We start from the raw sequence: 288,358 nt of genomic DNA, 5'->3' as shown, positions 1-288,358 counted from the left end.
GTGTGTGTTTTATCCTAAACACTTTAGTGCATATGTCCTAAAACTTTCCTTGCATATCCTCAGTTTAGCTATCAAAATCAGGAAATTTAACATGGATATGATAATGTTATCCAATCCACAGTTTATGTTCAAAGATGATGAATTATTTCAATTATATCTTTTATACCTAATTTTCCCCAGCCTGGAAACCAATCCAGAATCAAGTATTATATTTTGTTTTCATGTGTCTTTAGTCTCTTTTAATCTGGAACAGTTCCTCAGCATTTCAAAAATCTTACTTGACATTGACATCTTTGAAGAGTGCAGGCCAATTATTTTATAGAATGTCCCTCAATTTTTTTTCCTGGTTTTCTCATGATTAGATTTAGCTCATATGTATTTTGACAGGAATACCAATGCAGTGATGCAATATCCTCCTCACTGCATTTTATGAAGAGCTATGTGATACCAGTGTATTGCAGTTTTGATAATATTGGATTACTGATGAAGATGAAGTTAGGTTCTATGTTGGTCAGGAGGAAGAACTCCAGGTGTCAATTGTGACTGATGAGGGGATAGTTTGATGCTAGAAAATAGCAATTGTTGAAAAATTTCCAAATTTTATGAAAATTATAAGCTCATAGATCAAAGAATGTCAACAAAGTTAAAGCACATTTAATGTGTAGAAATCATACGATGGTAAATTATAATCAAATTTCTGAAAATGAGCTTTGAAAAGATCTTAAAAATTGCCAGAGAAAAATGAGACATAATGCACAGAGAAGAGCAAGGTATGAATTACTTTTGGTCTCTCATCAGGTACCATGCAAACCAGAAGACATTGGAATGACATCTTCAAAATGCCGAAAGAAACAAATTGTCAACCAGGAGTTCCCAGTGAAAATAGCCAAGAACCACAAAGTGAAATATCCTTCATAGAGGCAGAATTTTTTCCTTAGAAATACACTAGTTGAGAGAATTTGTTGTTGGCAAATCTGAACTGAAAGCAATAAAGGAGAGTTCTTCGGGCTAAAAAGAAAGATACCAGATGGAAGCTCAGACCTACAAAAATGAAAAAAGAATGTTGGAAATTGTAAATATTTTGTTAAATATAAAATATTTTTTATCTCTCAGTTTTAAATTTCTCAAAAAGTAATTAACTATTTAAGAAAGTGCTTGGGGGTTAATAGCATATGTTAAAGTATAAGATATGAAAACAGCAGCAATAAGAGTGGTGAAATGGAATGCACTGTTGTAAGATTTTTGCACTATCTATGAAAAGGAGTAATTTCAAGGTACATTGTGGTAAGTTAAACATCCATATTATAATCCTTAGAGAAATCACTTAAAGTTTAAGAAAGTCTAGTTAAAACAGAAAAAAAATGAAATAATGAAATATACCTAATCCCAGAGAAGTCAGGAGTAGGAAATATAGCACAGATAGGAAAATACACAAAAGTAATATAAAGATAATAGATGGAAACTCAGTTATATTGGTAATCACACTAAAAGTAAATGGCAAATACTTTAATAAAAATTCTGTGGATACAAAAAGCAAGACCCACCTACATACTATCTATAGGAGACCCACTTTAAATTTTTTTATATATATTTTTATTGATTTCAGAAAGAGGAAGGGAGAGGGAGAGAGAGAGAAACGTCAGTGATGAGAGTCCTCATTGATTGGCTGCCTCCTGCACTCCCCCTGCTGGGGATCTAGCCCGAAACCCAGGAATGTGCCTTGACCGGGAACTGAACCACGATCTCCTGGATCATAGGTTGATGCTCAACCACTGAGCAACGCCAGCGGGGCAAGACCCACTTTAAATTTAAAAACTGTTATGTTAAAAGCTTGGGAAAAAAGTACACAATGTACAAGAAAGCCAAAAAATGGAGCATGTTACTATGATACTTTAGAACAAGAAATACTACCAGAGATAAATACTTCATAAAATAAGTGGATCAATTAAAGAAGACAATAATCTTAAATGTCTATGTATATAATGTTTCACAATACATGAAGCAAAAACTGAGAGATCTGAAAAGAGAAACAGAAAAATCTGCAATTATGTTCATATTACTCCTTCAGTAATTTATAGAATAGGTAGACAGAAAATGAGTAAGAATAAAAAGTTTAAACAAATTATCTATCATTTTGATCTAATGGATATTAATGAAACACTTCACTCAACAACAGCAGAATGCAATTTATTTTCAAGGGCAGTGTACATTCACCAAATATACTACACGCTAAGCTAGAAAACGGGTTATTAAAATTTACCCCTTTCCTCTTTAAAATAAATTGAAAAGAATTGAAATGTATAAAGAGTGTTCTCTGACCACAAGGTAGAAATTAGTAACAGAAAGACATTTGGAAATTACTAAATATTAGGAAATTAAATATTTTGCTTAATAATCCATGGATTACAAAAGGAATTGCAAAGAAAATTAAATATATTTAGAACTGGATGAAAATGAAAACTCAATATATCAAGCATATCAAATTATGTGAAATATAGGTAAATCAGTGTTTAGAGAAAAATTTACAACTCTAAGTGCTTATGTTTGAAAAAATAAATGATCTAATATCAGTGGTCTAAACTTCCAACTTAAGAAGCTAAAAAAATAAAATAAAATAAATGTAAGTAGAAGAAAGGGGAACATAAATATAAAATAAAAAATTGATTAAATAAAAATGGACAAGCATTATAGAAAATCAACTATCAATAAAATTGTTAATCCTGTAGGTAGAACTAATGAAGAATAAAAAGGAAGACATGAATTTCTGATATAAGAGATGAAAGAGAAGGGAGGTCACAAAGATTCTATATTTAAAAGAATAATAAAATAATACTATGAATAATTTTATGTCAATGAATTGATCACTTAGATAAAATGAACAAATTTCTTGAAAGCCTAACAAAATTGACTAAAGGAAAAAAAAAACCTGAATAGGCCTGTATCTACTACAGAAGTTTATAACTGAAATCTTTCCCACAGAGCAAATTCCAGGCTCAAATGGCATTATTGATGAAGTTTAGTAAATAATTAATATAGATACAATACTACCTTTACCCAATGGCATAAGGGAACACTTCCCAATTCATTTAGAGATGTTCACTGCTCTCACACGTAACAGATACCTAAAGGCAAGAGGGCAAAGTCTGGTGAAATGCTTTACTCTAAAACGTCTGCAAGAACCCAAGGTCCTCCCACCAATTTGGTCGCCATGCCCAGGGTGTGGGAGTAAAGCATTTCACCAGCCTTCGCCCTCTTACCTTCAGACATTTGTTACGCCTGAGAGCAGTAATCATCTCTCTTCTGTTTAAGCTACTGTTATTTGGGATTTTCTCTCATTTGCAGCCAAATAATTCAAGCTTATTTGCATACCTTGTATGAACTAAGTAAATATGTATAAAGCATATGTATAGCCTTTAATATATGTAAAGCACTAAGGACTCTGCCTGGAAAGTTTTTTACTTTAGCTATTGTTGGTAATCAAATACATGCATAAATGAAACCAAATTTCATCTCTTATGTGGGATAAATAACAAAATAGCTGACAATACCCAATAGTAGAAATGATGCTGTGGGATATTTAATTTTAAACTTTGTTCATCAAAGTAGAAATTAACCATATTTTCTGGGTACAAATAATATTTTTTTATGAATAAAACTTTAGAAAGAGCACAACTTGCAACTGAATCAAATAAAATTAAATTAGCTATAAGAGAGTCATTAAATAAAGAAATGAAGCAAATTTTAAATTTTATTACATTAAAATACTGCACATGTATATATTTAAAAAGCACATAGCACTACAACTCTTGAAAGAAAATGGCAACTTCCTGCACACTCTTCCTCTTCCCAAATTTACCTTACTTTGAACTTGTTGTTCTATTAGCCTCTACATTTCTAAAACAAAACCACTTAGGGACATTTCTTAAATTAATTTTTTTTAATATTATCTACTTTGTGTTTGTTAATGTGGATTAGAATTTAGTACACACATACTCACACACTTCTCCCTAACCTTCCAATATCCCACTATTTCTCATTGTAGCAACAGTCAATGTTTACATTCCTTATGATTAAGTGAGCAGTTTTTATAGCCCAGCCACATTGCACACTTTCATTATATTTCCCTTCTTTTACAACTTCTTTTTCTTGGAGTTGGAAATTACCTAGCTTTTTATTTGTTTAACTTTCTGTGACTAACACTAATTATTCTAAACTTTCCCATAGAGCCGCCTACAGCCCTCTCAGAACAATCACATGCTTCAGTTACTCTGTCAATTCCATTTCTACATCCATTCTGCAGCCTTCTGTCTGTTCACTCCAATTTGGCTGGTTGCTCTCCAGGACATGTAGCCTCCATAGCTCTACCCATATGCTGGCAGTTGTCTTTGCTTTGTTTCTGTGATTTCTGGATTCCATATATTGTTGTTAATTTAATCTACCACTTTGACGATAAGCCATTATCTATTAGCTTCCTGAGAAAAGGTCCTTGGGGAATAAATGTTAGGAAATTTTGTGAAATAAAAATATATGTTTTTCTATTATCAAATTTGATTTTTAGTGTGAGCATAGAATTCTAGGTTAGAAACCATTTTCCCTGAGTTTTGAAAGCATTGCTGCTTTGCTCTTTCATAGGTCACCTTTTTTTCTCTCTAGAAACTTTCAGAATTTTTCTTTTATCCATATTTATATTTATATTTAATATTTTATTACTTGTGTTGGACACTCTGGAAACTCCAGTTCTCCAGTTCCAGGAAAATGTTCTTGTATACTTTCTACAATAACCTACTTCCTCCCATTTCCTCTTATTCTATTTTCAACAAGCCTCTACTGGGCATTGGGCCTCGACTGATAATCTTATATTTTTTTATTTTTTGTTTTATTCTTGATCTCTTTGTCTTTTTGCTCTAATATCCAGGAAATTTCTTTAACTTTATCATCCAACTTTCTTACAGTTACCTACTGTTATGTAACAAACTACTTCAAACATAGTGCTTTATAATAACTATTTTATTATATCTCATGATTTGGTGAGTCAAGAATTTAAGTAGCACTCAGTTGTTTCAAGTGATGTTGATGGAGGTTACTTAGTGATATTCAGCTGGTAAATGGGCTGGTTTGAATGGTCTAAAATGGTTTTACTCATGTCTGAAGCCTTGGCTGGAGGCTAACTTCTGACCAGTGTGCCTACATGTAGCCTCTTCAACATGGTGGCATCAGGGTAATTAAATATCTTATATGGTGATGGAGGCACCCAGACATTATATGCCAAGAGTTTTCAGTGGTAGCTCTTGGGATCAGTCCTGATGACCTAACCATAGAAGTCCCAAATGTCACTTCAAGGACATTTTTTTGCCCAGTAAGGCCAACTCCTCCAATTCTCAATGAAAGAAATAGCAAAGAATTTATAAGCATGTTTAATCTGCCACACCCTTAAGATATATACTTACATACTATATATATATATACTCTATATATAGAGTGTCTAAAAAAAAAAAAAGGAATACACACACTTTGAATAATTATAAAGGAAGTTTTTATTAAAATACATTTCATTTTCATGATTGAGCTGTCAGCAGCTGTATGTTGACTTTCTCATAGTTGTCTGAAGTCTTTCAGAAGGTGTTCTCTCTGTTTTGGGCCCAGCAGGCCAATACGTTCAGTATGGTCATTTGCCTTCAAACACAGAGGCTTTTTGGTGGACTTTCTCCAGGGAGCAAATCTCAATTTCCTGCCACAGTCAGGGAAGGTTATAGGGGTATAGGTTGTCAGAGGATATATAGGGTCTAACTTCTATATAGGCTTTTAACCCATTCTTCTGTCTCTCTGTGTCTTTATTGTTACCCTCTGTTACACCAGAGCCTTCCAGTCTTGAATGTTGCCTCTTGATTTTTCCTTCTGTGGGCATTTTTTATTTCACTTTTCTACCCTCTACCAAATTGGTTACCAATCATCAATCTACTTTGCAGCTTCCAAAAACTTGGTGATTTTTTTTCCTCTGGTATTTTATCTTTTATCTTTCATACTCTTATGGGTTTATACTTTAAAAAGAAATTTGCTGTAATTTTAATGCAATTTTGGGAGGTATTGGAAATAAACATATGTTTAATCTCTATGCTTACTAAAGAGTCTCAAATATTATTTTAACTTTTTTTCTTTCTACTGTTCTAGAGCTGCAATTAAAAAGAAAACTTAACAGGTTGCTTAAAGTCCAGATTGATCAATAATAGGAGGAAGATGTGATTTTCCATTTTGAACATGTTTAGTGGAGATATTAACATTAAGAGATAAAGAGGATTGAGGATCTTGGCTAATTATCACCTAAATACACTTGGAATAATTACAGAAGATTTAACTTTTGTAATAGCAGTCTATTTCTTACCCATTTTTTTCCCCTTGAAAAACATTCAAATTGATTTATACGACAAAACTGTACACACACACTCATCAGATTTTCCAGCTATTTGTAGGAAGAATAACTCTGGTGTTTCTGGACAAACAGAGAATAAAAAGAAAATGAATTGTAGTCATACAGTTATATTTTTCCCACTTGGAACTCTTCTTTCAAGACAACACTTGCCATTGCAGGATTGTTTAGTCCTTTGTTTGGCTCTGCCCCTGCTCTATTTCTCTACCCCATCCTTCAACTCTTACTTCACTGTATTCTAAGAGGGTTGTTTCAGGTTCTTCCCAAGACATGAGTAATTAGTTCCACTGCTGTTCAGCAAATAAATCATAATAATTCCAAATCTTTCTGGGTAAGCTACTTGAGACAAACATGTAAACACTTCAAGGGTGGTAAGAGGCCAGACAGGCCAAGGAAAGGGAGAGAGGAGAGTCCTTAGGAAAATAGTCCTTAAGACATAAAGCAAATGGATGAGAATGTGGGTGGGTTTACTGTCAGGAGCTGTCAGGGGACAATAGGTGGTGGTGGGGGAGGTATTTGGGCTGTTGGCCAAGTAAACTATGAATTTTAATTGACAGTTATTTTCCCAATTTAATAATGTGATTATTTAAGTTGTAATTTAATTGAATGTAAACACTTTTAAGTTCGGCTCAGTTATACCTAAAAGCTCATTTTGCGGTCCCATTTCATTTCAGATTCACAGATTTGTTTGTTTTTTCTTGAAGTCGTTTACATGTACTTCTAGTGAGAACCAAATATCCATTCATTCTCTCTCCTTTTATAAGGGATTTCTGATTTTATTTAAGGTGGCGATGTGCCAGACTAAAAGATATTTCTCATCCTCTCTCTAACATGGGTCAGGCCAAATAATTATGAAACTGGCCAGTTAGATATAAATGGAATTGTTTTATGGGACTTCTTGAAGTTTCATATTCTACTTCAAACCAGGAAGGAATATGTGGTGGCTGGAGTACCACAGAGGCAGGGAATATCTAGGGAATATGGGTGCAAAGGTGCAGGGTCCCTGGCAACCTCCAAGCCCCTGTGTCTCAGCTCGTGGCAGGCCTTCTGGGCTGACTTTGTGTGAAGAAGTTACTTTATTTAAACCATTCTGTTCTGATGTAGTTACATTCAGCTAAACCTAATTCTAATGGGTACAAAGGAATATCAATAGCATTCTTTGAAACCTTGACTAAGGATTGCAGAATCTTAAAACATTTTATACCTTATGGACTGCCGCCTAATCTAAGAAATCATTTGTTGCTGACAAAAAAAGTTTATTAAGAACATTTCTTGTTGTTGTTTTTTTATCTTGAAGCAGAGGCCTAACATATAATAGGCATTGAATAAATATTTGTTAAGTGATCATATGTAAAAATGAATTATTGAGGGCCAACATATCCTTGTTAGTTTAAGTATACAGAAATAAATAAATTCTTTCTCTGCCTCAATGAGTTTCTAATTTTATAAGAGTGATGTAAACAATTAGCACTTATACAAGATGAAAGGAATTACATCTCATAGCAGAGGCACGCGCAAAGCATTGGATGGCAGGAAGTAAAGTGACAGATCTATAAGAGTGGGATTAGACCTTGACTGAAACATAGAGTGATAAAACAAGGAAAGTAGATTGGGCAAGACTAAAATGCTGCTGAGAAATGTTGACTTAGTTGTCTAGTTAATGGAGAGACATTCAATTAATTTTTACGAGGATAATTCTGGTGGTCATGTGAAAAATTTCCTGTTGGGCAGAGACTGAAGGCCAGAAGGAGTCTGGTCAGAAGCAAGTCTGATTTTCCCACACTCAGCAGGAAGAGGGAGAATTAATCTCACTCTTGAGAGTCCATCCCATGGGGCTGAAGTCAAGGCAATAGGGAAGATTTTCAAAAGAATTAGAAATGAGAGTCCAGCAGGCAAAGACAGACCATTGGAAAAGGAACCATGGATGGGCAGAAAGATAGAGGGATCATTGTTATGAACTGAATAGTGTCCCCTCCCCCAATTCATATATGGAAACTCTAAGCCCCAATGTGAGTATATTTGGAGATAGTGCCTTCAAGGAGATAATTAAGGTTAAATGAGGTCATAAGGATGGATCCTAATGCAATAGGAGTATTGACATTTTTAGAAAAGAGGGAGACATCAGAGATCCTTCTCTCCACAAATAGAGAAAAGACCATTTGAGGACACAATAAAAAGGTTACAGGCCAGGAAGGGAACATCAACAGAAACAAACCCTGAAAGCACTTTGATCTTGTACTTCTAGCCTCCAGAATTATGATAAAATAAATTTCTCTTGTTTAAGCCATTCAGTCTATGGTATGCTGTGAATGCAGACTGAGCAGACTAACACAACCATATGGGTTGACCATACAGATAATAGAACCCGGGGGAGATACATACATTACTTCTAAGGGCTGGGGTGGAGGCTTCTCTCCTCACTTTGTGCCAGCCTATTCACTCTTCTGTGGGAAGCAGATAGTGGTCAGAGCACAATGGTTGAACCACATTTATTAAGCTTCTTCATCTATAAAACAGCAATTATAATGGTCCTGACCTCACAATTTTCTTATGAGAAGTAAACACTGATGTTAACAATGATGATACATAAGTAAAAAAGTAATTGCTGAATAACATTAGCCATTTTTATTTTGAAAAATAGTTTGCACCAGCTCCAAATTTGTGTTATGCATTCTGCCAAATGAAAGACCTGAATCTGTGATGCACAGAAAGAAATTTGAGAGTTCTTAACATGGTAGGTATGTGCATAGGCATAAATTGGTGACACACTGAATTCCGTACCATAACAGATTAAATTATGGCAAGACTCAAGCTGTTCAGAGCCACAACACCCACCACCGTGCTCTTTCCTTCCCACAGGGAATGCCAGAAAAGATAAAATTGTCAAAACACACTCACATGAATCATAGGTTTTGCCCAATACCAAACTACTAATGACTCAAAAGATACAGTGAGAAGCAGGCACACATAGTATTCCTTTCCTGAGGGGCTTGAGTCTTCAAAACTAGCTTCCTAATTGTCCCTTTTCCCATACTGGGCGTAAAAACAAGCACTAAATTTGTGTGGTGTGCATGTGAGCCCAGCCACTGAGATTTAGAGCTTCTTAGTTTTTATAGGTGCTTAGTCATAAGAGGCAAAGATATTACAGGACAAATGTCCATTCTCTAGCCAACTGTATCCTATAACCACATAAATTCCAGATTTATTCATCATAATCAGTATAGAGAGGTACATCCTACGCAAGTAATCTTTTATATAAGAACTCCACAGAAACTACCATTAACACGTTTACCTGGAAGTTTGGTGAGTAGAGGTCAAGATTTCCTCCAGCTTGCTGTTAACTCCTCTGTCCAACACGGCCTCCTGCTGGAAGGTGAGACAGGTTGGAATAGTAGAGCTTGGCTTCTACATCCACTTGGCCTGGATTCAAATCCTGGTTTATTATCATTGGCAATCTATGCTTGGCAAGTTACCTAATCTACCATTACCTCATGTTTTGATCTGCACAATGAACCTAGTACTCATTTAATTTTCTCCACACCAATGAAAGTACTGCGGTGATTTAATGAATTAATAAATGTAAAGTACTTAGAGTAGTACATGGATTATAGGAGTTTTCAATAATATTATCCAACAAATTTAATGTTACTATGATTCTAGAAAGAAGGCCTGTGAGTTAGACCTGTTTTTTTGTTGTATCTACCATCACTTACTCTCTACTAGCTCCTTCTCTTCTGCTCATAAACATGCCATAAATTCTCCATCTTAAAGGAACACCTCTCTGTCTTTTTACAGGTTCCACTTCACTATATCTCTCTTAACAGGATAAGGAGAGGAAATGGTCCTCAAATCGAGAAGAAAAACGATAATAATGAAATATCATTAGGGGTTGGTCATTTTTCTGGTTTACCTCAGCAAACCATGGTACAGTTCTCAGAGTCCTGGGGTGACTTGTATAAAAACTCTAGCAAGTTTACAGAGAAGCAAAGTTATATGCTTAGCTTGAAGCTTGCGGAAATGTTTTTTATCCATGATGTTAATATCTTTTACTCAGTAGCCTTTTCACCACCCACACTGGTCCATGTTTAAAAGGCCCTTATCTATTCAGTGTTTGTAATTGCTTCTTAATTGGATTGTGTATCATATTTTACAGCTTCCACTCTTCCACACCACTAATTTGCTCCCAAAATTCGTCAAAATTAGCTAACTAATTAATGATCTGTTCAAGTCACTCTTCTGCTAAAAAATCATCTCAGACTTCAAATTTCCTACAAGATAAAGTCAAACTCTTTTACATGAACTCCAGATTTGTCAAAATGTGATTCCAAAGCTCACTCTTCAGTGGCATCTTTCACCATTCAGTGTGGCCTAATTAGTTCCCCAGACCCCTGGATATGTCCTGGTTCCTGAAGACATCATGTGGCCCTTTGTGTGTTTTGTTTTAAATTTCTTAGCTCCATGCCTTTGGTCACTCTCTTCCCTCTACTTGGATTGCTCCTCAGGTTGAACTCTTTTAATTTCTGATTTAGAAAACTTCCTTGATTCCCATAGGTTGTTGGTTTCTCCACAATTTCACTTGGTACAGTGGTTCTCAGCAGTGGAATGTGGGAAAAATGAGGATTTCTCAAGAGACTTGTTCAAAGTCTACAGCATTCCAGTCTTCACATTTCCTTGGGAATTAATTATGAAGTCTTTTGGTTGACACACTTCTTTATAGCAGTTATAGTAGGTCATTACTATTAGTCCACAGGCCTGTTTCTGATTATAGAGACTGAGCTTCTCAAGGAAAGAAACTCTATCGTAGTCACCCACATATCTACCATACATAATATAGATACTAAAAATTATTTCTTATATCTATATTGTTGTACTGTAGCTACAATCTGAAAGTTCATAAACTCACTTTATCAACTTTCAGATTAAAGCTCTGTTTCCAAACACAGCTGGTAAAAGTTCCTTTCATGGTGATGGAGATTAATATAGAAAATTAACTGTATATTTGCTATTTTAGAGATTGTGATTTATGAATTATAAAATAACATTTATTTAATTTCTCTCTTGTTTGAATCATAATATTTCACTATACAATCCCTTTCACAGAGAGTTTTACAGACAAATGTAGAAAATATTGATGGTATGTATAAAAATTATGCTTTATTTGCCTCGATCATAATAAGTCTATTTTAATTATACTCTTCGGGGAATATATTTGACATATTAAATGTTGTATAAGCTATATTCTATAAAATATGATTTTCATTTTTCTGAAAAGCAGAATAGAAGAAAAATGAGAGCCCTCTGGTGGGCAATACTTTTAAGTTCCAAATGTCACATAGAATATTTTCCTGATAAGATTTTCTAAATATTAAACAAACATTATATTTCTAAACAGATCCGTTACAAAAAACTAAGATGAACTTTAAAAAGTTTTCCAACTCCTTAAGTATAATTTAAGTACATTAATTTTTCACAGAAAATGTCTGATCTGAGTAACTCTTTTATTAAGATCAATTTGAAATCACTGGAAAACTCAAAACAAGCAACAACAAAACTTAAAATAAACTCATCTTCTTATCTTTTCACATTGAGTTTAAATGAAATAGTCATAATATCACAACCCAGAAAAGTGATGAAATTAGAAGTTTTAGAGTGCAAATTACACAATGAACAGATGTATTTTAATTTTTTCCCCTAATTTAAGTGAAATTCTCAAATCATAAAATTAAATATTGTAATGTGAACAATTCAGCGACCTTTAGTATGTTCACAATGCTGCCTACTACCACCCCTATCTATTTCCAAAAGATTTTTATTACCCCAAAGTAAAACCTCGTATCATTAAGGAGTCACTCGTTCATCTTCCCTTCCCTCAGTCCCTGTCAACCACCAATCTGCTTTTTGCTTCTAAAAACTTACCTATTCTGAATATTTTGTATAAATGGAATCATACAACATAGGACGTTTTGTGTCTCACTTCTTTCACTTAGCATGTTTTTGAGATTTGTTCATATTACAGCATGTATCATTACTTCATTCCTTTTTTGGCTGAAAAATGTTCATATATATATATTTGTATATAATATATATATATTGTATATAAATGTTCATATATATATTTATATATATATATTTATTATCTATTCATATAAATATATATATATTTATTATCTATTCATCCGTTGATGGACGTTTGCATTGTTTCTACCTTTTGGCTATTGTGAATAGTGCTGCTATGAAGACTAGTGTAGAGTACAGCAGGTCCTAGAATAATGTCATTTTGTTCTATGTCATTTCGTTATAACATTAGTGAGATGTCATAGGAACTTAACTCTTGAGTATGTCAATCAGCTTATGGCAAAAATCGTTTCATTTATATGTCATTTCACCATAGTTCCAAGAACATATTGAAGATACTAAGCGAGGACTTACTGTATTTGCTTAAGTACATGTTTTCAAATCTTGGGGGCATATACATAGGAGGGGAATTGCATTAAAATAATTCTATGTTTAACTTTTTGAGGAACCACTAAAGTTTTCCACAACATCTACATCATTTTACATTCTACCAGCAAAGTATGAGGGTTCCAATTTCTCCACATCCTGAATAATACCTGTCTTTTTTCTTGTACATATCCTAGTGGTTGTTAAGTGGTAGCTCATTGTGGTTGTGATTACATTTCTCTGATGCTTAATGATGTTGAGTGTCTTTTCATATGCTTACTTGTCATTTGTGTATCTTTGGAGAAATGTATAATCAAATACTTCTGTTGTTTGCCTTTTATTGTTGAGTAAGGGACTTTATATATTCTAGATATCAGACTCTTATCAATGAATGACTTACAAATATTTTCTCCCACTTTTTAGGTTGTCTTTAGACTTTTTTGATAATGTATTTTGATGTACAAAAGTTTTTCATTTTCATGGATTCCAATTTATCTAATTTTTTTTTCTTTTGTTGGTCATGCTTTAGATGTCATATCTAAAAATCCATTGCTAAATTAAAGGTCATAAAGATATACCTCTATTTTTTTTTTTTTTATGAGTTTCATTGTTTTAGCTCTTGGATTTAGGTTTTAATTTACCTTGAGTTAAGTTCTGTATGTGGTGTGAGGTAGAGATCTAACTCTATTCTGTTATATGTAGCTACACAGTTGTCACAGCACCATTTGTGGAAAATACTATTATTTCCCATTGAATGGTCTTGACATTCTTGTCAAAAAAGCAATTGGCCATAGATATATGGGCTTATTTTGGACTCTCAGTTCCGTTGGTCTCTATGTTTATTCTTATGCCAGTACTGCACTATTGTTTTTTAAATTTTTATTTATTTATGTGTTTTCCCCCATCACCATTTATCCCTCCTATACCTTCTTCCACCTCTGCCCACCACACTCCCCCTGCAGTTACCACACTGTTGTCCACATCCATGAGTTCTTTCTCTTTTTTTTCTTTTTTGCTTCTTCAAAAGAGCTGCCTGCCTGCTCTCTAGCTATGAGTCTGTCTCTATTTTGCTTATTAGTTCAATTTGTTCATTAAATTCAACATATCAGTGAAATCATATGGTACTTGTCTTTCTCTGACTGGCTTATTTCATTTAGCATAATGTTGTCCAGATCCATCTGTGCTGTTGCAAAGGGTAAACTTTCTTTCTTTTTACAAGTGAGTAATATTCCATTATGTAAATGTACCATAGCTGTTTTATCCACTCATTTATTGATGGTCACTTCTATTGCTTCCAAATCTTGGCTATTGCAAATAATTCTGCTATGAACATAGAGGTACATATATTCTTTCAAATTAGTGTTTCAGATTTCTTTGGAGAAATTCCCAGAAGTGAAATTGCTGGGTCATAGGTCAGTTTCATTTTTAATTTTTTGAGGAAACTCCATACTTCTTTCCACAGTGGCTGCACCAGTCTGCATTCCCACCAGCAGTGTACCAGGGTTCCCCTTTCTCCACACCCTCGCCAACACTTGTTGTTTGTTGATTTGTTGATGGAGCCATTCTGACAGGTGTGAGGTGATACCTCATTGTGGTTTTAATTTGCATCTCTCTGATGATTAGTGATGTTGAGCATCTTTTCATATGTCTATGTCCTCTTTGGAGAAGTGCCTATTCAGGTCCTTTGCCCATTTTTAAAATTTGATTGTTTGGGTTTTTTGGTGTTAAATTTTATAAGTTCTTTTGGATATTGACCCCTTATTAGATGCATGGGGGAATATATTCTCCCATTATTCAGTGGGGTTGTCTTTTCATTTTGTTGATGGTTTCCTTTGCTGTGCAAAACCTTTTTAATGAACTTTGCAGTAAGTTTTGAAGTTGGGAAGTATAACATTCTGACTGTTCTTTTTTTCAGAATTGTTTTGCCAATTCATGGCCCTCTACATTCCATATAAATTTGAGACATGGCTTTTCCATTTTGACAAATAGGACCATTGGAATTTTAATAGAAGCTTTAGGTCACTTAGGTAGTATTGCCATCTTAATATTAAACCTTCCAGTAAAGAGCATTGCTGTCTTTCCACTTATTGTGGTCTTCCTTAATTTTTTCATAGCTTTAGCAATGTTTTATAGTTTTCCATGTTCAATTCTTTCACTTCTTCGGTTAAATTTATTTCTAGCTGTTTTATTATTTGGGATGGTATTGTAAATGAGATTGTTTTTTCTAATTTTGTTTTTGGTTTATTCATTGCTGGTTGTAGAAACATAATTAATTTTAGTGTGTGGATCATGTACTCTGCAACTTTGCTGAATGTGTTTATTAGCCCTAGTTGGTTTTTTTTGTACATAATTTAATTGTTGAATAAATGTTTTTTTAAATCTTTGAGAAAATGTAGCACATAATTCTGTGCTACATTAATGTAGCACATTAATTTAATATTAATGTTACAATCCTTTAAGGCAATGCATTTCAAATAATTATGCACTTCTGTTATAATCAGATAAAAATATTTGTTTAATTCCATTGTATTTCATCTAATGTTATGATGTTTAGTCACCAGGATGGTACCATATACACAATAACTTTATCATTATTTCTTAATTTATAAACTGTATTTACACAAGGCTAAGCACCCTCTATTTAAATAATTTTATTAAGTTAAATCTAAAAATTGGTTTGATCCTATCTCCTCCCAATGTATAAAAATGCTTGTTTCTGCACATGCAAGCCTTGCAGGGAAGTTACTTGCACATAAAAATTTTTAAAATAAACCAATCTATAGAAGTCCTATTTGCTTCAATAAAGTTCCAGTAATAAAAATTAAAAAATGATGCCTAGGCACTAAGCAACAGGAGTGATACCTGTGGCTCAGAGCCTCAGTCTGTAGTTAGTGAGATACAGGGAAAGGAAAAGGTGAGCATTTTCTGTGGAGTGTTCCTAAGGATGGGGAAAGGTGGGTAACTTTCAGGAGAGGGAACATTAAATGCAAATATAAGGAGCTTCAAGGGAAAGAAAGATATGGACAAGTTCTTTGCCTCTCCTAACCATGTTATACAGTTTCAATATCATAGAAAACTGGTGGATAGTGAATCATGAATCAACTGTAAAACAAAGTGATCTTTCAGCCAATTGGCTCTAAATTATCTATGTATCCTTGAAATCTAATTATTTTTAGGAACCTCAAAAAGTTAGTTTCAGAGGTGTGTTCATTACAGTTGGGGGGAGTCCTCTGGTATTTTTTGTTATTGATTTGAGAGAGAGAAGAAGGGAGAGAGAGAAAATGAGAAAGAGAAACAGCAATTTGTTGTTTTACTTATTTATGTAGTCATTGATTGCTTCTTGTATGTGCCCTGACCAGACATTGAACCCACAACCTTGGCATATTAGGATGATGCTCTGAGTTAACCTGCCAAGGCCAGAATACTCTGACATTTTTCAGGAAACCCAGATAGTGTCCTTAAATAGGCAGGGTGATTGAATTTACTAAATTCAAAGTGGGGAAAATAAAGACAGCAGAGACCCCATTTGTAAATACAAGAGAAATATGTTGTGGTGTTTAAAAATGAGAGTTTTCCCCCACTATATCTGTTTCTTTTTTCATTTTCTTCTTTTTTAAAATGTATCTTTATTGATTTCAGAGAGAGGAAAGAAGAGGGAGAAAGAGAGATAGAAACATCAATGATGAGAGAGTCATTGATCAAGCCCGCAACCCGGGCATGTGCCCTGACCGGGAATCACACCCCGATCGCCTGGATCCCAGGTCGATGCTCAACCGCTGAGCCACACCCGGCCGGGCATCTGTTCCTTTCTGGTAGTAAAAGAGTTACTTGAAGAAGCCTAATACTTAAAATGTTAATTCCTGTATTGAAGCCTCCAACTTTGTTCTTTTCAAGATTGTTTTGGCTACTTGGGGTCTTTGGGGGTTCCATGTAAATTTTAGAAATTGTTTCTATTTATGTGAAAATCCCATTGAAACTTTTGTAAGTATTGTTTGAATCTGTAGCTCACTTTGGGTAGTATAGACATTTTAACAATATTAAGCCTTCCAATCCATTTATATGGGATGTCTTTGCATTTGCTTGTGTCTTCTTTAATTTCTTTCAGCAGTCTTTTTTAATTTTCAGTGTACAAGTACTTCACTTGCTTAGGTAAGTTCATTGCTAAGTAGTTTATTCTTTTTGATGCTATTGTAAAGGGAATTGTTTTCCTAATTTCTTTTTCAGATAGTTTGGGAAACTGATTGTTGTGTATTGATTTTGTATTGCTCTTTCTCTGATTTTGTTTAGTAGTCAGTTGTGTAATTTTTAGAGTTTTCTATACATAAGATCATGTCATTTGAAAACAGGAACAATTTTACTTCTTCCTTTCAAATTTGGATGCTTTTTACTTCTTTTTCTTGTTTACTTGCTCTGGCTAGTGACAGTCATACAATAAAATAATAGAGCTCCCATCTTAGAAAATTATAGCAAGATAGTTAAGTATGTCTTTACCATTATAAGAATAAAATTTAAAATGCATTTACTTATTTATTTACAGTAAACTTACTCTCCAGAATAGTACAAGCCCTATTAAGTAGTCTAGTGCCTAAAGAATAATTTGAGGTGAGTAAATATTATGGTTTGCACCTATTGACTTATGTTTTATTGTAATATCCAGGCTAGCCAACCTCTTCAAATAACTACAGTTAAAACAGTTTTACATAAGTTTTTTGAAATTTACTTTGAGTAAAAGATAACACATTTCTTCTTTAACTTTTTAAAAAAGAATATTAAAATTAATTATTTCAGTTACTACCAGTCAAGTATTCATTCAGAAAGGTATTTTAAATATCACATTTCTCCTCACAGGTGCTATGTTCATTTTCTTCATAATCTTCTCTTTTTGCCACTCTATCTGTGGTATTAGTTTTCCACTTTTACAAGTATAAGTAATTGGCTTTTTAAGCAGCATAAAAGAAACATCTTAATCTCTCTAAGTGAGACATCAACTTTCAGATATATCTGTTCATTAATCCTGGAAAATGAGAATTATCTCCTGATAATATGATGCTCCTAAAAATTGTGGTTGCATTTTTTCAGGTATGTTCTGAATGAAATAGATCGTAGCTTGTAGAATTCCAATTTCTTTGAATGCCTGTGATAGAGAGATTAAAGAGTGTTTCTCTAAAAGCAAATCTCTCATTGGGCTCATTAAGTATTTGCTTCTCAATTTTGCATTTTTCCTCTTAGGATCAAATCTCCCATGCCAGCCTCTCAAAAATCAGTAAAATATCACCTCTTTCCCAATGCCTTTTGTTATGAACTGAATTGTGCCCCCCGCCCCATTATAGGTTGAAGCTTAATTCTTAATGTGATTCTAAGGTCCTTAGGGATGTCATTTAAGTTAAATGAGGTCATAAGGGGAGTAACATAATCCAGTAAGGCTGACATCCTTATAAGAAGAGGAAGAGATACCAAAGAGTTCTCTCTCTCTCTGCACCCACATAAGGAAGAGGCCATTTGAGGACACAGTGAGAAGGTAACTGTTTGAAAACCAGGAAGAAAAATCTCACCAAGACCAACCTTGTAAGCATCTTGATTTTAGATTTTTAGCCCCAGAACTGTGAGAAATTAAATTTGTATTGTTTAAATCATCTAGTTTGTGGTATTTTGTTATGGAAGCTCTAGCACATTAAGACAGATTATGAAATCTGTATTATTCAGGGTGTCCCAGAGAAACAGAACCAATAGGATGTGTTTGTGTGTGTGTGTACACACACACACACAGAGAGAGAGAGGAGGAGGAGGAGGGGAGGAAGAAGAGAAGGAAGGAGAACAAGAAACTTTATTATAAGGTATTGTCTCACATGATTATGGACCCTGAAGAATCCAAAATCTTCAGTGTGGACCAGCAGGCTGGAGGCCTATGAGCCAATAGTGTTAAAGTTTGAAAACAGTCTGATTGAGAATTCCCTCTAGCTTGGGGAAGCCAGACTTTTTGTTCTATTTAGGTCTTCAACTGATGGGATGAGGCCCACCTATGTTATGGAGAGCAATCTGCTTACTCGAAGTTCACTGATTTAAATGTTTTTGTTTTTTTTAACATTTTTAAAATTTTTAAAAAAATATATATCTTTATTGATTTCAGAGAGAGGAAAAGAGAGGGAGAGAGAGAGGAACATCAATGATGAGAGAGTCATTGATCGAGCCCACAACCCAAGCATGTGCCCTGACAGGGAATTGAACCCCGATCTCCTGGATCCTAGGTTGACTTGCAACCACTGAGCCACGCCTGGCCGGGCTGATTTAAATGTTAATCTCATCCAAAAATACCTTCCATGTTGACACATAAAATTAATCATTACCCCTTTCAAAGGCATTTTCAAATTATACTGAAATTGAGCAATATAGAATCTAAAATGCAGCATTGCTTTGTCTTTTTAATTTTCTAACATCTCTTTTGAATTTTAAAGTATCATAACTTCTATAAAAATCCTGAGACATACAATATAGATTTTCTTTCACTGGGTTAATCATGTGTTTCATCATAATATGTAGTTACCTGAGGGAAATGATCTTCTTTCAATGATTGGTTAAGAGTGTTCTTCCCATATTTGTTTGAATAGCTTGTAATTTTTCCCTTTTTCCTTTTATAAAATGAAACAATATCTATAAAATAATAGGCATTAATGGAACAGGCATACAGCATAAATAATGTGTGAGAAATAACTATGGCACTGAGAGTTTCAACATTTAACCTCAATAGTGCTTGAAATTGTTACTCTTCAAATAAAATTTCATTCACTGTGACATGACAGAGTTAAAATACAGTTCAGTGATATTAGGATCGAAAAATCAACTCTAATAGGTAACTTGATACATTTTTTTTTTTTTTTTAAAAGATGATTCACATTTACCTAGAAACCCTTCTGAGATGGAAGAATTTAAGGCAAAACATATGTTTTAGTTCACCTATTTGGTTAGCCATCAAAAATATCATATGTGTCTTTTTATCTAAACTTACAGTTATGAATAATCAAGCTATTTCATATCTATAATGAATATTGGCATCATGGACTCTGTTGTCCAGAATTTATGTGATTTGTAGCCTTAGTTACCTTTTGCCTATTTTATTATTGGTATGTGTGTGTGCCAGTAGCAATGCCCACAATTTTTTTCCTGAGAGACAATCTTCTCTCTCTTTACTCAATTAATTCAAGACATTACATGGGAGATTTATTTTCTTTACCTTGTACTACTTTATCCAACTGAAAGCATTCACTCAGTGCCACTTAATGATTCAAATATTTTAATTGAAAGTGTTTTCTTAGCTTGGGCTGCTATAATAAAATATAATGTAGTCTATCAACAGCATAAATTTATGAAAACTGGAGGTCTGAGATCATGGTGCCAGCATGATCAGGTTATGATAAGAGCCCTTTTCCCAGTTACAGATGGCTAACATCTCACTGTATCTTTCCATGGTGCAAAAAAAGTGATATAGCTCTCTGTCCTTTTATTATAAGGTCATTAATCCTACTCATGAGGGCTCTATCTGCATTACCTAATTACCTCCTAAAGGCTCCACCTCCACATACTATCACATTGGGAATTATATTTCAGCATATGAATCTTGGGGTGGGGGTGCGCACAAACATTCAGTCTATTACAAATGTGAATACTGTACTCTTGGTGTGGCTTTTGCCCCCAGTAGAGTTTTAATTGGCCTTTATTGCTTATAGTCTTCTCGGTTTTTATTTCACTTGTCAAAGATGAGAAACACTTGTATCTGTTATCCCAGAAAATGTTGGGATATTTGCAATATCTGGGGTTTTTTATTCCTGAAAACTGGCCATTTTTTTTCTTAGATTATGTCGTTTTGTATCACCTTATTTGTGTGCAACCAAGACACACTAATAATATTGCTTTCGAATCTCTATCTAAAACCACACACTAAATCAATACATTATCTTCCTTCCAAGTTATCAAAGGTGACACTTTTACTTAATATTTTGTACAAAATAATACGGTTTTTTATTTTTACAAACTCCTACAGAGATGGTACCTATTGCCCAGGACTAAAATCAATCACATGACATTTAGAATTTTTTCATTAGCTCCCCATTATTTGTCACCAATTTCTGTATCAATCAATATAAATAAGTTATGGTGTGATAACAAATGATCCAAATATCTTAGTGATCTATCAAAAACGTATTTCTTTCTGAGTACATATCCATTTCAGGTTGATTGTGCATATTCTGTGGACAGATGAGAAGGTAATGGACAAGGCTGTAGCTCTTACAGTTTTTGTTTAGAAGTAGGACAGGTGACTTCCATTCATATTCAAAAGACCAAAGCTAGTTATAATGCCAAACCTGATGTCATTGAGGCAAGAATGAATTATCCTCTCATAGAGAAGTGCTCCATGGGATAAACTCTACTGAGAGAAAAAGCAAAAGTTTTGGAAAATAGCATAATATGCTACACACTTTTAAAAAATAACAATAATACCTAACACTTGCTGAGCTTTATTATGTGCTAATCATTGTTCTAAGTACTTTTTCTGTACTAAGTCAGTTGGTCATACCACAATTATGTAACAAATGGTATTATCCCCATTTTACAGAGGAAAGAATTATGTCCGGAAGAGTTGAAAGGTTATTTATGTGAAAAGGCACATAAACTGCCACACTCATATTCAAACTATGATATCTAGTGCCAGAGTCTGAACTAAATTATTACAGGATATTGGCTCTCCTTAAGCTGTTTCTAAAAGTCATGCATAGGTATATTTTAATATAATTTTACAATAAAAAATACATTAGAACTTTCCAAATCCTCTGTCACGTCTATTTTTCTTTATACTTCAAGTCTTTATGTTTTTACTTGTAAGCCAAAGGTGGCTTAACTGACCACAGAACTTGTTTAGAACAGCCCACAAAATTACCCTGCCATTCATAAATAAACATGACCCACAGACCTGCCAGTAGAGAACTCCAAAATTGTGCTGTAAACCTGAAATACGCAGTTTCATTTTATATTTTTTGTCATAATAGATAAGAAACTTGATGTAATTGGGAAGAAAAAAAGGTTTCAAACATTTTATTAAGTCCAAAAACAATATCTTCATGCCCAGCTTCTATTATATGATTTCTCAGGAGACATTATGCTATGGTCTTATGATCTTTAAACATCGGGTTCTTTGCATGATGTGAAAGGGGAATGATTAAGATGGCCTTAAATGGAAGAATTTTGTGGAGCATTTAGAAGAGTTTATAGTAGGGAATGCAGATGTAACTTATTTTAACATCATCTTTTGAATAGATTAGGAAAATTTTGTTTAAATTTTTTTACTGACTTCCCTAAGTCCAAGTCTCTTGATAACTAATTCCGTGTTAGAGATCCAACTACTCAAAACCTTTAGTGACCCATATGATTATACATTCTGATTCGTGTTTCTAGACAGCTAAATACATTTAAGTTGGATGGTGTGTGTGTATATGTGTGAGTGTGTGAGTGTGTGTGTGCATGTGTGGAGGGAACACTGCTGATTTATTCAGAAAAGAGCAAGTATTCTTATTCAAAACAGAAATACGGATTGAATAGCTGCCAATAAGACACTGTACTAAAATTTTTAATTCATGAATTACAATTGGTTTAAAGAAATCACAGGAATTAAATAAACTGAAAATCTTATTTAAAAATAATTAAATCCGATTTTATAAGGATATTCACATATTCTAAAGTGTATACAGCTCTTTAGGGGTGAAAAACCTCATAATATATGTGAATTATGCCCCTGTTTTATTATTATTTTTTTAAATATATCTTTATTGATTTCAGAGAGGAAAGGAGAGGGAGAGAGAGAGAGAGATAAAAACATCAATGATGAGAGAGTTATTGATTGAGCCCTCAACTGGGGCGTGTGCCCTGAACAGGCATCGGACCTCAGTCACCTGGATCCTAAGTCGACGCCCAACCACTGAGCCGCGCCCGTCTGGGCTGTGACCCTGTTTTAAAATGGGTGTTTCAAGAGGAATTGATTGAGCTAAGAATAAACTATGACCACCAAGAAAACACATTATCCTAGGAGTTTTTGAGATGAGTATATTTTATTTGAAATTATTATTTAGTTATTAGAAAAATAAACTAATTTTAGTTTATAGTTATTTTAGTTTATAGAAAAATGTTCTTATATGTTCCTTAGTGATATATGTATAACTTTTCTGTTTGTTGTCTCTTCATAGCAAGTTCTTTTACTATTTACTCTTTTGACTTCTGCTATATTCTACTTCACTTTACATATTTTTGTTTATATTTTATCTATTTATGTTTTAAAATTATATTTTATTTACTTTAATGGAATATAGAAGGTATCACAAGACTGATGCTTGAAAGGCAAGAAATAGGAAAAATAGACCATAAGTCAAACCACTTTATAGAGGCTCTTTTAATACACATAAACATCAGAAAATCCTAGTGTTTAGGAGCCATGCTCAAGACCCAAATCCACCTAGGAGGCATATAATTTTGGACAAGATAATTAACTTCTGTAGACTTCTATCTAATTTGGCAGAAAGAATAAATGGGAAAATATATATGAATACATAAACATGATGTCTAGAGCATACTAGATTTAAAATAAATATTCATTTAATTTCCTGAATCTGATTGTCCAAGTCTGTAATTTTCAAATTAAAACACTTTTGAAAACAGCAAATGAAACCTTCCTGAACTCCTACATGCAGAACAGATATGAGCACAAGTGCTAAGGTCAGCGTATCAGTGGGAGCAGAAAACCTTATCAGCTACTTCTGTCTCTTGGACCGAACACATGTTGGGCTTTCATATTTCTCCTGGTACACAATGTACCTTTACAATTTGTAAATTCAAATTCTCTTTTATTTCACGAATGTTTTTCAAATTGGAACTTCCAAATATGTGTTTTGTTCAGGGAATTAGGCAATGTACTCAATCTTTTCTTACCTTCTGTGTCTACTATTTCCCCTCAAGTCTTTTGTAGCTCTTTATTTTTACTTTTTTAAATTTATTTTTTGCATTTCCATTCTCTGTGACCTTATAATAATAATTTCTACTGTACCTATTATCCTTCACTCTCCTTCAAATATCATCATTATTTCTACTATGATTTTGTTTTCTTCTACTTCTTTCTTGAGTTCTGCTCACCTCCCTTATTTTGACTGATTCTGTTGACTTCACATCTCTTCCCTGGGGTCTTTCCATTTTAACTTTCTTTTTAGAGAACATTGTGTCCTTTTAATTTCGAGTCTTGAAATGTAATGTTTTCATCTTCACCAATGTAAGATTTTTCTGCTAAGAGTTCCTCATCTATTGGCAAGTTCTGGGGTACACTGAACCTCTCTGAGATTCTTCCCTATACTTCCTCTTGCATATTTTTGCCTGATTTCATCTGCGTTGGCAGCAATCCTATGCACTTTGGAGACTGTAGGAAAAGTGTGTGTGTGTGTGTGTGTGTGTGTGTGTGTGTGTATTTACACATACATATACACTTTGTTTTGTTGAAAGTGTACTTTGCAGATTTTCTTTCATTTTTGTGTTGATGTGTATGGATTCCAAGAGGCGAAGACACTGCCTTATTAAGCAATGTTCTTGCTGCATTTTCCAAATTTTGACTCCTCTCTTATTAATTCTGAATTTTGATATGAAAATGTGGCTGTCCTATTAAATTCATTAGAATGGTAATGAAATCATAAGTATAAATTCAGTGTCATGAAAAATGACTGCTGTCATGCAAAACTATGATTAATAATCAATCACTCATCATGCTGACAATCTTAGAGTGGGAGACTGCTTATGCATAGGAGATATTAAATGCTTTTTTTCAGATTATATGTATAGCAGTTCATTGTGCTGAGGACTAATGGAACAATGTACATAACTTAGTTCACATTTTTTGTATATTTTTCTTAATGAGAATGGTAGAAAAATGATTAATTGCTTATTCTGATTCACAAAGCACTCAGAGGACCAAAATAGCCAATTTCATTATTTCGATGATTGTTTACACTGAGGAAGCCTCTGTATGAATTACAGTTGTTGACCATATGTGCAGCGATCTTTATAAACAAAATACTTTTCTTCACAACTACTTAAAAATATGTACAACACATGCAACCAAGACCTTTTTTTGTCAGTGTGAGGGGTTATCAACACCAGTTATCTTCAGTGTTTTTCTTTTAAAAAATCAGATTATGGCATTAAGTACAGGAGAGGCAGAAGTCATGACATTTGCTACACCGTGGAACTCTTGACTTGTTTGTGCACAATACTCATCTGCTACATGATTGAAATACCAGCCAACCACAGAGCCATTATTTTTTAATTAGTAAGCCATCCAACTACTGGAGTTGGAAAAATATTTAGCAAATCCAAGTATAAGACGGCTCAAAGTTCAACGAGAAAGAGAAAGGGACTCAACAGCTCCATGAATGCTCACTTTCCCCCCGATTTTGCCTTGCCTTGCACCTGCCTTAATGTTGATTCTCCTTAGATAAGGTTTTAGTTTAAATTTAAATGAATTAACCAAAGTCGGCAAGAAATTGTATACTTTTGTTTCTGTAGCTTCTCTCTATTTAGTGAAAAAATAGATGCTCAAGGGGGATAGTTAAAGAGAACTTTGACAAAAAAGGATAGCAGATGTCATACATTTTCAAAAGCTGTATGATTTGTTTCAATTGATTTAAATTAATTAACTTTCCCAAGAGAAAAATATGCTAAATATCCTGAAATCAAGTGAAAACCACATGTGAGAAAGAGGTAAATTATGCTAAATGACACTGGAATGGGGTAGAGTGAAAAGTTCCCATTTAAAAATAAGTTCCCATTTTGCAATAAACCATTGCAAAAAAAATGCCTGTTTATGAAGGAAGCTTTCCTGAGGAAAGAGTACTAACTAGTCATAGTCACAGAAGATATAACTACGCTACTTTGTGGTTATATTTAATGTACTTCATCTTTACGAAGTTCCACTTAGGATATCTGTAGTCATCAGCCAGAATTATTTATTTCATTACCATTAAGTTGGAGGAAGAAGCATAAAAAGACCTTTATACTTCTCAGTCTAACAAAGATGCCACAGGCAAACATCTAATTATTACATGTTTTCAAGAAATGGTTGGTGGGCACGCAATGGAGGGAGAAAAGTATTTATTTTTTATGTGAGAGACATGAAGCCAGAAACCTTGCATGTAGCATTTTATTACATTACTAAGATGTAAACTTTAAAATTGTACCTGCAGTGTAGCCCCAGGTGTATCATCCCTCAACTTCCCTGTAAAATACCTATAAAATCATGCAAAAAAAGATAAAATTTGTTAAATGAAATAAGCCAGACACAGAAAGAAAAATACTGCATGATCTCACTTATATGTGGAATCTAAAGAGTTAAATTTGCCTGGCTGATGTGGCTCAGCTATTGAGCATCAACCTATGATCCAGGCAATTGGGGTTTGATTCCCGGTCAGGGCACATGTCCCGTCGTGGGCTCGGTCCCCAGAAGGGAGAGTGCAAGAGGGAGCCAATCAATGGCTCTCATCATTGATGTTTCTATCTCTCTCTCTCTCCGTTCCTCTCTTTGAAATCAATACAAATATATATTTTTTAAAAAGTCAAATTCATGGAAGCAGAGACTAGAGGTTGGCTACCAAGGGTGGGGAAGTAGGAGAAATAGGAAAATGTTAGTCAAAGAGTACAAAGTGGAAGTCATATATGATGAATAAATTCTAGAGATCTAATGTACAGCATGGGAGTATAGTTAAAGATATTATGTAATATAAGGGAAATTTACTAAGGGCAGATCTCAGGTGTTCTTACAATAAACACGCAAAACAAAAACAAACTAATAAACACCATGATGGTGGATGCCAGGGCCTGGTTAACATACCCACTAGCTATAAGGCAAATAAGAAGCAGAATAAGAGCAATGCATCCTGATCTCTGGACACTTCTTTATTCAGTAGATACCCACAGAAGATGGGAAGAATCTGTATCTCTAACACAACCTGCCGCCAACTGAGTAAAAGACCTAGGGGACCCTTCCCATTACCAGGTAGGTGTTATTTGTTGCCGAGACCAGAATCCTTGGTTCCTTCTCTCTGTAATCCTTGCCTCTAGATTCTTCTATCTTGTTTTCACATGCAGAATTGGCAACTTCAGGAAACAACTGGACAGAAAGCAGAAGAAATGTCAATAGCATTGTACAAACTTGATGGTTTTATGGTGAGGAGAGAAGAAAAATACTGGTTGCCATATTGCTGAGAATATTATTTTCTCATTTTTTCAAAAATTCGCAGTTTCAGAAAACCAGGTGTGAGGAGAGAGAAAATACGATGCCTCTATATGGCAGAGCTCTCTGATGAAAAATAGAAATTAGACTGAGAACTATGAACATCAATCTGCTCTTTTGTTAATCTGAGAAGAAAGTCACCCTTTAACTAAGTCAAAATTACTACTACTTCTATGGCAGTTAGTATATGCCAGATACTGTTCTAAACCCTTTTAATAAATTAAATTATTTAATTTCCCTAGAATCCTTATGAGGGAGATATTGTCATTGTATTACCCATACTTTACAGATGAGAAATAAAGCATGGAAAAGCAAAGTGCACAAAAGTAGTAAGTGGTGAAATTTGGATAAGAACCTATGCAATGTGAATCCAGTGTCCGGACTTCTGATCATGATTCCATACAGAAAGACAGTGGGATCCAAGAGGGTCCTGCGCCAGGCCTACCTCAGAGGTTGACTCTAAAATTTGAGAAGAAACAAAGCATCATTGGAATCAAAGAAAAACATGACAGGCATAAGAAAAGAAGTATCATTCTAATGAACCAGAGGACGAAGCAGTTCTGAAAATCATCTCCTATGAAATACAGAGGAAAATATAAAGAAATCATGTGGAACCTTTAAATATATATATATATATTTAAATTTATCTATATTGATTTCACAGAAAGGAAGGGAGGGAGAGAGAAATAGAAACATCAATGATGAGAGTCATTGATCAGCCGCCTCCTGCACGCCCCTGACTGGGGATCGAGCCCGCAACCCGGGCATGTGCCCTGACCCGGAATCGAACCTCAGTTGCCTGGATCCCAGGTTGATGCTCAACCGCTGAGCCATGCTGGCCTGGCTGGAATCTTTAATATTGTGTCAGAGAGAGAAAAGAAAACCTAAAATCACTAAGTGGAGACAGAAAGAGAAAAGATAAGCAGATGGGGTGAAAAGAGTGGTAAGAGATTAGAGAGAATTTCAAGAAAATCAAACTCAATAATAGATTTAAAATCCACAATATACTATATACAATTAATTTAACCAATAATGAATAGACAAATAAACGTGAGTGAGTTTGCAAAAGGCACAAGTTGAAAATTGATGCTCTGGGGGAAAATATTAGACCAGATGAAAAGAAGGAATAATATATGTAGTAGAAATTGTTTTATGAGATGTAAAAAATACCTGATGAGTATTAAAAGAACCCTCCATGTCCCATGCAAAATAAATTTAAAAATATTTATGCTAGATTTAAAAGTAAAGGTAAAATTATGCCTGCCTTTTTTTGAGCTCAAATAGTTAAGTACTAAGGGGAATTATCAAATTCTTATCAGTTTCATAAAAGTATCTCCACTATATTTGTGGTCCTATTTCCTTTCTCATTCTTATTAGCCTGCAGTCCTGTTATTTCATATGCTGGCTTTTCCAGAAACTTGTTTATGTCATAGGTCTTTTCAAAGAACCAGCTTTTAAATACAATTAGCAATTCCACTGTATTTCTGTTTTCTTTTCTTTTAGCGTCTGCTCTTATTTTTATTATTTCCTCATGGGTTTCTCAAGCTTAGCTTTTGTGGGCGGGGTGTTTTCACTAATTTCTTGAGTTGAATATTGAATTTGTTTTCATTCTTTCTTGATTAATACTAAGAGTGTTTAAGGCTACAACTTCTTTTTTTTTCTCTTGGGCTGTATCCCATAACTTGCAGTGCAGTTACAATATCTAACTAGTCTGCAATTGTAACTTTTATTTTCTCAATGATACAGGGCTTATTTAAGAGACTATTAAATTTCCAAATGGATAAATGCTCTGGATACTTATTTTTTTCTTTTAACTTTTCCTATTGTTTCTTAATTTTATTTTACTGTGGATGGAAAATGTTGCTTGTACAATTTCAATTTCTGGGAATTTTGAGAGATATTCTTTCTAGCCTAATGTATAATCAATTTTAATGTTTCCATGGGAGTTGAAGAAACTGTATTCCCCGTAGGAGTCAAAGTATAACAATTAAATCAATTTTATTTATTGTGTTATTAATTTTCCATGTGTCTTGTGTAATGGAGGCTACTGCTTCCAGCTGAGCAAAATCAGTTTTTAATTTTTTATTTTCTGATTTCTAGTATATTTCCCATCCTGATTGAGACTGATCAAAGTAAGCATTCTGAACAGGTACACTCAAAAATCAAACATCAGCCTGGCCAGGCGTGGCTCAGTTGTTGAGAGTCGACCTAGGATCCAGGAGATCGAGGTTCAGTTCCCAGTCAGGGCACACGCCCGGGTTGGGGGCTCGATCACCAGTCAGGGGCGTGCAGGAGGCAGCTGATCAATGACTCTCTCATCACTGATGTTTCTCTCTCTCCCTCTTCCTTCCTCTCTCTGAAATCAATAAAGATATATTAAAAAAAAGAAATCAAACATCAATTTATTGGGAGAATATATATTATGTATATGCGTACATTTCAATATGTATACATACACTTCATCATGGCTTATAATAATATTCTTTAACATAATTTGATACAATATAATGAATATTGGTTACCAAGCCATATTAAGGCCTTTAATGAAAAATTTAATTTGGTATTAGAATTGCAGCAGCCTCTGCTTTACTTTGTTTACTTAATATTTTATTTTTAACTACTTAACTTACTTTGCTTTAAATGTATCTATTTAAAAGCACATTTGGAAATTTATTATTATTATTATTATTATTATTATTATTATTTTGCTTAACAAGGGATTTTGTCCCATTTACATACATTTCTAAAATTCCATGTTTCCAAAAGCTTGTTTAATGGATCATAATATTAATAGTAATGCCAAACAAAAATGTTTTCCATGGACAAATAACTAAGTAAACATTGAATACTATAATAACTTCTTAAAAATTCAAATAAAAAATTATTTAAATCTTATTAACTCTGCTGGCAATCTAAATTTCTATAATGCCCGAGAGAGATATTTTTGCATAGAAAGATCTATTTATAATTAATTATGCTTTAAATAAACGTCATTTTAAAAAATTCAGTACACTTAAAATAATTTTAAAATAGTCTTGATAGTTGACAGAATAAACTTACAGTTCTAACATGCTCATTTAAAAATAACTATTACAAATTAAATATGAATTAAATTAATTTTTCTTAATTATTCTAATATAGCTTGCAGTCAAAATTTTGTATATTTTTAGTTCAAAGTTATAAGACATATATGTCATATTTTTAAGTACAAAAATGTGAAGGGACAAAGCAATAATAATAATAAAAATAATAATAATAGTCAACTCACAGACACAGACAAGAGTATGGTGATTACTGGAGGGAAAGAGAGGTAAAAGAGGGTAGAGGGGGGATAAATAGTGGTGGAAGGAGAGTTGACTTTCGGTGATGAACACATAATACAATATACAGATGATGTATTATAGAATTATACTCCTGAAATCTATATAATTTTATTAACCAATGTCATCCTTATAAATTCAATAAGTTTTTTTTTTTAAAGAAAACAATATAGCTTAGCAGATACACAAAATATTTTTGAAAGATATACCAAAACTAAGACTATTATGAATTTAATCAACTTCATCATCTCTATAATAGGATACTTTAAAAATAATTCATAAATTTGCATTTTAGAGAAGTTTTATGTTTACAGAAAAATTGAGCAGAAAGTAAAGAGAGCTCCCCTATCAGCCCTCTTCTCCTGTCACCCACCCACACATAGTTTTCCCTACTATTAATATCTTGCATTAGGGCGGCATATGTGCTATAATTCATTAATATATTGGTACATTATTATGAACTAAAGAGCATAGTTTACATCAGGATTCATTCATTGTTTTGTACAGTTATATGTATTGACCATTACTGTATCATACAGAATTATTTCACTGCATTGGAGATCCTTTCCGCTCCACCTATTCATTCCTTCACCGTCCAGCAATCCCTGACAATTACCAATCATTTTACTGTCTCAATAATTTTGCCCTATCCACAATGTTATACTGGCTCTCCTCAATGCAGAATGGGGTTATGTTCCAATAAACAAATTGAAATTTGAAAACATCGTTAAGTTAAAAATGCATTTAGTACATCTAACATACCAAACATCATAGCTTAACCTAGCTTGCTTTAAATATGCTCATCACACAATATTCAAAAAATGCTGGCTCTACAGTACACTATAGAGTATTGGTTGTTCACCTTTGCAACCATGTGGCGGACTCAGGGCTGTGGCTCACTGCCAGGGCCCAGCCTCATGAGAGAGAAGCACACTGCAAAGTGCTAGCTCAGGACAATATCAGTGTCGATGGCTTTGAGATCATCATAAAGTCAAAAAATCCTAAATTGAACCATTGTTAAGTCAGGGACTGTGATTAGTTGGAATCACAAAGTAATTAGCCTTTCCAGGCTGGCTTTGTTAACAATATGCGTTTTAGGTTCCTTCAGGTATTGTGGCAGCTTAACAGCTCATTTCTTTTTAACACTGTGTATTATTCCACTGTGTGTGTACCACAGTTTATGCATTCACCTATTGATACTTTGTTTATCCATTCACCTATTGATACTTTGTTTATGCATTCACCTATTCCAAATTTTAACAATTATGAAAAAGCTTCTATAAACATCGATGTGCAGGGTTTTGTGTGGACATAAGGTACCGACTCCTCTGGGTAAACACCACGTGTGATCGCTGGAGAATGAGGAGAGCGTGTTTAGCTTTGTGAGAAAATGCCGTTTATCCTTTGGCACTCTCATCGGCAGTGAATGGTGATTCCTGTTGCTTCGCATCCTGGTCAGCATTCGGTGTGGTCAGTATTCCAGGTTTTGGTCATTCTAATAGGCAGTGACACCCTGTGGCTGTTTTGATTTTCCACTCCCTAGTGACATACTACGGTGATGAGCAGCTTTCCAGAGGCTCATTTGCCATCTAGATAGTCTGTCTTATTTGGTGAGGTGTCTGTTCAAGTCTTTTGCCCATTTTCAAATGGGTTGTTCATTTTCTTATTGTTGAGTTTTAAGGGTTCTTTGTATATTTCGGATATAAGTTCTTTGTTGCCATGTGTTTTGCAAATATTCTCTTTCAGTCTGTGGCTTATCTTTTCATCCTTTCACATTTAAAAAATAATCTTTGCCAAACTGGCGTTCACTTCTCTACCAAGAGATGCTGATTTATTATCTCCAATTAGCTGGCACTAATGTGTTGAAAAGTCGACACCCTGTTTTTATACGAAATGCTAATGGCTGTGGTATTCTGTTAATATTAATAAGAGCAATAATAATAGTAGCAATAGTAATAGTAACAACAATAAAAGCAGCTGACTTTTGTTGTTGTTCTTGTACCAGGCACTGAGCTAAATGCTTCACATGCAGAGTTTCATTTACGCTTCATAACAACCTCCTGTAGCAGTTACTACTGTTATTCTTATTTAACAAGCGGCAGCATTACAGCAGGGGAAGGTTCCATAACTTTTCATTGCACACGCTGTTTGTCGCCATAGTATTGTGTGGGGAAGCGTTAAGCACCTAATACCCAAATTGGAACCAATCAAAAGGTTCCAGATAGAGTAGATAAAACTTTACCCCTTTGTCTGAATTTTGAAAAATCAAGGTGTTTTTTTTACTTCCTGACAGGTGCTTACTTTAAATAAGGGTACAATGGTTTTAAACTGTCCTTTAAAATGTTTTTTTACAAAGTTTACATTCTCATTTAGCTTTGAAATAAGCCTGTGAATAAGTCGAAGATGTTTGGTTTCAGATAAAGTGATGGAATTAAAGGAAATAGAAATTCCTACCTCTGAAAGGACTAAAGTATTATCAGAGGTCAGTTTCAAAGGACTGAATTTTCAGGCACTCAACATCCAGCTTAAACACTTTTGGCTGATTTTAAAGAGGAGCTATTTAGCTTCTTTTGCTAATTAATCTAATAAAGGAAAAATAGATATTTCATATTCAGTCAAAATTATAAAATTAATAGTGAAGGGGAAAAACATACCCACAATTGCAACCCTAATTAGTTTTGATCGTGTGCATAACTGTCAGTGGCCAACGTGATTCAAAACAGTGTGAGCTTCTGAATTTGAAGAAGGCTTAACCTCCAAGACTGGTTGTGCAACAGAAAGTATTTGATGATTTTTATGGATAAATGTAACTTACTGACATTAAGAAAAATAACTTGCGTTACTACTTGTACAGTGATTAAGAGCATGCACTCTGGAGGAAGACAAGCTTTGGCTTTAATTTTAAGCGTTTGTTTTTCCACTTACAATCTATGTTATCTTAGGCAAGTCATATAGGCATCCTGACCTCTTTCTTGGTCACTAAAACGGGGATAAAACTAATATATATTAGTGTGATTATAAACACTAACTGGTATAAAATAAAGGAAATACATTTAAAATATGTAGTTCCAAACAAGGGCAAATACCTCAAAAGAGCAGCTACTACTGAGAGGTTCATTTACTTCCTGCATCATGGCTTGAGTATGTGGATCTTATTTTGCTAAGGAAGGCAGTACTTCTTACAAACTAGCAACTAACTAAAATATGAGAAATGCATTGCAGATCTAATGTTAATACAAGCATACTTGACCTTTTGGTAGTTTAAAAAAACCTATCTTTTTCAACTTCTATTTTATTTAACACCTGATTCATTTTTAAATAGGCATTGGTCACCTGCACTTTAATAATCACCATTCTTTGCAGTTAAGTGACAAATAAAAATAAAATTCTGCCTTTCCACATATCCAACTGTTTTCTATAACACATATTCAATTGGAAATGAAGTTAAAATCCATTTTGTTTGGAGACTTTTACCATTCCTCTTGAGATGATTAGAAAATTTTTGGCAGAGGCAGGTAGGTAGCGTTGACAGGGACAGGGATTACAAAATTCAAAAAGATATTTAGCTATTTTAGAAATACTATGGTTGCTAATTTCATTTTATTTTCCAAAAGTTTTTTTCAAGACTCTTCTATTGTTATCGTAGGGGAGAAAAACGTTTTCCTTCTTTTTTTTCTAAGTTCTTTGGCTAGTCTAATAAGTAAATTGACACATATTAAAGGGAGAAAAAAATAATTTTGTATTGTTAGCGAAGAAATTGGGGTGTTCTTTTCCCCACTGGGTGCTGGGGGTGAGGTCCTTATGATTATCTTGAGAAAAAGAATTTTCTGAGACTCACATGGGAGGATGAGTGATTTTTATTTGCACGAAATTACAAACCTGGGTTTCCGAAGTCCCATTATAGAAGAAGGGTAGCTGGGGTTTCAGTAGAGCTGCAAGCAAAGGCGTATCCAGGATTTTCTTTCCAGGTTGGAACCAGGTCCGGTTCAGCAGTCCATAGCCCACTGTGCACGGGGGTTCACATCATCGTGGGCCGTGTGGGCAAACGCAGGAGAGGGCACCGCAAGCAACAAGAGGCCACAGCAAAGAGGAATCAAGACCATAAGAGCACAGGAGCAGGAGAGAGCGAGTTCCTCTGTTTAGGCAACTAAGTATCCCAAATTTCCCAGGGCTTGCAGTGGCCACGCCCGTTCTGGCCAATGACCTGTTCCCAGGTGTGACTGACAGACAAGTACCTTCCTCGTGTCACCTTAACTTTTCTGAGCAGGTGTCTATTCTCCTCCCTGTCCAGTCCCACCCTCCAGTGATCTGCGAAGAATAGACCAGAGGCTCCCTGGAGAATGTAAAGCTGTAGCTTCCTGGTGATGCTCCCCAAATGGCATGCCTATAATATTTGGCCTTCCCTTTGCTCCTTTCCTGTTATTAATAGCTAGTTAATTACAATCGTATCGGTATGTACAGGAACCCCAAAGAGAGGCTCTCCAGCAGTCAGGCAATCGAGGCTTATGTGCCTTTCTGAGCTAAAGAGAAGGGGTGGGGCCCCAGACTTCAAAGGGGAGGAAGACAATTTATAGGAAAATGGGAGAGCAAAGGTTTGGTAAACAAATGTCTGCCAGTCCACACAGATAAGCCTTTCTAAAATAAAAAGTTATCTCTGACAATAATTCTCTTCCAGGTATAGGCCCCGACCTAAATATTTGTAGGCAGTTAAGGCAGAAGTAAAAAGCTCTCCTTGAGTCTGTTGGGCCTTGATTGTTTTCAGCTCAAAATAATGCACATGCCAAAGTGGCCCATTCTGGGGCAGCCTCCCCTGCACCCCGTCATTACTGATTAGGAAATGATAATCTAAGATATTAGTTTTTTTGGAGGGATTTTGTTTTGTTTTTTTATAAATGGAAGAATTTTTATTCACTCTCTCTACAATTTTGTGCCTTGGCATTGCAGGAGAGAACACTAACGTTCAAAGTATACTTTTAGAGAAATCATTAGGAATTCTGTGATGATCAGATTCTCAAGACAGCTTTCTCTCTTTTTTCTCTATTGCCTTTGTTCAAGAATGCAGCAGTTGAGTGAAATGCCAAAGGGGTATGGCCCTTTCTGAGAGAAATATGGCATAATATTCCTTAATTTTCAGAATGGTACACATGAGTTTTTCATTCCTGTCTATCCAAATCTGAACTTCTACTTCACTATGGTATTGTGATCTATGATCAGGACAGAGGCCAGCTTTGAAGACGTAAAAGGATTTTATTTTAACTCTGGAACTTGATATTTAAAAGCTGAAAATACCATAGAGTTTAAAGTTAGTTGTCTCAATATTTTTAGTCTTCGTCTGAAACTTCACTTACAAAGAATGCCGACTTGCCAAATGACTCAAGCTACCTTGGTAATCATTCAATTCTCAGGTCTTAAACTCCAGCCACCAAGCGTATGTGAAAGAAACCCCTCCAAACTACTCCACGTTAAAAAGAAAAATAACTTCATTCAAAAAATGTATGCCCAAAGTAATTTACCTCTCTGAGGAAATTTGTTCCACACATTTGAGGAGAAAGATGTGACTAAAATGATGTTCTGAGAAAGTGACACTAAACATAGCATGCCTCCCTTTGAATGAATCATGATGGAAAAGGACACCTGGAGAAATAAGACTCAAGAGGCAGCTAGGGCCCACCCAGTGTGGCTCAATGGTTGAGTATCGACCTATGCACCCAGAGGTCCCCGGTTCAATTCCCAGTCAGGGCACATGCCCAGGTCATGCAGGAGTCAACCAACCGATCGATGTTTCTCTCTCATTGATGTTTCTATCTGTCTCTCCCTCTCCCTTCCTCTCTCTCCAAAAAAATATTTTAAAAAAAAGCATTTTAAAAAAGCAGCAGCAGTAGCAGCAGCTAGGGAACAGAGCAATGCAGGTCTCCAAAATATGGACTGCCTGAGGTTTTTAGTGACCTAAAAGCAACCTGAGGATGTTGGGGAGTGAGAGAAGCCTTTAGGTAGATGAAGAATTAGTTTGTTCAACTTTTTCACCCCTGTAAGTTTTCCAGAGCTCTACCATCATCGGGGAGTTGGTGGGGAGAAGGGGGACATCTACCACCAATAGTACTCCTCAATAGCTCTCCACCAATAGTATCTCTCAAAATCACTACATGTTAAGTGAAATAAAAAGGTGATAAATAAAATTAAATACTTGAGTATGACTTACAAGAACTTAAAATTCCTATACAAATGCTAATTATTATTATAAATTCTTCAACAAAAAGTAACACATAAATTCATATCAATATTCTTTCTCCATGTTAATTTGCTGCAATTTCATATATGAGTGTTCTTTTTAAAAATAGTGAAATATTTTCACATAAATTCTAGTCATCAGTCTATAGAGAAAAACATGATGGCTGTCAATGTTCCTGATTTGAGTCATAGTGTTGCTCATTTGGGTGCAGCAAGACATTTTTCTCTCCTGCCTTCTATAACTAAAAGTGCTACAGTGACTATCTGGTTGCCTCAAAAGAATACGGCATTAGACTGACTCTAAATACTGAATGAGCCTGGCCAGCATGGCTCAGCGGTTGAGCATCGACCTAGGATCCAGGCGATCGGGGTTCGATTCCCGGTCAGGGCACATGCCCAGGTTGCGGGCTCAATCAATGACTCTCTCATCATTGATGTTTCTATCTCTCTCTCTCCCTCTCCTTTCCTCTCTCTGAAATCAATAAAGATATATTAAAAAAAATACTGAATGAACATTACGCACCATGCCTTGTAAAGCTGGACATCTTCACTGTTAGTGATGGATGCTTTGTTCTCAAAGATACGTCACAGTGGAAGCTACCTAAAGAGATCATCTGCTGATCTCAAAAATATTTTTTTAAAAAGAAACTACTTATTAGAGTCCTTGCTTCTTTAATATAAAATCAAGGCTAAGAAATCTTGGGGCTCCTTGGTTATTTTGTTTTCCTTTTTTCAATATAATCTAGGAATCCTATATTACCAAAGTCTTTTCAGCATGAAATTAATACTTATGTACTGCTGGAAAACATTGAAACATTTTAATATGTTTTTCTCCAGTCTAATATTTTTCATACACTATGCTTTCCTTTTTCATTCATTCAACAATGTGGTTATCATCTAGTGGCCAAAATCTTTCTTTTCAACTTCTTACATTTTAGCATATCTTATGTCTTTGCTTTATTTTGTAAGACTCCAGATACCCATTTCTGTTTATAAAAAATCTTCATATTATTTGATTTTACTTGCATCTGATAAAATGCTCACTTACCTTTCACATTAAAAATATATTTCAGGCCTTAGCCGATGTGGCTCAGTTGTTTGGACGTTGTCCCATGCACCGAAAAGTCACCAGTTCAATTCCCGGTCAAAGCACATGCCCAGGTTGTGAGTTCAGTCCCAGGTCAGGGTGTGTGTGGGAGGTAACTGATTGATGTTTCTCTCTCACATCTCTCTCTCTCTCTCTCCCCCCCTCTCACCCTCTTTCTCTAAAAACATATTTTAATATATATTTCAGGAAGATTCTTATAAGACTTGTAAGATAGATCAAAAGGCAAAAAAAATAGAATAATTATATCTTTTTTCATTTCTAAAACTTATTTCTCCTCTAATGAAATAAATTCAACAAAATATCTTGGCCCACATAAAGTAACTCAAATATAGAATTTAAAAAATTAATACATTTCTAATATGTATATGCATGTGATTATATGATGCCTTTCTTTTTGTGTACAATGACTTCTATAACAGTAGGAATTTTTTAGAAATACAATAAGAATAGTACTTTATTACCTATAAATACATAAAAAAATTAACTTATTCTACTTTAATTAATTCCTGATTGCCAGTGTTTATTCATTCTGTTCACTCAATGCACATGAACTCTAAAATCTCTTATTTTTTTGATAAAATATGTAAAACATAATGTTTATCATCTGTTTATCTAAAAATTTTATACTAGCACATTTTATGGTTAAATTTCTATGATCAAATATATCAGCGATTTTCAACCGGTGTGTCACAAGAATTATTAGAGCATGCACTACCTATTTAGTCAGGGGAATGACCTCTTTCTTTTTCCTTAAATTGTCTGATAAAAAAAAATGAGAACAGCCAGCATATCAATAGCCATCTAATGTGAATGTATCAAAATTATACCTATTTTGTTTTGTCACATTGGCAAAAAAATATTATATATTTTTGGTGTGCCACAGAATTTTAGTAATTAGCTTATGTATGCCATGAGATGAAATAGATTGAAAACCACTGAAATATATCATACATATAGTACATAATTAACTATTTGAACTTAACAGAAAATTGCATTTTCTTTACCAGACCACATTTTTTCCACTACCAGCAGGAAACAGAATGTTTCTTATTTATTTGTATAAAGTCAGTAATTTCATATTCAATTTTAATTTTTTACTTGAATTCTAATTATTTACATGTAGTTTATAAAAGGCTTCATTTCTCTCATGACAAGTTGTGGGAAGAAATATTTTATTTCAATTCAGCCAAGATTATGCTCAGACTGGATATCTTCTACATCTCATGCAAATATATTCCTAGTCTAAATATAATACTTAAAAACAATTCTGTATACTTATAGGCCATGACTGCTTTGTCTTAATTTTTATTCTTCTAGAAATACAGGAAATAGAGGCCCATCTCATGGGTTTGAGACATACATGTAAGATATACACTAATGATGTGACAAATTGTTCTATAATGTAAAAAGCATTTTCTTGGTTAAGTTAAACATTTAGATTAAGGAAAGACAAATTAGCTTTATGTTTTTTTAAGTTTAGGGAATATTCTTGAAGTATAAATCAAAAGGAGAAGAGAAGCTTTGATAGAGGAGAGCTACATGTCTATAAAAAATAGGAGTCTGTAGGAAAAATATTCTAAAGAAAGAAAAGAAAAACATGGATGTCCACAAGCAAAACAGCAAGAGTAGAATTAGGTGATCATAGAAAAGTTAAGACAAGTTGAGAGAAAGATACTAATCAAGTAATCAAAGAAATGACCAAGAAGTAAGAGTCAATAAAAGACAAATACCATGGAGTGGTGAAGAATTAAGGTCAAGATAAGGAAGGGGTCAAGAGCCTCACAACCCAATCTTGGCCAAAGAGCTGTTGCTGCTACCCTCATTCCGTTTACAGATTCAGCTTGTGTTTTGATATGCCTAGAAATTAGGAGTCAGTGAGATCAGAGTTATCTTTTCCTAGAGAGAAAGAACTTGAGACCAGAGAAAAGAACTGCCTAGGGACTGAGCTTCCATGAGACTCTGCATACCTGCAGATGAGTTTAACAGTTGGGCTCCTCAGAAACCAGGACCTTGTATTTATAGTGATGCAGCTGGAGGCACAAATGCCTGGGGACTGAGCAGGTTTCAGGCATGGAAGCTCGTGCTGACAAGTTGGCTTGGAACTGCACTTACAGCTAATCAAGACTGTCACAGACCTATCCTATTGGAATGGAAATGGCAGGATCAACTGATGTGAGGGAAGACTTGGGGTGCACTTTAAGCTTTAATTGCTTCATGGCACGAGTCTTCAACTCCACTGGTGTCTCCATGTGTCCAAAAGCTCCTTTGTGGTAGCTCAAGATGCCAGAAGTATCCAGATCCACTGGAGCTTTCTTAAATGTAACAGCCAGAAGTGAGCTATTAACTTAGGATCATAACTAAAATTAATATGGGGTACCGATAAGCAAGACTCTGGGGGAGTCATTATCTGTCTTCCAGATGCAGGGGGTGAAGAAAGTATGGGAGTAACTGTGCATCTGAAAATATTCATATTCTTTGGGCTCCAGTCCAGATCCTGACTAATAATTTTGAAATGCTGAGGACAGAAGTTAAACAGGCATCTAGATCCATGTCCACTAGGGAGCCCTTGATCAGCTAGCAGCAGGCCAGCAGTGAGAAAAGCTCTGAATCTTGAAGCCAGGCCAAGAAAATAAAACCTAGTGAGTCTGGACCTATTGTAGGTACTAATGGAAGGACAGAGTCCAGATGAGGGTAAAGGCCAAAGTCTAAGAAATAAGCACTGATTGAGAAGTGAGACAATCGTGTGAGTGCAAATTGCATAAACTCAAGGAAGTTTCTTCTTTTTAATGGTTCAGGAACTATAAAGAACAGGGGCATAGCTAGAGCCTTGTATATGTTTCTGATGCTCTTGCCTAAATGCCGATGAGAGAGTGCTGGTGGGCAGTAGGAGGGAATGAAAGCAGAGGAAGCAATGGGTCAGGATGATAGCTTATTTGGAGCCAACTTTCAAACGCTCAGGCATTTGAAAAAGGTAATATATTATCATTTAATGAGCATTCTATTTGCAATGTAAGCTAAGGTCACCCTCATGAGTTTTCTAAACATTTTCACAATGGTCTCTGTAATGATTATTTGTAGTTTATTTTCCCAAAGGATGTTTTGTTTTCTAACTTTAATATTCACAAAGGTCATCAGGGAAAATATCAGAATGTGTTTCTTTATTTTAATGCTTCACCATTTTTTCTATTACAAGGAAGTATTTTCAGATGATTAGGCCATTAAAAAAGAGCTAGCTCTAACATCTAAACTTAGTATTAAGTAAAGCTCAATGCATATTATACATAAATATAATCTAAATAATAGATAAAAATAATAATACCTAACATTCATTGGTATGTTTACAGCTTACCTCACATGTCTTATCTGATTTGTATACATTAATTCACTTAAATCTCACAACTTTTGAAGTAGATACTACCATCATACATAGTTTACAGAAAGGAAACTGAAACACAAAGATATTAAGTAACTTGTTCAGGTCAGTCTGTAAACTTTCAAGCTGGAATTCCATTCCAACCAGTGGTGCTCATAGGCCTATCCAATGTTACCCTATACTACTGGAGGGGAAACACACATACACACACACACACACATTGAAAACAATGCTTCATGTGGGTTGGAATCAATGAAATAAAATACTCATCCACCAGCATCTAGGCCACCAAAATAAGGACATAAATCTGAGTCACAGGACCAAGTGAAAACCTATTAAGTTAACCAGCTGTCATTTACCAACTAGGTCTGTTAACCAATGACATAGCTACAAAGATTCTTGCTATAGTCTAAGGAATAAATGATATTCCAAGATTTTTTCAAAATATCATACCTTAAAAATATCCCCCTGAATGCATTGTTCATCATGGAGTACTTGAAGGAAGGACATTTGCGTCTTTAGCTATGCCCTTCATTGATCCATTTTGGTTTGTCCCTCTGCTGGGCTCTCAGCTGAACTAACTAGGACCACTAATAAATCTCATACTGTCTGAAGCAAGTAGAACCTTAAGAAATAGCTTCAATAAAGCTGGTTTAAGGGTCCTTATCTCTCAACTCTGAGCCTAGTATGATATATTACATATTAGCAATTAATAAAATAATTTGGGCAAGCATTTTGCCCATTACCTGCATGATTATTTTCATCCTCAGCTTCTGATGCCCAAATACATGGCATCTGAAGATAAATTTAAATCATGCTCAGTCAGCTGAGGATAACAGGGGGCCCTGATGCCAACTCTCTAAAAAGGAAAATGAAGGTGGCAAAGGAACACCAAGCAGAATGGCTGGGCAAGAAGAGAATACAGGCTTAAAAGTGCAGAAATGAAAAAAGGAAGTAAGTCTTGAGTGTATGGAAAAAGAAAATTAAGGAGAAAAGTTGAGAATAATTTAGAGAGGTTTTTAAATGTAGGAGATCCATGGGAGAGAGGTTGTTTACTTCATAAAGAAATTTCAAGGTTTGGGTTTCCAGCCTCATTAAGATAATTTAGATAAATTGAAAAAAGAAGTGGAAAGAGATACAATTTGATGAGAGAAAAAAGGAAAAAGAGCAATTGAATGTGTGAAACAGGAAAAATAAGAATTTTAGGCCAAAATCCATATGAAAATTTCTATGGATATATTTCATGAAGGTCTTTTACCTATGCTGTCTCAAACTGGATAGATGTTTGAGCAATATCTCATATCACTGACCATTTATAATAAGATAAAGTGCATTACAATTGATTAAAAATGTCATTCAAGTCATTTTATTGGCATTAAGTTTTTACTGTTTGAGTGTTATAACTTTCACTAGCTATAATTTTCATTTTTTAAGAATTATTTTTACATTATCATAGGGTTAGATTAATAAATCATTTTTAACTAGAGCATTCATAGAATTTTAAATACTCAAAATTAAACTAAGTGCATATATATTTAAACATAAGAAAATACATGTAAGGAAAAATAATAAAGGCAGAACAAAAAATAAGTGATTTTTAATTCCCTGGAATATATATTTTTCAATTTGCTATCTATGCATATGGATGTGATATAGATTTTATAAAAATCAGATTATACTATAAATATATAGCAACCTTATACACAATATATTTTACACATTTGACTATGCAAGTATGAATGCCTCCATGATATTATTTTTAGAGGCTTTGGGGTATTCCATCCAATGTCTAGATATATCTGCCAACCTATGTAAATGTTCAGGTTTTCCAACTTTTGATCTTAAACAAACAAAGAACATCCATCATAGCTAAATGTTTGCACATATCTCTAATTGTTGCTTTAATGTGATTCCCTGAAGAGAAATTAACGCAAAATTAATTTCCCTCCAGAAAAAATTTAATGATTTATAATCCCACTAATAATGCATGAAAATACCTTTTGCTTATGGAAGGGAGTGAATCCTTAAGAGAAGGCAAATGGTGGTGGTAGATAAACCCTAATGGGACCCCAATGTACTTTCATTCTTGAATTCACAGCTGGTGTAATCTCCTCACCTTGAGTATGGGTGGGCCCTATGACTTGCTTCCTTCTCATCAAGAGATTGTGGCAAAGGTGATTAGATGTCACTGTTGTAATTATGTTATGTTATTTAAGACTCGGCCTTTCCATCAGACTAGAGACTCTGTAGGTGGTTTTGAAGAAGCAAGCTGCCATGAAAAAGTGGCAATGTTAGAGCTGCTCACATAGCAAGGGACGAGAGGTGGCGTCTTGGAGCTGAGGGTGACTTTCAGCAAGGAAATACTGTAGCTGCAAAGAAATGAATTCTGCCAACAACCTGAGGGAGTTGGGAAGCAGACCTTTCCCTAGTTGAGTCTCTGATCAAACCACCATAGCCCTGCTGACAGCTGTGTTGCAGCTGGCAAGGCTCTAAATGAGAACCTAGTAAGCAGTGCCCAGACCTCTGACCCACAGAAGCTATGTCAGGACAAGTGTGTGTTGTTTAAAGCCACTAGGATTGTGGTAATTTGTGATAGAGCAACAGAAAACTAATATACCAATCAAACAAGTCAATTTATTCACTTACTTATTTAGATCAATATTGACTTATGGCTTCTTTTTCTTTATTGTAATTATTTATTCTACTGCTCACGTCATTTCAGTTTTGACCAGCATGAGCCCCTTCAATGGGACTTCTGTGTCCTTTTAAAATGTGCCCATTGTTCTGTGACTACCTCCTTGCTTTCTGGTACAGTGGGATATTCCGGTCTCAGTTAATATTTTTTTCTTACCTAATTCCGGAATCAGTTATTTTCTCCAAGGATCCTAGGTTCTTCTTTAGTGGAGAATAGTTTATAGAAACCAAAACTTGGGATCAATGTGTGCTCATCACTACTGGTATGTCACAATGTCACTGTTGTCAGGCCTGTTCTGTGGGCAGAGGTAGGGAATTTATACATCCGCCTACATGTATTGGGATGTATTGGAAACTGTGAATTCACACTGAGCTCAATGCCTCTAGTCCAGTGTCATACAGTAAGGTTCCTTCTAGCTTTATTATATTTAGTTTGCAACCCCTTTCCAAAACTGAGAAACCCAGCTCTCATCACTCATAATGCATTTACATATTTGATCCCCCTGTATGTATGAATCTCCTTTTGTCACTGATCCTCCCTGTTTGCATTCACCCTACTAATCTCCCTCAGGTTCTGCTCCAAACTTCTACTGCTGAGCCCCCTTCCCTTATCCCCAACACTTTCCTGCCAGCATGGATATTCTCTTTACTCTGCTTGAAATTTGCAATTTGCATCTTCAAGCTAAGCTGCCCATTCCCTGCCCCCTTCTTCTCTGTCTTCAGGCTCCCATGGCCTGCAGTGAAACTTTCCCTGGGTCGATGATTTCCTCACACAGTTTGTGCTTTCACACCAGCTTTAGACAATCCTCTTGTCCACATTTAGGTTCTGATACCCCTCATTGGGCAACCCTCTGCAGGGACGCCCTGTTCACTCCGCTTGGATTCTCATAACCCTACCATGGGATGCTCTGATGCATGGATTTCTCCCTTACCCTCCGTGGGCTTCTGCATCTAGGCCTGGTAGCTCTTCTCTACAGACACCTTCTTTACCTTGTTTGGACACCTACACCTCAATCTAAACCACCACGACTCATTCCATCTCACCAGTGCAGACACCTACCTGGCTCAGCCTCACCCAGTGGCTTTGAACTTAATTATTCAGAGAGAGGAACTAAAAAAGGAAAAACAAAATATGGGAAGAGAAATAGAACTGGGAATAAGGAAAGGAAGAGAAATAGCTACATGTCACATTTTTTTTAAAATTTGGGTCCTCTTTTTTCTTTTTTTAAAATTGAATTTATTGGGGTAACACTGATTATAAAATTATAGATTTCAGGTGCACAATTCTATAATACATCATCTGTACACTGTATTGTGCACTCACTACTCCAACTCAGGTCTCCGTCCATCAGTCCATCACCACTTATCGCTCCTGTACCCTCTGCACCTCCCTCCACCCTGCTCTCCCCCTGACCCCAGCCCTGGCAATCAGCACAGTTGTCTGTGTAACTTTGATCTTATTTAAATAAAATTTCTGAGTAAACATCCTATGTCAGTATATGTAGTGATACTACATATTTCCAAGTCTTACAAACTTAATTAAAACAAATTGATTAAATTTTTAAAAGTTTAGTTTATTATGGAATTTAATCATAATAAGGCTTTTTATTTAAAAAGTTTCCTGTCAAATTGGCTGTGCCTAGCACATATAAGACACCAAAAAATTTTAATTTCTGTTTATTTTTAAAGAAACTTTCATGAATTTGATATTGAATTTTCCTCATAAAATATTAACCAACATCTATTTATTTTCTGACACATTTTTAAGCAGTGCATAACTTTACCTATTAAAATATACCTATAATTGAATGCTAAGCTGGGATACACTTTTTATAATGTCTTTATTCAGTGTTATGAATTTTCATATATACATATAAAATTTAACCAAATGATAGATTTTATCACTTTCACCACATGAGAAAACGTTTTATCTTCTTGAATTTTCCTAGTCCATCTTCAAATATTGCCCATATTCTATAGTCAATGCAAATTTTATGTGACTGTTAAATGGTCAAAATGTTCATCATAAAAAAACGGTTGAGAGGTGTATGTATGGAAAATAAATTGGCCTTTTTTTCCCTTCTGGCCTCTAACTCACAAGAGAAAAATCACTGTTACCAGTTTTTTGGGTAACTAGTCATAATTATTAAATACACACAAAAACGGATGAAATACATCGATTAATAGATTCGATTATTCAAATTTTGTGAACACAAACTCTCTTCAAATGCTTGCCTATAGCTCATGGACCAGAAAAAAAATGTCCAAGTACCAGGTGATATCAGGATTAAAGGGCAAAAAACTAGGGTGTAAAAGAACACTCAGATATAGAAAAATGGGGTTCTAGTCGTTTGTTTTTTTAAATATATTTTTATTGATTTCAGAGAGAGGAAAGGAGAGGGGGAGAGAGAGAGAAGCATCAATGATGAGAGAGTCATTGACCTGCTGCCTCCTGCACGCCCCCTACTGGGGATCGAGCCCTGATGGGGAATTAAACCTCCATCTCCTGGATCACAGGTTGATGCTCCACCTCTGAGCTACGTGGGCTGGGCTCTAGTCTCTTCTTAATCATACTCAGAAGACTAGTTCTTGTGATGGTAAACTCACAGGAGAAAGAACATGGACACTCAACAAGTGGATTTTTCATCCTGTTCAGGAAAATACTTCATACCCAACTGACAAAACAAACAAGCTATACAGACTAAAACTGGTGGCATACGGGTTGGTCATTTACTGAGGAGATTTAAAAAAATTGAAAACGTTAGATTTTTAAAGCTACAAAATGATCAAAGAGAGATGACCTGTGCTTTGTATCATAAAGCAGTAGTTGTATATAAGCTCATTTTATAGTACCTACATTATAGCATGTATCATATCATGTGAATTTCTACAATAATGTACATTAACATACAGGCTTCATTTAGTCCTCTTGATAGATGTAGCAATTTCCCTGGAATAGGTTATTTAATTTACTTCAGGGTCAGTGGAAATATACCATTTTTAGTGCACAAAGTATGATGTGTCTGTTGAAATGTGAAATATGAGCTCTACCTTTTCAATAAATGGCTTCAAATTAATTCCAATTTGTAGTCTCAGAGCAAATTGTATTCAATAAAGTATTTCTTAGAAGTAAAAGTAAAGTATAAATAAACTAATGGATAAACAATAAAGGGAAATAAACAAATTATGCAATGGCTGGAGCCTAATGAAATTTTTACTGGAATAAGTGGTGCTGACTGGAAATTACATCTGGGTGGTCAAGCCACAAAGGGATGATGCAATTAATGATAAAACTATATATATTATAACACAATTTTTACCACTCTTTTATCATGTTTTTCTCTTCCACTAAGATCTCTGTAACACATATTATACAGTGTAGTTCATGGTAATCTTTATAACGATGAAATTGGTGGAAAGGTAGCTTATGGAACTTTTCAGTAAGGATAAATGCTTCCTGACAAGATTTCACTTTAAAAATCAGGTTTTATTTACAGACTGTTTATTAGGTCTCTAAATTTTTATTAAAGTATAAAATTTAAATGGTAGGTTTTGGGTTGATTTTTAATTATTTTTAATATATGTTATGTTTAACTTTTATAAAAAGTAAGACTCTTGCTTGGCAGGGCATGGCTCAGTGGTTGAGCATTGATCCAGGAGATCAGGGTTCAATTCCGGGTCAAGGCACATGCCGGGGTTGCGATTTTGATCCCCAGTGGGGAGCGTGCAAGAGGCCGCCGATCAATGACTCTCTCATCATTGATGTTTCTATCTCTCTCTCCCTGTCCTTTCCTCTCTCTGAAATCAATAAAGATATATATATTAAAGTAAGACTTTTATTTGGGGATAATAAAAGTATTTTATTACTTTTTCTTCTTGGTTATATTATAAATAATAATATTTATCATTCATATAGCAAATGCTAGGTATTTGAATTACTTTCTTTATTCTTTTAAACACTTTTGGAGGTAGATGCCAACATTTTGCCAAAGAGGAAGATGAGTTTTAGAGAAGAAACAAAATCATGGTTACAGGACAAAGTCACAATTAAAAACCAAGTTTATCTGATTCCAAGGCCCATGATCAACTATTACACTCTATTGTCATAAGAGAAATGAATTTTGTAGGTTTTTTTTTTTAATCTACTTGAGATTTCAGCAATGCCATTGAAGCCTTAATACAGCCTCGTTGGGGTTTTAGATATAGCAGGATTAGACCATGGTTGTGTTGGGTGAAATTCACAGGGTGCTGCAAAGTTAGAGAACATCCAAAAGCAAAAGCCTTTAATTGACTCCCTTCCATTTCTTTTCATGCTGGCTTCCATAAATGCACCATTTCATTTGAGAAACATTATTTTTTTCCTTGTTTATAACCTTTATTTATAACATCTAGTGAAATCTTTTTTTTTTATTGTTGACAGTATTACACGTCCCCCATTTTCTCCCTTTTTGTTCCTCTCTACCTCATGGCTGCACCACCCCAGGTCTTCCCCATACTATTGTCTGAAACATTCTTTAAATGAGGAATGAAGATTGTGCTCTACCTTGTTCTTTACCTTTATAATTATTAAGTTTCTTTCCCCAGGGTTAGTGAAGTGATATGAAATAACACTAATTACTTATTTTCTGGCATATTCTCAAAGTTGGAAGTTACAGTTATGTCATTGGTCCAATACTATATATCTCTTCAAACATTACCCCATCTAGATTTCTACATAGCTCTCTAAGTGCATTGCAGATTAGAAATAGGGACTTTACAAAGTACATATTTAGGAATCTATCTTATGTAATCATTATATCAAGAGTATTAATAAAATATAGTGTAAACCATACCTATAATTTAAAATATTCTAGTAGCTACATTAATAATTTTAAAAAATGGAATTAGTTTCATAATATGTTTTATTTAACCTAATATATAAAAATATCATTTTAACATGTAATCATTAAATTATTACTAATATATTTTATGTTCCATTTTTCATACTAAGTCTTCAAAACCCAGTGTGTATTTTACAGTTAGGAGACACTTCAATGTGGACTAGGCAAATTTTAAGCACTCAATGGTGACATCTGGCTAGTGGCTACCATATTGGAAAGTGCAAGTCTAAATAGTTTTAGCTAGGTTTCTGGCTTGCAAGTGACATAATTTTAACCAAACTAGGAATTTATTGGCTCAGTAAAACCAGGAAAAGTCCAAGAAACAAAGATGTAGCTGGGAACTCAGAACAAATAAAACATGGAACTTGATAATTTCCAGGACTTTTTTTCGCTTTATTCTTTCACATTGTCCAGTGGTTCCCTCTACAAGGCTGGTCAGATGGCCCTCAGCAGCTTCCCAGGTTCATACTCCATAGAAGGCAATTTCCATATTCATACCTGCAGGACCAAATCTTTTCAGTTTTATCTCTGTGGTCCCAAGGAAGAACTCCATACAACACATCTATTGTTTTGCCTACCTAGCAAAATATGGTAATCAGACACACTTGTTTTCCTGGAGAACCACTGTTTTCCAACCCTCGAATTCTGATGGGGATGAGAATTTGTAGCAACACTTTATCACCACAGAGGTAGGTATGCAATCCAAGCTGATCTATCAGTGTACTACATTCTTCTAGCAACAGTGATTAGTCCTAGTAAATATATAACCCAATCAGTACAAATTAGAATCTATTGGGGAAGGATTGATATGGATGATGGACGAGAGAAGTTTGTGCTACCTCCAACTGGGCATATGAATTAAACAATATTTTCAGCTTGTGGATGCTAGGACTCATCATTGCTGCCATTAGGAAAAATGCCTGTTTGAGAATAATGTCAACATAGAGGAGAAGGTGACTAAGAGATGAGGAGAAGCAATGTCATGATGACCTTGCAAAAACCTCTGAAGTCCGTCATATCAGAGTCCGTGTTCACCCTTTGATAAATGCTCTGAGAAATGTGACTCAGAATATGAGGGGCAGTGGCACGAGGTTATAATTGGTCAGGCTTGGGTCAGGGTTCCAGCTTAAAATATGGCTATGTATAATATAAAATAAAAAAACATGCAGACCAGTTCTAGTAATGATGCAATGGCTTATTTTGCATTGAACTAAGCCTTTTGCAAATGATCACTATTAATGTTAGACAAAATTCACAAAGGAACTGTTTGAAGGCATTGGAAAGCAACCAACTCAAGAGAACTTGAGGGATGGCAACTCTTGAGGAAAGAGAAACAGACAGGTAAGCTCCACATTAACCTCATCTATTTTCTGAACACAATTTTCACATTGTGGAGCAGGGGGAAAGAACTCAAACAGAAGGAGGTCATTTCACTAGCTGATGAAATGGAAGTTGAAATTCGGTGCAGCCAAAGTGGCTGCAACTTGAGGAACATTGAGGAGAAGAAACAACAGAGAAGAGGAATAAAAGCATTCATTGACATTCTCCATGTCTTTTTGCCATTTTATAAGATTCACATGTCCAAGGCAAAACTTCAAAACATTAAGTAGAAAATAACAACTGGTGGGGAGAGAGAGTTGATAAGAGAGTTCACCTGTGTGCTATTAGTAAAAAATATTGTAATTCAAGCACCACCCCCATTTAGGAATGTTATAAACCTTCATATACACTGCATTTCAGTTGAGACATCAGAAATGCTACACCCTAGAAGTAAGGGAGGCAAAAACCTAGGATTTAGAATCATGCTATGGGACTAGGGGCTATGTCCTAGTGGTAGGGTCACAACTAGATACATACTACTAAAATTTAAGAAAAAAAGACCATTTTAAAAACTTCCAAAAAATAAAAGTAGATTAGTTAAAAGAAAATATGAATTAAGGTACCTTGTCCACAGAAATTAGGGATATACTTAAAAAATTAAGTGGAAAATCTAAATAAAATGTTCAAAGTATTAAAAGAAAGGGATGCCAAATCTAGAATTCTATAATTAGCTCTCATTTTTGAAATAAGATGTCAATATAAAAATATAAAGATCCACTTGAAAAAAAGACTTTTGGTGAGGGAGTTCTCCATTAAGAAGAAAAATAGACACAGGGAGAGATTCCAAGATGGTGGTAGACTGAGTGGAAGCTACATTGACACTCTCCCAGGAATAAACTGGAATTACAACTAAAATATAGAAAAACCATCCTGAATAGTCAACTGCAACTGAAGACTAGCTGGAGAGCAACCTCATAATCAAGGACAAAAAGTGGAGACCACACAGAGACTGGTAGGAAGTGCAGAGGTGCAAGAGGGACTGGACTTTCACAGGCATCAGCTGAAGGTCCGCAGCGATATCTCATCTGTGGGAGGTTCCCACTAAGAACTCTGGGGTCTAAATCCCAAGCTGGGTTTCCCAGCCCAGAGCACCAGAGCACCGTATTTTCTTTTAACTAATCTACTAATCATTTGTCTGTGAAAAGCAGCTGGGTTTATGTCTGCCAGGGAGAGAAGGCTAGAAATGCAGGCACCCTCTTCAAGGGCCAACACACAACATTTTGTGTGTAGGCAGTCACCTTGGGCTGTGGTGAAGGGAAGGCAGAGTGGATTAGAACAGTGTGAGGGGAATCCAGGGATGCTGGGAGGGAGAATAGAACTCAGAGGGCAGTCAGCTGGATCCCTGTGCTGAGTCATTCCCCCACACTGCAGAGGACATTTTTCTCAGGCAAACATTTACCTTCCAAGCAACTTTTGCCTTTGGGGGGAGCAATTGCCCCACCCTGCTGGAAAACCTCTCCCCCCACCCTATGGAGTTTCTACAGCCTGAGGCTTCTTAAGAGACTGATAACAATCAGCTGCACCACCTTATGGAGTTTCTATAACTTGAGGCACATTAAGAAACTGAATAACCAACTCTGGATGTTTTGAGTCTTTGCCTGATTTGCTTCTGGACCCAGGGCTTGGAAAAGCAAACCTTGCTGCATACCTTGGTCCTGTCCAAACACACCCAACTGCAGTAGATGGAACCACAAGCTGGGGAGTGCAGAAAACTTCAAACAAGGTACTCAAGGCCAGTCACAAACTGCATCTGATATTGGCTTGCATGGTAGACCATTCAAAAGACTGGGAGTCCTAGCAGATCAACCTAATACATAGAAACAAACCTAAACAGGCTGCCAAAACGGAGAGACAAAAAAGCCCCAAATGAAAGAACAAAAAATTCTCCAGAAAAGCTAAATGAAATGAAGATAAGCAATCTATCAGATATAGAGTTCAGAATACTGATAATAAGGATGCTCAACAGCATGAAAAAAGAAATGGAAACTATGAAGAAAATTAAGAATGATATAGTAGAAATTAAAAAAACAAACAAACAAAAACATTGGAAGGAATAAACAACAGATTCAGGGAAGCTGAGGACCAGATCAGCAAACTAGAAGACAGGGTAGAAAAATAATTCAATCAGAGAACTCAAAAGAAATAACAATTAAAAAACAGGAGGACCGTTTAAGGGAGCTGTGGGACAACATGAAATGTAACAATATTCTCATCATAGGAGTGCCAGAAGATCTAGAAAATAAGCAAAAGAGAACTTGTTTGAAGAAATGACAGAAAACTTCGCTAACCTGGTGAAGGAAAATTCACAGAAGTTCAGGAGGCACAGAGAGTCCCAAGCAAAAAAAAAACAAAAGTAGCCCATACCCAGACACATCATAATTAAAATGTCAAAAATTCAAGACAGAGAGAATCTTAAAAGCAGCTAGAAAAAAGCAATCTGTTACCTACAAAGGAGCTCCCATTAGGCTGTCAGCTGATTTCTCTTCAGAAACTCTATAGTCCAGAAGGGAGTAGCATGAGGTATTTAAAGTAATGCAAAACAAGGATCTGAAACCAAGACTACTCTATCCAGCAAGGCTATCATTCAAAATAGATGGTGAAATAAAGAGCTTCCCAGACAAAAAGAGACTAAAGGAATTTATCACCACCAAATCAGCACTGTAAGAAATGTTAAAGGGACTGCTGTAATAAGAAGTTAAAATAGACAGAGAAACATAGACATAAAGAAATAAAATGGCAATAGATAAGTACCTATCAATAATAACCTTAAATATAAATGGATTAAATGTTCCAATCAAAGGACATAGGGTAGCTGAATGGATAAGAAAACAGAACTCAAATATATATTCTCTACAAGAGAGCCATCTTAGAACAAAAGACTCACACGGGCTGGAAAACAAACAAAGTTCTGGAAGACTTTAAAGGAGGGATGGACAGCAGCGCAACCACAGTCGGGGACTTTTAACACCCCACTGACTTTACTGGATAGATCTTACAGACAAACATCAACAAGGAAACAGTGATTCTAAGTCACACACTAGATCAGATGGATTTAATTGACATTTACAGAACATTTCACCCCAAAGCTGCAGAATATTCATTCTCCTCAAGTGCACATGGGACATTCTCAAAGATAGAACATGTTAGGATACAAAACAAGTCTCTACAAGTTCAAGAAGACTGAGATCATATCAAGCATCTTCTCGGGCATTTACACCATCGAATACTATACAGCTATAAAAAAGAAAGATCCCTTACCATTTGAGACATCATGGTGGGACCTGAAGAGTATTATGCTAAGCGAAACAAGCCAGTCAGAAAAAGACAAGTATCACATGATCTTACTCATATGTGGAATCTAATAAACAAACTAGATCCAGAGACATAGAAGCATGGAACAGACTGATAAATCTCAGATTGAAAGCAGAGGTGGGTGGGTGGGTAGGTGGGGACAGATCAACCTAAGAACTTATATGCAAAACCCATGGACACAGACAATAGTTTGGTGAAGGCCTGGGGGGAGGAGTGCAGAGGGAGGGGACCAATGGGGGGAAAAGGTGGCATTTGTAATACGTTCAACAATAAAAATAAACTTTAAAAAATAAAAATAAACCCAGAAAGCCACTATAACCTATATGAGAAGTAATGGTGAGCATTATACATACACACAACCTAAAACACAGGGAAGAAAGAAAGATAATCCATGTAAGACAGAATATTAAAAACAAACAAACAGATAATACCTACATGGTGGTGGAAGGGAGCTGATAAAAAAGAAAGCAAACTGATTTGTTTAGATGGAAGATGTAGCTCTTGAGAAGTTTAAACAATTGGTAAGGTAAAACAAGAACGAGCCTTACTAAGTTAGGAGTAAGGCTTTCCTCAAATCTACATTTTTCTTTCCCAAAGCATTTGTCTCTTTCTAACTTTCCATTTATCTATTAGCAATGGTTAATTAACTTTTTCTTTCTGGTAGAATATAAGCTCCATAAGAAAAGAGATTGTGTCTGTTTTATTCACTAACTTTTCCCAAGGGCTTAAAAGTGTGCCAGACAGAAAGTATTTATTAAATATTTGTTGCATGACTAACCATGAAGCCGTCAAAAATTAAATTTTGTTAAACCATGTGGAAGCTTGGCAATAGTCTCAAAACAATGAATATTATATTGGAGGTGTTCTCTGATCACAAAACAATACAATTAGAAATTAATAATTAAAAGAAACTTTTAAAAAGTCCCTAATGACTGGAAAAAACAAATTAATGTAAAATGAAAAAAACCTTGAGTTAAAGAGCAAACCTTTAGGGAAATTATAAAATGGCAAGAACTGAACAAAAATAAAAACACTGCAGTTAGAATTTATGCTATACAGCTAAAGCAGAATTTGGAAAGAAAGTTGTAATCTTACATACATTAGTCATAAAAATATTAAAATAATTCTAATTTCATTTTGAAAAGGAGCAACAGAACAAAACCAATGCAACGAGAAGAATGTAATAAACATAATAACAAAAATCATTTAAGAAATAATGAAAGACGAATAACACCAAAGTGAAAGATTGGTTTAAAAAAAAAAAAGTAAAAATGTTGTCAACATTTATTAATACAAAAAAGGAAGGTGTAATATAAAAACATACCAGGAAAAGGAAGTGTAATCTCAGATACTATAGAGATTAAAAATATATATATATAAGAATACTTAGAACAATATATGCTAATAAATTTGATAATCTATAATCATTATATACAACCAAAAGTAGTATCACCCCAGCTGGCATTTGGAAACCTGTGACAGTGCTTATGACTCTCACAATGCTGAGATGCAGTTGGTATGTTTAATGTCCACCATCCAGGGCAGAAAACTTGAATTATTGAAAGAAATTGAAATAATCAAAGATACACCATTTTTTTCTTTCCTACCCCTGCTCTTCCACTATAAAGGACAGCAGGTCTGTATTGTTTTACAGTGGAATTTTGCGAAACTTTCAAATACAGAAATATCTACCTTATACATTTTGTTTCAAGAAATAGAAAAAGGAAAGTTCACTAATACATTTTATGAGGCTAGCACAAATTTACTCTAAAATCAGCTAAGAACAGTAAAAGAAAAATATGTGATAGACTATTTTTTATTTTAAATCTAGAAGTAAATGTCTTAAGTGAATTTTATTTAACGGGGTCGAAAGTATACTAGAAAATTAAGGATAGTTGAAAACTATAAATTATTATCTTTAAAGCACCCACTTTTTTTGCCTTATAATTATATGAATACTAAAACAATGCATATAGAGCACTTTATAGAATAAATTACCTATTCAGTTGACCTTTATAGGGGTTAGAGGCAGCAACCCCTGGCTCAGTCAAAAATCCACGTATAACTTATGACTCCCCAAATCTTAACTAATAGCCTGCCGTTTACTGGAAGACTTGTGGAGAACATAAACAGCCAATTAACACATATTTTGTATGTTACAAATATTATATACTCGATTCCTACAACAAATTAAGCTGGAAAAAATGAAAATATTTTAACAGTCATTTGCAAGAAGGCCCTGGCCCATGTGGCTCAGTTGGTTGAGCACCATCCAGTGCATGGAAATGTTGCAGGTTCAATTGCCTGTCAAGACACATGCCTGGGTAGGGGAGGTTGCAGGATTGATGTTCTCACATCGATGTTTCCTCTCTTTCTCTCTCTCACTCTCTCTCTCCTTTCCTCTCTCTCTAAAAATCAATAAAATTATTTTTTTTAAAAAAGGAAAGTCATTAGTAAGAAAAAAACACATTTACAGTACTATACTGGATTTATCAATACAGTAAGTATATGAGTCTGTTTACAAGCTGAATTGTCTGTCAGTATCTACATCAATATTGTCTTATATGATATAAACACTATAGATGTTATATATATCATTAACACTAGACATCAAAAATAAAAAGATAATGTAAAAAATAAATCCATACTTATTTACAGGTATAATAATTCACGTGTTGATAATGAAGAAGCACTGATATGATTGTACTGGTAGCCTAGTGTAATCAATATGATTGCTTCACAGAAGTCTAGCCTATACAATGAGTAAATCATCATAAAAATTGCATAGCATACAACATTAGGGTCTTATTCATAATACAGTATTGGAAACACTTTCACTTTTTTAAAAAAGCACTTACCTGTGTTGATAGGCTGATACACAGCTTCTACAATTGAGAGAGAGAGGCATACTGTATGGTAATGTAATTCTTTGAAAGCAAAGTTACAAAACAGTAAGCAAAGACCCCCACATTATTAATTTTATATTAAAATATCTCACCTTATGTAGGCAAACTTGGTGTAACTTTGTGGAATAATAATTTCTGTCTGACCTCTTTGCTTTTTAATTTCTCTAAAAATGCTTCCATAAGGTTCCAATCCTCCCTTCCACTGTGCTTTAGTTTCAGTGCCTAGACCATAGAAGTGTCCACGCTGCATAGAAGTTAAAAGCAGTCTTGAATATCGGGGGCACTTCTGCCCGTTATCTCATGTCAACCTGTTTCCTGGCACTGCTTCTGCGCCTTCACCCTCATCATGGGGCACAGGTTCACAAGCACCCATCTCCATCACGCTGTCTTCGGTTAACGCCTCTGGCATGCTATTAGTTCCTGAGTTTCTCCAAGATCCATATCTTGAAACCTTTTACCCCCTTCCCTCCACCTTTCTTGCCATATCCACAATCTCTTTCTTGATTTCCTTGATTAACTGCTGTGATTCCTATGAAGGCCTGAGTGGCCTCTGGCAACAGGAAAAAACAATAGTTTTCTCCAGCAGGAAGCTCCCATTTAGGGCTTGATGGCTTTCACGTTTTTTCCAGAAAAAAAGTTTTCATTATCCAGGCCTTCTGGCTGTGCAACCAAAAGACTGGCAGCTGATGTTTATCTTTTTCCATTGAGACTGAATGGGCTGGGGGAGGGTAGCAGCTTTATGGGTAAGGGCAGCCCTCATCAAGAACCTGACTATATTTGCTCTAAACAGTAGAAATAGTCGATCCCTTCCTGTCTTAAATCCTGGTGTTTGCTTGTCTTCCTGACTGATAAATGTCTTTCCTGACATTTTTTTCCAGGATTGGGCACTTTCATCTGCATTAAAAGCCTGTTCAGTCGGATATCATTTCTCCTCAATGATTTTCTTAATAGCATCTGGGAATTTGCTGCCTCTTGGTCAGCAAAAGCTGCTTCTCCTGTAATCTTGACATTTTAAAAGCCAAACCAATTTCTAAAGTTATCAAACCATTCTTTGCTGGCATTAAATTTTTCACCTTTAGACCCTTCACCTTTCTTTTGCTTTAAGTTGTCATATAATGGATTCCCTTATTTTTTAATTATATTAAAGTCTGTAAATATTCTTATAACAATCCTGCACCCACATAATTCAATTTTATCTTTAATTCAAGATAAAAAGGTATTTTTCAAAAAAAACACACACAACAAGAAGATTTCTATGCCTGCTGGCATAGCTGCAGCCATGACTTTATGAATTTCCTTTTCTTTTTTTACTATGGTCCTTACACTGAATTCATTTTTCTTGAATCGTGGGCAACCACAGCTGTGGACTTCAATCTGTGATACATCAAGCAACTCAACTTTTTCTTGTAACATCATGACTTTTTTCTGTTTCTTGGGAGCACCTCCAGTATCACCAGCAGCATTTTGTATGGGTCCCATGGTGTTATTCACGGTTTATAGTATTGCACTAAACACAATGAAAATATGCGAGAACTGTGAGAGATCACTTTTTACTGTGATGCAGTTTACTAAAGAGATGAACTGCTCACAAGGGGGTGATTAGCATCACACAACGGTTTAAGCAAATATTCACAACACTTGAGCTCACCGCAATAACAACAGGAGGTGGCTACAAAATTATTACAGTAGTATAGTATGTATGTTAGTGTTATGCAGTTTTAATTTAATACTGCATCTTTACATTTGTTTACATTACTCTCTACTGAGAATGTCGCCATATATGGGCTGTGCTCGTGTAAGTTTTGATAAATTTTAACTTTTTATAATAGGTTTGCACATATTGTATGGTAGCAAAAGATAAAAAGACTAGTATTTACATATACTTTATGCATTTGTGACATACCTATCTTTCTCTTAATTTTTTTCAGTATTTCTAGGCTCTATCATTCCTCTGTGAGTTTTTCAAATTGTTGCTAATTTCTGAAAAAATTCTCTCATATTTTAATTGAAAAAAATCTGTGTATGAGTGGAATCGTGCAGTTCAAAATTATATTGTTCAAACACAAAATATTTATGATTTTAAAAATCTCAGGAAATGAGAAATATATCAAAATTTCTTATCAATAAAAATCTGTATAACTTAAACCTACAGAAAGCATCCTTCTTAATGGAAAAAATTTAGATGAATTGAAATGCATAAGGTCAAGAATATGAAACCAATGTTCATCATCACGATTGCTTTTAAGGATAATACTGAAAGTCCTCACCAACTGCTGTGATCTAAAAGTTTTCATTCCCCTCAAAATTCCTCATTGAATTCTGAATGCTCAAGGTGATGGTATCCATAGGTGGGGCCTTCGGGAGGTCATTAGGTCATGATGACAGAGTTCCCCATAAATGCCATTAATTCCTTTATAAAGAAGACCCCAGGGTTTCTGGTCAAGATGATGGAGTAGGTAAATGCTGCACTCACCTCTTCCCACGACCAAATTAAAATTACAACTAAACTACAGAACAACCATTACTGAGAACCACATGAAATTTATCTGAACAAAGAAGTCCTATAATTAAGGATATACAAAAGAAACCATGTTGAGACTGGCAAGAGAGGCATAGACACGGAGCTGGCTGGTTCCACACTCAGGTGGTGGTTAAAAATGGGAGGGATAACTTAGCTGTGGAGGTTTCTCTTTAAAAGCAAGGGATCCCTGCCCCATACCAGGACCCCAAGCACAGTGTTCCAATGCCGGCAAGAGAAGTCCCTTTAACTTCTGGCTGTGAAAACCATCAGAGATTGTGACTGAGTGAGGCAGAAGGCTGCTGAAGTCCCAGGGGTTTCTCTTAAAGGGCCTGCTGATAGACTCACTTGCTCTAAGCTCCAGTATTGGGACAATAGCTTGAAAGGTACCACGGATGTACAGGGAGAAACTGAATTGTCTGGTTTCAGGGTATGGACTGGAGTGGCGGCTTTGTGCCAGACAGAAGTGCTGGCAGAAGTCATTTTTTCTTTGCTGAGCCCTTCCACTGCAGGTGCAGGTGCAGATGAGCTCCATACCTGAGTCTCCATTAACTGGCTAATACTGTTCACCTTACCCTGATGATTCCATTTGACCACACCCCATCCAACTCTCAGGCCCACCCAAGCACTTACAGTGGCTTTTTCATGCAAACAGCCTGTCTTAGCTAATGCCATGAACTTTCCTAAAATCTCTCAAAAGTTCACAAACCCCAAAGAAGCAGCATCTGGCCTCAGCATACCCAATACCTCTTGCTAAGCCGCCACAAGCCCAGCGTTAAAGGGCAGGCAGCTTCAGTTCACTACTTATTCTCTTCCAGGCACCTTTAAGCCCAGCACAAGTGGCGACCATCTGCAGGTCACTTTTTAGCTTATATCAACTAGCCCCAGATAAGGCACAGGCAACAGCTGGCCTTGGCCTGCACCAGAACCCCTCCCAAGAAGCCCTCGAAACAACATACAAGTGGCCAGCTTCAGACCACATCAGAGAACCAAAAACTACCTCCACAAACAACATACCCAAAGGACAGCCTTGACAGGACCAGAGCCCTGCTAGAGTGAACCCTGCTCTGTAAGTTCAGCTCCTGCATGACAGCTCATTAACTATAGTTACAGCCAGACCTCCCAACTAACCAACCTGAGGGCCAATCTCTCCTATTGACATGCCAACAACAATCAAGGCTCAACTAGAACAAGAAGGCACGACCCACACAAGAAACACATCTGGAGCACCTGACCGAGGTGACTAAGGAGATTTTTCCACTTGGCCCACAGGACACTTACTGCATAAGACCACTTTATCAAGACTGGAAGACATAGCAGCTCTATCTATGTACCTAATACATCAAAACAAACAAAGGGAGGCAGCCAAAAGGAGAAATCAAAGAAGCATATCCCAAAGAAACATATCTAGGATGCAGAGTTCAAAACACTGGTTATAAGGATGCTCAATGATCTTAGTGAGAACTTGGACAGAAAGAAAGGAACATGAACATGGAGATAAAAAAATATATAAAAAAGAACAAGCCAGAAATGAAGAAAAGAATAGTTAAAATAAAAAATATACTAGATGGAATCAACAGTAGATTAGGTGAAAAGGAAGACTGAATCAGTGATTGGAAAGATAAGGCAGCAGAAAACACCCAATCAGAATAATAAAAAGAAAAAAGGATCCAAAAAAATGAGGAAAATTTCAGGGGCCTCTGGGATGACATCAAGCACACCAACACTTGCATCATAGGGGTACCAGAAGAAGAGAGATAACAAGAAATTGAAAACCAATGTGAAGAAATGATGATGGAAAAGTTCCCTACACCCAAGAAGCCCAGAGAGTCCCAAACTAGATGGACCCAAAGAGGCCCACACCAAGACACATCATAATTAAAAATGCCAAAGGTTAAAGACAAAATCTTAAAAGCAGCAAGAGAAAAGCAATTAGCTACCTACACAGGAGCTCCCATAAGACTTCTAGTTGATTTCTCAACAGAAACTTTTCAGGCTAGAAGGGATTAACATGAAATATTCAAAGTGATGGAAAGCAAGGATCTACAACCAAGATTACTCTATCCAGCAAAGCTATCATTAAGAACCAAAAGACAGAAGTTCCCAGATAAGTAAAAGATAAGGATGTTCATCACTAACAAGCTGGTATTAAAAGAAATGTTAAAGGGAATTTTTGAAGAAGAAAAAAATTTAAATATGAATAATAAAATGGCAATAATTACATATATATTAACAATTACTTTAAATGCAAATGGATTGAATGTTCCAATAAAAAGACATATGGTGAATGAATGGATAAGAAATAAGAAAGACTATCACATATGCTCTCTATAAGAGACTCTCTTCAGATAGACACACACAGATTGAAAGTAAAAGAATGGAAAAATATATCTTATGACAATAAAATTTAAAAAGTTGGTGTAGCAATACTGAGACCAGAGAAAATAATTTTTACAGCAAAGGTTTTAAGAAGAAACAAAGAAAGACCCAGCAACTCCATTTATGGGTATTTACCTGAAGAAACTCAAAACACTTATTTGAAAGGACATGTGCATCCATATGTTCATTGCAGCATTATTTACAATGCCCAAGATATGGAAACAATCTAAGAGTCCATCGATGGATTAATGGATAAAGAAGTGGTGCATATATTCAATGGAATATGACTCAGCTATAAAAAGGAATGAAATCTTGCCGTCTGCAACAACATGGGTGGACCTAGAGGGTAGAGTGTGCTGAGTGAAATATCACAGAAAGACAAATGCCAGATGATTTCACTTATATGTGGAACCTGAAAACAAAATAAACAAACAAACAAAACAGAAGCAAACTCATAGATACAGAGAACATTTTAATGGTTGCCAGGTGGGGAGGATGGTTGAGGGGCTGAGTGAATAAAGGAAAGGGGTGAAGATGTATAAATTGCTAATTACAGAATAGTTACAGGATGTAAAGTACAGCATCGTGAATATAGTCAGTAATATTGTAATAACTGTGTATGCAGGGTGTCAGATGGGTGCTAGATTTATCAATGATCATTTTGTAAGTTATATAAATCTCTGATCACTATAAAATTAATATAATATTGTATATTATTGCAATTAAAAAATAAAAAATGTTTTAACAAATAGAATAGAGCTCAAAGAGTTTCCTTGCTCCCTTCTATCATGTGATGATACAAAGAAAAGTCTGTAACCAAGAAGACCCTGATCTAGGACTTCCATCCTACAGAACTGTAAGCAATAAATTTCTGCTATTTATAATCCACCCTACCTGTGGTATTTTGTTAGAGCAGTTCAAGCAGATTAAGACACCAATCAGTTAATAAACAAACAGAAAAGGCATAAGGATTATAATAAAAGAAAAAAAATCTATGTGACAACTTTTCAACAATAAGCAATTTTTAACAAAAATAAGAGTTCATACGAATAGAAATCAATGACATTATCAGCAATAAAGAGCTAGAATATAAGTTAGAGTATTATTCCATTTGTAAAAAGTAAATTATAAAATATATATCTTTTTAATAAAATAATAAAGTATTTTAAAAACAGTACACAAACCATCTCACAGAAAAACATTAAAATTCTATTAAGGAGCAAAAATAAAAAGATGCTCAACAACATTCGTCATTAGGGAAATGCAAACCAAAACCACAATGAGATACCTCCTCACACTCATTAGTGTGTCTATAATAAAGAAAATAGAAAATAACAAGTATTGGAGAGTATGTGGAAAAATTGGACCTCTCATACATTGTTGGTGGGAATGTAATATGTTGTAGCTACTGTGAAGAGCAATTGGGTGAATCCTTAGTAAGTTAAACATTGAATCACCATATGACCTAGCAATTCTTCTCCAAGGTAAAAGGTTAAAGTATTGAAAGCAGATATTCAAATAGTTGTACTCAAATATTCATAGCAGCAGTACGCACAACAGCTAAAATTTGGGGGGGGGGGGAGGGCCATCAACAGATGAGTGGATAGACAAAATGTAGTTTATCTGTGCAATGGAATATTATTCATCCATAAAAAAGAATAAAGTATTGATATATACTACAATGTGGATGAATTATAAAAACATTATGCTAAGTGAAAGAAACCAGACACGGAAAGTCACATATATCTGAGGACATACAATATCTGACTTCAAGGCTTACTCTGAAGCTGTTGTTTGAAGGCAGTGTGGTATCAGCAAGAGAGTGGAAGAACTGCAGAACAGAATAGAGACTCAGAAATAGACCCATACATATGATCAGCTGTTTTCAACAAAGTTGCAAAGAAAATTTAATGGAACAGTCTTTTCAACAAGTGGCACTGGAACAATCACATATCCGTATGCACAAAAGTAAGCCTTGACCTCACAACACATAATTAAGTCAAGATAGACCAAGGTTTTCATTGTAAAACCTAAAAGTATAAAACTTTGAGACGAAGACCTATGAGAAACATCTCTGTGACTTTGAAGTAGCAAACATTTCTTACATACCTCTCTGAAAGCACTAGCTATAAAACACAAAATTGACTTGCTGGACTTCTTTAAAATTAAAATTTTCTGCTATTCAGTTTTGAGACACTTCACACAAAAATACAGAAGGAAGACAAGACACATGGGAAAATGCACAATATATCATTAGTCATATAGAAAGAGTAAATTAAAATCACAATCAGGACCAGTACACACCTATTGAAATGACAAAAAAAACAAATAAAAAGGGGGGAAAAAAGGAAGAAGGGGGGAGGGGAGGGAGAAAAGGAAGGGACTAGAGGGAGAGAACAGTGTCAATTGTTGGAGAGGGATCAGAGCACCTGGAAATCTTATATTGCTGAGAGAATGCACAGTGTTATTGCCACTGTGGAAAACAGTTTGGCACTTTCTTAAAAGTTTATTCATATAACCTAGCAATCTTGTTCATGTCAGTATTTACAGTACCTTTATTCATAATCACCAAAAGTAGAAAATAATTCAATGTTTTTTGGTTTTGTTTTTTTAAAATGTTTTTATTGATTTCAGAGAGGAAGGGAGAGGGAGAGAGAGACCGAAACACCAATGATGAGAGAGAATCATTGATTTGCTGCTTCTCTCATGGGCCCTACTGGGGATCGAGACCCAAACCCAGCCAGGAATAGAACCTCGATCTCCCTGTCCCTGGGTGGACATTCAATTGCTAAGCCATGCTGACCAAGAGCCCAATGTTTTTTTTAATTGGTAAAGGTATAAATAAATCATGGTATATCCAAAGGATGGCTTACTACTCAGCTATAAAAAAGAACAAACTACTGATACATGAAACATGGATCATTTCAAGTAAATTATGCTAAGTGAAGGAAACCATTCTCAAAAGTCTACAGGCTGTATGATTCCATCTGTATCATATTCTGGAAAAAACAAATCTAAAGGAACAAAAAAACAGATCAGTCATTGCCAGAAGCTGGGTTTGAGGTATGTGTTGACTGCAAAGGAAATATGGGGACATTTTGTGGGAGAAGCAATGCGATTTTTTTTTTTTTTCTGAATCTTGGTTATGGTGGTAGTTACATTGACTTGTGTGTCAAAAATTGGAGAACTCTGCCTAGAGGATGAATTTCAATGTTGGTAAATGCTACCTTAATACACGTGGCAAAATTACAATAAAGCCAAAATAATAAAAAATATTATGAAAGTAGCATAAAGACAGAAAATTAGACCAGTAGAACACCTTTGAGAGTTTAGGAAGATGTATGTGAGAGAACTTAGTTGACAGATTGTCACGACAAAACAATTGGGGAAACTGTCCACCTTATGGAGAAAAATGTACCTCAATGCTTACTGTACTACAGCACATGCAAAGTGGATTTCATGTGCCTTATAACCTAAATGTGAAAGGAAATACCATAGGCTGATAGAATAAAATATTAAATTTTATCTTTATGATCCAAAGTTAGGGAAGTCTTCATGAAAAATACCTCAAAAAGGAAACCTTAAAGTAAAAATTAAACTTAATTGTACCATTTTGGAAAGGTACGTGGGAAATCTGAATGGCCAAGAAGTTTATTTAGAGAAATGACATAACTCATTAACAATGGGCAAAATGCAAATTAATAAATGCATTTAAAAGGTACATACTAACATATTAATTAATGAGAATGTGGGAGGCCAATAGTTTTCTCTGTAACCAGTTGGCAGTTATTAGTCAAATTAAGTATTGATATATCTTTAGACAGGGTAATTACAGGTTTTACAGTCTGGACAAGAGGGATATTTGAGTGGGTTCACTGCAGTGGAGTTTGCCATAGAAGGAAGTTGGAGAGGATCTATGCCTCTGCAACAAAATAAAATATAAGTAGACTGTGGTGTAGGAAACACTGAGATACATTTCACCAGTGAGGAGCAATAAACTAAATGTACAAAAATTACTTAAGATTTTTCACCTTTAAAAAGAAAATAATAAAGAATACATATACAATAGAGTTGCTGAGAAGATAAATGAGTTAACATAGTATCTTAGTTCTCAGGGGTCTCTATAACAAAATAACACAGACCGGGTGGCTTATAAAAAATGTTTATTTCTCACAAAACAACATTTATTTGTTTTGGAAGCTGGAAGTCCAAGATCAGGTTGCTAGCATGGTCCAGTTCTGGTGAGGGCCTTCTTTTGGGTTTCAGACTGCCACTTCTCGTATCCTCACGTGGAGATTACAGGGAAAGGAAACAAACTCTTTCATGACTCTTATAAGGGCTCTCATCCCACTGATGGGGGCTCCACCCTCATGACCTCATCTACTCCTAATCTCCTCCCAAAGGCCCCACCTCTTTATACCATCACTTTGGTGATAGATAGGGCTTTAAACATGAATAATCATTCAGTCCATAACATACAGTATATGTATAGACAAAATTATAAATATCCAATAAATATTAGTTACCACTATTTTTATTGTTGTAAACAACAATATGAGAAGGCAATTTAAAAAATATATATATCAAGTGAAAGAGAGAGAGAGATGCATAATTCCCACTCTTATTAAATTGACTGATTCTGTAATTTGAGAAATAGAATTTCAGAAGTTGATTTTCTCCCTTTCTTGGCTTTTTCTACCAACATCTCAATAAGCCTTAAAGATCTGAAATGCCTTATCTCCCTTTAGTAACAAACTCTGACGCTGTTTATAATAAGTTCTCACCATACTGTGCTTTGTGTGTTTACTGCCCCACAAGCTCCTCTGCAAGGATTCTTCCCTTTCCCTGTTCAGAGATGAACTGTAAGCATGCACCATCGCCCTCTGCTGGATCAATGTTCAGTGTCCTTTTCTGAGCTCTAAGGTTAAAACTTCAATTGTTATGGTTAGCTCATAAAATACTACTGGTATTACTTTATAAAGAGTTTGGGTGCTGGATTATATATTGACATCTTTTTCCTTTTATTTTAATTGAAAAAATGCTTAAGCGTTTCAATGGAATATGTTAATAGGGTTAGTCCAGTTTCTGTTTGTTTCAGGTGTCCATGCATATACACAGGGGGGTTCACTTTGTTTGATTACTGCTTAGTAGGCTGATTTTTTTTCTTTGATTTAATAGAAAGGTTGAGATTGTTCTCTCAAAAATAATGATACTGCCTTGATTTCAACTTTAAAATCTGAATTTTATGCTTCTCATCTCATATGGATTAATTTGTTTAAGTATTATGCTCTGAATTTATACTTTTCTTAAGTCAGTTTCTGACATTGAGACATGTCCAAGGATGGCAATTGGTTTCCTGAAAAAAAAAAAGTGAATTCCAGAGAATGATGTCTTCATTACTCTCTGTAGCTACTTCAATCTTAAAATTTTTTTTGGTTTGTGTCAGCTACAGCTACAGCAGCCAAATTCTCTCTTAATATAATCACAATGATATCAAATAACAGTTAATAAGCTACTTAAAAGATAAAGAATTTTGAGTTTTAAAAAGATGATGTTATGAGTCTCATAAATTTTAAATTTTCTTATTTTTTACAGTGAACATTCTTAATTTTTTTCTTGACTAACTTTCAGAATTTAACTCTAAAAATGGTTAAGTATACAATTTTTCTTAAAGTTATTTGTTAGCTTGTCAATTTATTTTGTTGTAGCTTTAAGAACTGCATGTCATGAGCTTTTCTAGTGTCTGCATTGTTTCAAAGGCAAGCACCCTTCCCCCACTCAGCTAAAATATTGTGTGCCAATGATATTTCTCAACATATTTGTTTTAGTTCTATTAAAAATTAATTGTAATTAAAATAAACAGTTCTAAACTTCCAGCCTTGTTGATGAGTCAGAAGATGAGTCATAATCTGCAGTTGAGAAGGTTCCTTCTCCACAGAATCTTCTGCTCTGACTCTTACAGGCTTAAGTGCCCAGGAAGAAAATCTTAACAACTAAGCAAGCATAGAGATGGCAAGAAGGGCCCTGAAAAGGAGTTAAATGACAGTAGTTGAGGACATTTATTTAAGAGAATAAAGTATGGGCAAAGAAGGAGCCTCTTCTGGGGTGAGATGTGAAGGAAATGGTTGTGGTAATGAATTGGATGAGACATGAAATGTCAGGTACTGATTTTGAAAACAAGTAACAAAGGTGGACTTCAAATCTATTTGAGAGATACCTCTCTACAGTAGTTTATATAAAGTTTATCAAGCAAAAGGGAGGTGATTTGGGACATATTGAATTCCACTATGGGAATAATATTTAAAGTTTACCATTTACCTTTGGGTGTCCTGAGACTGCAGCTTGATATATGTGAATTTTACTGAATAACTGCCAGGACATAATGACTATGCTAGAATTGTCAGAAATTGACTTTGTATAGCTTTGAAGAGGGACAGTGGAAGTTATATTTGATATGATCTTTTTTTGTTGTTGTTGATTTGGTGAGCCTTTTTGCCCAACTTGCTTGATATTGTTTGTGTTTTGGAAGGCCAGGCCACTGGGGACAGCATCCAAATGCAAATGCTTCAGGCTGGCAAGTTAGGTAATCTATTTAATAACTGAAAAGGCCGTATCACTGATGAAGGTAACCACCTTTGCAGAGAGAGGATTTTGAGGTCAAATATTTTCTTAGTATCCTTTAGCAAGAATCTTTGGGACTAGGGAATGGACCTTTTGGGAGGAGAAACCAAGATCTTATTATAAGTCAGGCAAATGGTTTAGGGAGGAAGGCGGCCACATAGAATTCCAGAGTATACCCTCAAATATACAGAGTACATTAACAACAGAGACACCTGCTATTAAAATTTACTAATTCACATGACATCTTCTATTGGACATTTAATTTGCTTTGCTTCCCAAATCCACAAGATAAATACAAAGTATTTACATTTTCTAAATGTAATTGAAACCCAGTGTAAACAATTTTGTACACTATTTCTTGGAGGCACATTTTCAAAGCCATTATAATTAAGACTAGATCTCATTCTTTCTCTCATATGCCATTAATTTATTTGAGCTTCAAGATTATTTGCCATACATCCTTGGGCTTCTTGGCATTTCCACTCATTTTTTACACCACAGCTGCTCAGTGCAAAGTCAGAGTCTGGGTCACCCTGTTCTACAGGACAACTCAACACCTAAATCTTGACTTTTTCCAGATTCAGATTAGGTGGGAATGTAAAGCCACAAGTGTCTCTAACATTTAAAGAAAGCCTCTAGCATTCAGTAGTTAGTGGTGGTCAAATTAGTTAATCTGGAAAATATGTTTCTCAGACTCTCCTTCCCTGTATGGTTTCAGATTAGAAATTTGAATAAAATCTATAAAACAGAGATGAAACAGTTTTCTTTGCAGTCAGATGTCTTCAAAGACAGATTTAGAGATGCCCATCAGGTCTAGGTTATCCTCTTTGTCCTCTGTTCTAGGTCTAGGTCTTCCCCACTTCGGGTTTTGCTGACCAACGGTGACCTCAGGACACTTGACCATGCCCCCACGGAGGTGGTAGCCACACAGAGAAAAGAGCTTTCCACAGACCTCACCACAAGATCCCACTGCATAGACTCCTTTTAGCAGCTGGACTTACTTGGCTTCTATAGTATCTTGTTGGCAACTCCCTTTTTATCTTCTAAATCTAGTTCCAGATCTTCATTGCCCAATTTCTCCCACAATTGAAAAGCATATAATTACTGTAATGAATTTTCCATAACATTCATTGCATTCTGCTACCACCAATAAAATGGGAACTTCCCTATCTTAATTTTTTGAAAAATTGGCTCACACTGTCAAAACTCTTTCCTCATATTGTCTTCTCTTTCTTCAGTGTTTCTAATTAGTCTTTGTTATGGCTCTTATATAATAAACATTTCCAATAGTTAACGCCATAATATTAAAACAACAACAATGAAATCTTTTGTGAGGCCTGTGTCTATTATGTGGTGACTAAAATTTTCTTTACAAAAAGGTTTAGTCAGAGTTCTTTTATTCATTGATTCATGTGATCTTTTGACTGACTAATATGAGCTAATTACTGAAAGAGAAAATTGTGACCAAGACAGACATGATCATTACTCTCATGAAATTTAAAATCTAGTGATTAATTACTGGCAAATAGTGGATAAAGTGCAGGGTAAAAAGTGTTATGATAGGGAAGATATAGAGGAAGAGTAGCATCCCAGACCAGTGGAAGGAAGGGTCAAAAATATTTCCTGGCAGGTGTGGCTTAGTTGGTTGAGCATCGTTCAGAGCACCCCAAAAGGCAATGGTTCAATTCCTAGTCAAGCACATGCCCAGGTTACGGGTTCAGTGCTGCTTGCAGTGCATGTGGGAGGCAACCAATTGATGTTTCTCACGTTGATGTTTCTCTCTCTCACTCTCTCTTCCTCTCTCTCTAAAATCAATAAAAAATTATTTAAATATATATATGTATTTCCTAAAAGAAATGAGATCTATCTTGAAATATATATATATGTGTGTATATATATATATACACACACACACACACACACACATATATTCCAAGAAAAAGGAACAGAATAATCAGTACCCCAAGATGAGAGGGAAATGACGAGTTCCTTAGAGGAATTGAGTGTATTTAATGTGCCAAGAACACAGTCTGAGTGGCAAAAAGTAACAAAACAGAAAACTGGAGAGGTAAAAAGGGACCTTTAAGCTGTATTATTTTAAGAATAATAGGGACTGATTATAAGACATTAGTCAAGGAAATCTTATAATTGTACTTTGTTGTAGAAATATCTCTATCTGCAACATAAAAAAAAATGAATTAGAAGAAAGGATGGATTAACTAAGGATGAGAACAAAGACAAAGCAATCAGTCAGGGAGCTGCATAATACTGTGGATGGTGGCCCCCAACTGACAGATATTCAGAATAAAGAATTTACAGGGCTTCAAGATTCATTGAATGTAGGGGAAAGTAGAAATGAACAATGACTCCCAGGTTCCTTGCTTGGGCAAATAACAGATGGTGGTGAACTACCTTTAATTCTTCAGTAAATCCTCTTGGCTTTATTTTCAAAGTATAGAGAATTCAATTGCCTATTTAAAAAATATTCTCTTGTGGGTCACCGGCTTCTCAGCATACCTTTTGCAACATGATTGTGCTTCTTTTCCCATAAACTGATAGAATTACTTCCCTAACCCTTGGATCTTGACTGACCTTGTGACTTGCCTTGGCCAACAGAATGTAGGGAGGTGACTATGCCAGTTCTGTGGTCAGGTTACAAAGGCTTTGCGTGCTCCTGCTCTGTCCCCTGAAACCCTGCCACCACCATATGAACAAACCCAGGCCAGCCTGCTGGAGGATTAGACAGCATGAAGAGGAGATGCCAGACATCCCAGCTGAGAATATCTGAGGGCAGCCTACATTCTGCTAATCTTTCAAAATATGGGAGGGGCAAGATCCACAGAGCTACCCTGCAGCCAACCACAGATGCATGGGGTAGGCTCAATGGAAACCAGACAAAAAAACATCCAAACTACCTAAATATACATGAGTGAGAATTAATATACAGATTTTAATCCCTGAGTTTTGGGTGATGTATCCTTCATGTGCTTTTCCCGATTCCACCTTCACCTCCTTTATTCTGGCCACTAGAATAATCTCATCAGAACATAAATTAGGTCATGACGTTCTCCTCAAAACAGTGGTTCAGATTTCAATCACAGTACAGAGCTATGACCCTTAATGAAGACCCATCATGGCCTGCCCATGGTCTACCTGTCTGCTTCCCTCTATGGCTATGTCCTTCACTCACATTTCTGGAGGTACCTGGACTCCTTGCAGTTTGCCCACTCTCTTGGCTCACCCTACCCTCTGCATGTGCTCTTGCTGTTTCCTCTGCCCAGAATGCTCTTTCTCTAAATATCCACATGGCTTACTCCTCCAGCTCCTTCAGGTTTTGAGTCAAGTGTTACTTTCTCACTGAGACTTTTCCCTGAGTAACTATTTGAAATAGCAGCCCCACGCTACCCCAGAATCCCTATCTACATCCCATGCTTTATTTTTCTCCCTATCTCTTACCAGCATCTAACGTACAATGTATTTTATTTGTGTGCTTTTTAAAATATTTATTTATTTATTATTGTAAACTACATGGCCTCAGAGATTGTTGTCTATTTAGTTTACTCTTCTATTGGCAATCTTTAAATAGAGCTTGGTTTACAGTAACTTTCAATTTAAAAAAGAGGTTAAATGAATAAACACATTGAGGATCTTTATAATAACTGTGCCTAGATTTTTCAGTTGTGTAAGTCAATAAATACCCTGTTTTGAAATTCATTTGTTTTAATTTGAATTTCTGCCACTGGCTTCTGAATGAGCCCTGACCAAATGAGAAGTTCAAGGGGATGAAATCTAAAGACAGGATACCCCTGGAGAATCTGCTGAATATGAAGGAAAGAGATTGTAGGTCCCTAAAAAACATCAAATTTTCCAGGCAGAAAGATACCAGAGTAGGAGCCTGAATAAGAGATCTGTATTATGAAAGTCCAGAGAATGTTTCAAAACAGAGGGCATAAAAAAAAGTGTTATGTTTTATAGAGACCAAATAAAATATAAGTTGAAGGACAGGACTAAATTTTTATCTTGCATCATCTTACTTAAATTGTGATTTATTTTCTTTGTCAATATTGTTTAGGGGTTCCTTCTCCCTCTGTATTACAAAATTAATTTTGTAATTTGTTTTCTAATTGCCTGCTATTTTTTTTTTTTTTACTCTAAGATTGAACTCCTCCAAGGAACTTCTAAGCTTTGCACCATTCTCTTGTAGATAACCCATTGGATGGAATAGTAAAATTGTAGAGACTAGAAATACTGCACCATAACCTAGCTTGCATATTTCTTCATATAGTTTTGGTGCTTTTTCCATCAATAAGAATCATTTACCTTAGCCACTTACTTTAGTAATTTTAGGAACCATAGGGACCACGTAAGGACTCTATTAGGTGAATACCATGAATTAAAATTAGATGGATACCATGAATTAAAAGAAAGAGAAAACCAGCACAAAATAAATACTTTCTAATGGAAAGTGTTAGTGTTTAAAGATTAGCAGCTGGGATTTCTATATCAGGCAATCAGAGCTAAACCCCTGTGTATTAATGCACTAATGCATTCTAAAGGCTTTTAAAAAGTGTTTGCAGTGGGGTTGTGCATGTTCTTTCACCCTGTCTGGGAGCCTTCAGGTGCAACGTTTCTAGTAAAGATGACCTCTGCTCACTCCTTTCCATCCCCAAGGGAATGGCTCTGCTGAATAACATTTCCCAGATTATTCATCACTTCTCCTTGAGGACTCTGATACGAAGGCTGCACATGAAGTCATTCTATCTTTTCAAGTGATAAATTTTATGTTCCCCAAAGATAGCATTAGGCTCTGAGAAGGACTCCAAAACCTCGGTCCACTGCAGTCACAGGTCAGACTGAGCAGAGGGCCTTGACCACTACTTTTCCAGAGGTGACCACCAAAGTTCCTTCCACTCATTCAGAGATGAAGCCTGTCAGTAAAAAGGAAAAAATGTGTCCCCATGGTCCATTTCCACCCTGAGTCTTTTTTGACAGAACAAAGACTGCCAGTTGGACCAAAGTTGAGGTCCTTTAGTTATTTGCTGGGAACTTATGTTCTCTGGGAATAGTGCCAAGACCACCAGACTCATTGAACTCACAACTTTTTACCATCACATCATCAGAATGAACTCCAGTCCCTCTGGTCAATATTGGATTCCAACCAATGTGAGTCAGGTGAAAGGTTACTAACTTAAAAATTACTTTGATTTTTTCCCCCCCTCCCTCTGACCACTTTGCATTGTCCTGGTAATTAACCTGTGTTTATCACTTCTTTAGACAAGTTTTTATGTCACCATACACTGGATTCCAGGCTACTGGCTGACAAATGTCTCCTTATCTCCATATGGTTATAATTATTTAAATTGAAAAATTTTAAACCATGTTTAGGTGGAGCTAGTTCATAGAAAAAATTTACAAATAAGAAAAAAAAGTAATTTTAAAATCTGACTTTGATGTTGTTTGAATATAAAGAAATATTTCTGACTCTTCCTTTGGGTCTTGCCTTTCTAAAAAAAACCAAACAAAGCAAAACACAAACTTAAATGGGCATGGTAGATTCCTTGCCTTGTCTAATTAGAGTAATGACAACAAAAACTAATTATGCAGGACCAGAAAGTAAAATCAAGTTCAATTCAATGTATGGCACCCTTGTCTGCATGAGTAAAGATTTATCTCAGCAGATGTTGTCAAATTATTCTTTAGTATCTCATAACTACACCCTTCTCCTTCAAAATGCATTTTTCCCATAAAAATGAGCATGGGAAATGATCATTCTTTGTAGGCATAGGTTTCTACAACAGTTTTCATCATTAGAGTCAACAAATACTTATTGACAACCCATTTTGAGCTGCAAATACAGGTAAAAACATTTTTTTCTTTTAATAGGATATTTCCCCACAGTGATGCTGACCTAGGCCCTGCTGGTGGATTGAAGTTCATAGAGAAGACATGGGGGCAGTGTGTGTGTATGTGTGTTTGTGTGTGACGGGAAGGGCGTTTTGTTCTGAAGTTTTCAGATTCTAAGTTCTGAATTTGTTCAGAACTTTCAATTTTTAAAGTACCAAAGTAGCTGCTCAAAATAACTAATTCAACTCCCAGGCAGACTAACTTGTTAATTTCTAAAAAAAAAATAATAAAAGTGAATATATTTTTTTACCTGTGCTTATATAGGTTGAGAATGGGTTTTTTGTTCACTTACTTATTTTGAGTTGTTTTATGGGTCAAGGAATCTGTTGGAGATTTTCCAGACCAAGAGGTGCTTCTCCTTCAGCCTTTGATTCTTTTTCAAAATAAGAAAATTGCCTCCATAATACTATCAAACACGGAGCTGAATTGTCTCTGTGCTGTTAGAAGTAATTACTCAGCAAAGTCACAGCCACCCAAGAACCACTGTGAAAATATCTTGAAGGGTGCATGCTCAGGGCTGAGAAAGCCCTGACCTGTCCTCTTCCTAGCCAGACCTTCATCCTGCTCCCAGAGTGTGCATCCTTCCCCAAAGAAACAGGCTGAGTGATTTCTAGTTGCAACACTTCATAGGGAGCCAGGATTCTGCCTCTACTCCCAGCTGCACCATCAGATCACAGAGTGACCTTCTCTGATCATATGGAGATGGTTACCCATGTGCAGGGAAGAGGTAGGGTGCATGTTTAATGTTAGCTCCGAGCATCTTGCCTGAAAGGTGTTGCATGCTCTTTGAGAGAGGAAGGTTAGCGCATGATGTCATTGCTTCCAACATATGCTCAGATGTCAAAAAAAGAGAAGAGAGGATAACTAAAGCAATACTATTTTCTTGGAGGATATTGTCAGAGATTGAAGGAGGGGTGCACAGATAAGTAGGTGGCAGGTTGTTTTCCTACCATAAAGCACAACTTGTGCATCATGTCACTCTGACAAGTGGAATTTAAAAGATATTTCCAGCAAGGTGTAACGTACACTGGAAATGTTTGATGAAAGAACATAGGGAAGCGATTGAGGACCTGGAAATATGGACTTGATTTGAACCCTTGGATGAAAATCCTCGTTTCTGGGTTGTTTCCATGACTTATAATATTACAGTGATGACATTTGCATTTTCCAGCCCAGGATTAGTTCTAGAGGAAGTAAGGGCTCAGTTCAGTTGCTTTAGTGAGCACATAAACCATGACGTCTCCTGGATGATAATTCTAATTAAAGGATAGTAAACTCTCTCAACATGGGTAACCGAATTATACACAACTGTGACATTTGCCTGAACAGAAAGATGAAAATTTTCTTTATCGTTATCTGCATCCTGGTTTGGGGTTGACAAAAGCCATAATTTTCAGATGGTGATGTCAGATCCATTTCCACAACAGAGATTAGACAATCCCACAAACACAGATTTATGGTTTCATGGGAGGAATCTTCTGTTTTCAAACATTTATCTTTAACAATGGGCTACTGGCAGGCAGGGAAGTCACCGGTTGCACATGAAAGGCTGTATTTTGCTGTCAATGATGAACACTACACAGACCCAGACACTGGCTGCTTCTGTTGTACCTGCTCCCACTCAGGACCTTCGCTTCTCTGCCACATTTAACATTAGCCATTGAACGCTGAGTGCACATGGACAACTCATTTGTGTAAGAGAAGTATCACATGTCCATCATAGGTAATAAAAATATGATAAAATACCTTCTATTTCAATCAAGGTAATTTTTATATTCAAGAATTGTTTTTAAAAAAATCTATATTTAATTCTAAAGAACACTGAAGCAAGAACATTATTTCGTTTCTCCTTTCTGTAGAAAGACGAAATGTGACTAAAACACCACATCTCTTCTACCTGCAAAACTAGTCCATTAAACAATTTTTAACTTGCTAGGAGTTATAGATTTTTCTTATAGTATCATGGCATTGCATTTGGTAGTTTGAGAATAAATTACTTTAAAAAAATGATTGTCCCATTTCATCATTTTATGGTGATTTACTGTTTTGTTTTTTGGCGCGCGTGTGTGTGTGTGTGTGTGTGCGCGCGCGCGTTCGCTTGTTTCTTTAAGTACATATTATTCCAAAAAAGGCCTTAAGGGGATTTGTGCATATGTATACAGTGTAATAAGAGGAAATAAAATATGATAAAAGTAAGGCAAAGAGAAAATAGGGATGAAATTAGAGCGTGGGTAGCATTAACACTTACACAAATTTCACTTTGTTTCTGCAGAGGTGAATCTCGCATTTGATCTCATGTTTCCCAAAGCCAAGATGAGATGGGAAAACAATATCAATTACAAGATTTTATTTTCCCTAAAGCAGTAGCTCTCAAAATGTCGTCTTGAATATTTCTGAGGGTCCCTTAGACCCTTCAAGGGACTGCAAAGTGAAAGTATTTTCATAATGAGGCAAAACATCTTTTGCTTTTCCATCTCATGCTCTCGTAATGGCACAGTGGAGTTTTCCAGAGGCTGCATGACCATCCCCGGGATGGTGCTGTCACTCTGGGGACTAATAGAATGTGTACTTTCTTACAGGATGGGTCACAAGTAGGCTTACAGTTGTTAGTACACGAAACGCAGAGTTTATTCTTGCATTATTATTTATTGTATTATTTTCCACATGAACAACTATAAACCTACTTTTGCCACACCCTCTACACTTGCATTTTTAAACTTTTTGTTTCAATTCCTACTACGGTAACTATTCATAGATAGAGCCACATAAACAACAGCACTTTGGGGGAGCCCGCAAACATTTTTAAGAGTGTCAAAGTGCCCTGAGAATGGCTGTTCTAAAATAGGAACAATTTTGTTTGCTTTCTCTTTCCTTGTATTAAAACCTGAAAATTTGCTTTCATATAGCATCATATTAGTTATTCTATTTGATTATGTGCAAACGAACAAATTTCAGGTTATTTATGATATATTATAATCATGAGGAGAGCAGTGATACTGTTGTTCACTTATTTTGAGCTCCTTTGAGGAATTGGTAAAAGCTATGAACCCTCTCAAACAAGCATAACAGCAGACACATAGAATTTTTCAAAGAATTTCATCATGTTCTTGAACATCCCGAAGTCTGCTTGTTGACACCATAGGGTTCAAATTACTCCTGCTCAAAGACTCAGAAAGAAATCCAGATATCCTGGTCCCTTATAATTGACTAAATTGCTTTAAATACAGTTTTAAGGTAAATTTAGGTGATAAGATAAAGAGAAGTTTAATAATAGTGGTTTTCTTTTTCTTCCCTCTTTCTCTTGTCAACTCTGTTTCTCTGCACAACATGAACTAAGGGAAAGTATAGTTATACTGTAACTTATTCTGCACCAGAAGGAAATACAGTTTCTGGTCATGTTGGTGTATGGGAGGCTTTGCAGACTCGGCTTTTCGCCCTTAGATCATAAAGATAATAACCTCAGTTACAGAGCATAAATCCATTTCCTTGGAATATTCTGATGATCTCAAAAATAGAAATTCTACAGTCTCATCTATTCTAAAGACTTGGCTACGTGCAGCTGGGTGAGCTGATGTAGAACTGTAGAGACTCTCATGAAAACTGTTTAATTTCAACAAAAGTTTCAATTCTCTAAAATGTATTTATTGAGTGCCTCCCATAACACAGACCTGGGAACGACAGGGGGTATTTCATTCAGCACAGCATGACATTTGGCTGAGACTCAACTAATTTATAGGACACAATTTGTAACTAAATAGATATTATATATGTGAGAGATAGTGTAGCATGGTCAATCAGAATGACTGAAAGGAATGTTTCTAAGTTTAGAAAGCTTGGCGGATAATAACATTTATTGGCTCTATGGCTTGAGCAAATACTTTAATGTGGCCTGTTGAATTGGGATAAGGTCAGTGCCTGATGCATAGGGCTATTGTGAGAGTTAAATATAGTAATGCATATAACGTACAGAGAAAAGTGTGTGCTACATAACAAGTGCTCACTAAATGTTATTACAGCCAAGTGCTATGGGATGTGGTTCAATGAAAACTACAATATGAATTTGGAGGAAAAAAGGATCACCAAGGGTCAGAAGGGTCTAAGGGAGAGTTCATGAAGGAGGTAAGACTTCAGCTGCGGGGCTACTAAGTGGAGTGGGGAGTTATAAAGTTCTTGGTGCACCATAAATTTAAAATCTAATGGAGGAGAGAGGATCAGCCTCCATCCATATAAGCACAAGTGTCGGAAACATGGAAAGAATGCTCAGGTCTCTAGAGATCCACAGAGAAGTGTTAAAACACAGTCAAGTGAAATGGATAAAGAGTGGGTGTGAGTTATTAAAATGATTGGAATGGAGCTAAGTATATTGCACTACTTATGGGACCAGACTGTTCCATTCATCCCTCCCAAATTAAATTTCACTTTTCTCGTAGGAATCTTCTGGGTTAATGGTTCCAAAGGGAGGATTTGTCTTTTATTTATTTCTGAGGAAAACACAGTTTATGCACACAGAAAATACATACACATTCATGCCCATATCCTCAAACTGAAGCACCAAAACTCTATGTGTTCATGCCTTTTATGATACTTATGCTTTTTGTCTCTTCATTGAAAGAACTTTTTTAAAAAAATAAAAGATTGTGGAAGGAATTTGAGGACAGAGATATTTCTACAGAAAAAATTTCAAGGATATTCTAAAGCAACAGCTTTGCAATTTTTTTAATGGTCATGATGATATATCCTGGCTATGTTAGTGCACGTTCTCTGATTAAGAACTCCCATTACTCTAATTAAAATAACACCATCTGGTTTTAATACTGCACAATAACTCTTCTGCCCCTTAATCCCAGGGCTGAAGCAGCATTCACTGTCTGGACCGTGCAGGAATCATGTGGTGTCAGTTCACTTGCTGCTACAATTTATGAATTTATAATTTATGGTGGAAGAAGCTGAAAGGTAGAGGTAGAGGATCTAGAAGAAAAAACAAGAGACTAGACTTGTCTGCATACAGGCTAAATCTTCTTCTCAAAATGGAGTCCTTCCGGTTCTAGAGAGAAGGCTTTTTTGGAAGTGACAGTCTTGATGGACCTCTATGAATTAAGGAAGCAAGCCCTGTGAAGTTCAGGAGGGTATGTGTGTATGGAGACTATACTAGGCAAACAGACTGAAGAAAAGGGTGAATCTGATGGGAACAACCCTGGTGAGTGCAAGGAACAGAGAGAAAATAAGTGGCTATATTGGAGCTACAGATAGGGAGGGAGATAGGAGATGAGGTCAAGAAGGCAAGCAGAGGCCAGGTCAAGTTGCATTTATAGGTTATTCCAAAAATAATGGGAGACTGGAGTATTTGTGTGACATTTCATTTTTTTATAAATGTGCAATAAGAAAAAACACACAGCCCGGCCGGGCGTGGCTCAGCAGTTGAGCATTGGCCTAGGATACAGGCGATCAGGGTTCGATTCCTGGTCAGGGCACATGCCCGGTTGTAAGAATTTTCAATTTTCTAAGTGTTAAATAACACAAATTTTCCTAAAATCAGTATATAAGCCAGCACTCTGTAGACAGCACCAAACATTCTTGGAAACCAGATGAAGCCCTGGTCATGATAATTTACCATCTTCATTATGTCACATCTTGACTTTCATAGACTGCGAGGGAGAACAGTGAAAACGAAAAGCACATTAACATTTACACCTAGGTATCAGTCAGGGTCCTGACAAGAAACAGATGGTAGACAGAGACAGGTAACTGGGGAGAGACAGATAAAGGGACTATTTATAATGGTGTAGGCAATTTTAAGGAAAGCAACAAAAGCTGTTGATGCACTCAGGATAGGGCCTTTGTTGAAGAATACAGCCCTTACTAGGCTACACCACGTGAGGACAAGAACCAAGAAGACATACCCTCCAAGCATTCTAGTCCCTTTGTCAAATCTTGCTCTTTTGGCCAAACCCAGCAAGGAGTTAGAGATTTAGGAAGCCCACAGAAGCAGTTGCTATCAGTCTCCTGGGAAAGAAAGGCAAAGGAAGACCATTCAGATCAGTCAAGTACATTTTTTAAAGTAATTTCAATATATTACAACTTAATAATCACTATATCAATTCAATAAGCAATAAAGATCTTTCCAAGTTAGGGCATTTTAGTGGAAACCAATTGTACACTAAATGTTGTGGGATTTTTAAAAAAGAGCAAATTATACTAATTATACAAAGTCTTTTTTCCCTCTGTGATAGTCTTCTTCATTTATTTAATATTTTAAATTATATTTATTGGGGTAGCATTGGTTAATAACATTATATAAGTTTCAGGTGCACAATTTTATAATACATCATCTGTATGTTCCATTGTGTGCTCAGCACCCATAGTCTAGTCTCCTTCCATCACCATCTATTTAACTCCCTTTATCATCTTTATCCTTCCCCCTATAATCATTGCAACATTTTTCATAAGAACCAAGACATGGAAACAACATAAATGTCCTTCAATGATGATTGGATAAAGATGTGGCACATATGTACCATGGAATACTACTCAGCCATAAAAAAGCTGAAATGTTGCCATTTGCAACAACATGGATGGATCTTAAGAGTATCAAGCTAAGAGAAATTAGACTGAAGAAAACAAGAACCATATGATTTCACAAAGTCTTTTCTTACCTGGCTCTGATTCTTCAAGTTGTAGCTTTTCTTCAAGAACAGAAATGCTCCTCAAGAATACCCTTCATATCCTGATAAAAATTACTCATCAAACCCAGAATTTTTAAGAAAAAAAAAATTTTAAACTCAAAATCAGCCTCTTTTATTCTGTAAGGAGCCACATATAATGGGTGAATGGATGGATGGATGGATGGATGGATGGATGGATGGATGGATGGATGGATGGATGGATGGATGAGTGGATGGCTGGATGAGTGGATGGGATGGATCCATTGATCAATGTGTGGATGGATCAATGGGTAGATGGATACCATTAGTGAAGCACAGTTTATAATATAAGAAATCACCATTCTTCTGGAAGCTGATAAATTCTCTAGGCCACAGAAGACAAACAAACAAGAAATTTAGTAGTATTTTAAAATAATATATAAAATAACTTACACAAGTAAAACACTGGTATAAAATCAAAACATATTTCTTATAGTTTGGATAAATCCCCACCTCTGCGTCCTCTGGCCCCCAACCCAGTGACATTGGCAAGTTATTTTGTTCAGCTTATATTTCCATTTTCCTGACAGAATGATTGGACAAAAATGTGTGTAGTGAAAGAAAGATTTACACATTTCCATCATGATAGTAATTCTGTGTATTATCTAAATAGAAATTGGTATTTTGATAAGGAACATTGAACAAAGTACAAGTTCAGTAGAATCTTCAACTGACTTTTAAAAAAATAGCAATAATTTTCAAAGAAATGATTAATTCTCTGCTCTGAGCTATGTCATCACAGCAGAATGCGAGATGGGGTGGGATGGAAATTCAATTGCTATTTTAGTATGTTAGTCATAGCAAAACTAATTCCAGCCATATACTCCTCAAATCCTGCTTTGAAAACCCCGTGCCTGCTTTTCATTCTTGTACAATTTTTAACTTTTAAATTACATTTCAATTGTCCACATATCAAATGATATAGTGTTTATTTGTAAGCTTTATAAACTGTAGAATGTTAAATACCCAAAAACTGTTCTTGTTAGCATCGTATACTCAGTGGGCAAGTTTGTCCCCTCAAAAGAAATCAGCAGGGAGGGATGATATATTGTTAGCCCTAATTCCAGCACTGACTACTGTGGTTCCGGGGAAAATAAGGAAACTGTTTTGGAAGTACTCAGCAAATCTTGGAGTCAAGATATGGTTATGAAAGATAGCCTTTAGTCTCAGCTCTGATAGTAATGAGCTCTGTCACCATAGACAAGCCACAGACTCCCCCATAATCTTAAAAGGGCGGGTCTTTCCAATGGAAGCCACATAAGCTAATGGACAAGAGTGCAAACTCTGGCCTCAGAGAGTCAGGGTCGCAAATCCTGGCTCCACCCCATTGGCTGTAGAGGGGCTGTGTGATGAATGATGTGAGAAACATAGAGACACCACTAAGCCAGCCCCCGGCAAACATTTAAAGAGATAAGAGTTACAGCGTATTGTAAAGAATGAAGTATAGTAACACACTTGATGGCATTCTGAGGCAAAGTACATGTGCTGTACAAATAGTAATGACTATTAGCATTACTTTTGCATCTGCATCTCGTGAGGGAGTCCTCATGAACAACCTTCTTTGCCAATTAATGATAAGATAAGATCTGGGTTCTCAGTAAGATGACCTGAAGGATCAGAGAATTTTGGACAACACAATATTCTCTTGTTTGGACAGTCCCTAAATCATTGGTTTTCCTGTGAATCCCCCACTCCTAATAGCCATTTTATATCCAATCAATCCTTTCTTTTAAGTGCTTCCTTTGACTTATTCCAAGGCTACCAAAACAAACCTTTTTCCAAGGAAAGTTCACATATCCCCTGCTCCCTGAGCATTGTCTTGAATTGCCTCTGCCTGTCTCTTTCTTCCAGATGGTCAATCTCTTCAGCCTATCCCACTCTTGACACTGAGTAGGTTTTCCTTGAAGTGTTTTTCCTTGTTAAATAACAGATATTCTCTTCTGTAACCTTAAATAGTGTTTTGACTAACGTTATACTCATTAAAGAAAAAAAATCCCAACTGTTTTTATGTTGTCTTTACCTCTTTTATTGTAAGGAAAGTTTTGCATAGCATCCCCATATTTATCCACAGCTGACATTGATTTTTAACAGCCTCAAACTGAAGCCCAGAGTGTGCTAGGGAGTTTACTTCCCATGGAGAATTCAAGATCCCTTGAAACATGTGCAATAGTTCTGTTGTGTATTCCTCTCAGGCATTATAAAAGGTAGCATCACTATATTTGGATCTAGGAAATTTATAAGACATGGACGTGTGCTAAATAGCTTAAATGTTACATTAAAATTTCCATAGACGATGCTCAGTCTTAATGTTGCCTAAATAAGCTTTAAGTCATACAATTGGGCACAGAATAAATGGTTATTGAAACAGACAAGAACACAGCTGTAAGGAGCGATAGGCCAGGTAGGAAAAGAAATGGAAAATTAAATGATCTCAATTTCAAAGTCTCCTTGAAAAGCTTAAGTGGGACTTAGAATATTTTACATGCACTAGCTGATCTGATGTTCTCCATCTGTTACGAGGCCCTGGAGGCTGACTGGCCATTAAACACAGAATGATGACTGGTGTAGCAGGTGCAGTGTAGTGGGAAGGTGTGGAGCAAATAAAACAAGTCCATGGCATCTATAAGAAATGTTGACCCCTAGGAAATTTTAAAAGGTTGTGCACTGTGGTATTCATGACGTATGTGTTAGAGGTGTGGTGGCAAGTGTATTTCTCATGAAACTACTTCAATTACTTGCATATTGTTATTTCTTTAGAATTTCCAGGTCCTACACTATACAATTACATAAGACTGAGAGAGAACTATGGCTTGCTTTGACAAATTGCCCTTTAATGCAATTCATTGGCCCAATGTCAATGTGAGTGTTGCCTGAGCTACACCTTTTGCTAAAATAATTTTCTAAACCTACTGCTGTGAGTCAAACACTCTCCTCCCATGAGTTTTTCTTGACACCCCTTGAAGTCTGTATTAAATTGAAGCATCTTATTAGCACCTTTTAGGATTCCCAGCATTCTACTCGATGCATCTCTTTCTTCCATGCTCACTTGAATCTCTGCTCTATCTCTGTGCCCTAACCCCTGTTTACTGTCTTTTCTATATCTTCTTGCCACCTCCTCATTTTCTGCTTGTCTGCAACTGCTTTCCTTAGTACATCCAACAAATTCTTGTTGTTGATGCAATCCTTCTACATAGAATTTTTTCTCAAGTCCTCAGCTCGATGATGAGAAACTTACAAGGGGTAATTTTCTAAAGAATTGTTGAGATTTTACTGAGCACAGTTCTTTCTGTATATATTAAATAGAAGGCCACTGTACAGGGAAGACTTTTTAAACTCTTTTAAAACTGACAACTTCTCTTTTTTGTTCCTCATGCTAGGCTAGAGAGATTCTACTCTTTTTCTCTGAACGTTTATGTTTAGCAAATCCAGTTGGCTCTATCTCCAAGAGACCCGAAATCTAATGATTTCTCACGACTTCTACTTTACTTCGCTAATCTAAGCCACCAGCACTTCTTGCCCAGATGCACTAGAGTCTCTTCTCCATACAGCAGCCTGGGTGATCCTTTGAAAACATATTAGCTCATGCTGTTCCCATGCTCAAAAGCTCTTGCCAGCTCCAAATCTCTTTCAAAATAGAAGTACTTATGATGGTCAATAATATTCTGCACAATCTGACCTGACTCCTTCTCCAACCTCATCTCCTACCCCTCCTCCTTTCCCATCCCACTTCACCCTCCCCTTCAACTTCTTCCCATTGTCAAATGCTTGCCTTGCTCGTCTTCATAGACCACCGTTTCTCCAGACCTTTGTATTGCCAACCTCGCATGCCAGTCAGGTTTCTGCTCTTTTATTTCTACTTCAAGAGGTCATCCCTGACCATCTAATTAAGATAACACTACTCATCACCTTCTGTTTCTCTACCCTGCTTCAATTTTTTTCAAAGTGTTCCTCACTGTTTCTTACAGAATTTATGAATTATTTAGTTATTTTATGCCTCCTAGTTATTGCTCTAAAAAATAACTGAGATGTAAAAACAATGAGAAAATGAACTTCATGAGTTTGGTTCTCTGCTTTTACCCACTGTGCCTACAAAGCTGCCTAGCACATAGAAGGTGCTCTCAGTGAGTACGTGTTGAGTGAAGGAAGGTAAGTTGGCAGTGTCTTCTGTGCCTCAGGCACCCTTTGCTAAAATAATTTTTGTAACTATCAATAGAAATTTTATTTCAGGAATCCTTTGATGTGCTTCTAGAACTAGCACAAAAGCAGGGATGAGGGAGTAAGTAATTTCGCAGCATGAAGCAGTGGAAGCAGCCACTGTGGCACCCCCTAAACCAAACCAAACCTGTTCTCAGTTAAGCACTGGTGATGCTTTCAATATGCTAGGTATATAAGAAAGAAGCCCCAATAAGGCTAACATCATGGTGAATTTCTAAACTGACCAGTTTTACAAGAAGGCAGCAATGTCTTTAATATCACACATTCTCTATGAGTAGGTGGACCACACAGGTGGATTCTCCTCCCTCCCTACCACATGGTAAAATACTGTGCCATAGCTCAGGTCTTGTGGAGACATTTCTCTCAGGTAAGTTTAAGTACATAGGTCATGGGTTCCAGACAGCTGATTGGGATTGGTTGAAATTTTGCAATGCACAAACAAAGATTTTCTCCATCTATCTTCCTTCACTCAGATGTGAAGCATCTCTGCTATGGTTTTTGACAACACCATGTCCTGGCACATTTTTTGAGATATCTGCTCTAAGAGGTAGAGATTGGCTTGCTTCCTAAATGTGGTGAAATCTTTGGCTTACTCTCATGTGTGCTAAAAATTCATTGAACTTTTTAAAAAAATGAAGTCTGTCATTCCAGTGAGACATTGTCCAGGACATAGCTGCTGAAGGAGTCTGACTTCTCCCAGATATCAAGAATCCCTCTGGTGGAAACAGAGCAGAATATGAAAAGAAGACAGAAAACTCTAGCCATTAACTTGAGGATTTCGAATTTCAATTTTTTTGGACTCCTTATTCTAAAGAGGAAGACAACAAATACAGACTTTAACCTTTTTTGACTTCAACTTATTTTGACTTTAACATGCAAGTGAATTTAAATTTTATACTTTAATTTATTCTAGGAATTTTTAATGGAAGAGAATTGATATTCAAAAGCAGAGCATCTCTGTATTGTTGGAATTTTAAAAAATATGTTTTTATTGGTTTCAAAGAGAGGAAGGGAGAAGGAGAGAGAGAAACATCAATGATGAGAGTCATTGATCGGCTGCCTCTCACACTTCACTTCCCCCACTGGGGATCAAGCCTGTAACCCAGGCATGTGCCCTGACCTGGAATTAAGCCATGACCTCCTGGTTCATACTTTCCATGCTCAACCTCTGAGCCACACTGGCCAGGCTCTGTACTGCTGGAATTTTATGATTGAAATGCTTTTATACATTTTATTATCAGATACCCAATGTGTCATTTAATCTCACCGCAAAACATAATTTGGGAAAGTGAAAAGAAAGAGGAGCTATTTTCCAGTTCTGAGTATAGTGTGGTCTTGGAGTAAATTGAATGAATGAACTATTTCCATCCATATTGCAATTTTGGGAGCATAAAATCTAAATTCCCCACCCCTGGTCCTGAGAGGATCCATATAGGAGGAGTGATTGGCATTGGGGGAATGACCTCATTAGGTATTGTTCTAGTAGATATCTGATCAGATTTTGGTTAAAACCCATATCTTCATCAGAGATAAATGGTTATGTATAATGGGTTAAAATATAAAGATCTGGGGAATGATATCGGGGGAGAGGGGTCATTTCTAATTCTTAATGTTAATTTGATGTAGAGTGTCTAATTATCTTTGTCTCACTCTATCTCTCACTCATTACTCTCATGTGGTATGAATTATCCAGTTCTGTAGAATTTCAAATGAAATTCCTGAATGAGAAATACATAGTTCCATCCCTTTCCTACCCTTCTTTGGCACTAACTGCCAGAAGAGTGTATCATTCTGTTCTGCCTACCCATGTTGGAAAGTTTACAGGAGCAGCTCCCACAGGTAGAACTGGTGTTGTCTGGTCTTGCTTGAGAATGGGCACAGAACTTATCTCTTTCTGGTGTCCTCTTGCCCACAGATACACACCACATTCACCAATATTCATTTTTTCAGGGTAATCTGTCTTCATCTGCCTTTCTGTCTTTGTCTTTTTCTCAAATGGCCTGAATTTGGGGAGTGAGAAAGGTGTAATTGTTTCCTCAAGTCAGAAGGCTACAATGGGTATTTCATTTCTTGTCTAAAACAGAAGTCAGGACAATTTGTCACTTCCCAGAGCATCTCACTGAGCTCAGTGGAAAAGAAAAAAAAAAAATAACACCCATATGATTGTTATAATATAAAAATACGCTGTAGCTAAGAAATATAAATATTCTGAAATGGATTAACTACTTATAAATACACTTAAGTGACTAATTAGGAAATGTGGGAATTATGTCAGCAGTACTTGAGGCATCTTCAACTCTGACATCTAGCTGTGAGACTGTTTCAATTCCGTATGCTGCCTTGGTTGTACTTAATTCACTCCACTGTGTCACAGATGTTTATTTTTCCACATTTTTATCCCATTGTCGTCTCCAATACAACCCCTCGTGATCTCATAATTGGTGAGTACTGTTTGTTAAATACTCCTGACATCCTTGTGTTCAGGAAGCAGAGGAAAGACCTTCCCAGGAAGCAAGTTTGAGTTCACTTAGGGCCAGGTAACTCAGTTTGTATCCATACCGGGATAAAGATAGTGTGTATCTTCTCTGTACCATAGGAGAATGAACCAATATTCTAAGCATGTTGGCATTTCTAGTTTGAAAAATTTTAACCTGGAGAGATGGTTATAAGAAATATGCTAGGTGGCTTCAAGAGTTTTGAAGAAGTTAGTAGAGAGTCCTTGTTCCAAGATGTTCCAGAAAGCAAAATAAGAATGAATGGGTGAAAAACATTAACTGGAATACTTGAACGAAAAAATAACTTTCTAAAAATTACAACCCTAAATGCCATGAAATGAGCTGCCTTCAGTCGTAAACTGCCTTGGATCATCTAATGGTGATGTTGTCCAATGGATTTCCGCTTAGACTACAAAATCAGATCGAGTCCAATTGAACTTTGAGAATCCATGATTCTATGAAATTTTTTCCCATAAGAAAAACAAAAGAAAATTTGAAGTCAATTTTTAAAGGAGAAAATTTTAATATATTTTATCTTATTATACATTCCCCCTAAATTACAAAGTCAATTGCTGCAAATATATTCTGCTACAAAGCTTTCTGTAAGAAATATCTCTATAAGAAAATACATCTCATTAACATTTCCTGTAAATAAATTACTTCAAATAATAATTTTTGAAGGGATGTACATAAGGGAAATAATGCAGAAACCAGATTATAAATGTAATTGTTATATAGGAAGCATTTGACTGAAATGTTCCATTTTTATGTTGTCAAACATATAGAATCCTGTTTGCACAGACTATGGTTCTTGGATAGATAAGCTGAAATTTTTTGTTTTTACAGACATGTAGGGGAAAAGTAAATCTTAATTATCCTAGTAGATGTGTGTGGGAAGCTGAAATTCTTAATAGACAGGCAGGCTTGGATTCAATTTCTACTGGGAGAACTTGAATTTGAGACTAAAGATGAAGGTTAAGTAAAATAAAATTAAGGAGTGATTTTAAGTCTAAAAAAGAAAAGGTCAGAAGTAACAACTATAACTTTTTTGCTTTATGCTCTAGACATAATATTTAGAAGTGAGTAAAGTAAAAAAAGTGATAAAATAGTTTCAAAGGATGAAGAACCTGTGGTTTTATAGGTTAGCAATATGTAGATTTTACAAGTTATTCCATGTACATACTTTTTTATCTCAATGGATGCAGAAAACAGAAACTATATCTTTGGCAAAAAACAAAAAGCTGTTGTATGGAAAGGTTGGTGCAGAAAAATCAGACCTTGCCACCGGCCAGCTAGAAATGAAGGCAATGGAATCTTACTGTGCACTGCCTTTCTTGGAAGTCAATTTTGTTAGAACTCCTCATATCATTTTAGAACCTCAAATGGATAAAGTATATATTTTGAGGTCAACTAGTGACCTCACACTGTACTCATCTGTGTGGTGAGTATTTGAGGGAGCAAATACCATAGAAAACTGCCATTTAGGTTGTGCAGCTTTCGGACTCAAACACAAAGAGTCATTTTGTTTCAGACATATCTGTGTATTGCCCAAACCTGGATACTTGACAAAGATTCCCCCATTTCCTTGCTGGCTTCAGTGCAGGACAGATTCCGCTCCAGTTTGTGTTATCAGCTTTACCCTGATATACTGCAGAGTATGTAAAGAATAAGTGTATTTACCAGTCTAATGCTATCAACACAAAGGTAATGCCAAAGCTTTAAAAAGCAACCATCTCTCTATTATCTTCATTTCCCATTTATTTTGGATATCTTATAAAGATTTGTGACCTGTGAAGATTTTGCTCTGTGCTTTTCACTACCATTGGGGTTAGATTGGAAAATAACATTTATTCATGGTAGGAATCGCATACAATTTAGAAATATTCAATGTCATTCTTTAAGAATCTGAAGGGACTACTTTTGTCTTGTTATATTGGTTCTTATTAAGTAGAGGTGAAAGTGAATATTGGAAACCATAAATAAGCAGTTTGAAGAAAAACAAGTTGTTTATTTTTCTTTTCTAAAGGCCCTGATAAAAGACCTGCAATTATTTTGAAATCATTCAGGAAATATCAACTGCTTTCTTTCTTGCCTACCAAGGCCTTTAATTGAACAGAAGTAGTGTTCCAATTTAAAAGGTAATCTGTGTTGGAAATGAACTCTTCTCCGTGTTTCATTTCCTATTTAACAATTTTTTTCATGTTTTAGATCTTATTGTATACCAAGATATACTGTATTTTATTAAACCATAACTTTGAATAGAAATACGGCTTTTAGGTTATTTTACAGACAATCGCCAATCTGAAGGACACCAATCCTCCAGCACAGCCTAAACTCTGAAAGTCCCAGGGTGTTCATCAGTAATTTTCACTGTGCTTTTTTTCTTCTTCAGTAATTGCATTTTCACAAGTGTGTACATTATTTACATAAACAAGCTGAGTAATGGAAACACACAAGTTGCACCACATTAGTCACCCTTTCCAATCAGCTTAGTTCCCATTTTTCTCTCTCTCTGTGATTTATACTCTTATCACATGCCTTACATTAGCCATTCTTCTGAGATCCGAATCCTATCTTCCACCTGCTATGATGCACTAAATGCACAGGCTCACAGTCTGCTTGGGATGCATTTTCTCTGAAGTGATCATATTTTCTGACACACGTGGAGTCTCGCTTTGGAGGAGTAGGTGGCATCTTTCCATACTTTACAAGACAGGCCTTTTGCACAGTCGCACCGCTGGAAAATTTCCAGCCCATGAGAGCCCTTCTTGCGCTGTTTGGTACAGACTTCCCCCTGATGGAGCACTGGCTTGCAGATCTTGGTCCAGAAGTGACGAGCACAGCAAAACCCTTCAATGCAATCTGACGATCGTAGGCAGGGGTCTCCTTCATGCCCTACAGGGATGATGACCGAAACATGTCACCACAACACTTCAGCAAAAATTTTACTTTACAATCAGAAGCACATAAAATATTTTCACTTATGCTGTCTTCCATAATGTCTTGGATTCAAAAAAATGGGCTCTCCCTCTAAACCTGTAAATCTATTATTGTTTATTTTCATATTTGCTGTGTGAATATCAAGTTTAATAAATAGCTAGATTATACTTTATCTTTTCTTTACTTTGTCATGGTCTACTTCTAGATACTTCCCTGATCATCATCATTATTATTTTTTTACTAGATGAGTGCAAAATAAGAAAATAAAAATAATTATTTTCAATTTAATTAATTTGATACCTTCTTGAGAGGTGTAAACAAACTCTGATTCAAGGAGGAAGTTGAAATTCTCAGGATCGCCTAAGATCATGTATCAGAGTCTAGCCAGGAAAATGGAAACTGATTCTTCAAAACAGAAGGTATTTAATACAGAGAACTGGTCACACAGGTAGTGGCAGGGCTCAGAAGTATCAGAGGATGCTAAAGCAGCACAGCAGGAAGCTACTACCACATTCAGACTGGAGGATCCAGAGGAGCAAATGATGGCAGAATTGAGGACTCGGGTCACTAGCTGGAATGACAGCTCATCAGGCCCAACTGGAGGGACTAAAACCCCAAGGAGATACAGCTCTGCCAGAAACACTGCTGGAGGCAAGGAGAACATGTTGGCTTTTTCTTTCCCCTCCCTCTCAGTGTCCCACCACAGGCAAACCCATGTGGCCAGAAGCATAGGAAATGCAGTCTAGAAAGAGGTGTGATACAGAGAAAGGACAGAACGCCCCAGAATCAACCAAGAACCTGCCACAGAAAAACATGTGGAGCCCTGGCTGGTGTGGCTCAGTTAGTTGAGTGTCTTCCCATGTACCAAACGGTCACCAGTTTGATTCCTGGTCAGAGCACATGCCCAGGTTGTGAGCTTGATCCCCAGTAGGGGTTGTGTAGGAGGCAGCCAATCGATGTTTCCCTTTCACAGGGATGTTTTCATCTCTCTCTCCCTCTCACTTCTCTCTAAAATCAATAAAAAAGATATTGAACAAACAAACAAAAAAACAAAAAACATGTGGAGCCCTGGCCCATGTAGAGCCCCCACATCCCAGTTGGGTTGATGTGTAACCTGTATAAAGAAGTGGTCAGCAAACTTCTCTGTTACATACAGATTAGAAATCTTTTTGGCTTTTTAGATCATATGTGTCACAATTCTTCAATTCTGCTGCTGTCTTGCAAAAATAGCCATAGATAATGTCTAAATAAATGAGCAAGTCTGTGTTACAATAAAAGATTATTTACAAAAACAGGCAGCAGGACCGATTTGGCTCATAGGCCATGGTGTGAGAATCCTGGTCAAAATGGTCATCTATCATCCCAAATGTAACCAATTCCACTGTGTGATGTGGGCACAACTCACTAGCCATCCGCATAAGATTTCTTCCTACTTGCTGTCATAAAATTGCACATATAATTATGTATAAATAAGTAGTAACTTTGAAAATATACATTGACATAGACATCTAGAATAAAGAGAAATACTCATGTATTAACAAATTCATGTGAACTTGGTGGAGTTGGAATAGGAGATATGGGTAAAGGACTTAGGCCTTTAAGAGTGTAAACAAAGGATAATTGAAGAAGAGTTGTCAGTCTCTAGTCCTATCCATGTGACCATTTGTATTCCAGGTCAGACTAATTGGTCAGGTATCTTATATGATACTTTCTTTGCAGGAAATGAAAATGTGGGGAAATAGATTTTTTTTATTCAAGCAAGTTGGGGAAATACAATATTTTAAAAAGTTAATCAGTTTTCTTCATTGCTGAACTTCTCAGAGTCTTCAATAAACCAATGTTTATTATAAAGTTACAAAAATGGTGAGGTATATTATTACAGAACTCTTGAACACAGGGCACTTTTATTCACAGAATGTCTTGAAAGAGTACTGCTCCACAGAATATACTTACAAGAAGCTTCCTTTAAAAATGGATGTTTTTAAATTTTTACTACTGGTAATAAGGTTCATACTTTTAAATTTTGTCATTAGGCATTAAGCTTCTCAAATATTTTGATACAATGAAGGGGATTTATGGCCATACATAACTGCACTAGAAACCAATTATTTGTAGTAAATTGCTTTATGAATATTATGTTATCTGGTTGTTTAGTGAAATAAAATTTCTCAATCTGCAAAGGTGAGAAAGGCTAAAAAACACAGTGATTAAGTAACATGGAAGTACACATTTTCCTATTTATTTTTCAGAATGCTTTCTTTACCTTTTGATATGTGATCGAAATGTTGTATAAGGAATTTCTTCTAAATCCCATGTAAAAAAACAGGAATGTTAAGAAAGTGACATGGTAGATCAGGGTATTGCACTTCTTGTAACACATATTTACTAACAATTTAAGATCTCTAAAACAGCTCTAAGAATCTTTAAAATTAAGAATTAATAAACTCATGCCCTATCCAGTTTGGTTCAGTGGTTAGAGCATCAGAATGAGGCCTGAAGTGTCCTGGGTTCAATTCCAGCCAAGGCGACGTACCTCGTTTGCAGGCTCCATCCCCAGCCCTGGTTGGGCTACATGAGGGAGACAATCAATGGATGTGTCTCTCTCACATTGATGTTTCTCTCTCTCTCTCCCCCCCCCCTCCACTCTCTGAAAAACAATGGAAAAAGTATTCTCTGGTGAGGATTAACAAAAAAAAAAAAAATTAATAAATTCAGTTAAATCCTTGCCTTTAAAACATCTTCTTTGTATTTTTCTAAAACCAATGGAGTTAAGTAAGTATAGTTTCTGTGCTTCTTTATAAAAAGTAGACATAGGACTACAGGTATTCCCTACCTTTTATATGTGACATCTTAGTGTGTGGTCTTCCTAGATTCTGCCATCCCAAGTCGTGGTTGGAGTAATGGCCATGGTTTCGATCTCTATGCCGAGTGCCATCCAGAGCTGGGATGTGAGGGGTTAAGGTGCTCTCGGTGACTGGGATGCAGATGCCTGAAAATGGTCAGGTAAGAGGTTAGTTTTATTCAATTCTATACAGTGTAGTTTGTATCCAAGTATTCTCCTGGTGTGAGGCATGAAGCTATATCATCTATCTATCTATCTATCTATCTATCTATCTATCTATCTATCTATCTATCATCTATCTATCTATCATCTATCATCTATCTATCTATCATCTATCTATCTATATCTATCTATCTATCTATCATCTATCTATCATCTATCATCTATCTATCTATCATCTATCTATCATCTATCTATTTATCTATCTATCAATCAATCATCTATCTATTGTCTATCATCTATCTATCATCTATCTATCATCTATCTATCTATCTATCTATCATCTATCATCTATCTATCATCTATCTATCTATATCTATCTATCTATCTATCATCTATCTATCACCTATCATCTATCTATCATCTATCTATCTATCATCTATCTATTTATCTATCTATCAATCAATCATCTATCTATCATCTATCATCTATCTATCATCTATCATCTATCTATCTATCTATCTATCTATCTATCTATCTATCTATCTATCTATCTATCTATCATCTATCTAATCATCTATCTATATCTATCTAATCTATCTATCATCTACCTACCTGTCATCTATCTATTCATTCATCCATCCATTCATTTACAAATTTATTGAAACTGAGTATTGAAAAGTTTGTCCCTGAACCAGGCTTTCTTGATTGGCATCTTCTCTCTCTCAAGACTAAGTGATGCCCAGACAGCGTGGCTCAGTGGTTGAACATCCACCTATGATCCAGGAAATCAAGGTTCAATTCTTGGTCAGGGCACATGCCCGGTTGCGGCCTCCATCCTCAGTATAGGGCATGCAGGAGGCAGCCGATCAATGACTCTCTCTCATCATTGATGTTTCTATCTCTCTCTCCTTCTTCCTTCCTCTCTCTGAGATCCATAAAAATATTGGGGGGAAAAAGACTAAGTGACCTTGGGCAAAAGTCAGAATAAAAACAGAATTCACTTTAATAAGTTATTGTGAATACATTCGGAGGCTCAGAATAGTGACATAGTAAAGTACTAAATTAATATTAGCTGTTCATACTTTAAAAATGTCTGACCAGACAAGCATCTTTGGGACACAGTTCCCTTTGTTCAATCAACAATGCAATCCTAATCTACACTGTAAAGTTTTCTAATGGTATGAGGTCCTCTGCCCTTCACTTCCTGTCCAAGGTATTTACAGCAGGTCTATGCCCAGAGGTGAGGAACAAGTATAGGAATATGAGCCTGATTATGTTGCTTGCAAGACTAAGTGTATGTTTCTGATCACCTTCTGCAATTATTTAGTGGTTTTATCGCGTGTTGTCTGCAGTTCTTCATTTCATCATTAATGCTGAATTTTTGCCTATAAATTCATTGGGTGAAACCATGTTTATGGAATGGCTGGGGAATAGACTCTTATAATTCCTTTTGGAGGAACCAACCACTTCATCACCACCTGAGCGTTCCGCCAGGCAAGGCCTTCAAAAAAAGGATACTTTGGGTATAAGAATCAATGTATGAAGTGGCTATGAAATTGGAAGATGGACTCACAGGTGCATTACCAAATCACAGCAGGTTCTTTTCTTTGGTTCTTTTGCATGCCTTTGCTCATGTTTTTAGTGGAATAGAACATCTAGCTATTTACATGCAACTCTTCAACAGGGTAGATCCAACTCAGCATAGATTATTAAATACAGAAGGTGATGAAAGCCTAGGGAAACTAAGATTTTAGAGGTAATCCAGGAAATCTTATCTAAACTTGCCTGTCTGGAAAGGCTCTTTACATGTTGGGAGTTTATGGAGAAGGTAGACTAACATGAAAAGAAAGAGGACCATCAACACTGAGCGCAATCTTTACCATTATTGCAGCGGTTACCAGGGCAACACATGCCATCTCTATGGCAGCGCTTCTTTTTCCTTCGACACACCATGCAGGCTGAAGATCCTTGGTGGGGACTGTGGCAGTATCTCCCAACTTCACATTCCTTATCGCTGCTGCAAGGGTAGGCCTGTCAGGGAGCAGAAAAACAACAGCAAAAGCAAAGTAGGTTAGATCTTTTAACACTTATGAAGTTACTGTCTCAAATTATGATGAAAAATAAGTCATAATATACACCATTGTAATAATGTTCTGAGCATAGATCTTACATATAGACACTTACTTAACTGAGAACCTTAGAAATATTGATTGTTGATGGTGAAGATAAAGTTGACATTATTCATTTATTTTCATGGGCACAAATTTCAAGTTAAAATTTAGATTTTGCAATGTTTAATAGAGCCCTTAAGAATGACTTTGGGGGCTCAGAAGCAGTTACAATTCTTATATTGTCACTGATCTAAGGTGTGGATGGAACAGCCAGCTTAGCCACTTAGTTTTCATGTGCTAGACTAAGATGAGAGAAGGGTTAAATAAATTAACAAAGGGCTGTGCTAGAAAATAAAACGCTTATATTCATAGCAGCACAATTTACGATAGCTAAGATCTGGAAACAGCCCAAGTGCCCATCAGTAGCTGAGTGGATAAAAAGCTGTGGGACATTTACACCATGGAATACTACGCATCTGTAAAGAAGAAGGATCTCCTACCCTTTAGGACAGTATGGAGGGACCTGGAGAATATCATGCTAAGTGAAATAAGCCAGGCAGAGAAAGACATACATCACATGATCTTGCTTATATGTGGAATCCAAAGAACTTAATAAACTGATGAACAGAATAGATTCAATGACATGGAAACATGAATCAGACTGTCAGAGGGATGGAGGAGGGCGGGTGGGTGGCTGGGGAGAGAGTAACCAAATAATTTATATGCATGTATGCACAACCCAAGGACACGGACAATGGTGGGGAGAGGGACTGGGGAGGGGAATGAGGCAGGGTGAAATGGGTTATTGGGGAGAAAAAGGGACATCTGTAATATTTTAAACAAAATAAACAAAAAAGAAAAGAAAAGAAAATGCATCTGCCGAATTATGAAACAGATATTTTAAGAGTGACACTTCACAAGTCCTGCCTGTGAGGAGCAAGGAGCAGCATCACTTCCCACGTGGTGGTGAGCAGCAGCAACAGCAGTGTTCTGAGTGGTCAGAGAGATGCTAAGCTCCAATTACATCATCACATTCTTGGGAACAAAAAAGCAGGCTCCTTACACAAAAGAACAGTTCTATACAGAAAGGATTTCCATTTCTACTTCCTTCCCTACCAAGCTATGTGTTCAGAAGGCACCTTAAACAGTGTCATATTACCTAAAAAAATAAAAACATATTCTACAATTATATACTCCTTGCCTCTTGGAAGCTATCGGGGCACATAAATTGTCCCTGTTTTCAGAAACTGAGAGTTGGTAAACTGAAATGTCACACCACACATCAAACTTACTCCTATTTTGAGAAACGTTGACAGGGAGACTTATTATGTCTTTTTTTTTTTTTGGTAATTCATCCCCCCCCCCCCAGGCTAATGCATAGTTATTTTTTAATTAAAAAATACCAAAAAAAAAAGCTATGTAGTTTTTAAAACAAGCGTAAGTGATATGAATATAAAACTGTGGGATAACATTTTTGTGACTCAAATGATGAGTGTGATTTGTGTACTTTACTTGTGAAATGAGGTTCAATGATCTAACTGGATGCAATGCTTTTTCCTTTCCCCATTCTCTCTCTTTCTCTCTTCTCTCTGTTTCTACTGTCGCCTTTTTTCCTCTGCCCTACTCCTTCTTATGTGTGTATACAATGTGTGTATACACTCAACATCAGTCCTCACATGGTTTTCATTTAGATGGGATCATCTTCAGTGAAAGGAAAGAAATATGGAATTGATGTGTGAGTCTGAAAACTTTACATGTGGTTGTATGAAAAAATATATATACTTTTAGCTTCATGACAATGTACTGTTTACTCTCAAAAGAAAATAAAAAATAGAAAAACCACTAAGTTTTTTCATTGAGAGTGTTTTCAAAGGACTGCACAGTGGCAATATTTGGTGCCTATATTATAATCAGTGCCAGATAAAGCTATAAAATGAATTTATATTATCGCCCTATTCTGGAACTCCATTATTGGGCTTATGGGAGAATCTGAATGAAGTTGAATTTGGAGTATTAGGCCACTTTTCAAGACTCCAAAACTTATGAAAACAAAACAAATGTCACTTCCTGCCTTGCTACACTCTTCCCCCCAAGCATTTTACTCCCTTCATATTTAAACCCACTCATTTTAATTGAAATACAATTCACATGGATTTGATTCATTTACATTTATTTCATCAAATTGTTTTGCAAGAAACATTTGATGTCTTACAAGTTGTTTTCTTCCTCAAAAATAGGACATGTTCTTTCAACAGAAATAAACACATGCTACCTAAAACATCATGTGCAATTTACAACTCAAACAAAAAATCTTCAAGAGAATCTGAATATAAAATAATACTTGGTTCCATTCCTAAAATAATAGTCTATATGGTGGAAAGCAAGTTGTTTGCTAAAAGCAGTTATGTTATCCAAAAACTGGAAAGCACATTACCATCTTCTCATTCTTAGTAGATAAGAAATAAAAAACGTTGAAACAAAACTACTGAATGTTATATAGGTAGTTAGGCAGATATGAGCAGAGCAAGTACGCTGGGCCAGGTGCAGAAACTCACTGGGGCAGAAAGCCTTGGATGCCTAACAAGGGGACAAAACTGAGAAAACAAGAGCCTCATCTCCAGGGTAACCTTTCCTCCCTTAGCATATCGCTGGTCGTGCAGTTTAGACCTCCTGATGGTTTCCTCCCTAAAAAGAACATCTAGACCTCAGCTGTACTTCAGCTCCAGGCCCAGAAGAGCAGCAGACCCAGACAAGTTATTCCATGGCTGCCTCAGGACCAGCTACATTGACTAATGACCTAATGCCTAGGCACTGACCAATCAGTGGAGACCATGACCCTGAAAGAGCCCACCTGGAAAGCTGATGAATATTCTATTGAGACCCTCCCCTGAGACCTCCCCTACGATTTCCACCTGCAAGAGAGAGATAAATACACTCAAGATGAAGGACGCAGGGTGTGCTCTCCTCAGGGGAGCACGTCTGAGCCATTCCCTTCCTTCTTCTTCCCTCTAAGGGACCCCAACAAACTTGCAGCCAGGGGACCAGTGAGCAGCAGCAGCTTGTCCTGGGCTTACCCCCTGAACCTGTCTCTAAGGCCCCCTTTTCTCTGACTTCTGGGTGAGCCAAAGCAGCCCAGCCTAGGCTCTCCTGGTACTTCTATGTCCTTCCTTGTTTCACTGTCTTAAGTATACTTTTGCTGTGGACAATAAGTTTTTAATTACTTTGCTACACTTTGTTTCTTGATTGAAATTTTTCCTTCAAGAAGACAAAAACCAAGGTCTTGTCATCTCCCTAGTAACACAGATGATATTACAAAAAGTAGTATGCAAAGTGTCCTTTATTTGAATGAGATCACAGTAAAATTCTCACAAGTTTTTTTTCAGACAAAAGCTCATTTTGTCTGAGAAAATATTTTAGAGGGTAAGTAATTTTATTATATTTCAATATCTTTTTAAAAAATATATTTTTTATTGATTTCAGAGAGAGGGAAGGTAAGGGAGAGAGAGTGATAGAAACATCAATGATGAGAGAGAGTCATTGATCGGCTGCCTCCTCACGCCCCCCACTGAGGATCGAGCCCACAACCCGGGCATGTGCCCTGACCGGGAATCGAACCAGGATATCCTGGATCATAGGTCAATGCTCAACCACTGAGCCATATCTGCCAGGCTCAATATATCTTTTAATTACCTTGAAACAGAAATTACACAGGCACAAATTGCATGTAGGATTTTTTTTAATGCAAGGTCGTTATTAATATGAATTTCTACTTGGAATGAAATCCCAGAATGTAATGTGGAGAGGAATTTTTTGACAAAAAAATTTTTAATAATTGAAGTGCAAGGCTATGTTACACAGCTTCTAGTATGCTTATGAAAATCCTGGTTCCAAAAAACAGCTTTTATTTGTGAATAAAATCAAGAAAGGATTAGACAAATTAATTGAAGCAGGTTTTACGAAAAGCAAGTGGCATTTGGGGACATGCCTGGCCTCCTGAAATCAGTGTTCCCCAGTACAGATCTACTCAGCCGTGAAGTTTCCCTTGCCGTAGTCATTAGCAAGAAAATGCAGAACATGAGAAAATATGGATCTGACCCATTAATAGCAATGCTTGTGTTTTCAGCCCAATGAATTATTTTTCAGTAAAGAGCTTTAAACAAGACATTTTCAATTCAATGAGGACTCTCCAGCTTGCTAATGAAATTTTCTCGCCCTCTACATTAATCCCTTTAATATGTATGAAAATTATATCATAGTAGGCTAGAGAGGGAGGGAGGGAAAGAGGGATGGAGGGTGAAAGAACTACTTGGTAAAAGTAGTTGTGGGGGATCCTGAAGAAATGACTGTGGTGATTAACAGACCACTGAAGGGAATTATATACATTAATAAAAATGGCATTCAGAAACTTTCTCATGAAAAGAAATCTTTATTTGCCATTTACTTTGGCTCCAAAATTTTTTTTCCTGCTATCATCTGATGATGGATTTGTGACTAATAGAAAGTGAACTTGAGTACCTTACTCTAAGTTTCTATTTAACAAAAATAATAATATGGTTCCCTGATACTTATTTTATAAATGAATAAAAAGCTCATTTATTTTATCTTCTATGGAAATTGTTCAGAGTGAATTTTTATGACCCTTTGAGACAATCTATTAAGCCAGGACAAGCAGAATAGGGAAACTGAGAAAGATAAACAGCAGTTTGCAGCCATCTAGAAAATCTAGATGCCAAGCAGGTTGCAGCCATCTATTAAGTCCTATCTTCTTTAAAACAGGGAAACTTAACAGTAAATGGTTTGCCTGTCTCCTCCCCAACCAGAAGGTAAATAGCTTGAATTGCCCTGCTCACTGAGACACATAACAGAAATTCAATTAGTGCCATTTGCCAACCATACCCAAGGACAGATGAAGGTAAGAAAATAAATCTCATTTTGATACATCACCATAAAGCTGATGTATATGATATGGATTCTTCCCTAAGACCTCCCCAAATGCCCAGCCTTTAAAACCCGTCAAGACAAAGGTCCCAGTGCCCGCTCTCCCTCCCAGGAGCATGCCTGCGCCTCCCTTCCACCTTCTTTCCCCACAGGAGCTCATCTCCTAAACTCGAAGGGGCCCCACCAGGCTTGCAGCCAGGGCAGCAATGGGCAATGGCAGTTCATCCTGGGTAAACCCCCTGAGCCTATCCCCAAGGCCCCCTTTTTTCTGACTCCTTAGTGAGCCAAAGCAGACCAGCCTAGGTTCATTTCCCCAGCCCTTTCTTGTTTCCCTGTCCCCGGCTTTAATAAACTTCCTCTAAAATTCACCTGGACTCGTGTTGTGAAACTTTTCCTGCAAGAAGTCAAGAACCCACGCACTACTGACCAGCCTGAGGCAGACCCGCCAAGGGCCAAGGGCCAAGGGCCAAGGGCCAAGACCCTTTTCAGGAAGAATAGTCACAACCTATGCCACTGTAAATCAAGTAACAGAAATAGGGAGAGACCTTAGTACACTTATCCTATACTAAAATACTCCAAAACTGAATCAGAAATGGGGCTGCATAAACACCCAAGAATAACTGCCTTCATGCAGAATCATTCATGACATGGCCTTGGTCACAATTAGGACATGAATTCATTTGAAACACCTAATAATAGCAGATGATGATGGGCCATAAATTAAGAATGTCTGAGAGCTGTCCATGATCAGGCCAAAAAACAAAGTTTTACTCAATCCCCTTTCTAGGAAAAAAAAAAAAAGAGCGGTTTCCATAAATAACAGTGCTGCTTATCATTAAAACCATGACATGACCTAAAAAAAGAGAAAACACATTGGACAGGGCTTGAATCAGGTCAATCAGAAATGAGCATTTCTTTTTAGTACAAAGAATTGTTTCCAGTCAATTTACTCTGTGCTAATTTGGAATCATTATTTAAAATTTTAGCAATGAAGTGAAGAGAGGTCGAGTGACTTCTGCAAGTAAGTTGTCTGTGTGTGCTCAGCAGCAGGGAACCTGGGGATTTCAGGCCTCACTCTGAAAACAGTGATGGTTTAATGCAGATGTAGAGAAGGTGTTTGAGTGGTGACCTGTGAGCTGAATATAGAGATTAGAAAAGTAAACTTGGCTACCTTTCTTTCTAGAAGCCTCCAAATACCAATAGCATGTCCTGCTGCAGCTGTTGGAAAGACCAAATACTGGCAGAAAACACTGATGAGACTAGAAACATTTTCTCATTCCATTTCTTTTTATTATTTTTTTAATCCTCACAGTAGGATAATTTTTTGTTGCTTTTTTTAGAGAGAGAGGAAGGGAGAGAGAGAGTGTGAGAGACATCAATGTGAGAGAAACGTCCATCTGCTGCCTCCCTGTGCACCCTGACCTGGGATCTAACCTGCAGCTTAGGTATGTGCCCTGACTGGTAATTGAACCCCAAACCTTTTTGGTGTAAGGGATCATGCTCCAACTAACAGCCTCCCGGCCAGGGCTCATTCCATTTCTCAACAACAGTTTATGTCCAGGTAAACTCAATGTAATCAGAGTTATAAGCAAAAGCCCATCATGCAAATAATAATAATTACATAATATTCTAATGAACAAAAGAAAATGAAATGTTACTGCACCTTATTTGAACTAATTGAGCCTTTTATTTTTAATTATTCTGAAAACAGCAGAGAGAAAAGTACTATTAATTCGAGACTTAGATTTAGGGTTGAAATCTATTCTTATTTTTCAATTACCTCCCAATCCTTAGAATAGTCCAACTCGACAATGAAGTAATCAGATTGCTACGAATAATGAAATAAAAAAAGTGTTTCAGGTATCTCAGCAGCACTGGCTGTTGAATAGACATTTGGCCACAACTAAACCTTAGTTTAACTCCAGAGGTTTCAAAATAATGGCATTGTTCCTGCTGAATCACGGGGGCTAGGGTGGGGAGAGGAAGAGAGAAACATCCCAACTTGTTCATGTGGGACGGCCACCCATCCGGATTTTTGCAAGACTGTCCTAGTTCTGTTGTTGTTTTAATCGGGACAATCCTTTGTCCCTGCAAGCACTGTTTGCAACAACCTCGGAAGTTTTCTGGAGCCACAAAAACATCATCAGCTGGGCAGGCAGGAAAAAAAAAAGCCTGCGGGGGAGGGGGGCCCGGGCAACCCAGCTGCGCGAATGAGAAACACTTGGGGCCACGAAGGCGGCGGCGAAGGGCTGGGGTCTCGGAGGAGCAGCGGAAGGTTGGCAATTGCATTTGGGAAACCAGACTGGACGGGCTTGCCCTAGGTCCTTAGAGAGAAGATGAATGTCCCTCGTCAGACAGTTCACGGGAGAGGTCTGTAGTTCAGGGAACGCGCAAGGTATGCTGCTCGGCTCAAAACCAAACCCTGCAACGGCGGCCGCAGGAGGCCCCGCGGCGGAGAGCTCGGCCTGCTCCCGCGCGGCTGAATCCTGCAAGCCGCACGCTGTGCAGACGGATTCCCATCGTCCCCGTTACCTCTGGGGGATAAAGATGGACTCGAAGCGTCTGTGAGGGTTTCCGAACATAAGGCCAGGAGGACTGAGCCATATTAAATTCCAGGGGAAAAGTTCAGGTGTTTCATGATGTCCTGGAGGTGTGCCACAGGCCCGTGAAGGCAGGGGCCTGGTGTGCTTTCAGCACTCAGTCATTCCTTATTCAGCATTTATTTATTTACTGGACACCGGGTATGACCCAGACACAACCGGTTCAGTGACCTACAAATATTTTTCCAGCGTTACCCTTAAAATAATTTTGAAAAACAAATACCGTTTCACACATCTGACGTGTAATATTTTCAGCATAAGTTTACATGTATTGTTATGATAGATAGCATTAGACATTTTGCAAAACTAAGTTCACAGTAATTTGACATGATTCAACGAATCAATGCATATTGATCCTACAATATATCAGAACATATTTATCGATCAATTTTAAAAATGAAATTGTCTTAGAAAACCTTCGGTTAAATTTTGAAATATACAAGTGATCACAACTAATTAGGATGTTCTGTATCCAGAGCTTTCCAACTGGGGCCAAGATTCACTTTTAAAAAGCTAATGAAAATATAAAGAATGAAAGTGCCTTTGTGCATTTAGGATGCCCTGATCTATCATTAAGAATATCTTTGTTAAGCTAATATTCCAAATTCTACTTTAGTCTGTCATCCAAACAGGTTTTTGTACCTCTCACTAATGCAGTATATCAAGATTTGGAATGAGTGACTGTTTCGGTATCCCCCCCCCCCCCCCCGCTTAAAATAGCAAAATTTATTGTAAACACAGGCATATTCCCAGACAATTTTAAGAAAAAGAACAATGGAAGTTGAGGATCTGGAAATTAATTCCCTTTGTTTTTTGACACAAAAGTTCAGAGCTGAGAGAATTTCTACTAATACTGCCTGGATTATAAATTCAGAATGATGGATTCCTGCCAGTGCTCCATTAACTGCCCCAAGGTATTCAGCAAACCTCACTTAAACAGTAATTCTATGGAACAGAGACAAGGTCCTCTCTAACTTCAGTTGTTCCACCCTGTTTTCTGTGTGTCATTAAGCAGAAAGGAGATTCCAGGGAGTTCTCTACTTAGAACACTGACCACATTCTCAGTTGTAACAGGCACATTACTACTACTGATGGTGAGGTAAATGAGTGCTGATCCTTCCCATATGGTCTCGGTATCTAGAGAAATCTACACCAGGCAGTTCACCTGGTTAAAATGCTTGCCTGTTTTTGACCCATTGCCCCCGCATTTGGAATAGATATTCTATCCCACGCTCAAAAAGTAGCATCTCAGGAGTGCCTTTGCAGCAGTGATTGGAGCCCTTTTTACTCCATATATAATTATAAAGCCCCTTTATAATTCTGTGATTGGTTGAGTGTAATTGTTCTAACCAAAACAGAGGAAGAAACTACACCATATCCAGGACTGAGTGCCCATGATATAAAACTTTCATTGTAGCCTTACAAATTTCCCTTACCTTGTGACCTTCAGAAAGGTGATATGGTAGAAAGAATTTGGGACTTTTACTGCAATTTGAATTATGCCTCCATAATGAATTTGTTGTTAAAGTTAATTAACTGAGTCTCAGCTTCCCCCTTGATAAGATGGGTATAATTCTTACTTCCAGCAATGTTTTCCTATTTATGTAATCATAAAAATCTCATGGGGTTTCCTAACAATTACTTGTTCACAGACTTCTCGTAACAACTCTAGTTCTGTAGGAGTGGATATGGTCTGGGTATCTGTATTTTTCATAAATACCATTCTGGTGATCATATGATCAGGTAAGATAAGAAAACACTCCTTTATAGAATTGTTGCAAAGATTAAGGATGCCTCTTGGATATAAATCATACAAACAATGTCTGGTCTACGTGAGGTATGGACTCAGCTTTATCTCCCAGACAGACATGGGTCCAAATGAGGGATTGATTCCCTGACATCAAGGTGAGTCTAAGTAAGAGACTCATTGACAACAGCAACTATTTCCAGGCAGGTTCACCTTCACTCTTATTACTTAGCCACGGTGCTTAGGGGTGGGCTTGAGAATTTCTAAAACTATATGAAAAAGTAAAAGAACACGTAACGAACATACCAGTGCACTTTGAGAGGGACACATGTAGACTCAGAGCTGTCCACACACTCATTATGGCTGAATTGTTTCATAGCTTCACGTGGTGTCTGGTTGGCAACATAGAGCTTTGCAGGTTTGGGTGGTTTTTTGTTTGTTTGTTTGTTTTGTTTGCATTTTGTGTCCTGTGGCTCTTTACAAAACAAGTACTATTCCTCCTCATATCAAGTATGATAAGTAGATGATGTGTGATTTTATTAATTTTTATTCTTTGTATAGCATCAGATTCCTCTTTCCAATGAAAATCATATTTAAAATTCAAATGTAGATATTAAGGGGAGATATGAAAACTTAATATACTTTATAAAATTACTGTTTAGAAAATACCTTTTGATGATTATAGAATAAATCAATGCTGGTAGTATTTTACTTTGAGACTTTTTCATTTATAATATTATGGGTTTAGAAATGAAGCTATAAAAGGATGTGTAATGTGTGTGTGTGTGTATGTGTGTGTGTGTGTGTGTAAATTATCTAAGGAACTATACCAAATAATGTGTTACAGAATTTACCCAAGGCAAGGTGGCAGGGTTATTGGGAACAGAGTAAAGAGGAGATTTGTTTTTAGTTTTCACCTAAACTCTACCCTTTCAAACATTCTATAATTTCCACTACATGCATGTATTATCTATTAAAATTAATACAATTTGAAAAAGAAATAATATAGTGAGATTCAAAGTGAAATTTCTTATTCTTTGCTAATTTATGCCTCATGGTTTTCATATTAGGAAGCCTTGAAAGAACTTCATTTTCCTAGAAAGAAGCCTTCTTGCAAGAGTATAAGGAATTCAAACTGACGCTTCTTGAGTAAAATTTTCTTTTTTCTTTCATAAATGTCACCTTTTTAGCAGAATCAGACTATCAGTGAAACATTCAAGTTTATATACATATATATATATACGTATATATATATGTATATAAATCCATTTTTCCAACAATAATTTATTTGAGCTAGTGCTTATTGTCTTGGCTGAATTCATTTAGTTTCGAACATGCAAACTCTGCACTTCTCTAATCTTGCTGAATTCTCTTTCATTTCCTCTAGGAATTAGGCTAGGCTTATATTAAAAGGCCACTTGCTCCATTCTGTTCTGCTATTCTGATTTCGAGGAAACAGTTGATGGAAGCTGATAAAATAGAAAAGATTGCTTTCTTTTATGGCAGGGAAGATCAAAAATAAGCACAGCAAAATATAATCCTCGATATGCCTTTGCAGTGAAAAGACTCTTAATTTCTGTTTAAGAACTATTTTAAACCCTGAACACATACTGCTTGGAAATATAACATTGTTACCACTCAAATTGAGCCATAAAAAGAAGGCAGGCAGAATTTTATTCCTCCAGGTGTGCTAGGAAGAAAGGCAATTATTTGAGAAGAATCATGACCCAAAATAATTACGTAGACGGTTGGAGCAAGAGGCTTACCTAACAGAGATAGCACAAAGATCGAATCAGCTAAGAAACCTTTTGATTAAAAAGCAGGATGAGCAGGTGGCTCACAGCTCTAGCACAGAAACCTGCCTGTCATCTATGTCTGCCTCTGCCATTGAGAGGAAAATAAACAGTAAACCTGAGAAGCCTTGGACTGGAACCACTATGAGATTATGTACTACTGGGAAATGGAGGGGCGAAGATGCCAGTTACATGTGCAACTGGATGAAGGACTTTAACGCCTGAGCTTTGGATAAGCCAGTTTGTCTGTTACGAAGAGAAAGGAATGGCCATTCTCTCATATAAATGCTTATTTTACCATCCTTATTTTTCCCATTTCCCACCTTGATTTCTTCTCTGGGTATCTCAAGCCAATCTTTTTATAACCAGTAACAGTTATGGACCTGTACTTTGTGCCTGTGTTTCATTTTTATTTATTTAGAATGTTCAGTTGGTAAGGCAGATAGATCCCACATAAAAGTTCATTCAAAGAGCACTCTCAATACACTTCTATTGTCATATCTGGGTTCCAAAGATCAGCACAAACTATGTTCGAGAGAGTTTGAAGCAGTCTCAGAGTTTCCAACATAATGACAGGGTTAAAGCATCCAGGTGGAATAGTCGCCTGACTTCCTGACAGAGGAAATTACAATAGCCAAGGCTACTCATTTATTTCAGACATTCACAAGACGATTGAGTTGAAAAGCCCCAGTTTGTAGAGTATTTTTATTTTTAGTGTCTAATAATAGGAATTATATGACCACATGTTGTTTATTAAAATAAAATACTTTTCCAAAAAATAATCGGTATCTCAATGCACACATGGTCTTCTCAGCCTTCTACCCCCGTGAACCAGCTTAGATTCTTGTTGTGTGGAAGAAGGGAGGGAAGGCAGCACACGCAAGGACAAAGGAAATTTATGGCTAGTGAAAACATTGCATTAGAGAAGGACATCACTTATTGGCTTGTAGTCTTCCATCAAAAAAATCAATTTAGCCCCACAGGTGTGGCTCAGTGGTTGAGCATCAACTCGTGAACCTTGAAGTCATTGTTCGATTCCTGGTCAGGGCACATGCCTGGGCTGCAGGCTCGATCCTCAGTAGGGGGCGTGCAGGAGGCAGCCGATCAATGGTTCTCTCTCATCATTGATGTTTCTATCTCTCTCCCTCTCCCTTCCTCTCTCTGAAGTCAATAAAACCATATTTAAAAAATCAATTTAAATGTTTTTCTAGAGGATTGGAAAGGGAGGAAATTCTGAGCTGGATGACAGATCCTTTGGTGTATGTGACCCTAATGTTCAAATCTCAGCCTCAGAAATGAGGTACATCTTGTAATGACATACTCAATGTGTTAGTAACTGCAAAGAAAACACATTGAAGATCTTGGTCTCCCACACCACCCACATCCCAGTACATCTGCTTTGAGTGGTGACCAGCACATTCTCAATAGTGCAACAGGGGCCAGGTGACTTGTTACTAGATGAAAAAAAAGAAAAAAAATGAAATCATGTCTCTGGGTTTAAGTCACTTCCCCTCCATCCCACTGGTCCTTCCAGCCAGTGCAAAGAATAGCTCCTCTGTATGCCCATTGCTTCTTTTCTCGGCCCTTGTTCATTACTAAAGACCTCCAGGTATACTGGAATTGGAGTCTTTTTAACACCTCTGTGTCTTCCCTGACACTCGAGCAGGCTTTGTGGCAAATACGGGGTTTTATAATTTAAGGTTGGGGAGGGAGAGGGGGAAAGAGAAGTGGAGTGCAGCTCACACAGCAAGGATCCCCCAGGTACTGGGGTAGATATGTCCTGACTCACATAACTATTTTGTTAAACAGGAAGTCTAGTCAAACAAATTGAACAAAATTCATTAGCCAAATAGTTAATAGACTTTTTATACAACTTTGCTAAGGCCAATCTGTAATTCTATACATTTTTCCAAGTTTTTCCCCTCACATCTAGTAGTAAAGTGTTTCTAGAACTCTGTTTGGAATCCTATCTGAAATCTGTCCTGTTTGTTTTTGTTTGTTTGTTTGTTTTAATCAAGGAAGGCAGCTATCTTACTATAAAGATGACCAGAAACCTTTTTTGTTCTTAGCAGGGCATATGCTCCCTATGAACTTCCCAGCACGTGAATCATACACACCAGCTATACCGGGGCTATTTGCACATGAGAGAGTCAGCCACACCCTCTCATGACTATACATTTGCAAACATTTTCCTCTGCCAAGGACAACTTTTCCCAATACAATTCATCATCAGAATAATTCCAGCTCATCCTTCAGAGATTATATCAAGTAACTTCACTTTTGGGAAGCCTTCCAGGCTGGCTCCTCACTCCCAGTCGATGTGAATTTCCCTTGTAACCTGTGCCCTGCTAACACCGCGTGCTTGTCTGTGCCGTGACATCGATCACATTCTGTTGAATCTTTGTATGCCTTCTTTACACTCTTTGACTACAGAAATCATCTTTCACCTCTGTATCCCCAGTGGTCACATAACGCCTGGAATAAATTAGCATTCCATATTTTGTTCAGTAATGAATTAATGAATGAGATCTTGTTGAAACAGTGGTTGGAAATTCATACAATTGATTTGACAAAAATGCTCATATAAGTACCCATTGGGAGATGGTAAAAAAGAAAAGAAAAAGAAAAAAGAATTTGAAAATTAAGAGGTTATTTTGAAACAGATTTTTAGAACTCAGCGAAGATCTACATAAACCATTCATAGCCTACAACTCTATAGCTAAGGAAATCATATGTTAAGAGAAAGGGAATTGGGCAATGAGTAATTTTCTAGCCAGCAACTTGACTGCAAGTATTTAATGGTGAGCTCAAATTCACAGTTTCAAGTGCCATCATCAGTTCCTTTACATTACATCCTGTAGCTGATGCTATTTCTCACATATAAATTATCTAAAGTAAAAAGTAAGCTCCTTGATTTCTAAATGGTATTAGTGGTTTCCAACACAGCAATAATGCCATGCTAGTCGCCATTCATAGCAGTGACTCTCTTTCCTAATTGTCCCCAGGAAATTGTTGAAGAATCTTGGTGGGTGGGAGATATAACCCTGGGTACTTCTGAGAATCAGATGAAGGTGATGACACTCCATCCAAAACGTTTCTTTCTAACTTTTCTTCGCCTTTGTCTCTCAATAGTTTTCTCATCATTGGATCATATCCGATAATGTTCTTAGTTAACCTCCACCACCATGAGGTATTTTTGCAAAGAAGCAAGAGGTGAGCAACTCGTGGTGGCTTCCTTTAACCTGTTGGAGATACATAGACGGAATACTAAAGGGATTCGATTTCCTAATATGCTTTAGTCACAGCAAAATAACAACCAGAACATAAAAACTAAAGGACTCTTTCCAAATGCTTGCCACTAGAATGCCACCACTAACACATTTATTTGATGTCTAATTTGTTTATGATCCTAAACAAATTGAGTTAAACAAGGTTCTTCCCAGCCCGGTTAAATTAGCTAAATCTCATTGGCATGTCAATATTTACCAAAAAAAAAAAAAAAATGTGGACAGTACCTCCAGGTTTTGAGCCAAATTCCTTTTAAATCATGAGTATGGTTATTGTACACACCTATCCAGTTCCTCTTACTCTGCTCATACATTGAAATTTTAGAGACACCCAAACATTTTTCAGACCCTACTTTCAAGTTTAAGAAGTTAGAGAAATTTGCAAAGGACTTTATTCAGCGCAACCTAAGTTTGTATTTGGCATTTATGAAAGGATGCTCTAAGCCTTTTGTCTGGGCAAAGAGGCAAGAAATTGAAACTCCACTTTCCAGGTCAAATTTTCGAAGTTACATGATTAGTACATGTTTTGAATCTAGGAGACACTACTTTGTGTCTGAAAAGTTTAAGTCTCTATAAGACTCCTGCACAGTGTAGCTGCAGAGTCTAGAGACCGTGCAATTGCATTTCCTCACAGCAAGAGGAAAGACACAGCCCCACATGAGCACAGCAGTTATCAGACAAGGTGGGTTACGGTCCGACTGTCCCACTTCCTGGGGTTAACTGTGATCACCAGAGCTTTACGCATGCAAGCAAGTCATTTCCACGTTAACGTTAGATGAGGTGATTTTTATTACAAAACCCAGCACTAGCCAGACTCTTTTCTGAAGGCAGATCAAAAGCACACAGATCTGGTCATGTGCTGCTTTTCATCTCCCATTCTGGAGCACAGTCCTAACACACGCGGATCAAATTCTGCCTGGGATCTTAAGCAGGAGGGTTTGGAAAAGCTAAGAATGAGCTCTTGAGATAAGACTGCTCATTCCATAGTAACGAGAATTAGAGCTGAGCTTTTATAAATGGTATATTGAAAGCTGTTTACAATTTACAAATCATGATTCCAAGACACATTGCAATCTTTCTTATACAAAAATATTGATAAGAGCAAATTTGCTAAAGTCCAATCTTGCTTTCTGAGAACCTTCCAAAAAATAAATCACAGATCTTTAAAATACAGTTTCATAGAATGAATCAGTTGAAACAGTAATCAGCCAGTTATTGATTATATAATAATGAATATTAATATCTAACAGAAACTGTACATCAAGCTATTCGTCTTCAAAGTAGTGAACATCTTAAGTATTAACAAATTAATTCTCTGTTACAACTGCCAACATATGTTTGGAAAGCTCTGGGAGAACTTTAGTTAACATCCAGTGTTCTGGTCATGTCTGCAGGGGAATCTTTCCATTGTTTATCTAATGTTTGGATGCACAGAGATGGGTTTATAATACACACCCATGTTCCGCTGTCTGGCTGGTTCACTGCTGAGTCTTCAACTAATATCCAATCAAAGGGAAAATGTGTTTCCAGTGATAGAGTGGTATGGTTTTCATTGAGGACAGACTGCCGGAAATAATACAAAAATTGTCTGGGAATTTGGGTGCATAACCTGGGTGTGGTGAGGATGAGCTTTTCACATTTCTCACTAGAGTTCAGCAACTCTCCACATAACCTCAGCCCAGCCACAGATCCTTAAATTCACCATCCCACCAGCCAAAAACCCTCCTCCTGCTAACAGATGCCACGGTTGCTAGAGCTTCTCTATGAACTGTACATATTTTCACTAGGCTCTGAAAATAACAGGTTCCTGGAAACTACAGATATTTTGCAGATGTGCTTCTTACAAAATGATTTCACGATTTGCCTAGGCACCTAATCGATGCATCACTATATAGACCAATAGAGATCAACTACTGGTGTATATTACAAATACCAAATTTTAACTGTAATCACTTTTCCTCAATAATGTCCAAAATTGTAAGCATTCGAGAATTCTACTTACTGAATATTTAATGATATTTAAGTATTTTTGTTAACTCCAACTTCTGATAATAGTATTACAATTTTATTTTTAAAGTTCATGCTTCTTTAGGGGAAAAAAAACAAATGAAATATTTGTGGATGAAATAACGATGCATAGGATTTATTTTTAAATGCTCTGGAGAAAGTGGGAATGAGTTGGGGAATGTGAATGAAACAAGATTAGCCATGAGTTAAAAATTCTTGAAGCTACAGGATGGGCACATGGGGGTCAATCTATACTATTCTCTCTCCCTTTGCGCATATTTGAAATTTTAAAAATAGACTAAAGGATTCCTGCTGCATAGGCAGAACTCTAAAACTAATCTTCAAGGAGCAGCCAGCTCAACTCCAGACATAACCTGAAATCACCTGGCTCCACATGCACCGCACAGGCCGCCTCAGGACCACACGGAGTCAAAATCCCCTCCTGGTTCCGTCCTCGCCTTGGAGAGGCTGAAAGGCGACCTCTCATAAGGCTGCATCAGGTCGACGAGACCTTGGACAGTGTGAGTGACCTTCTGAGCTTCTGCAAACTGGATTATTCATCATCTACTCCACAGAGGTAGCCATGAGTTCATCCGATTTATAAATTAGTGCTCTAGCCTCTTGTCCTCAAATGTCTAATGTTAAAATTATCCCAGGACCCCGCAGGAAAACACCCATTCTGAACCATTGCTATTCATTGCCTATTTACTGGAGGGCTATTAATGTCGGCCTGTTAGGGGTGGTAAAGACGAGGAAGACAAGCGCCTGCCCTCAGACTTATGTAAATAGGGCAGAAACAAGGCGTTGCTTTTGTTAGCGGTCACATCCAGGTGCTGATGGCACTGTCAGCTGTCTTTTCAAGGAGCACATGGGAACTCCACTATCCTGGAACGGGCAAACAAGGGAAAGAGAGCTGGTATCAGACTGTGTGAAAAATTTCTAAGTATATTGTCTCTTAATTTTTTCTGGGGTGGGGGTGAAATAACTGGGGTGCATGTATGACCTGGAGGTGTAGGACTGTACTTCTTGATACTAACCACATGAGCTGCAGCTGGTGTTCCCCTCATCCCGCCCCAAATTTACCCCATGATAGCTGCTCAAATGATACTGTAAAGATAAAATGTTTTCTTTAGGATGCCCCATTGTTTTGTAACACTTGCTAAATGTCTGTCTAATTGAATTGACAGAGCTCTTTGATTTTCATGAAAAAAAAGAAGTAAGGATGCTTACTCTCTGAATAGCCTTCTCATAAACTCACCTCTGTATAGCACCTTCTGGTTGGCAAAGAGCCTTCACGCACATTGTCACATCCAGTCAGGGAGGTGAATCGGGCAGGCATTTTTGAAATAGTTTTTATTGATTTTTAGAAAGAGAGGAGAGAGACACACACATTGATTTGTTTGTTGTTCCACTTATTTACACACTTACTGGTTGATTCTTGTATGTGCTCTAACTGGGGATCGAATCTGCACCCTTGGTATATTGGGACAACATTCTAACCAGCTGAGTTACTCGGCCAGGGCTGGGCAGGCATTTAAAAGAAATTATTGGCCCTGCCGGGCGTAGCTCAGCAGTTGAGCGTTGACCTAGGATCCAGGTGATCGGGATTCGATTCCCGGTCAGGGCACATGCCTGGGTTGCGGGCTCGATCCCCAGTCGGGGGTGTGCTCAGTGACTCTCCCATCATTGATGTTTCTATCTCTCTCTCTCCCTCTCCTTTCCTCTCTCTGAAATCAATAAAAATATATTTAAAATAAATAAATAAAAAATAAAAAATTATTGATGTGAAATTCAAGTAACATAAAACTAACCATTTTAAAGTGAATAATTCAATGGCACTTAGTACCTTCAGAATGGCACTATCACTACCTCTATCCATTCCAAAACATTTCCATTGCTCTGAAATGGGTAGGCATTGCTAGCTTCAGCTTTGCAGCAAGGACCCCCTACTCAGTGACTCTTAGGTACCTATAGTCAGTAAGTGCTGGAGCCAGAAACACAACCCAGGTTATCTATATCTGAATTCCTTCCCAGACTAGTGGTTCTCAAACATTAGCCTGCATCAGAATCACCAGGACGTGTTAAAACATAAACTGCAGGGCTCTAGCCACACAGTTTCTGATTCAGCGAAGTCTGGAGTGGGGCCTGAGAGTCGGCAGGTCTAATAAGTTCCCAGGTGATGCCGATGCTGCTGGTCTGGAGACCACACTTTGAGAGCCATTGTGCTATAATGACTTGCTTACTCCCCTATTTTCTAATTACAGGTTTTGCTAATTCAATCAGGATGTTACATATTTGCACAAAGTAGGCGGTAGGAGGTGTCTGCTTTCTCTACCTCACAGGTTTATAGGCTCCATCAACATCAAAATGAAAACATGGAGGTGAAAGCCCTTTGTTGGCATAATTACTGCTATGTAAACTAGAATCGTAATTGTTGCTGAAGATCAGTCCTTTTAAAAGGGCTTCACTATCTAAAGTTGTTATCTCTTCCAGCACAGCTGAGGAAACTGCCAAACTGTGTAAGTGTGTATTTCCAAAACACCAGAACTCTCATGGGTATGACACAGTGCCTGCCATAGAGTAGTCATTAAATGTTGAATTAATAGGTTTAGTTGCCAATCAAAGGTAAGAGGGTTTCTTTTATTATTACTTAAGCCACTTCTAAATATATGGCTACAAAGCAACCTATATGATACAACTTATGGATGGAGCTTTATTACAGAGGTCAATCCTCACCAGGACAGATGTCATGCTAGCATCCTAGTCCAAATGCACTGAAAGATCTTAAGAACTTTGATTAGGGCATCCCTTCCTCTCCTGAATCTCTGCACAAGTTGATGCCAGTGTTTTAGCATCAACCCAAAACTACTTTTTTTGCCCCTGCCCATGTGTGCACATGTGTATAGAAGGCAACTTGTAAGGCAGCCAACATATATTCCGACATCTGCCTACCAGATCTGTGTGCACTCCCCTGGTCGCTTAGCTTGAGGTTGGGTAAGGAGGAGCTTTGCAGGAGAGTAACCGGTGGAGCTGACAATGTCTTGTTTCTAAAGTGCTGGGATCCTTTAATCTTTCTCCCTTTGATGTCTGAGATTTCCTTCTTTATGCAGTGACACTGGGACTAAATGAAACACCAGGAAACCATTTACCACTAAAGGGTGTGTGTTACCAACACCTGCAGAGCCCATGGTACCAGGTGACTTGAATTACACATTTCTAGATCTCTGCTCTGTGGGTGGGAGGCTATTTTGACTCTCTTTTTACTTCGGGTAAAAGATGACAGCCCTGGTCACACTGACATGACTTCTATTTATTTTCTGCCCATACATCAAATGAAGGCAGGGTTAAAAAAAAAACCTTATAGCTCTGATAAATATAAAAGCAGTTGCTTAAAAACACATAGAATCTCTGTACAAATCGTTTTTTGCATTCAAACGAAAGAGAAATATTATGGTCCAAATAACTGAGGACTGGGAGACTGAATTCTGGGTTCCAGTTTTGACTCTTCCATCAATTAGCATGCATTATATTCCATCAATTCAGTATCTGCAGGCTTCTGGCTTTTCATCTATAGGAGGAAGGAAATCACCTAAAAAAGTTGTTTGTTTGTTTGTTTTTAACAAGATATCTGTTGCAACTATAAAAAATAATTACTAGTTTCCCAGAGGCTATTTGTCATTAAGCTGCTTTCCTTTTGCATTACAGAATCAATATATTACCTCCATTTATTGTTTCCAACTAGTAGAACAAACTAGATATCTAGGCAGAATATTTGATAAATATTTGATAAATAGCATCAACGTTGCTAACAAAGACTGGCATTACAAAAAGTTCTAATCATAGCTAATATTTATTGAGTGTTTACTGTGTTTATTGCTTATTGAGTGTTTTATAAGCAGTAACTTGTGTGTAAGGCTCCTGCACAGTATAAAACGTGTCTTGAACTGCAAAACTTTAACAATTCAATTCCAAATGGGAATGTCAAAAAGGTCCCAGTAGGTACATATGTTTTGTAAAAATCCATGCAGGTAGGGACAGCCTTTCAAAAAATATTACAAATGCTATTCTATTTCTTTTTCACAGCAGTCTTCCCCATCTCGGTAAATGATATGTCTATATGGGCAGCTGTGAGGCCAAAAACCGGGCAGCCACCCTGAATTCCTCTCTCTTGCTCCTAACTCCAAGCCCATCACCAAATCCAGTCAGCTCGATCTTCAACGTGCTTTTAGAATCCAACCTCCTCTCACCATCTGCACTGCTCGGCTCCACTGCACACCTTCCGTCCTGGAACTGAGGGCCCAGCACCAGTTCTTCTCTGCCTAGAAGGCTCTTCCCCAAGAGACACACGGCCCACTTCCCTCTTCTCCTTCAGGTCTTTGCTGAAATGTCACCTTACTCCTGAGGCCTCCATGACACTTCACTCTACTGGTCCCTTATCTCCTTTACCACTTTGTTGTTTTTCTCTTGATAACATGTCTCACCATCTGACATGCTATCTATTTTAATTATTTACCTGTTTATTGTCTGTCCCCTCACTGAAGCATTAGCACTCTTAGGGCAGGTATGGTATTTTCTTTATTTTGTTTTGTTTATGAGTGTCTCCAACATGGAGAACTGTATCTGGCATATAACAGATGCCGAATGAATGAATGAATGAATGAATGGCTATATTTTATAAACATAGTTTTACGTATCTAGCCTTAGAGAGACCCTTTTCCTCCTTACCTCTCTCCACAGACTCTTCCTCCTCCCATTGTTGTTCCTTTCTTTGCCCCACTACCTGAATAAATTGTTTTTCTGAATTTGACTAGTGAGAGTTTAGTTAGAAAGAGATAGTGTATTTTCTATTTCTCCCCATCTAAGAGCATTTTTTCTCTTACAAAAATCTATTAAAAATACAATCTCTAACTATGCACATTCTCTCTTTCATTGGTAAATATCTTGAAAGCTTAGTTTATGCCTCTAGTCTCCTCTTCCTAGCCACTCATTCATTCCTTAATTCAACATTTAACCTTAGATCTGATGCTACCAACATGCAGAAACTCATCATCACTCCTGGTCATTCTTAACCTTCTAGGAGCTCAGTTCAAAGTGTTATTCTTGCTGGAATCATTCTCTGTTCTTTCTGGAGAAAATGATTCTCCAGAAAGGACAGTAATTTTCTCCTTAGCTTCTAGCACACATCACCCTGGTTCTTCACCCTGTCTTAAATGGAATCTCTTCATTCTCTCACCTTTCTAACACTGTAATGATAAACAGCCCTGGCCTAAATTTATTTTTATTTTTGTAGAATCTTTTACTCCAGAATTCTGTCCACATCTATGGTTTTGATTATCTTGTGGAGATTGTCATTCTAAACAGAAATGACTCAAACTTGTCCCTTGAAATTCCAAATATTTCCCACTCACTGCTTAACATCTTCTGGTCTCTTCTGGCTTCTTAAATGTTGCATATTTACATCTGTACTCACTAAGTCAATCTAAACTGTCTCTTCCTCATGAATTTCCTATTTATCTTTAAACATCCTCCAAAGAGGTGAAAATTGGAGTGATTCAAAGGATTTAAAAGGAGACCAACAAAACCTTGTGACTAAGGGAGTAGGGGATGAGATTGTTGTGGGAGAAAAGAGAAGTATTTAGAGCATTCTTTTTTTAAAAAAAAATTTTATTAATTTAATTTTTAAAAAATATTTTAGATGTCCCTTTTTCTCCCCAATGACCCATTCCACCTCATCTCACCCCCTCCCCAGTCCCTCTCCCCACCATTGTCCGTGTCCTTGGGTTGTGCATATATGCATATAAATTCTTTGGTTACTCTCTCCCCCTCCACCCACCCGCCCTCCTCCATCCCTCTGACATTCATCAGTCTGATCTATGCTTCCATGTCATTGAATCTATTCTGTTCATCATCAGTTTAAGTTCTTTAGGTTCCACATATAAGTGAGATCATGTGATGTTTGTCTTTCTCTGCCTGGCTTATTTCACTTAGCATAATTTTCTCCAGGTATTTAAAGCATTCTTAATGATAAAATTAAACCCGTTAAACTCTAACATTTTATTTTGTAGTCAAATACGAAAAACATTAAAAGCTTTTAATTCTGGGTTGGTGAAAGTCAGGGACCTAATTATTCTTTTAAATTTTTTTAGCTTTTGCAATTTTTCTCTAAAAATATGTCTGTTAAGAAAAATAATTGATATGTCTTACCATTTGGGAAAACATTTGCATTATGTGGAAAATAATGCAGTCAGTTATTTGCTTATTTTTTTCTAAATGTCATTAAACAAAAATGCATGTTTGAAAAATAACTGCATGTTTTCTGTAGCATTGGCTAAACAAGAAAACTAAATTTTAGATTTGGATATGAGCTTATTAGTTATTTAACTCAACATGAATCTCTTATTCAGCATCTTTGACAAGTGACCATCCAACCTTGACTGCAGTGAGGAAATCATGACCTCTAGGGGCTGTTCATTCCATTTGGAAACAAATTTCTAAGCTGTTCTTCCCTGTAACAAGTAAAAGCCTAATTCCCTTTTCATTCCAATCCAGTTTTTCTGGTTCTGCCTATTAAATCTACTCAGAATAAGTCTTACACTCTATTAGGCCAGTGGTTTTATTTAATAGAAAGTTTTTGTTAAAGCATCCTCTGTTTAGCTTTGGTCAATTTCTTTGTGAAAAAAGGCCCTATTTCTATTTGGATATTCTAATATACCCTAGTATAAAGTAGATATAGCACAAATATTTTTTACTATAGGAATTGGGAATTTAATAGACTTTCCAACCTCAGAGATGAGGATGAAGAACCATCACTATGACTCTGTGTTAATAACTTTTTGGAAATAATTATGCCCTGTGGCCTTCAAAATGAACAGTGATATTGATGCCAAAGATCTTTATTTGTGTTAAGGTTATGATTTAAAATGAGCACTTCTTGCCTGGCTGGCGTGGCTCAGTGGTTAAGCATCAACCTATGATACAGGGGATCCCAGTTCTATTCCCTGTCAGGGTACATTTCCCGGGTTGCGGGCTCCATCCCCAGTGGGGGGCATGCAGGAGGCAGCCGATCAATGACTCTCTCTCGTTGGCGTTTCTATCTCTCCCTCTCCCTTCCTCTCTCTGAAATCAGTAAAGTTAAATAAATAAAATAAAATAAATTGAACACGTCTTCAATGTCAGTATAAATTCAGTGAGTCCCTAAAGTAAACACAAACCTCAAACATAAAAACTAGCCCTGGCCAGTGTTGCTCAGTGGTTAGAACACCAGCCCTCTCACCTAAGGGTCTCCAGTTTGATTCCTGGACAAGGGTAAGTACCTGGGTTGCAGGTTAGATCCCTGACCCTGGTCACAGTTTGTGCAGGAGGCAACCAATCGATGTATCTCTCACTTCGATGTTTCTCTTTTCTCTTCCCCCTTCCCTCCCTTTCACTCTCTAAAAAAATCAGTGGAAAAAAATATCCTCAGGTGATGGTCAACCAAAAATAAAATTAAATAAATAAATAATAACCTCAAATTCTTCAAGTATAATGTAAATATGTTTAATTCAATTAATAGAAACAAGAAGTTAAAAGTTATTGTTCAACTACCCCTAGGGAAAGGCCTGAGCATTTTCTAATCTTCTAACACCTTACCATGAATTCTCAAAAGGTTCAACTGAAATGATCATCGTGGTTTCCACTTCTGTTAGGATTTGTAGAGACTCCAAAAAGTCTAAATTTTCCAAAATTTAATTTTTTAAATATGTTTTTATTGATTTGAGAAATAGAGGAAGGATGATGGAAAGAGAGAGGAAAAAAACATCGATGAGAGAGAAACATGGACAGGCTGCCTCCTGCACAGATGCTCAACCAACTGAACCACGCCAGCCAGGGCTCCAAAATTTGATTTTGATCTTTCATCTTCCCAGTATGTTGGTCAATTTGCTTATAAAAATATTGAAAAACTTAAACCCACAATCTTTATTTTAGTCTTTAGGGACATTATCTTTTACCTTTACTTTAAATCCCTGATATATTTTTATCTCCACCTTTGGTGAGCTGCATCTAATTTCCTACTTTAGCTTGGTTGTTTCTTGGCATTCCTCCTAAGTAACCACTTTTATTTTGTGGTATTCCCATTTGTATTTCAACTCCTTGTTCATTTTTTTTTTTTTTGTAGACAACCAGCTGTTAGTGTAAGATCTGAGATGATGTTATCAGGGCAACCAGCGCTGAGTGCCCCATCACTGTGTTCACTACTCCAAAGGGGCATTGAGCTTCACCTTTCTCTATGGGAATAAGACAGACAGAACACATTTGTAGCACAAATTTGAAGAAGTGGCTAGTATACCCTTCTGGGTGTAAACTCTGTTCATACCTTCCCAGTGGCTCTGGTCTACATAAAAAGAACAAAATAACAAATGTTTTAATAAAGAAAACTATGCAACAAAGAAGACTAACCATCACCACTTGGAGGGTCAATTACATTTTGATGATTTTCAAGGTTATAAATGAGATGAATTGTCTCATTCAGTGGATAAAAAGAGAAAACTCTCCATCTTTCTTTCTCTTCCTTCAGAAGTTCATAGGCTACTGAGACTTTTGCCCCTGCCTCCATATGAGGCAATTCTTTGTGCAAAAAGGGAATCCTACATTTAAATAACGTAGCTCAGTGAAGAAACAAGTGAGAGATTCCTTATGTTCACTGAAGAAAGGGAAATACGTTAGCCTCCTTCTGACATTCCAGAAGCACAGCACCATAGAACATAGAATTTGTAATAATGTACCAAAACCCTATCCCTTTCAGGTAAAGAAATAAAATATTTTGGACCTCAAATCTGTACTCATTTACTTTATGATTCCGGTCAATTTATCCTAAGCTTCTGATATCTAGTTTTCTTACCATGCCAAGTCCTGCTGTGTAGTGTGGTGAGAAAAATGCAAGTCATGGGCACAGTACAAATGCCATCTCTTACAAATTATCAGCCAAGCCTCAGTTTCCACAAATACACAATGAGTAGAACAGTGGCTACTATTCTATTTATCACACCATTCATTGAGTGGTCAAATGACATGACATGTTATTTAAAGTACATTGTGAATGTAGTAAAAGTGTTATCCTCATTGATATACAGAAAAGATCTAAAATAGGAAATAATCTGTGTGATGGAAAGTTGTCTGCTCTCCCACATGTAGCCAAAGTCACCACTGTGCCAGCTAAAGTTTCACAGACAAAAGATTTAGAAGGTAAGCTCTTATCTAAAAGTCCTAGGATGTGCATATAAATTTTGAGGTTTTGAGTTGCTGATTTTTTTTCTGGTTCATTTTGCCTGATGTAATATTATCATCAATTCCCTATATTTTCCATTTGGACTACCTAAAAGTTTATTTGTATCATAACATAATAAGAAAGGAAGAAGAAATGACTGTTGCAATTGCATTTTAAGTAATTAAGACACAACACATTCTTGGCATTTCTTTGGCTATTTGGGGTCTGTGTGGTTCCATATAATTTTAGGAGTGTTTTTTCTAATTCTGTAAAAAAAACACCATTGAAATCTTCATAGGGATTGCATTAAATCTATAGATGGCTTTTGGTAGCATTGACACTTTAACAATTTGAAATATTTCAGTCCATGAACACAGGATACCCTTCCATTTATCTGAGTCTGAGAAATGCCCATTGTTAGGTGACAGAGAAAAGCGGGTGTTTGGCAGTTAGTTCATGCTCTCCAGAAACCATCATCCATATTAAACGGAAGGCCATGCCTGAGAGACTGGAGTGGAAACATTTCTGGATGTTGTGGAGGGGTGTCCCTATTGTGAAATATGACCTCATATGCTTAGAGTTAATAACACTGCTTTGCTTCCATTGTAAACCTTGAGAAATTGCACAGTGAAGCAACTTTTCGTGTCTTCTCAATGGAAATTTATCATTCATAAATCAAGTAATAATCAACAAGACATAGTGTGCTAGATTTTAATGTTAATTAGTTTTTAAAGCAGCAACTTACTGAAAATGTAATGGGGTTGTATTTTCTCTTTTAATGTGATATTTACACCCTTCCAAATACGAAAGGGCTATGTCATAACTTAAATGACATAAAAACCCCCCTTCCTTACTCATAGGGGTGGGCAAAAGTAGGTTTACAGTTGTAATACAAATAAATAATACAATGATTAATAAATAATAATACAAAAATAAAGTCTGTGTTTCATGTACTTGCAACTTTATTTTCCTACCTAGCCTTCTAAAGTCAGAAAGGTAAAGTATCTCTATAGCTAAAACTCTCTGAAAGTAAATGTTAGGTGAACACATTTTAAAAATAAACTTGTGTGTTTCCATTTTTCATAATAAAGCATGACATTTGGGGAGGTTTTATAGGGCTGGGAAAGGAAGCACCACACCATAGTATGTTTATTTGACAATTGTTTTCCCTCTTATGGAATTACATCCAACACAAATCAACACATTACCCATGAATTTGCCACAATTCATCTTGTCACAACTGACAATACAAAGGGAGAAGCAAACTATTACTTTTTTCCAATGAAGATCAACAAATATCTGATGTGCCATGGAAATCTTTGGTGAAATTGCAGCTAAACTGAGGTATGCCAAATGGTTTTATTTGCCGTCATCAGGAATATAAAGAGAACAAATGAAAAACACTTCTTGGTAGTGAGCTATTGCTATTAACTACAGAATACTGATAGAAAAATCTTGTTTAAGTTATGACATAGCCCAGCAAACAGTTAGGTACGTATTACCCCTCTTTGGAGCCCTCTCTTCCATGCCTTCCTCCTGCATCCCAGCCCCAGAAACAGAACTCTAACCCCTGCTCCCAACTGAACTCATTTATCTTTGTTGCAGTATTGATAAAAAAATCGACTACAGTTGTTTAAAAATTTCCCTAAGGGCAAGTAAGGTGTTTAGCTCATCTCTGTATGCAAGTTCACGGCGCAGTTTCTGGTGCAGAGAAGAGAATCACTGAGCTATCGTCAAGTACAAGAATTCTGAACTCCGAAGGTGATTTAATTTAACAAGTAAGAGAATGTAGTCCATATTTGTTAAGATGATAGTCCACCAGCATCTTTAAAGGTAGCAAGAACTCTTCAAAAAATTTAGTTGACCACTGCTATTGAAGTAAAAATACTAAAAATTTATTCAGAACTGTCTATATTGCAAAACTTCCTTTTTTGCAGTTTTTATGATCTAGGATAGAAATGATTGATAGCATGATTATGTATATCAGAAGTTATATTAGAGCCCTGGCCAGTGTGCTGAGTGGTTAGAGCGCAGGCCTATAAATCAAGGGGTCACGGGTTCAATTCTTGGTCAAGGGCAGGGCACTTACCTAGGTTGCAGGTTAGATCCCTTGGCTCTGGTTGGGGCACTTGTGGGAGACAATCAATCCATGTGTCTGTCTCACATCAATGTTTCTCTCTCTCTCTCTCCTCCCCCCTCCCTCCCTCTGTCTACTCTCTCTAAAAATCAATGGACAAAATATCCTCAGATGAGTATTAACAAAAAAAAAGTTATATTTTATTTATAAATAAGTTATATATAGATTATATTACAGGATCCTTGCAACGGATGTATTATCTCTTATCTTTGTTGAGATAATCTCAATTTTTTAAAAAAAAAAGATCAGTGAAAAACAGATGTGAACCTGACATTTATGAAAATACACCTGATTACAAATTACCTATAATTTACAAGATTGGCACCTTGAGTGATATTGTCACTCTTAATTTCCCATTTATGTTATGCCTTCCCCCAAATCATACATATAAACTAAAAACAAAGTCCTACTGTATTGAATATATGTCAGGCACTGTGAAGGAAGTCTCAATTCATGTATGCATACATAATATCATTTAGTTTGGTAAAAATTTTAATTAACCATGGAAGGCAAAAAAATTACTCTCTTGAGCACAGCTGCTTCTAATATTTGGTATCCAGTTCAATCAATTGCCCTCCTGCCTCATAGATTCAGTTTTTCTCATGTTCTCTCTATTTCTTAAATAAAACAAAATGACCAGAAAGGTTGTTATTAAAAATTTGAGAGATGAAAAAAATGATATTAAATGAAGACATATGTTCACATTTCTTTTCTTAATGGTTGATATCAAGCAGACAATATTTTGGAAGGCCAAAAATATACGCCCCATTACTGTATTTGACTTTCTAAGTTTACAAGATGTCTAAAATAAGATTTTATTTGCCTGTATGGGAAAATATTCCAAATGTATAAAAGGGTTTTCTTGGTGGGTTAGAAATGAAATATTCCAAGTCTCCACATCACAAAAGTTCATTACATTAAGCTGTTTTTATGAGCGCCTGATTGCCTCACATAAGTTTATGTTCCTGATTGGTCTCATTCTTCTTTTTCAGGGACTCTAGAAAATTGGTCTTCGATGCCATTAAGAAATGGTTGGCCTGAAGCACACAATGCAAGGAAATTAACCCTTTCCCTCTTGTGGAAATCTCTTCATTCATCTGGGAAGCCTACTTGATTCTTTATGCCCATTTTTTCAACTGTTTCTTAAGAGGAGATACAATTTGTAAAATTCCCATAAGTAACTTCATTCCTAGAACAGAATGAACAGATTTAATGGGAATTTAAAAAAAAAAAAAATTTTAGTCTATGATTACAAAACATAAACCAAAAATCCAAAATATGAGCAAATCCATGACAATAGTAGTTTACAAAAGTGAAGGATATTGAAAAAATTGTGGTTGGCAAAAGTTCACTCCTCTTTCTCATACTGATTTATTCATTCACTCATTCAACAAATATTTGCCACTTGTGAAACCAATTTTCCCTTCCTACTATAGACTGTATAAATATTCAAGTAAGCTCATATACAATGAAGCTCAGATCATTTTTAAAAATTATTCCTTAGTTTGTTCAACATGTCATCAATTTATGAAGCAACTTGCTCACTGAGATGAAAACAGAACTGAGGGGTTATAAACTTAGACAAAAATGATAAAACTAGATATATGTAGAAAGAAGAACTTGGATGTCTAGATATTCACTATAAATTTATTTTATAAGCTGTGATTTATGTCTTATTAAATAAATGGTCGAATACCCTTAAGAAACACTGCCTAAAGATCCAGGGTTTCATGCTGACATTCATATTGTTATAAAATGTGTAAGCTTTCCTCATGCCATCTCACCTCCTCCTGCTCTGGAAAATCAAGAGTTGGATAGATTGCATGTATTCTAAAATAGTAATCCTAAGCTCATTAATTTTTTTTTGTGGGGGGGGAGCAGTGATGGTGTTTTGGCGCTGTTGAAAAGTTGGTACATGTTGCGGATTGTCTCTTTTGCATTTTTAGGGTTGAAAAATATTTAATATTTAAATATAGTAGCAACATTTAACAAGATAATTTCCCTAAATTTCAATCTTTACTACTTCTAAGACCTTGACATTTTCACAAGTGGTTCTAGAATTCCAACAGTCAAACAACCACATAACAATAAATTTTAAAATGTTTTAATCTTATAAAGAAATTTCAAACTCTTACATTTGTAGCCACCAACAGCTTGTACTAAATAAAAAAAATTTTAATCTGGTAAATGTTAACAGTCACAGACTTTCTCTGTAAGCATGGGTTTTCTCTTTCTTGTACTTCTAACAGTTTAGTTACAATTTGTAAATTAGATAGACAATAATAAACCCTTTATGCGAATTTATAGGTATTCAAACTGCATTTCATAACCTTCTACTGAAAAAGATTTCTCACATAATCCTGCCCTCCCACCATTTACTAAAAAATTCAGAGAAATACAAAGAAACCAGCTGTTAATTATATAGCACAATAGTTAAAAAGACCATATGGACTTGGTTCCATTACTTACAAAATAGTATGACTCTAAAAAGTTACTCCACCTCTCTGTGCATCTGTAAAATCTTAGAAAAACTAAAATTTATACAAAAACTCCATGTGATGTGATAAGTATAAAGCACTTAGAATAATGTCTGGCACTTAATAAATGCTGTGCTAGCTACTGCTATCATTCTTATCATCAGGGCAATGCTTGAGAATTAAATCCATAGATAATCCTTAAATCTCTGTCAAACCATCATTCTCTTTTCTCTTCAATGGACTGGTTCTTAACCAGAGGTCTCTGAACTTGGTATTGGCAGTGTCTGTGACTTTGTCAACAATAGAAATCACAGAAATACAAAAATAGGCTTATCTGAATCCCCAAATACTGTTTCCACTCATCACCATTTTAAAATTATGGTAGCTATTAAACCTATAGCTATACTTTGTTATTTAATATATAAGTAAACATATATGTTGCTATATCACAAACTTGGTTAGTCACATTTCAATGTAGATAATGGTTCTTTCAGTTATATTATTTTATGTAAACATGGTTTTGAGAATGGGTTCTAAGTTTTACTGGACTGCCAAAGGGGTCCTATATACTTGACCTATTGATCAAGTACATGGGTGGGTAGAGTGAGCTTTGTTTATTCTATTTTTATGATTTTCAGATGAATGTAACAAAAGACTAAACCAAAGAGTAAGCAACTAAGGGAAGAAACGGTAATTATCACAAGTATGAGAGTTTTCAAAACTGCTTTAGTTTGAAATTTAAATTAAGAATATGAATTGAATTGCCAGCAAGAGAAAGATAAAAAAGTTGGAGACTAATAAGCAAGCTGGCATTTGTGATGGTTTGGTTTATATGTCAACTTTGGTAGATTAATATCCCCAGTCATTTAATCAAACATTGATCTAGCTAGGTGCTGCTGTGCAGCTATCTTGTGGATGTGGCTCACATCTACAATCAGTTGACTTTAAGAGATTATCCTTGATAATGAGAGAGGGCCTCATCTAATTAACTGAAAGATCTTAAAAGCAAAACCTGAAATTTCCAGAAGAAATTCTGCCTGAGACCGCAGTGTCAACTATTTTTGCATATCCAGCCTATGGATTTCAGACTTGCCAGTCCCACAGTCATGTGAGCCAATTTCTTTTAAAATATAGGTAGATATATAGATGAAGATATAAACTATAGACACATATATCTATAACTGTATAGATATATGATATAGATAATTGGTTGTTTTTCTTCGGAAAGCGCGACTAATCCCGTGTTCGTTACCACTCAACCAACCTGATTTCAAATAAAATAAAGGTAAAAGAAGAAATATTTCTCTTTCCACATTTTTATACTCTTACATTCTTTTTACTTTATCTACATCTTATAAATTTTTGTTCCTTGACATTTTAATACCACCTAAGAAGCAATTTTGAAGACAAAAAAAAGAAATATACTTTTGTTTTGTTAATGTCTAGATAATTAATATTTCTTATTTTTTTTGGAATAGCTAATATTAGCCAGCCATTATGTCAAAACTATGGCAACATATATTTTTATGAACCAAATGAGTTATTTCTAAAAGTTTGAAATGAATAAGTTTCCCAAGAATGTCAAAGCGAAGAGTTATACAGGTCTTCCCAACTAAAAAGCAACAAAACTATTTGGACCATTCCACCAAGAATAAGATTTAATAGATGTAACCTATTGCACTTGTTTTTAATCTTTTACATAACTCTTTCTATTTTCTTCCAAACAATATGAATACCACGGAGAAGTTCTCCATTGTGTTTGAAGTCCAGTGAAAAACCTAATAATACATATAGTAATTTAAGATTTAAAAATAATTTAGGCCCTAGCTTCTTTGGCTCAGTTATTAGAGCATTGGCCTGAGGACTGAAAGGTCCAGGGCTTGATTCTGGCCAAGGGCACCTACCTCAGTTGGTGGCTCAATCCCGGGTCCCTGTTGAGGCACATGCAGGAGGCAACTAATCCATGTGTCTCTCTCACACCAATGTTTCTCTCTCTCTCCCTTCTATTCTCTCTGAAAAGCAATGGAAAAAATATCCTCAGGTGAGGATTAAAAAATAAATTAAAAAAATAAATAAATAATAATAATTTGTGAAAACTTAAAGACTTTTAAGCACATAGTTTTAAATGAACTTGGGTTTGGATGTTTGCAGTAAGTCATGGATAATCAAATTATACTTGTACTATGATTGAAATTATGAGATAATGACAAAGTGGTAATTTCACAATAATTTTCCCCAAAACAGTAGCTGATATATTAGCTCTAGTAAAAAGTTGGCTTTTAGTTAGTGTGGATCAGTTGGTTGGGCATCGTCCCATGTACCGAAAGGTTGCTCATTCAATTCCCGATCAGGGCACATGCCTGAGTTTCAGGCTCCATCCCCCATGGGGTGCATGCAGGAGGCAGCCAATTGATGTTGCACTCTCACATTGATGTTTCTCTCCCTTCCTCTCTCTCTAAAATCAATAAACTATTCTTTAAAAAAAGAAGAAAAAAAAGTTGGCTCTTATGACATACAATTTTTTCACTGAAGAATAATAACAAACTTTTCCAAACTCTGGAATCAGACTCTTAAGTTTAAAGAAAAGCATGCAATTCATTAAATATTTTCATACACCTTCTACACAGTGGAACTTTTGTAGGAATATGCACTATAGGCCAAAATTCATGTAGCATTACTCTGAACTCTGCTCACAAAAGCTGCAACTGAATACCAACCTAATCAATTTCTTAGGGGTTTTCTCATTAGTGGCCAACTCTCCATCCCTTCTAAATATTCAACCACTCTAATTTTTCCAAGAATGCATGTGTTTTTTTAATTTAAATCTCATCTGTTAGAAAGTAAACTAAATGTCTTGAGCATTGTTCTCAAATAGTCACGTTTGAAAGAGCATATTGTAAGCCTCTGTTTTTTTCTTTCTTTAAACGATATGCATCTTAATGAAGAGCCTGGTACTCATAATTCTCTGGAGGCTGTCTCAGAACTACCAGGCTTTTCAGCCATAGATTTCTGGTTAATAATAGATTACAAGTTTAAGAAAGCTCACAATAAGGAACTGCCTTCAAAGAATTATCTTCATTATTATAGTCCATTTGTGTATTACAGAAATGCACAATTTTTTAAAATGTTTTAATGGAGAGAGAGCTTTTTAAAGCTTTATAATTACAGATAGAGACAAGAATGGATGACAATTCCACCAACTTCCTTGGTGGATCCACTCATTCATTTATTCATTATTCACTCATTCATTCAACTAATAAAAATAGAGCACTTATCATAGGTCAGGCACCATGGGAAGCACTGGCTTCACAATGCTGGAAGAAGAAGACAAACACAGTGTGTGCACTTATGGAGTTTGTTGTTTGGTGGAGTAGAGATTAATAAATAAATTCAATAAGTTTAGATAATACTCTGAATAAGTGTGGCACAGCGTTGTGGAAGCACATAGTAAAAGAGAAGGGTCAGAGTAAGTTTTTCCAAGGAGTAATATTTGAGCTGAGATCTGAAGGATGCCTAGGAGTTAACTAGTTGAAGAGAAAGTGGTACTGAGGAAAAGTTTCAGAAAGTAGAAATGGTATCCGTTAAGTCCCTACAGCAGCAAACAACATGGTGAACAAAACCTCCAGAGGGGTGAAAGCAAGGTGGTAACGGAGTGAGATGAGGCTGGCTAGGCCGTGACATAGATATTGGTTATTATTGCAAAATAAATAGGAAATCATAGAAAGATTTAAGGATGATGATGATGACATTATCTTAGGGCACAGCCCTGTTTTTTCCACTGAGGGTTGTGTTAAATACCTAGAACACAATGCCTATCACTTAATAAAATTATAAATATTTATCCAAATGAATGAAGGAAGAAGGGAGGGAGGAAGGAAAGAAAACCTCAGTGAGACACAGCAGAGAGACAAAATTTGTAGCTATTGAAGAAGGCGGAGTAGGTAAACTCTGTGCTCACCTCCTCCTATGATCACATTAAAATTATAGCTAAGCCCGGCCAGCATGGCTCAGTGGTTGAGCATCTACCTATGATCCAGGAGACTGAAGTTCAATCCCCCATCAGGGCACATGCCAGGGTTGCAGGCTGATCCCTACCAGTGATGTACAGGAGACAGCTGATCAATGGTTCTCTCTCATCACTGATGTTTCATCTTTCTCTCTCCCTCTCCCTTCCTCTCTCTCAAATCAATAAAGAAATATATATTTTTTAAAATTACAACTAAATTATAGAACAACTGTCACTGAGAACCACCTGAAGACTATTGATAACTAAGGATATAAAGAAGAAGCCACATCAAGACTGGTAGGAGGGGTGGAGATACAGTTCAGGCAGGTACCACACCAGAGTGTGGTGGTTATGAAATGGGAGGGATATCTCAGCTGTGGGAGCACCCCATGAGAAGTAAGGGATCCCAGCCCCACACTGGGATCCCCAGCCTAGAGCACCGCTGCTTGGAAAAGGAGTCCTCTTAACATCTGGCTATATCAACCAGCAGGGATTACATTTTTCTGAGAAAAATAAAGATCTGCTGGAGACCAAGATGCTGTTGCTCTTAAAGGGCCTATACACACTCATTCACTCATAAACTCTCTTGCTCTGGACTCCAGTGAGAGAGGCAAAAGTGCAAAAAGTGCTGAAGACATATGGGGAGGAACTAAATTAACAAACATCAGGATGAGGGATGAAGGGATAGGGACAGGGACAATTCTCTTGAGGTACAGAAGTGCTGGCAGGTGCTATTGTTTGTTTGTAGAACTATCCTCCAACCCAGCTGGCCAAGTGCAGGCAAGCACCAAATCTGTGCTTTCCATTGACCTTGCTAACACTGCTCATCCCACCCTGATGATTCCCTGAGATGCCACCCTACCTAATTTCCTTGGCAGGCCTGAGCCTTTTACAGTGGCTCCTCCACAGGACTGGCCTGCCCTGGCTCATGCTTTTGACTCACTCAAAGAACCACAAACCCCACAGGAGTGGTAGCTACCCTAGGCTTTCACTACAGACTTTCTCAAAGTCTACAGATCTCACGCAGCAGACACCTACTCTCAGATAATACTAAAGACTCTCTCAGAGGTTCACATACTTCACAAAAGCAGCACCCAGGCTTGGTTTGCATTGTAGCTCCTGCCAAGTGGACCTAAGCCCAGTAGAAGCAACAACTGATCTCAAATTGCATTGCAACACCCATCAGGTGGCGCCAAGCCCAGCATAAATGGAAGCCAGCTTTAGCCTCTAACATAGCTCCAACTAAGCATCCACAAACCCAGTATAAGTAGTGCTGGCCTTAGTTCACATAACAGTGCCCACAAGTGGCAGCTGGTCTGTTTGCAGTGTAGTTTCTCCCAAGTGCTTTGAAGCCCAGCACAAGTGACAACCAAATGTAGATCAATTTTTAGCACCTAACAAGCAGCCCCCGATCTACATACAAGCAGCAGCTGACAATGGCCTGCACCAGAGCCCCACCCAACCAGCTCTACAAACAACACACTTGAAGGGTGACCTTGACTGGCATCAGAGTACCAATAATTTGATTCATGATCCAATGGGTCACCCCTGCACAAAACTTCTCTGCTGTAGTTGCGGCCAGCCCTCACAGCCAGTCAGACTGAGGATCAACCTCACTCATTGACATGCCAACAGCAGTTAAGACTCAACTATAAGCCTTGACTGGCTAGCTCAGTTGGTTGGAGCATTGGCCTAATACTCCCAGGTTGCAGGTTTGATCCCCAGTTGGGGAACATGCAGGAATCAACTAATGAATACATGGATGCCTTCAGAGGCAGACTGATGTTTCTCTTTCTCTTTCTTTCTCTCTCTCCCATCCTATCTGTCTCTAAAATCAATCAATAAATACCTTTAATAAATAAAAAAAAAGGCTCAACTTTAACAAGAGGGCTCATACAAACCACTCAGGGGTACCCCTGGAGCACCTGGATCAAGTATCCATGGAGATGATGCCACTGAGACCCACAGTTCACCTTCTACATAAGTCTCCTCTGTCAAGGCTGAGAGACATAGCAAATCCACCTAATACATAGAAACAAACAGAGTCAGCCAAAATGAGGAGACAACAAAGAAACAGGGCAACACTCTAGAAAGAAAAAAAAATGTAGACAAGCAATCTCTATGAGATACAGAGCTTAAAACACTAGTTATAAGGATGCTCAACAAACTTGGAAGAAAAATAAATGAACTCAGTGAGAACTTCAACAAAGATATAGAAAACATAAAAAGGAGACATAAAACATAAGAAAGAACAAGTCAGAACTAAAGAATACAATAACTGAAACAAAGATAACACTAGAGGGAATCAATAGCAGATTAGGTGAAGTAGAGGATAGAATCTGTGATCTGGAAGACAAGGTAGCAGAAAACACCCAATTATGACAACTAAAAGAAAAGTAAATTTTAAAAATAAGATAGTTTAAGGAACTTCTGGGACAACTTCACTTGTACCAACATTTGCATCATAGGGATCAAAGAAGGAGAAAAGAGAGAGAAAGGATTGAGATCTATTTGAAAAAGTAATGACTGAAAACTTTCCTAACCTGAGGAAGGAAATAGATACACTGTCCAGGATATGCAAAGAGTTCCTAACAAGATGAATCCAAAAAGGCCCACACCAAGACAAATCATAATTATAATGTGAAAATTTAAAAACAGAGAGTTGTAAATGTAACAAGAGAAAAGGGAGCTCCTATATATACAAGGGAGCTCCCATAAGACTACAAGGCAATTTTTCAAAAGAAACATTGTAGGCCGTAAGGGAATGGCATGAAATATTCAAATTGATGAAAGGTATAAACTGACAGTTAAGATTACTCTACCCAATAAGACTATCAATTAGAATGGAGTGAGAGATAGTCTCCCAAAGAAGAAAATGCTAAAGGAGCTCTTCACCACTAAACCAGTATTACAAGAAATAATAAAGGGACTTCCTTAAGTAGAAAAGAATGAATAAGAAAACATAGGAAAGAAAAAAATTTCACTGACAAAGGCAAAAACTTAGTAAAAGCAATGAATCATTCAATTGTAAAGCTCATACAAAAGTTAAACAAAAGTAGAAAAATCATGTATAATTACACCAGCAAATAAAGGAATATACAAACACACACACACAAAAGTACAAAATAATGATAAAAACATAAATGTGGAAGAGGTGAGTAAAAATTTTAGTAATTTTAGAATGTGTTTGAACTTAAGCAACCATCAACTTAAAATCAACCACTATACACATAGTTTGGTGTATATACAGCACATGATAGGCACAAATAAAATATCTATAAGAGATATACAAGAAATAAGAGAAAGAAATCCAAACATAACACTATAGAAAGTCATCAATATACAAGAAAAAAACAGAAAGAGAATAATAAAAGAAGAAAAAACTAAAAAACAATTAGAAAACAATTAATACAATGTCAATAACTATACACTTATCAATAATTAGTTTAAATGTAAATGGACTAAATGTTTTAATCAAAAGACATAGGGTGGCTGGATGGATTAAAAATATAAGATCTGGCCTGAGCCAGTTTGGCTCAGTGGCTAAAGCATTGGACTGCGGACTGAAGGGTCCCAGGTTTGATTCTGGCCTAGGGTAAGTACCTCAGTTGCAAGTTTGACGCCAGGTTCCAGTCAGTGCAAGTGCAGAAGGTAACCAATTGATGTGTCTCTCTCTCATCTATGTTTCTCTCTCTCTCTCTCCTGTCTCTCTCTCTCTCTCTTCCCCCCCCTCTCCCTTCCACTCTCTCTGAAAAGCAATGGAAAAAAAATATCCTCAGGTAATGATTAAAAAAAATAATAATAATAATAAAAATACGAGATCTGTACATATACTGCCTATAAGAGACCCATTCAGATTGAAAGACACACAGAGACTGAGCACCTAAATATATAATGCAACATTGGAGCACCTAAATATATAATGCAAATATTGATGAACATAAAAGTAGAGATAGTCAGTCATACAGTAATAGTAGGGAACTTTAACACTCCATTGACATCACTGGCTAGATCATCCAAACATAAAATCAACAAGGAAATGGTGACCTTAAATTAAACATTCAGTCAGATGAATTTAGTTGATATTTTTAAAGTATTTACCCTAAAGCATCAGAATATACATTCTTCTCAAGTATACATGGAACATTTTCAAGGATAGATCACATGTTAAGCCACAAAACAAGTAAGATTGAAATCATATCAAACATCTTCTTTGATCACATGGCATCAATCAAGAAATCAATTACAAGAAAAAAAACAAAAAATACACAAAACACATGGAGGCTTAATAACATGCTGCTAAACAATGAATAGGTTAACAACTAGATCAAGACAAAAAAAATCACAAGATACCTTAAGACAAATGAAAATGAAGACTCAATTACCCAAATCCTATGAGACACAGCCAAAGCAGTTCATAGCAATACAGGCCTACCTCAAGAAATAAGAAATTCTCAAATAAACAATCTAACCATACACCTAAAGGAACTAGAAAAAAAAAAAGAGCAAAGCCCAGTGAGTGGATGAAAGGAAATAATAAAGATAATAAGGGAAATTTAAAAGAGAGAGAGGGAGAGAAACTAAAAAAGCAATAGAATGATCAATGAAACCAAAGTCTGGTTCTTTGTAAAGATAAACAGAATTGATAAACCTTCAGCCAGACATATCAAGAAAAAAAGAGAAAGGGTCTAAATAAATAAAATAAAAAATAAAAGAGAAGTGACAACTGACACTGCAAAAATACATGCAAATAATTATATGCCAACCAATTGGACAATCTGTAAGAAATGTATAAATACCTAGGAACATACAATCTTCCAAGATTGAATCAGGAAAAAACAGAAAATCTGAACAGATTTATTACTACTAATAAAAACAAGCAAATGTCCTGGACCAGATGATTTTTCAGGTCAATTATGCCAAATATACAAAAAATTAAATTAATATCAATCTTCCTTAAACTATTCCAAAATATTGAAGTGGCTAACATTGCTCTGATTTGACACACCAAAACCAAAGACACTACAAAATTGAAAATTATAGGGCAGTATCCCTGATGAACATAGATGCAAAAATCCTTAACAAAATATTAGCAAACTGAAATCAGCAATACATTAAAAAGATCATACACCATGATCAAGTGGGATTTATTCCTGAGATTCAAGGTTGGTTCAATACCTAAAAATCAATTATCATGACAAACCACATACACATAATGAAACATAAAAATTATATGATTATATCAATAGCTGCAGAAGTATCATTTGACAAAATCCAACATTGATTTATGATAAAAACTTCCAGCAAAGTGGAGATAGAGGGAGCAAATAAAAGGCATATATAAGAAACCCATAGCTAACATCATACACAATGGTGAATAGATATAGAAGTGGTGCAAATGTACAATGGAATATGACTCAGCCATGAGAAAGACTGAAATCTTGAATCTGCAACAACATGGATAGACCTAGAGGGTATTGTGTTTAGTGAAATGAGTCAGAGGAAGACAAATGCTATAGGATTTCACTTATATGTAGAATCTGAAAAAACAAAATAAACAAAGAAACAAAACAGAAGCAAACTCATAGATACAGAGAACATGTTGGGGGCACTGTGCAGCTGGGTGTAAAGGGGCAGGGCTAAGAAGTACAAATTGGTAGTTACAAAATAGTTCCAGGGTGTAAAGTACAGCATAGGGGATATAGTCAAAAATATTGTAATAACTATGTATGGTGTCAGATGGGTACTAGATTTATTGGTGATCAGTTTGTAAGTTATATAAATGTCTAATCACTAGGTTGTACATCTGAAACTAATGTAATGTTTCATGTCAGCTGTAATAAAAAAAATTTTAATTGCAGATATTTAAGTCAAATAGAGCCTCCATCGAATGCCATGGCTTCTCAACTTTTTTCTAAAGCTTGCTTCATTTTGGTTGTTATTGCCATTTTTAGAAATGAGGATAATAAAGCTAGAATAGTTAAGCAACTTGTGATACAACCAATAATGATACAACCAATTCTCACATCATTCCTCTCTCCAACATTTTAGCATTGTGTTTGTATACACAAACACACACACACACCTCTTTATTTCCTTCTTCCCACCGAGGAGGTCTTGATTGTGATTAATACTTAAAGTAAAAGTCTAAATAATGGGGCCATGCTTCAAATTCTTAAAGTTAATCCAAATATTACATTATATTACATCTACTTTTAGCTAAAATTTCTGTAAAGCACGGTATGCCCAACAGATAGCAGAAATACAGAACACATAAAATACACAACACGTTATATGTTCAACACATATAATGAGGTCATTGAGTCATCATTTCCCATATGGCTTTCTGGGCAGTTTGGCTTTGAATGCCCTGGCAAGATTCCTGACCTGTTATCACACATGGAGTTTACAGAAAATTCAAGACCTGGCTCTGGTTGTAGTTTCTCAGGTTAAGATGAGAAGAGTTACTATTATTGACTCCCCCACTGAAGAGAAGATAAAAAAGACACTCCCTCAAGATTTACATTCATAGTCTTCTTCCCTGTCTCATGTGTCCAGTTTGGATTTCACAGAAGCATAACTGGTCAACCTAGAGATATTCCCAGAGTAAAACAAAAGTGCTCAAGAATAAATTTTAGCATTTGACCCAAAACAAATCCCAGTTGAGTGGTAGGTTCCTGGTGGATAAGGCTGATTTATGCCTTTTTTATTATTTAATGTAGGAGTCCATTACCCCAAGAAACAGTTTCATGATCTTTGTTTAGAGTTGAAACCTGGCTTTCCTTACTCTGCCTTTGCTCAACTCTTAGGCTCCACATTGGAACCCCTCTGCTCTTTCTTCTCTCACATAGCCTGAGGTCATCCCAGATGCTCCACCTCTCCTTTTCCAGGACTATTTTCCTGGGCTCCCTCCCTCTCATGACCTACCCTTTTTGTAGTGCTTATGCCCATCTTTCCCTCATTTATTCCCTTCCCACACTTCCCAACCCTCCTCTCAGAACTTCAGTTTCATTCTAACTCCAGAATGAAACAAAAATATAGTACACTGAAAATCATGTAATTACGTAACGTGCACCATGGATAAAGTTTAAATGTGGGGTGAAGGGGAAAAAAGGGTAGTCTTTTGTTTGTTTGCTTTTTAAAGGAGGAATATATTTTCCTCTTTGATAAACTTTCACCCTCTTTCTTTCTGGTCCCTGACAGTAAAGTCTTGGAAAGTGTTTGATATTTACTTTGAGTGCTTGCTTCAGGTGTAAAAAATATAAAGGAGATTAAATATAGATAGTGACAAAAGAACACTGACAAAAGATTTGACTTTGGGTGTTGGGCACAGAATGCAATATACAAAAGAAGTATCATGGAATTGTATACTTGAAACCTATATAGTTTTACTAACCAATGTCACCTCAATAAAAAATTAAAAAAAGAATGCAGGTAGAAAAAAACAACTAGAAATTTCCTGGTGGTAGCAAAGAAAAGGAGCTGACAAAAGGAAGACGGGAAGTTCCCCCAAGCACAGAAATATCCCCAGGAGTTTAAATTTGTCAGAAATCCCTCCGCCCATATAATTCCAATCTTCCTGTCAGTTCCACTATGTGGGACCCTGAACCCAAGGGCGTAAGAACTGGAGCACTTACTGTTTCTACTGCAGAACTGGATGTGGACTATAAGAGAGAGACACTTAACATACAGTTTCAGGGATATGATGAGTTGGATAGAACTTTATAAAAACGGAACCACTCATCGTTGTTGTCCTGCAACCATATTTTTGAGTTTGGGTCAAACTTTAGGTTGCTTGAGCCAAGTGGCTTGGATTTGAATCCCACCCAGTTCTGCCACTTTGGAGATGTGTGACCCTTGTCAATTTATTTAATCTCAGCTTTCACGTTTATAAAATAGGGATAATATTGCGATCTGCTTCACAGGATGAGAATTGAAAGAATTAGTGTATAGAAATAAGAACATTTCCCAGCACTATAAGGGATTGTTAAGTTAAGAATATAAATATGCAATCATTTGGAAGCCTTCTGAATTACATGCATAACTGCAACATGCAATCGTAGTCCAGTAAGAGTTGTCTGTTTTTGCTGTTATCACTCTCAAGATCCAGTGAGATTATGTGTGTGAAATTCTCAGCAAAGTGCTTGGCGTATAGGTACCCAATAGTAGCTATTATTATTACCATCTTCCTCCTCCTCATCATCATCATTATGTAATACTACATCACCACCTTCTTCTTCCCATGGCACCCCCAAGACGATCGGCAATCCCCGTTGCTACCACAGAATCTCTCAAATGATTGACCCAACAAGTACTCACTGCTTCTGGTCAAAGTTCAGTTTTATTTTTACAGCTCTGGTCTCGCCTGTGAGCCACTGTATCTGCACAGGGCCTATTTATTGAACCCACAGAATGTTAGGACTATGGCAAAACTGGCATTGCTGATCATTGGAAAAATCTCCAATCCAGAGAGTGTGGTTCCAAAATTGTAGGTCAATTCCTTATATCCATATGGCAACCTTGTACCTAAAGGGGGAAACTGGTGGCCACAGTTTATAGTGTTTCTTAGGAGATCTTGCTATTAAATGCAATTGACCACTTCTTTGAGAAAGACTAGAAAGGTAAAGTTTCCAAAATGTTAACACAACTATTTGGAAACAGAAAAAAAGCAATCAAACAACCTTTGTTATGTTTCAGACTTTCAGAATACCAAATTAGGTTTTGTTTTGTTTTGCTTTGCTTAAAGAAGTAAACATTTATTTGGGTGGCCATCTTAGAATCTGTTCTAGCACTGACTTTTGTCGCAAACATTTTCTTGCACAAACATTTTGTGCAAACATTTTCTTGCCTTGTGTTTTCTCTGAGTAAACATATAGAGAATGTGATTTTCCATATGTGCTCTGTCATTTGCATTGCTTTGGGGGATTTGAGATATACAAGGTCCCTGAGTCAGGATAAACCCAGTTACTAACTCTCTAAGTGACTATTTAGCTATTCCCTCTAGACAAGCAATTCCTCCGCATTATAGATTTATTGCTCTTAAAAAAAAAACCATGTTATATTCCTCCGCATGCTTTCTATATTATTAAAGCAAGAGTAGCTGCATAATTCAACTTAATGTATTTCAAAAATAATTATTAAACAACTGTATCTATACTTTGCTTAGTTCTGGAGGAAGAAAGAACTAGAAGATTAATAGCACACCGATAAGACAGAGCAGAGAAATTCCTGCCCTCACCATCATCAAAACCAAAGACACGTATACAACTACCGATAATATAGTCCAGACCACATAAATGTTAAGCAATGCTTTAAAGTCTTCTGAAAAATAATGCCTTAACAAAATCACCCTAAATCCACAGTATGAACGATGCTGTTATTACTTATTTCTACTATCTCCCATTTAGTTTTTAGTGTTTGGGCCATTCTTTGCATTCTTCTTGTCTGAAAGTAATATTCTTGATACGTTTAATAAGGAGACCCCCTTCTTTGTTCCTAGATGCCTTGGCTGCTGATCAACAAAAGCCATTGAAAGACTTAATCCTCTAAGCTTGGCACCACATCAGTCTGGAAGTAGTTTACATGCAGAGTCGTTTGGAGTAAATACTCATTAGAGGTTCTGTTGGCTCATTTGGTCACCCACATTTTGCAGTGGGTGGCCCAGTTGGTATCCTCATTATTTTATTTTCCACCCTTGAAAATAATCCATATGTAGCAACCTGACACTACTTTCTTTGCTACCCTAAATTCATTGTAATGGAGCATCCATTTATTTATGATGCAAGTTAATAGGTCCAGAGAAGTAAAGGCCTCAGGCTGGTGATGCTATAAATTTTTTTATTTTTATTTTTGCTAATACAGTAAGCCTTTTTCAGTGCAATCTTTTGAAATGCAATCTGACCATTTCGAGGATAATTCACTAACAATTTCTCACACCTGAGAATTTAGAGAATTCTGTATTTCCCTTCCCCTTCCTTCCTTTCTTCTCTTTCCTTCTCCCTCCCTCCTTCCCCCTCCCTTTTTCTTTCCCCCCCTCTCCTCTCCAACCCCATCTTTACTTAAATGAGCAAATCAGTTCCTACAAGCAAAATGTATCAAGGTTATTCACAAATCACAGAGCAAAACTCTTGCTTTTTCACTTATAACCTAGATAGATTTCATTACCTAGAGCTTCTTGATTAATACTTGGATCAGAGAAGCAGAGTCTCTATAGTGACATCTTTCTAGATACAGCAATAAAAATTTTCAAGAAAAACAATCAACTAATGTTCCTTGACTAACTATTAAATGCAAAGCAAAGTACTGTTAAAATACAAGGAGAGTGAACATTTTTTCTTCTAGTGGAGCTTCCATTCTTGTTCTGAAGTCAAAATAAATAGGTTGGTACTTTTGCCTCATGACTGTTGGGATAAACATTTGCAAAGTTCTTATAATAATATCTAATAGATGTATGGTTCAAAATCATAACATGTATAAAGTTCTTAAGACATTTGCTAGCTTTTTCTTATATGTACCCAATAGATGAGAAGCTATTGAATTCTTCTTATATGAATTACCATCAATTTTCAATAGGAAAACATTCAAAGCTTTTAATTTTAGGATTTATAAAACTCTAAGATTATTGTGTTAATTTCCCCAATGGATGACAGAAAATGGAGAGGGGATGTGGTGCTGGAGGTTAAGGAAGTGTGACCATCTAATAGATGATGGGCATTATATTTATATTTGATTCTATTATCTCATTTAATACTCAAAATGACCACTCAAGGTACATATTGTTTTGTCTATTGTGCAAAAGAAAACCAAAACATAGGCCAACAAAATTTAAATAAAAAGTCAGGATTTGAAGGCAAGTTCACGCGGCTCAAATTCACATTTTCCCCATTCCTTGACTTCTGATAAGACTACCTAATATCATTTTTTAAAAGACAGGAAGCATGCAGGAAGCATCCTGTCATCTTGTGCAAAGTCATATAGCATCTTGGATTTTAACTGCTGCTAAGATTTAATAGCTGCAGAAAAAACAACCAGCAAGGTATCCTCCTGTGTACCATAAATAGGCCGCTCCATGGTAAATTATACACTCCCGACATCCTAGGAGGAGCCCACATCACTGCTGGACAGTATTGCTGACCCAAACCAGGAAGGCTTGCGCGTGTTCAGGCTCTGCTCCGCGGAGTGTAGCGCACTCGGCAGACGCTGGGCTACTCCCAGCCCTACTACTGACTTACTCACTGTACTCATGCACAGACTCACTTTCTGTCTTTTCTCACATGTCACAGGATCCAGGTGTTTGTTTGTTTGTCAGTCTTTGACATTTAACCACATAAGACTTTTATGAATGGTCAACTAGATTCATGGGGGACAATTTATAAAATTAGTCACTTCAGTTTATTATCATTAAGTCTTAAAGTATCCATCTAGAAACCTACACATAAAATTTCATTTTGGTGTAGGTGTTATGGTTTCTGTTACATCAATCTATGTTACAGAAAGCTGTTTCCATATAAGAGCTCCAAAATAAAATTTAATTTTAACAAGACCGCATAATATAGCTTTTGCTGTACAGCTATACATGGCTATTTTGTTTCACTGTCAATGTGATTTGAAACTCAGAACATTCTGAGGAACTAGAATTATTAATATCAACTTAGACTATAGGGCTGCGTTTATCTATAATACCTAGTTTGTGTCCTGTGGATTCATGAAGGAGTGGTCTGAATTTTTAAAACAGTGAATTGAATTAACAATAAAACTGTTGTGATTTTATGTTGACACATTATGCAAACAAATATTTCTAAACTCATTGGGAACCATGCTTCGTCTCCATGCCGAGCCTTTCCTAGGGCAGCCATCTGCACTGTCCTTTGCCTCCTCCATGGTTTTTGACTGCAGTGGTACCTCGGTTTTCGAACGTCTTCGTTGGCAAGCATTTCGGTTTACAAATGCCATAAACCCGAAGAAAATGCTTCAGTTTTCAAACACGCCTCGGAAGTTGAACATGCCACGTGGCTTCTGCTGAGGGCAAGATCCTGAGGCCTGGCTCTCGGCTGTGGATCCCTTGGTTTTCGAATGTTTCAGAACTCGAACGGGCTCCCAGAACGGATTGCATTAGAAAACCAAGGTACCACTGTATTTGAAATCTTGTTTCCTCTTTAAGGTTTATTACAAAGCCCATCCTTGTGATATTGCTCAGTGATGCTTTTCCATGGTCATTTCCAGGGCAGGGACTTTCCCTCTTTATTGGTTTTCTTTTAAGCTTTTATCATTCCTTCTCTTTAAATGACACATTTAATGTATTTATGTGTTTATGTATATTCTTATCTCTTCAGCTAAGTTACAAATTCTTGGAGATAAAACTTATGCAATATTTAATCTTTGGGCTTATAGCAGCAACTAAGACAGTGTCATTATACTCAATAAATATTGGGCAGATCAATAAAACACTGTCAATGAGTTCAACCCCAATATCACTCTAATGATACATCTTGTAATTCTAATAATACAATCAAAATAACTAATATCCGAAGATTTGGAGTATTGCAGAGTACAGCAATGATCAAACCTTACGAAATGGCATTTATTCCAACCTGTGATTATTTCATTGATTTATTTACTAATTTTCTTCCTCCTTCACTAGAATAAAACCTCCTTGAAAGCAAAGACTTGTCTACTTTGTTCAACATTTTATTCTCAAGTATTTGTTAAATATTTGTAGAGGGAAGAAGTGAAGGAGGGAGAGAAGGAATGCACGGGATCTGCTCTCGTCCCCTGTGCCTCATTCCCTGGCTGCGGTGCTCCTAATACACCAGGGCAGAAACAAACACAGAGGGACTGGGGCTGCTGACACTGGGTACATTGTGTAACAAGAGGAATAAAAATGTACCCATTGTCATCTCTCTTTTGCGCATTAATTAACATGACAATTATAAAAGTACATCGCAAGACCTGTATAATGCTGATTTAGGTGTTTTGTGACTATATAGACGATGTAAATCCATGCCTTCCATATACATGTTAAACATCAAAACTCACAGCATGAATGTGCTAAAACCTAAGTTGATAGAAAGAAAAACCTGCCAGAGTAAATATACTGTAGATTATGTAAAACAGTAGCCAAAAAGAAAGAGAAAGACAAAAGGGGGTGGGGGGAGAATGAAGAAAGGGAAGGTGTTATTTGGGGGTAATAGAATATTCAATGGAGAGAGAAGGGCCTTTTCAATAAATGGTGCAAGAGCAATCATATATCCATGTGAAAAAAATAATAACACTTTATATAAAAATTAACTCAAGCTGAATTGTGAATTTAAATGTCAACATAAAACTCTAAAACTTTTAGGGAAAAATAGGTAGGAATACACTTTGGGAACTAGAACTAGCCAAAAAGTTCTTTGACTTAACAGCAAAAACATAACAAAGAGAAAAAATGATAAATTTGACATAATTAAAATTTAAAATGTTTGTTCTATGAAAGACTCTGTTAAAAAGAATAAAATACAAGTAATAGAATAGGAGAAAATGTTTGCAAACTACACCTCTGACAAAGGCCTAGCGCAGCGATTTTCAACCGGAGTGCTGGAAGAATTTTTAAAAATGCAGTACCTGAGTATTTAGTCAGAGGCACTGACCTCTTTTCCCTTAGATTGTCAAATAAAAAATGACAACAGCCAACACAGCAATAGCCATTGAGCCTAACAAATAAAAATTATATGCGTTTTTTGTCAGATCAGCAACAAATATATTTTTGGTGTGCTACAGAATTTTAGTAATTGGTTTATGTGTGCCATGAGATTAAAAAGGGTTGAAAATTGCTGGTCTAGTATATAGAATATATAAAGAACCCTCAAAACTCAACAGTAAAAAGGCAAACAACCGAATTAGAAAGCAGGCAAAAGACATATCAACTAGAAGACATACAGATGGCAAAATGCATCTGAAGGGGTGTTCATATTGAAACCATAATGTGATATAAGTGCACATCATTCAGAATGGTTTAAATTTATTGATTTTTTTTTTTTTTAGAAAAAGAAACACTGATTTGTTGTTCCACTTATTTATGTATTCATTGGTTGACTCTTGTATATGCCCTGACCAGAGATTGAACCTGCAACCTTAGTGTATCAGGACAACTCTCTAACCAACTGTACTACCCTGCAAGGGCCAGAACAGCTTAAATTTAAAAAATTTAAAAATGTGATACCGCCCAGCAGTGCATGGCTCAGCATTTGAGCATCGACCTAGGATCTGGGAGACCGAGGTTCGATTCCGGGTCAGGGCACAAGCCCAGTTGCAGGCTTGATCCCCAGCAGGGGGTGTGCAGGAGGCAGCCGATCAATGACTCTGTCATCATTGATGTTTCTATCTCTGTATCTCCCTCTCCTTTCCTCTCTCTGAAATCAATGGAGATGTATTAAAAAAAAAAAGTGACACCGCCAAATGTTGGTGAGGATACAGAGAAACTGGATCACTCATATATTTTTAATGGAAATTAAATGGCTCATTACTCTGCAAAACAGTTTGGCATTTTTTTTAAAAACTGAAGACACAACTATCAAACGACCCAACAGTTGCATTCCTGGGCTTATATCCCAGAGAAATGAAAATTTCTGTTCATACAAAAAATTATGTACAAATGTTTATATACTTTTATTGTGGTAAAATATGCATAATAAATTTTACCACTTTAACCATTTTTCATGGACAATTCAGTGGCATTATGTACATTCACTATACTGTACAATCATTACCACTGTCCATCATCCCAAACAGAAACTCTATGCCCATTAAATAACTCATGTCCCTTTCCCTTCAGTCCCTGTTAACCTCCATTCTACTTTCTACCTCTATGAACTTTCCTCTTTTGGGTACTTCATAAAGTGGAATTCTACAATATGTGTCCTTTTGTATCTGGCTTGTTTCACTTAGCATAGTGTTTTCAAGGTTCATCCATGTTGCAACATGTGCTAGAATGCCATTCCTTCTTAAGGTTGAATAATATCCCAGGGTGTGTATGTACCATATTTTGTTTATCCATTCATCTGTTGATATTCATTTGGGTTGTTTCTACCTTTTGCCTATTGTGAATTATGCTGCTATCAATGTTGGTATACAAGTATCTTTAGCAGCATTATCCTTAATAGACAAACACTGGAAACAAACCCGGATGTCTTTCAATAGGTGAATGGTTAGACAAACTGGTATATTCACACCATGAAATCCTACTATAAAAAAAAGAATGAACTATTGATATACACAACAGACTGTATAAAGTTCCAGAGAGTTATGCTGAGTGAGGAAAAACAATCCCAAAAGATTAAATATATATACATATATATGTGTGTGTGTATATATATATACACACACACACACACACACACACACACACACATATAATTCTATTTATGGAACATTCTTGAAATGACAGAATTAGGGTGGGAGAGAAGTGGATGTGAATACAAAAGGCAACATTTTTAGATCTCTGGGGAATGAAAATGTTCCATATTTTGACATATCAATGTCAATATCCTGGTTGTGACATTGAACTGTAGTTTTGCAAAATGTTACAAGCGAGGGAAACTGGGCAAAGGATACACCAGATCTCCCTACGTTATTTATTACAACTGCATGTGAACCTACAATGATCTCAAATCAAAATATTTAACTAAAAGAAAGAAAAGCAGGGAGGGAGGGAGGGAGGGAGGGGGGCAAGGATGGAAGGTGGGGTCTCTGATGAGGACTTGATTTAGATCCCAGCCAGCCAAGCTTCCTCCTGATTTTTCCCTAATGGAGGCCTGGAGGTACTGTGGGAATATTAAGATATTTTCAGAATGGAAAGGGAGATGACTAAGATTCATTTGAATACCCAAAGTGTACTTACATACAGTACTGTACAACTATAAAATGGCACAATTTTAAATTTCTTTCAATTCAAATTTATTTGAAATATCCTCTGAAAAGTTTTGGCGGGCACTACATCTTGACACTCAATAACCACAGTCAGTGCAGCAGGAGTTGCTCTTACTGGAGACGTGCTGTGGAAGCACAGGGCATACTCTGCTCCCTCTTCATAGTGTATAAATATCTTGCCTTTCCCTAAGGATTTCCAGAATGGGAAGTAACTTTGAGTCCTATGTTAATCGTATGAGGACTTGCTTGATGGTGCTAATTGTTTAGTTTTAAATGGAAGACGTTGTCAAGTGAAAGCAGTAGTTTAAAAAGATAGAGTTGGTTCCTTTTAACTTCCTAGTGTTGTCATGCAGTCCATGAGCTGAGCATAAATAGATTCTCATTCAATGTTTCTAAAAAGTTACAAATTTTGATGCAATGTTTGTGTGGAATAGCAGCTTAGCATAAAATATATTCCTCTATAAACTAGGAAGTGTCCTAGATTTTCTATTTGCACATAACTGGAAAGACATTCACACACTCAAGCCATCAATGAATCCATGTCAGAAGAGTCCACAGTCTCTCTAATTTGAAGCAGCTGGTGCATTCTAAATACGGAGAGCCCAGGCTCCTAGAATCATCAGTGCCATCATTAAGAATCAGAGTCCTTGATTTAAATGTTCCTCATTATTCTCTCTGTAGGGGGATCTATGTCACATAACCGTTAGGTCTTCCCCTATTGTTCCCAGACTGTCATGCATAAATGTCAACAAGAACATATTTCATTCATACTCTAAAATTAAATCCTTTATCCTACAATTAGCCATAATCATGACCACATACAACTATGATTTACCATAACAAAAATAGATGGCATGGGATTCATTGTCGGCTTATGTTTGAAATAGCAAAGGCAGATTTTTGAATTAAATAATTGCATGCTAACGATTTGGGACATAATTACTACTTATTTTTTTTTCCATGTATCTCCATCTAGTTAGATAGCAAATTGTTACAATGCTCCATTATTACAAGCTAAGGAACTGCTGTGTGTGTGTGTGTAAAATACGTTCATTGAGAATATGTTCATTTCTTAGGACAGAGGAATAAACTGGATTATGAACTCTTTCCTAATGATAATTTTTTAATGTTATCTTCACTGACAGTTTTTATGTATTGTCACTGTATATCAGTGATCTCATTTGAAGGGTATAATGACTCTGTAAGACAAGAGAGTCAAAACCACTTTTTTTTTTTTCAACGCCCATGCCCCTTTCTTGGTAACTTGATGTTTTATTTTAAGAACTCAGTGTCCTTCATTTACTGAGGTTTGTCAGTTGGGGCGCTGTACCTTTTCCCACCCTCCCTGGGCCAAGGAAAAGAATGCAGAACCCCAACTAGCTACTTATACTCCTGGGAATTTGCATCTTGAGTAGAGAGGCCAAAAGATGAAATTCGACTTAGTGCTCTTTTGTTCTGGTCGAGGGACTAATAATATCCATAAGGTCTTCTTTTTTATAACCCTGGAGCTCAGTGGGTTCATACTCTTCTATGATCCAGTTCATTCTTTCATTTGATTCTTTTAGCTACATCATATCCTTACAATAAATTTCTTTAAAATATATATATTTTGTATAAGTCACTTAAGAGTTGATTTCTATTGCTTACACCTGAAAAAAACTCTGATCTGATGTTACCCTCTTCCTGAAGATGAGGAAACAGGTGTAGAGAGGTGAAGGAACTAGTCCACAATCATACAGCATTTCGGTAGCACAGCTGAAGTCAGGTCTGCCTGATTCCAAGCTTTGCTTTTAATCCCTACTAACATTGCCTCTGTTTTCAGTTTCAGACAAGTTTACATGAGAAGATATCTAGATGGTCACACAGTCATATTAGATCAGACCAAAAATATACAATGCACGTAAGAGGAAGCATCACTTGCTTTGTTACAATTAATCTGATAGTATTTATTATGCACCCAAAGGATTCTTTACTAAGGAATACAAAACCACGACCAATTTTGCAGTGACCCTGGAGTTTCCTGTCATTTTCTTTTTAGTGTTTAATGTCACACAGCTGTGCAAAATTCCAGAATTAACTGGGTTCAAATACAGTCCCTACCTGCATTTTAAAAATATTTTTATTTCACACCCATTTGGGAGGATACATGAAGTCCAGTGCAACAAGTGCTAACATGTGTGTAAACATCACTTGAAAACTCCCATGAAGAATTACATTGTAAATCAGACTTGAATGCAGGAGAAAAAAATAAATATACTTAGATTGGAACTAAGAATGGGAAACAGCACCATGGTTTCTTCAACTCCAAGGTGAAGGGTTTCATTCCTATTGTGCCTTGGGTACAGATCACATCTCTGAGTCTCTGTTTTCCTCCTTTCCCAGCTTTACTAAAGGAGAGCAACACTACCTAATAGTCAACGTAGCACTCTAAGTAAGGGTCAAGGGCAGGATGGGGTGAGACCACGGCTGGGGGAGGGGCTGGGCTCAGCAGAATACAGCCTTCCCAAACTGGCCTGCTTTATTCCACCAAATCTCCGGCTCTCCCGTCCCGAAAATGACCTTACAAGCCACTCCCAGATACAACTCTTCATAGAACTATTGTGAGCTATGGTCTTTTCTAGGTCAGTTAGAAAGTGGTTACCCTTGGGGCTGAGGAAGAAGTGATAGGTGGTCCACGAGACTGGGTGGGAGGGAAAAGGGAAGCTAAAGACCACCAACATTGCAAGGGAAGTTTTAAATTATAATCTAGCAAAGTCAACACCTTTCCCCACTAAATTTTGTTTAAAATGCCTTAGGGTAAGAGATATTTATTATTTAGTGTGCTACGATGATCCTGGGTTATAAAGACAAGCAAATCTGGGCTTGATTTTTGGACTCTATGCTTATTAGCTGTGTGACCTTGAACAAGTAATTTCCCTGTGCTTCAGTTTCCCGGTCTGTAAAATGAGGCTACCTCAAAACATTTCTCTCTCTCAGAATTATTGGGAGAGTTGTATTGGATAATCTATCAGATAATTGCCTGGCATATGATAGTTTCTTAACAATATTAATACTTCCTCCCATTCTGAGGATTATTCCACTACAGCACACTGTAAAAATTGTGTAGGAAACATCATTAGAAGCCAAGTGCCACCTACTTAATAGTGCTCACTGAATATATCCCACAAAAGAAAACTGTTTTTTTTTTCTCTTTAAAAATAGAGTGGTAATTTAGCTCATAAGTAATAAAATGAATTAGTCACTGATTTCATTTTTAGTGGTGGTGATATCAGCTAGGGTCCCACCAGTCAGAAACTGATGGCATATTTAAGCTGTGTTTTTCAGAGTATAAAGGGGCTATTTATAGTAGTGTGGGCAAGCTTTAGGGTAGGAATGTCCAATAGTGACAGCCATGCAGAAATTTAGAACTTTTTAATAATCACATTTAAAAAGTGAAAAGAAACCAGTAAAATTAATCTTAATAATATATTCAGTTTAACCTAATACAACCAAAATATTATTTTAATATGTAATAAGTTTAAAGAAGCCATTCATAAGATATTTTTTCTTTTTTCATATTAAGTTTCCAAAATGTCATATGTATTTTACATTTACAGCCTATCTCAGTTCAAGTAATAAATTCTCAAGTAAAATATAGCCCTACAATAAAATTCTGTTTAATGGGAACATGTTTTATACTATTTCTGTTTTTAAATTTTAATGAACTTTAACCAAATAAAATATATCATTTAATTCACCTGTTACTGTATGAGGATAGACACATCATCAGGTGGTCAATAGCCACATGTAGCTACTGGCTACCATATTGGATGGTGTAGTTTAAAGAAGTAGAAGAAATTGTGAAGTAGTCTGAGGTGAGCAGGGCAGAAAACCATTTTCTCTTTTAAGCCTAAAGAACTGAACATTAAAGAAACCTGAACATGGTTGCTCTTTGGAGAGAGCCCCCTTCATGCACCTTTGGTTGAGGTACTTAGCCAACCTTGATGGCCAAGTACAGAGCACAAAAAGTGTAAATACCTGGAACCACACTCCTCTAATGGCATGCTGGCAACTGGATTGTCCAAAAATGAAAACCCTGATTTGTAACATTGGCTCATTTCATGGTGTAAGTTCACCCATCATGTCTGAATGCAAGCTAAAAACATGATGTCACTAAAGCTGAGCTGAGGGAAAACGTGCAGAGTTGGCTCTCTCTGACACACCATTGCATCTCTTCCTACTATTCAATCTCCTGTCTTTTCTGATGGCCCAACTCAACTGACAACCAGAGGCAAGGGTGCCCTTGGTGCATTTCTTTCAGGTCAGCCCCCTAGGGCACTGAACAGGTCAGAGAAGGATCAGAAAGGGCAAGTGGAAAATATACTCAATGCTCAAAATTAAGAAGGCCTGTGTACCTTTTGCTCTTTTCCTTCTGCACATAGAAGAAAATTATGATCAGAAGGAAGCTGAAATCTATAGCATAGACTTTGAAAGTAGGATGCTAAATAGAGCTGGTATCAGATTATTTCTCTTTTAAGTGAAAAATTTTATTCTACATGAGTATGCAATATATGCAAAGGCAGAATGCCCTTCCAATATAAATCATTGGTGGACACCACTTGGCAAAAATAGTTAATATAGCCTCACAAATTATGAGAGAAAAGATTTGTTTTTTTGCAACAGATTAGGGAAACTCCTTTGCAAAAAGGATTTTGCAAACAATTATTGAAATGTTACTTTTTTGGTGTAAAATAATGAGTTTATATTAACAGCATAATTACACAATATGTTGGCAATATTTTCTTTCTCACCACTCCATGATTCTTCCTAACAGTTTTTCTGTCATCCTACTGCTTGAGAACCTTTAGGACTCTCTTTTTACTACCAGCACAGATCCAAATTCTTGGCCTGGCCCTTCAAAGAACTCCTTAACTTAAATTTAACCTACATTTTCGAAAGTCTCATATGAGCGCATTCATGCAGCCAGATCAAGTGATTGTAATTTCCACAACACAGGCTTTCTTTGTCACAGTCCTTTTATTTCATACTGGCTCCTTCTTTTTACCTGTCCTGCAACACACACACACACACGCACATACACGCGCTCGCGTATACATGTACATACATGAGAATACTACTTTTCCTCATCTGCATATTTCCAAATCCCACCCATTATTGAGATTCACAATTGAGGCTCAAACTTTCTGAAGCCTTAGTAACAATTTGGCCTACATCCTCAGTTCCAAACACTGAACTCCAGGGGCAGTTAATTCCCTCACTCATTTTGCAGCTTAGATGCTCTGTCCAGTTGTTTCCACGGCCAACCTCTCATCATTCCCTATTTCTATCCTAACACTAAACTCTAAAGTGATCCCATGGATCCAGAAAGGTGAGAAGATTTTGGATCTAAGTCACTTGCTCAGTATTTCCTCAGAGTTCTGAGATAAGCAGCAGGCTCCGAAAGGACCAACAGTTTCTCAAGTACATGTAACACGATTATCTATGCTTGAACAGAATCATCCTATCATCAGCAATTACATATATGGTGCTAGTCTTCCCAAAGTCCTGGAATAACTTTATTATTAGATGAAAGATTTGTGTTAGGAGATAGCAGAAGTGTTAAAGGTTTGGGTTGGTTAACTGCCAACCTGGGGTTAAGTGCCAACCATTTTATACATTTATTTCTGTGCTGGCAAACAACTCTCCAAGACATGGAATGCAGCTTTGCTCTCCTGAGCCCATTGTGTCTAGTGTGGTTTCCAGAGTTACTGGAGTAACATCCCTTCCCACCTCCTGCCCCCCATCCCCCCACCCCACCTCCCACACACACACAACCTCTTCACCTCCTGGTCGTTAAAGTTTTGCCCATGGTTTGGCTTCTGGACTCACACTGTTATTGATTACCTGGTAGAGCACTCATCAGCCTGAACTCTGTGAGATGTTAATAGGTGCTAGTGGAGATGGGAGTGTATATTAAAATAACTTTGAAATATGCTAGCTAAAACAAAGCTGTTTCTGATTGCGGAATTTTCAGAGCCTTTACTAGGCTAATGTGAAACATGAATTATTGAAAAGAAAATAGAGTAGGTAGCATTTCACAAATATATTTGAATACAAAAAACCTCCTCCCTACTATAATATGCCTTGCCACAGAGCATGAGAACTTACCTCACAGGGTTGTTGTGAAAATTAAATGAAAAACATTTGGAACAGTAGTTAGCAGAAGATGAAAACTCTTTGGGCTTATTGTTGTCACAGGTGTTCCTGGGCCCTCTGAGAAAGAGCTACATATGGATTGAATGGGGATCTTTTCTGGAGCTAAGAAGATCCCATATGGATACTGCAGAGAACCACTATGGACCACTTTTTGGGTTCTTTTGAATGAGAAACCAGTTCAAGTGCAGAGAAGTTTTCCTTTTCCATCCTTGCCAAAGCCTGGCTAACCAGGGCTCAATGAAATAGCATGGAGTAGTGAATGGTTCAGAGCACAGCTTTGGAGTCTTGCTGAAACCCTGGTTCTTCTATTGGTGACCATATATCCTTGGGCAAACTGTTTAAAGAAGTTATGCCCATAAATCTGAAAGATTTGAAAAATAATATTTACTTCTCTGGGTTGTTGTCAGTAATTCAAGAGATTAGACATATGAAGTTTTTAACCCATGCCTGATACATACTAAAATGCACAATAAATGAAGGTTCCAAATTATCCCAGGATTAGACTCATTTCTCTAGTTTACTTTAACTGTGAAATACTAGCTAATTTTACCCACCCAGTCTTTGCCACAGTATCAGGAAGACCAATTTGCTTTACAATTTGCTTTAGTAAATATGTGGCCACTTAGATTGTGGACTGATTGGATTGCTAGGTTGGGCCTATGAAGCCTAGTGGATAACTCCTTACTCTTAGGAAGCGAGGACTGAAGTCATACAAGCTCAAAGCAACCACTGCTCTGAGCAGCCAAAACAAACTAGATTACAAAATCAAAAAGCAATCTCTGAATCAACTCTGGTATTCCTTTATTTTTTAAAACATATAGACAATTTCTAGTCTCATGCATGAAGATTTAGCTCCTAGTTAAAGTAAAAAGTATTCCCAAGTTCATTGCTCTGATTAGGAAGGTTGTGAATAATACAGAAGTTATTCACAATCCAGTGGTCGGAAGCTGTGGGAAAAATAATTTTAATTTTAGATGTTTCACGCACCACTGCTAATGTTATCTATCCTGTTTGGGCAGGGAGAAAACTGGCAAGAGTCGTGAGATGGGGAATTTATGTGAGTTAATGGAAATGTTGTGGCTGACCAACAAAGGAAATTACCCAGCCAAAATCAAAACAAAAATATTAACTTGGAAGAGGGAAAATGCCTACAGCATAATAATATCATGCATTGAAACCTTATCTAGTGGTTGAAGTAATTTGGTTTGAAGAACTTAAAGAGCAGTTAGTGGTTTATGGAAACTGCCAGCAGACACTGTATTTAGCAGCTTCTCCACTATTAGTTCACATACCATCCTCTCCTCTCACCAAAGGGGCCATTTAGCTTTCTTTATCTCTGGCCTGCTACCCACTTGTCTAGGACCCCTTAAGGACAAAAGCCATGCATGGCTGCTTATTTCCAAAACCCCAAGTGGCCACAATACATTGCTTATATTCACTTAAGATAATTTTTTCAGAGTCTGCTTATACACTTTTGCCCAGGGTTTAGACACATACATCCTTCTTCTTCCAGAAAGAAGTCTTCCAAAGGAATCACACACACACACACACACACACATACACACACACACACACACACGCAAATGATTCTCATTACAAGTTCACAATTTAAAGTTTATAATAATTCCTAATTAAACAATTTGAAGGGTGGATTATACTGAGCAATTACCAAAAAAAATCCAGGGTTAGAGACCAATTCTGTCTTTCTCTAAGATAATTCAGCACCTGGGCTTTCTTTGTGTGAATAATGGGAGAATGAGTTGGGAAGAGTAACACCTTGGGAAGGAACTTAGCAGTTAACCCTTTCAAGGCGACAACTGGCCCCATCTGGCCCCCAGCTGCTCTCCTTTGAAGTCCTGGTGCTCTTATGAGGACTGTCCTGCTCACCTGACACTAGAGCAAGGACTACAAGGGCTCTTGTTTGACCGACACATAGGCACATGCAGTTAACTCTGCTCAAGCAGCTTTCAGGAGACGGCTGGACTTATTTCCTCCTTCATTTTTTTCTGGTAAAATTTCTCAGGACTGGCATATTATTTTATAATAATTGGTGTCCATTTCTTATAGATAACATTATTAATACTGTTAACGGTATTAATTATATATAACACTAGAACCATTACCTAAAATATTAATTTCTTATAATTCAATTTATTTCCTTTTTCATGCCTCCAGAATTTTTTTTTTTAGTCTTCACCCAAGGACATTTTTCCATTGATTTTTAGAGAGAGTGGAAAGGAGGGGAGAAGGAGAGAGAGAGAGAAGAGAGAAATGTCGATGAGAGAGAGACACATTGATTGGTCATCTCCCACACTCTACTAATGGGGGGCAGGGATTGAACCTGCAACCCAAGTACCACGTGCCCTTGACTGAAAATCGAACCTGAGATTCTCAGGAGCACTGGCCGACACTCTAACCACTAAGCAACCCTGGCCAGGGAAGAATTTAATAACAGTAAATGTTTTACTAAGATTAATAATAGTCATAATGTCATTTTCTAAGACACTGAGAATTAATATAAGGAGTTAAAATGTGTAGTACAGTTAATAATTTCATTTCACTTTTTAATGATAGACATTGTTGGAAATATGTTGATTAGAGTTTTAAAAGTCTTTTTCCTACTTTTACTTTATATAAGAATTTATAAGTTAAAATTAAACTTTATCTCAGAAGTTACACCAATGTTCCATTTTTTTGCTGGTGTCTTGATTTTTATGAAGTAAGATGCACAGAAAGAATTCATCATGCTCTTGCTTATTCACTGTTTGCTGAAATAATATTTGAGAAATAAATCCCCAATATAAATTTTTGTAATCCTACCTAATGTAAGAGCAAAAACAAATCATTCTCAAGTGCAGAATGAGGTCACTGAGGAAGGGGACTCTATGTACCTTTGATTACCCTTTCTCCAGGAGAAATTCAAAAGAAATTTTACTTCCTTATTTTTACTTAATCAACCATATGAAAATATGCCCCAAACTGTTTGAGTCATTGAGAAAGATCTTAAAGGGGGAAAACAGTTCTGAAGAATTAAAAATCAAAAGACATCTACTTTGAAAATCTTTCATTTGTAATGGAAATGAAATAGAATATGTAGAAATTAGTTAGACATGTCACTATGGATCTTCAGAATCACAGAATCTCTTAATGATGTGTTCAGCTATGAGGCTGGCCCACCTACAATGATTTGTAAATGAGATTTTAAAAATAGCATATGATTCGATTTATGGAAGACATAGAGGATGCCTCTGGAATAAAGTATAAACCTAGAGATGTCTTGTTTTAAGTATTTTCATCAGGATTCCATTTTATTTCTAAGAAAGGTAACGGAACACCTCTCATAGACAGCAGATTGTGAGTTTAGTATGCTACCAAAAACAATTTCTAAGTCTTTGAAAGAACTCTTTTAAGCCCAGAGTTCTAAGGTAAACTATGAAATCACATGGATATTGAAGTTGGCAGATCTTGGAGCCACGACTACCCTCACACTCCAAGACATCAAAGAAAAGGCAAAGTCTGGTGATTAACCTCACACATGAAATTATTGGGTCATGGGATGGTGACAGGTTTTCACAGTTCCCTTGGTGACCTGTTCGCTAGTCTAATAACTAGCAGAACAAGGAAAAACAGCTGCACGAGATTAGCTCTCTTCTTTTTGGGGTAGTTGTGACAGAAGTACAACCGGTAGTTTTTTTCCTACTTCTCTGAAGAGTGTCTGTCTGACACCTAGTTTAACCTTTTCTGTAGGCCAAGGTTAGCTCTGTGGACCTAATTTTAATTTGACTAATAATAAATGACATGATTTTAAAAACAAATCATAGTGTCGAGGACTATCATATATTAAATATTCCCTATAAATTAGCACAAGATTTCATTTAGAACACTCTTAAGGGTCTATAACACAAAACAGCCATTTATTTTAATAAACTCTCTGATTTTTAAGAAAATTTTACCTTATACAAAACTCGTTTGAATTTCTGTAATACTTACCCATTAGTCCCAATTCTTTCTCCCATTTACAAAGAATATCTGTTCTCATCATACTAGCTATATAAAGTGAGAGCTCCTTCTACATATTTAGCATTTAGCACAGGGCCTGACACATACTAGGCCTTTAATAAATGGTTGAATGAATGCATGAACAATTATTTATAGTAACACAAAGTACTGCTAGACATTCTTTCAGGTTAAAAAGTTTCAGTTATTTTATTTGTTCTTCCTTTATTTCTTTCTTTGTTCTTTATTTCTTTATTTGTTCTTTCAGATCTTTTACCAGCCAGGTGCTGCATATATTGGTGGGACTATATGGATCATACTTACACATGTAATGTCAGTATTGCAAATAGAATCAATTCCTCCTGAAATAGTAGAACTCACCAAGAGCATCAACAAATTATTTGGGATCAATCAGCTATCTAGGCACCCAAGAGATGTATTTCTTAGTTTCCTTAAGAGTTCAAGTTTTCCTTTTACTGTGGCAACTAAAAAACTTTCTTGCAACTTTATTCAAAAAAGTTATTAGAGGATAGGAAAATATTAAGTCTACAAACCAAAACATCCATGATAAATGTCTTGGTAGCTTAAATACTTAATTTTCAAAGATCCCTAAGAGTCAGGTGTATTGAAATAACTATTCATGTCTGCAATTATGGACGTATGTGTAATTAGCTACTCAGATATTTTTGAATAGGTACACATTTGCCCTTCTCATGTAATAAGCTGTGTGTTTTTTCTCTTTCATGGTCTACCAAATTATATCCGACTAAATGTAACTACTTAGTAAAAATGAATTCCGTTAGAGTGTAAGCTTACCCAACTATTGTTTTCTTCTGAGGCAATAATGGAGAACATGTGCAGATGCTTAATATCAGGCTCCTGTTTCTAGAATTACAGTCTTAAAGCTGTCAGGACTATTCAAGAGCAAGGATGAGCCAGAGCTTATCCTGCGTATAAAACACCCTTTCTGAACACTTAAGTAGGTGAGGCAGGAGAATGCTAAACAACTGGCAGAAAGGACTTGAAATACCCAAGCAAACAGACATTTCTCTTTCTTCTCAGTTGTCACGACATCCTGTTTTTCCAAAAATAAATGAATCATGTTTTCTAATCTATTTTTAATGTACTGGGTTTTTCTAGTCCATTCTGTTTCAAACTCACAATGTGGAAGCCCTTCATCTGGCCACAAAACAAGTTATTTTGCTTAAATTTCTTCTGGAAGAAGAGTACATAAAGTGTATCTCCATTTTTTTCTGTCAAATTGTTGTAATCGCTTTGGCTATGCAAGAGTGTAGAGGTCTATTTACATCCCTTCTTTTACTCCAGAATCATCCATGTTCCTTCCAAAAGCAATCTCAGAAATAAGTGCCAACTAGCAGTTTACAATAAACCTCATTTAACTCAGAAGTTCTAGTCAAAAAAAGAATAGTAATTTAAAAATTATAACAATAAATTAAATGAAAATCTGTAATGGGTTCTCATGTAAAGGGAATAGTTCTACAAAGTATCAATAATACTTCCCCAAATTGTATGTCTAATAAATGTGTTATCAAATTTCCTTAAGATGAGCTATATCTGAATAGCTATAATTAATCAGAAAAAAATGACCTGTGTCCTGTTTAGAATGAGAAATCCGTTTATTTGTGCTAATTACAGAAAGCATTAAATAACACTTCACACTGAGGACTATATCACCAAGCTTCCATTTGAGACAACAAAATCCCAAGTAATTTTGTCACACAAATTGACCATATTATGAATATGTAATTTTGCAACTAATAAAAATAGCTTCCTAAATACTATGTGAAAAACTTTTAGAGGAAAACTGAAGCATTAAAAATGGGGGTCACTGACATAGCCAATCTGCGTGTAAAGTAACTCCTTAGAGTTGCTCACTTTACATTTCTTTAGGGAAAATAAGGCAGGAGTTGACTTCAGAGGAAGCACACAGGCTTTGGAATCAAGAAGACCCGGATGAAAAGCATGACCTTGGAGCTTAGCTTATGTTCTTAGACAAATTCCTTTACTTTCCTGATGATAACGCTGTGCCTACCTTCTGGACTTACTATGGGAATCACAACTGAAGTGCAAATTGCTTAGCACAGGCCTCGGTCATTGCAGATTGTAGGTATTTAAGAATGAATTAGATGTGAACCTACTTTATACAGAAGAATTTTTAATAAATATATGTGTGTGTGTGAATGTATGTTTGTGTGTATGTGAACATACATACATATATATCTTTTTTCTTAAGGAGACTTTTTTTTTCTAATTCAATATTTCTTTAGTTATAAGGTCATATGGCTACATAAAAAATAGCTAATTAAAAATTAAGTCAAATTTTGTATTTTTTCATCTTTTTAACTTTAATATTCTATAGACATGTGTTTAATGTAAAATTTAAGTATAAACTAAGCGATTTTAAATTGTAAGATTTAAACTCTTCACCTAATTCTGGTAAGACAAACAAACAAAACAAACAAAACTGTGCCTGTGAAAGGGAGGGGAATGTTTTGAAACCCTATCACTACAAAAATAAGTAAATGTGATAAAATATGTAATGTGAAAAGAAATACAGAAAGCAGTGATAAGAGCATACATAATTGAAGAAAAGGGTATTGTGTAAAGGTGTGATAAAACAGAAATATAAACATTAACAGACCAAAATATTTAAAACAATGCATAGCTCTATAAATTCCAAGAGATTAAAACTCATTAAAATGTAATTATTAGAGTTAAGATTTACTATATACCTAATACATTACTTTTAAGAAGATTTGTCCTTGATTAGTGGCAAATTTGTTTTTACTATGGACTTTGTTAGTGTTATAGACTGAAAAAAATCACAGTTCACAGTTTTGAAATAACATTAATGGCTAGAGAAAACTGTAGTGTTTCTGTTCAATTTATCAACAATATAGCACTCACTTCAATTGGAATAAAGAATGTTGTTTAAAACATTTGGACAGAATGATTTTTTTTAATCCAAGCAAAATTTCCATCATCAATTTTGTAACAATGGACACCGAACTACTTTTAGCACCTGAAATATTACTCGGAGTGGGGGCTTCTACTGGAGGAACAAAAGGACAATTCAAACCTGAAAAATTTAATTTTTTATTTGATAACTATTCAATATGTTTGTGTTTTGGTATATGTTAAATTTTTCATTTTACTCTTTTTCTTATTTACATGCTAATAATACAGGGAACCTATGCCAGATTTCTTAAACTGTACCCAATAAGCCAAAGGACAAAGGAAGAGCACAAACATCCATGTTCATCATGTGCAGGACATGATGCCAGGCTCTGTAAACGTCCCGTCGAGTCCTGTGAAATGTGTATCATGTCCATTTCACAGACGAGGACACTGACCTTTGAATTGTCCCTGAATGGGCCACACAGCTAGGGCGTTTAGATGGCACTACCTTCAAAATCCATGAGTTGAGAGAAATAGTTATTCTCAGTTCAACTACCTAAACTGCACTAACTCCAGGTTGGTTCTGAGATCATAGATTTGAAGCTTCCTGGGAGGAAAAAAACAGGTATGACTGGTCTCAGGATTGACCTCTTTCACTTTTCTCCATATCACATGGACAGGCCTCTTCTCTGGGCTAAAACAAACAAACAAAAACAAAAAAACAGGAAAACTAAAACAAAACAAAAAAACCTAGTCATCTTAGAGACATAAAGCCCCAGTGAGAGGAGGTGCTCTAGCGGCCCAGCGAACGTGCACAGCAGTCAAGGCTGAGGAAGGCCAGGCTTAGCCGGCCACCAGCAGGCCAAGGAAGGGGCAGGGAAGAGCCCTCCCGCAGCCTTCGGGGGGCCCCACGCCGCCGACACCCGGACTCAGGCTTCTCCCCGCCACGCTCTGAAATCATACATTTCTATGGTTTTAAGCCACCTGGTTTGTGGTACTTCGTTACAGCAGCCCTAGGAAATTAATAGAAATCTTGGCAATTCTAAAGCCTTTCCTCTTCTAAGAACTTTCTAAATAAACAATTTAACCCTTAACTCTATGATGATGTTCATGCTTTCAGGATTATATATTTTTTTTAAAAATAGCTTATGGAGGAAGCTGAACTGGAGTTTGAATCAACTAGTACTAATTATCGTAAGGATTAAAAAATACATATAAAGCTCTTAGCACAAACCTTGGGAGGTATCTCCTGCTTTAGAGAACAGTACCTTCTTTCTTTTTCTTTCCTCTTATCCCAGATGATTTGCAGATTTTAAGTTCCTAGAGGCAGAGAACGTGGTTTCTCGCCTCTCAACACCTCTAGGTGCACCCCGTCTTGTTCTTAGTGGACAATATCTCATGTGTACAAGGAACCAACTATCAGTTTTGTAACCTACAGAAATGAAAGGCCACTTGTTTTCCGTAAGAGAAGACCTATAACAATATATTGAAAACAGTTTCTGAAATAATTAGGAAAAATAAGCCCTTTGAATTCACAACAGAAAAGAAAATCACTGTTCTTTGGAATGTGAAAGCTTTGTCATGACGTTGTTACCTTCACTAGACTACTCCAGACCTCAACCCACTGGTCTTTTCTGACGAGAAATACACGCATCCAATCAAAGGACAGCAGGAAGCGCAGTGTTACCTGCCATGGAGGTCTTAACCTGCACTTAATGTTTTGCACTTGGTACATGATGAATTTTTCATCTTCCTTCGAAGAAAAGAAATCTTCAATTTCAAAACCATGTGTTCGAGAAGAAAAAAAAATCTGTTCTGAATTATATTGTTGAACGAGCTACAACACTCTGTTTCTTCCCAGTGCCTGATTTCACAGCGCATAGGCATGCGAACAAATTATCCAAATCTTTTAAGTCTATATTTTTGTATTCTGGAACTCTAAGTATCACTGTGCGACTATATAGTTAGCAGACCTACTGCCTCTCCCTGCCTTTTACTTGCTTTTTCCATAGCAGAGGCTGGATCTAATTTCCAAATGAAAGACCTCTTCACCAAAAATACATTTTTATGAAAGGATGACTTTACAGTGTTTGCCATTTGGGTTCTTTCATTTGGCTGTTTTATTCTCTTCAAAATGTGAATGGAAAATCTCTATCTGCTGCAGGGCTTCACGTGCTTCTGCTTTGCTGGCTCAATGATTTCCACAGCCAAAAAAAAAAAAAAAAAAAAAGTAAGAGAGAAAAAGGGAAAGAAAGAGAGCAGCACTAGTCGTTGAGCACATGTTGTCAAAAGCAACTTTGGTATGCCCTAAAAATGGTATGAAAATTGAAAATTAACCTCATTTTAATATTCTAACTTCTGAACCTGGGGTTTTCAGTCTAGTCCCAGTTGAAATAATTACCAAAACATAGTGATCAAAATCCCAGGCCCTGGAATAACAGATGTATTTGACTTTAGCTGTGTTACTTACAAATTGCGTGATCTTGGATAAATCATTTGACTTTGCTCAGTGTTTGCTTTCTTTTCAGTAAAAATGGAGATAATAACAGTTCTTTGACACTGTTGTTTGGATTAAATAAGATGACACACAAAATGCTTAGTAGGGTGTCAGATAAGCTATCACATTCCATAAATGATTAATAGTATATAATTCATGGCACCTACTATAGGATTATAAATATATTAAAAATGAAATCCTTCATGGTTCAAGTCCACTAAAACCATGTTACTTAAAATGCAGGGTTGTTTCCTTCTGAGGGTGCTGAGGGAGAATCTGTTCTTTGCCTCTCCCTCCCATAGCATCTGATTGTTGTTGACAGTCTTTAGAGATCCTCAGCTTGCAGATCTCTGCCTTTCTCTTCACATGGTGTACTCCATGTGTGCCTGTTATCCTGTGAGGGAAACTTTGAACAGAACTAGTTAGTAGATGGCTTGGCCTTTCTCCCCTGTACTCAGGTCAGACAAGGGATTCACACAGGACTGCTACAAACCTCCATGAGTTTCCTCTGCCTTCGCTACGGCCAGGCATAGTTTACCATCATTCGAGTCCTGACAGAAATGCTCATGCTCTACACACACACACACACACAACACTCCCAGTGTGCGCTTGACCCACTAGAGAGGCCTTGGGATGCCACCAGTGAGCGATCCCACCAGCCCTGGCCACCACTGAGACAATGGCTCAGCACCACTGCCCTGAAGTTCTGCCTTGGTGGGAATCTGACTTAGACACGTTCAGTCATATTCCACAGATGAAAGCTTCACTCCTTTGGTTCCTCAACCCAGCACATAAACCAAGTACCTGAACATGCAGCTTCCTTTCCCACCACAGGGTTACCATGGCAACAGCACATCGTCAGTAGGCTACAACTAACCTGTCCCAGACTAGGTCCAGCAGCATCACATCACCTGGGATGCAAAATATTAGGCTCACCTGAGATCTACCGATTCAGATCCGCATTGTAATCAGATCCCCATGTAATTGGTAAGTACGTTGTAATTTGAGAAGCATTGCTCTAAGATGTATAATACTTGCATTCCAAAATGGATTATGAGATGGGAGAAAAACTCATAGAGTGGAATTCATATTCTCTATTTGTTTTACTTATTTCTCCTTTTATGGGGGATAGTCAAAATTAGAATTTATGAAGCAACATGGTTCAACATAACATATTCATAATACTATGGGTACTGGGAGAGAGAGTACAAAAATCTATAAAATAGAGTGCAAGAGAAAAAACAATTTAAATTCAGCCCATGATTCCAAATTGTATAATCAGAGTAAGTGAGGGATTTGGTGTGTGAATATGCTATTGAATTACTCAGTTCCAAAGTGTTTCTTATATCGTAATATTGTGGTGTCTAACTTCATTGTGATTAAAGTGTCTACAGATACACATTTTTGTCTACTAACTACAACATCTGGTACTCAGATCACATTTCTAGTGATCTATTCCACCAATGAAGAAAAAAAGGACTGCATTAATAGGCCTATGCTAGAATTCATAATGATGTCTTTCTAAGAAATTTCAAGGGTGATTTAGACCAAAGCCCCCAATTAAAAATCTATTAACATCTATTCTACCATTAACCACAAGTCATCTGCAATTGATGAAAAAATATTTCCAATAAATTTCTTTTAATTTACTTAATTTTATAATTCTATAATTCAATAAAATTATAGATGCCATATATAAAGGTCACACATATTGCAGTAGGCAGAGTAATTGTCTCCCAATGATGTCCATATCCTAATCTTTAAAACTTGTGACAAAAGAGACTTTGTAGATATTTAAAACCTTGGGATGGGAAGATTATTCTGGAATATCTGGGCAAGTCCAATCCAGTCACGTAGGTCTTTAAAATTTGAAAACTTTCCAGCCTAGAGTCAGAGGACTATAAGACTTATAGATGTTACTAAGGCAGAAGGGTCAGAAAGATGCAATGTGAAAAGACTGGGCTTTCTGTTGCTGGCTTTGAGGATGAAGAAAGGGGGTCCCATAAGCCAGGGAACGTGGGTGGCCTCTAGAATCTGAAAAAGTCCAGGATAGGGATTCTTCTTAGAGCTCCAGAAAGAAAATAAAAACTAAAGAACTAAGAAGATAATCAAAGAGCTAGAATATAGTTAATGAGCTAGAAGGTAAATATCGGAAATAAAAATTAAAGAGCTAAAAGGTAATGGTTTGAAGGCTCACGTTAAAGTAACTTTATTTTTAAAAGACAGGCAGCTTTTTTCTGTTATTAAGGGTAATCGTTTGAATATGTAATTTTGGCAACATGGTGTTACAGCAGGATTCAGACGGAGGAATTTCAACATCTCCACGATGCTTTCAAAGCAGTGCAGCTTTCTATATACCCTAACTAAACCCCGGGGAGAGAGCCCTCCCTGGTTTCAGATCCCTTTTCCATGCTTAGCAGCACCTGGCTGTGGGAAAAAGAACACCTTCAGCAAGCTTTTGGTAACCAAGAAGGTTTGTTTGTCTGGGTCAAATTTCTAGGATCTGGTTGAAATCTTTAGTGACTTCCAGGTTAAGTTAAGTGTGCAGTATTTGCTAAGTGTTAAATTCTGTGATTCATTTGATGGCTGAATTGAGTGCAGGTGGTTTCTACATTTAATTTTTTTTTTTTTTTTTTACTCTCTGCTCACCACCTTCTGCACACCCATACTACATACCTCCCAATTTGACTTAGGTAAAAAAAAAGTGAAAGAGCAGGTGACAATCTCTGGCTTGTGTCCTGCTTTTATACAAAACAAATCAAATGAAAATTAAGGAAACATGTAACTGTTAAATAAGAACCTTTTGGCAAACATAGTGTTCTCAGATTATTAATGCAAAGTACAGAATTTTCATAGCGAATTGAAATGAAATCTTCACCTTCCTTGCTTGTAAAATGTATCTATTTTGGAGGCAAAAGTGGAGGGAAATAAGGAATGTTAATATGACAAGAATGGCAAAGATTGATAGATTCTGAAAACTATTCAAAGAGACAGTGTTTTAGATGTAAAGAGAAGCCATTTTTTTTCCCTCTGCCGAGTTATCTAATTTATCTTATCTAGTCTGTATAGGCTCATGGATTCTTATTTTATTAATAGGGTAAGAGTTTTTTTTCTTTTTTTTTTATTGTTGACATTATTACAGAGAAGACATTCTTTAATATAGACCTTCATGTTTTCAGAGCTAATAAAAAAATAATGGTTGTGTATATACCTTGAAAGTACAACTCTCATAGTAGCTTTGCTCTTTTTAGGCCAATAATTTTTCCCCAGTGGAATAATCATGATTTTATCCTTTAAGGTGGAGGGCTTGAACAGAGAGAGAGAGAGAACTCATGGACATGGACAATAGTGCGATGATGGCAGGGGGTGGGAGCATGGAAGTGGAAGAGGGAATAGAGGGGATAAATGGTGATGGAAAAAAATAAACAGCTATTAAAAAAATAATAAAATTTCCCTAGCCAGTGTGGCTCAGTTGGTTGGAACATCCTCCCATACACCAAAAGGTGGCCATTGGATTCCCAGTCAGTGCACATACGCAAGGTTTTCGGTTTCATCCCTGGTCGGAGCATGTGTAGGAGGCAACCAATCGATCTTTCTCACATTGATTTCTCTCTCTCTCTCTTTCTCCATTCCTCTCTCTAAAATCATTAAAAAATTAAAATTAAAAATTAATTTAAAAATTTTAAAAAGAAGTTTATGTTAATTTTAAAGTTTGTGCTTAAATTGAAGTGCCTGTATGGAACTTTAATATCCCTTCTGAGTCAATGGACTCAAGAGTAACAAAGGCCCTATTTCCTCTTTATATGGTCATGAAAAATTTAAGTTCTTTTCAGCATAGGCTTAAGGAAGGTGGCAGAAAGGAAACAACTTATTTTTTCAAATGTATTGTCTCTTCTTGCCAAAGTGGCCATTTATCTCAGCATTCCTGAAAATAAAGTGACTCCGTTTGAGATGCCATTATTATTTTAAAATAAATGTAGTTTTAAATGATACCACTACAAAAAAAGAAATGTTTGAGAAAAAAATTGAATACCTAATGTGTAGTGGTGCTGCAGCTCACACCTGGAGGTAATTTTCTGACCCTAAGTTCCCTTTTCTTGAGCATGCTTGTAGAGCTTAAGGTGACGCAAATCAACAGCTCCGTGGGCACCTTCAAGTGCAGGGGATCTCAAGTTGACTGTGCACTGAAGTCACCTGAAGTTAGTTTTAAAACTAATGATACCTGGATTTTGCACCAGGAGGTTTGATTTAATTGGTCTGAGGTACAGCCTGGGCATCTGGTGATTCTGGTGTGTAGCTAAGTTTAGGAGCTGGTATCCTAGTGGATGGAGCCAAGTTAAATGGCCAGAATAGACACACAATGAATACTTAATATTGTTAAGACTTGAGGGAAAGAGCAGGAGGCAAGTGCATGTTATTTTACAGGTTTCTTGACTCTTTGGGACACATCAATTCTCACAATGAGAAATTTCCCAAACTAGAACCCCATATCATTTTCTGAGACTCACTCCTTTGCTGGCTGTACCTTGTTAGGTTAAACTTCAATGTTTCTTAGCTATGTTTCAGCCTCTGATAAAACAGGGTTGAAAGAAAATAGTAATTCTGAAATCACCACCATTAAAACTACATAGACTACGTAAAAAGCAAAATAAAATCGTATTTCAGGGTTTAGAGGGACTTTAAAGGATTTGTAATTCAACATTCATTCATTCAAGTAATATTTACTATATATTCTCTCTGTGTCTGTTACTGGGATAAACACTGGATATACATTAGTGAAAAATATATGATCTTTCAGTTTGGTTGGAAATGGGGATTTAGGGGTAATACTGACCAAAAATATTCAGAATAGCAACAGTCATGAGAGTAAATACTTGGTACACCTAGGACACCTGGGAATCTTGTTTTGTCTTGAGAAGTTCAGTAAGACCTGTAGGATGAGTAAGAGTTATGCAAGGAAAATGGTAAAATGTGTAAAGGGAAAAGCACCATGTATGAGGCAAAGATAAGTGCTCTTGTAAGTCAGGGGCTTCTAAGTCATGTTAAGGCAGTTAGAGTTCATCTTAAAAGAGAGAGACAACATCACATTTGCAATTTTGGAAGCTCACTCCAGTCACAATGTAGAAGAGCAAAGGAAAGAGGTCAAAGTTCCTTTAGTGCTTCATACACAAAACAATACCTTACACACACACACACACACACACGCAAAGTGAACCTTCTCTAGACCTCAAATTATTTATTTAGTGCCTAATTAGGCTAATATCTGTTTCCAAGTAAAATAAAACTATTTAATAGTAGTAATAAGACAGGTGGGTTTCCTAGACTTGATATTTTACTACGCAGAAACTTTCAAAAGTATGTAGAAATATGAAGACCAATAATAGAAATATCAAATCACTAGCCTACGATCAGGAATATTTGATTACTTGTAATGCCATTTCATAAACTGCCAAATAAGAGAATTTTCTATTTGCAAATCTGATCAATAAATGAAAACAAATATGAACATCAAAGTTTATCAAAGTAGAACTAGGTACATCTTCTCGACAACTGAAATGCTTTTATATACTTACATTTTTAATATGAAGAATTATAGATTATCTTCTAAAGGATCAGCTGAAAAAAGCTGGATGTCTATTGTCCTCGAGCATTAAAAAAATCTCACTTTTATGTGAAATCTAATGAACAAAATAAGCTGACAAATATAATAGAAGCAGAGATATTGAAGCATGCAACAGACTGACATGTAGCAGAGGGAAAGGGGGAGGGGGAGATATTAACCAAAGAATTTATGTGCATATATGCATAGCCCATGGACACAGTGTGGTGAAGGCCTAGGGAGAGGGCCCAGGAGGGTGGGAGGAGGTCAATGGGGGGAAAGGGGGACACCTGCAAAACTTTCAACAATAAAGATAAATTAGATAAATTAGAATCTAAAAACAAATCCCCTTACTTTCACAACTAGAGAATGATAACATGCCCTTCCTTGACTAATGCTCATTCAGTAATGTTTTGAGGACTAAAGAATTCAAAAATAAAATAAAAATAGTGCAATTTAAAAGTAATATTGCAGTTGAGGAAGGGCCTGGTTTAACCTTCATTGGCAAGAATCAGAATGACTGAGAGTCAGGAGACAGTGTGGGCTTGGAAACAAGTATAAGAGAATCAAAGCTTGTTTTGTGTTTATAAAATACTATTACAAACAAAAAGCTGAAAAAGCCATATGAGGGTTAGAAATCTGCAAATGGGACAGTAGAAGAGAGAAGAGGAGTTCTTATTTTAAATATATATATTAATTATTGCACAAATCTGGTAGGAGTTTGCAGCTGGAAGGGGTAGAGCAAAGAGAAAATAAAATTTTATTTCAGAATAAATTTATGAAATCATGCTTCAACAAGGGAATTGCAGCTGGGGGGAGGGCAAAGGAGCAGCAATGTTTTTCAAGTAAGTCACTTGAATAAAATATGTGAACGCTTACTTTGACACAGCAATAGAAGAGACATTCTTGAATAGGTATCAAAGTAGAGTAAGGCATTTTGTTACCCAAAACGCAATTTTTGGCTCCTTGACTGACAGAGATTTTTCTTTAAATGAGTACTTACTAACCAGTTTCTAAATCTCTGTAATTCTGTGGGAATTCTTCTGGAATGACAGGGAATAAGAATTTGGCCCCAGGTGATGGTTCCTCAGTTCCTCAAATTTGTATTTCAAAAGATTTTATTTTCCTCTAAGGATTCTCAAACATTTTACCATCTGTGAAGTTTACAATCACTTTACAGATCAAGCTGCTTTCTACACTAAAAACAAGCAAAAAAACAAAATAAAACAAAACAAAAACACCAAAAAAACACCCCAAAACCTGTTTTCTTTCATTTTCATGATTGTATTTACCTACAATTAGGCTGCCTTCCCACAAAGTTAGGAAAGGAGGAACAATATGATGTCCTTACTCAGTCTGTGCTTTGAGTTAGATTACTAGTCATGATTCTTGGTTAAAAACCCATCAACTTAAAACTATAAAATGTCCAGTGATTTCCTTTAAAATGATAGTTTAACCCTTTATTAAGCTAATCAGGAGAGTAGGTAGGCAATAAAGAAAGATAATACTTTTATTGCTATTTTCTAAATTGAAATAATCTACTAGGTACACTTTTGTGCTTTCGCACAATCTTTCACTGTCATAAATTCAAGTTAAATCCAATGTTTAACTTCAGCGTCCATTCTAAGAGAGGGCAGGGGCATTTCTCTTTCCTCTGTATTCCCAGTTCCAGAAAGATACTTATCCTGTAGAAGTTTCTCAATAAATATTGCTTAAGAGAAAAATATGGGATTCAACCTTAGTAAGAGGCTTTAAGTCTGAGAAACTAGACCCTTACATTAAAATGAATGGGTCAAGTTGGCTTCCTACTTCTCCTGGTAGGTTCTGAAATTCCTGAACCTTTTTTATTTACTTTGCTCCTAAGCACAGGAAGACAAAGACCAACAATTTAATGCATAAGAAAGTGGTTTTCAGCGTTGAGCCTAAGGAGCCTATTAAAATCTTAAAAAACTATTGAGAGCACCAAAAAGCTGTTGTCTGTGTTGTATCTATCCATAATAAACTTATTAGAAGTTAAAGCTTTTAAAAAAGTAATATTTATTAGCTTATTTAAAAAATAGCAATAACCCATTATAAGTTTATGAAAGATAACTAAACAGAAGAAAAATGTAGTGAGGAGTATGGCATTATTTTACATTTTTGAAAATCTCTTGAATGTGTGACTTAGTAGAAGACAACTGGATTCTCTTAACTGTTTCTGCATTTAATTTCTTGCAGTATGTTATTTTTGTTGAAATAGATAAAGAAAATCTGATTTCATACAAACATGTAGTTGGAAAGGGGAGGAGTATCTTAATAGCTTTTTCATATAATTGTGAATATTTCTCTTTGATTACTGTACCAAAACTTGACAAATGGTAGTTTCTTAAAGGTTAGTTGCCATATGAAATTTGAAACCATATCTATGAATCTTTCATACTCTATTACATTAAAGTCCTTTGGTCTACTTTACATTATAAATTTGCAACTTTATCCATCGACTATTTAGAAAATGTTGCTTCCTAAAGTTATACAGACTTTGAAAACTCAAATCTCACTGTGGCAACAAATATGAAATGTTTTCCTTGAAGTAACAGATACACTTTGTTTATTTCTGAGAAAATACTTGGTAAATCCTAAGTCTGAATAACCACAGCTTGTTTTTTGGCCATTCTTTTAGGTAAAATTAATAAATAAAATAAAAGATGTTACTGAAAAAAAATGTTTTAAGTACATTTTCTAAAGTCTGAGTTCCACTTTTAAATAATTCTCCCTAATACTCTTGTCAACTTATGACCTCTAAAAGTTACTTTTAAAGTGATAATGCTTTTCAGAGGATGTGTTCATAGGTACTCCCATCTCTCTTGACTCTCATCTGCAGTTATCCCACCTGAATGGAAGATCCTCAAAGATTCTCAAATCTCTCCTTCAATCTTTTATTTCTAAAAATCTTAAAATGTATTTGATACACGCAAAATGTATTTAAATATTTGTAAGTTATCAAGAACAACTGTGAACCCACCATCGAACCGAAGAATTACAACAATATTAATAATTTGCCTCTATTTAGTATACCTCCCACCAAATTTGAGAGTATCCTCAATATTATTTATACATTTTTTCTTTTTGCCAGTAACCATTACATTTCAAAGCTTCATTCATGCTCACTTCTAGCTATAGTTCATTTATTTATTTCCATTTTTCCATAACTCTCCATTGTATTAATCTACCATAATTTATATATGCATTTTATTGTTGATGACCTGTTTTTTGATATTACCAACAGTGCTTCTATACCCCTTTTTATACATATCTTCTGACACACATGAACAAGGAGCGGAATTTTTTTCATAGGAGCGGAATTGCTATGTCATAGAATGTATGAATGTTCAGAATTACAAGATATTTTCCAGTGGTAGTAATGATTCCACTCCCATGAATAATAAAGTAAAGTTCTACATATCCTCCTACACAGTTGGTATTATCAATTTCTTAATTTTTGATCATCCAATGTGTATACAATGAAAGGTCAATATCTTTGTTTGCATTATTTTTACTACGAGTAAGTTTGAGGATCTATTCAAATATTCATTGGCCACCTTATTACCCTTCTGTCAAATGAATGTTTGTGTGTTTTTCCCATTTTTTATTAGATTACCCCCCTCTAATTCCTTTTTAATTTATAGGAATTTGTTAAATATTCTAGACAATAATCTATAATCACACAGATTTCAGATGGCTACATGTGCTCACACATTTCCCAGTTAATGGACTGTTTTCTACTTTCTTTATAGTGTCGTTGGTAGGCCAGTATTTTTACCTTTTTTCAAATTTATCTCTTTTCTTTTCATTTTGGCTAGTGCCTTGCTTAAAAATTCCTTCTTATCCAAGGTTTTAAAAATATTTACTATACTTTCTTCTAAATATTTTATATTTTTTTCTTTTTATGTATAAGCACTGATCCATTTGGAATTGATTTTTGTATATAGGAAGGTAGTGTTACAATATCAAATTTTTGTATATGGATACTCAACTTTTCCAGCATAAGTTTTTAAATAGTTCCTCTTTCTTTTAATGACCTATGTTTTAATCTATATGTAGGTTTTCTAGTCTGTTTCATTGGTTAATTTGTCAATATCACAGTATCAATTAATATAGCTTTGTATTTTCAGTCTCTCTTAAGACACAAATATCAAGTCCTGTAAATGGAATTAGAAAATAACCTGAAATTTAGCCCAAAGGAGATACTTTTAGTTGCTAAAATGAAATAGGATTTCCCTCAAATGTTTATGTACCTGTGTGACAGATAAATCATATTGGTTATATGAGTAACATTAAAACAGAAAAATTTAATACTCATGATAAAAATTGGGACTTTAATTAATGATGTGATAACAATATCATGACACCTCTTGTGTAACAGCATTTCCACTAACCTTTAACAATAAATAAAGTTTGCCCTTCCAAAGAGTCAAATAGAGCAAAGTTATTTGAAAGTCTGAGTTTGAGGAGCTGTCACATCTCAGTATTAAGATATAAGTATCTAAGGCCATTAGAGAGTGCCATAGTCAGTCTAAAAACTCATTCTTCTTATCTGCTTAACATCCACTGTTAGCGATATGTGCACCATAACAGAAAAACTAAAAAAAAAACCAAAAAATAAATAAATAAATTTTAAAAAAACCAACATTTGGAAGGTATCAAGAAAACACAGCTAATAAGCTAATATATGGTGTTTGATGTTGTTTAGTCACTAAAGAAAATCATTGAGGAATCCAGCTTACTAACAAAGAACAGGATTTACAAAGTGTTTTTGTTTTTATAGTGTATGACACTTGAGTAATTTTTCCTGCCCTGGCAATAGCAGACTTGATGATTGAATTGGTTCCCAGAATACTAATTTTTTTAATGTTCTAAATGTATACAGATAAACACCTCCTAAACTATAAAATAAATATGTTTCTCATATTTATATGAAGTTATTTTCTTAGGAGCATCTGTGCCACCCTGTCCATATCTTGTTCAATCTTATTTAAGTTCATAAGTCATTTTTTCTGTGAGCTATTACCTCATACCTTTGAAGAGATGCCTGTTTTGGTCTATGGATATGTCTTAAAGATAAGGCTAAGGGGCTCTCCTGGTGAGCTGAATGTGAATCTGAGAGAAAAAAAAAGTTATTGATGAATCCAAGGCTGTTGGTTGAGCAATTAGAAAAATGGATTTATCATCAAGTGAGATAAGGAAATCCATGTGACAGCATGTTTGGAAAAGGGAAAAAACGGAATCTCGATATGGTCTACAAAAAATATCTATTAGTGGAAATATTAGGTTGGCATTTGAATATATTATTTTAAAGTTCAAGGAAGAGGTTTTGCCTTGAGGTATAAATAAATAGGGGAGTCATTCTCTACAGTGGCATTTAAAGCCACAAGACCATTAAATCACTACGGGAATAACGACAGATGGGAAGGATTAAACAGCATACTGATACCAGACGGCTTTCTTTGCTCAAGAAATAATAAATTAGTATGTCATGATTTATTCTAAGAAAACCTGTGTTATTTCTTGGGTATATCTATTTCCCTCAGTACTTAATTTTATAACCTGCTTTGTAATGTAGCCCAGAATCAATATCAAACTCATCATTCTAGGGAATAAATTCTTCACTCTTATGAAAATCAGAATATATTTCCCATACTATATTTTTCCTTTTAGATTAGTGACAATGGCTGAATTATCTTAACGGTGGGATAAGATCACTTCTGGGTGATACAATTTTAGTTCCCTCTTGAGCTGAGTAATTATGTCTCCTCGTCTAAAGGCAGAGCCAATCAATTGTGTACAGGACAATTATGTGAAGATGACTTGCTTTTAATAAATGAGATAATTTTCAAAATCACGATGTGAAAGAGAGAGAATCAGAGACAGCACAAGAACACAATCTAAACCCCCAAACTGTGATACCATCTACTTCTCTCATTATTTCCACCAATGTTTTTCCTACCTAGCCGTATTTCATTATAAGCAGTTGCTAGAGGCAGCTGTTACTAAGATGGGAAGGAATGGGAAAAATTTTAAATATTGTTTCCTTAAGAAAAATAAAACTTCAAAACATCTGGGCTCTGCACTGAGAAGTATTCTTGGTGAGACGGAAATGATTATGTAAAAGACTATGCAGAAGAAACGGCAACTGAATTTCCTCTTTGCTGCCTACATTTGAAATCTCCTTTTACTTTTACAGTAGCTTTTGTCAGATGCAATGAAAAGTTGAATGAATTGGCCTAGTTTTCCCAATTTTTAAATCCTTGAAGGTTAAGGATTTAACTGTGGTTGCCCAATAGTTGCCAATGAGTAGAAAAGCCACCCAATTTATGTTCAGTTTTGAGCTTTGTTTGTGTATTACAGCATCATTTTCCCCATCAGAGGGACTTTCTCACCCTTCTGAGAAGTACCCAAAATTCAGGGAGGTGAAGGGAGGAAACATGAATGACAAAAGATAATAAAAAAGAGGAAATCTAAACCAAAAAGTTGGCCCAGACTCTTAGGACAAACCCTATGCTCTGGGTCCGAGCTAAATATGAGTTAGAGGGTTATGTTATCGCCTGAGTCGGAGCTGTTGTTAGGCCCGTATATCTGTTGTCACTGGAAAAAACAGCAACGCCAAGTCACACTTCCCAGTGGAGGAAAGTGTGGTGTCAGAATTACAAGAGGGTCCAAATCAGGACACCTGTGTGCCAGATAGGCCCAGCTGCGCATGTGGGTTGGCCAGTGCTGCAGGACACCATCTGCTCAGCACATGAAGTGCCAGTTTCTTTGCCGAAGATGGGTTTGAAGAATGGGATTCTTTAAAGAGAAAGTTCACAGCTCAGCTGTGACATCCTTAGCCTTCCTCATATTTTAAAATAAACAATTTTCGGAAGAGGGGATTAAAAGCTTATGTTTGAGAGATGACAAGGAGGGTATATTGCGAGTCCAGAAGAATTGCCTCAGAAGTCCGCCTTCAGATCTGCATTTGGCTTTTCATTCTGGTGACTGATGAAGTATGACTATAACTCTCAGAAAATTCCAGGTGTTAAGCATGTGCACATTCCAAAAATGCTCTATGTTCCTGTCGCTGGGTTTGCAATTATCAGACCAACAAGGGAATATCTCTCTTCCTTACTCTTTCTAAAACATCAGGAGACATTTGGCCCACACCTCGACTCCCTAATCATTTATGAAAACCTGGTCAGAGCAAACATGGTGAACAATCCAGAAGCTATTAAACAATTAGTATCAATTGCCTTTGTCTCCCTGCACTAAAACTGACATCTAGAAGAGTATGATCTAACACTCATTTCTTTGCAGAGTTGGGGGATGAATGTCCCACAAACTATCTTTAAGTCCTTGTTTAGCAATGTTACCTTTTAGTAATGATCATCTACTTAAAATGTTTATTTCTGTTCCTTTAATGTGTAATTGCAGTTACTCCCCTTGAAGATTACGGCGATTTTGGTTTACTCATCAGACATAAGAAGACAAGGACTTTGACAGTGTTTCTACTTCATAGGCACAGTTCTACAAAGTTGTTAAACTCTTATAATAAAACCCCAGGATGGCGGAAACAATTTTATTCGCTTTTTTTAGATTGGTAAGCAAATGAAAAGAAAACTTATACTTTATAGTATACGTATAGTTACAATATCATCCTGAAAATGCAGTAACTATAACATAGCAATAGTTTGACAAGTCACGTTCAATAGGTCCCAGTTGACCAAGGTGAGAATATTCACCTTACTTCCCTTGGACCAAGAACTCATAATCCTAATTAATTCAAGAATGTAGACCTACTTGAGAAATTGCTCACAATTCAGATTAAATGCCACTGATCATTTTTCTTTCTCAGTTCATACAAGGCCTGCTCCACTAAAACATGCTTATCTTTCTCTGTGTAATTGAAAATATACTGTACAAGGAATGGAGTAAATAAAAAAATAGCCAGACAAATTTGCTGAACTAGTTGCATACAGAGTTGTGTCAGTCTTCAGTCTCGGTGATATCCCTCCACTTTACTTTTTTTTGTTTAAAAAAAGTTAGTTTTATTCTTCCACCCACCACCCTCTGTCTTGAGCAACCACCAGTTTGTTCTCTGTATCTATAAGCTTGTTGTTTGTTTATATGTTTGTTTTTTCAAGATTCCACATATAAGAAAGATCACATGGTATTTGCCTATCTGACTTATTTCACTTAGCATAATGCCACTGAGGCCTATCTATCCATGTTGTTGCAGATGGCAACATATCAAGTTGTTTATCACAACTTCTTTATCCATTCATTCATTGGTGAACATTTAGGTTGTTTTCATATCTTGGCTATTGTAAATAATGCTGCAATGAACATGTGGGCACATAATACCTGTTTGAGTAGTTTTTTTTGTTTGTTTGTTTTTTAAATATATCTTTGTTGATTTCAGAGAGAGGAAGGGAAAGGGAGAGAGAGAGAGTTGAAACATCAACTGGGGGTCAAGGTCGCAACCCGGACATGTGCCCTGAGCAGAAATCGAACTGTGATCTCCTGGATCCTAGGTCGATGCTCAACCACTGAGCCATGCCCAGCCAGGCAAATAGTGATTTTATTTTCTCATAATACATACTCAGAAGTAGAATTGCTGGATCATATGGTAGTTCTATCCTTCAGTATTGAGGAACCTCAATACTGTTTTCTATAATGGCTGTACCAATTTACATTCCCACCAATAGTACACAAAAATTTCCTTATCTCCACAGCCTCACTAACGCTTGTTATTTCTTGTCTTTTTTATAGTAACCATTCTAACAGGTGTGAGGTGATATCTCAGTTTGGTTTTGATTTGCATCCCCCTGATGATTAATGATTTTCAGCATATTTTCATGTACCTGTTGGCCATTTGTATGATGACCCAATGACCTGATGACCATATGAATCTCATTCACTTTCACAAATTAAAAAAAAAAAATCAAGTGTTTTTCCCCATTTAACTCAGAAAGGCAAAACTATTCAACATTAAAACCATAATCAAATAACTCTAAGTGTGAAGCTGAGCCATCATGGGACCACTGATACCAAATGCTGAACTAACTCTTATTGAATATGGTAATAATGCATCTCCTTTCTAGCATCTCCTTTCTTGCCTGTCTGCTTCCCTCAAACATTCACTGTGTTTTGCACATGATAGAAGCTCATAGGGTATTGAGAATATTAAGTGAGATAACACAAAGTTCTTGACATAAAGTGGGCTCTGAAAGACTGTCAGTTATCCTATTTTCTAGAAGCAATACACTATATATATTGCTCAGTATCCTAGCACACTAATGCTGGCTGTAAGTTATTGGTTGGAATGTACTGAAAATGTACAGTAATACCATGTTCAATATCAGACTGTATTATCCATGAATGGGCAATGACTGATTGGGAGGTTGGCCTATTAACCCTGCTTGATTTTGTGTTTAAGTCACAAGTAGCTATCAGTTGTGCCCTTCTTTTCCTTCCCATACATCTTATGGAATACACCTGCAGAATATCATTTCTTCAAATCCTTATATTAAATCTCATTTTGATTGCTGAATCTTCATTAAGTTTGCAATTCTTAAATCTGATAGCATGAATTTGAAATTGTTAATTTGTCTGTTGCTTTGGTCACTCTGTCTTGATTCCCTAAAGTATTTTAAATAGTCCTTGAAATTTCAGAACATTCTGGTCTCAACCATCAGAGCATTCTTTCCAGTTAGTCTCTAACTCTCTTAAGAAGTGGACTTCTTAAAAAAACAGAATTACTGGTGAGATTAGGTTACACTCTTCTTTAGTGATATTTACTAAGAACCAGAAGTATATTTTTGGTCTTAATTTTTAAGTGCCAGGCCATCAAGTATAATTGTCCTTTTGTGTTGAAAGCTTGTGTTTTCTAACAAGAAATTACAGTACACACTCCAATCCAATTTGTAATCAATCACAGGGATGGCTATGGCATAAGACCTGAGTGTTCGTCACTTGCGTTTTAACAATGAGAACCAACACAGAGAGACTAAAATTCAGTTACAGTGTGTTGCAGCTGGTGTGGCCAAGACTCCTTGGAAATCTAATTTCAAGATTTTTCTTGTTAAAAAGCTATTTCCTTCTGAAAAGTGTTGGGAAGATAGCAGTAAGGCAAATAGGCAAGCAAGGAAATTTATAAGAATTTCCAGAGAGCATTCTGGAAGCATTGTATTAATTTGAACAACTGCAAAAACATTTTTACTGAGTTAAGCAATTTGGCTTTTACTCTGAAATTTTAATTAGATATGTTTGCATTAAAAAAAATAAACTTTGACATATCTTTTTTTTTGGCCTCAGTTCATGAATTTATCTAATAAGTGGCACTTAAAAAAAATATGTCACCAAGCTAGTCTCTATGGAACTAAATTGTTCCTGTCTCCTTTTTCAGGAAGAGAGTGGGTTCTGGGTGGGGAACTTACTGCTGGCTTGTACTCATTAATTGCTTCCTGAACACCACGATTCTCTGAGAAATAGCAACCATATCATGTAAATTTTGACCAGGTTCCTCTAATGGAGAAGACTTCATTACAAAATAATATTACACACATTTTATTTCAGTGTTAAGACTATAAATCCAACAGGGTTTTCCATCTTAAAGCCCTCATCACTATTGAAGGGTTTATAACTGTAACCTCGATAGTGATTTCGTGAGTGAGAAAATCTTTGGAAACTTTTTGGAATTGTTTCCTGAACTATGTCACTTTTTTTTTTTTTTTTTATCTTCACCTTCTGTAGGGTATTTGGCTTATGGAAACAACACAAAACCACTCAGAGCCAAGTATTTTGAATATGGTATGTTAATATGTATAACATTGTTTATGGTCATAAAGTTCTGGCTTAAAATAAACAAACATACAATCTACTTCTGAAATTAGTTTCAAAAAAGGCCTAGATGACAAAATCCAAGAATGAGTTGTCTGTAGTGACTAATTTTGAAAAATAATGTTAGAGTTTGTTTTAAAAAACCTGTGGCATCATTTTAAACTTGCACCTTTATCAAATTTCTTTCTTTGATATATGTCAGCACACATTCTATCCGTCCACTTTACCTTAGTAAGAACTTGTCCACTTCACTTAACACCCTTCCTGCCAATCCATCCTGAGGTCACCAGGCTCCTACCCTCCTGCTGGTGCAACTTTGTCATTTCTCATTAGACTTCTAATTCCTTGTAAATCTACCTCTTCTCACTAATGTTCCTTGAGTGTGTTATAAATGATGAAATTAGGAGCAGACTTCCTCAGGGAACAGTGGAGCTTTTACAAAGGAAAAAAATTAAAAATTTAATTTAATTTCTTCTAAAATATTTGGAAAAGGCAGACAGCACCTCTTTACACTATTAGCATAATTTCTTGGACAAACAGACCTTTTCTTGACTGTTTATGGAGATAGCCTTATTCTCCCAGTTAGTTTGACTCTCCAACAAGGGAACCAGAGTCTAATCCATGAAGAGCGACAAAAAAAAAACAACTAGATCAGCTCAGCTGGTATGGCTTCGGGATTGATCGCCTACCCATGAATCAGAGGTTATGGTTCGATTCCCCGTCAGGGCACATGCCCAGTAGGGAGCATGCAGGAGGCAGCCAATTAATGAACTCTCGTCATTGATATTCTTATCCCTCTCTCCCTCTCCCTTCCTCTCTCTCTGAAATCAATAAAAACACATTAAAAAATAACTAGATCACATTTTCTATTAATCGGATGGTTTTTTTAAACAGAGAGTGATCTCCAGCTTTGTTATATTTATGCTTTGCTTACAGCAGAAAGCAGAATGTTCTCACTCTTACCATAATTAAAATTAAGATGACTAGTTAACTGAGAGATGTAATATGAGTGTTCATCCTTAGAAATCTTTATAAAAAGGAAAATTCATCAAATTCCTGGCCCTAATGTGGTACTGGAAATGGGAGCATGAACTGGACAATTTCTAGGTGCGTCTTTGAGCCTTAAAATTCTAACTGGATTCCGCAAGACTACATTTGTTTCTATAGCTACATAGACCAAGGACCCAACATATGTCTAATAAATGTTATTTTTACCGTGATCATACCATACACCTAAGAAGCAAGTAAACAATGAGCAGGTTGACTGACTTACCTGAGGAATTTAATCACATATGAATTGGGAAACACCAATAACAAGTCTCTTGCTGGTTTCTCTGGCCTCCAGTTTATCTGAGGGGCAGCAGAGCACAGTGATTGAGGCACAGACTCAAGAAAGACTGCTTGGCTTTACATCCCAATTATCTTGTGTGGCATTTATCTTGTGTGTTGAGAAATTTAGATTTCATGCTCTGGAAATGTATACAGAATGGAGAAAAGCCTGATCAGATTTTTACTTTAGAAAGCTCACATTTGATGAAGTGTGAGAGATGGTTTGAAAAAGCACTGAGCTATTATAACAGTGCAATAGTCTATCGGGAAACGATAATATCTGAGTAAAAGAAATGGCATTTGGGATGACAAGAAAGCAACAGAAGAGATTAAAATTAATGAAGGAATCCTATAAATTAGAGAAATACTAAAGACTTGGTTGCCTGACTCCTGACAATTTGAAGTTAGAGATAAAAGTCTTAATTTATGATATGAAGATTTTTTTTGTATGTTTGTTTCTGGAAAAACTTCTAAAATATTTGAGCAGGCAAAGGGGCTCAGGAGTTTAATCAAGCTAAAGCTAGATATTTGCATATGTGAAATGATTCCAAAGAAGGAAATAATATCAGCAAAGAAGAGAAAATGAAACAGACAGAAAAGGGGACTGAGGAGAGAATGTGGAAAATGCCCACAGAGAAAATGGTGAATGAAATCGAGAGAAATGAGCCATAGAGGAAAAGAGAAATATGTAATATTATAGAAAGAAAGGGATATGTAAGGCATAAAGGACAGACAACAGGCTACAAAGTACAGAGGGCGTTTACTGAAAAAAAAAGACTAGATTTCAAGAGACAAATTAGCAAAATGCCTGTTGAGCCAAATTTCAAAGGGTTAAGATGAAGTAAAGCTAGGAAGAGCAAGCGAAGAATATTATTTGAATGTGAGCCGTCATTTCAATTGGTTTTAAATAACAACTTTTCCCCATCCCCACATTTGGATGAAGTTTCTTCAGTTCATTATTAGATAGAAACACTTATTGGCAACCAGTTTGTTTCCAATATGCGAAATGTATTGCACACTTCTATGAGATGACTTTCACTCTCAATTTACTATTGTTAAAATATTTCCAAATTACCTGAATCATAACAAATTCAAATAAAACAACAACAAAAAAGAAAGTGAAGGGAATGAAGGGGGAATAATGAGCCCGGCATTTCTGAGTCCTGCCAGCAGGACAGCTGACACTCAGAGGGGACCGGACACCCTCCGTTCTCAGCAAGCTCCCGGGCCCGCACCGCGCAGCGTGGACAGCCTGCCCTCGCAGAGGCGACCTCACTTTGGAGAATATCAAGTTAATGCTGTTGGCAGTGGACGCGAGCATGTTCTTCGATTCTGTTGGTTCCTGTGCTTAGATAACTAATATTGCAGTGGTTGTGAGGACTCCACGTATCGTGATCATATGTGTAATGCCTGGTGTACTCTTGCTTCTGTGTAGTTTCACCAATTACTCAGTTATGTACCATTTTGCTCAGTTTTTTACAAGACAACAGCGAATTAATACCCCTCTTAGTGTTAGCATGCAATACAAGAAATGGCATAGCGTGTGCGTGTGTGTGTGTGTGTTTTGTCTTGTTTTATTCTGTTTTACAATTCTCAGCCTTAGTGTCATTGAGGTCATTCGTTTCCTCCATGTACAGGGCATGTGTTAGTTTAGTTGCCCCTTGCCAGCGTGGTGGGTAGTGAAAGCAGCCCCTTTCTATTTTGTTCACGAGCACTTGACCTCACTTATTTCTGTGATGGCAGCAGCAATAAAGATATTCAGCACTAACGTGCACTTTCCTCTTCCTCCTCGTTGCCCAGAAAGAGAAGTATTATTATTATTGTTGCTATTGTTATTGTTATGTTATTCCACAGATTTCAAAATAAAAAGAATCAGAATTAAGTGACTTTTTCAAAGACATTAGCCTAGGGAGTGGTGAGCAGGAACGTAGAGCCTGCTAGGAAACCGAAGGGCCGTAGGGCTACTACAGACCGTCTGAAGGACAGCTTGGACGGTCAGAGCAGGGAGAAAGCAGCTGCAGGCTCTAAACCTAGACAGCCTTCCCGTCTGATCAGGGTGAGCGGGGTGTCAGCTGAGCCAACTTCGAGCCGCTGTAGGGAGGCCATACAGAAGGCCCCAGCCTGTCGCTGTCAGTGGGTGCATGGTGGCACTCAGATGCAGGGAGACAGGACAGGGAGTGTGTGGTGGTTGCCATGAGAAAAGAAGAGAAATAGAATCTATCCAATAACATTCTCTTCTACTTGGGCAACACTATAATTTATCGGACAGAGTAGAGAAAGAAAGGGTGTGTGTGTGTGTGTGTGTGTGTGTGTGTGTGTGTATTTGCCTTGATGACAGTGAAGAATTCTTGGCAGGGAGGCAAGGAAAGGCAGAGACGAAGATGGTGAAGGGCTCTGGTGCCTGCCTTTGTGTCCATGAAGTGCTAACATCCAGTGGCTGCTCGGAGTAGCAGCAGTTGGCAGCACGAGAGGGCCTGGGTTTTGCTGTGGTTTTTAATGAACCTACATTTATACCCATGTCATTAGAAAACATAAGACGGAAGAATAAAATAAAGGGTCCGCTTTCCTCTTAAATCCAGAATAGCCTTAGCAAACTGCAGCAACATAGCCTGGTACTTGAGGATGCAGGCTCTCACATTCTTTTGCATAGGTTTTTATTTTGGCTTTTTTCACTTGCTGCTGTGTGATTTGCACAAATTGCATAACCTCCCTGTGCCTCAGGAGAATTATTGTTTTAGCATTTATAAAATATTCCACCACTTATAGAAATAAGGATGATACTAGGACTTGCTTCAAAACTGCGGAGAGATCAAGAGTTAATTTAAATAAAGTGTCTAGAGCAGTGGCTGGCCCAGAGGAAATAATCAATAAACGGAACCTCTTACTATAGTGCAATGTGTGCTATAATCCTTTGCAAGCCAGTTTAAGGAAATAATACTCGGAAAATTACTCTTTTCTTCCAGTCCCCAGAAGAAAACACATTTTCATTCCACACGATAGAGCATTATACAGAGAATTAATATCTTTTGGAAAACATTTGGTTAGGACCACCCCTTGAGGAAGTCACTCTCCTTCATTGTGATGCTTTGATTTATTTTGCCACTTAGTGTACTTATTCACTCATTGCTTTTATTTGTTTTACATGGAGTGGGGCAGTTAAAGTGTTGTATTATTATGAAATACATAAATTTAAGCTATTCTGTGTACCAAATTATAATACATAAATAGAATCAACCAATTAAATTAGACACTGTAATGTGTTTAAAAGGTGGTCTGATGCACATTTGTTTATTTTATTTCACTATGGAAGAGAGATAAGTAACTTTTTAAAAAATTTATTACTTTTGTGTTTTGCTGGATTTATTCCTACATTTATTATTTGGAGCACACAGATCATTCTAAACTAGTATTAAGATTCCCCCAAATATAATCTGTTAATAGATTCAGTGGTTGTAGAATAAATGTTAGACTAATAATTCTGTTTTTAGAGCTACATAAACAAATCACTTGAGTTAAAATACAGCCATTTACATCTGATATTGAAGTCCCCCTGCCTGAACGGTTTCTCCATTTACCATTACAAAGTCCAGGACTGACGGGATCAGCTCTCCTTACAAACTTCTGAGTAGATGCTGGCAATATTCATGGCCTTCATTCCTTAATTTGACCTGAAGGGGTGGGCAGTGACCCAAAGTTCTTAGCATGCAAGACCCATTGGGAAGTCACTATTTCAAATATTTGGATGGTGACTTTTCTTCCTGTGGACAGATGTTTCTATCAAAAAAATCTCCCATATTTTACATCAGTTGACCTCTTTGTGTGGGAGACTGATTTATATTTGCCTTAAGAAATCCAACAATCAGACAAAATGTGCTGTTCTTCATTAGTTCCTAGCAAGAGTGGGCAGCAGAGGAAGAGAAAGTTAACTTCTGATGGCCTTAAATAGTAATACTAAATTTTTGTTTTTCATTCCATATTCAATTTTTCTATGCAAGCTTAAAGCAATTCTATGCCATGCAGAAGTCCATCTATTAAGTAGTATGAATTTTGTTTCCTTTTGGGTTTGCTTCAGAATTTTTTTAAATGACTCAGTGGGAGACAGAGGCAGACACAAAATCGCCTAAATCTTTTCAATCATCGGATAAATAACTAGGAGCAGCTTTATCTGCTTTTTTGTAGATGAGGGCAAGTGACTAGAGGTATCAGGAAGTAAAATGCCTTTCAGGGGCCATCAGGGAGTCACACACAGAAATAAAATTGTAATTCATTTTGATGTTACATCAATACCAAGAAGTAAACTCAGAAGAGACTCAGTCGAAAATGGTAAATATACTGAGCATTATAAAAGGCCTCTATAATTTAATAGCTTATTTTAATGCACATTTAAAGTGATTGTTCAGAGAAAAGAAAAGAAAGTGGGAATATTCTCATAGAACAGAATGCATCAGTTACCTTTCTATTATATTGCTTTCTCTACTTTAAAATAACGGTAAGATTTGAAACATCCTGCGAAGTATTTGTATCAGAGGGGAGCACTAAAGAAGACTATGGTAGGGTCGAAGTCACAGCTGGAGTGAGTTTAAGTAACCGTGTCCCTTGCTCTCTCTAGTCTAGCACAAAAATAAAATGATGGATGCTCATACTTAGATTATCATTAAAATACTTTTCTTGCTATTCATGAGGTAACCTTCCACTTGCATCCACTATCATCAATTCTCTATTATCTGCAGTGAAAGGAAAGGAACCTTAGTGTAGATTGTTTCAAAATCTTTATATTTTGGAAGATTTGAAAAATGATTTGTTTTCCGGATTTCGTGTAATGTCAGTTGATATCCAGGTATTTACTCTCCAGCAAGGGGAAGTTGGGCTGGGGTTAAAAAAAAAAATCATGGATAATTTCAGAAAGTGAGGAGATCACCTATAGAAAACAGAGTGTAGAGTTATTTCAGCAAGAGATTTTGTGCGTGATTGTGCGTGCAAATAGAATATTTTTATTAAAGAAAATGCAGCATATAAATAGTAATGCTTTCTAATCAACTCCCTCAAGCTTCTGTTTCAATGTATTTCAAACATTCTTTTTTCACAACATAACTTCATCCAAACCACTGTCCTCCAAATGTCCAAGTTATATTAGAAAATCATGAAATCTGAAAACGTTAAATCAGTTTCAGATTCTTTTTAGAGGCGCATGTCAGGAAGTTGACCTATCTTAAAAATGTAATTATTTCCCATAGCTTTATTTATAATATTTTTAAATATTTTAAAATTCTATAGCATTTCATTCAAATTAATTACTCTGCTTGTCTCAAAAGGAAAAGGCAAGGAGTAGACACTAAAAGAAGCAATTACCAACACAAATCCGAAAGTCTTTTCATTCCCGAAAACATATCATCGTGCATCGCAAAGGTAAAATCATTTTATAAATTGCTCTTTAAAAAAATGTGTCTTTAAGAAAGCCTGTAAAGTTGACACCTCAAACTCCAGAAGTGATGTTGAGCAACAGTGTACTTAATCAGAATATATTTATCTGTATGATAGTAAAGATTTTGTTTAAAATTACCTTTGATTTAGAAAATTTGCAATAATTTCTTTAGAAATTGAAGTATATAAGTAAAATATTGACGCACATATATGTTAGTAACAGCTCTACAACCTAATTTATCCCATATATATATATATATATATATATATACATTCACTACATCTTAAAACTCATTAGCAATAGATGCAAACAAAAAGCCAAATTAAAATATTAATGTGAAAAACTCAGCAAAAACATTTTTACCACTTCTGTACCAATTCCCTGAATATTTCTACATTCAATTTTCTATGTCAGTTTCCATCATAACTCATGACCGTTCCTTTGAAAGCAAACCTTACGAATGAGAATTGTAACACCCCTGGAACACAGTGCGTTTTCTCTGAGCCCCCTACCTCGTTTGTTTCTGAAATTCAAAGGCACGTTTTCAAGGACTGATTTACAAATAACCCACCTTGCCTATAACAATTGGCATTCCTACAAATAAGAACGGTTACTTCATATGAAATCAATCTACAGTGAATCAAGAAAACCTTGGGACACACTTAGTCTCATTTTCACTTTTGGAGATTAATAAATTATTAGATTTGTTTGATAGTTTCTTCTGCAATGGCAATCAAAATTTTATTTTAATTCTCTATCCTGAAAGTGTATCAGAAAAAAACTAAGTAGATGATTTTCACTGCAGAATAGAAGCCCAAAGAGGAAGTGTCTAATAAGCCTACTTGAAGGTCATCCTACAGCTCCTTGTTCCTGTACCTCTGAAATTCATGTATTTCAACAGCATCAGTCAAGGATGAGGGAAAAGGCAGAGAACAGAATTTACTAGGCCTCAGGGTGACCCTACATAATTTAGCTAATTTGATCAGTTGGCACTTCACTTCCAGTCTTCTCAACCATTCATATTTTTCTATTATGATGAATAAAAATTCAGCTTAGCTACATTTCAGTTTCAGAGTTTTTCTTTGTAAAAAGAAGTACATCTTCCCTTTTGAATAATCTTTCCTAATTGTCATTCCATGATTGAAAATAAGAGTATTAAGGATTTTGGTGACCACGTAACTAATGGAATAAAGAAAATAAAGAAACTCATAAATTTTCAAAGACTCCTCTTCCTACTTCAAAGAGAAGAGATTTTTCTATTTATTTCTTGACAACAGTATTTTAGATCACCCGCTAAACAACTGAGCAGCCAGAATATACAAAAGATAATCCTCGCATTTCCCAGCTATCTTCCTGCAATTCAACTCAGTGTTTTATTTTATGTTACCATTATCTCTGATATGTTACAATTTTCTCACAAACCCAACCATAGATTTTAAGGATCTAACATTGCAGTTAAATAAATATAATAAAATATATTTTATAGTACCACTAAGTTATGGAGAGCATCTGAGTAATTCAACTCAAAGAATTCAACTCACTTTTAGAATAAATAAATAAATCTTCAGTTTAATAAAGACGTTCAAACAGAGTTGAGCAGGTACTTGGAGAGATAGCAATATAAACAGACATTTTATGAGTATTTACGTACAAATATACTATCAAAACATAAAGGATAAGCTGGGTTCTAGGGTGCACCCCTCAGTCTAGTCCATGTAACCCCATGGCCAGTACTGACATACTGGCCATTTGACTGAGGAACATCAGGTGTTGGGGTTCAGTGGTGACAGACACAGAAAGTCCTCTACAGAAACATACAGGTGTGCATGGAACCTCAAAACACATTGGACCCCTTCTTCTGTCCTCGGCTGAACTAAACATTAGGCTCTTTTCAGCAACTGATAAGGTGGGACTTGAAAGTCGGTTCCCTTAGAGATACGTCTGATGATTTGGATTGAGAGCGTCCTTTCTTTGCAACCTTGGTCCCATCTCACGATGGACTTCTAAGAAAACGTTAGGTTCGTTCTGATTGAAAATGTCAGGGCGTTTCTGAAGGACGAGAACAGGATCGTGGTCATGTATGTGTGGAGATAAGTGACATGCGTGATAAAGTGCAAAGGATATGTATGCGTGCCGTGTAAGCGTATGCATATGTATAGTTCATTTCCCTTGAGACCTTTAAGAAAATCCTGTGATTGCAGACCTTGTATTCCTTCGAGGGGATAGCTGAAACGCTTGACATTTCAAAGCCCAGGAGGCCTCCTGGAACTGCTAAACCAGCAAAACTGCCCCGTGAGAGGGCAGTAGGGGGGCCAAGTGCGGGCCAGGTCTTCCCTGGCTCCCATCCGGGTTTGGCCCTAGCTGTTACCCTTCACCCCGCCGCTGGCGCTGAGGTCAAGGGCAGCGGAGGGCACCGAGAGCGCAGAGAGCGCCTGCAGTTGGTTCCTTTGCTGAAACAAGGAAACTCGGGTATGTGGGGCAATGAACCGCCTTCATGGGTTGACAGCTGTGCTGTGCCAAGTGCCAGTGCTGTCTGGCGAACTGGCTTTCGGTTTGGGCTTCCTACAAAAGGAGCGGAAGGAGGAGCTGTCGTGGTTCCCGGTGCCCACAGGGCCCCCTCTCCTGGCTGCTGCGCGCCGGCCGCCGCTGGGGCCGAGTGCGCGCGCGCCTGCCTTTGTGTGTGTCTGTTTGTGTAACTGTTTACACGTGACTGTCAATCTGTCTGTCTGCGAGACAGAGGCAGACGTGGAGACGCCCACGGAAAGTTCCCTCTAGCAGAGAAATGCCCCCGGGGCTTTCCTTGCTCCATCGCCGGCACCCCGTCGACCGCGCGTACGATGCAGCCCCGTCCCTGCGTTATTTTGCTCCCTCCCGGATGATTTATTTACAGTTCTCCAGGAGTGAGACCTGGGAGCCTATCGAAGCTTTCTGCCTGTGACCTTCTTTGAAGAAGACAAAGTGGTTGGAAGGAAAGGAAAACCTGTAAGTGGGTAAGCACCCAGCACCTCCAGATTGTGAAATGTAAGGATGAGCCCAGGACCAGACTCGGACTCTTGGGACTGGAATCCCGCTCGTTCTGCCACTTAAACTAGCTGTAAGCCTTGGCCAAAGAACTGCTATCCCGTGCCTCAGTTTCTCCACTTGCTGAATAGAGACAGTAACAGAGCCCGGCTCATAGAGTGTGGAAATTGAATACATGTAAAACGCTTAGAACACTGCCAGTGGCTACGGGTTAGATACTAGCATCATCCTCAGCATCGCCGAGTTAAATTGCCGCTTTCCCCACCCCTGCGTACGCACTTAGATCGCTGCACATGCCCGAGCCCCAAAGCAAAGGTGAGACGGGACCCTACCCCGCCGGCTCCACACCCTCCGCGCTCGCAGACCTGCTCTGGGATCCCCTCCCCAGCTGTCGTGTGCGCCCCACCTGCGAGCGCACTGGGAAGTTCAAGGGGCGCAAAGGCGAACGAAGCTCTCGGGAGCGCTGGTCCCTCCCTCTCCTGGTTTGAAGAGTATATTGGGGGTGTTTTCCTACCTGCCCCAGGTTTTTGCCCTTCTTACTGCCGCCGAAAGCCAGTCCTTGGTATGTGCCCGCAGATCGATTGGAGGCCTGTAAAGGCGTCTCCCCGCCCAGAGAGGACTTGATGGAGTTGAGTTTGGCCCGCGAACCGCCGAGCTGTGAGCTCTCCACCATCAGCACCGCGGCCAGGAGAAGCAGACAGCGGGACGAGTCCTTGCCCCGCATCAAAGCGGCCATCTCCCGGCGAGGGGTCCCCGGGGAGGCGCAGAGCCCGAGGGATGCTGATGCGAGGGGAGGGAGGACCCCAACAGGCGGGCCACTCGCTCGGGGCGCGGAGGCTCGAAGACGCTGCTCCCCAAACCCCACTTGGCTTCGGGAGGGGGTGGGGCAAGCACCTGTGAACTCAGTCTCGCGCCTCACACCAGGAGCGCGCGCTACCCAAGCAAGACCCACTTCTCCACCAGCGCAGGAAGTTGTGCAGTGACTGGAAGCCGAGGCGAGGCGCCTTCCCGCCGAGGAGGCGTGCCCCGAGGTGCCAGAAGACTCAGCCCCGCCGGCCGCCGCTTCCGCTGCGCCGCGCCCCGCACCTCCGTGGCCCCGCCGGGATCCCCGCGCTCCAGCCTTCCTCTTAGCTGCTCGACGTCGGCACCAGTGCCTTCTCCTTCGGCCTCCGACGCTTTTCTCTCCTCTTTTCCTTGCCTACCCTTTACGCCTCACACTCTGCAGGACTCAAGTCTTCCTTTTCTCTGCGAGCCCGCGCTCTCCTGGGAGATCGGGAACCGCCCCCGGAGCGGACGCCGGAGGTCCGGGGCCAGCCGAGGTCCCCGCCCCGCCCCGAGCGCGCGCGGACGGTCGCCGGGAGCGTCTTTCCCTGGTTCACACCAGCGGCCGAGCGCCGCCGGGGGTGCGGCCGCGATGCTGCGGAGCCGTCGCGCGCTCCGCCGGGCCTCCCGCTCCGCGTCTGCTCTCTCGCCGCCGCCCCCTTTGCTTTTTATAGCTTCACATAGTGGTTTTCTTCCTCCGCCCCCAATTCAAGAGTGACAAAGAGTGAAAACGCTTTTCTCACCCCCCGTGTTCCCGCCCCCCTCCTCTCCTTCCCCCTGCGGCTTCCCCGCCAGCCCCCCTCTCTCTCCCCCCTCCCATCTCCCTCCCCCTACAATGGAGAAAATGGGTTTCGCCCCTAGAGGAACGTGAGGGCTCCGGGCTCCTAACTGCGGCCCGGGAGGGTGGAAGGACCCGTGGAAACGCAAGGAGTGCAGACGTGGAAGTGGGGGCCGGCCGGCCGCCACCGCGCCTGGGGACCGCCCGCCCGCCCTCCCTTCGGTTCCCGACCCATCCTCGGTCCCTGACCCCGAGGGGAGCCCTGGAAAAGCCCTGCCCTAGGGCCAGGGAAGTGAGTCCGCGGGCTAGTTATACTGTGGTCCGAGCCCGCGCGAGTTAGGTTTTAGTCTGTGCCTCCCAGGGGATGACTGCGGCTGAGGCTGTGTCGGCGCCCGAGGGGGTGCTCAGCCCATCCCGAGGGGGGCTTTGTAATGCGGAGGGAGAGGACCGGAGCAGGGTTGGGAAGATGTCCTATTCTTTTCTCCTAGGACGCGCTTCGGGCTTTCTAGCCTCGATAGTCTCTGCCTTCCACCCACCCCACGCGCAGCCTTTGTCCATGTCGGTGAGGGGCTGGGAGGAATGGGGAGCCCCTGAGTATGTTTCCCAAGGTTTGAACCTCACGGCTCCACCGCGCACCTTTCGCGCGCCAGTCGCCCCCGCAGCGAGGAGGACATCCCAGGGCGGAGCGCACGGGGACAGGGGGCCGCCGAGGGCTGCCTTCCAGGGCCTCCTCACTCCTAGCCCCTGGGAATTCCACGGGAAACCTGTCCTGCCAGACCCCGCGGCTCCGCAAGCCCAATGCGCTGCTGCGAAGGTCCGAGGAGGCTCCAAGAAGAGCCGGGGCGCGCGGCGCTTGGGGGCGCCAGCGGCAGCAGGCGGGCGAGGCGCGGGAGCACTGCGGGAGGTGGGGAGTCCCGGGCGAGCTCCGGGCTCGACGAGGCTCAGCCCTCAGGGGCCACTGTGCCTTCCACGGCCACGCCAGGACTTGTTCCGAAGTCGTTCGCGTTTCTGCTTCGCGGTCTTTAGCGCCTGTGAGCAGGGAAATCGAGGCAGCGCAGCGCGCTCGGCGGCCAGCTGCAGGGCGGGGCTGCGCTCCGGGTGCGCGCTCGGCCCGGCGAACCGCGGGCCCTCAGCGCTCACGCCCGATCCCGCACTCGCGGGGCAGCACCTCCAGGGCAGGAATGCACCGTGTCGCTAAGTGAGAACAGTGGTGAATCTTTTCTTTTCCCCAAAAGAAGGCCGAGTTCTAAGTGTGAATTTATAGCTGGGTCCTTCCAGACAGCACCAGCTTTGCCTGTTTCTCTGCCTCTGCCCCAATCTGTGAGTCTGTCTGCTGTGGAATCCTTAGTTTCCAGAAAGGTGTTTTTATTATTATTATTAATTAATACAGAGGCAAAGGGGGATTAAAACTTGAGGCGCCCTCTGGCATGTTTCCTTTTTATCTGTGTGCTTCCTTAGGGTAAGATTTTCACATTTAAAAATTTTTTACGTTTTAAAAATATGCTCAGGAATGGACTTTTAAGGACAAGCGGAGCATTCCGGGCACTAGTGAAGGGCAAGGAAACTGACCCCTGCTCTATAAATAAGAACGTGGGAGTCAGAGCTCAGACTTTACAGAAGGGTATGTCTGCTGTCTTTACTCCAGGTTGCCAAGCAGAGAACATTAGAGAAATGAGGAAAATTAAGTTAGGAGCCCACTGGTTCAGTTATTATTATTGTTTTCAATAGTATTTTAGAGCAAAAGAGAGCTAGGTATGTAGCAAGAAATCACTCTGCATCTGGTTTGAAGGGTATGGATATCCACCATCTGCTCAAGAGCAAACTCGGATAAGCCAAAAGAAAATCTGAAGATACTTCCCCTGTTTCTGTCAGTTCCCCTTTTCTGTACCTCCATCCAAAATAGGATCCCACCTAACTCTTGGGATGTGTCTGATGAAAAAGAAAAGTGATTACAAGCTCAGTGTATTTATTCTCAGGAGACCCCTCAGCTTGGGGTATCATGATAAAGAGATGACCTCGAAGGCTTACACAACTCCCTACAAGCTCCAAAACTAAACTTTCACAAAGACAGTTACAAATTAAAATTCACATGAAATTCACTTGCACACATATTCTCCTCTACACAACATGGAATCAAATCCTAAAACATACATAACTACATCTTAGGAAACAAACAAAAAGAAAGAGGTAAAAACTAATTTCATTTATGATACAAATGCTCTCTGTGAAATTATGTAACAGACAGAAACAGACACATGAACCATATGTTGACAAGTAGACATGCATGCACAAAATCAACTAACTGCAAATAAACATAGTCTTTGGATCATTGTCATAACCCCACATGTGTTTTCTCGTGTGTTTAATAAGTATGAAGATAGGAGCTTCGTATTTAATTAGAAAAATAGATTTTTATGTCTCTTGCAATAACATCATTAGGGAGTAAATATATAAAAACAACACTGTACAGAAGTAAGAATAGGGCCCTCTTGTCCAGAAGAAAGTACCTCTGTGGACGGTTTTTCCTTTGGCCATCCTTCCCTCCAACTTAGCTCCTCCAGTTGTGGGATCATTTTAGTTTCTAGAAAAACCACAACAAGTGCCTCAGCAATTGTTTCTGGATCCTGGCTTCCTTCTGAACACTTCACCCCAAGGTGAGCTAAATATACATGTCATCACTTTATTCTTGTTTTCCATCAAATTGTCTCTCTCCCTGCACTAGTGACCACTTCCATGCAGTCTATTTAGCAGTTGTTTTGCATTGACGGCATATTTATTAAGTTTAGGGCCTTGAAGATACGCAGGTGGGTCAGCCAGCGCCTTGGCCACGGGGAGGCTTGCAGTCTACTGTCAAGGCCATGCCTCACTGAAACCTGCCCTTAGCCTCTCTCCGGAGTTGCTGCTATGAGCCTTCCTCTGTTCTCATTCACTATTGAATTCTGCCCATCCCAGTCCCCCACAGGCTAGCTGGAACTTCTGATCTGGATTGTATTTGTGTGACTTTGAGAATAAAAATATTAGAGACTACCCCCAGAGTCTTTCCTTTTCTCATAAGTTATATGTACATTTTAATAGTGCACAGAGAGACAACACTCCTGCATGTGTGGTTGAACTCAAAGAAATGACACTAGTTGTGGTCATTTTAGGTTAGTAAGAACAAAAGTATGGTGCTATGGCAAACTTGGGAAGGGAGATTACTTTTTAGTAGATCCTACAGGACCCCAAATCATCTTGTCCACACAAGGTGGACATGAAAGACCTTCATTTTGTTGGATGTTAAAGGGTTTGGAAAATATGGTTATGTGGTTTTCCTCCTTAGTAAACCAGGCTACCTGGTTTTCTATTCTAGCAGTACTCACACTTGGATTCTATCACACCAGAGTTTTATGTTTCTCACTGCCTGAAAAAACAAAATACCATGTATTGATGTCAACTACATTTCAAATAATTCATAATAAATGAGAGCTCTGGTATTCTGAACACTTTTTTTGTGTTTCTTGATAGCACTAATTTTCATAGGACATAGGAAAAATTGCATCTCCTATTTGATGCCTGTTTTAATTTCAGCTGTTAACTGTCTTCTGCCTTGATCTCGGGGACAATAGGACCAGTCAATGAGAATAGGGCTCATCACCCACATTTGAGACATTAATTGTGATTGACACAAACATGCAGAAGTGAAATGGTCCAAGGAACTTCACAGTAAATGAATCAGAAACATAATTGCTTAACTGATGCTTACTTTTTGGTCCTTGACATATCAATCACCTCTTCAATACTGTACCACCCAAATGAAAAGAATTACTGAACAGATGCCCTCCACAGAGCCTGAACCTAACTTACAAAATGTGTGCAAATAATATAGTCAGAAACTCGAGTAGACAAACTTTTATTGACAAGTGAGTTACCTTAAGTGGAACTGAAATTAGAAACAATCTCTGAATGTTTAACACCAAATATTACCCTTTGTGATACACAATTTCTACCACTTCTATACACTACATATCCTTCCTAGTGGTCCACTTACTCCTACTGCTGAGTTCTGGCACTCTGTTTCAAGATTCATCTTTAGAAACAATACTATACTTGACAGTGGGGAAAAAAATACATGTAATTCTTGAGAGAAGTTCATCGCAAGAAATCTCATCTTGCCCTGGCTGGCATGGCTCAGTTGGTAGAGTGTTGTCCTGTGCACCAAGAAGTCACTGGTTCAATTCCCTATCAGGGCACATTCCCAAGTTTTGGGCTCAATCCCCAGTAGGGTGCTTGCAGGAGGCGGTTGATCAATGTTTCTCTTTCATTGATGTTTCTCACTCCCTCTTCTTTCCTCTCTCTCTAAAATCAATTAGGAAAAAAACATATCTAAAAGAAAAGAAATCTCATCTTGATGAGCAACAAAATAAACATTTGGATAACCTGGACCAGTGGCTTCCAAACTCTGTTCCTTAGCTCTCCAGGTTCTACAGAAGTCACATAAGGAAGTTAGAGCTGCTGTGTTCTTGATAGGACTTCATGGGGGAGAGCTCCAGTAACAATTTTCAATGCCTATTTTTGTTATTATTTTTATTTGGCAGAGGGTTGTATTGGTTGGTTGGTTGGTTGATCAACTGTTAAATGTTTAGATTTGGAAGCTACAGTGAGTTGGGCAAAATATTCTATAACCCTCAAACTACCAACCAACAAGATGGACTGGTTTCTACCCTGTTATTATTACAGATAATTTCCACAGCCAACCTTACTCTAAAGGAGAAAGTATTGGAAATCTGGCAATTTATTCAGTGAAGTAGAGAATATTAAAAAATGGAAGGGCAGGGTAACTAATCCAGTCATGGTACAATGTGTTTGTTCCTGGTAAATTAACTGAATCTATGATCAATGAAAATGGAAAAACTTTCACTATAAAGTAAATTGTGGCACAGATTTTAAAGTAATGGGAAAACAATTTGCAAAAAAATAAGGAAATAGGTTCCAATGTGACAGTTTCAAATCTCTTTGAAGCATAACTGGAATTGGTAATAAGGAATGTAAATTGTGTTTAATTTATCTTTGAATGACCATTTTAGAATAGAGTCTACCTTTTGATACTCTAGAAATAAGCTACAATTCTCAAGAACAGTTTGAGGTATGATAAATCAAGGTATTAAACTTGAATCAATTGAAGAGATTTTATAGGTAACTGGCTTGGAGTGTATAGCAATAATTTAAAAAATAACCAAAATATATTGAATGCTTATATGCCAGGCTTGTTAAGTTATTTATATCTATTATACATATTATCTCTTATTTGTATCCCATAGTTTATGGCTTCAGTGCAATGTTCAATATTAAATAATACTGAGCAAAAAGTAGCTTGTAGCACAGCTGGTCCTCATTTGTATTATAGATGCGCAGTTATGGCAACAATGTGGAGTGCACTTAAGAAAAGAAGAATCCGTTAGAGGAAACTGAAGGTGCCTTGCATCGCTGCAGCAGGGCCTAACACCAATTCTCCTGAAAGGCCCACGATAAACTACTTAGTAAAGGGCTACAAATAACACCAAGAATATAAGTGGATGAGTGCATATACTGCAGGTTTGCCCAGTAAAACCTCTTGGAAACTGAATGATCATTTGGTAGAGAACAGAAAAAGGCCCTCTACAGTATTTCTGCTCTGGCTGCCAGAACAAAATACCACACAGACTGAGTGGCTTAAACAACAGAAATTTATTGTTTCACGGTTCTGGAGGCAAGGAGTCCAAGATTAAGGTGTCAGCAGATTTGGTTTCTTGGAGGCCTCTCACGTTGGCTTGCAGATGGCCTCCTTCTCACTGTGTAGTCCCTCTGTCTTTGTCCAAATTCCCTCTTCTTATAAGGATACTAGTCATATTGGATTAAGGCCTATCATAAAGAACCTCATTTTAAGTTAATTATATTTTTAAAGACCATATTTCCAAAGGTGATTATATTCTGAAGTGCTGGCAGTTAGGGTTTCAACATATAATTTTTTGGGGGGGGAGAGGACACAATTTTCTTTATAACAGATAGATTTATAGGCATTATGCATATTAAAACATTTGGGGAAAGTAACACTTCTGGAACTCTACCAGAGTTTCTAAACTTAATGTGAGCGATGTGTCATACACTTAAAAACATTATTTAAAATTTCCCATTACCATTTTGCTTTCGGCCTGTGCCAATGATGCTAACTTGCTGACCTTCCTTCTTTGTGTGAATTATGGCTAAACATGAATCCAGCTGACTGAGTGTGAATGTGATTGTCAAGATTCCACCCGGGCCCTGAAAAAGAAAACAAAGACCACAAGCTATGTGCCAAGAAGGTAAGGTCATTGCTATGTTGAGAAAGAGCAATTTGTTAATGAAACAGGAAGCAATAAAATACAGGAGTAGATGATACAAAAGTGAAATCATGGTAGGGAAAAGGAAATGGCAATCAAAAAAAGAGTGACCCAGCAGTCAGCGAGCTCTTCTGGTACTAACTCAATTTGTCCAGTTGTTTGACTTAATTTGTTGAGTTTAGTCAGTAAATTAATAGTCACTTGGAATCACAGTACCTTTAATTAATTCAAGGCAGTGCTAAATATGCAGCAGCAGAGGGAATATCTAATTTCATTGAAAGTGGTCATGAAATCATTTTTGAATATACCTGCACTTTGACCATTCAGTTTTTAAATTATGAAGAAATATGAGTTAGAATAAGCTTAAATTTAGGTTAATTTTTATTGCTGCTGTTGTTCTTCTTTCTAAAATCCCTTAAATGCTATTTTGGTGGTTGGTATCAAGTATATATGTGCAAATTTGTACATACCCAAGGTCAAATAATATCTCCTCGAACATGGCAACTGTTTCCACGTTCTAAAAATGGTTGTTAGCCTTATTGTCTATTATCATTGGGTGTGCCTTGATTAACAAGAAAATAAAATGCTTAAATATTTGATCAATTGGTCTTTTAGGTATCAAACTGTATTGTACAAATATGAGCTTTATATGTAATAGAATTTTTCAAAGTTTGATAACTATCCTTTTGTTTACTTATCACTGGAGCTGACATTGGGGTCAAGGATTATGCAAACTGGCACCCTTTCAAACATGAAAAAGCAAAGTACATTTATAACCTTTCACATTCATGGAATTACCTGATTTTCCTTCTCTGTGTTCCCATAATTCTAGTAGGTAGTCCATTAAAAAAGCTCACAATTGCAAGTTCTGATCAAAAGTTATGCTTATTACAACACTGTTTACTGTCTTTAGCCAAGTGTAGATGCAGCCTAAGACTGTTAAATATAAGTTAATTTGTACACTGTCTGCTGCTCATTTGTAAAGCACTTTCAGCACATAGCAGACATGATCACCTGATTTTCTTTTTCAGAGCATTTAACTTTAAAATGCCTATAAGGAAACCACTCTATATAATCCCTCTAAGTAAATCCATATATATGGTGGATGGAAATTGCAACTTATCATGATATTATTGTTTGACAATAGGGGAACTCCAGTTAACTGTTAGAAATGTGCTTTAAAAAAATCAATGATTTTACACAGTTATTATTAGCCTGCAAGAGTAGGAGAGGTCCAAGTTCATGCAGCAGAGGGCAGTAATGCACATTTATCAATGGTAAGAAAGATAAAGAGCTAGAAATTATTACAAAGCAACCTTTCTGGAGAAAAGTGTTTAAAGGCCTTTCCTAGATCAGTATTAGTGAATGGAAGAGACTTGACAAAAACAAAAAACTGTCTACCCCTCCCATGAAGAGAGATTGCAATACTTCTCAAGTCTTAGATTGCCAAGATTTAAAGCAAACTACGCATGAGAGCTACCTTCTTTTGCCAAGATCCATGCAGAGGTTGCTGATAGGGCATTGCAGTCTACTGTAAAAATTCAAAACACTCAGAAACAGAAGCAAATAAACTATGTTGTAAATGGTCCAATGAATGTGCAGAATGCATTAGAATTCACACCTATTCAATCTCATTCCCTACCATGTCATTCTCACACTTTCTCTGGCTACTTGTACAAAGGTTCCAGACAAAAGAGTTTGCGAATCCAAGAAGGCAGAGAATAACATTTTCAAAATCTCCCCTAGAAATTAGCATAAAATAAGATCTAGAAAACCACAATGACTGGGGAGACATTGAGATAAGGACTGGCGCTAAATATGCAATTACTTATAGAACTAAATCTACGTAATAGTCTTCAGGGAGAGACAAAGTATGATCTAATGGCTGTGCAGTAACAAGTTGAGAGAAAGAGAGAGCAACACACCAAGCTCCTTTCGAATGTTGATGTGATGAAATCTTAAGTAAAGCAGTGGTAAACTAAATGCAGCAGTTCTTTTAAACAATACATCATGCCTAAATGGGGTTTACTCAGAAATGTAAGGTTAGGAAATCCAATAATGTGTTCCCTCAGGATAATAGAGCTAAGGAGAAAGATACGATCATCTCCGTAGATGCAGAAAAAGCATTTGGCAACACTCAACTAACACCATTCATGTTAAAAAGTAACCAACAGAATGGAAATGTATGGACATATGCACATACCTTATGACAAAAGTTAGCATCTTTATTTAGTAAGGAATCACTTGATGCTTAAATTAGAAACTAAGAAACAAGGTGAAGATGGCTACGATCTCCACTAGTATTGAGCACTGTGCTGTCAGTCATTCAATGGAGCAACAAAAATCAATTATAGCCATAAGAATTAGAAAGGTTAAAGTAAAACTATTTCCATTTGTATATTATGTAAGTAAATATCTGGAAAATTAAAAAAAACAAAACAAAATTTACTAAAATAAGTAGATTTTAAACTTAATATCCAGTAATTGCTAGTCTTCATACATAAGAAAAATAATAATTTAGAAGTCATAATGGGAGAGAAGACGCCATGTCAATCACCAAAATCTAATAAAGCTTAATAAACATAAGCTAAAATGTACAAAGTTTATATGAAAACAACAAATACATCCAAAAAATAAAAATAGCACACTGAACCAAATGGAAAGTTATACAATATTCTTTGAGCAGAAGTCTCAACGTTATAAAGATGTCAGTTATATCTTAATTAATTAATAAGTTTAATGTAATTACAAAAAAATACATCATGTTTCTCATTCCCTGAAACTGGCAAAGTTGATTTCAAAATGTATTGGACTGAAGAAAAAATCTTTTGGGAGACGAACTGAGAATGCTCAAGAAAACTCTAAAAAAGAAGAGTAATGGTTGAAGAGATGGAGATAAGGCATTAATTTGTTATTGGGATGTAAATAGACAAAAGACCAATGTGACACAATAAAAAACTCAGCGGTATACTCAGCTACATATGGACATTTAGTATGAGAGGAGCAGCATCCAAAACCTCTGGGCTAAACGATGGACTTTTAAAGCATTGGTTTAACTAGACAGTCATCTGAAAAGAGTTAAAACTTGATCTATTTCTCATACTCTAACAGATAAATTCCATATGGATAAAAAATTTAAATGTGAAAAATAAAGCAATGCAAGGGGTAAAATGAAAACTTGGATGAATTGTCCATAAACTGAGTTCCTCCATAACCAGAGAAATATTCTCCTGATTTAAAATCCAGAAGTGATAAAGGGAAAAATTGGAAAATTGGGTTTCATAAAGTTGATTTATTTATGGCAAAAAATCACTATAAACAGAGCTAAAAAAAATTAATAACAAACAGAAAAAAAAGTATTTACATCTTAAAGCAGAGGCAAATGGTGAAAATACCTATTGTGCAAAAAGATAAATGAAAGAGAAAAGTTTTCTAACAACTTTGTAAAGAAAGTAGCCTGGAGATATGAACAGAGAGTTTAGAGAAAAATTAAATGATTTAAAATATGAAAAAGTTTATATAATAATACAATGATGCAAATTAAAACTATCACCAATGTATCATTTCTTATTTATAAGCCTGTAAAAATCCAAATGGTACAAACACACTCATACACTGTTAATGGGAATACAAAATGGCATTTTCCTTCTTGGGAGGAATTTGGCAAACTAGAAAATTACACATTAATTTTCCCTTTGATTCAGTGAGTAATCCCATTATTAAGAATCTATTCCAAAGATACACTATTAAAAATAGAAAAATACATAGCTACAGAGCTATTTATTGTAGCACTATTTGTAATATCAAGGGTTTCAAAATAATCTAAATGTCTATAAGTAGGGCATGGGTTGAATAAACTCAAGACATACCTACAATGGAGTTCTATGTATCTGCGAAAAGCAATGAGTGTTGTATCACTACAAGATGTGATGTATCACTACTATGGAGTGACCTCCAAGACGTATCCTTAAGTGGAAAAAAAGCAAGATGAAAAATTGTGTACTATCCTTTAACTAGGAAAGGGTAGGTTTCAACTCTATATCTGTTACTGTACCTCTACCTATATGTCTTTGCTTATGATTTTTAAAAAATTAAGACAAACCACCACAAAACTAGAATGGAGAACAAAGAATAGGGTGGCGGTGACCATGGATATAAACTACTCTTAGTTCATAGAGTTGACTATGTAACCATGTAAATATTTTACACAACTATAAACTAATGATTCATTACAGAACTCTTTTTAATAATCAGATTCTAAGTGTTAGGGTTGGTATCATTATCTGGAGACAGTTCTGTGGCTTCTATGGGACTATCATCACTTTTGTGTGGGAGACCAGGATTTTTCTCCCTGGTGGGAGACCAGGATTTTTGATGTTGGAGAAAGGAGAATCAGATTTAAAAACCATGAGGCTAAATAGAAATAAGCCATGCATAGTGGAATTTGAATGTTCAGTCTCCCTATTAACTTTCTACTAAAAGGATCCAGGGTTCTTTTGCAGAAAATGCTAACTAACCTCAAGAGTGGAGTAGGAAATATACAGTATCAGCCTTTTCGTTTTGACAAATCGGATAGCAAGGACATTATAAAAGACTGCTGGGATCATGCTCCGAGGATTTCAGAGCCAACTTGAAGAGTCTCTGCTGGGCAAATGTGAATCAATAAGAAAAATAACTGCAATATACTGGGACTCATAAAATAGATTTAGACCCATCAGTTCATAACAATATAAAAAAAGCATTGGTATTCTCTGGATGATGCAAGTAGCCAGCTTACTGTTTGGAAAATTATAAAGGACGGGGGGAAAAAGCATTTATTCTGCTTTTCCTAGTCTCACCATACCTCAAGATAACCAAATAAATTGTCAAGAATTTTTCTTCACATAAGGGTTAATATGTGAAAAATAAATGATAAGTTTAAGATATCACCATTTTGCAATGCCTAAGGAGTTATGAAATCTAGGCAATCATCAACTTTTGATGACATCACAGAAACTGAGACAGCCAAACATTATGTGCTGCTTAATGGGAGTTCACATTACCACCTATCAAGTTGTCTTGCCAAAAAATTGAATCTGAATCTCATCAAACATCTAGATCAAAGTATGAATTTCAGATATACCGAGAATGGAGAAACATGTTAAACAGCACCATGGGGATAAAATTAGCAAAATCCTGATCACGTGCAAAACTCCACATAACAATGACTCAGTTTTTATGAACAGTAGTAACAACAAAATTGGAGAAAAGAAGGGTGATGGAGAAAGAAACCCATAAAATAAAAAATAATTAAGAGATACATTAAACAATTGTAATGCATGGATCATACATGGATCTGATTCAAGTAAACAAATTGAAAAAAATTATATGATGGACATTTGATAAACTTAGAAACTATTGTTACTTTTAAAATTTATATTTATCTTTATTGTTGAAAGTAATACAGATGCTCCCCCTTTTTTCCTCATTGACCCCCTTCTCCCCATTCCTGCCCCCTACCCAGGCCTTCACCATCTGTGTCCATGGGTTATGCATATATGCATATAAGTTCTTTGGTATTGTTAATGTTTAAGGTGCAATCACAGTTATGATGAATGAGTTTTCCTTTGAGAGTCCTTACCTTTTGAAGATTCATACTGGGATATTTACAAGATGAGATGGCTTTATGTCTGTGATTTGCTTCAATATAATTTGGAGGAGGGGTGAGTTCATTGAGGTGTCACTGAAACTTGATTGGTCATGAGTTGGTCATTGTTGAAGTTGGGTGATATAAGAGGATTCATTATACTCTTCTGCATTTATAGCTTTGAAAATTCCCATATATAGAAGTGACAACAACAGCAGTAACAATAACAACAATTTTTAGGACAAAACCTCCAATTATACCATCAGGTGACCTTTGGGGCAAAACATCATCATGAAGAATATAAAATGAATATTCTTCTAATCTCTTCAAAAGAATGCAAACATTAAAACACTGGGTCTGAAAGTCTCCTAAAACATTATGAGGCCCTGGCCAGGTGTCTCAGCTGGCTGGAGTGTTACCCCATACACCAAATGTTGCAGGTTTGATTCCTGGTCAGGGCACATACCCAGGTTTTGGGTTTGATCCCCGGTCAGGGTGCATAGGGCAGGCAACGGATTCATGTTTCTTTCTCACATTGATGTTTCTCTATCTCTCTCTAAAAAATCAATAAAAACATATCCTTGGGTGAGGATTTAAAAAAATAATAATAAATAATATACAATAAAGGCATCATGAGGCCTTCACCTCTTCTAAACTCTTCTGCAATGACAACTTAGCTTCAGTGCCACTGTCCATATACAAATGCTTCTCTACTTATGATGGGGTTACATCTAGATAAACCCATCATAAGTTGAAAATGAATTTAATTCACCTAAATTACTGAACATCACACCTTAGATTAGCCTACCTTAAATATGCTCCAAAAAGAGTTGGCAGCACAGTACACTGTAGAGTATCTGCTGTTTATCCTTGAGATCCCATGGCCGGCTGGCAGCTGTGTTGCTGCTCCCCAGCATCATGAGAGAGTATCTTACACATATCTCTAGCCCAGGAAAAGATCAATGTGTATAGCTTTCCAACCAGTGTATAAACTTGAAAAATCCTAAGTCAAAGAATCATAAACTGGGGATCATCTTACTAGGAGATATACCTAAAACAAGCATATTTTGATTTTTTTTTCTCAAGTGGCACTTGATTTCAATAACATTATAGTGTGGAAGAGATGATATTATTGGTGGTCAAGAAGCCAGAGAAGAATATAAGAGGATGTCCCAGAAATATTGTATAAGAAGATAATTCCTACACAAATGTCCTAAATAATGCTCTTGGTGTTAGAGTGCACCTCTGAGAGGGAAGTTTTATAATTGAATGGGATTTTTAAGGAGGAAGGTTTCCTATAACTAGATACCTACTGAATTGGATGCCTAGATCCCCACCTTCTTCCCAGAGAACCATTTAATCTGGGAACTATCTCTCATTTACAGTTCCTGTAGCTGCAGGGCAAGGTTTCTGGTGTTCTTGTTGCTACAACATCAACTGCCTGCTTGGCCACTGTAGATTAATTTAGTGTCATATCTGAACCAGTAAGGCCATTGAGCTCCTTCTTTCCCTGTGAAACTTGGAATTAACACTAAAAATAACAGTGTAAGTCTACATGTATTCTTGAAATAGAATATGCAAACTCAGAATTGCTGATAGTATTTTCTGTCTTCTGAACAGGAACAATTAAAGCCAGTCTTTGGTGAGAGAGATTAGGGCAGATGAGCAGAAAGAGGTAGAAATTAGTGATGGGGAGAGGGGACTTACTAGGTGATGTAAAAAAAAAAAAAAGATAGATTAGACAGATAAAGGGATGGATGGGTGAATGGATGGATAGATGGGTGGGTGGATAGATAGATAAGTAGATAAACAGATGTACAGATAGAGAAAGAGCATTAGAGATAAATGAATAATTACCACATGCAAATACCTCCAAGTTATAGAGTTATATAGTAAGAAAAGCATAATGCAGAAATATAGTCTGTATGCAGGTGAGTGTGTGTTTGTGTGTATACACTGAATATTCTAATGAAGTTCAATTCTCTAATGTTGGTTTAATCATGGAAGAAAAGTAGGATTGAAGAAAATGGATTGATGAAGGGTATTTTTTATTAGATGTATTCCAATATTACTTAAATTTGTAGGGCTCATTTGTATTTTTGTTTATTTATGCAAATGTTAAGTTATGCTTATATTCAAGTATTACTTGAACAGGTAGTAAAGTAAAATTTAAAAATGTTAATAGCCAGGAAGCACTGAGCAAGAACTCAAGCCCTAGAGGGAAAAACATCTGACTTTAAAATAATTAGTAAAAGATTTAAAATTCTATTGATTAAAAAATTCTATCAATTCTCAACTTTACCACTAAAAAAGCCACGTAGTGGCATTATAATCTATTTTTTTAATGTAATATTTATTTCCTTTTAAAGACCTGCTTTCTTGTGTTTACTTTGGCTAACACTAAATAAAGTGAACTCTCTAAGCATTTGAATTCCCTGGGGGGGGGGGGGGAGTCATAAATTGTGTCACTTGGTGGCAGAGGACAGGGCTGGGAATAAATACTCACGACAGAAAATTCAAAATATATTATTGTTATCAAGAGTAGGGACTCTCATTTTCTATTTTTGTAACTTTTCCCAAAATACCTTGGCTCCACGGAGTTTGATACTGACAAAAGTTTATAAAATATATTATACATTGACAAACACAATAAAAACTGATCTCAAATAAATTTTACCAGCTACTAAGTTACTTTACAATGATGCATCTCACCCTTTCCATTTATTGAAGATTTTGATCAATAACTGGTCCACAGTTGCCCAGCGTCAGTGGCAAGACCCAAACTGAGCTTCATCTTGACTTCATCTGAGGAATTTCCAACCAATTCCACCCAAGTAAGGTCTGCACAGTATCCTTCTTGGACACTAGAGGGAGATTGTTTGCAGTTTTCCACTTTTAGGCACATTTTGCTGCAAGGCTGCCTTTTTTCTCCACACCCAGTCTGTGACTGCATATGGTCACGCCTGGTAAAGTCTCATCCTCAAGCCCTATCAAGAAATTACAATTTTAAGAACATTCTCTTAACACACGTGGCATAGACATCAATTTAGGAAATATTTCACATGTATTTATAAAATGAGATTCTAAATTGAGGAAATTCAAAATAGGTAAAACTATCTAGACAAAGTAGACCGTCACTCAGACTTGGTAATCTAATCATCTGATCATATTTTAGAAGTGAAAACACAGGTTAAAAATATAATAGCTAAACTTTTAGAACCTCAGCGGATACAACTAACTTCTACTAAAGTATTTTGGTAGAAAATAATGTAATTATCTCATTTGGGTTCTCATCTCCCTTTAGTCTCCTCCTTGTTCATTCGGTCCCCACACACCAACCTCATTACTGCTGCTGAACCCTCAGGACACGTTCTAACCTGGGGACTTCTCTGCCCACTTTTTCCTGCCAATGTCCCTGGGGCTCATTCCCTGACCAGTTTCAAGGTTTTGCCCTATTGTTATCTTCCAATCAAGTCTATGCTACTTAGAATTGCACCATTACCACCACAAAGCCCTCCTCATCTCTTCTAACTTACTCTATATTTTATTTCTCCAACGGCATTTATAAGTTTTTACTATTCTACATATTTTACTTACTATGGTGATTATTGCATATGCTCTCCACTAATAGGTAAGTTCAGTGAAGGTGAGGATTTGAGTCGATTTTATATGTCAATGTGTCTCTAACACCAAGATTAATTCCTGGCTTGTAGAAGATGCAAAACGTTAAAAGACATAAATTCTCTCCAATTCACGTCAATAAAACATTATTGCTTTGCACTTGAATTTAATATTTTTCAAGATCTCGACATCTGTTATTGAAATAAGTTTTCCCTACTAGGAAAACTTGCAGATATAACAGCATTATCTTTCTTTGATACAAAGTCTTACCCCACAAATACTGATGGAGAGCTCTTGTATCTGGTCTTTTTTGTGGTTTGGCACTTGAAATTCTGTCATTTTTCCAACATCTAAGAATAAGAAACCCCTGTGTCATTTTATTCCCTCTTCTCTTATGGTCATTATAACTTATCTGGATTTTTCCACTGGGGTTGAAGCATAGAAAAGATGGCTTAGAGCAGGAGTAACCATGAGCAAAATTGTGAAATTAGACCAAGTAAATCCTTGATGTTGTGCCAGCAAAAATCATCTAATATTCCATCTCCCTTAGACACTGCCCTTCAGAAAACTGTTTTATCACTCGCCATCAACTAATCCCTGCTAGAGCACCATCTCTGAGTGGTTTAAAGTGCTACTGCTTTAAGGGGATATTTGTGCTTAAAAAAAACCTGGACAACTCCAAGACCCTTAGAATCCAAAAAAGCACATCTCTGTGGCAGGTCATGGGAAGGAATATTTGAAGAAAAGAAGGAACTCTCCTGGCACTCTTTGAATCATGTCACATAAAAGATCTTGGCTTCTAAGGCTATCACCAGATGAATGATTTTTGAATTGGGGGGTGTCATTTGACAGATAATGCACTATTAGTGCATAAGAATGTATAGGTCAACAGACTATAACTGACAACAAAAAATCTGTAACAACTGAGGTGGGCAAGAGAAGTCAGAATGAATGTAGAACATGTTGAGCAGATACAAGGAATTTCTGTGCTTAGGCCTCCCAGCACCATCTGCCCTTCCCCTAATAGTAAAAGCGCCTTGGTTTCCCTTTGTGAAACAACTGCCCCCCTCCTCCCTGCCCCATTCTTACTTCATGTGACTTCAATAGTGGACCTGGGACCTGGACCTAGTAACTCGGAGCATTCTAGCTCTCTGGCCACAAAAGTTGTTTCTTAGCAGCAGGCTCAGACATTTGCTGGAAACATTGAGAATGAGTTTTTCTTTTGACAAGATTTCTAGATTTCTTAACGGTCAGAGTGTGAGATAGGAAAGCATCTAGCTAAGAATTGAGTCTCCTCGGGCACTTGAAATGCGAGACAGAGAGAAAAAATTAGTTATGGTTTGAGCCAGACCCTATGTCTAATGTTAAAAACTTCTACTATTAAGAGAGCAATACATTTCTCCTTTAATCTAAGCTATTTCAAAGTTGGGATTTTTGTCACATATAATCAAAAGAGTCCTAAAACATAAAAAATACTGAATTGGAATAAAAAAGGGCACAACTTGTAAAAATACTAGTCTGGAAACAAATGGAGAAAATTTATTACTTGAGCAAATAAGGATGCTTTCCATTAAGTTCAAGCTAAACAATGCTAGAATTCAGGTTTGACTGGCGCAAGATGTTGAGGAACTAGAGAACATCTTACATGATTGTCTTGTGTGATCGAAATCATGTGAATAAAAGTGCTCATGATTTTCTAATATGGAAATATACCTTAACACTGAAAAGTTCTTTTTCAGATTGAAATGTAAATATTTCTCTATTCCCATACTTCGGAACTGGTAGTTTTATATGATATGAACTTGAAGGAGAATCTCTTTCGCTCTTTTTATTTACAATACCTCTCAAGTCTTACTAAATTTATAAATATCTATCAATTTTTAAATACCTCTCAGGATTATCAGGTTGCAATTAACAAAAATTTACTCAAGCTTGCATAGAAAATTTGAAGCAGGCAGTGTAAGAAATTTGAGAGTAAGAGCACAACAGGCAGTCTCCCAAGCATCTGAGGGTAAGAAATGAAAGCACAGCTCCCCTGGATCGCACCCATCCAGACCTGGGAGCTGAGAGCCGGGGGCCACTCCCTCTGCCCCTCCTGGGACTGCTGTCTCCTGTGCTTGCCCAGGTTGGTGCTTCTGCTTCATTCTGCTGCTGCTTTCTGAAAACCACCTTTGTTTGATGACTGTGGCTGTCTTCTCTCTGTAACCGGATTTGTCTCTTTTTTTTAATTAGAGAGAACTTCCAGTCACATCTCTTTATAACCTTGGGGCTCAGTTTCTCTTAGCTGGATGATTCATTCAATTTAATCACTGTAAATTCCAAATTCCTGGCCAACAGAGCCTGTTTATTAGTTCCCTTTAGGGGTAGGGTCACCTCATGCAAAGAAGCTGCCTAGGGTCACAGTTGCCCATAGAGGAAGTTTTGAACAGGAACAGGCACTTTTCAGAAAGTTTGTGAGTACAGAGGCAATCATTAATTTTTCTACTGCAGAAAGTAATATAAAAACCATTCTGATCACGGCAGGCATATCACACACTCTCACTGGCGAAAAGGGTAGCATTGTGAGAGAGAGCATTAAGAAATAAACCACAATGATTTGAATTATTCGTTCATACTTGGAGAGCACTATTGAATGATTTGTGTTCCATACAGAGGACTTTGGTGTGTATCAAGAGTAAACTAAACCATAAGTATCTTAGAAGATACATTAGACATGTTTGGAATTATTCTGCCCATTATATCTTACAAAGTTAAAATCAACAGAGCTACCTCTACAGCATTCATAAGGGTGCGGTATAAATATGTTTCAGAACTCAAAGATTTTAAAAATAAACCAGACATTACATTCACTCTGATAATTGTGTAGAAATGTTGGCATCGCTGGAAAGTTCAAGGGGAAGAAAGGAGAAAGGAAAAACATCAGTGACTAACCTATAAGATCCACTGAAACATTCAAAATTATTTCTGATGTTACAATGAACAGAATTTCTCAAGACATCATAAAATAATTTAAAGCACATTCATATCGCTCTAGATAATATTTATCTAAAACAAATAAATTATAACCATACACAATTGAATGTGTCTGATTTAGTTTTAAGAAACCCTTATGACCTAATATACAAAGCAATTTTGTGGAAAGCTCACGCAAAAAATTCAGGCTCTGCAAGGTCTGACATTGTTTCTGAAGTGCGACATGTTGAAATAATCTCACTGAAAGGAGTGCTGATGAGGTAATAGAGTAAGTGGTGTTAGTTCAGAAGATAAAAGGAGCAAATGACCTATGGAAGAATCAAGAACATAAGCAATGTAAAACAGTGCACAGTATTTGTTATAACTATTTAGGGTTCTTATAACTGCTTGGTATTTCAAATTTATAAAGGTACTTGTGATTATGACAAAATTATTAAAGCACATTGGAAGCTTAATTTAAAAATAAAAGCAGTCTCCTTATGTTTAAGAGAAAAAAGTTTTTGAGAAATTATTGATTTAAAGGAGCTTCAAATTTTTTACTCCTTGAGTCACATACTCTGTTCTCTCCCTGAACTATTTGGTTTGTTTAACTCCTCAGTGGCACAAAGATCAAGGCTTTAAGAGCCCACGCTGAGGGATAGGAATTGACTCACCTCTATAACGACAAGTCAGAAAATCAAGAAATCTCTGAAGTAAATTCTTATCACTGATCAATCCATCCCTCCATCCTTGAGGTGACTATTTAAATATGCACTACACGAAACAACCCAGATCCATTTAAATTATAACAATCCAAGTTCTGAGGAAGAAGACATCTCTTTCCTAATGAAAGCCACATATCATCTGTAGACGCAGAAAAATGTTAGGAACCATTCCTATTTAAATTAATTAATAAAATACAAAATCACAATAAAAACCAAGTGGATGTATCAGACTTGTATAATAGTGGTCACTTCAACAGGATATAGCATTTCAAATGGCTGAGTAATAACTCCAGCTTTGGAGGGCGAAGATATCCTTCCAAGCAGAGATGAGATCTGAACCAAGATTTAAAGAATGAATAGGTAATAGTGAACTGAGGAGAGTGACAGAGGTTACAGAAACAGCAGAGACATGAAGCTGCAAAAAGTGAAGAAAACAAACTCATTTACTATTGCAAGGAAATAAATAAATAAGGTACCTAGGAATAAACTTAACCAAGGAGGTAAAAGACCTGTACTTAGAAAATTATAGGACACTAAAGAAAAAAATTGAGGAAGATTGAAAAAAGTGGAAGCATAAACCAAGTTCACATATTAGAATAATTAATATTATTAAAAAGTGCATACTGCCCACAGCAATCCATACATCCAACACAATTTCTTTAAAATACCAATGGCATATTTCACAGATCTAAAACAAATATTCCAAATATTCATATGAAACCAAAAAAGAACCCAAATAGCCTCAGCAATCTGGAGATAGAAGAACAAAGTTGGAGGTATCACAATACCACATATAAAATTATACTGCAAGGCCACTGTAATCAAAACAGCCTGGTACTGGCATAAGAACAGGCATATAGATCAATGGAACAGAACAGAGAGCCCAGGAAGAAACCCATGCCTTTACGGTCAATTAATATTTGACAAAGTAGGCAAGAACATACAACGTGGAAAATACAGTCTCTTCAATAAATGATGCTGGGAAAGCTGGACAGGTACATGCAAAAAAATGAAACTAGACCACCCACTTACACCATACACAAGAATAAACTCAAAATAGATAAAAGATTTAAATGTAAGTCACAAAATGATAAAAATCCTAGGAGAAAACAGACAGCAAAATCTCAGACATCTATCATAACAATATGCTTGCCAATACATCTCCTAGGGCAAGGGAAACAATGGAAAAAATAAACAAATGGGACTACATCAAAATAAAAAACTTCTGCACAACAAAAGAAGCCACCAACAAAATGAAGGGAACCCACTCCATGGGAAAACATATTTGTCAATGATACATCTGATAAAGGGTTAATTTCCAAAATATATAAATAACTTACACAACTCAACACCAGGAAGACAAACAACCCAATTAAAAACTTAGGCAAAGGACCTGAATAGATACTTCTCCAAAGAGGACTTAACGATGGCCAATATACATATGAAAAGATGCTAAAAGTCACTATGAGAGAGATGCAAATTAAAACCACAATGAGACATCATATCACCTCACACCTGTCAGAATGGCTCCATCAACAAATCAACAAACAAGTGCTGGCGAGGGTGTGGAGAAAGGGGAGCCCTAGTGCACTGCTCGTGGGAATGCAGACTGGGGCAGCCACTGTGGAAAACAGTATGGAGTTTCTTCAAAAAATTAAAAATAAAACTGCCTTTTAACCCAGGGATCCCACTTCTGGGAACATACCCTAAGAATCCAGAAACACTAATTCGAAAGAATATATGCACCCCTATGTACATTGAAGTCTTACTTAAAGTAGCCAAGATCTGGAAACAGCCCAAGTGCCCAGCAGTAGACCAGTGGATCAAAAAGCCCTTGTATGTCTACACACCGGAATGCTATGCTGCTGTAAAGAGGAAGGAAAGCTGACCTTTTGTAACAGCATGAACGGACCTGGAGATTATTATGCCAAGTGAAATAAGCCAATCAGAAAAAGACACGTACCATATGATTTCACTTATGTGTAGAATCTAACGAATAAAATAAACTGATGAACCAAATAGAAATAGAGGCATGGACACTTGGAACAGACAGGCCGCTGTCAGAGGGGAGGAGGGAAGCACAAGGACGAGAAAAGAAAAGGTGAAGGGATTATCCAGAAAACTTATACCCATAACAGGCAGACACAGATAGCTGTGTGGTGATAATCAGAGGAAAAGGGCCGTGGGGGCTAAGTGGCGATGGGTAAATTGAGGGAAGGGGAATGGGGATGGAAAGAGACTTTGTTCGGGTCAATGGGCACACAATGCAGTGTAAAGATGATCTTTTATTGAGTTGTACACTTCAAACCTGTTTGGTTTTGCAAACCAGTGTCATGCCAATAAATTCAATTTAAAAAAACTTCATGGCAGAAGCTTAACAAATAGCAGCTATTCCTGCGTGAGTGGAGCACAGAACCTACTGGGGACAAATGAGAAGAGGCTGTAAAGAGGCAATTCCAGGAAAAGAGTCTCTCGGGTATGGACAAGGCAGGTCCATTGTCCTACTTCACAGTTTCAGACATGTCCAGTTATGCTCCTCTAAAAGTTTTAGCTCCTTAAACATGGAAAACTCCAAGAATATTATCTGTCCTAGCTCAAATGCACTCTTCATGAAATGTTAACAGGAAAATTTTAATGTTCAGAATATGTGCTCACGTGTGGCTCTGCTGCTGACCATGCCTTCCCAGGGCAGGGCTGTGCATCACCGCTGTGGTATGTTCAGTGCCTACCACCGTGCAGCACACTGAAGGTGCTAAATAAATGTTTAATAAATAAAACATGAACCAAACACTAAGCAATAACTGCATATTTATAGTAAGCCTTGCATTGAAAATTAATAAAAATTTGGCACCAAAACATAACCGATTACATAATTTTTATGCTTAATAAGGAGAGAACTGAAATGCATTGACAATTCATGGTTTGATGTGTCCTCCTGATATATTTGCGTAAAAATAAAAAGACCATGATCTGCGAGTCAAGAGAATTCTGCTGCTAACTAGTTGTGTGGGCCTGGACAACTAACTAAACCTTGTCTTTAGAATGATAACTAACAGTAACGTCCTTTTAAACCCTGTGTAATATTACAGGGTGCAGAGATCATTTTACTTTAAATATAATTTTAAATATTTTTAAATATTTGTTTATCTCACTTTATTATTATTGTGGAAATTATTTAGTTCTATGTAGTGAAATTAACTTCTGCCCTTTTGCCTTAATTGCATGTAAAAATTATTTTACGGTTCTTAATACATGTTCATATCATTAATCATTTTGATATTTTACATAAAAAATATATATCTTGCTTTCTCTTATGAGTATAGGAAAAACAGTATTAATATTCTCATTTAGTTACATTTGAAAGACTATAGAGTAAAAAATTAAAATGTAAAGTTGAAAATAAGGAAAAGAGATAAACAGAATTCAGTTATTAATTTATTTATTCTCACCTTTACCTTTTAAAAAAAAATAAGGTAGTTAAACATAGTACAAGATGCTTGTCAACTCTGATGGAGTAATGTCCCAATACATCCATCACAAGTCAAAAAGCCTCTAAGTCGAAAATGCATTTAATACACCCAACCTACCGAACTTCCCAGCTGAGCCTAGCCTACCTTCAGCATGCTCAGAACACTTACCTTGGTCTACAATTGTGTAATTATCTTGAGCTTCTTTTCACCAGGAGCAGGAGACACAGATGGGCGATTTGTAGACATGATGTGATGCAAAAACACAAAATGCAATATCCAAAAAAACTCTGGCAACACAGTACTCTATAGATTACCATTTTTTTAACTGTGGTGATCATGTGGCTGATTGGGGGCTGAGGTTCACAGCCACGGCCTAACGTCGGAAGAAGCATCCAGTATCATATCAAATATCGCTAGCCTGGGGAAAGATCAAAATTCAAAATTCTAAGTACAATTTCTACGGAGTGCATATCGCTTTTGCACCATTATAAAGTTGAAGAATCCTGCGTCGTGCCATCATGAGTCGGGGACTGGCTTTACATAGTATTCCAAAGAACAGCCTTTTGTATTTGCTGAATTTATTCGTGAGGAACAACAGAGAGAAAATAAATCTTTTTAATATCAGGCTAGTTCCTTAGGGGCAATTCAATCTAGGATATTTATATAACAACTTAAGCAGAGAGGTTCTATATAGTTAGAAAGAATGTGTCATTACAGGAAAAGTAAATAAATTAAACACATCCAACAGGAAAACATTCATCAGGAAAGGCAGAGCAGGCAGGAAACTTTTCACCAAGAGCTTAAAGCCATATATGTAGCAGAAGTAATTCATCGCCAAGAGTTGAGAGATTAAAAAACATAACAACAACATCAACTTTTAAAAACAGAAAATATATATATGTATTACAAAGAAAAATTATTCAAAATCATGGCTTAGCCAGACAGTTATCACTGCTTACTTGTTTTGAAAATGAACACATAAACATGTTTTCAAATGTGTTAACTAGAAGTAATAGTATTAAGAACTCAGCACTTCAGCTCAGTGAATGATTGTCACATGCACGTTCAAACAGCTCTCGGGATGCAAAGATGTGTACAGCACAGTCATTACCCTCAAGCAGCCCACGGTCCCAGAAGGGAGACAGGTTATTGCAAGGAAATAAGTAACAGCGGGTATGATAAAATGAAAGATTAACTGTAAGTGCAGGGTGCAGAGATAGCACAGAAAATAAATAATTATGAGTAATTACTCTTATAAAAAATTGGGAAGGGAAGGTGTAGAAAAAGGTTTCCCAGTGGAGGGGAATTCTGAGCTGAGCAGTTCAACCAGAAGTTCACTTTCCCCTGCTTCCCTCCCTGTATTCCTGAAAACACAATGCTTGTTTGGAAAAATGAAAATGGATCATCACAGTGGGGTTTGATTTTATTCCTTGGCAAGAAATAAAGGAGGAGCACACGGGGCCAGAAATCATGGTAATCAGAGGAGGAGGGCCAGAACTTAAACAATCATAATAACCAAAAGGAGAGACTTTTAAATCAATTTTAAATTGAATTTACAATCATTATGAGGCATTATTTTCCTCCATATCTTCCAAGAGGATCTAAATCTGCCAAATACCATCCACAGATTGATCCTGCACATTTGTTTCTAGTGGAGTGGAAATTGTTTATTAAGGTGTCCCTCTTTCGATACATGGGCAGAGCATGACCTGGATGGCTTTACATTTAAAAAATTCATTTCAGAATGGAAGACTTATCACATGCCCTCTTAACTCTGTGCCTAAGATGGCCACTGAAGATAAAATATAAAAAGCTGATTAAAGATTTCTCAACCTGATTAAGCTTATAACCACACTAGAAACACATATAAGGTTGTAGAACAAACTCAAGGTAAAACCTTTTACTGGATATAAAGTATTGTTAAGACAATAGTGCAAAGAATATAGACACAGATCTTTGTACCTTTGGTTTCAAGCTGTCGTCTATGGCGTGTGTGATGTTCTAGGATTTTTCATTAAGGGCTGAATGCATGTTTTTACATTTAGTCATATTACCACATCCCTGCATGTAACTGATACTGTATCCAATTTGCTGATGAAGATGAGGTTTGAGCCCCAGACTTACCTGTCTTCAGAAGTTTCACAAAAGTATAGAATTAAATTTAATGAGGACAGGAGAAAGAAAATATGGGGGACTTTTCAGGTAGATTAAGCAGTCTGAAGCAAGGTGACCAAGGAATCTAAAGTGTAAATTCTTCTTTTTTATACCCAGATAGACAGCAAACACATGCAACTATAGGAGAGTGACCCTGTGGTTGGGCTCCTCCCCACGGTGTTCGACTTACCTAATTTTTAGAATCCATGTGTGACTAAAGTCAGTCACCAGTCCTTGGACTGAGGAAGCCCTGGGACCTTGAATAAAGGGGATTAAGCTGTGGGTATGGGTCACACCTAAAGATCTCTATATCCAGCATGTGTGGAACTTTCCAGCCTCACCTATGCAAGTACAAATATTTGGCCTGTTCAACCTGCAGGGAAAAAGCATACCATGAATAATGGAAACATGTCTCTTCCTGCTATTTTTAAGGATTCCAAGGAAATCCAAAAAACAGCTTGCTTCCTCTCAAGAAAAGAGGAAAGATGCATTTATTTTGACAGACTATATCTTCTCCAAATACTTCTCATAAATTAGTCACTGTTTCCCTAACGCAACCCCAAATTCCCCAAATCAGAGAAGACAGTTTTATTGGCTCTCCCTCATGTACTTCCACTGTTAGCATCAAGTCCCCAAAGGGTTGGTTGAAAGCCACCTCCCATGGCCACATTGTATTTCACTGACAAGATTGTATTTAATTATTGCTCCTTAAATTATTGCTCAAACTCCAGAATTTCGTGGACTAGAATTTCAGATTTGTTGGTCTGAGTTATCACATTCTTAATTTTATAGGGAGATGAATACTTTTGCACAAGAGAAGGAATCTCACAATAAAAGGTAGAATCTCACAATAGCAGTTTGGGCTGCTATTAAAAAATTACCATACACTGGATGGCTCAAACATCAAACACTTATTTTTCATGATTCTGGTGGCTGGAATTTGGAAATCAGGGTGCCAGTGTGGTCAAGTTCTTGTGAGGGCCTCCTTCTCAGTTATGTCCTCACATGGCCTCCTTAGTGTATGTGCACATCCCCTCCACACACACACACACACACACACACACACACACACACAGAATCTCCATACATTGGAAAGTCTGTGAACATAATGACACCATGATTTCTTGGGTTGTTGAAAAGGGCTTTGAGCAAGGCCTGAATTTCAAAAAAAACTTTTTTTTCAATAAGAAAAATAAGACACTAACTCAGTGAAGGAGGTTTTAGATATAATTTTGTTCTCTCCACCAAGTCTTTTGCAGTGTGTATGTAATGGCTATATGCTGTAGTATCACAAATTCATACATGCAAAAATTGAGCTTCTTAAAATCGGTCTTTGTGAGTTTAACTCCTGCATCTACATGTTCAGTGAAGGTAGAAAACTCAAGTCTTATTCAAATCGAAGTAAACTCAGTCATTGCTGGATATTTCTCACATAAAGGTTGGAGAGGTTTGAATACAGACAGCGTCAGGAGCTCACAAAATGTCTCAAAAAATAGAGTCATGTGATTGTTCAGCGTTGCTCTCTCATTTTAACTCTCTTCAAACCATCTGAAATGCTGCCATCAAATTATGAATCTTAGGAAATGACTGACAACAAACTCATCAAAATGCATTAATTAATGAAGCACTACCCCCTGTGCCTAAACAGTGCCTAGTAAGTAAAGGTCATTCAACATGTATTTGTTGGATGAGTGAATACATACATAAAATAATTTTAAAGACAAGAGTTGTTCAGATTCTTGGATAAAATACATATTCATTGTCAAAGGGTATCTTTGAGAATGGACTTGTATGCCTACCATTATAGTATAAAAAATTTGCCTACTCCACTACAAATGGTAATTAGATATAAGTAAAAACATAGAAATGTAAAACAACAGTGAAAACATGCAAGGAATTCAACAAAACTCTTCTTGATTGCAACCTAATTATTCTGGATTTTTGCAACATACACCTGTAGGAGAATACAACTCCCTCCTCTCCTATCTAAATGGGTTTAAATAATTAAAAGAAAAATGTGTTGCCCTGGCCAGTGTGATTCAGTGGTTAGAGCATCGTCCCATGCACCAAAGGGTCTTGGGTTTGATTGCCGGCCAAGGGCACATACCTGGGTTGCAGGTTCAATCCCAGCTCTGGTCTGGGTAGGTGCAGGAGGCAACCAATTGATGTGTCTCTCTCACCTCAGTCTCTCTCTCTCTCTCCCTCCCTCCTTTCTACTCTCTCTAAAAGTCAATGGAAAAAATATCCTTAGGTGAGGATTAACAAAATTAATAAATTAAATGCATTCAGTATCTTTATTTGCATACTTTTTAAATCAATACAATCACTTGGAAAAGGTATGCTTTAGTTTTAATAGTATACATCGTTATAAAATCTCTCCACATTAAATGTTATGTCTCTCCTTCTTTTTGCTATTATGAAAAAGAGATGTGGTCCTATAAAAATTTTTTGTTAAAGGTAATAAAGTTCAAAAATCATAAAATATTTTAGATACCTCATTTCCTATTTGGAAGTATTTATGCTGACAGGCGGTTCCTTTCAATGCAATTGGAGTGGACAGATGATGTAGTGCTTTATCTCTAAAGTGCTCTAGCCTCCTATGTACTGGGGCCTCCATCAAGATGCTAAACCACCATCATAGCCGGGTGGGTCCTTTATTAAACTGTAGTTTCTCTGTCCCTACAACTACAATATATTGGTATAGCTATAGCTTACAGATTGTACTTCTAATCTTTTTCCGCTAATAAAAAGATCCTTTCTCCACATTTTTCTCTGTTTATGTTCTTGTTAAAGAAAAATTACTTTGCTCTTTCCTTGTTCTTTTGGAAACAATTCCAAGAAAATGGCCAAGGATTGCCTATTTTCGTGTTGCATCCAAAAGCATTTTCTGCTTATCTGTCATGTAGAGGAAGAAAAAATTTCAGCTAATTTTATATCCTATTTATACATTTTATACAAAACAGTGATGTATAATCTTTCAGACTGGTGTGAATATGAAAGCATGTGTCATTGATTTGCAACTTCACATTCCATTTTTTCCCCTTTTGCAACAGCTAATCAATTAGTAGAAAGTCACCAATTAACTATCGGATTTAACATTTTGGGAGTAGTCAAATAAAACTCAGAATGATACACAGGAGAAAATGTAAATGTAGGATGTGGTTTACATGAGATAGTTGGACCAAAGCGTTTGTAGGGATCGCACAAGCATTAGTCAAGCGCAACCAATTAAACATGATTTTCATTACCTCTGGATATTGCACAATTCTTTCTTTGGATCCAATCGTATGTTTAAATCTTTAACTTATGTGCAATGGAGAAGAAGCATGTTGATAGAATATAAGTTGCATGTCTAAACTGTATAACCACTTCAGTTATGTGATTCATCCAGTTAGACACCCTTTCTGATATTTTAAAATACATACTGTTATAGGGGAAGGGATGAGAGAAATCATCATCTGTACTTTTCTCCAAGCTCCAAAGCTGTTCAGTAAAAACTCTCTCTCTTTAATGGACCTCCAACTTCCTGGACAGTTGACTATACCCTGTAACAGAGTATCTGTAAAGTAAAAATATACATAACATGCTTTCTTCAAGCCCACATGTAACAAATAAAGATATCAAATGAACTGACATTTCTGCATTACAGTTTAAAATAACATCCTGTGTGACTTCTATATGCTGTGCTGTTAGCTCAATTTCAGATTTTCTAAACACTGGCTTTGCTTTCAAAGAATAATGTTCCAGTTCCTGTACTGAGTGTGTGGAGACTGGTTCTAAAGCTGGGGGGAAAGTTAAGAATGTGTGGGGTTTGGCTTCAGCATCAGCCATGCTTTAGTGATCTCTTGCATTAAACTGTTTCTTATTAATAGATCATGCAACTACCCACCATTCGCCCTCCCCTCTTCCCCACACACATATCTGACACATTCTCCTAATCAATAGCAAATGTTCATTCCAAAAGTTTCACTTTTTTTCTTAAGCCCACCCTGACTTTCACTGTGATACAACGGAACCATCAGCTATCAGAATTTAGTGTTTGGAGTGAGGCATATAAAATGAGTGAGTATATCCATCTTAAAAGTGTAGTTGGTACTTTTGAAGTAATATTTGTAACATTTGTTGGGTTTATTCTTCTTTCCAAAGACAATGAAGATTTATCCTAAATAAAGGGAAAGAAAGTATATAGTTATGTAGATAACTGAAGAAAATATGATAAAAGATATGAATGTTTTGTTCTTAAAAACCTTTTCATTTTGGATAAAGATTTTGAAAGTGATTTAAAAATATATTAAAAGATTTTCCAAAGTGTATTTTTTTCCTTTCAAATCATTCTAAATTACATCAGTTCTCCCCAAATATTTAACCCCCAGTTAGATCTTATGACATCCACTATGGTCCTGCACAAAATGTAGCTCTTTATTAAAGTAATAACTAAGCATGTACTTTTTTCTCAGTTTTTATCTTAACTGCTTTGCTTCACATGTAACGTTGGTCTTTCTCTCAGGGACGCCCACTTCTTCCCTTGGCTTCTTTGTCACTGAAGACAAAGAAGCTCTTGTCTCCACATAGATTCTTATCTAAATTTTCATGAATTGACTTTATTTCTCACACTTCCTAAACATAAATACTCCACATCTTTCTGTCTACCTCTCTCCTGTCTTCCCTTTCTGAATTTTCATTGACGTTATCTGCACTTAAAACTAATATTAACTCTATAAATATAAAGCTCTATCTCTTCCTCCCTTCCTCCCTCCCTTTCTTCCTCCCTCCCTTTTACATTTTCTGAAATCTTTTTGTGATAATGCCCTAGACAAAGAAATTAGTGGTGTAGCAATATGGAATGACAACTATATATCATTAGAGTAGAACAAGATTTTAGAGATCATCCATTTTACTTCATGTACGCAGAAAGAATGGAGACAGGTTGTATGATTTTCCTTTGCAGAAATTTAATAGCTATTTATTGAGCACATACTATATGCCAGGCACTATGCTGATGCTTATTGTGGTAATATAAAAAAGTACCATACAATTTTATATGTAAAATAGCATGTACATGTACAAGACAGACATTTTATAGAAAAGAGAGTGTAATGAGTAAATGATGAAGTCAAAGATCACAATCAGAGGAAGGGATATTTTGATAGGTTTAAAAAGAATGAAAATTTTCCAGGAAAATAAAAGGAAAAGAACATTCAAAACAGAGGAATCTGTGTGCTTAGAAAACCTAAAGTGGTTCAGATGGAACATAAGATAAAGGCAAATATTAATGGAAAGGTTAGAAAGTGACGTGAACATCGTATGTGGGGTTTTTATTATATGGGTATATTTATAAGAAGTGTTCTCTTCTATTATAAAGGTGTATTCATAGTTAATTTTTAAACTACATACATTCATAGTTAATTTTTAAACTCTATAGTAACATGGAAGGACCTCTCAGCACCAGGTCATGTCTCATACAACATTTTCAGCCATAATTTAAAAGGGGTCACAGATATGATGATAATAAAATTTTGCATTTATTATATTAACTTTTGACATTATAAGATTTCTCAAAAACTAATTTAACTGTGACTCACAAATTTTGACAGGTAAAATATTATTATAACTGTTAGAAATACCTTCTGATTTTTGTTAAATTTTTCACCCATAAATCATTTAGAAAATGTTTTAGAATGCATAATATAGGAGAAAGAGGTTAAATATGTTTTGTTATTTATATCTAAACTATATGATTGTGGTCAGAAAATGTTGCCTTTATGAAATTGAGTTTTTGTTGCTATGAATCCTCACCTGTGGATATTTTTTCCATTGATTTTTTAGAAAGAGTGGAAGGAAGAGAGAGAGAGAGAAAGAAGGAGAGAGATAGAAATACCAATGTAGAGAAACACACTGATCGGTTGCCTCCTCACGTGCCGACAGAGGCCAGGGATCGAGTCTGCAACCCAGATTCATGCCCTTAACTGGAAATTGAACCTGCCACCCTTCCGTCCACAGGCCGATGCTCTAACACTGAGCACGCCAGCAGGGCATGATTTTGATTTTTAAATATTGGAGTTTAATTCTGGTAAATACTACGTGTACACAAAATGTGTATCCACTTCTAGGTAGTTACACAAAACTAAAAATATTGAAACATGCAACAACATGAATGATACTCAAAAAATAAATCCCTAATATCAAAAAAAAAAAAAAAATTACCAAACACAAGACACTACCAGTAAGTAAGATTGGTATGATTACATTTATATAAATTTTTTTCCTGTTTTTTTAAATTATTGATTCTAGGGAGAGGAAGGGAGAGGGAGAGAGAGATAGAAACAACGATGGAGAGAGTCATTGATCGGCTGCCTCCTACATGCCGGGGATCGAGCCCACACAACCCAGGCATGTGCCCTGACAGGGAATCGAACCTCGATCTCCTGGATCAAAGATCAAAACTCAACCACCGAGCCATGCCGGCAAGGCTATATTAATGTTTAAATCTGGCAATGCTCATCTAGAATAATAAAAATCATCTCAGTGGTTGTGTGGGGCTGGGGCTGGGGCTGGAGCTGGGGCTGGGGCTGGGGCTGGGGCTGGGGCTGGGGCTGGGGCTGGGGCTGGGGCTGGGGAGGGATTGACTACAAAGGAATTCAAGGGGGCTTTGAAGATGAAAATGTTTCATCTGGATTGTGGTGGTGGTTACATGAGCGTAAACAGTTGTTAAACTCATCAAATTGAATATTTTAAATAAATGCATTTTATTGAATTCAAATTATACTTAGTAAAGTTGACTTAAAATGGAAAACATAAAAATGTTTCACCTAACGATCTGACATATTCATAGTACAATATGTATAGCATAATCCACATTCATAAAAGAAAAAAATCTGTACCTATATCTGTGTGCACATATGCATGGCTCCCCACACAAAACAGCTTAGCAGAGGCTAAAAAGGAAATGAAACTTTCTTCTTCAGATAAGTTTTTATCAAGTATAAATTCATGCATGATTTGTATGATTAAAAAGTTAAAGAAACATTCTAAAACTCTACCAAGAATGAAGGATTAAGGAAGTATGAGAATTTAGAAATCTGATCATAGACAGCTGTATTCTAGTTTCTCCACCTCAACATAAAGAAATGTGTGTGCCCCTTGTTCCAAATATTCTACTTATGGACATTTTCTATAGGTATATTTGAAGAAGTTTGCAAAGACCTATTTAATATGATGATAATTTTTTGCAGCAAAGAGTAGGGTAAATTTTAAATAATCACTGTTTGGGGATAAGTTAAATAAAATATGCCTCAACTCTACAGAGAGTTTTGAAGAAGGAAAGAGAGGAAGGAAGGAAGGAAGGAAGGAAGGAAGGAAGGAAGGAAGGAAGGAAGGAAGGAAGGAAGGAAGGAAGGAAGGAAGGAAGGAAGGAAGGAAGGAAGGAGGGAAGGAGGGAGGGAGGGAGGGAGGGAGGGAGGGAGGGAGGAGGGAGGGAGGGAGGGAGGGGAAGGAAGGGAAGGAACTGACAGGAAAGATGTAAAAGATAAAATTAGCAAATGTGTATCATATTATTGAGACTCAGAGAAAAACACTGAAATCATAACACCAACATTGGACTTACTGAAAACTCTTAATTTCCTCATAGAAACACAAATGGTTACAAAATGTGATGGGCCCACAACACAAAAGTAAAATTAGCATTATTTGTGAGAGCTCATAAGTAAGATAATGAAAAACAAAAATTCCTGATCTGCAAGCTATGATTCTTTTGGAAGAAAAAGAAAAATCAACAACATTAAGAAAGATGGATAAAATCATCTACGTAATGAACTACAGTCAAGTAAATTTTTATTATAATAAATGAAATCATCCTGTTTGATAGTGAAGTTTTATTGCTCATAATGTAAAGTTCATATGGAATGCAAAAGTTATTAGGGGATAGGTTATGTTCTAAATTATATACAATGTATAGAAAAGGGTCACATGTTTGAAAGCCTTAAAAATTAATTCTTGGAGAAGGCCTATTTCCCAGTGGTATACATTGTGCAATAGATGGAGCCCAGGCTATGGATGACAGGCAATTTATGTATATGGCCAACATTTAAAAAAGAAGCAGTGGACATCTTAGCAATTCATCGATTTAAGCATAGCAACAATTGGTTTTCTAGAATTACTGTGAAAGAGTCCACAAAATAATTAAAGTCATTATTAATGTTATTAATGAAATTAAGAATAATTCCATAATATTTTATTAATGATGTAGACACTGAAGATCAATTTAAAATTATATTATGTATATGGAATTAAGGGACTCTCCAAGAACTATTTAAAAGAATTTTTGAAACAAATGAAATATTACTATAGTTTTTTACTCCATTAGTTAAAATTTTTAAATCAAATTTGTGATATTATGAAATAATGTGACATATCTTTACAATATATTGAAAGGTTAAATGACATTCTTCTTAAGCTACATGGAAAATACAATTTATTCCACCATTATAAAGATAATTAGCATTGGCTTTGTCAGAAAATTTACATTATATATATTACCACTCTGAAAAATTACAGTTTCTATGCATTCAGCAGTATGCAAAAATAGAAATAGACTAATCATTCCATACAAATTTACACTGCAGTCTTAGATTAGATCATTGTTTTTGAAATAGATGTAGAACATATTAGCATTATTTGTGGGAAAGTTCATTGAGCTAAAAAGTGACTGCAGCCAAGCACAAATTAATTCATTTATAGAAGTTTTATAATATAGCTAATTATTTTATGCTTACTTCTTTGGAAAGAAGCAAAATGAATCATGACAGCATTTGCTTGTCAATTGTACAATTTTTGGCAAACTAGTCATCCTTTCTAAGTTCAGTCTTTTTTATCTAAAAAATGGAAAATTATAATAATGTATAATTTATAAGTTTGTTTTGAAGATTAAATAATTTAATACATGTTAGTACTTGGAACGGTTTCCAGCACATAGTGAATGCCCAACAAATGTAATCTCTTTTTACAGATATGTTATAAAATACTTTAATTGATAGAGTTATAAGGGGTCGTTAAGAATAACTGTCATTGACTCATGTCATCACTTCTTGGGAGGTTTTAACTGGAATGCTTATAGGATCAGCACTATCTCTGCCACACCAATGCATCAGCTCATCTAAAAATGACAATCAGCCCAAGAATTCTGTGAATTCCTCTGAGGAGTATACTCTCTGCTTGGCTTTCTAGAACTTTGTGGTTTTTTAGTCACATGACTAAAAGCACATGTTCTGGTGACTCATTTTTCATAGGAGTGCTTTAGCATGTGCATACCCTGAACTCACTCTCTCCTAACTGCGAGCTTCTCAATCCCACATGGCATAATTCGTTCACATCACTCCCTCTCCCCATGAGAAAATACATACAGACACAAAATTTATAATCAACTACCCAAGGGTAATGACTTTTTTTTTGGTGGGACCTACTTTAGAGGAAATTTCTATTAAACACAGAGCCTCTCATTCCTGATGCTTCTTGGACATGGTTAAGTGCAGACTCGCAGAGCACCTGAGTTCTGACATCCACGAGGAGCAGTAACAGGTAACGTTTCAGCGGACAAACTGGAGTATTTGCTTTCAGCTCTCCCATGTGAGTTCTGCTGCTGCTGATAACTGGTTTGCTTCCTGAACATTTTGGATTCTTTGTTACAAAGTAAGTTTAGACTCAGTTTGGATCAACACCAACATTACAGGCAGGTTTCTTTCAGGCATTCTTTAAAAGATAACATTCAATGGGAAATATAGAATAAGCACCTTCTTAGGAAAAAGGAAGAATAACATAAAATACTATTATGACTGTGTTCATTACCTATTAGGCAACTTGTAAAATGTTTTTTAAATGCCCCAGTTTCATGTTTGATTGTTTAATTTCTACAGTAAATATGTAGTACTTTTATAATTTCAAATAAACTCTGTACTTATTGTTTTAGTCAATATTGGTTATCTTAGATTTCTGCTCACTCAGATACTCAGCAATCCTACCTACCTTCAAGATTTCAATTACCACCAGTATAGCTGAGGATTCTCAAGGCAGTGTCAGTCTAACCTGCCCTCGGCTTTCAGGCCTATATATCCAACAACCTCTTGGCCATCTCTACTTTTACGTCGTGCAGACAACTAAAACCCAACAGGCCCAAAACTGAATTCATTGATAGGAGACAGCTCAACAAAGAATCCCATGTTAAAACTTGCTGGTTTCAACCTAAATATCAGCTGCAGCAGAATTTATAGTTAATGTTGAAAGCAAATTCTCAACTGGCCAAATATGGGACAACTGGAGTGTTAAATAAGTGAAGATGATAATGAATGATGAACCACTGGGAAATAGGAATCCACAAGTCCCGAGTTATAATAAGTAGATAGATAAGTCGAATGCTGGGGGGAGAAAGGATGGCTCCGATGCCAACTGAGGAATTTGGAGGGAGTGCTGGAGTTGGAAAATCATTATGTGACAACATAGTAAAGACGGGCATATGTAAGAATCATGGACCCAGGAGAAGTCATTGTGGGGAGGGGAGAAGAGCGATTTTAACGAAGGGCATATGTTTACTTGTGCGTCTGGAGCGTCTCTTCACAAAGTGCTCATCATCTGGGAGGGGGAGGGGACACCACAGGCCTCTGCATGTATTACCCTGAGAAGGACACACATCACTTATGTAATGTTATAACCTGGGATGAAAACCTGAATCTAACCAGCACAAAATATCAGACATTCTGCTATAAAAAGGAGGAGGCTATTTATTTATTTTTTTAAGAAAAGGAAAGCAGTCTGAGGAACTATTTCAGATGAAAAAAATAAAGAGACATATAATGAAATGCCATACCTGATCCTAGATTGGAATCGGTTCTGGAGGGAAAATATGTTTTAAAGGACATTATTGGATCGGTCAACAAAGTTGGAATATGGATGTCACATTCAAGTTGTTTATAGATGTAAAATTCCTGAAGTGGAAGATTGCAGTGTGGGACAACACAGTTTTTAAAAATATATACACTGAAGTATTTAAAGATAACAATGTATAATGGGCACAACTTACTCTTAAATGGTTCAGGGAAACCTATATACATCTATCTGTACAACTATCTTTCTGTCTGTCTGTCTATGTACATCTGTATAAGAGACAGAGCATAAAACATCTAAGAGGTTCTTTGTGTCATTTTTTGCAGCTTTTCATTAAGCGTGAAGCTATTTTCAAATCAAAAGTTTTATTTACAAAAACAAAATTAATTCATTTTCTTTCCCCTAAAGCTTTCTTTCCTTCATATTTATTTATTTGTTCTTTTTAAAAAAATAAAAAATATATATATATATATCTTTATTGATTTCAGAGAGAGGGAGAGAGAAAAAAACATCAGTGATGAAAGAGTCATTGATCGGCTGTCTGCTGCACGTCCCCAGCTGAGGATGAAGCCCACAACCCGGGCATGTGCCCTGACCTGGAATCGAACCTTGGTCTCCTGGATCCTAAGCCAATGCTCAACCGCTGAGCCACGCCCGGCCGGACTCCTCCATGTTTAAATGAGTGGCATCACCAGACACTGGCTGCCCACACGGACACAGTGGTGCTGTCTTTAAACCCTCCTTCTCTTTCACGGCCCTGTTTTAATCAACCACAAGTCATGGTGATTCCACTTTATAATCATTTCTTGAATTTGTGCATTTCTTTCCCTCTCACTGCCTTTATAAAGATGAAAGCAAACGTTTTCCATCTCAAGCAAGATAAGCCTTGAGCATGATCATTTCACTTGGACCACTAGAGAATAATAATGACCCTAACCCCTTGACCCCCATAATTCCTTCCCCACCGTGCAAGCAGCAGTCCAAAGGGAAGTTCTGAAGTCCAATTCTGATTTCCATACAACGTTTAAAATCCTTCCAACTGCCCTTAGGGCAAAGCCCACCTTTTTAGTGTGGTTTATGTGACTTGACACTTACTTCCCCTGCAGATCCACCACAATCAATATTAATCTCTGGAAACAGATATCATCTTGCTTTCCTTTGGGCCTTTGCCCATGAAGTTTGCTCCGGAACATTCTGCAGTCCTGTTTTCCTTGCCGTATCCTACTCATCTCGATTTTTAGGTCTAGGTTTAAACATAACTTCCTTCAGGATATCTTTCTATCTCACCCCGAGAATTGTGACATACCTCTGCTTTGTCTTCCCTTTTCCCCATGTACTTTCCTCTCTTTATACTTAACACACATTATCACAACTGCTCGCTCAGTTGTATCTCGTCCAGTTTCCTGGATCATCATTGCGTTCCCAAACCAAGTCAGAGCCTGTCACTGAAAAGACTATTTTCTGTAATAAACGAATGACAATGAAAATGTGTTAGGTTTATATTTTTTCAATATAACAGCTAACAAATCAAGGTCTTTGTCCTTATGAAATCCATATACTAGGGAATTAATTGGACAGTGTGTATAATATATTCTGAAATACAAGAAGAAAAACGAATCAATAGCTTACATAAAATATGGAGTGTGTGTGTTTGTTTTGTTATATTAATTGTATTGGCCATCTGTGTCTAATGCTCTCCTTTGCATGGAATCAAGCAAACAATTAAGTCTTGTATTTCCCTCAAGAACTTATTATTCTGGGGTCGTTACTAGGAACAGTGGGGCCGATGGTAATACCTTAGATGGCGAGGGTCAGGGAAGCAGTGCTGAGAGCGCTTCCTTTGTAATGATGGTCGGGGGCTGTCGAAGGAACGGTGGCTGTGGGACGGGTGGTGGTGAAAATGGGCAGCGAATGATGATGACCATGATGAAACCAATTTTGGGAATGATGATGGTAAGGAAAGACAGGCTGGCTTAGGAGTCAGATTAGAATGCCATCTCAATTTAGTCACTTATCATCTCAAAGACGTTATTTAAATTTCTGATTATCTATAAAATGGGGGTAATACTGATTACTATACAGTTGAAGCGAAAATTAAATGAGGTTAATACTTATTTCTTTAGGTACATAGTAGCTATTTAAGAAATGGCTAGTTTGGCCCTGCTGGCATGGCTCAGTGGTTGAGCGTCGACCCATAAGCCAGGAAGTCAGGGTTCGATTCCCGGTCAGGGCACATGCCAGGGTTGTGGGCTCCATCCTCAGTAGGGGGCGTGCAGGAGGCAGCTGCTCAATGACTCTCTCTCATGACTGATGTTTCTATCTCTCCCTCTTCCTTCCTCTTTCTGAAAGCAATCAAAACATATTTTTTTAAAAAGAAATGGCTAGTTCGTTATTTTCTTCTTATTAATTCCTAAATTCTACATTCTTATCTTTAATCTTCATCAAGCCACAACCATCTGACAGTTTGAATTCTTTGCTCAGTTTAATCTTTTTTTAGTCAAATAGTCCACAGCTCTTTTCGATATGTAATGATCTTTGTTTTCAGGAAACTCCACTTTTATACATAGCTTATGTCATACAAGAAGCAGTGGGAGCCCTCTTCTCTTGATTCATTCTCAGTGACTAAGACAACAGCTTAACTTAAATTTATTTACCAGCACACACACACACAAATAAAGAAATTCATTTGTTTACTTATCTAAAAAGTCAAGAAATATCACAACAGTATCCAAAATTTAAATGCACTCAAGTAATACAACCATCTCTTATCAACTACAGGAGACTTTATATAGTAGAATAGGCACCTTCCAGGAAACCCTGATGCTTATCTTTGGTAAAAAATAGACATGGTTCCTTAAATTTCCATTCTCCACTTCTTCTGTAACAACAGAATTTTTAACTAGTTATATGCTTATCCATATAATGGCTACCTATCTGCAGATTTCCTTGAAGAGAGGTGTGGCCGCGTAAGTTACAGCCAATATGATCTGAACAGTGGTGGCATATAGATCTTTTAGTTATGCCTTTGCAGGGACGAGGTGTGGTCTCCCCTTGTTCTATCTCTTTCCACTGCTGTAAATGCAGACATAAAGTGGAACCTGGAGCAGTCATCTTGGACCACAAGACAGAAGCTGTATGTTTCACCTTGTGGGATAACAACACAGAATGGGCTTGGGCCCCTCATTACTTAGCTGAAGAGAGCTACCGTACAGATCAGACTTTTATATGATAGATTAATAAACTTTTATCTTGTGTAAGCTAATGCTAACTTGAGGTCTTTGCAACATCAGCTGAATTATGATCTAATGAATACATTAACCTTCTAGCATTATTATGCAAAGGGCAAGAACCTCTTGTAGCTGCAAAATGAGGACTCCTGGAGAAATACATTGCTTAGCCTACGTTAGGTCACATCCCCACCTCTGAATTAATCAACATTAGCAAGAGTGTAGAAAAATATTGTCTAGGTCACACACCTATCCCTGTGACCACAAGTGTGTTGTTATGTGTGTGATCTCAAGGAGTGTGATATTAAAAATTGCAGTCCCAACAGAATGGTATTGGATGACAAAGCAGCCATTTCTGAATAGTGCTGAACAGAAAAAACATAGATGTTCTCTAGAGACTAAAAAACATAAGCAAGAAACTTTAGCATTAAAGTGTATTTTTCAATATTTGAAAACACACAAGGAGACACAACAACAAACAAAGCTTTTCTGACTGGGAAAAGTATCCACCTTTCAGCTGAGTCTTCCCAAAATCAAGAATAAGCCTTAAAGTATAGAACTTCTCAAGACAACATTAAATAATGCCTTCTCTGGAACTGTCCTTCTTGTTATCTTGGAGGCTTGGTAAGAATAAGGCAGAGCTTCTAATCAGCTGATCAATCTATTCTTTGACTTTAATTCCTTTCCAAACAGCTGGTCCTGTTTTAGCAGGAGAATTTAAAGATCATGGACTTTGAATTGGAGATGAAGATTCTAAATCCTCTCTAAGTTGTATCCTCTTGATGTTTACAAGTGTAAGTACCTTGTGCACAGATGAAAAGCTTTAAGGAAAGCACACATAAAAGTACCTAAGGCTCCCTAGGACTTTCACCTGCTCTTTCGAAAACTGCCCCAGTTGGTATAATGTCATTAAAGTTCTATATCTACCCCAATATCACATGCTGGACTTGGCATAAAAGGAATATTTTTCATACCCTTTATTTGTGGACTTAGCTCTAGTTCTGCATTTTACTTCCATTGTTTCTTCCCAAAGACTGACCTCCAATTGATTAATCATTACCTGTCTACTTGTCCTTGCAATCAGGACTCAAAAGTCCATCTTTTCTGGACATTCTTGAAAATTGCCTTTATTTTTCCTTAGTAGCCTGCCCATGGCCTACATAAGGTAAAACCACTTGGGGTTCCAATTAGCTCTCAGAACTCTCTGCGACTAAACTGCTCTTGTAAGAGCCTCCTCACATGAAGTCACCCATTACCATACCTTGGTCTTGTGGCCATGGCCCCATTTTAGCATCAGTATATTAAAGAATAAAAAGGGAGATAGAGCGCAGCCAGGTGTGGCTTAGCGCTGGAGCATCGACCGAGGATCCAGGAGATCAAGGTTTGATTCCAGGTCAGGGCACACGCCCGGGTTGCGGGCTGGATCCCCAGTCGGGGGCGTGCAGAAGGCAGTCGATCAATGACTCTCTCATCATTGATGTTTCTATTTCTCTCTCTTTCCCTCTCCCTTCCTCTCTCTGAAATCAATAAAGATATATTTTTTTTAAAAAAAGGGAGGTAAATGTTGAATCAAATCTGTCATTTGAAACATATTTGGCTTCTAATTAATTCATCCAACTATGCCCCTCCAAAAAGTTATCAAAGTTATTTTTCATGGCAATTTAATGACCAAGAAGCTTTTTAATCCTTCAGTTAAACTTCTGAACAGTATTCTGAAGAACAAGAAACTACAGCTTTGCCAAGAGTAAAGGAGGTTGAATAAGAAAAAATATCTTGAAATGGGGCCCAAATTTTGAACCCACATTTTCTGAGTGGGTTTTATACTTGGTACCCAAATTTTAGTTATCACATGTTGTTTGCCTAGACAACGCAGACAACTGATACAAGATAACCTTTTCATTTTCCTCACCTTAAGGGTATTTACTCACAAACTGTGGTTTCTTTCTGCAAGTAAGCCTAGGCAATATCATCCTCCAGAGAGTTCCAGCATTTCCTTCAGCTGAGGAACTGGAAGTCACTTGATTTTGATATGCTTCCCTTTAGCAACTAAGACAAGAAAACCAATTATATTTGTAAAAAGAGTCCATGATCATTGCTTTGGATTCTAGCATAATAATCATGACTATGTTTTTTAAAAAATATGGTGAAGTACCTATTTCAAATCTGGCAATTAAAAAAAATGTCTTAATTCCTAATGTGATGAGTGCCTTTTATAATGAAGACAGAGGACCTTTGTCAGACAGTGAAAATAACCCAAGCTCACTGTTAAAAGAAAAGAAATCAAGCAAAGATTAAACAGATATCTAACTTCAGATATGTTTGTATTTTGTTATGTTGATGTTTATATTTTTCTAATACATGGCTAACTCAAATTAGAATGAACATTATTAATTTTATCTTTAATTTTAATGTTTTCATTTCCCATCATTTATAAACCTATAGGTGTGCTTTGGCTATAAGATTTCATGTAATTGTAAAGTTGGAGGTCACACGAAACACCACTTGGTTCTTCCAGTTCTTTGATTTGTTCATTTATTTGTTCACTTGACAGAAATAAAAAATTTAGGTGTCTATATATCCAAAGATAAGCTCCATATTGAGCAACATATAAAAATCTGAGGCTAAATGGATGGCCGATCTAGTCATAAAAATGCAGCAGGAAAACGAGAAAAGTCATAACCCAGAAAATAATTTCAATCACTTCATGTTCACTGCAATGATTCAAATATACAGGATCAGAATGGGGACATGTATTATGCATATTAAGATAAATTAGAATTTTAACTTAATTTGTAAATTCAACCTTACAAGGTATCAGTAACTAGAAAATTAAGACTCCAAAATTTTATTCATTCAAACTCTATCTCTCTTCCACCTCCTTGCCTTACTTTCTCACTCCAAGAAAATAAAAAAAAATCTAAAAAACATAAAATAAGAAATCAATAGTGAATTCCATAGCACCGAAAAGGATAGAAAGCTTGCATTACCATGAATAGAAATTATGGAGTTTTTCCAGAGGTAAATAGGAAAAAAAGCATTTTTAAAAGACCAGAAAGTAAAAGGTTTGCTTTTCCCCCCCATTAGAATTAGTGTGAGAAATAGGACCTTGTAGAAAGAACTAGAAGGGCTGAAGTAATGTTTTTTTTAAAAAAACACACACAAAAAACTGGATGCAGGACAAGAGAGTCAGACAGAGGATCATAGAAGTAATAGCCTTCTTTAAGGCAGAGCTTGCACAAACTGTCTTGAGATCTGGATTTGTGCATTTCTAGATAGAAACAGCATGTAAAATCCATTGTAGTTATCTGTGTGTGGAATAAAAGACTGCTCATTCACTGTGCTTATCAAAATAGGATTAGGAAATGGTATACTTAACAACACAAATGATCCTAACCAGGCTCCTTTCACAAAATTCAGTATCTATCATCAAGAGTCAGACTTCACTCTCCTACCCAAGGCTTAAGATTAACATTAGATTTTAAGGAAAGTTTTAAAATGCCATAGGTATAAGAATATTCATCAAACTGAAATGTGTCCCAGTATACTCCTTGCTTAATATTCATAGCTATCAGATATTTCATCGCTATGACACTCTTGATAAAAATTTTTGCTGGCTGATACTGTACATGCTTCAGAGGGCTGATAAATTTTCTAAACCTACTTATAAGGTTGACAGAAGAACCTTTGGACTTTCATATTATAAATATCTCTCTAAATAACTACATAGTACAAGAAATTTAAAAGCTCATTCTATTCTCCTGAGAGATAAATTATTTGGATTTTTTATTTCACTTTAACGGACTCTAACAGCTCAGTTAAACTCATATAATTAACTAATAGTAACTAAATTCATAATTTTGCTTTAAGTCCTCAAGATTTAATGCTCCATAAAATCCAGTTATACACAATTAATGTGTTGAACTTGTGAACATAGAACTTGCTTTAACTTTATAGAAAGTAAAAACTATTTGTGAATGCTATATACCTCACCACCCAGGTGGGGCCTTTGGTAGATGAGTAGTTCATGAGGGAGAGTCATGAGTGGAAACAGCATACATGTAAAGAAACCCAAGAGAGCTCTCTCGCCGCCGTCTACCATGTGAGTTTGGCAAGCAGAGGCTGTCTCTCTGTGAACCAGGAAGCAGACTCTCACCAGACACTGAATCTGCCAGTGCCTTGATCTTGGACCTCCCAGCCTCCAGAAAGTTGAAAAATAAATTTATGTTGTTAATGAGCCACTCATTCTATAGTATTTTATTATAACAGGCTGAAATGATTATGACAAATAATTTAAAAAGGAAGTAAAAGCTAACATCATACTTAATGAGGAGAAACTAACATATAGAAAATCAATTCTAAAGACTGTAAAGAAAGACAAAAAGAAACAAAATATTCAACACAATACTGAAAAACAAAACTGGAGAACTTACAGTACTTGACTTCAAGATTTATTATAAAATTACAATAATCAAGATAATGTGTTATTGCCAAAAGAATGGACATGTATCAATAGAACAGAATAGAGAGCACAGAAATAGATCCCACAATAGGGTCCATCAACTAATAAATCTAGATGACTTGGATTTGGTGAAGGGTTTTTACATAAATATCAAAAGCACAATACATGAAAGAAAACAATTAATGTTGGACTTTATTAAAATGAAAAACATCTATCTGTGAAGACTGTTAAGAAATGAAAAGACAAGCCACAGAATTAGAAAAAAACCTTTGCAAGACACATATTTGACAAAGGATTTTTAACCGCAATATAAAAAATCTCTTCAAACTTAATTAGAAAATAAACAAGCCAATTAAAAATGAATAAAAGAGCAGAACAGACACCTCACCAAAGAAGATAGACAGATGGCAAATAAGCATATGAAAAGACACTCAGTGTCATTTGTCACTAGGTAGTAGCAAATTATAACAAGATACAACTATCCACCTATTAGAATGGTTAACATTCATAGAAATGGTAATAGCAATTGGTGGTGAAGATGTCAATGTCATCAAAAACAAGGGAAGTCTAGAACATTGTCTCGGGCAAGAGGAGCTTAAGGAGACATGATTAACTGTAATGTCATGTACTGCATGAGGTTTTGAAACAAGAAAGGACATTAGGTAAAAACAAAGGAAGTCTGAATAAAGTATGGACTTTAGTTATAATAATATAGCTATATGGCTTCATTAATGGTAACAAGTGTACCACACTAACATATAAATAATAGGGGAAATTGGCTATGGGAGTGTTTGGGAAATCTTTGTGTTATCTTCATAGTTTATTTGTAAATCTAAAACTGCTATACAAAATAAATTTTATTTTTTAAATAAAGAAAAGAAACTAGTTAGAGACCCTGAAATTGAAAAAGGTTAAAGGAAACAAGACTTTCCAATAAAGTGCTTCACAGTTGTAGAAACTATCATTAACCAGATCTATGTAATACCAGAAGTAAAAATACGTAGTCTAAATGTTTTTAACATTAAATCAAGTACCTACACTTATATTTTAAGATAATTGTACCATTAAAAATAGCTCATTTGCTAATAACCTTAGAAATGGGTTTTTAAATAGTAATAGAAAATATAATTTTAAATATGCATATTTTTCCTATTATATTCTCATTTTTAGAAATTTATCTTTATTGTTAAAAGTATTACAGATGTCTCTCTTTTTCCCCCATTGACCCCCTCTCTAGACCCCACCCTCTCCCCAGGCCTTCCCCACACTATTGTCTGCCAATGGTTAATTAGTTAATCTCTTCCCGCCACCCCTCACTCCTTCCCTCTGAAATATGTCAGTCTGTTCCATGCTTCTATGTCTCTGGATCTATTTTGTTCATTGGTTTATTTTGTTCATTAGATTTCACATATGAGTGAGATCATGTGATACTTGTCTTTCTCTGACTGGTTTATTTCTCTTAGCATAGCCAAGACCTTCCAATAAAGTACTTCATAGTTGTAGAAGCTATCATTAACCAGATCTATGTAATACCAGAAGTAAAAATACGTAGTCTAAATGTTTTTAACATTAAATCAAGTACCTGCACTTACATTTTAAGATAATTGTACCATTAAAAATATCTCATTTGCTAATAACCTTAGAAACATAAAAAGCTCTGCACAACGAAAGAAACTAGCATCAAAATAAAAAGGGACCCCACTATATGGGAGAACATATTTGCCAATGATACATCTGATAAGGGGTTAATTTCCAAAATATATAAAGCACTCATACAACTCAACAAAAGGAAGACAAACAATCCAATTTAAAAATGGACAGAAAACCTGAATAGTTACTTCTCCGAAGAGGACATACAGATGGCCAAGAGACATGAAAAAATGCTCAATGTCACTAATTATCAGAGAGATGCAAATTAAAATGACAATGGGGTACCATCTCACACCTGCCAGAATGGCTACCATCATGAAATATGAATAACTCTTAAATTCATAAGAACAGTAAGTTTATCTTTCTACTATGGTCAGAACTGGTCATATTAATGAGCACCAGAAATCTGAGATCATAGTTGAATGCTTCTTCAGAAGAGCCCAGGTTTGCAAAATAAGATCAACCAAAAACTTGAAGGCAAAGAGATCATCCTCTGATAAGCCTGGAAAATTGTTTAATACTAATTTAAAATAATGTTAAATAGTTTCATGCAGCAGATAGTAATCCCCTATTTTCTATCTTTAATCTTCAAAAGATTAGATTTTTAAAAAAATAATTTGAAATAAAATATTGAGTGAAATAGGTACAATTCATTTAAGATTTAAAAAGATAGCTTCACACACCTGTGAGATGCTTTGAGATAATTGAATGCATATACTCATTTATTCATTCAAAAACACTTATAGTCAAGTGCAAATCAAATAAATGAATTTCCAATAGCCTTAAGTTTCTAGCTGAATTATTTTTGAAAATCTGGTACAAGGTCAATGATGATACTGCAGATCAGAAATCACAATTTTATTCAGTATCATCATCTAATTATGATGAAATCAGTTGATATAATTAATTTTCAAAAGACAAAGACATATAATAAAGGGAAGGCGATAAAGGTAGAGGCAGGTGCTTTGGTAATTCATTAGCTATATTTGTGACAGCCTTTGAAGACAGAATGACAGGCATGATTATGACTTTCCTTTGAGGCCTATGTTCAATGGCAGATTAGTAACTTGATACCTTTTCTATATTTATCTCCATAACAGAGACCTATTTTTAAATCAGCCAACACAAAGCATGGTATTTTTTTTTATGTCATTGCAACACCCTCTGATAGGACAAGGCCATCTGGACAGATTGTCTGGGGATTGCTGGTTACTCAGGAGATGCCTGTAATGAATAGGTTACCTCTGTGGAACTGCTAGGACACAAAGAAAATTTTCCAAGATGGCCAGTTTGTTGTTTAGAATGACATTTCTCAGATTAAACTACTGCTCTTTTAAGGGAGAATAGTGCATTATTTTGTTTGCTGGCATGAATCAATGGAAAATAAAGGAAAACAGAATACTGAGCTTAGTTCCTATCTTGTTTTATGTGGTGGGAGTGGGTAGGGCTGGGTGTGATGTCTGGAAGGGGTAGGGAACTTTTTTTCTGCCAAGGGCCATTTGGATATTTATAACATCACTCGAGGGCCATACAAAATTATCAACTTAAAAATTAGCTATGAAAAAAGCTCCTAGATTTATTGAATTTCAAGTCCTGCCTTTAGTTGCCTTGGCAGGGCCAGACCAAATGACTGTATGTAGGGCCTGCCAGCCAGACGTTCCCAGCTCCTGTAAGGAATAGATGTTCTGTGTCCCACTCCAAGGAAGTACACTCCTGCCCCTGGGACCAGAGGACATTTAGCCTCTTTCAGCCTGGAAAGAGGAAATGGCTGGTGAGTGCCAGCCATAGAAAGACACAGGCCATGTTTACAACATGTGTATCCTGCCTTTGTCCACTTTTTCTTCTTTTCAAGAAAAAATGGTACTTTCACATCATCTATTTTGGAGTTATCAGTCAGAAAATTTTCATTGGACACTTCTTAAAATAGGGCACTATTTTAGGGCACCAGAGCACAAGTTCTGCCTGATCAGAGTTGGAAGAGACAAACAGGAAAAGGGTTCTCTGCGCTGCCCACTTAAAATCCCCTTTGCATTTTCAGGTATAAGATATCCTGAGCCAAATAGGGAAACAAAAGCCCATACTCCTTGTTATTAACTTGGGATGCAAGCAGATCAAGAATAGTTACTGAGCATCTAATACCACCTGACCAGTGCTCAACACACAGACAGGAAAATGAACTAAAATAACTTTTTCCTGCCTACATTTTCTAGTGTCCCATTTTTAAAACTGAGAGTCCTTATAACTTTGATTAAATTTAAGTTTAGTTTTAAACCCTAGCTCTAGAAATCATATTTCTTTCTCTCTCTCTATCTCTCAGAGACCTACCCCCCAGAGACCTAGCCTTTACCCCAGATAATCAACATCTCTCAAGGAGGTAGAAGACAGTAGCCAGAACCTAATTAATGGTCACAAGGTCTGGACCTCTGGCAGGCTAAAAGACATCTTTTCTTTTTTTAAAAAAAAAAAAATATTTTTACAGAGAAAGGAAAGAGAGAAAGAGAAACATCAATGTGAGAGCGGGACATTAATTGGCTGCCTCCTACATGACCCCTACCGGTAACAAGAGCTAAAACCTGGGCATGTGCCCTGACCCAGAATCCAAACAGTGACCTCTCAGTGAGGGATGCACAACCAACTGAGCCACATTGTCCAGGGATAAAAGAAAAAACCTTTACCCAAGTTGTGTTTAAGCTCCTGAGCCCTAAGGTGGACCGACACCTTGGCTACTTTCCCATGAGACTAGGCAGAGAGATGGAAAAGACCTCAGAGCTGTTCTCAAGACCTGAAGAAATAATTTATTACCCTTACCTCACCTCCAACGAACAAGCTTCCAGCATGATCCCGAACTGCCTAACCACCATGGTGTCTTGTGATTTTGCCCTATGTAATCTGTAACCTACATGCCATGAAGGAGTTTAGGCTTTTGAGCATTAGCTTCTTGTTCTCTTAGGTGGAGCCATTCATAATGAAATAGCCAATATTTCTCTGCTGAAATTCTCAGTGTCTAGTGTTTGGCTCTGCTAGTGCTGGGTGGATTACCTTTTTCTATTCTCTAATGTTTTCCTAGAGTGGCCTCTTGCTTTAGATATATTTGCAGGCTATACAGCAGATGCTGTTTGAAATCAAAGTTTTCCTATCATTTGGAAAATTTCAAATTTATTGATGAGAACATACCAGGTATTCCAGAGGCAAGGGGAGGGACTCTGTGGACGGGAGAGAGAGAAGATTCCCCAACAGTGGGCAGAAGACAAGGATATCTGGGTATTAACCTGGTCCAGGTGGTAGGGCCTCAGAAAGAAATGGCTGTGCTGCATACCCACCGAGGCCAAACTTTAGGGGTCATGGTTCCCTTTGTTGCCAAAGATTCACCCCCATTCCCAAATCAGTTAGGGAGCTAGGAAGCTTGAGCTTGAGAGGTCTGAGCTTGAGAGGTCACTCGGACCTCGATGACCAGCAGGATACCCCCAACTCCATCCTGCCCTGAAAGACCCTGGGTTCAACTTCTGTGGAAGAGCAGGATGCAGAGGAAGGGTTAAACCCCACTGAAACTCAAATTGAGGTCCTTCAAATTAGGAGTCAAATTTCAATGGAATTAAAGAAAATAAAGACAGTTGTATCTTTTCATAGCTGAATTTGTAGTTGCTACCTCACACTTATTACTCACAACTCATCTCACTTAATTCTGGAAAGAACTCATGCCATAAGTACCTCTACTCCCTTTGATGCCTTAAATAGTTATATATGATTTTTGTTTTGGATCTCAGGTACACAGAGGTAGTGTAATCATAGTAGCTCATGACACACTCTTTTTTAAAAAATATATCTTTATGGATTTCAGAGGGAGGAAGGGGGAGAAAGAGAGAAACATCAATGATGAGAGAGGGTCACTGATTGACTGCTTCCTGCACACCCCCTACTGGAGACAGAGCCTGCAACCAAGGCATGTGCCCTGACAGGGAATGGAACAGTCATCTCCTGGATCATAGGTTGATGCTCAACCACTGAGCCAAACCAGCCGGGCTCATGACAAACTCTTGACATTTGTCCACACTGGTCATCTTTTGGGTAATTGGTTTATAATTTTTGGTTAATATAAATTATATAATAAGTACACATGAAACCACCATCCAGAACTAAAACTAAGACCTTGAGATGTACCTAATTACTTCCTCCACTCCATCCCTTTGTTTCCCCACATACATGGTAACCATCACCTCAAGTCCTGTTTCATTAGACCTTTTTTATATGGTTTTATCACCTATATTTGTATTCTTAAAATGTTTATTTTATTATGTTCTATTATAAAAAAGGGATCATTCTTTTTTAAAAAAAAATATCTGTATTGATTTCAGAGAGAGGGAGAGAGAGATAGAAACACCAATGATGAGAGAGTAATTGATCAGTGCCTCCTGCACACCCACCCCCAACTGAGAATCGAGCCCACAACCCATGCGTGTCCCCTGACCAGGAATAGAACCGTGATCTCCTGGATCCTAGGTTGATGCTCAACAGCTGATCCACTCCCCGCCAGGCAGGGGATCATTCTTTATGTAAATTTTGAAAACTGAGTTTTTATACTTATTATGTTGTTGAGTTTCATCTATATTACTGAATGGGATTATAATCTATTCATTTGACAGCTATACAATATTCCATTGTGTGACTTTACCACTCCCCCTATCCAAAAAAGGTCCTTGGGTTGCCTCCAGGTTTTGCTATTATAAACAGTGCTGTTGAGACTTTGTGTATGTATGTGTTCCCTATTGAACACTGGACTCTGCACCTCTATGTCCCACTGCTCCGCACTCCAGCCCATGCTATGTCTAACTTTCTGAAAAGCATGCACTTTCTAATGCATGTACTTTGGCTGGAATTCAGGGGAGTTCCACAGAGCCCACAACAGGCCATATGGAAAAGCAATATGGCTCCATGACAGGAAAGGGAAAATGTATCAAAATGAAGGGAAAACAATGGAGACCATAAGCAAAAATAAGTTGGTCACCACCCTGAAGAAGTGTATGGGTGCTCAGTGACGTGAGCCAAGCGTTTGAGCAAAAGCAAAGTAAGTTAGCAATTCCAGCAGGAATCTAGCAGCCATGTGACTTATGGAGCTCAAAGAATGGGAAATGCAACAACCTCAGAGATTAGGGAGTAAGTGTCAGAGTGAGTGCAGGCTTGGAGATGCCTAGAGAAAGACTTTCACCACCAGCCTCTGCAAGCTTGGGTACAGGTGCTCAAAACGGTGCACTTGCTAGCGTGTGGAATAAGGCAATGTGCTCCTTGTTGACACCAGCCTCAGGATTATCCTTGATGTATTTTAACCAACTATATAAGCATGGTGAAACTATCCATTCTGCATTTTAGATATTCCCAGGAGAGTGGATGTGGAAGACAAGTATAAGCCAAATGGTCAACATTTCATGAATCAAATTACAGAGTGAAATATATTTAAGTAATTACTGTCACAAACATGGCCGATGTAGACTTTAGACTCTGTCACCCTGCAGTAACATTTTTAACCTTCCCATTGCCCCACTATTAAGTTCTACCTTTAGGTATAAGCCAAAGCCCCTTCATTGGGTGGCTGTTGCTCGTCTTTCCAGTCTCCTCCCCCACCACGCCCTCACAGGGCCCAGTCATCCTAGGTGTGTAGACATAATGCTGTTCCCAAAAGTTGCCATGATTTATCAAGCCTCCTTGGTTTAGGCTGTTCCTACTGTCTGAAATGCACTTTGCCACCCCTTCCACTAACTTCTAAGGGTCTCCAAGAGGCACCTCAAGGTCATTCTCTTCTGGTATCACTTGATTTTTCTGAGCCCTTTTTTAGCTCTTTAACCTCTCTTCCTCTCCCTTCCCTTCCTCCATCTTCCCATCTCCAACCCCAGGCATATGAAACAGGCCATTACACTGAAATACACTTCTAGTTTGACCCCTGACACAGTTATTTTTCCTCTCTTTAGATTCCTTTAAGGTGAGGAAAAAAATGAGTGGCGTCTTGTGGGAACTCAACAGAAGTTGATATAGTAGATGTTGTAAACGCCCTACTCTACTCACCTCAACCTACTGGGACACCCATGTCCCAGCTGCTGAGGACAATGTGAGCTAATGGCTGACACTTTATAGGAAAATTGACCATGGCAGACAGGAACCAACTTGCCAAAAGTCGCCTGGGAGGAGATTATACCAACCTTTTGCTGGGGTAGGCCAATGACTAACTGATGAAGGGGGTACAAAGGCCCTGGACCTCCCCTCAATGGGGCAAACACTGGCACAAACTGTATGTTTCAGTGTCTGGTGGATTGGGCCAAGACTAGATCTGCCCTAAGACCACGTCCTTTCTCCACTCTTTCTCCTTCTGTATCCTGCTTCCCTCATTCCCTGACTGCTTTTTCCTGAAGAGCACATTCTTTGTAAAACACATGCACCCAAATCCCTGCTCCAGGCTCAACTTCTAGGGAATATTTCTTGAGACAGTGGGTTTTTTAATTGAGTTACATTGGATTGAATAACTTGTCCAAGGAAAGCTGGCATTTGAGTTTAAGTCTCTATTATTGTAAAATCCCTGTTTTAGCAGTATATCAAATATCTCTCTCCAATAGTTATAAAGTTGTGAGCAATAATTACATGAAACAGAAATACATATAACACATATCATATAACTTAACACGCATAACAATATATCTCTGCAGCCTTTACCATCTACTAAGAGCAAAGCATAGGATAATTAAGGTACCCCATGAGTCTATTTCCCTATTAGATAAGTGGAGATAACTACAACATAGGATTGTGAGGTAGTTTAAAAGTGACAGTATGTAAATTATCTGCCACAATAAGAAATGCTCAGTAAATAATTCCCTTTATTCAATAGTACGGAGTAGAATATTTTGATGACCCAGCGCATAGACAGCAATGCTCAGTAAGATATAAAATAAATAAGATCAGTTCTCTTGTATTTGCCAGGTATCTACCCCAGGTATAGTAAAGTGCAATGCGGCCAAACTCGGATCAGCCAGAGCCTCTGGGGGGTGATTCGCGAAGGAAACTGGGTTTCCTTTTGAGTACACTGCAAAGCTATTTCTTTTTGTCAGAAAAGGGGAGCAAGTTGTAAAGGGGAAAAGCAGAGAGGCCTAAGACTTTGTTTCATCATCTGTAAATCTGAAACTTAGTTCCAGAATTCTGTCGTTCTAAAGCGCCATTGTTTTTGAACATATAAAAAGTAAATATAAAAGCTCACTGTTTGATTAAATTTACCTAAAATAAATTCTTTTTCCAGGTTCTGGCCTTTTCCCCCACACCAGCCTGAGGAGAGAATGTGCTGACAGCCTTGCTGGGCGGTGGGAAAAACAGGTGGCAAAGCGAGCAACCCGGAGGAAAGGTTCCAAGGGAAAGTTATCCTCACCTCCCAGTGTTTGGGGTGTCTGAAATCAGCAGCAATAAAGCTCAAGTGTCAGAAGCAGGAACCATTTCTTTGCCTTGAGTGAAATGTAGGTTATTTCCAATGACTGGAAATTAATGTTTTTTAAACTGTTACAGTCCATAAATGTTGTCATTTCAGAGAACAGAGCAGCCACAGGAAGTGGGCCACACAGAATGTGTGTAGGGAAAAAAAAGGCTAGAGATGCAGTCCCTGCCAAGATGTAGAAAAAAAGTTGCCTAGAAAGGTCAATTTGATTTACAGGATTTCTTTTCTGATTTTTTTTTTTCCCTTTTTTTTTTTTAAGCTCTCTTTAACTTTGCATGGCTCAGTGCAGAACAAAGAAAAACAACATATTTGGTTTATTTTCTCAGGATGTGAAATTCTTCAGCAAACAAAACTTCCAACAAATTTAATCAGGCATTTGAAAGATTGCCCATATTGAAACCAAGAATCTTAATATAAATTGGTAAAAATATTTTCAAACACCCTAGATAGTTATCTTCTAAACTAAATTATGATCTACCACCTCAGGCTCTTGGCAAAATCCTAAGAAAACTGCAAGGAAACAAAGGCTTCAACGTCTGAATTTGTGAAGTGTGTTTCTTTTTTTATTTTGCTTGGTTCTTGTATGGGTCATTTTGCTAATTTATATAAATCCCAGAGAAGTGTACATGTGAGATATTCACCTGAAACGGGTCAGGTTGCTAATAAAATTGAATGGATATGGAATGTATTTAACTAGGTAGAGGGCTTACTGTATGCAAACAGGTGGGCAAGAAACATTAAAAATCCCTTCTATAGAGCAAGCTATGAAAGCAGAGGTTATCGGTTGAAACTATTTTTTCTTTGCTTCAAAATCTTTCTTGGTCTTGCATGGTTTCTGAAGAAATATTAATTTGTGATCAACTATATCTTACTTATTCTCATTTTTTTCTGCAAAATTAAGCCCCTAGAATTAACAATTACATAGGGATTTGGTCAGTTATTTTATTTTTTCCCCAATTTGAATTTTTAAATTTTATTTTATTTTTATTACATATATTTTTAATTTTTATTGAATTTATTGGGGTGACATTAGTTAAAATTATATAGGTTTCAGGTGTACAATTCTATAATAAATTATCAATATATTGTATTGTGTGTTCAACACCCCAAGTCAAGTCTCCTTCCATCGCCATTTATCCCCCCTTTACCTTCTTCTACCTCTCCCCACCTCCCTTTCCCTCTGGCAATCACCACACTGTTGTCTGCGTCTATAAGTTTTGGGAGGTTTTGTTCAATTCCTTCACCTTTTTTATCCAGCACTTCCTTTCTGACAGCTGTTCTCTGTATCTATGAGTCTGTTTCTATTTTGTTTGTTAGTTTATTTTGTTCATTAGATTCCACATATAAGTGAGACCACATAGTACTTGTCTTTCTCTGACCAGCTTATTTCATTTAGCATAATCCTCTCCAGGTCCATCCATGCTATTGCAAAAGGTAAGAGTTCCTTCTTTTTTATGACTGAGTAGTATTCCATGGTGTAAATGTCCCACAGGTATTTTATCCAGTCATCTACTAATGGGCACCTGGGCTGCTTCCAAATCCTGGTTACTGTAAATAACACTGCAATGAAATAGGGGTGCATATGTTCTTTTGAATTAGTGTTTCAGATTTCTTTGGTTATATCCCCAGAAGTGGAATTGCTGGGTCAGATTTTTATTTTATTTTAAATGCAAACATTTTTAATGTATCAATCATAAAGACTTCAAATTGAAAGGAATTTTAGAGATTATCACTTTGTACTGTGGTGTTCTACCATTGACTTCAATGAGTTTTCCCTAATTGGTGATATTCCAGCAGATTCTGCAGTTTCACACTGTATATGCTGTGGTAAGGACCCAGCTAGCTGTCACAGCCTGAAACAAGGTGATTAGAGCCCTCCTTCCAGTGCATGAACTGTTCTACCATGTCTCTAGCCAGAGGCTGTCTCAGCCACATCTTGTCCCTTTCTGGTGACAAGAAATCCACTGCCTCAGGAGAGCGACTACTCTAATTCTAAGTCACTAAAATTCTTTAACAAATAAAACGTTTTTCCTGTCTTGAGCCTTGGCCCTGCTCCTGGCTGCTTCTTCACTTCCTTTTTCTCAAGCCTCCAAAGGACACTTTGTACTCACCAACTCCCCTCCTGTTTCATTCTTTGGCCTGGAGCAGCTCCGTGCTAAAAAGACTGATCATTTTAAGTATGTGTCTGTATCACTTGTATATTAAAAATCAAAATTTAATGAAAAAGTTAACATTAAAAAATATATATATTTAAGTTTGAAGCTAATACTTCGATAAAACAAAAAGGTTTTTATATAATATTCACTATTAGCTATAGTATGGTGAGCATGTTTATTTTCTACTTGTAAGAATATATACTGATATGACATTTTTGGAAGGCAATAGGAAGCAAGTCAAACTGAAACTGCATCTACTCTTTGCCTCAGCAATCCCACTTCTAGGGATTTATCCTAGAGGCATGCTTACAAATATATGAAGAAATATGCATTAAGAATGTCCTTGAGGCATTGGTTGTAGTGACAACAATAACAAAAATCACAACAATAGTAACATATAATATCAAAAACAAGAAATAACCTTAATAAATGTTCACCATCAGGGGATGGAGTAAATTAGAAAAGGAAAATCCATATAACAGTATGTATGCAGTCATTTAAAAGATGCAATGGTTTCTGCTAATAGAAAACATCTTCAATATTTATTCTTAAGTAAATAATAAGTAATGTTTAGAATAGTATGTATGGAAATCTCCTCATTCATGAGTAAATATATTACAGAAAGGCATACGTATATTAAGTGCATATATACGCACATGATATTTAAGGAAGGACTATCTAGAAACTGTATTATGTGGCAATCTATGGAAAGAACCAAGGTGAGGGAGTTGAAGGGTGGTCTGAGTTGAGAGCCTCGATTTATTTTTTATCCCTCTGTGCAATGTGTATTATTTATCATGTTATGTGATCTCTTTTATAATAACAAAAAATAAAAAAGCCCTTTATTTTTAAGTTTTTGACCACACACAGTACATCAAGTCCCATGGCAGCTCGGCCTGTTGATTTGACATTTCACATTTCCTTACCTGAAAGAGTCCTGTAATCCTCAGATGTGAACATTCCTGAGGCCTTTTTCCCTTTACAGATCATTTGTTACAATGTTGAACAAAAGTTATATCAGCCCTAATCTCTGAGAACCTCACTGTTTACTTTTTCCAACAAGAAAATGTACATTTATCACCACCCTTTATTTCCTATTTCAGAGCCAATTTCCTATTTGTGACAAAACATTTTGTGCAGTCCCACAGTGACACAATTTTTTTCGCAATGGCTTTTGATGCAGAACTTTGTTCCAATCTTTTGAAAGTGAAAATGGATTACTTTTTCAGCTTATCCTTCATCCACAGTCATGAATGCATATCTTTTTCAGAGAACATGTGATGGGGTCAGCTATTATTTCCCCTTGTGTAAATGGCATTACCTTACCCACCAAAGTTTAAATGTCCACTTTTATTTTTAATTTTTCACTAATTTGACTACCTTTATAATTTGATAATTTTCATCAAAGTGAAATAGATGAGTGCATATTTTCATAGTCCCTTCTAGACCTTTTTTCATAGATAAATGCTAACTTGATAGCCAGCGAGCCCTTAAAATGTTGATACTTGTCATGTTAGTTCTCTCATTCTGCTCTCTGACATTTGAACATTGAGACTCTTCAAACTTATCAGTATCTACCACCTGTTTCTGGTTGTTTCAACTAGTTTGCCAATTAGGCATAGAAGTTTAAGTAATATTTGGAGAAATAAGAGTGTTAGACATTAATCTTCTCAAAAGATAATTATTGGGAATAAAATATGTGCCAGACACTCTAATTGTTCCTGGGAATACTATTGTGAGCAAAATAGCCATGGTCTCTTCCATTATTAAGCTTATATATTGGTGGATAAGATACAGGTTAACCACATAACCACAGATATGTATAATACTAACTTTGATAAAAGCTATAAAGAAATAAAGGACTGCAAGGGTTTATGAGAGACTGTAATTCAGCTGAGAGTGAAGACAATACTATGTTGGAAAAAGTGTGAACCAGGTTTCGAAAATGATGAACCAGCATCAGCGGGTACGCTAAGCCATTTCAGAAACCAGGGGTACCCGTCAGGTTTCTTCTGGACACCTGCTATGAAGCTGGGCTTGTTTATACACCACTCTTTTCTGATCCACATCCTGCTATGCCTCTGATGGTTGTTGAGTCTCCCAACCAACTTTCTCTCTCTTTGCACTCCATTTATTATTGAACTCTCTTCCCATTCGCTTTATCCAAGACCAGAAGCTCCACGGTTCTAAATCGAGTATGGCAACAGATCCCTCATGGCTCTTAGGGTTTGGAAAACCAAATTTTGGTTCTCACATTTTTAATTCTAGATGACACTCAATTTTATGTAAGCCATTGATAATAATAGCTCAGCAGGAAAACATGAAATTCTTGACCTAACAAGAATAGATTTTTCTTAATATCTGGCTTACTGCCATTAATTTTTGTCATTTAAAACTAACTTGGTAAAGAAATCTTTACCCTAAAAAATTTCTGTACTCAAGTGTCAAGCAAAGAAAATATTCATGTATCTTCTGGCAGTTTTTAAAACATAATCTCTGGATATAGATTAACAAAATTTTGCCTCTTATTTACAGTGTGAAATGGTCTAAAATAATTGTTTTAAACATATTTTTCTCTTTCTTTTACAAAGTGACATAAATGGAAAATTATTTTTCCACATTTAAATTTTTATATAGAATTCTCTGGATGACCAGTCATGTTCCTAAATATTCTAGACCTGATTAGACATAACAGTAATGAATTCATAGGAGAAAAAAGAGGGAAAAAAAAGAAAAGAAATTCCTATGTCCTGAATATTCCAAGGTAGATATTACATAATAAATATTATTCAGGCAAAAATCCCCCTCTAAAATGTTTTCCTTTTTCCTCCATCACATCCATCAGTGACCAATTTCCTCTATTCTTTCTTGGCCTGTTATCTCTTGATTTCCCACTCCTTTCCATCCCTCAGTCATCAGCCTACTCGGGCCTCCCTGTACTGCCCTCCTGCCTTCTGTCTCTTCCCTTCCCCAACCATCTCATGATGCCCCTGGATTAATCTTTCAAGCACGATGTTCACCTGAGTGATTTATTATTGCCTCCAAGAGAAATTATAAATGTCTTAGCTGTCTATGTGAGGCCCTCCACACTCTCTCTCCCACTTATCTTTCCTAGTTTATCTTTCACTGTCCCTCAAGATCTAAATACCCAGCTCTGTTTAACACCCATAAGCACTTAATAAATGATTGTAAATGAATGAAAAGACAACTGAGTGCTCTTCCTGACATATCCTATTCATTGTAGCAGCAATGTCTTTACTTTTCTTCCATGTATACAATTCCTAAATTTCTTGTAGGCCTGGTTTTGTAAAATTTACAGTGATCTCTCTACATCGCAGTAACGCCACCTTCCTGTGAACAGGTGGCCTTCACCCCTTCTTGGGAACTAATATTCCGATAGATAGCAGACAAAAGCTAGGACTGATCCCTAACTTTCACTAGCCTGGCACAATACAATATGGTTTTGGGTGTTAAAAAAAAAAACAAGTAAAATTTGAAAAACTGTTATAGGCTGTGCACTGTGGTAATATTACTGATGACCCAAATGTCTCTTTTTTTTTTATGCGTCTCTGAGTCACTCCTCTCTGACCAAAAATTTTGGCCAAAAATACAGAGAAGAAAAACTGTTCGAAATTACTTACATCGAAATGTAAATTATCTGCCTGGATTTGTGGGCACTGCAGCCTTCAAATAAAAATGTGTAGGGATATAAGTAGAATGAGTTCAAAGGAATCTTTAGATGTGTGAAGAAATGTATACTTTATTCTCTCCCTCACCCCCAAGGAAACAGGACACAGCCAAATCTTTTTTTGTGGATAGACTGGGGGCATGTAGTTTAGGGTCAGACATTTTAAGTCTGCTTGGATTTTAAGTGAGCCATTCAGCTCCTGGTGTGTCTCATTTTGTAAAGATAATTATATCCTGCTCTTCCCACCAGTCCTAGAAGGAGACATTCACTTCTGACCTTTTCCTCCCCCAGGTGTTTTTGATATTTGGATGGGGGTAAGAATTCTAAGTACTCACCCCAGCTTCCATGATATACCAGAAAAAAATAACTTTCCTCTCCATCAGGATTTAGAAAGAAATATATCTTTGCCTATGGTAAACCCCCTTACTCAGATTTTGCACCATAGGAATGACTGGGGACCATATAACCTAATAGAAAATATTTTTTTCCACCCACTGCCATCTGAAGGATGCTTCTATATTATAGCTATGTTCCTGTCACCACTTGCATCCAGTCTTATGTGGTAGCCCTGGTCAGTTTGGTTTAATGGTAAGAGTGTCCACCCCAGTTTGGGTGGGTGTGGGAGGCAATCAATCAGTCTCTCTCTCTGTCTCTGTCTCTCTCTCTCCCCCCGCCCCCCATGGAAAAAATATGCTCAGGTGAGGATTTTTTTAAAAAGTATTATGTGTCTTCCCTTTTAGGGCATTACATGCAGATTCCATAAACCCAACTATTCAACTTACAATTTAAGGCTTTTCAGAATGTGGTTCCCACATACCTGAGAAGCCTCTTCTCTCACTATTTTCTTACTTCATCGTACCAGACCTATTTGCATTCCACTGGACACTGAATGTGTTTCATAAATCTGCTTTTTTTAAATGTTATTTTTTATATAAGAAAGTCTTTTTTTCTGACTGCCTGTTACCTGTGCAAGTCCTAGGCATCCTTGAAGTTTCAACCCAATTATCACATCCTTTGCAAAGCATTCCTCAGTCCCATTATCCAAGTGATCACTTCTCTGTCTCCTGATCTTTTTTAAACATTTATAAGACATCTACTATTATTTTATTAAAGCCACTACAATTTGGAGTTTATTTCTTACAACACCTTGGGACATTAACTGATATAATGAATCTAAAATTTAACAGCCCAGTCACTGGGATTTTGAAGCAAATATACCACTTGCCCCTAAATTTTCTCTCCCTCTTCTTTCTTCATGTGTGTGTGCATGTAAAGATTTTTCAGAGAGAGAGGAAGGAAGAGAGAGAGCTAATAGCATCAGTGAGAGAGAATCATTGATCAGCTGCCTCCTGCACGTCCCCCACTGGGGATGGAGCCTGAAACCCAGGCCTGCACCCCACCTTTAATGGAACCCATTACCTCTCGGTTCATGGGTTCCCTCTTCTTTCTATAGCACTTATAGGTTCTCACTGTATAAAATTCCTATGCAAAATTACCCTAAACAACATAGAGTTTGTCTTTCTATTTTCCCTCCCAGCTTGCACACGTGGTCTGGTCTCATCACACCTATCTCTCTCCTGTGCTGCCAAATCTGTAAAACTTGATTCTGTCTCCTGAATTCAGTTTTTCAACCAGCCTTGATTTATAGTATCTTATGAAGAGCAGTTTGAGATCATAAAGATAAAAATTATGTTCCCTGTTCATAGAGTTCACAGTTGAGGGAATGGAAATCATTTAATCCAATAGAGTGAGTGCAGTTCTAGAGGCTATACAAGATCGATGGAGTAAAGAGAAGGAAACAGTTAATTCTCCTTGAATGTGAAGGTCAGGTAGTGGTAAACCATAAGTCATGGAGTGTTTCAGAGAAGGTAATGTTTACCTTGTGGACAATAGGACAGAAGGAGATGCAGGTAGAGGGAATATCTAGGTACAAAGGTACAGAGATTAATTGCAGTGTGGGAACCTCAGGTTACTCTGTGTGGGTGGGTGTTAGGAAGCAAACGAAGATATGGCAGGATATAGGGCTAAGTACGTTGGCTGGGGCCACTCCATAAAGGGCCTAATGCACTATGCTAAGGCATTCAGACTTTAATTTCTAAGGTTATGTATATACATTTAATGGTTCTAAACAAAAGAACTGCATAATTAGTTTTGTATTTCGAAGTGACTGAGACTAAAGGAAGAGACATCAATGAAAAGGCCTGGATTCAAGAAAGAATCAAATCATACCAAAACTTAGAGTCAAAGGAGAAAGAGAGAAAGGAGCTAAGCTGGGTCCAATTAAAAGTAGCAACCAAAGGCCTTGGAGGTGGGTTGTATGGAGGGAGTGTCGGAGAAGATGGCTAGTATAGTCCTAGCTTTTTGTTTGGGCTGCTGATGGTGGCAGAGGAAGGTTCTAAGTTCAACACTGGACAAGTTGAGGTTGAGAATCTGTGTTCACCCTTGATGTGCTCATGCTGATCTCCCAAACAGCTTACTTTTAAAGCCATGGTGGGGGTGGAGAGTCAGAAATAAGAAGAAGGAATAGAGACAAATGAGTCCACATAATTCCCTCATTCATTTGTTCTGATTCCAACAATCAAGCTTTGGGGATAATAGGCTTTGGAACTACAAAAATAAACATTAATATGAAAAGAAAAAATAGTTTTCCTTCTCATGATTTTGGACATACTTCTTTCTGGTTCCCAAATGGAAGCCTTTCCAATTGGTTTTCCTTCTGTTAAAGGTAGACCTGGTACTTGTTAAATCTTAAATCTTTACCTAACTTACATTTTCATTTCTACAATAAAACTCCATAAATTGTATTATTATCTCATCTTCACAGATGAGAAACCCAAGGCTCAGAGAAGTTCACAGACTTTCTCAAGGTCTCCTAGCTGGTAAGCAGTAGAGGCTGCATATATATCTACAACTTCTATTCTAAAGTCCATGTTTCTTCCATTACAAGATGTTGACTATTCAAGGAATATCTCATCTCCAGAAATCAGGCTCAGAAAAACAGTTATGAGAAAACTGAAGGCTCTCTCTGTTCCTGATACTATAACATGCTCTAACAAGCATTCCTCTACAGAAGCATTTCTGCCCAGTGTTCAAACTCATTTTCAGAAACAATCACACCTATTTTATTCAAGCCAAGAAATACTTTGGATAATTTGCTGAAGCTAAATGAAAAACTTCCAATGAAATAATAAATGATCAAGCAGAATAATATAATAGTTATGAAAAACTCCTTCTAAACCTATAAGGTGTTTCACATTCACCAGTTGGGAGGTACAACCAGCCAATATTAACTTCCAAGTCCCATCTACCCTAGGAGAGTTCCTCAGTCCTAACAGAGCTGGGTAACTGCAGAGGACAGGAGATTTCTCTTGGAATGCCTGTATTAAAATATCAAAGTACTATTTAAATCAAGAACAAATACTATTTAATGTATACATTATGTTACATGCCTTCATCAGCAGCTCCTCTTGGTACTTATCCTACCCAGCAAAGCGCAGCAGCACCTTGCCCATTTTCCTAGAAAACTTCAAAGTGCCCTTCACGTGACCATGGAAAGACGTGAGCCCTAAAAGAACTGCTTGGAAAGAAGCTTGCGTTCTCTTAATAGCTCTAACCACACTACACAAGATATGTCAAAATGTTAAAGAGAACAGAAACTCCTAATGCTTTGTGCAATGTATACAGTTCCTGAGCTTTGATGTTTCTGTTTCTGCTCCTTTAGTTGTATAAAATTGTCTGGGGTTTTTGTGTTTTTTTTTAATCTTTTATGTCTCATTACTGACCTGTCAAACATTATTTTAACTTAAAGAGTAGCTGATGCCTTGCAGTAAACCTTGAAAATCCCCCTGTTTAAAAACAATCTGCTTTTATGCTCTACATATCTAGCATGGTTATGTTTTTATTGTAGGGAGCATGTCACGGAGAGAAATCATAGACACAGGTTTGGATGTCAGAGCCAATGGAGCCACATAGGAGTACAGACCTGGTCTCCTGTGTGGATGCTAAGTGCCTCGTGTCTCAGGAGATTACAATGAAAACTCAGAGCCTTTGAAAAGCTCAGGGATGTCACAGGCATCTCCACATTCTTTCAGGCCTCCCTCTCATACCCCCGAATTACTCTCTTCACATCACTTTCCTATTTAAGCACTTTCACAAATTTAAAGTAATTACCTAACACCTAAATCAATTTTTCTCTTTAGAATGAATTAAACATTTTTCTCAGGTATCGTTTCATCGGGCTGGGTGAAGATCACTTCCCCTCTAGCACCAGCACTACCACCACCACCACCAACTCCCACTTTTTATTTCATTGTTTTGGCAAGAACTGACTTGATGTCCCTTCCTTCCCCTCCCCCTTCCCTCCGGAACAGACTGTTTGAAGTGTTTCCCAACAGCCTCACTGAGGAGGAGGTAACAATGCACAGAAATGCTGTGTGACTTAGTGAGCTTGAAAGATCTGGACATCAGAGGGGAGGAAGTCGGGATCTGCATGAAAGAGGCTTTCTTCATGATTGAACTGAATGGAATTGTTTTGGAGGAAGTGATACATGCTCCCATTCATGGGTGGCAGGGCGATACTGAAAGACAGAAGGTAGCGGGAGATACTATAATTGGACTCCCTCTCAAGTGTTTAAAAGCCACTGCATTATCATCAATGGCACTTTTTCCATTTATATCCTGCAATTGTTCATCATTGTTTATGAGAATACTGAAGTATTAGCCTTGTATTTTTTGCCATTATGAGAATTTCTTTAATTAATGAACAAGCTGGAGTCAAAGTTTTCAAAATCAGTCTTGCGTAAGATACCAAATAGCATTCACGGAGATGATGATAAATGAGGGTACTTTTTAAACAACTCTCAATAATAAAGCATGTACTTTAAATAAAAGGGCCTTAATTTTTACTAGAAACTATGGGTCAATTCATGTCCACTTACAATTTTCCTTATTTAATTTTTAGAATTCTGAATAGAAGATTCAAAACACTTTTTAATACTAGTTCCTGTATTTGAATAATTTTCTATAGGACACTCAGTGGCAAATTTCCCCCATGACTGCAAGAATACATCCAACCTCAAGATAATTTTCTCCTGTACCATCTACCTTTCCAACTTTAACAATATACTCTTCCCCATCTCCTATGTGAAAGGAGAGGGCCAGACAAAATGCTTTTGAGATCCCTCTAATCTACATTTAACATTCCAGCAATCATGTTAGAAACAACCAATCCATGAAGAAACAACATTTGAGGAGGGAGTAAAGCCATATTTATATGCATGTTTTTGAAAAGTTTTAAGGTTAGGCATTGAGTTCCAAGTCAAAATCTAATGAATCAGCATTCTCATTTTCCTCCTTATAGTCTCCCCTTTTCCTTAATTACTAAGAATATATTTTTAAAGCAATGTTTTTCTAAGACTGCTTAAATAGCATATGCACTCCTAACTATTTGAGAAACTAATTATATCCCTGACATAATTGTGGATTAGAGAAGAAATGGGTATATTAGTCATTTTTAAAATATCAGTTCAATTTTTAATTTTTTATTCTCTTGCTATCTCTCTCTGAAATGTACTACTAAATATTCAACTACACAGACGCAGAGTATGTTTTATAGGATCCCAAAGGTCCTTTCTTCCAGATTCTCTTTCCTCTCATTCCCTTCTCTAATGTCTATCTTCATATTTTAAATCTAAATAAATGTACCCAGGGAATTGTAAATTGATTTACTTTTGCTCTCTTTCCTATAAATATGTCCTATTAGTTAATTTTATGATTATTAAGTATCAGTTGCTTCTGACATAGGCAACTTAACCTACATCATTCTTGCATTTTTCTTTTGAAGTTTTCTTTCCCAGAAAACCACTTAAATGTACTTCACATGTTGTAAGTCAGTGACATGTTAACAAATTTGCTTCTCTTTTGCTTCTTCATAACTGTTGTATATCAACTGTGACATTATTAATTTCAACACCTTTCATTTTTTTCTTCTCTTTCTCTAACTCTAGATATATTTTTAGGAAATATCAAGACACTTATTTTCTTCTATTTTCCAATAAAATATGAGACACCAGAGCATGTCATAAAACTCCCAGCCAGGAGCTCACTCTCAATGGGAAGAAGGCATTGAACGGTTTCCATAGTCAGTGAGCAGTGATGTTCTACTTTATATCTACCTTGGAAGAGCCTTTATGCAACAAGAGAAAATTGCTGAGAATGCAAAAGCAAAAGGTAAGTTTGGTGAAAATATCTACAAGTTGATAGAATTTAAGAGTTTGAGGAAGATTAGAGGGAAGTAAAAAATAGTTAAAGAAAATTAATGTCAATAATGGTTCTTTCTGTACTGGGAATATTCTGGTGACTTTGGAGTGGAAGATCAAACTCTCAACACTCCTGTAGAGCTGGGCATGAAAACCAAAATGTCTAGGAGCCTGAAGACTGGATGTCAACCTCCCCACAGAGCCTGGTCCTTTACATCGCTTTGCTGCTGGTGCTATTCTGTATCCAATACAACATACAGACACAACTCCTGATGTAATACAAACACACTTTTGTGTTTGTATTCAGTTGTCCCTTTAAAAGGTATTCAGTGGTGGTAATCCTCTCCTGCACTTGATGAGACCTCGAGTAATTACATACCTTTAATGATCATGTTCAGGTAATAACAGCCTTAAAGTCACTGGAAGTTGCAAACACAGGTTCAATTTGGAAAGTAAAACACCAAATCCTTTGAATGTAATTCTAAACTTCATGCAGTATTAAATATATTCTCCTTCCCAGCCGGCTAGAAGCTGTGGAGTCTGCTATGGAGCAAGTGGCCAGTTTTCTGTCGTTGCCCCCTTTCCCCCACACATTTAACCTTCTTCTTTGGCTCATCTGGTTGTCCACTCCTCGCAGACTCTTGCTGTTAGGGTATCTCAACTTCCCCACTCAAGAGGATGCGAAACAGGTCTTCTCCTGAATGGGGAGCCCAGGTCTGGTTCGCTGAAAAATGGTTTGCGCCAAACTCAATGGAAGTGGACTGTCGGCCAAATGAAATGTGTGTCCCTCTCTCTGGCACAAATTAGGCATCTTCTAATGATGTTGCTTAACCACAGGTAACATATCTTAAGTTTTGGGATGACCCCATGGAAGCCACCATCATTAGGCTTGAGGTGAAGGAGGTAGCAACCCAAACCCTCCCTTTTGGAGGTGGATGGGGACCCACAACCAGCAATGGCATTCTGAAAAGAGATACCATGCCCTCTCATCTTTTATTTATTTATTTAATTTCTCAAAGGTTTTAACACTATCTAACTTGTCTGGCTCATCTATTTGGGAAGTTCTTCATATGCTAGCACATATAAATTCACATACGTTGCCCCTTGACATGGTAGTCAAAATAGAAGCTTTACACCTAATTGGGAAGTCACAAACAGAGCTCGGTCCCTGGAAGCCTGCTCATTTAGTTCAGTAGGTTTGCATGGAGGAAGCTGCCTTTGTTAACAGCTGTAGACCAGAGTTAGCAAACTCAAGTTCTTTTAGCCAGGAACATGGATGGAGGACCCTAGCCAGGTGGGAACTGCAGTGTAGTAGGAGAAGGTGCCTGTTCAAAGGGACATGCCACTTGGCCATTGTGAGTGCAAATATCAGACTTTCTAATTTTTCAATAAAAGTTGAAATTCTAGATTTTTATATTCAGTCTACATATTTTTTTTTATTGTAGGCTTAAACTGCAAGAATTTTGTTCAGGCCTCACACTAAAAGCTTAGGGGGCCAGAGTCTGATAGACCAGTGGTTTGTGATCGTTGTGGTAGGCTGTGCCCTCAACTATGTCCAGCTGTCACTCATACTCAGGTGTTTGGTGACTAGACACTCAGGTGAGCATGGGACAGCTGAGCATCTCAAACTCCTAGTCTATCCTGACAACAAAGCTCAGCGTAGAAAGGTGGTATTCTCTTCATATATGAATAATACAAACTATTAAGACATTGCAAAACTGGAAGGGGGAGTAAATGTGCTTTGTTGTTCATCATGGGAGCTATTTTTTACCTTCCTTGTGTTATTTACAAACAGCCTGATGCATAAAACAAGCAGAACAGGTTTCCTTTCATCACACTAATCCTGGACTAAGCATACTCCTCTTCACGCTTTGCTTTGTTCAAGTGCTGGTGGTGCTCTAAGCATTGAAGGTCATTATCGACCAGGTGGATTAATCCCCATTGGGGGAGTTGCATTTGTAACCTAAATTTAAAATACTTTTTTTTCAGGTGCTTTGAACCAAAGAGCTCAAGCTGTTGAATCTCAGATGCCATCCCAAGAACTTCAAATGGAATATTATATTATGTACAGAGACAGACCTCCACGTCTGATATGATACCTCCCCTCCCTCCCGCCGTGCCCCCCCACCACACACACACTTGGAGGGAAATGATATTTATAGCAATGCTGCATAAGTTATGCTTACAAGGGGTTCAGTTTGCCATTTTGTCTATTTTTGTTTATGTTTCACAATAAAATGTTGCAAATGCAGTAGGAACTTGGTTATAACAGTAACTACCAATATAATCAGGATGTTAGATTTTTGAACAAAAGTAATTATTTATTTGTAGATAAAGTCATCACATCGGAATTACCTTGCCAGGACAATTGCATTTAATATCTAATGTTAAATCATTTCCCCAAAACAAATGCTGGTACAATTACCCACTTCCAATTGGTTTACAATTCAATAGACACAGAGTAAATTGGGTTTTGCTGTGTTTTGGTTTACTATTAGCTGTGTAGACAAGAAAAAGAGTTTAATAAAATTTTTAAGTATATTCCTTACTGTCCACCTAACTTTTTATTGCTTTAAAATACAGTATACTACCTGGGACAAAGTGGCTGCTCAAAAATGTTCATTAAATAAAGTGAATAAGTAGCAGAGTATTAATATTACACAGACTCCTCATTTCAGGTTAGGCTGAGCTTAGAGTATGGGAAAGTATAACTTGGAGTTGTTGATTACATACTTTGAAACTTACCGTACGCACCACATACATATACATGAACATCTAATAAAGACATGTGAACATATGTAAAAAGATGTCTTTGCCTACCTAGCTGTAGAGATAAAATTTGCTGAGATATATTTAATTACAACATGAAATCTGTACATTGTATATATGCTAGTTTATGGCACTGAACTCGCAATGTTGAAGAAACCATTGCACATCAGAATAGCACATACCTAAATCATAAACTAAAATTTTATATTTCCATTTCTACAGGTTTTAAATAGCTTGCGGCAAAATAAAAACAAAAACAGAAAAACAGTTTGGGTGACTGCTGCAGGGTAAAAATGGTTGGTTAAAACATGTCATTCTTACAGTTTCTTCAGATTTGAGATGCTAAAGGGAGAGTTTCGCTAAAGTGAGAAAATGGAAAGGAGGAAACTCTAGCCAAGGCATTGTCACATTAAAGGCAGACGCATGCCTTCTTGATTTCCTCCAGTTTTTCCTTCAAGCACAGTAAAGATGTCTTACTTACTTTAAGACATCACACCCTGCCTGAGATCTGCTTCGTTTAAGAGCTGGAATATTTGGGAAAGGCCCACAGCTACATCTTCATTAGCAGCAGCTTGAAAGAATAAGGGAATACCCTTGATAGCCTAGCATTTGAGAGTTTGAACAGTAGAGATATTCTAGAAGGTCTGGTTAGCAAGCATTCTAGGAATATAAATATCTGCTCAAATCAAAACACATTTTCCTGAAAGACCTATCCCACTTTAGAAGGACAACTTATATGTTTATGGTAAAACACCAAAACCAGGACTTTTACCAATGGATTTGTCATTAAGGAAACTGGTGTTTTTATTGACTTCCCAAAAAACTTGCCGATGGTCAATGTTTTCTACTGGCCTGGGTCCCAAGCTCTGGTCTTCTAATGCATTCATGGAGAAACTCTTCAATATAAATTAGAGGTTGACAGCTGGTATTTTGTGGTTCCTGATTCAAAGGTAGCATAAATAAGGCAAACATGGCAAGTCTCTGTTCAAAAGGGACAGTAACACTCTATGATCTTTAAGGCATTCTCCTTCAAAGCCTTCAAGGCCTCTGACAAATAACGTCAAGAGCCATTGCACAGGCAGGAGACAGATAAGGGGGGAAATATTCTCCTCACTTCACAGGAATAGAATCTGAAAAGACTAAAGCAGAGATGACCCCAAACCAGGCTTCTCTTCAGTAAAAAGGCACCATATAAATCTAACAGGATGCATCCGACCACAACTATGTGCTTAATTTAGGCAAAACTACTTGTTTTCTTATTTACTTTGATAATTTTGGCAAAATAAAATTGTTTCCTTGAATTTACATTTCAGCTATAGCTTCCTTCTCCAACCCAGCCTCCAGACTGCCTACCAGGGTTTCTAAAACACAATCTGGTCCATTCATTATCTCAATTAAAATCTTTAGTGAATCCATATGATCTGCACTATATCAACTAAGGAATCCTCTGAGAGGCATTCTTAAATTTATGCCACTCTTCATCCCTTCATTAGAGCATTTATTCATGAATTTATTCAACAAATATCTCTCCCTACCACATTCCCTACACTCTAACTGTACTAAAATGCTATTACTTGCAAAATTTGACAGATTTTTATATTTACATATCTTTTCTTACTTTGCTTCTCCTACGGGAACTGATTTTACTCTTGCTCATCTGACAAAAGAAAATTCTAATTCATATCAAGAAGAAATTCACACATTTTGTTCGTTGTGAATTAATTCTTGAATCTTCTAAGAAAACAAATCGTTTCTTCTTCTGTGCTCTTAAAACTACTTATTCATATCATCAGTACAGTATTTATTGCACTATAATTAGTTGAAGATATTTATTTCTTTTACTGGATGTCAGGGACCATGGCTTATTCATGTCTGTAACTTATGTATCCAGAATGTTGCTTGGAAACTCAATGAACATTTATTGAATTGAAATAAATTAGATGTAAGTACTTATAGAACCCACTGTTTTTTCAAGATTAAGATTTTTGAAATCATCAATGTGCTGGAAGGTGTGAGCATTCACATCATGTAAAGAAAACAGGTCTCAACTTGGGTTTGTTTATAATTATAAGGAAAGGGAAGACAAGCAGAGAGCACTAATGCAATTCTACATCCAACTGTAGTCATGTTGAAACCTGATTCAAATAAAGGCCCCTGCTCTTATCATTATTCTATATTGCCCATTAATAAATATTTTCATAGAGAAAAGGATGACAGTCAGGGAGGAGGTCCTTGCGGGGGAGAGGTTATGCCCAAAAAATAAATAAAAAGAGAAAAAGTTCATGGATATGAAAAACAGTGTGGCGATTGCCATGGGGGAGGGAAGTGGAGGAAGGTATGAGGGGGATAAATGGTGATGGACAGAGACATGGCTTGGGGTGGTGAACACACAATACAGTGTACATGTCTTGTAGACTTGCTCACCTGTATAATTTTGTTAACCATTGTCACCCCAATAAATTCAATTTTTAAGAAAAGAAAAAAAATTTTTATATTCTGGGGAAACATCATTCTTTCTAAATTAATTGTCTATTTGTAACAAATGAAATATTTGCCCAGTTTCAGCACCTATATTGAGGTTCTCTGTTCCAAATAATACTGGCACACAATTATCAATATGAACGCTATAACTTATCTATGTGCCTCTTACTGGTGAATTTAGAGAGTGAGACAGAATTAACCTTCTTTACTATAATTGATCTGGGGCACTGAGATGTTTCTAAGAGCACAAAACTACAAATCAAACAATTTTGAATTTCTAAATGAGTCTTAATGACCAGACCACTAAATATTACTCATCCCTTTAGAGAGGAATGGATGGTTCAATGCCTTGAGAGTAGTTTTGACTTTGAACCTGAGTTAACTCTTTGAAACAAATTTTTAATGATGAATAGAACAAATAAATTTGTAAAACTAATTCATTCCCAGTGACTGTCCTGTGGAATTCCATCTAAAGCAATGCTGGTCCACGTGCCAATACTGTATATGGTGTGTAGTCCAAAATAGAGTAAGTGCACTAATGTGACCTACACTTGAGATGCATATGGGACAATTAATAAAATTAATTGACCTTTTTAAACTCTATTTTTTAACTCTATAGAGTGACATCAGCTACTGAGAATCTCTGACTTTAATGCTGAGCTTTATTTGTCAACATGCCAATGATATACCATATTCGAATCCAAAGCATTCCAGGTCGTTTGTTAGAAAGCACACAATGTACGGTATGTATAGGATACAAGACTGATTGGCTCATTTATCTTTAGATATAACAATAAACTTTCCTTAGATAAATGTGATGCAATGTGAGTGATGTGCTCTGATATGTAATGAATGTTTAATCATGAAAACCATAAAAGTTTTACTCTGCTGGAACATGCTTGAGTTTCAAAGTCAAGGAAGGAAGAATAAAATGGTTTATAGAGCCATGCTGTACAACTCAGAAATAGAGTAGAAAAAGTAGCCCATCTCAAAAGAGAACTCACAGAAAGGGGCGATTTCTCAGTCTTTCCATGCTTCCAGAAGAACATGACACAAACTTTTGTTCTACATGTAAAAAATTCACTGAGAAGATCCAGGGGATAGAATGGAGCAGCTTGGGGGAGGAGTTTTCAGTCTACTTAGTAAATTGACTAACTTTGCAAATCTTCTGGGATCTCCAGAACACATGTAGCCCATCCTAGATCTAGTAAACACAGAATGGTTGACTATGTCTTTTATATATTTATGTCTGCCCTACCTTCGAAGAAAACTCTAATGCAATATTTTTTTAGAGTCCTGCTCATGCACTTACATCTTTTGGCTCATCTAAAACAGGTTTGTATTAGCAGAAGAAAAGGTCATTCTTACTAATTACACACCACTTACCCTTAAGATAAGTTAACTACTTATGTAATCTCATGGGCAAAAGAGGACACATAATTGCTTGAAAGAAAAAAGCATATTTTGCATAAGTTATTACACTAAAGAAGTAATATATGTAAAATGTATAAGCAACGCAAGAGGATGTATTTAGAGTCAGAGCATAATACATTTTTGTATCGTATAATTTTCCTATTCAATAGTACAAACATGAAATTGTTTTTTAGTTCTTCCATGTCAGTGGTTGTTTTGAAAATGAATCTGCCTACCTCAGTATTGGTCACAGCTATTTGCAGGGTTTTTCTTCTGTCATATCCCTAACAGTTGCTAAAATTTATTCCTTTCTATGGCAAATTATTTTGGTACATTTTACATGTGTCCCAAACTTTACTGACATTTGGTTATCATTAAATTAGTACAATAGATGGAAAATAAGAAAGGAGAAACATTCCATTTCTTATGCAGTCACTCAGAACATTTTAACTCTTTAGAACCAAGAATTATTTGCTCCATTAACAGAACAATAACATTCCTAGGCCTAAAAAATCAAAATATTTAGATCTTCAGCAAAAGAGTTGCAAAGCCATCGATTTTCTGAAACAAAATATTGTTAATTATTCATTATCTCAAACTCCATGCTGATTTCCTCCTTGACAAACTACAGATAGATATTTCTTGGCTCAATATTTTACTGTATATAAGAAATAATAGATTTGGGGCAAAATTATTCTACTATGGACCAGTGTTACAAACTTGGTTAAATCTTATCCCTACCTAAGCCCTTTTGTGACAAAGTCTGTCTATAATGGCACTTATTTGTTGACTTTTATTCAACCTTTTACTCTGGGCTAAAACTAATGGTCAATATTGGCTGAGTGATTTCTACACATCTACTGGGAGAATATCTCTCTCCTGGGAAAATAAGGGTGGAGAGAAATAGCCTACTAACTACTCACATAATTTGAAAGAACATAAAAGTTCTCCATGTTCTAATTTCACTCACTTTTCTCTCTGCATGTTTCTTTGATTTCTTTGGTCAGTAAAAATATGTCTGATATTAAGAGTATAAATGTTCCTTCTATAGTACGTGCTTATGATATGACTATGTCACTAACTATCAGGACTCTCAGGGAACATTTGTTCTGCTTGCTAACTATTATCAGAAAAGATTTCTTAAAATAATTTACTTTAAAACCAAAATTATTTGGATCAGTTACCTTTCAAAATGTAATGGATCACATCAACACCATATAACAAGATAATTTAATTACTTAAGCATACATTTGTAACTAAATCATCCTGGCAGATTCAAGAAGGAAATTCATTTCTTAAAACTAAGAATTCATTTGCTGAGATATTTTTTCTATAGCCATAGTGGATGGCTGATAAGTTGTGCTTTGAAAATGTCTCCATCCAAATTCTCTTGGTCACATTTATGGTGAGGAACTTTGGAGACTTAATAATTCATTTGTTCATATGCTAAAATAGACTCAGAAACTGTTTCTTAAGTAAACTCATGGACCTGACTATACTATTGGCCCAGTGTGATATGGTAATTGGGTGGCTGCCTACTCAAGAAGAAATGTTGGTTTTTTTATCTAATTTAAACAAGAGTGTGTCAATCCTGTTCAGTTAGTTGATTTTTAAAATGCAGAATATGTCTTTAATCAGTAATAAGGAATTGCTATTGCCAGAGAACATACTTTCAAACTGCTTGTCAGCCTTTGGAATAGAATTTCTTTTCTGGAGATTGTTTTAGGAAGAAAAAAAATAGAATGCATGTTTCTCTTTAAACATCCTCATTTTTGAAAAATCCTCACCTGGAGATATGCTCATTGATTCTAGATAGAGGGGGATGGAGAGAGACAGACAGACAGACCAAAGAGAACATGGATTGTTTGCCCTCCATACATGCCCCACCCGGGGACAGAACCCACAGCCTTTCAGTGTAGGGGAGGACTCTCCAACCAACTACCAACTGAGCTGCACAGGCCAGGGCTAAACATCCTCATTTTTAACCCCCAAATCATGCTGTATTATCAAAAAGCTGCATATTTAGACCATATTTCCTTAGCCTCTGGCAAGGTATTTTCTTTGTTGGTCTTTGACATTATTCTCTTTGCTTGCATTAATGGATGCCCTAAAAAATTGTTTTATGAAATGGACTACTATAGTTACTTAATAATGCTATTAAAATGCCATTCACGCCCAGCCGGCGTGGCTCAGCAGTTGAGCATCGACCTATGATCCAGGAGATCGAGATTGGATTCCCAGTTGGGACACATGCCCAGGCAGCGGGCTTGATCCCCCATGAGGGGGCATGCAGGAGGCAGCCGATCAGTGACTCTCTCATCATTGATGTTTCTCTCTTTCTCTCTCTCTCTCTCTCTCTTTCCCTTCCTCTCTCTGAAATCAATAAAGACATATTTTTAAAAATCAATAAAAATAATAAAAAATAATAAAATGCCATACACTACATAATTCAGAATCCCCTATACAAAGACTCACTTAAGACCTGGGCTTTTGTATTTGACCTTACAAACAATTAGAGTGTCTTCTCCTTAAGTGATAATGATTACTGGTATTAATTAAACGTATGTAACTATTCAAATCTTTATAGTATTCATTTCTTTCTTAATTTTAAATTTTCTATTAATTTGCTTTTCTCTTCTATATTTTTCATGGCCTTAACTTTTTAATTCACACATGTATTTATGGGTTTTGTGTACACCACTGTCATTCTAAAGCATTTTGTTGAACAAGATAGGTCCTATCTAAAGAGAAAGACAAATAAACCAGTACCTCACTATATTGTAAAAGATACTAAAAAAGGCATGGGGGCTGGGATAGGTGAGATAAAGCAGTGATGGAAAAATCAATAGAGCACTAAAGGTGAGTAAAGTGAAGGTAGTAATTAGTTAAATTAGAAGTGAAGAATATTGAGAAAAATATATAGTAAGATTGAAGTAGATTCTGACAGAAAGCTGAAAAGAAATACAGGTCAAAATGTAGTAAACGAGAAGAAATATAAACCAAAAAGCAGAAGTCTGCAGGCAGAACAAGAATAGATTGAGTGCTTTGACACACACAGCAGCAATCAAACCATTCAAGCAATGTGCCCGCTAAGCAATCGCACTGCTCCTGTGCGTTATGGATGCAGTCGTCAGGGGAAACCAAAACCAGGTCAGGTCACCCTCCTGCATGTCATCGTGTACACAGGTTGATTTTAACGTATGTTATATTCACAACAGTTCTCAATACATCCCCAAACATTTAAAATCCAGTTGATAACAAAGTTACTTTTACTTAATATCCCAAATCCAGGAATTCACTTAGTTAAGCAATAAATTCAAATCCAATGAACATAGCTTCCCTCTGGAATGCTTTCAAAAGTGACCCCCTAGCAGAATTCAAAAGAATGAGGCAGGACTAGTGGAGCAGACCGTGGAGGGAAGGGTGGTGGTGAGCCGTTCATGAGGCTGATTGAGGTGGCCAGTGTTTCTCTTTCATGTGCTCTCCCCACATAATGCATCTGGATTTCCCTTTTCCCTCTCAGTAGTTAACTTTTTTTAAACCTTTCAGTGAGATACTGAGCTACTAGGACAGTGGTTGTAGATTATGGTCCCCAAACCATAGTGCCATCTGAAACAGTATCATCTGAAAACATGCTACAGCAGAAAATTCTGGAGCTCTATCTACCCCAGACCTACAGAGCCAGAAATTCTGGGAGTGAAGCCCTTGCAATCTGTGTTACAACAGTCCCTCCAAGTGTTTGTAACACATGATAAAGTTTGCGAACTACTGGACTAGAAGAACATATGGATATAAAGAGCAGTATGTTAAAGGTGAGATGATAATAGGAATAATGGCAGAGTTTAGAAAAGGAGACCAAACTACAGAAAAAGAAGGTAAGCAAGTGATATCTTTCCATTTCCTTTATCAGAGGCTCTAACGTATGAGTGTTCATATTTTAAATATAATTTTTAATTTACTATCTGTACATTTGTGTCTATGCTGTTTTTTCATTCTTGGTTTGTACTGAAAAGAAAAAGTCTGACGCTGGGTTTACTGAGCAAAACTGGCACAAAGACTTCACATTTTCTAAACTTGCTTAACTCATTAGCCTCAGACAGAGAGTGTAACTCACCCTCAGTTGCTATTCTGCAAAGGATCAAGTTTCCTCGTAGTTTTAGCTCCATACAGGGATCACCATCACCGGTGCAATTCAGTCACCCCTGAGGGGAGACCCTGCAGCTGTTCAAACAGTGCACAGCCCGAAACAACACTCCCGCGTAGGGCAGGAAGCAAAGCACGATTCTATTTCTAATTGAACCTCTGACGGGAATAGGAATAGGTGGTATTTGATTTCTTGAACTAGAAATCACCTGCTTATCATAAACTTTTCAGTGGCACGCTTTCCCTCTCACTCCAAGTACTGTCACTCTTACAAACACTCCCACCCTCACAATGACTCCTTAATTATAGTCTTTCAATAACTGAATCTAGTGCTAGAAATTTTTTTGAAAGCAGGGTTCCTTTAGCACTGAATTTCTCCGTATAGTTAAGGGGAGGAAATTGAAACCTGCTTTGTTATCACTAGAAAGGATTTAGAAAAAAATAATGAAGATGATCCTAAAAAGAAAGCCTTAAATATTGATTTTGGCCTGAATGAGAGATTAATGGCTAGACTGACCACATAATTTCCAGATTTTAAATCTTGGAAACTTTACAGAAAAGAAAGAAGTGGTAGCTCCTACAGATTTTGCCAAGACAACAGTGCTGGGCCTATTTCAGGCAAACAGAGGTTGCTCACTCTATGACTTAGAGGTGTATTGGCTGACTTCAAGCATATGAAAAATTTTCATGAGAAAAATATTTATAATTTACTCACCTTATTCATGGAAGACCAAGTAAGACTAAAAGCAGAAAATATTTTTGCTGTTGTTGTTTATTTATATATCTATTGAGGACCCCACTATTACTGGGCTAGGTATCTAATTATTAGACATGTTTATATAAATTAAAATTTTCATTATTTAGTTATTATACATGACTAGATCATCTTGATTTTTGGAATATTAATTTTAAGAATAAGTACTGTGAGATGTGTAGAGTTGCCAACCATGAGGACTCACTGTCTCTGCTCATACAATAGGAGCTCAATCAGTTTTTGAGGAGTGTATTAAAATTGCCCAGTTACAGCCTAGCCTGTGTAGCTCAGTGGCTGAGAGTTGATCTACAAACCAGGAGGTCATGGTTTCATTCCATTCAGGGCACATGCCAAAGTTGCAGACTCGATCCCCAGTAGGGGGTGTGCAGGAGGCAGCTGATCAATGATTCTCATCATTGATATTTCTATCTTTCTCTCTCTCTCCCTTCCTCTCTCTGAAATCAATAATAAAAAAATTTAAAAAACGCAGTTACAAAGACTGAAAACAAAAGACTAAGATGGTCTTTTCAGATTCTTTCCTAATCTACAGAGCTCAAGATATCTTTCCCATTATTTGGAGGCCTTGCATATATAACTATTCTTCAACTTATCTGGATACTGTTGAGGATTGGATTATGGAAAGCCATTAAAGAAAGTACAGACAAAACAGTCCCACATTGTTTTATTGGTACTCTTTTTATAATATATCCTTTGACACTGTTCTGTAGACCTTCTTCTTAAGCACTTGGGATCTCTACATGCTGCAAAATCTAGCATTTTTAGGATGGATCAAATTTAATGATGAGATTTGACATTATCAGATTTAATCATGAAATCTGACCTTATCAGTATCTTAGCTTTCAGGAGCAAGAAATACTACAACATATTAGGAAGGAAAGAAGGGAAAGAGGGGGGGATTAAGAGAGGGAGAAAGAAAGAACTGAGATATGGTAGGAAAAATTTTGCAAAACAAAACCTCCCCAGAATATTTCATATGTTTTTAAGAAGTACTAAAGTCAATCAAATTCTATTATATTTTCATATTTCATCCACATCTCTTGATATAAGACAAGAATTTTAGAATTATGAAGGATATAGTACATAGCTCCATAAAATGAGAAATATCAAGGTTTAGTAATAAATTCTACCTCTACATAAACATTAAGACAATATAGTTGATAAATTCAGTGACTTCAAATTTTAAAAAACAACACTTTTTTATCAGTGTTCAAATGTCAAAACAAATTTTTAGTTGAGAGATTTTTTTAAATCGATTGACCTAACATTGGCTAGATACATCCTAACAGTCTTCACATACAGAGTGTTACCTCACAGGCACTCCTCTTAAATATACACTTCCCTCTTTTCTCATTATAATATTGCATTCAACTCATGACTAATGCCAAATAGGTGATATAGAGAAGTTGTCCCCATGCAGAGTCCCTCATGGGAAGAGGTCAATTCTCTCTGAAATGTTCTTGGAAAGCTTTACAAAATAGAGCTTTGCTAAATGGGGTATGTTCTATAGAGAGATGGAGAGAAAAATGGGAAGTCATTGAGCAAACCAACTTCCCTAAAATAGAGATTTAATTGAAGCTAGTGGCAGGAGAGAAGACCAAACATTTTACTGAGGTAAGCTTTACAGAAGAGGGGTTTGGACTTTATCTTGTGGACTGAGGGAACCACTGAAGAAGGTTTGTATAAAGTGATTTCAGGATCTATGAGAATTAGTCTGGTAGCAATGTACAGAATAGAATAATTGTGGAAGTAGGTAAACCAGTATGGACTTTATTGAAGTCATCAGAGAGTGAGGTTAATGAGGATCTAAATTAGGGTAATGATGGTAGTAGCAGAGAAAAAATGATAAATTCAAAATAGAGTGTAGATGAGTAATCTAGATTATATTATTACTGAGGTCTAATAAAAGAAAATAATTTTAAAATTCTAAAGTATGAAAGTATGAGTTTCCCTGACTGGGACTACTGAGGTACCACTGAGGGAAACAAGCAAGTTTGAAGACAGTGCACATGGTGAAGCATGGAAATGGTATATGAGAGAAGAGAGTTTGACCTGTGCCACATATCAATATCTTAGCAAACATACCAAGTAAACAGTTGATGATGTGAACTGGTAGAGGTGTGATGCTTGGAGCTGAGGGAATGAATCAGAAATATGATTATACAGATTCTCTTTTTATATACACAATGTATATTAAGAACCAAGTGGGGCACCAAGAGAAATTTGGAGGGGAAAAGGGAAAAGATCCAGTAAAGGAGGCAGAGCAAGAAGACAACTGTGAGTCCACTCAGGAAAATAGAGCCTCCCAGGTATTTCTGAAATGGAATGGAATTTAATGCAGGGAATTGATTAATATGTGTCAGCTGTAAGAACAGTAAAGGGATGCTGAGGTTACACAGAGATTAATAATTACAAGAAACAGCTACTGTCCTAGGGCTGGGAAAACAAAGGAGAAGAGATGGTAATGCTGGAACCTAAAATTTGGAGGAGGGCCCAATAGAGCTGTTGTTCGGTCCTTCGGAAAAAGTGTCTCAAAGCTGGTTCTCAGAACTCTCATCTGGCAAGTGCCAGGAATTCAGTGGAGGGGACATAGCTCAACAGATGCCCAGAAGAGCATGCCCCAGTGAATAAGGGAACCCTGGCGCATCTCCTATGCCAGCCTTTTAGGGAAGCACGTCTGGTACCAACAGGTGCTGGAGGTGGTAAAAGAAGCTGGAGGCCAACTGCCATTGCCTGAAACAATGCTGCCAGGGGCTGGAAAATCAGAAAGGAAAAAATCCTTTCCCCTCTCTTACTTTGCAACCTCTGTCTAGGGCCCTCTACTGTCAGAGCCTACCAGGCAGCCAGCTGGTAAGGGGATCTGGGGACAGTTTTTTGGACAGTACCATCCATGCCCAGTTTCAATAAAGCAGAGTAGAAAAAAAATATTTGGAGCTGAGAGATAATGGGCAATTAATTAGCAAATAGAGAGAGGAACATGTTACAGGAGTCAAAAAGAAAAGATGAAGTCTCAGTAAGAAAGGGGAGAAAAACTCCAACAAATGCTGTAAGTAGGTCAAAGAGAGTGAACCAGGCAAAGACCTTTGGATTTGGTGATTAAGTTAAATAAAATAATCTTAAGTGGGTGAGTGCTGGAGCAGTTTCTCATAAAAAAAATGGTGACTACTCTCAATGTTACCATAACCTGCTACATCCATTTTCTGATTATTTAGAGAGCTTTAAAAAATAGTAAATAAAACTTTTATTATATCTATAGGGGCTGACGAATAATATTCAAAAATATCTGTAACAAAAAGAAAAATGATATGTATTTTCAAATGAAAGTATTACTGATAAAATATAATTTTTTAAATTATTTTACCAAAATACCTGGCTTGTCCAAGAAATACATCTTTAAAATATATTAATCTCTACTTTTTTTTAATTGTCACAGTACATTTTTTAAATTTTTGTTAAATTGCTCCTGAATCATTGCAAAGATATAAGTAGCCCATGTAGGAAGCCAACAGCCTACATATCATGTCAAGACGCCACTGGCACTGCCTCGGAGCCTCTCGGCATGAAAGAGTGGCATAAAGAAAATTCTCTTCCTCCCTCCTGCAGAGAACAGAATTCCATCACCCCATCATCTCTGCTCTTTCCCTCCCCCCCACAGAGCTGAAAAAATCTGCCTAGAATGTACATTCCACCGTCCTCTGAAGTATTATAGTAATATTAATAAATTCCTTACATGACGCTTGGATAAATGCCAGTGACAGATATAAAAACCTAGGTGTCTCTCAGGTCTGAAATGGGTTGCGAATTTTTTCTACGTTTAAGAAAAAGGAAAGCTGAATGTTGGTGTAATGATTTTCATAAGAAGTATTAGGCAACTAATTTATGTTAAATACTGTGGGCGCTGCTGTATCTATTTGCACAACAGAGGACAGAACTAGCACCATGTTTGTTAGTGGAGTAGATCACAGAGGTAAAAAAGTGTAAAGTAATCTTGTAAAAAAAAATGGAAGAAGTTGAATGAAAATCAAACATAATGATAAAGCCTCTTCTTTTGCTAAATTATCTCCCTTTCTCTTCCAGGCAACAAATCACATATTCAGGGATGTTCTTTCAGGCCTCCAAAGAGCTGTCTTCTGAAGCTGTGGTTCAGGACACCCTGGTCTTCTTCATTTCTCCTGCCAGTTTTCATTAAGAAAGCTGTACAAAAATGTGTTTTACACACACACACACACACACACACACACACCAGTTTAAAGACATTATTAGACAAATTGCTATTTGACAGAGAAATGACAGACACTTCTGGCAAGCAGATTTGTGTCCAAATTAATCCATATTGATTCCATAAGTCATTTTATAACATAAAAGGTATACATATTTATATGTAATACAATAGTTACTATCTACTATTGCTGTGCTGTACCATCTCTGGATGAATACCAAACCATATAAACCAGCTTATAGTATTCCCATCTAGCATATAAAGAAACTGAGCCCCAAAGAGGACCCTGCCCGACCAAGATCACATAGCCCTAGAACAGACTTAGAGAAAGCTCTAATGTCCAAGCTCTTTTCGTTAAGCTCTACTGCAAAAAAAATGTCTGTCTATGCTTTAACCAAAACAGAGCAACTGATACTTCTGGTCTCCTGTTCTCAGGCCTGTGTGTGTTTTAAAGGGCACCACTGACTCTTCTGATTAGAAAAATATGCCCTTGGATTCATTCTTTGGAACTATTCTGCCAGCAGCTATAAGAGATACAGTCCAGCAAACTGCATGGAAATCTCTCAAGATCTATGTGGAGCTATGATGGAAGAGGTGGCCAGTGTTCAATACACAAGACACAAGAACCTCTAATATTTTTAAAGAAGTAAGTTTATCATTGAAGTCAAGAATCTGGTGCCAGAGGCCTGAAGGCTGCCGGCCGTTTCTTTCATAGTCATCAGGGAATCCCCACCAGCTAACACAGTGCCTAGCAAGCTGAAAAGAGTAGGCATACTTTGGATTTCTAATAACTGGTTGAGAGATTCAAAGGTAAGAAACCAAGGCTTAAAAGAATAGGACATCTTCCTGAAAGTTGTCCCTCGGGAAACTTCAGTCCCAATGTATGAGAAGTTGATTGTTGGGAAAGGATTTTGATCAAGAAGTTTTTTTCTGAGCTAGTAAATGACTAGGGAAATCACACTAGTTGTTTAATCTCAAAGCAAACAAAGGTCTGGTTGAAAGTACAACACATCAATCACTTCCACCCTCTCAAAATGTGAAAGATCTATATAGACAGATATATTTTTGTGGATATATTTGGACCCAGTAATAAACAGCTGTTTCTCCTATGGTCAAGAGAAAATGTTTTGTTTTGAAAATATATTTTATTTTTAAGGTTCCTTTGGGATTTATTAGATTGAAAAAATAAGGGGGGGTGGGAGAAGAAATCTGAGTGTTTTTAAAGAATAAAAATATTTTGGCAATATCCTCCCACATCTAAGATACCTGAAATTAGAATTGCTCTCAGAGGGCCCAGATCTATCCATTGCAGCCAAAACTCTGATCCTCAGCCAATTGTATGCATGCTGCGCTGAGATACAAAGTACGTCCTGCATTCCACAAGTACTACACCGGCTCTTACAGCAGCCAGTCTCCATCAGAGCAAATCACAACAGCTGGGGGCCAGGCGTGCTTGTTAGAATGTGCAAAGTCTGGAAAAGAATATATTTTGAAGGTATGTTGACTAATATGGCTGAAACGCAGTATGAAAGCATACACTTTTAGAACTGTAAGAAACAAACTTCAAAATAGAGCCACAACAGACCATCAAGTTGCATTTTTTAAAAAATGTTGTGGCAAATGGTCCATGATCATGTACATCATGTTAATCTTTGCCTATTGATTGACTATGAAATATTATCATTTCATATACATTAAACATGTTACATGTTACACATTACACATATTACATATATATTATAGAGAAAGACCTACATCATCATCTTTTAAATGTATGTAGGTAGATCTGTGTTTAATATAATACAAACTCAATTTTAAGTGTTACTGTGTATATAATTACTTTTAAATTATTACACATGGCCCAGCCAGGCGTGGCTCAGTGGTTGAGCGTCGACCTCGGTTCCAGGCAATCGAGGTTTGATTTCCGATCAGGGCACATGCTGAGTTGTGGGCTCGATCAATGACTCTCTCATCATTGATGTTTCTATCGCTCTCTCTCCCTCTCCTTTCCTCTCTCTGAAGTCAATAAAGATATATTTATAAATAAATAAATAAATAAATACTCGTGTTCCTAACCATTAGATATTAAAAGAGTAAAAAACAATTGTAAAAAATGTGGAAAGTTTTCATCTTTTTTTATATCTCACTTATATGTAGAATCTTTTTAAAATTGAGATATAATTGATATGTAACATTGTATTAGTTTCAGGTATACAGTATAATGATTTGCTATATCTATATACTGCAAAATGATCACCACAATAAGGTTAGTTAATATCCATCACTATACATAGTTACAAGTAATTTTTTCATGATGATACCTTTTAAGATCCACTCTCTCAGCAACTTTCAAATATGTAATACAATGTTAACTATAGTGACCATGTGGTACATTAACTCCCCATGACTTATTTATTTTATAACTGGATGTTTGTACCTTTTAACACCCTTCACCCACTTCACCCTCCTTCCTTCCTTCTCCAAGTCTGGCAACCACTAATCTGTTCTCTGCATCTATGAGTTCAGTTTTTGTTTGTTTTTTAAATTCCACATGTAAGTGAGATTATATGGCGTTTGTCTTTCTTGCCTGACTTCACTTAAAATAATGCTCTTAATGTCCTTCCATATTATTGCAAATGGCAGGATTTCCTTTTTTTATGGCTGAATAGTATTTTTTATCAGTTCATCAGCTGATGAACTAGTTTGTTTCCATGTCTTGGTTATCGTAAATAAAGCTGCGATGAACATGAGGGGGCATATATTTTTTCAAGGTAGTGATTTTGTTTTCTTTTGATTCATGCCCAGAAGTGGAATTGCTGGATCATATGGTAGTTCTATTTTTAATTTTTTGAGGCATCTACATACTGTTTTTCATAGTGGCTGTACTAACACACATTCCCACCAACAATACACAAAGATTACCTTTTCTCCACATCCCGGCCAACACTTCTCTCTTGCCTGTTTGGCAATAGCCATACTAACAAGTGTGAGTGATATGTTACTGTGGTTTTAATTTACATTTGTCTGACGATTAGTGATGTTGAGCATCTTTAAATGTACCTGTTGGACATTTGTATGTCTTCATTGGAAAAAATGTATATTTAGTTCCTCTGCTGTTTTTGAAACAGATTTTTTGTTGTTGTTGTTGAGTTGTATGAGTTCTTTATGCATTTTGGATAATAGCCCTTATCAGATAATTATCTGCAAATATTTTCTCCCATTCTAAGTGTTGCCATTTCATTTTGTTGATTATTGTGTTGGAAATGTATCTAAATCTTAATAAACAGCTATACCCCTCTGTAGTTTAAGGATATTAGTTCCTTGACTTCTGAGATCTATTGGTGTTTCTAAGAAATCTTCTTCATTGTGATTATTATTTATTTATAAGTAATCAGTCTTGTTTCTGAAGTAGACTTTAAAATTTTCCTCTTACTCTCTTTCCAAATATTGTGTAGTTTCTCAATGATGTTTTTTAAGAATTGTGTTTATATTTACTCATCTTACTAGGTACATGATGTGCTTTTACAATCAGAGAACTCATCATTGTTTTGTAATTCTTTATTATTATTCTTTATTATTATTATTATTATTTTGATCACCATTTATCCTCTCTTGAAAGCCGCTACAGTGAAAAAAATCACCTTACATATATAGGAGAAAAGATGAGGATTACAGAGGACTTTTCTTTTAAAAAGAGAAAAACACGTGCAAGCAAGGAGAGTCTTAAATTAAGATCCTGGGTACAATTTCCGTGTGTCTGTGTGCATGCCTATGTGCACACAGTAAGGGGCAGGTGTGCTTCTCACAAACACAACAGCAAGAAATTCTCTGACACCACCAACCGGCTGTCCATGATATCCACTAAATTCAATTTCATTCTGATACTATCTACCCATGGATAACACCAGATTCCACAGGTTAAGGATTCAGCCCTACGAGACTTCAAACATGCAGGTTGTTACCTGGGCTTCTGACTGGCTAGCTACAAATCAGGTGTTCCCACAACCTCCTCCTTGGGGCCAATTAATTTGCTAGAATGATTCACAGAAGTCAGAGTAACATGTTATTTACTAAGTCATCAGTTTATTGTACAAGAATATAACTCAAGAACAGCCAGGTGGAAGAGATGCGTAGGGCAAGGGTTGTGGGAATGAGGCAGGATAGTAAAAACTAGAATTCTTTGGCAAGTTGAATGGGGAAACTGAAACAGATAGCTGAACAATCAGCTGAGCAACTTACAGCCAGATAATAAGTCACAGTCTTCTCTTATACATTCCAGACCTTGCTGGGGCAGGACTCTCTTTGGTGTCATTCTTTGAAGGTGAAACTGACCAGAGAATGACCTTTACGCTCATTTTGATGCATCAGCATATTAAAGGACACACCTGGGAAGCTGATGAGTATTCTATTGAGATCTTCCCCTGAGATTTTCCCTAAAATTCTGACCTTTAGAAAACAGATAAAAACCCTTAAGACAAAGGACCCAGTGCGCACTCTCCCTAGGGCACACCCTTGCCTTTCCCTCCCTTCTTCCCTGAGGCATTTATCTTTGCTTTCTTTCTCCTAACCTCTAAAGGTTTCCAGGAGACTTGCAACCAGGGGAGCAGCATACAACAGCAGCTTGCCCTGGGCTAACCACCTGAACCTGTCCAAGGTCCCTCCTTTAGCCTCTGTAATTTGTTTCCTGAGTTCCCACAGCCGCACTAGCTCACTTCTTCTGCTTCTGTGACTTTCTTTCTAAAAGGCCAAGGCAGCCTGCTAGAATTTTCTCTTTGAGTGTACTTTCATTTTGCATGCTAAATAAATTCCCTCTTGCACTAGAGTTCTTGGTTCTGAATTCTATCTTTGCTGAACTAGAAAACCGAGAACTGATATTGCTGGTAACATCAAGCGGCATGAAGCTTCCATGCCGTCTCCAGGCACACCACTCTCCTACCACCTCCACATGTTCACAAACCCAGAAACTCTCAGATGTTCTGGGTTTTTATGGAGGTTTCATTATGTAGTCATAATTTACTAACTCATTAGCCATTGGTGATTAAACTCAGTCTCTAGCCCTTCTCCATCCCTGGAAGCGTAAGAGGGGAGTAAAACTTAAAAGTTCTAACCCTTTAATCACAAGGTTGATTCTTCTGGCAACCAGCTCTCATCATTAGCTGCTCTATAATCACCTCATTAACATAACAAAAGACACCTTCATCACTCCCAACACAGGAAATTCCAAGGGTTTGGGAGCTGTGAGCTACAATGCCTATGGACAAAGACCAACTGTATATGGGAAATATATATTTTGATCATTTGAATAACCAAAATATACGTTTCTTACAAATCACAATATCACAAGAATAAAACAAAATATTCTAAGTGCTGGAAAAAAAAAGAAGCCAAGCTAGAATTCTGTATCCAAGATAACTATCCAACAAAAGTGAGGGGAAGTAAATTTTCAGATAAACAAAAATTGAGACAATTCATTGCCAACAAACCTGTTTTTCAAGAAATATTAAACCAAGTTCTCTGGTGGAAGCACAACAGGTTTTGTAGGGCAGTGAAAATACTTTGTGTGATTCTAAAATGATGAATACATGTTGTTATACATTTGCCCAAACCCATAGAATGTGAAACACTAGGAATAACCCCTAAGGTAAATGCAGACCTTGGTGATTATGATGTGTCAATGTAGGTTTATCAATGGTGGGGGTGTTGATAATGTGAGAAGCTATACATGTGTGAAGGTAGAAACTATATGGAAAATTTCTGTTCTCTCCACTCAACTTTGCCATGAACCTAAAAGTGCTCTAAAAACAGAAAGTCTTTTTAAAAAAGATGAAAGAGAAAGTAATATAGGTTGAAAATGCAGGTCTACATAAAAAAAGGAAAAGCATTAGAGAAGGAAAACAAATATGAAACAAATCTTTTATTTTTCTTATTTTTAATCTAATAGATAAGTGTTTGTTAAAGTAATGAGAGTAACAATGCAGTGTGTGATTGTAGTACATGGATAGCTAAAACGAATGACAGTAATTTTTAAAGTCCAGGAGGGGTAAATTTTGAATACTATTATAAGATTCTGGTACTACCCATGAAGTTGTTATTATTCGAAAATAGACTAAGATTAGTGGAAAATTTATAATGCAAACTCTAAGGCAACCTTTAAAAGAAGTTTAAAGTTAGTTATAATTAATGTGTTGAGAGAGAAGAAAAAATTAAATCATATAAATTGCACGATTAAGACAAGAAGAAGCAGAGAGACAGATAGAGAGAGAGAAACGCAAAAAAAAAGTACAAAGAACAAAAAGCAGTTACTAACATTTTAACTATAAATGCAACCATATCGATAATCACTTTCAATGTGAATTATCTTAATACACCAATTAAAAGACAGAGTCAGTCCAATTGAATAAAAAAATGACCCTACTATATGATGTCTTCAAAAAAAAATAATAACCATTTTAAATATAAAGACATAGATAAGTTAAAAGTGAAAAAGTGAGAAAAGCTATAACATGATAACAATTATTTTACAAAGCTGGAATAGCTATATTTATTTTAGATAAAGCTGACTTCAGGACAAGGAAAATTACTGAGGATAAAAAGTGGAATTACATAATGATAAAGGGGTCAATTCTCCAATGAAGCATCAAAATACATGAAACAAAAACTAATGGAACTAGAAAGAGAAACAGACAAATCCACTATTATAGCTGGAGACTTTGGAGGGGGAAAAAACACCCACCTAGCCTTCCTAGTAAAAATGGCTGATTCTAGGACTGGGACACAAAATCGACAAAATAATTCTGGAGCATTTTGTAGTGCCAGAAGTTAAGAAAGTACAAACAAAACTGTGTTGATGGTTGTATCTCAAAGGAACAGAAGCCAAATGAAAGAGATCCCAGTGCCCAAAACTAAAATGATTTAAGCAACAACAAAAAATGATAGTCATATTGGACTATAATCCAAAGTATTAAGTACATATCCCTGAGTTCATACTGATATGAATAGTTAAATTAGGAAATAAATGTGTGAGAAGAAATAAATATCTATTCAAAAAGAATTCCAAATAATGGGATGCCAGTCCTTAAGTGCAGACTGCATATAGTCACTCCTTCCAAAGCATATAGTATAGAAAAGGGGGGAAAAGCAACATCACATTGGGAAAATCTGACAAGTGCTACCTCAGCCACATGCTCAAGGTTAATATTAACTATCAACAGCGATAAACATTGATGATAGAATGTACCCTTGATGTGATGAGATAAAAATAGTACTTTCTTTCTGCCATCTTTTACCCAAAATCTCACAATTCGTCTAATGAGGAGAAAAATATCAAATTCCAGTTGAGAGGAATCCTACAAAATACTTGACCGGTAGGCTTCAAGACTGTTGAGGTCATCAAAAACAAGAAAACACCTGAGAAACTGTCACAGCCAAGCGAAGCCTAAGAGACATGACAAGTAAGAGTAAGATGAGGTTCTGAAATAGAAAAAAGACATTAGATGAAAACTAAGGAAATCTGAAAAACATTGACTTTTTAATAGCAATATGTCAATATTGACTCATTAATTTTAACAAATGTAATATACAGATGAAAGATATTAATAATAGGGGAAACTGGGTAAAGGAGTATGTGAGAACTCTGTGTTAAATTTTTTTAAAATTTCTATAAATCTAAAATTTCTATAGTACACTTTTATTTCAACTTTTTTACTTATTATGGTGATTTAGTCTCACTTGGGTTAATTGCCAACTCCATTAAAGTTTAAATCACAAATGATGTCATAAAACTTTAATCTGTTATTATTTTTATTTATTCTTTGAATTGTAAAAGGAGATGAGCATCCCAGAAAATAAAATATGTCTTTCAGTGCAAAATCTTCTTTAGATTTCAGAATTATAGTAATATTTTATACCAGGAAAAACACCCTTGCTCACAGATTTCTCTCAGTTACTCGTGATGCATGTTGAAAAAGACAATGCTCATAGTCAGGGCAACAAGATTGTCATGCTTACTGTTTCTTACCCTTTAACTGTTAATATCACTACAGGGAAATCAACACCTCTCTTCTTACAGCCTACTATACATGATAGAAGGTAGACAAACAAATTTTTGGTCATTGCCTAGCTTCATGAATGTACTAATACAAAAATAAGCATGAAATCCTAATAAGATTCTCCAAACATTCAGAAAAATGAATTATGTATTTAAAATCTATCAGATAGCAAGATAAAGCAACTTGACTTGAAATTGTACCCGGCAGTATTTTGTACAAGGAAACATAGTGTGTGTGCTGTGAGGTTGAAAGAGACAATGTTTAAGACAGAAGGACAAATATTTGTTATTAGGCATCTAAAAGCACAACTAAGAGAGAAACAAATTTGAAAAGTGTATTTTATTTGCATCCATCCTCCCAGATTCACGTAGACCCCCCATCCCTGTGCTGCAAGCCTTGAGCATCTGCATGTCATGTGTGGTTCCTTGAACTGGCCATGCTGAGCCATCCCTGCTTATGTGGTGTTTTCCTTCAGTGGAAGATAAAAGCGCTTCCTGGTGGATGAAACATGTTGCTAGAACTAAAATGAACTGTCTGGAGCCTAAGGCTAGAGCCTACCGATGCTTTCATTCACTGAAGAAACAGTCTGTCAGAAGGCTCATCATATCTGATTGAGCTTTACTATCTCAACATAAAATTCAGTGGGGTTTACCTAAGCAAATGCTTCCCCCGCCACCCCCCCCCAGGAGCAGCACACCAGAACTCTCACCTCGTGCCTTCCCTATAAGCTGCGAGGTTGACCCTCCAAGTATTTATTAGAGTAAGCATTTACTCATTCAACAGAAATGCTTAATAACAGGATGCTTGGATATGGTACAATAATATATGCTAATTGTTTGCAGCCCCTCATTTTCCAGCATATTATTTTTTTCCTATTGAACTTACTATATTACATATAATCAAATACAGGTTTGAATGACATTGTTTTAACAAATAAAATTTGCCCGTTACTTACCTCATGTTGCCACCGTGATCTCTCTGCCCTGTTATGAATATTGAGTCTGAGGAAGTTCTAAAATAACAAATAAACAGGTTGGTGAAAATACCTTTAGTAAATTTTTAACCTGATTAAATTTTATCACATTTAAAACAGTTTTGGTAACATCATAACGTTTGTTTGAGATCAAACTTTTACAATTATATACCACATTTGTGGTTAAAAACCATACAGAGCAGCAACGCAGTCAACCAATTTAAAGCAGTACAGGACCTTTTTTTAAAAAAATATATATCTTTATTGATTTCAGAGAGAAGAAAGGAGATGGAGAGAGAGAGGGATAGAAACATCAATAATGAGAGAGTCATTGATCGAGCCCGCAACCCGGGCATGTGCCCTGACCGGGAATCGAACCCCTATCGCCTGGATCCCAGGTCGACGCTCAACCGCAGAGCCAAGCCCGGCTGGGCATAGGACCAATTTTTAAAACTTAGCAGGCACACATACACTCATACTCAGATCTTCATGTAGCAGGAAGCCAGAGGCATGTTTGAAAAAGCATGCACATTTATTACACATGTCCACTTGTAGGTCACGCAACTCACTTCTGGAAAAGAGAGACTGTATCACCTCCCTCTTCACCTGCCATCAATCATAGAGAGAAAGGAAAGAATGAAATGGAGAGAAAGAAAAGTAAAATTGTCATTGAACTTTATTATAGTAGAGCCCACACAGCAAAAATAAACTGACTATAGGAATGTAGGGTAGGGCTCACTCGCATTTACCAGTAACTGTCTTAATATCACAGGAGATTTATGACCTTCGTCATTTCCTCAGTCCTTGATGCAGTAACACACACCGACCGGCTCCAGGGAATCAGACTAGATGCACGCTTTAGTCCTGGCCGTTTTCACTATTGTGACTAGGAAGAGATGGGTGAGCACAGAGCAGAACAAGACAAAATATTAATATTCCCTAATTTCTGAATGTTCACTGCACCTTTGTTGTATTATGGGCAGCTTCTAAGAAACGTATTTCACAGTACTCTTTTAGTAATTTTAAACTTTATGACCCCTTTACAGTTGATTTTCAGACAGGAAGAAAAATTTAATCCCAGAAATTTCCCATGTATGTCGATTTAAAGTGGTTTTAACTATAGTGTGTATAAATTCCATCTGCAAATGTACATAATTGTAAAAAGTATAAAAGAAAACTAATCAGAAAGGAAAAGCATACATGATGTGACAACTGTGAAATAGTTGGGCAGGAAGAGAAGCACTGAGTTGGAGACCTGTTCTTAATTTCTTTCCACATCAACTAATACAGAATTTTGAGAAAATCTATTACATCTTCCCAAATCTCAGCAATTTTCCCTTTATCAAATGAGATGATAACACCTATTACACAGAATTATTATGAATATAATATGAGATGCTATATATGAAAGCATTTTGTCAACTGTAATATAACAGTAAATATATAACATTATTATTTAAATATCAGCTCATGTTTCTTCTTTTTATGATCAATGAATAGTAAAATAAAAGAATAACTTTAGCGGTTGGCACAATATCTGGTCTAACAAATTCCAGTTAATTTAGAAATATATTTATGTCAATACTAGCCATGAAAAACATGGCAAAAGCCACTGTGTGTGAAATTAATGGCCCCATTGGTATACAATATGTGTTATTAGTCAACATTTGCTAGATTATGTTGTGATAACAACCAATCTCCAAACCTCACTGACTTATAACAAAGGTTTCTTTCTGACCTACGTGCATGTTGGCTGTTAGTCATGGCCTTTTCCCATGCTTTATCTTTCTTCCCAAATCTAGACAGAAAGAGAGGCCCCAACCTGGGGAAGGCTGTTCTACAGGAAGAGGGGAAGAACAATGGCAGGGCCATGCCACCCCCTGAAACCTTCTGCTCACTTTCCACTCGCTAGGGCAGGTCACAAGGCCGACGATGATATCACTTGGCTGGGAAGAACATTTCTCCCAGAGGGACTGGCACCAGGGAGGGGCCTCCGTAAGCACCATATATTTTAAACAAACAATAAAGTCTATCACACAATAGATGTACTATAAATAAACACAATTATGCCCAGGGTCTTACCATTGTCCTACATATTCGTTTCCATGAATGGCCTGAAAAAAGAAGTGGGAAGCTTATAAAGAAATGTTCAAGTCCCATCATGCAAAATGATATGAATAGAGAAGAAATCCTGAGAAGATGGGAGTTTTTTACACTCTTGCAGATTTAAAGATTGATGGTCACCAGAGCTGACTTTCAAAGCTAACATAAAGGTAGATGGACTTTTAACAGTTTCAACAGGAGAAAATTCTCTTTGAGGGCAGTTCCACACGCAGCCTTGGCACTTAGTAGCCGTAAGACCTAGGAAATCACTACATCAGAATTGTCTCAGATGCCAAAACGCTGTGGAGATGTTCATTTATATCCCAAAGGGGTTTGAGGGTGGCAGAAAAGGCTAAGTAGAGATCTGAGGAAAGAGAGGTGCTAAACTCAAATTTAGCTTACTGGATATAAAAATCACCCAGAGTGAGAAGGGAACTTCAGTGGACTCCCCATGACCTGAGTGAACTATCTCTTTGAGAGGATTTTTTAAATGAATTTACATTTTTTCCTCTGTATTGAAATTATTGGGGTGACACTGGTTAGCAAAACTGTACAGGTTTCAGGTGCACAATTCCACAACACATCATCTGTACACTGTATTGTGTGTTCACCGCTCCAAGTCAAATCTCCATCCATCATCATTTATGCCCCCCAATACCCTGTCCCAGTTTATATTTACCAAAGCAATTATTTGAGCATTGACCTCTTTGTCTTAGTAAACTGAATGATGTAAGATATGTTAATGTTCTTTGAAGCATAGTAAAAGGTATTCAAATCATAGTTGCCATCCGTTTAGTGATGTGCACTATGAGCAATCAATTTTAATTATCTCACTACTGTAAATTAGTAAATGTACTCCCTTGACTACAAAAGAAATTAATGCAATTTTGCAGAATATAAGTCCCAGTACACTTCTCTACACAGGATGTTTAATTATAATAAAGTTTTCAAACCAAGAAAAAGGCCTGGAATAAAATAAAATAAAAATGACTATAAAGGGAAAGCAACAGCCTTGGGACAACTAATGCATGCCATTTCTAAGATACTGAATTCACACACATTAAGCAAAATATTTGGAGATATCTTGACATAAAACCCATTTTTAAAAGAAATTTGGAGCCTGGAACATATTAACATTTGCTAAAACCCTATAACATGAAATAACGAGCTCACCAATCAAAAGAAGAGCAAACACATTCATAAAATATTTTGGCAAGACGACATGGTGTGGCTCAGTTGTTTGTGTTTTAGTGCATAGATACAGGTAGAGAAACAGAGGAAGATTCTAAAGGGCAGTTCTTTCACTGGAAATATCAAATTGTATCAGCCAGAACATTTTTATGGCTTCCTACTGCCAGTAAGTTACTTTTGGTTTGGAGTCTCCCTTTGGCTGCACAACTTTGACCAGGGTTAGATTAACTCTAGTTTGACACATGAGACCTTTGTTAGTGAGAAGTCTCACCTCTTTCTCTGTTTACTTACTCTCTGGTTTCTCCTGTTTTCCCCTTTCTCTTACTTTTTTTATTTCATTCTTTCCTCTGCCAAGGCTTTCAGTCTCTAAGATCACCATGCCAGGGAGGTTTCGATTGTCTTTTTATAATCTTCTAATAAAAACTCTTTGCCTAAATACAAGTAAAATTTTGAACAAATGTGGAATGTTGCTAGAGTTTAAATTTAGGAAGCCACTGGCTGATTCTTGGAGATCTTTTGCCATATGGAAATCCTGTTCTATCCATGGTTATTGGATTTGGCCTTTGGTGGTGTGTTCCAAAAGAGGCCATTTGGAAAACCTTGATACATATACACAAAGACCAATGTCTCTGCAGCTCCTCCAGGAAGCAATTACAAAAATATTTCCGTGGTGATTGGACCCATGTGATTTGATACAACCCCACTTAAAGTATGGTTTCATGAAAAAAAGAGTGAGGTCCACAGAGATGCTCTGCAAACTTATGTTATTTGGTACAATATTGTCTATGGTAACATTATCTCTCTGTCGAGCTTCTCAGTTTGACTTTTTCCTGATATGCCCGTGTGTTTATAATGTATCAGAAAAAATGTAAAGCAATGCATTTGTTGCTTGGAGTCTTTTATGGTCTCCTGCATATCTTCAGGAAACTGCTAAACTGAAATCTCCTGTCTTAAAGAACAATGAATGCCTCGAAGGAAAATACCAAAACAGGACTAATTTAAGGGAAATGGAGTTTTCAGTTGGTGCAAGAATCTCTCTTCTTCTGTATCTCTTAATGTTATATTATATATATTTTACCCTTTAGTAGAATTTGTATGGAATTAGTATGATGATGGCCCACTTACCATATTTTAAATATATTGTGCATTAGGGACTGTATGTACTATTCAGGCAACAAACTCAGGATGAAAAGCATATGGTAAACATATGCTGGTGTTACATGGAATGGTGGTTTCATAAAATGAGAAGTAATGTGTACGTGAGCCGAGCAGATACAGTGACTGTGGTATGTACTGTCCAGGCACGTCAATGATTTTTGCCCTTTGTTTCTTCTGTTGGTTGTCAAAATGTTCATGTAAGCCCCCATTTCATTTAGAAGCACATTAGTATGTAGACGTTAGTTCAAACGCATTTTTATTAGAAAAGGATTCCTCCTATAAAATGCAGACAAAAAAATCTACAATTTCACTTTTGTGTGAGCTTTTCTTAAATATGTAATGATTATAACCATTTTTAGAATTTTTCCTTTTATAAAACAAACAAAAAAATCCTCCCAAATATAAATTAATTTCAAAGGAACAAAATATACTGCAGTTTGAAAACCAATATCCTTTACGTTGTATGAGACAGTCTTATTTAATCATGCCTTCCAAGAACTAAAAAATTTCACTTTGTAAAATGGCCATTTCCATCTCAATGTCAGACTTTACTTATAAGAGTAAGTGGTATTGGAATACTATCTTGTTTTAAATGGCCATATCAACCTTATTTCTTAGATTTGAAGGAAATAGGAAGATAAAATTATGTTATTTTATTATATTTAATTTTCATTCTCTTTTAAAGTTCTACAAAGGTTTTTCTTTTTCAAGCTGAACAAAAGTCTTGAAACAGAAATTAGAATAAAAGATATCTCTTAGAATATCTGAACATCTTCAATAAGTATGAATGACATTAAAACTCTATTTCTCAAATTTCAACAAAAAATAATAATGTAAATACTATGCTTCCAAAATTCACAAAGGCACTCAAAATATTAATTCCATAACTATTTGGTATATTTACTCATGATTTCTAACACAAAAAAATTAAAATAAATGTATAGATATATAGCTATATACATTATTAATTTATGATGATTATTATAATTATACATATATTTAAACTGCCATTATTTGAAACTAAAATATCACTCTAACCAAAAAAAGTACAGAAAATTAACTATTTATTTGGGTAAATTTTTTATAAGAATTTTTTTGCATTTTCTAAGAGATTATCTTTGCCTCATAATTTCCTATCTAAATGACGGCAACTTAATTGTCTCATTCCAGCTTGACTCTCCCTAATTAATCTGCCACACTTCCACTAAAGTGATTTCAGGGCATGACTGTGCCCTTCTTTCTAAATGGTGCCATATTCTTTTCAGATTAAATTCAAGTTGCTGAAGCATACCATTCAGGGGTTTCATATCTGACCTCTGCCCACATCTCTTCTCACTTCCTGTCCTACCTCAGACCCTTTTGCTACCACTTGTTGCCCAAATGATCAGTCTCACTCACCTTCTTATTTGTTTTATGTGTTTGTGCATTTACATGTCATTTCCTCAAGTCAAATATTCTTCCTCCCTGTTTAAACCAAATTTAATCCTAACAGTCTTTCAAGATTCAACTCAAGATTTTTTTTCTTCCTAAAATCCTTTATCACCTCTCCCTTCCCTTACTCTGATACCCACTTCCAATTACTAACTCCCTCATTGACATGCACACAGCAACCCTTAAAACACAAAAGCCGACAGATTGCAACACAGAAAAATTATCTGCTGACCTGAATTAGTCATTAACTAATATCAAATCTATTCTTGCTTTGGCTTTCTTTCCTAAACTACCCAACATGTGTACATGTACACACACACACATACACACACACACACACACACACACATGCACAAACACAGATATGACATGAGCACTGGTATCAGAGCCCCAATAAGGACCAAGCGCACAGCACACCTGGCCCTATTCCCACCATTTGTCAACATCCCCATTCTCACCGTAGCCTTAAAATAGGTTATTTCACTGACCCCCTTGGGTTACTGTCCGGTTCTGCTTACTTATGTCTTTTTTATTGGAGGTGATGTCCTTCCCTGATTAAAACAGCACATCATGTTTACCATTAGACCTCAAAATCTTTTACAAATACCACCCCAGTTCCTTTGAGATGGTTAGAGGTCCCAACACCTACTTTCCTTGTGAAAAACACTCATATGGTTACTTCATGAGCATCAAGGCTGCTCAAATTGCTTTCTAAACATAATTATTCATTAATTCAGTCAGTATCACTCAAAGAAAATGACTTCTGCTCCCAATCCACATCTATTTTAAGTTCTGGAGCTTCAACTAAAAGCTAAACTAGACTATAAGGAGCAAAACTATTTCACTGTTTGACCTTACAGTTCTGCCAAAGCAAATCCCCATTTTATGAAACTGTCCTCTGATTAAGTGAGAACTGGATGCAATAATTAAGTTCAACATTGAAAGAAGAAAGTCTTTAACCATCAGAGAAAATAAATTTCACCCCTGAGAAATCCAACAAAATTTCAAGGAAAATAACATCTGATTTCATGAGGGGACTCAAATTATCCTTTCTGCATCAGGGCTTTTTTTTTTTTTTTTTTTGCCTAAAATCTTTACAAGGCCACAACTGTGCTTTACATCAGGTGGCACTGGTTGACATGTAGCTCAAGTGATGACGAAAGAGGCCCTCCAGGGGCCCACCTGGGTCAGCGTGAGCAGCAGCAGGCCACACACCCCCTTCCCCCCCTTCCCGACAGGGCACGTTGGTGCTGACATACTTCCTGAGCATGGCCCAGCCACCCTTGTGGCCTGGAGTTAGACTGGCATCCCAACAGAAAGTTATAACAAGTGGCAGAAAGCGGATCTAAGCATTTGGAAGCCCTTACTTGGTTTTTATTTTTGGAGCAAAGCACTCTCTTACTCTGGGAAAGGGAGGAATGCGCTTTGTTTTAAGATAGTAGTGTTGAGATGCCAAAGACTAAAATGTGAAATGGAAAATAAGATTCAGGCCTAAAAGAGAGTCAGGTCTAAGTGTCTGCCAGATAGAAATGAATTCAGTCATCCCCTGATACTTTCGATTTTGTTTCTGAATGTGACAGTAACTGTTTTGGTTAAGGAGGGAATCTACCTAAGTGAGCAAAAAATTGGGTGTTTTGGTGATGGAAGAGTCAGCCTAAAAGAGCTGAAAATTATGTTGCTATTTCTAAATAAACATCTACATATCAGTATGCCATATCAAAACCATTAAAAATTTTATGTTTATGAGGATGGATTTTTTTCTGCTTTACATTGAGGTGGTGTTTTCGTTTTTGTTTGTGTGTTTGTTTTTGTCATCCTTACAAATGTAAAGGTGGAGGTACAGGGAATAATGGTAAATTGAATAACCTCACGTTCCTTCTTCCACATGAAGTGTTGCCAGCCTTCAACCAGCAATATTCTCAGCCCACAATGTCCATAAAGGTCTTTTTGAATGAGTTTCCTCACAGTGCAAAGACGGTTCATGAAATGCATAGCATTTGCAATATGCTGATTTAAATAATCGTCCTAAGTTTTAATCTTTTAAAGATTTTAGGTAAAAAACAACAACAACAACAAAAAAACCCTGATGCATAAAAAATAATTTGAGTACTCTATTGAAATCAGACAAAAGGAAATAATTTTAATTGCCTTTAAAAAGTATGATTAAATTGCATGTAGGAAAGATAAGTTCTACCTAACAGTAATCTTTATAAGCTATTTACATATCCACTTGAAGTATATTCTCTGATTATTGTGAATATTGGAAGCAAGTTTGGAAATGTTTGAAATTAAAATAGTATATAATGCCCCCCAAGAATTTTAGAATGTCACTGTCATTACAATTCCTTGCATGGTTTCAGTTTGTTTTGCCATTTGCTTTGTTTCTCTTGTTCCCTGCAAGTAGAATCGGAGAAGCAGAAATATGGGGCAGTGATGGATGTGCCATCAGCAGTGCCATGGTCAAGACATGAATAATAATGGAAAGATGGAGAGCGACAGAGAGAACAGCGATTGTTTTTAGTGAGAATGCTGGTCCTCCACCAGCAGAGCATTAGATGGAAGTAAGACATGAGTAGACTTGAGAGCAACAAACCACATTTTTGGACCGTATTTCCTTTAGTTAATTTTCATCTTCTCACTGAATCTACTTCCAGAGAAATAATTAGTGCAATTGACTTTCAAATAAGGAAACCACGCCCCAGATCCAGTAAAAGTCACACAGCTCTTAGCAGAGCCAAGACCCAATTTCCTGTGTTTTTTCTACTATGCCATGTTTTCTTCTTATTCCATGTTTTTCCTCAAAGAAAGGACCGTGACATTGTAATGAAAGTCAACACAGTCTTGAAGAAGAAAGTTTCCAGTACTCAAATCTGGAATGTTCTCTCAGGGTAACAATTGAATCCAGAAAACATCCTCTCACAGTAACAATTGGAAACTGCAACGTCTTCTTAAAGTGACAAATCAAAACTCAATAACAAGGCCTCTCAGTACAATCTTGTTCCAAACACCGCTGAGCTGACTGGGGAAGACCTTACCCAAGTCCTTCTAGCCCACACATAGGGCAGATCAAAATGAACACTCAACATCAGAGACTTTAAAAATGTGAAATGGGTAGTGTAGATAAAGTAAAAAGTGACACTAATATTATTGTCCCTCCCCACCATTTTCTCAATCTTTGTTTCATTCATCTTCTCCTATAGCTGTTGCCATGAAAAGGACCCTTTAAGGACCATAACTGGGTAACCCTGATGCTGAAGCTCTGCTCTTATGAAAAATACAGGGGTGAGGCTGGATTTCTGGGTCACTAACATCCACATGGAAGAGATGCTGTAGACCAGCTGTAGGAATTCTGCCTCGTAACCCAGGCACACACCCCTGCGCTTCTGCCAGGGCCTGTCCCTCCCAACTCCAGCTCCTCCTGTCACATCAAACAGCTGAGCTTACTTCTCATTGGCTCATTTCCTCTTTAGATCTACTTATGAGAGCGAGGGTCTAATCATGATTGATTCACCTACTTTTTCTTGTTTAGAGAGATTAATTAGAATAAGACTAGGAATTAAAACACTCTTGCAGCTAGGTCTTGTGGATCAATAAAACAGCACTCAAACTGTTTCCTCATAACAGAACCATCTAAATCAAAATTCATTTGGTGTAGGACTCACCACAGCAATATTCTTTTAAAATATTTTTTCATCGGAACATACATAGTAATAGAAGTAGATGTTACCTGATGAGGTAATTTGTGCAAGATATGTAATCCCAGCTGCTATGAGAAAAACAAAGAAATCAAAGGTCAGTAAATATCTAGACAATGAAGAGACGCTCTTTTAGGTAACTATCTCCAAAGAAGGCTTTTATTTTCTTGCCAAAAAACAATTACATCTCTAAAATTTACTCCACCAGAGCAACACAGATGTTCACAGCAGCTGCAGGAAGTGTTTTGTGTTATTAGAGGACAGAAGAGCTTTATGACGGTTTGTACTCATGTCAACATAACTAAGTTTCCCAGAATCCCCTTCCCTGCATGTTTCTGGTGTAGAGATGGTTGAAAGGGAGGTTTGTGTGAGATTTGGAAACTGAAGTGAAGTGCAAAGGTGACTCTCTGAGTCTTGGTGTGGACACCAGGTATCCCTGGAGCTGTGAACATGGTCACTCAACTGCTGGCTCATT

At 36.8% G+C, this 288,358-nt stretch overlaps 1 protein-coding gene across 1 annotated transcript; it reads right to left on the bottom strand.

The window, feature by feature from the left end:
• Positions 1-87,703: 87,703 nt before the first annotated feature.
• Positions 87,704-188,416, bottom strand: DKK2 (dickkopf Wnt signaling pathway inhibitor 2). The gene is made up of 4 exons (XM_016214509.2): positions 187,748-188,416; positions 95,032-95,182; positions 92,981-93,136; positions 87,704-90,102 (listed from the first exon to the last, which is right to left on the bottom strand). The coding sequence occupies exons 1-4, from the start codon at positions 187,967-187,969 to the stop codon at positions 89,852-89,854; spliced, it is 780 nt and encodes a 259-aa protein (XP_016069995.2). The 5' UTR covers positions 187,970-188,416; the 3' UTR covers positions 87,704-89,851.
• Between the last annotated feature and the right edge of the window lie 99,942 nt (positions 188,417-288,358).

The sequence above is a fragment of the Miniopterus natalensis genome, chromosome 1 (assembly GCF_054644295.1).
Source record: "Miniopterus natalensis isolate mMinNat1 chromosome 1, mMinNat1.hap1, whole genome shotgun sequence".
In the NCBI taxonomy this organism is placed as follows: Eukaryota; Metazoa; Chordata; class Mammalia; order Chiroptera; family Miniopteridae; genus Miniopterus; species Miniopterus natalensis.
This window is presented reverse-complemented; position numbering and strand designations above follow the sequence as displayed.

Coding starts and splice junctions, on each gene's coding strand:
- DKK2 (XM_016214509.2), bottom strand. CDS start 187,969: ATGGCCGCTTTGATGCGGGGCAAGGACTCGTCCCGCTGTCTGCTTCTC. Junction 93,137..95,031: donor TGGTAACCGCTGCAATAATG/GTAAAGATTGCG, acceptor GACCATTTTCAG/GCATCTGCATCCCAGTCACC. Junction 90,103..92,980: donor TAAGATGTCACATATAAAAG/GTAGGGAATACC, acceptor TCATCCCTGTAG/GGCATGAAGGAGACCCCTGC.